At 46.8% G+C, this 240,402-nt stretch overlaps 3 protein-coding genes and 1 pseudogene across 3 annotated transcripts; 2 read left to right on the top strand and 2 right to left on the bottom strand.

The window, feature by feature from the left end:
* Window positions 1-4,521: 4,521 nt before the first annotated feature.
* Window positions 4,522-5,871, bottom strand: LOC125438036 (annotated as a pseudogene).
* Window positions 4,866-157,811, bottom strand: HDAC4 (histone deacetylase 4). Its single transcript, XM_048506175.1, has 26 exons — window positions 157,629-157,811; window positions 127,333-127,553; window positions 123,790-123,861; window positions 93,862-94,106; window positions 89,591-89,782; window positions 88,874-89,024; window positions 83,966-84,086; window positions 81,410-81,531; window positions 79,299-79,430; window positions 78,336-78,448; window positions 66,233-66,349; window positions 65,872-66,141; window positions 45,456-45,642; window positions 44,113-44,246; window positions 43,028-43,148; window positions 40,671-40,717; window positions 39,783-39,890; window positions 36,630-36,685; window positions 28,725-28,812; window positions 25,814-25,933; window positions 19,554-19,651; window positions 17,523-17,641; window positions 16,496-16,629; window positions 15,734-15,818; window positions 11,732-11,876; window positions 4,866-9,749 (listed from the first exon to the last, which is right to left on the bottom strand). The coding sequence occupies exons 2-26, from the start codon at window positions 127,352-127,354 to the stop codon at window positions 9,710-9,712; spliced, it is 3,039 nt and encodes a 1,012-aa protein (XP_048362132.1). The 5' UTR covers window positions 127,355-127,553; window positions 157,629-157,811; the 3' UTR covers window positions 4,866-9,709.
* Window positions 157,812-169,096: 11,285 nt separating this feature from the next.
* TMX4 (thioredoxin related transmembrane protein 4) lies at window positions 169,097-191,638 on the top strand. The gene is made up of 8 exons (XM_048500312.1): window positions 169,097-169,404; window positions 174,532-174,647; window positions 178,052-178,097; window positions 179,459-179,587; window positions 182,720-182,765; window positions 186,173-186,274; window positions 189,797-189,854; window positions 190,730-191,638. Exons 1-8 carry the CDS (start codon window positions 169,136-169,138, stop codon window positions 190,981-190,983), a joined length of 1,020 nt encoding a protein of 339 aa, XP_048356269.1. The 5' UTR covers window positions 169,097-169,135; the 3' UTR covers window positions 190,984-191,638.
* An 11,773-nt stretch (window positions 191,639-203,411) lies between these two features.
* Window positions 203,412-232,772, top strand: HAO1 (hydroxyacid oxidase 1). Its single transcript, XM_048506161.1, has 7 exons — window positions 203,412-203,631; window positions 212,017-212,272; window positions 213,376-213,551; window positions 216,447-216,538; window positions 225,892-226,050; window positions 230,620-230,689; window positions 232,040-232,772. The coding sequence occupies exons 1-7, from the start codon at window positions 203,412-203,414 to the stop codon at window positions 232,108-232,110; spliced, it is 1,044 nt and encodes a 347-aa protein (XP_048362118.1). The 3' UTR covers window positions 232,111-232,772.
* Window positions 232,773-240,402: the final 7,630 nt, after the last annotated feature.

Below are 240,402 nucleotides of genomic sequence, written 5' to 3'. Positions count from 1 at the left end.
TTCAGATAGCTGATTTAAACTTTTTAAATTAGTCTATTGTTTGCTTCAATCTTAGATGATCAAAGGCATACTCAAGGCTCCTGGTTTGTATACCAGATGCGGAGAGTCCCGAAACAGGCTGGATGAATTCCAAAGCACAGCTGAGATTTTGCCTGACTGAACAGCATCGTGTTAGAGATGCCACAAATGTCGTGGGTTTGGCTGTGTTGGTCACCTTTGAGACGACTGCCGGGTCTTGTTGGTTCATCCCCACAACTGACCATGTGCAAAATGGCTGCTGATCCAAGCATCTATGCAAAGGACTACTTAGATGAACACCAAAATGGTAGGATTTTTTAAAAGAAAACATTTATTTATGACCAATGTCTATGAATGGTGGCGATTAATGTAATTATTGAAGCCATTGCCTGACAAATGCAGCAGAGCCACGGTGGGTAGGGTGAGGTGGGATGGGGGTAGATATCTGTTGACCTGTGTGAGAACGTGCACATGCTGAAACCAGTGGTGGGATCCAAAAAATTTAGGAACAGGTTCCCATGGTGGTGGGATTCAAACAGTGGCGGAGCGCCAATGGGGATGGGCGGGGCATGACGGGGGCGGGGCATTAATAATTTCTCTGTTACTGTAAAAAACTCTTACTGTAAAAAAAAAGTTCCTAATTTCCAGCTGGTATCTTTCTGTCCATAATTTAAACTCATTATAGCAAGTCCTATCGTCTACTGCCAACAGAAACAACTACTTCTCCTCCAATTGACAGCCTGTCAAATACTGAATACTTTCAAATACTTAGTTTTGTTTCTAGAAATCAAAAGAAGGATACTTTCTTTAAACAAGGAACTTTACCATATTTCTAAAACCTGTTTTTAAAACAGCCCAACAGGGAGAATTATCCCATTTTCTACCTTCGCTAACCAGCCACATAGGAAACAACAGGACTTTATGATTTTTGGACCTAATGGAATTTCTAATGGAAAAGCAGACCCAATTAGTAACCCCCTCTCGGCACGCACAAATAATTAGTAACCCACTCTCGGGAACTGGTGAGAACCTGCTGGATCCCACCTCTGGCTGAAACCCAGTTCTTTGTATTACATCATTAGGAAAGCTAAGCAGACCGGATGTAAGCCAAACTGGCAGATGTTTAAGCATCCCAAAAAACTGATTGTCTGCTCCCTACACCCACCAACAGGCCTGGCACAATTTCCCTGCTATGCCAGGAAGCTCATTCTAGCATTGCCAACTCTGGGATGGACAATTCCTGAAGATTTGGTAGTAGGGTCTGGGGAGCACCTTAGTGGAGTATGAATCGTAGGCCCATCATACAGACACCACTAACCCTGCCGCAGCTCGCTTCACTTTGGGGTTTCCACACTGCTTGCCATACTCGCCAGCTCAGAATGTCCCAGTATGCACCACTTACTCAACTGAACTTAATTCCAGCTTCCTGTTCCGAAGATGGATGCCAAGCCTTCAGCTGCATTTTGGGAAGTTCTGTTAAGAGCTGGGCTCCAAAGGCTCCCTGAAGAGATCTGTAGGGCCTTTGCCTCAGCATCAACGTATACTTGCTGGTGGTGTGTAGGTCTGGAGGACCTGGGTGTGCAGCTGAACCATGCAAGAGCAGGCTAAGCAACATCCAGTGTGAACTTGTGAGATGTGGAGGAAGATGAAGATGCTGGAACTGAAGTTCAATCCAGGCAACACTGAGGTGCTGTTGGTCAACGGAGAAGCTGCTTGGGGACTGTAAAACTAGTTTGTCCTGGAGAGATTGTGGGTACACACACACCACACGAGCAGGTTCGTACCATGGTGAGGCCTAGATATGACGTGTTATGTCGAATGGCAATGTGAACTATAACACCCGTTGGTGCCTAAATATTGTCCTGAAACACTAAGTGTTTCAGTGTCTCTTGTTCCTGGAAACTCTCCTTGAATCCATGCAGAATGCAAAACCTACAATATTTGTTTATAAATATTTGGTGTTAATAAATATGATGTGCAAAGTCTGCAGAATGAGTGGCATAAGGGTGTGTTCAGTGTATTTAATATTTTTTGGAGAAAGTCAGTATTCATAATAATTTTGTATCAGAGTAATGATTTTTGAGGATGCTTACATACTTTTCTCGTCTCCTGGAGGCTAACTGATGGCCAACAAAAATTGATGCTCTGCGCCCTTAATGTTGCTAAAAGATCTATACTGCAGCACTGGAGAGATAAATGCCCTTCTCCCATAACCTGATGGATTGAGAATCTTACAACCTTAGCAACATTTGAAAGTCTGGCATATAGACAACAATTTCAAATGGACGTATTTTTAGATATTTGGAACTCTTTTACAGATGCTTATATGTAGACTAGCCGCCACTGTTGTTATAACTTCTATTTCTTCTAGGTTAGAATATATTAATTAATTAAAAACAAAATAAAGTGGGAGAGTTCTATCTCTTTCAGTTTTTTAAAAACATATTTTAACTTTATTTAATGAATTCAGGTTGTTGAGTGCTTTTATGCCCTTGTCTTGTTTTTATGACTTTTAAACGTATTCATAATTTTTTATTCTGGCGGACCAACCCAAAGACTAGTCCTCAAAGGCCTGCCTGCATAGCCCTGCCCTCGTACCTTACCAAGACGGACTATCAGTAAAGCAAATAAATAAAAATGAGGAAATGTGGTGTAAGCAGGAGGCAAGCTAGAACAAACAGGATCTTTGCAGTATCACTCTCCTCCAGCCTACAGTTGTAAACACTGTTGCTTTTAGCAAAGTACCCTCTGAGATCTTGTTGTTGTTGTCACAGTCAAAGGTAGAGAGAGGTTGCCCCTTCAACTACTGTTCATTTTTTATCTGCCATCAAGATACATCTGACTTATGGCAACCCCATAGGGCTTTCAAGGCAAGAGACATTTGAAGGCGATTTGCCATTGTCTGCCTTTGCCTGGGCTGAGAGAGTTCTGAAAGAACCATGACTGCCCAAATGTCACCCAGCAGAAATGTAGGAGTAAGGAAACAAACCTGGTTTACTAGATAACAGTCCACCACTCGAGGAGTCGAGGATCAAATCTGGTTAGAGTTCACCACTCTCAACCCCTGCACTATGTTGGCTCTTAACATGTATCAGAGGTTTAACAGTAAACGTTTAATATAATTTGAAGCAGCAACATGGAAGTCTGTGACTGTCATTAAGGAATGTAGAGTTTCCATTTAAATCCATACACTTCTCCTTCAGGGATAGGATGGCAATCTCAGCTGTGCCTTGAGAAGATGGTGATCTGACCTAACAAGAGATGAAACTCCAGCCACCAATCAGATTAATGGCAATTTTCAGTAGAGAAAAAGTCCAGGTATTTCCTTTTTCATGTGTTGGGTCCATCCCAACTTCAGACAGATCCATGGTTGTCATGATGGACGTGAAGTCCTCAGCTTGATCTGACAAGGCAGTCTCATCGTGTGTGTAAATCCCAATGGACAATCATTCTTAGAGTCCTCAAAACCAACTTGCAGAAATGAGGTTCAGTGTGTCTTTATGAACTTCTACTTAACAGACTAACCAGAAATTTTAGGCGTTTTACCTAGGATCTTCTGCATTCGACAGATGTGTCTCTTGTCACAGTGTCACTCTGGGCCAAACTTCTTGTTATGTCTAACATAGGATCATGTAGTAACATGGCAGTTTCAAGTTCCCTGCAGCAATTCAATTTAGAAACACTGGAGGTGCTGCTAGATTGCATTCAGGAGAGGCTCTTGATCGGTCCCAAGCACTACACGAATCCTAAAAACTGTAAGGAAACCACCCAATACTCACACATACATATCAAATCTCCAAAATAATATTAACTCGCCAGAGGGAACACACGAGCCTCTTTCCTAAGTTAGACCCAAAACACAGCATCATCATCAGATTCTGCCAAAATCAGATTTGGGATGATCTTCAGAGCCAAGAGAAGTTCTAGAGCAGTGGAGCCTGCTGCATTCCCATGGGCACCTAATTACCTAGATAGTCATTTTACTTCAGTTGTTTCCTCCTTGTTGCTGGTTCAGGATTTTTGGATGAAATCTAAGATGGAGCTTGTCTGCCTCTTGGCATCATGGCCCTGGGACAGAAGGTGTCCTTGAGGGAACAGAATTTACTTTTTGAACATATTTGAAGATTATGGACTCTTTCTTCCTCATCTCTCTCTCTCTCTCTCTCTCTCTGTGTGTGTGTGTGTGTGTGTGTGTGTGTGTGTGTAACAACTGTGCGAAGTGTGAAGCTGTAATCCAATGCCGCATAATATTTCACCTAAACCAGTAGACTATCAGAGGTGCAGGTTCAGCTGACTTGACTGGATGCTCCATGCAGAGCAAATTAATGTACATAGGTAACATGTCAAGAAGAAGGCTAAGTGAGAATCTCTTCCCCTGACATTTAGCATATAATCATATAAGCATCCCCTTCAACTTCACTGGAGTGATACAGCTCAGGTATCATGAGAACCAGGTACTGGAAACAACAGGTTGGATCCAATAGAATGGCTTTCCATCAATAGAATTGTCCCATCTCTCCCTCTCCATCTCACTGATGCCTAAAGTGCTTCCCAAAGTCTGTTCTTTGGGAACAGGGAGCCCCAAGGATAGTATGTGAGGTGTGAATTTGAAGCAGCAGAAGGTATTTGGCAAAAATCCCCTTGCTTCTTTCTGAAGAAATCTATTGCTGGATCAAACTCAATACTTTGATCTTTACAGAGATGTTCCTGCAAAAAATTCCCACTCTAGAGTTCTGAAGGAAGCACAGAAAGTATTAAGTAATTTTCTGGTAGAGGAATACAACAGTGAGCCAAACGACAATGAAAAAGAACACAACACATAGGGAAATGAGCAATAGAGATCGTACTTTTTTCTTTTCACTTTTTCTTTTTTATTTACACCACAAGAATAACAAGTTGTCATAATGTGGTACAAAATACTGGACTTCTATTAAAGTTGAAATTGAAGTTGGTATTATCAGAGAAAGACACCATTGGCCAGTAAAAAACGAATGAAAACAAAACAACAAAAACAAGGAAGTGAGAAAGCTAAGAAACAAAACTTTCAACTCCACCAAGTAAAGGAAAAAGGTCATCAGTAAATTTAAGTACAAAGAATATGCTAGCATCACTTAAAGGGTTCATACAGTTAAGAATGAAACCGTCTAAATTACAGAATAAACTGGTAGCTGCTACCAATGGTGACAACATACTGAGCATGTATAGGTATAAAGCAGACTATAATAGAGTTACGACTTTTGGTACTACATATCTGTAATAAGCTCTTGGGTGAATAGTTTTTCAACCCATATATATATAGCGCCTCCAACGTAGAGCACCAGAAGTGTTAAATTCATTCATTCATACATTCATTCACTCTCTCTCTCAAATCCTTTTTAATCAATATCAAAGACAAGGTGAAGTTGGGAGGACCCCACGCTCAACTATCACTATGAAGAAACTTCATTTCCTGCTGATAGAAAGTTGTGTTTGAAACCACAGTGTTTGTACAGTACGTCACCGCTTGAAACTGAAACCTATGCATACCTCATTCCAAGAAATTAAAAACACGTTAACACAGCTGTGCTGAAGAGTTTGCTCTTCAAGTCCTTTGTCATGATCATCTGAGAATACAAAAAAGGTTGGCATAGGGTTGTGCCGGCTTTATCCCTTTCATGCCTAAAGGAAAAAAAGAAAAATGCCTGCCCCTCTTACCCTTTAAAAAAAAAAAGTCACAGGCAGTTTACTCGGGTGTTCTGCGTAGTTTCTCCTGGAACATTATTTCTACATAAATACAATAAACTCTATTATTGGTTTGTCACAAGTGCTAGATATTTTTTCTCTCTCTTAAAATGACAAATGTTTAAGTAGTCTTTTTAAATTTTACAATAAAAAGCACAGGTCCTTAATAAGTTCAGTAAGACAAACTGCCTTCCCCTCCATGCTCTTCACTGTTAATCAATCTATATCATAGGTGTCAAACTCATGGCCTCCAGATGTTATGGATTACAGTTCCCATGTAGTCCATAACATCTGTAGTCCATAACATCTGAGGGCCGCGAGTTTGACACCTGTGATCTATATGACACAAAACATTTCGACCTTTCTTACTCCCGTTAATGCCATCAGAGGGGAATTCTTTTTTTCTCCAAAGCTGCCAAGTGTGGCGTGCAAAATCTGTATACAATATAAAGACATGCCAACCTAATAGACCATGCAACTTCAAGGTGTAGGAAACTTAAAAAAATATATTCATATATATTTTATATATATTTATATATATCAATGCCCATAAAACGTGGGCCCAAAAAGTTTACAAAAGGAAGAATGGAATGAGTACGTGACTAATAAAAAGGAATGTCTGTGTATAGAAAGTAAAACAAAACCAAGTACTTGATTATTAGTACTGTGTGTAGTACAACCTAGGAGTCCCTTCTGGGTCACATAGCTTTACGACATTCCTTTGTTTTCTTAGTTGCTACAGAAGAAAATTTATAATATGCCACCCAAGCATTTTGGAAGCTGGATTAGTGAAAACATCCACTAGTATCGTGCTGGTGGAACTGAGTTACCTCATATTTGTATATAAAAACGTGGGAATAAAAGGTACAGTACCTAAATCAGCTTGGACACAGAGCTCACAAGCATTCCCACCAGGTCCATGTTACGTAAACTCGTAGGAAAGAAAATCAAGGCTACAGTGGTACCTCCTCATATCCCGTGAGGCCAATGTTCCCTGTCCACTGCACATAAACTGCAGAGGGAAACCCAGACCCCATCTCTGTGGGGGATCATACAACTATAATTTGAACACATGCAAGAATTTGGGGCTGTGGAATGGACAGTGATGTAGCAGTGTGCTTGAACGAAACAGATGAAAAATCTTAAAAGCAGCTACTGGAAAAGCTTGGAAGCTGTTACTGACACATCCAGACCATTGTCTCAACATCACTAAGCGGCTCTTGTGATGCAAAAAGTACATATTTTGACAACATGCTGTTGGAATTAAAACATACTTTAGGCTGAAATGATTATGGATGCATTACAGTTACCAACGGCGTTAAAGGGGTAGATCAACAAAACATGAAATCGGGTGATTCCACAACAAAAAAAAATATTTTCAGATCACAGCAGCAAGGCAGTCATTTTACAAAATATATATGATTTTTATCTTTACTGTCAAACTATACTCTCAGAGTATGCTCCTGGCAGTTTTAATGCCAAAAAAATAGTCATCAATTTAAGTGTACTGGGATTAGTTTAGAACTCAAATATTGTAGTGTACGCTTTAAAAATAATATCTCAGTGTTAAAACTCTATCCTGTGTGCACTCAGTTTTGTTTTGTGTTTTCATTCTCACAACTCTGCTCTCCATGGAATGAATCCCCCCCCCCCCGAGAACAACAAACAACGACAACACAAAAATCCACAAAGTGGCCCTGTCAGTTAAAACACAAATTAAAAGGGGGGGGGGGAGAGTTGCCAAAAATAATACCAGATATTCTGAAGAGGAGTGACACTGCTTGAAAAAGAATACACAATTTCAGCTTCCCCCAGCTACCTGGTTTCACTACAAAAAATTAGTTACTTATTCTAGGGGGGCATCCCGCCCCCCCACACATGGCAAAAGGAAGGAGGGGCTGGCCAGGACCAACACTTCCTTAGCCTGCATGTATCATTATTATAACGATTAACTATGAAATAGTCTTTCCAGAGAACCTTAGTTCAGGAAAAGTTCGGAGCATTTACATTAGTGTTAATTGCACCGACGAGCGTCTGGCAGACCTTCCATATGGATCCTTAAGTTATTAATGCCTTTAATAAATCTTGCCACACCCTATAGAATATATGATACATCACTCTTTGTAATACTAACATGTCTTAAGGTAAGAAAACTCCACATTTTCTTTAGACAGCATAGCAAGTATGGCTGAAAAAGTGGGGAAATACACAGTGTTTTCTGATATAACAAAGAGCTTAGAATCCTTCCTTTCATGGAAACAGGGCTTTTCTGAAAGTGAAGCCCCACAATCCTCAACCACTCCACGTTGATCGTGAAAGCTGTTGAAAGTAGAAAAGTCCAAAAGCAAACGCTCCCCCTACACCAACGTGCAACAAAAGATGGCACAGGCTCAGACAATGTTTGGAAACAGCTGTCGAGTAGAAAGCAAAAATGAAATGTCGTGAGAAAGCTAATGTAAAAAATAAAGCAAACAACACATTCATCGCAAACTAATTTCGTCACAACAGGATCAAAGTTCAAAGCCTTAAATTAAAAATCAATGTTTAGGGTAGTTGCCCAGTGGCTAAAATGTTGGCATTCTGAAAACATTCCAAACAACAGTCTGAAAATGGTCACGTTTCAAAGTAGATTCCTTTTCGAAAAAAACCCTTACATTCCAGTCCACAAATAAGTCTTCTGCAAGGGACCTTCCAATGGCTACCATTGTAATCTGCATTTATTGATATACTTTCTTATAAATGCATTATAAATACTTAATCAAAATTTGTAAGAGTCATATTTTCTAAGCTTGGAATACATCTGGAATATACATTATAGATATACATTTATACATCTATAGCTAAAATATTAAGCAATATTCTCATGCTAACTTGCTTTTAATGAAAAGCATTCTCGTCGTTTTTAAACTGCAGTTGAGTCTGTCGCATGCTTTTACAACCAAATTGATAGTTAAAATGGTTATACATAACGGGTAGGAGAAAACACTGGAGGTTTTTATTCTTTTTCCGTTTTTTAAAAAAAAAAACTGTTAAATTTTAGAACCCCAACAGTATTTGCCACTTTACTGGCAACTACCTTAATATCATTTTAAACAACAATAAATCAAAAATAAAAATAAAAATCCAAGCTTGTTTTGTTGACGCTCCAGCCTCTGCTTGCTTAAGTAATCATGCTAACATAAATCCAAGAACCTGGCTTGCTGATTGCAGTTCTTCGCCTACCCTGCTAGAGGAACTGCTGTGGAGTTCTTTTTTTTTTAAGGCATTGTTCCTCAAAACATCCAAAAACAACAACAACAGTTGCCCCGAATCAACCCAAACTTTATTTAAAGGCACAACAAACTCTTCAGGTGGCTTTGGAGATATTAAAGCCGATCCCCTTTCTGGGATATTTCCCTAGGTCAATTTTCTTCTTTGCCACATACAAAAATCTTAAGTTCTCTTTTCACCCTTCATATAAAAAAAAAAAAACACCCCTCCTCATATCGTTTGGGTTTTGAAGAGAGTGTCTGAATCACAGATAGGCAAAAGCCACAAAATTAAAAACAAAAATTAAAAACTTCCAATATGGGTTGAGTGGTCTGAAACAGAGGGTAATCAAATTGTAAGCACCAGTTTCAAAAGAAAGTTGTCATGTCTGTGTGAAACTTCTTTGTTTCCTTAGAAAAAGCTGGCAATTCTGCCAAATACTTCACTGATTTCTTGCCTCTTATGGCTCCCCTTTAGGAATGAGAAAGAATGCTCAGTGCACGTGTCTTTAATATTTCTGCTCTTCACCTGCATTTTTTTTCCTTTTCTACAAGCATATTCTGTACAGACATGGAGAACTTTTGCTTTCTTTCATGCATGGCTGCTTTTCCGTAGTCTGGAAGTAAACCATGACCGGATGCAGGAGTAACAAGGGACTGCTTCCTTGCAGAGCCCCAAGACAAGACGAACAAACAGGAGAACTCCGCCCAGAAGATGAGTGCTACAGGGGAGGATCCTGCTCCATGGGTTCCTCATCTGGCCTGTAAACAGAAAAAGGAGGCGACTGGGCAGAGCAGAAGCAACCAGCAAGAATGTCACAAAAATGCTTTCCGGGTTTCATTTCCTTGGCTTGAATATTGGCTTCAGCAGATCAGAAAGAGCCTGGCTTCAAAATGGAACAAGTCTCAGGCCCCCTCTGCACATGCAGAATAATGCACTTTCAATCCACTTTCAATGCACTTTGAAGATGGAGTTTACTGTGCGGAATAGCAAAATCCTTTTGCAACTGTGAAAGTGGACTGAAAGTGCATTGTGCTTCGTGCGTGGAAAGGGCCTCAGAGTTGCTGTGCTCTTCCCCCACTCTGGTAGATCTAAGTCAGAGAAGAATTCTCGCTCCCTTGGAAGCCCCTCTTCACTCCTCTCAAACTTGTCTGCCTGGCTGCTGGGGAGCGACAGGATGGGGCCAGCAGGCAGCTGAGAAGAAACATGTGCTGCCTCTGGCCATCCACAAGAGAGGAGCAGTTCTCAGCGGGTGCACCTGAGGTCTCCCAATCAACCTTGCAACAATTTTTTTTTCCTACTTAGCTGGGTGGAGGGGAGCTCACCCATCATTATGCAAAGGAAGTCAACTGAGTTGGCCAGACCCAATCAACTGCAAGCAGAATGAATTTGGGTGCCTTCACCCTTTCTCACTGCAGCCCCATGTGCTCCCCAAAAGCCACTTTTGGAGGAAGTCTAGAGTGGGATGCATGGCACCACAGGGGCTGCAGCGAGTAGGGGAGATGGCAGAGGTCAGACCCCGCTCTGCGCAAGCAGTTGTGCTGTTCGTGGGAGAGCTTGTGTAGGGGTGAGGAGAAGAGTTTGGATTTATACTTCACATTTCTCAACTGGAAGGAATCTCAAAGCCGCTTACAAACTCCTTCCCTTCCCCTCCCCACAGCAGACTCCTTCTGAGGTAGGTGGGGCTGAGTGAGTTCTGAGAGAACTGTGACTAGCCCAAGAGAACTGTGACTAAGCTACACAGGCTTCATTTGTAGAAGCGGGGCAAAAAACCTGGTTCTCAAGATTAGAGTCCACTGCTCTTAATCACTACACCCCGCTGGCTCTCAGAGAAGAGATGATTTCTGCCGATTCCCTTCTTGCTGCAGGCCCTCCCACTGTATCCCACATCTCTCTGACCATCAGTCAGGCCTGACTTTTCAGGGGCATAAAGAATTAAGATGAAAACAGAGAGGTGGCATAGATCCCTTCATTCATGACTGACAGGATGAAAAATTTCTACTACCTGTCAGTCCCCATTATATACCTTACAATTACACAAGACCATCTGGAAAAACGTTTTGGTTCTCAGAATCAAATTAAGCCATCAACTGAATCAGTCTCATTTCAGGACTTCCCCTTCCCTCCCTAGATTCATCATTATTATGCTACAGAAAATACTCAGCTTTGAAAAAAAACAAATGTGACTCTTCTGTGCTTTGACTTAAGTAGGCCACAGAAAGAAAAGTATCAAGATGTCAAAAGGGATTTTCTGGGTGTTGACCTTGGCAAAGTTAGGATTTGCTCTGTCCTGAGGATAGCCTAATTAGCCACACTTTGCATTCTTTAAGAAGTCTTCAGGCAAAGATTTCACAACTTTCACTGCCCTGTTATTCATTATTCATTTAAAGTTAATGTGGCTGCAGTCTAAGTAGGCCCACTGTTGCTTGAGGATGTAAGTACTATTAGGTAGGCCTTTTCAGTATTCAGTATTTTAAAGCTGAAAGACTATTATGATTTCACTTCCTTTATTAGACCACAATCATGCTTCTCCATAAATTGAGCTTATAAGGTATCTACCGCCCTGGATTTTCTCTTCTGGAGCATCTGTGTATTGCTTCCATTTTTCTTCAAACTAGAGCACTAATCCACCTGAGGGCTAATTAGTTACAAGTGGTTTAGCAGAACTGTTTCCCACTTCCTGTTCAAAATATCACGGTCTGACTTGAAGAGGGAGAGAAGGAAAGAGAAAAAGAGAACTCACTTTTTGTCAGGGGGTGGCTTGACTCCCACAGACAACGATGCCATGGCTGTTACGGTTTCTGCTTCTTCATTCTCAGACTTTTGCGCCTCTATCAAAGAGTAGCCAACTGTCGAGGAATAGCGCTGGAGTGAATGCCAGTACTTACCTAAAAGAAAAATACAAATGGGTGTGCCGTCGCTGCATTCACTGCTTATTCTGGTGTAGTTAACAATCTAAAGACGGATTTCACATGGGTCAAAACCAGTGGTGTGAAAAGGGTGTAAAAGGGTTTAAAACGGTGCAAAAGGGTTTACACTGTTTTCACACCGCTGTTTTTTGCTCCATTCGGAATCTGCCTAAGTTACAAGCCTGACAGCGCCATCCTATGCAGGTCAGGTAAGAATCTACCTCAGTGAGGCCCCTTCTGCACATGTAGAATAATGCACTTTCAATCTGCTTTCACAATTGTTTGCAAGTGGATTTTGCTATTCCACTTGCTTTTTTGCAAGTGGATTTTGCTATTCCAAAGTGCATTGGAAGTGGATTGAAAGTCCGTTATTCTGCATGTGCAGAAGGGGCCTGAGGCTTACTCCCAGGAAACAGTCATTTGGAGTGCACTGTCAGTCAAGCGATAAAATCAATCAACTAGACAACCAAGGCTGCCAACTCCAGGTTGGGAAATTCCTGGAGATTTGGGGGCGGAGCCTGTGAATGGACCTCAGTGAAGTTAAATGCCATGCAGTCTATCCTTTAAAGCAGCCATTTTTTTCCAGGGGGCATAATCTATGGAAATCAACGGTAATTCCAGGAGATCTCCAGGCCACACCTGGAGGTTGGCAATGCCACAATCTCATTTTTCTGGCAGGGACCGAGCTAATTATTTAGCGGACCAGACCATTATTGCCAGAAAGAACTGCTCAGCAGCTCTTACAACAGCCAGTTCGGAGGAAGGAGGAAATACAACACCTACAGGTATGTTTAGAAGAAAGACACCAAAGACAACACTTTGCAAGTGCAAAGTGCAGAAACATTTATTGTAGATACGCTTTTATAGGTTTTAGCTAATTCATGATGGTTTTAGCTAATTCATGATGGTTTTATGACTGTATTTTATTATATGCTGTACACCGCCCGGAGCCCTTTGGGGATGGGGTGGTATAAAAGCCTAAAGTATAAATAAATAAATAAAAATAAATAAGTCAGACCTCATTTCACCAGATGCATGAAGTATTCCTCTAGTATACAAGTACGCTCATAACTAAAAGCTGTGGATGATGGCAGAAGTGAGCTTCCCCATCCCCTTGGGGTTGCCAATCTCCAGGGGGTGGCTGGAGATCTTCTGGAATCACAGCTGATCTCCAGACAACAGAGATCAGTACCCCTGGAGAAAATGGCAGCTTTGTATGGATTCATATCTCTACTGAGCAACCTTTCCTCTTCAAATTCTGCCTTTCCCAGGCTCCACCACCAAATTTCCTGGTATTTCCCAAGCCAGAGCCAGCAACCCTATGTTCCCCTCACTAGCATCCACTCCTGATCCCAGAAACGTCTATTCCCAGGATTGAAGGATGGGCATGAAATAATGGACCTTTGGTGGCAGTGGGGAGGGGAAGGGGTGAAGTTTTTCCCTTCTGCCTCTTGCGTGAGGGAATCCTTATGCAGACCTTGCTGGTGTCAAGATCAAGCTGAAATTTCCTTATCAGTATAGCCATCACCTGTTCTAAGATCAACAGGATTAAAAATGAAATTTAAAGCAAGTGGCTGATGAGTACCGTATATACTCGAATATGTCGACTTTTTCAGCACATTTTTTGTGCTGAAAAAGCCCCCCTCAACTTATACTCGAGTCTTGCAGAAGCCGGTTGCCTCAGTAGTCAGCTTCTGCAAGGCTTTGACAGCCTCCTCGCTTCCAACCATGGCAGCGAGAGGGGGGGGGGGCTTTGAAGGGCGCCTCGCTACCCCTGCCATGGTGGGAAGCGAGGCAGCCGGCTTCTGCGAGGCTTTCAAAGGCACCTCGCTTTTCCTGCCATGGCAGCTAGAGCGAGGAGACTTTGAAAGCCCCCTTCCCGCCATGGCAGGGGTAGCGAGGCGCCCTTCAAAGCCTCCCCTCTCTTGCTGCCATGCCGGGAAGCAAGGCGCCTTTCACCGGTGCAGGGTGCAGTGATCCCCTTCCCACCTCCATGCCTTAGCTGGAGGTGGGGAGGGGAAGCGGGCCAGGCTACACCCTGTGTCGGGCTCAGATCCAGCCTAGATCCGAGCCTGGCACAGGGTGCAGAGATCCCCTGCCCACCTCCATTGGAGACCCCGTGGGGCCTCAGATGGAAGTGGGCAGGGGAATCTGGCCAGGCTGCACCCTGCGCTGGGCTCGGATCCAGCCTGGATCCAAGCCCAGCGCAGGCTGCAGAGATCCCTTGTCCACCTCCATCGGAGACCCCACGGGGCCTCGGATGGAGGTGGGCAGGGGAAGCCGGCTGCTGCATTTCCCATCCTAGAATTATACTCAAGTCAATAAGTTTCCCCAGTTTTGGGGGGGCAAAATTAGGTGCCTCGATTTATATTCGGGTCGACCTATACTCGAGTATATATGGGTAACTAGCCAATTTGTCTGTTTTAAAAAAAGATTTACCATGTGCCAAACTCACAGTGAAACTTAATAATCCATATCACACACCTTGTCAGCTGCCAGCACTTCACTTTTTAAGAACGGATGTTACACTTACATGGGTTCAGATGCAACATTTCAGTTCTATAGTCACCTGAGTGCTTCTGTATTCTGAACTAAAACTTCTGGGCCGTTCCAGTGTAACCCCGTTAAAATGTGCACTTTGATTCAGATGTGGAACATGGTTAACAACCCCCAGGTGGGACCTGCAGATCTCCTGGAGTTACAATTGATCTCCAGTCTAAAGAGATCAGTTTTCCTAGAGGAAATGGCTGCTTTGGAGCATAGACGTTATGGCAGGATACCTTCCTAAAGTCCTGCCTGAGGCTCTACTTCCAAATCTCTGGGAATTTCCCAACCCAAAGTCAGCAACCTTAATGGGGAGGGATCCAAGGCTTCTCCAAACTGGGTGAGTTTGCATAGATGATTTTTAGTGCCTTCCCCCTATATATTTGGCCATTGACTGTAAATAAAATCTTCTTCTTCTTCTAGTGCCTTCTCCCAGGAATTTTTTGAGAAGGGTCCAGGAGCATTCTTGAACACTATAACAAGTGGCAAAGGCAGGTTTAAACTGCAATATAGCAGGAAGGTGGAATTGGCCAAACTCTTGCACAAACTTTTGCTGTTATAGGAATTTGCAATGCTTGTACAAAGATCTGTATGTGTGTGATGGGGGGACGACGCCAACAACAAACAGGATTTTAATATGGGTTACTTGCAGGACGCTGATTTTATATTGTTTACTATACTGCACTGAACGCTGCTTTTAATGGGGTTTTTAATATTTACCGGTATGTTTTTGGAGTTTATATTGTTTTTATAATTTGTAATTGGTTCAATGCTCCATCTGTTTTGTTGTGTGTGTTGTGTTGTACACCAACCAGAGCCCTTTGGGGGAAGGACGGTATATAAATCTGATAATAAATAAATAAATTTCATTCATTTTTCTGAGTGCAACTCCCTCACCTGCTACCCATTTTGACCTGGAGAGTTTTTTAACCTTTAGTAGTGGATTTTCAGGTGTGCAGAGGATTGTTGGGAGAAGGAAATAAAGCCAGGTTCCATCTGAAGATGCTTGGGTCCAACCCTATCTGTTACCTTGCCATAACTTCTCTTGGTTCATTTTGGGTTCTTGAGGGTTTCTGTATTCTCTTAAGGCTCATTTCCCCCACTCCTCATATTTCTGACAAAACAATTTATGCAATTCCTTTGTCTTGACGTACTTTTACTAATATAGTCTGTGTGCCATTTTCAAGTGATTCATCATTTCACATGTAAACTGTAGAAACTATGTTACAAAATGTCACGTTTAAAAATAATTTAATCCAGAAATTAAATGGGGAATGGCAAAAAACACTCACTCTGTATTTCAATGACCTTTTCAATAGAATTCAGTGCATTGGCATTTGCTCTTTGTTGTAATACCTTTTCAGGGAGAGGATCAAGCTGAAAAAGTAAAACCCAATGTAAGTCACAGTAATAATATTTTTTTTAAAAAAGTTTAAATGTTTTTTAATTTTTTAAATGTTAATAGTCGCCTTATTTCAACAATTAGTGTAACTTTTCATTCACACATACATATATACCCAATTCTCACTTAAATGTGGTAGTTGTTACTCTTCTCAAGGCTATGCCAATCAACCATCTCTCTTTCCCATGTCCACTGATCACATGTGGTAGAAAACAGTGAGAGCCCACTGAATAAAAAATGGACACTAAATAAATTGTGCTCCTAGGTCCTTCCGCGCATGCAAAATAATGCACATTCAATGCACTTTGAAGCTGGAATTTACTGTGCGGAATTGCAAAATCCACTTGCAATTGTGAAAGGGGTTTGAAAGTGCATTATTCTGCATGTGCTGAAGGGCCCCTAAAGATTTTGCACAGATGTTGTTTACCTAGTGTAAGACAAATAATTCTGGGCAGGTTTTTTCGGGGGGGGGGGATCTGTGAGGACTAGTCTGCACTGTGAGCTATAACAATATTTTCTTTAGATGGAGCAGCATCTCGAATTTTCTGAAGTTGGCGGAGCTTGAAAAAAAGTTAAGTGACTGTGGGGGACTGTGTGCCACTGCGAATGTGTAGAAACAAATAATCAAGGCTACCCTTCCTCTTCTTTATACCTCATTTCCTAAAAGAGCAGAAACGCATGCTTCAGATGCATCACAAATGGCTGTCAGGTCATGACCTCCTTCAAGGGCAAGAACAATCCGTCCTCCAGCAAGCTCCATCAGCTGTTGTGTAAGGTAACCGAAGCCTGTAAAACACAGAAGCAAGAGCTCAGGAAAAGGACAAATTTAGTAGCAGAATTAAGTGCTTCTAAACAGTAAAAAAAGAAAAGTAGTACATTTATTTCTGCAGAATATTTGGGAGAAGATAATACTTAGGATATTCTGCTTTAACGTTCTGTGTTAATGAGCTGGACCCAAAGATTCCCTTCCACCAAGTTGTACTCCAATGTTGAAATATATCCTGTATCAAAGGAAGTTTTTCTTAGATTACCTTTATTTGTACCCTGCTTTTTCACCCAAAGGAAAGCGAAAGCGGCTTACAACATTGTTCTACATTCTACCATTTTATCTTCACAACAGTAATCCTGTGAGGTAGCTTAGACCAGTGGTGGCAAACCTTTGGCACTCCAGATGTTATGAACTACAATTCCCATCAGCACCTGCCAGCATGGCCAATTGGCCATGCTGGAAGGAGCTGATGGGAATTGTAGTCCATAACATCTGGAGTGCCAAAGGTTCGCCACCACGGGCTTAGGCTGAGTGTCTGACTGACCCAACAAAGCTTTCATCTCAGAGCTGGAATGTGAAACTGATTCCCTCAGATTCCTGCCTGATACTTCAACCTCTGCACCACAGTCTCTCTATTATTATTTTGGTAAACTGCTGCAAGCTCTACATGAGCAAATGTACAGACATTTAAGCAATTAAATCCACACAGAAACCTGAATTCAGTACACAACTTGAATGTTGATTCTATTGTATTGTATTATGCTGCCTTTCAGTGAAAAAAGCCTCCTGAACCAAAGGAAGAGGGAAAGTCACACGTTGTGATTACTAAATACAGACTGAAAGATATCCTATAATCAAGTAGACATGTACACTAAACTGCAAACTTACTGAAATGTCTGAGAAGACTTACATTTTGCTGACAGATTATATCCTCCAAGAGGTGCAGGATGACCTTCCACTGCATCAAAACCAGATGATACCAGAACAACATCTGGGGCAAACTCATTAGCAATTGGCATTACTACTGTTCTGCAACAAAAATGAACAACAGAAAGCACTTTACAGTTTATTGTTCTCTGAACACTGAAATATTTGAGCATCTTCAAAGATGTATTGCCAAAGATGTATTTCATACTCAGAACATATGGAAAGAAGAAAGAAAAAAAGAAAACTCTGCTATTCATTGTATTTACTATCTTTTTTCTTACTGATGTTTTCTTCTATTTTGTGATTCCATTTTCTACATTGTTTATGATATATCATACTGCTATTTGGCTATGTTTCCTAATTTTGAAATCCTAGTCTTATGGAAATGTTTATTGGATGTTGTAGCCTGATAACATTGTTACAATGTTGGATATTATGTTTCACTGAGAAAGCTGGGCTATAAATTTAAAAAACTCTTAGAATTGACATGATCTCATGGAGTCACAAGGTAAGGCCTGGGGCAGAGGTAAGGAGCTCATTTTATTCTCCTTGAGGTATTTGATATTATTTATTGCCTGCTGCTGGATCATGACATCCTCATTCAATCTAAGATGGCATTTCTTCATGTTGTTGATATTTCTGGCTTTATACTTGTGAAATCTTGTTAAGTAGTAACAAACCCAGGTCTCTGGCAGGGAGGATAGGAAAAGATCAGAAACATGAAACCAAGATTCACTGACTGGAAACCAGGTTCGGACAGCAGTCAATGAAACCTCAGTCAAAAGAAACCATGATTTCATGCTATTTCTCAATCAACCCTGTGTCTAAGTCTTGAAATCCTGGCACTTAGGAATGATTAATTCTGAGATCCCAGAAGCAAGACAGCATTTACAAAACCATTGCTAAAGGCTAGAACTAGATTTTATTTTTTTGCAGTTTCTACAGCCTTTGCAGGTGGTGGTGGACAACCTTGACAACCTTATAGGGTTTTCAAGGCATGAAACAAACTGAGGTGGTTTGCCATTGCCTGACTCTATGTGAGCTGAGAGAGTTCTGAGAACTGTGGCCCAAGGTCACCCAGCAGGCTTCATGTGGGGAGTAAGACTACACCACGCTAGCTCTCTCACAGCCTCTGCAGGTACTTGGATGAAAATAGATAAAATTCTCAGACTTCAACAGAAGGTCTTCAAATAGAATTCCCAGGAGTTGAGAGGTTTCAGCCTTTAAACAGGATAAAACTGAGGTACTATAGTTATTCCTACTCAATATCCTAAGACTGAACAGCTGCCCCCAGGTACTATCTTCAAGCGTTTCTTTGGAATCATACATCCCTAGCACAGGGTGATTGTAGGTACCCGATACTCCACTTTGGGGGGGGGGGGGAGAGCTCTGGTCAAGAGAACTGTGCTGTGTTTTCCTAAGAAAAAGGAATATTTTATTGTCGAAGGCTTTCACAGCTGGAATCACTGGGATGCTGTGTGGTTTCCAGGCTGTATGGCCATGTTCTAGCAACATTCTCTCCTGATGTTTCACCTGCATCTGTGGCTGGATCCTCTGAAGATGCCAGCCACAGATGCAGGCGAAACATCAGGAGAGAATGCTGCTACAACACGGCCATACAACTCAGAAACCACACAGCACCCCAGTGATTCCGGCTGTGAAAGCCTTAAATCTGATTATTTTTTTTTGTATTGTCGAAGGCTTTCATGGTCGGATTCAACTGGTTTTTGTGGGTTTTTTGGGCTGTGTGGCCGTGGTCTGGCAGATCCTGTTCCTAACGTTTCGCCTGCATCTGTGGCCGGCATCTTCAGAGATGTGTCACAGAGAGAAGTGTGTTTCACTTCAAGACACAGTGTGTAACACACTTTTCTCTGTGATACACCTCTGAAGATGTCGGCAGGCGAAAAGTTAGGAACTGATTTTTTAAAATTGACAATATACACGATAATTTCAAATACAACATTTCTGATTTAGAAAGAAATCTCCAGAAAAAACAATGAGATTTGGGGATTACCTGAAAGCAGTCAAGTATTCTGTGTCTCCCATTAGTGGATCAAGACCACCAGTAAATGCCATATTAACATTGAAACCGACACCTGGTCCTATGCCAACCTAAGGGGAGGGGAAGAAGGAAAACAAAGGGACAGGTAAACTTCTGGTGATTTTGTCATACATCTAGTCACAAACTTTTTCTAAGCAACAGCTCCGTGAACTTCATAGCTCTCCTACAAATCAATATGCAATGACACAATGGCTGCCTTATCCACACTTCCTGTCCCCACCTGAGGCAGTGCGAATGGGATGAAAGAGAGACAGGCTTTATCCTTTAGTATTTAAGCGATAATTTACCACAGTTGTATGTTTCAAGAGACAGGTTTTTTGTTTTCAATCACTCCAGCGGTAGAAACAATCATATTTGAAAGTATTATGTAAGCATTTTCTCAACAGCCATGGAAATGTAGCCCTTCATCATGTGGGCATATGTGGAGATGCGCCAGTACCCGCTGAGTGGGGCCAGTGGGACTTCCAAGTCACCATGGAGTCTTGCAGCTTCAAGAGTGTACTGGCTTAACCAGTATCCTAAACCTCTGCAGCCCTGGTCATGCTCCAGATGCAAGACTAATGTTATGCTAGCAACAGCCCATTTAACACATGGAAGGTGAAAATACAAGCCCCTCCCACTCCCACCTTGCCCCAGTGATGGAAATCCCTTCCAGTTGATCAAATCTTCTGTGAAATCCAACCCATTATTCCAAAGTGATCCCCTACAAGGAATAGATTAGTATTGGCTCAGTGGTTATACCATGTTCCCAATCAGTGGGAACATACCATAGGACAGAGAGGAGTAGAATCTGCAAAAATACACTGTGCAGAGCTTGTGGGCTCTGCCATAGCATCATGATTTTTTTTAAAAAAAGTCAGTTTATTCCCCCCATTCCCTATTTTAGTGCATTCTGCATTAGTCATACATCTGCCAAAATGTTGTTGCAACCGTACTAGAACAGAGGATTATGAACTTCAAATTCAAACAAGTTGTTCTTTTTCAGGGAGAAGGGGGAGGCAAACATGGTGCAAGGGTAACGGGTGTATCTGCAAAAGGGAAGTAGCACTCTTTGAAATAGGAACAGCAGCAACTATGCCTTCTTTCTTGACATGACATGTACTTTGGGAATCATAAACAGTATTCTTGTTGATCATTACAGGAAAACATTCCACCTTTGGCAATAATAATCTGTACCCTGACCCCACTAACCTCCAACTTAAGACTGAAGCACGAATTCTATTCCAGTATATCACCTAAGGTTTATTTACGCTGCATTCAGTACTGAGCCTCTGAGGGGAAGTCTTATGGTTGGAGATTTGGCCTGATCCATGGTCTGGCCATTATCTACTGAAGACAAGGGTAGATACAGCACTGACACCCCGGGGGTGTGTGTGTGTGTGTGCAGTTAAAATGGTATGCTAATTGACCTCATAATTCCTTCTGGATTCTAAAATGGTGTGGGGGATTTTAAGGTAGGAGCTTGGAAGCTATAGTTTCTTGCCAACCTATTCCACTCTGGGAGCAGATGTCCGCTCTGGGTGATCTAAAGGCCAGAAGACATCTAAGAAGTAGTGACAATGGCAAAGAAACATTATTATCAGCAACCATTTCAGGTGCTGGTTCAAGACTATCCCAATAGTTCAAGACACCTCTATATTTGCTGACTGCGAAATCTGAACCTTTACCAACTCAGGAACAGACAATTAGATGTGATCATTGCAATCTTTTTTTGCTTGTAAAATAACATAAATACATGCTCTGATCTGGATGCTTAGTATTGGCTGATTTATGCCCGCCCGCGGAGACTTATGGATCCTATGGGTTTCCTGAATGCTCTGCGGGACCCTGAACCTTCCGGCACCCTTGATGGCCAGGTGGAGGACTGGAATTCCCGCCTTTCCGATGCCATCGAGGTTGTTGCTCCCCGGCGCCCTCTGCGCCCCGGTCAAGAGCTGGCTCGCTTGAGTATAACTGAGGAGCTACGTGCGGAGAGTATGAAACGGGGAGCCTCAGGCGGCTAGAAGCGAGGTGTGGAGGAAGTCTGCGTGGGCGGAGCCGCCATGCGAACATCTTATAGGGATGTTTATGAAGGCCTATGAGATGGCGAAGGAGAGGCGAAGAGGACAGAATTCTTCTCCCTCTCTCTCTTGCATCTGCTAAAAAAGCTCTGCATGGCCCTTAGCGCAATGGTATTTCATATCATTCGGTCACTTACCTCATTGTCTGAGGGCTCTACAAATCAACAATTGACTATCAGCTGTAGAGGCATTTATGAGCTTTTCGCTAGACAAAGTTAGCGTTAAGCTCCATGCCAGGTGACCCTTCCCCTCCACCTTAGAGACAATAAATTGAACTGGAGGCTCCCTTGCCGTCTTCTGACCCTTGTTTGGCCCAGTTTTCCCTGCTCTCCAAAGCCGCTGTTGACAGGGCCCTGGCTGCTGTTAGACCAACTACTTGTCCTCTGGATCCGTGCCCCTCCTGGTTCATTAAAACATGCCGGGCTGGAGCTACGACCCCACCTGTTGAATATCATCAATAGCTCCCTTGAGCAAAGGAGTTTTTCCGGGTGGGTTGAAGGAGGCAGTGGTCCGCCCACTCTTAAAAGACCATCAATCGTTAGATCCTGGTGATCCTGGCCAATTACACCTGCCCGTTTGAATCTTTCGTTTCTGGGGAAGGTAATTGAGAGAAGTGGTGTTGGAGCAGCTTCAGGGCTTCCTGGAGGACACATCGGCTTTTCGATCCCCTTCCAGTCCGGCTTCCGTGCTGGGCATGGGACGGAGACTGTTCTTGTGCGCCATCACAGACATGCTCCGTATGCAACCTGACCGAGGCGGATCGGGCGCTTCGCTGGTGTTATTAAGATCTTACCGCAGCTGTTTGATGTGGTCGATCACGCGATCATCTTGACCCCACCCGCCCTGGTCGGCTTCACCGGGGTCGCGAGGGCACTGTCCCTTCAGTGGATTGCCTGCGTTTCTCGGAAGGACCGGACCCAGCAAGTGGTGGTGCTTGAGGGACTCAGCCTCCCGGAAAGTGCCCACTTCCAGTGTGGTGTGTGCCTCTAGGGAGCACTGCTGTCCCCGCTGTTATTTAACATCTATATGTGACCCCTTGTCAGTTGAGTGCGGCGGAGCTTTTGGGCTGGGACTTGTCATCAATATGCTGATGACACTCAGCAGCTCATTCTGTTGATGGATGGGGGAACGGTCATCGCCCCTGTAGCTCTCCGAAAAAAAGCATTGTTTGGAGGCGGTTAAGCTGGATTTGGTTGAAGCAGAGCAGGTTAAAAAACTGAATCCATCGAAGACGGAGATCCTCTTGGCTGGGCCGGGGGCGCGGGAGGTTGGGGATTTCCAGCGGCCGAGTGTGGGAGGGGGGCTACATTGGCACCGGCCCCCTCCTCGTCCGCCAGCCTGGGGGTCCACTCAGGATTCGTCTCTTTCAATGGAGACCCAGGTGGCCCATGTAACCCGGGTTAGCGTTTTTTTCATCTCCGACAAGCCTCGAGCGGCTGGCCCCCTTCCTCTCCCAAACGGATCTGGCTACTGTGAGTCCATGCAATGGTCAAATTCCAGGCCTAGACTATTGCAACCTTCAGCTCTACGCAGGCTCTCTCCCTTACTTAACTGATTCGAGAAATTAAAACTGGTCCAGAATGCGGGCGGCCTGCCTGCCTGCTCCCCACAGGAGGTGCCGCCAGAGATCATATTTACGCCTGTGTTGCCGCCTGCACTGGTTACCAGAGTTGAATTCCCGAATCACATCTTGCTAAAGGTGTTGGTATTGACCTTTAAGGTCCTTATGCTGACCTGGGACCTCCGTACTTGCGGGACCGCTCTCCTGCCCCATATGTCCCAAATGTCGACCTCATGCGTTCAAGCAGAGGCCAACCAACTGGTGATCCCTGGCCCCTCCAATGACATAGGGGCTAGTTTTCTCCACCTCGAGGCTAGAGCCTTTACAGCTCTGCCCCCCCTGCCTGAGAATGGGAACACTCACTACCTCCAAGCTTCACAGCTGGGCCTCAAGTGGGATCTTTTAATGGATTTCCGTGAGGGCCTGCAAGACAGAGTTGTTCCACCAGGCCTTTGGAGAGGCTGGCCGTTGATGCCCCCCCCCCTTTTAACATCTGTGGACCCTGCTGTCCCTTTTCTCTTCTTCCCCTCCCCCCTTCTTAGGGGGGATCACTATTAGTAGAGACGCCCATTGCTTTACCTACCTGATGTTAGAACGCTGCATTTTAATGGGGTTGATTTTAAATATGTATAGAGCCGTTATTTAATGATTACTGATTTTATTGTGCTCTATCTATTTGTTTGTTCACTGCCCTGAGCCCTTCGGGGGAGGGCGGTTTATAAATATTAATAATAATAATAATAATAATAATAATAATAATAATAATAATAATAATAATAATAATAATAATATAAGCCAAGCAGAAGAAATGCTTAATGTGGACCATTTTGATGCAGTTACTAATGCAGAGAGGATTCTGAAGGCCACCACTGCTGCACTAGATCTTTGCCCACCCTGGTCGCTAAAATTATTTATGGACCATATTAATGAGCTTTTGATGTCCACCCTAAATCACTTACTATATCAGGGCAACTTTCCTCAGCCACTGAAAGAGGTAGTTTATCTGTCCCTTACTTTAAAAACCATCCCTACAGAAAAATGATGTCGCCAATGATCACCCAGTCTCAAACTTGCCTTTTCTAGGCAAAGTGATTCTGACAGCAGAAGAACAACTTCAGGTCTTCTTGGACAACTCATGTAGCAAGCAAAAAAGGTTAACTGTACTGGCCCTAGGCCTTCATTAATCTTTCCATAATCAGAGCAATACAATTCCATAAATTGGCAAAACAAATGCATCCTAACAGCTACAAACGCTAACAACTGAATGGCTAAATGTACCTAAGGTAAGTTTTAAGCAATGATAAAACAGATGTCCATAACAGTAACATGATATAATATGCAGGTCATTTCACAATATTTAACCTAATTTTCTTTGCAGCATGTGCAACTAGCATGACTCAGATATATGCGGATCAACGTCTGACAAGAAATAAATATTGAAGTGAAAAAAGAGGCCCCTGGACTAGAAGAACTATACAACAGGTACTATGGAGTAGGAGAGAGTAACTTCTTATGGGGTCCTTCTTCAATCAGGAACTTCCGTGGTGGCTATTGCTCCTTCTTTCAAGTCCTACTGCCCACCTGTGGAGGGTGGGGGAAATACAGGGAAGCCAAGTTTATCGGAATATCTTGTTTCTCTCCACATGACCCCCAGTTCATGGATTTAAGTGTCCACGGATGAGTCTTTGCTGACGATTTATGACCAACAGTTATAACCATTACTTAAGAAAGGATGATGCATTTCTGGTTACATTTTGTTTTCAGTCTTTTGTTTTCAGTCTTAAATCACTATCTGAATTATGAACTTTTTGTAATTTTGGAATTTGGGCAATCTAATAGGTAAAGAATACTTGCAGACACACAAAAGATAGAGGCAGTCTTGCAAAGACTGGACAGTTCATCACTGGCTTTTGTTACTACAAGATTTTTCTAGGTTATTCAGGGGTATGTGTGTACACCTGTGCATGCATGCATGTATAAAGGAGGGCAACCCTCTTTTGGTGTGAAAAACAGGACATTACGACAAATCAAATGATCTAAACAGTCTTTGAGATTAAATGTCAGCTTCTGTTCGTAAACATACCAGAGTTAAAAATAAAGCAATTGTGTTCCTGGCTTTCTCCCATTAAGACTGATGACCTTTTCTTTAGCTGATGTGGATGCAGAGGGCAAACACTGAAATGCAGAAAACATGCATTTCAAAATGATAGAAGAAATCAGTTTGTTTCCCCCCCGATTGCATACCATAGAAATTCTATGGCTGGGATCCTATATGTTTGGTTCATACATGTTTTCCTCCAGGCACTATAGAGGCGGTCGTTGCAGAGTGTATTCTACTCCTGATAGGCCCTTCTGGGTTTCCTTGAGAAATACTAGTCTATCACAAGCAGAACAGCTCAGTGCCACAAGAAGGCAGCAATACTGTGGAGGACAACCTCTGACGTGCCGAGGGAGAAATGCATACAGAGCAAAGGTATAGGATCCAGGCCTTGATAATTTATTGACTGAACAGCTTTTAAAAATTGTGGGGGGGGGGGGCGCGGGCTATAATTGCAAATATTACATTTATCACCGTGATAATTCAATATTACCTCATCAGGAGCTCCACTGCCTGGGAAGAAGTTCCCATCATCATACCGATGTAGTGAAATATAAAGTACGCTTGGATCATTGTAGAAAGCCTGCTGAGTACCGTTGCCATGATGCACATCCTTCAAGGACAGAAATTGGATTATTGGAGAAGAATCATTACATTAATTGCCATTAAAATTAATTTTAATGCTCTAACTCAGGGGTCTGCAACCTGCGGTCCTCCAGATGTTCATGGTTTACAAATCCCATCAGCCCCTGCCAGCATGGCCAATTGGCCATGTTGGCAGGGGCTGATGGGATTTGTAGTCCATGAACATCTGGAGGACCACAGGTTGCAGACCCCTACTCTAACTGGTTTCATGCTTATCCTGAAAAAAATCCTGTTTACAGAAAGGCAGGATACAGGGAAATATGAGTTGCATAATTACATTCGCGCATACCCCGATGTCAGTAACATGAATGGCTAACAGCATTAAGTCTGAAACCTCCTAATAAATATTTTCCGTTAACAAATCAAAACAGGCTGTAACATTTTGCATCTCATTCCGCTTGCTCATGGAAGGAGACACACACCAGGTAGAGAATGAATACAGAATAGCAGTCACGAAAGTTAGGTGCTGCAGCTACTCCCAACCTGAGTGGGAACTGAATGGATAGGCACCACAATGAGCCATCAGAGAGCTATCCTGCCAAAGCAAATCAGTCCTGTAGTGACTCTCAGGGTAGATAAGCCAAGGTCTTCAATTAAGGAGTTAGTATGAAGAATGACTTCACCACTGAGGAGTGGTCCAGCGATATCTTTTTTGAAGAGGCTGGCAAACTTCCCCAATTCTCTTTCTGTTAATGGATCTAAAGACATGACAACTCTAAGCATCCTGGTTGCACAAAATGAGGAAGAGTTCAGATTGTCTGAATGTCTCTGTATTTTTTATAAAGAGCTCCCAAGATGTCATGTATGTGCCACTGCAGGATGGAATAGCCTGGGAACAAGATCTTTAGTCTCATGGAAACTAAGGGTTGACCTTAGATACGAAGGGTTGGTCAATTTAGAGATTTATTCTGACTGGGTAAAAATATATATATATCTTGCTCTCTGATCATCTTTAATGTTCTGGTTACGACCTTGTGGGTTATTTCTATAAATCATCCTAAAACCCAATTAGGACAGATTCATCATTGCTCCTCTTACCCCTTTCCCCCTTACTGCCTCCATTTAAAACCTGGAATTATGGGACAGCACATAACATTTTCTAGTTGAAGAGTTTGAGGTCCAAGACAGCTCTATGATCCTCATTACTCTTTGGCATGGTACACTGAACAAAATAAATACCAAATCATCTTTCTGGCAATGCAATTTTGGTCAAAGTTTTTGATATCAGTGAAGGTTCTCAGGCACTTCTCCCAGGACACGGAGGTGGAGAAAAGGATGACTCTACTTCATGAAGATCTCTGTAGTTCTATCTAGGGAGTGATTCAGACATAATTTTCTGAGACTCTTCCAGTTCATTTTGACAGCCTCTCACTAGGTGATGATTGATACAAGTTTTGATAAAGACTGATAAGGTTTTGACAAGGATTGAAAAGGCACAAGGGGTAATCACGGTTACGATCCTGGGAACTCCTAGAATGCTTCCCTATCCTTAAGGTTCACCACTTTGGAACTCACAGTGACTTTTGGAGGATCCACAAACAGAATGTTAGGCATGCGTACAATTTCACGGTGGAATAGAGCAGTCACTTTGGAGCATTGCTGGGACAATTCGTGTGGAATGGATTATGCCTGTCCTAATCCACAATACTTTGGCAAACTAAGGAAAATGAATACAGGTAACATAATGGGTAGAGCTGGGGAAAATTTCTACCTAGTAGAAAGCTCGAGGAAACATCTGTTGCTGATTTTTTTAAAAAAAATTATTAAGCACAGGATGCAAGAGTGGTCTCAGAGTGATGGTGGTCTATGGCTATGATTATACTAGGTATCATCTTGCTTTATTGCCATTGTAACTCCACTCACTCTACTGTTTTATAGTACCCCTTCCTTAGACATTTTATTGTTTGCATTGTCTTCTAATGTTGTATTCCTAGTCAGCGTGGTGTAGTGGTTAAGAGCAGGTTCACTCTAAGCTGGAGAACCGGGTTTGATTCCCCGCTCTGCCACTTGAGCTGTGGAGGCTTATCTGGGGAACTAGATTAGCCTGTGCACTCCAACACACGCCAGCTGGGTGACCTTGGGCTAGTCACAGTTCTTCGGAGCGCTCTCAGCCCCACCCATCTCACAGGGGGATTGTTGGGGGTGGGGGGAGAAAGGGAAAAGAGATTGTAAGCCCCTTTGAGTCTCCTTACAGGACAGAAAGGGGCGATATAAATCCGAACTCTTCTTCTTCTTGTACTGGATATATTATGATGCATGATTGCATGGTGTGTTTTTCCCCCTTCTGTTTATTCTGTAATTGTTTGTAGTCTAATACTGCAATCCTGGTCCCAGTTTTATGCTGTATGATAGCATTAAAATAGGTAATCTGCCTTGAGCCTCAGCAACAAAAGCAGGCTATAATTTATTTAATTCATTTATACCCTACTGTTTTTCCATACTGTTTGGGGGACCCAAATCATTATGCCATACTGTTCGGGGGACCCCAAATCAACTTACATCGTTCTCCTTGCCTCCATTTTACCCTCACAATAACCATATGCATAAGGTAGATTAGACTGAGGGAATGGCCCAAAGTCAACCAGTGAGTTTCCATGGCTCAAATGGGGATCTGAATGTGGGTCTCTCTAGATTCTAGTCCAACATTCTTAATTATTACATAAAGGTGGTAAGATTGCCAAGGGTTTTTCCTGCCCGAGCCTTTCCCCTTATTCCTTCAGGTTACGTGGATGATTAAATTGGAAAGCTGTTTCACTCACCCAGTCCACTATGAGGATTTTGCTCACATTCAGTCTTTGCTGGAGAAGTTTAGCAGAAATTGCCACGGAATTGAAATAGCAGAAACCCCTGAAAAACAACAGAATGTATATGGAAACTAAAGAAAGGAAATCCACAACAAAAGTTTTGCAGAGGAAACAACAGTTTAAAAATGAGACTTTGTTGAGACCTAGATGCGATCACAGCATAGACTGTCACTGCCAGATCCCACTCTGTGGGGATCTGTTGCATCAGCCAGAACCGATAAAAGAAATATATTCCATAGATGAGAACCTGAGTCACAACTGAGGGCCAGGATCCAGCAGTACTACCAAGCTATGAACCTGCTTCTTCAGGCCTTGAGGGAGTTGAAGCCCCTCCATGGCAGGCTGATTCCTCAGTCCTCTTGAGGCTTTGTCATTGACCTGCAATACCTCAGTTTCATCTGGACTAAGCTCCATCCAGCCATGTCAGAGCAGAACCACCAAACCAAATATTGTCCACCACAACCCAGCTAGCTTCTCTAGGACATCACGGTCAATGCCATCAAATGCCATGGTCAATGCCATCAGAAGGGTCAAACTACTAGGTTTTTAATGAGTTGAGTCAGGATTCCCTGGAGTCAGGGCTGCCAACTCAAACCCCCTCTAGCCACGAAGGACTAAATGGGTTTGGAATCCTGCTGTGGAGGGAGGGAGGGCGCCTGTGACACCCCCCCCCCCTTGCTGTTTTCCTGTGAGGAAACTACACTGGGGATATGAGTTATTTTCCCGTTTTTGCTGCTCTGAATGCTCTTCAAAATTTAATAAATCCTAGTACACCCTGTAGTTCATAGGTGTCAAACTCGTGGCCCTCCAGATGTTATGGACTACAGTTTCCATCATCCCCTGCCAGCATGATGCTGGCAGGGGATGATGGGAACTGTAGTCCATAACATCTGGAGGGCCGCGAGTTTGACACCTGTGCTGTAGTTGATGTCTGTCATTTCCTTTGGGGTGCAAAGGAAATGGCAGCTTCTGCCTTTTGGATGGTGACTGTTGATTTGCTCTCCCCACTCCTTCCAAAGGGTGTGTGTGTGTGTGTGCACCCAATGCCTGATTGTGATACAGCAGATCTCAGTTCAAGGCTCCAATTCTGGCAAGCCCTTTCTCTCCTAATTCCAAACTGAACTATCTCCTGAGTAATCAGGACGTGAAGATATTGGAATTGGTGGCCAACTTCCTGGTTAATACCCTGAAATAATGTTCTGGGCTTTCCTCCTTGTACTAATGATGTGTGCAAGATTTCTGTATAATTATTTCTGTTTTTCTTAGTAGTTGCGTCATTCTGTTAAACCCTATCTGGTACATACCATACCTTTTTTTTTGATGCCTAATAAAGGTTGAGTTTGAGTTTGAGCAGATCTCAGTCAATATGATGGGCTGATGGGATGGTTATGTAAAGTTTTCCTGTGCTTTCTGCCCAGACTTTTGTTGCTATAAGTCCCTCCCCCCTTCCTTTTCACATGGCAGTGTAAAATTAGCTGGTTGCTTTGAACATATGTGCCCTTACTGGCATGGGAAATGGTGCTGATAATCAACATTTCTTGGCATACTTTGATGTGCTGACTATGAGGAATGGCGAGTCTCATGTCAGGGTGGGACCTCCCAAACCCTTGCCAACTCTTATGCAACACCAATATGCATTCAACAGATGGGAATGACTTAATTAGTTTAAACGACAAAAATGCCCTGTGTGGACAAATGCCCCAACAATTCCAACACTGGGCATGTTCTCTGTCTAGGAGTGGGAACCCAACTGCAAACGTTTTGCTAGCAGAATGGAAAAGGATGAGAGAATGAGCCCCCAAGCCCCAAGCACATTTAGGGCTTATAGATGCAAATCGCTGGCCAAAGGAAGGAAGAGGGGAGAAAAGATGATGCAGAGAGAACAGAAATGTTATTTCAATTAAAGATCTCTATGCATTCTGCATGCAACTGTCAGGGAATCTTCAACAATATACACAAATAAACAGATTTTTCAAAAAATCAGTATCAAGCATAAATATTACAGATTAAGAACCAAATATTGCTATCAAAACACGAACTAAGCATGATAAAGCTACTGAAAATGAGTCATACTTTGTCTTATCCAGAGATTAAGTGATTGATTTTTTATTTATATAACAGGCCTATGTATCAGTTAGATTGAGTTGTTTGTGTATACTTGCAAAGTCACAAACCAGACAAAATTGGCATAAGCATAACTTTCAGGATGAAATAACATTCTTTAAATTACAGGAATTAAAAGTGTGATCAATCTGCAAGGCAAAAGTCTCTTATGAATGTTCCCACCTTAATACAGCTGAAATAAGACTAGTATATAATATTTTTTGTAACAGGTACAAAAAACTACCCCAGATTTTCATTTAAACTTTGGTTTAAGAGCTTATCTTAAAAATGCGGAGGAGCTCGTCAGGGAGCGACCGCACGGAACGCTAAACTTTGGTTTGAAATCTTCTTTCTTCAGCAGCACCTCGTCATCACTGGCCATTTTTTTCAACAGCCCAGAAAGTGATGTCAGCAGGACCGTGGTTAATTTAAAGGAAATACTGGACTAAAAGAGCATCTGGTTTTGGCTGAAAAATATTGCTTCTGTGTACAGCTATACGTATTTGAAGATTTCTGGATGTTTTCCACACACATATCTTATTGCAAGGGCACTTGATGATGTAAATAACCTGTTCGGTATTACATGGGGGGAAATGATCAACTCATATTGTTTTCCATCTACTATTTTAAAAAAGTAGTTCCTTAATGCTACGTATAAATGTACAATATGTTCAGTTTCCACAGAGAAAATGATCCTCTGGTAGGCTGAGAGCTAGTGGGTAAAGATGCACTGCAACATACTAATTGGGTTCTCAGATTAGACATTCTTTTAGAACAAACAATAGGATTGAATTCCATCCAAAATATTGCAGTTTTTGGATATGCTCTCGCTGAGCTCTTCCATTACAACATGGTTAAAAAAGAAGCCGCACTTCATTCTTTAAAGGTCAGCCTTTTTGAAGCAAACCATCTCTGCTCTGTGATAAGAATTTGCAATATGCTAGTTTAGGGTACCCCCTGGTGGTCACATTATATTCCAAAATGAGGGCCTCTTTCTGGAATCCCTGCATTTTAGCACAGTCTCTTTAAGAAACTGTGGTACATTTCTCTTAAAATATGCTGGGTGGCGACTATCAAATCTTACAAAAGTATTTCTTATTTGTAGGGGTTTTTTTTTAATACAGATCTTCCTGTCCTTGATGTAAGCCATAATATCCAGGAAATGTATCTGCTCATCATATCTAATTCAAGCTTCATATTCTCATTTAACTGGTTTTAGCAGTTGTGAAAATCTAGCAGCTAGTCCCGGTTTCCTCTTCACAGTAAGAATACATCATCAGCGTAATGGCATCACTTGACTATTTATATATCCATTAAAGCTACTTTTAACCCACTTTTTCCCATACAATATGGACCCTAAACCACTTGCAACACAAAACACACAAATGACAATTACATTTTACAGATATGCAAAAATATGCAAGTTTCAGAATTACTACCTGCCATTAACAAACTCATTCATAAGGCAGATTAAGCAATTTGTAAAGACATTATTGCCAGAGTAAATAAACTGCTGTTCAAAATTCCCCATATATTAATTAGCAAGATCTGGTGCTATACCATATGGTTATAGCTTTCATCTGCCAACAGAAGTTTTTGTTGAATGAAAAGCAACTCCTACTATCCTATCAAAAATCCTACTAATCCTATCCAAAAGAAGTACGTGGGTCACAGGGCTTTCTGTTATTGAAAATATTCTCTATTACTAACAATACACCTGTCTGTGGAACATGGTTTACAGAGAGATTACATCAAAATGACTCAGTGTTGGATCACGTAGGCAGATTTCACACAGCATAATAGTAGTGGTTTGCAGCCGTTGTTTTTGAATCTGGAGTTATTGTTTTCCTTCACATGGATTTTCCTTCACATAGGATTGCGAAGAGCTCCAAACGGACCTTGATAAATTAGGTGAGTGGGCTAAAAAATGGCAAATGCAGTTCAATGTAGCAAAATGCAAAGTGATGCACATAGGGGCAAAAAATCCAAACTTCACATACACGCTACAGGGGTCAGTGCTATCAGTCACAGACCAGGAAAGGGATTTGGGCGTCTTAGTTGATAGTTCCATGGGAATGTCAACTCAATGAAAGGCAGCTGTGAAAAAGGCAAACTCTATGCTGGGGATAATTAGTAGGAAAGGAATTGAGAATAAAACTGCCAAAGATTGTCATGCCCTATATATAAAAGCGAGTGGTGCTTAATCAAGCACTTGGAGAACTGTGTTCAGTTCTGGTCGCCACATCTTAAAAAAGATATTGAAGAGATAGAAAAAGTGCAGAAAAGGGCAACAAGGATGATTGAAGGAATGGAGCACCTTCCTTATGAGGAGAGGCTGCAGCGTTTGGGACTCTTTAGTTTGGAGAGGAGACGTCTGAGGGGGGATATGATTGAAGTCTATAAAATTATGCATGGGGTAGAAAATGTTGACAGAGAGAAATTTTTCTCTCTTTCTCACCAGGGGGCATCCATTGAAAATGCTGGGGGGAAGAATTAGGACTAATAAAAGGAAACATTTCTTCACGCAACGTGTGATTGGTGTTTGGAATATGCTGCCACAGGAGGTGGTGATGGCCACTAACCTGGATAGCTTTAAAAGGGGCTTGGACAGATTTATGGAGGAGAAGTTGATTTATGGCTACCAATCTTGATCCTCTTTGATCTGAGATTGCAAATGCCTTAACAGTCCAGGTGCTCGGGAGCAACAGCCACAGAAGGCCATTGCTTTCACATCCTGCATGTGAGCTCCCAAAGGCACCTGGTGGGCCACTGCGAGTAGCAGAGAGCTGGACTAGATGGACTCTGGTCTGATCCAGCTGGCTTGTTCTTATGATGCCCAGTTTCCATGAAGGTAATAATCCTTTTTTCACTACCCTTTGTGCAAACGCCCTACTTTTTAATATATTTTTTAACAATGCATATGTAGCTACGCAGGCGCAAACATTGTGTTTTTCCTGCATTCTGATTGGCTGTTCCTGTTTGGCCACAGCCCTGTCACCTATTCCTGCCCTCCAAGGGAATGCTTCTGAATGGTGGAGAATCTACAGCAGGGGTGTCCAACTCTGGTGCTTCAGTTATCCATGGACTACAATTCCCACCAGCCCCTGCTGGCATGTTCAATTGGCCATGCCAGCAGGGGCTGATGGGAATTGTACGCCATGAACATCTGAAGTGCCAGAGTTGGATACCCCTGATGTACAGCAACCCCGGGAGCCCAAACAGGACCTCCCCTCCCATTTTTCCAATGAGGGGAAAAAAAGTTTACAGCACTACACATGTAAACATGAAGCATAACCTCCCCCCTTAACACTGTGATATACAAAATAATATAATTTGTCCAAAAAGGGAGCAAAGCAATCTGTCCCACTGGCAATCAAAAGTGTGCAACTGTGTAGCTATGTATTTTGAGCACGAAAAAAACAACAAAAGGAAACAATGGCCTTGTTGTTGTGAACGTGTTCCTGTTCAAACATGGGTGAAATGGCGCTCACAATTGTTACCATGGGGAGAAGACGTGCTTGGGGAATGTTTGGGAAATGGTGGGCTGTGAGTCACACTGGGTGGCAGCTCAGCAGAAACATACTGCACTTCATGCAGCAGAAATAAAACAGAAACAAAACAGAAAGACGGGAAAAGGGCTGCAGACAGGAAAAATAAAGTGTTTTGTGCCCTTGCTGTTTGCTTGGGAGTGGGTTCAACCTAGGTTTGGGGATAAAGATTGCTAGTTAGCGATCTTTGAAAAAAACTGGGATGGAGGAAATATAACGGGCCAATCCCGTTGGGATCTGTGCAAAGTCTTTCCCCAAACGGGGAAACTTCCCTTCGTCAATCAGTTATATTTCTACCATGTGGAATCCACTTTAGATTAATAATGCTGGTGGTATCCTTCATGTAAAATGGCATTGAGACAAAGGGTCTAAGAAAGAAGTATATAGACAATGGTTCTAAGTCTGAATTACAGCCAGAATTGGTCTATCAGAAGGAGGGAAATATTTTCATGTATCTGAAAGAGCAAAAGACCAGAGTTCTAGGATTAAGGTTACTGTGAAGTTCTCTCTCCCAAAAATACCTCAGTGACATTTTCTCATCTGGATCATAACTGCATGAAGTCCAGTATGTCTGGCTTTTGAACTGTCATAACTTCAAGTCCATATTTCTGCCTGTTCCATATAACAATAGATCCCTTCCTTATCTGCTTCTTTAATGATAATACCTGCATCGTGAACAAAGTTGTTCGGGCCCTCCTTTCATTATTATTTAAATTGCTCCACCTGGGTTTAGTATTCTTTTCTAATCTTTCAAGTTTTGGAGAATCTTACTCTTACTCTCAAATACCTATACTGCAGGAATTTGACCTGGGAGAATGAAGTGTGCTATAGCATAAAAAGGATAGTTCAATTCAAGTCCAGTAGCTAGACAGCTGGATTCAAGTCTAGTTGTTTTACTGCAGACCAAGATGGCTACCTTGAAACTATCTGCAAGGATGGAAAGGAGCAGTAATGGAATGGTCTAAACATTCATTTTTGTTAAAAAAAATGCCTTAAGCCGTAAGTTCTAATAATTTTGAAGATACCCATCTGCGTGCCCACTGAATCATACTGTGGAGTCAGCAGAAACGATAAACCCCTTAAACTTAGTTAAAATTCCATACAAACAGCTCAGTCTGAATATATTGTAGGTCTTGTATATGCAAAAACCTCAACCGCTTCATCTTTGGATAAAGCCGAGTATTTGTACGGATCCTGTAAAAGAGCTTTATCATGCTTAGTTTGCATTTTAATATAATCTTCATTGGTTTCTAATCTACTGTACTATTGCTTAGTACTGACTTTCTAAATCTTTTTTGTACATACTGTTGATCCCCGGATGAAGCTATGTGCAAAATGTAAAAGGATTTTCAAGTGAAATAAAGATTATTTCCCCACTGCAGGAAACCACCCCCACCCCCAATTCCTTGATCATGCATTGGTGCAGCCCTTTTCCCTGCTGAATGAAGAACAAAATATTTAAATACACTTGCCTCTTTTGTTATTTTCATGGTAAATGCCTCCAGCCAAATTCTGGAGAGGTGACGTTTTAAAAAATCTCCAAACAAACAAACAAATAATTTCTGTCTTGTCACAGTTGAGGGTTTTTCCGGCCATGAAAGCCTCCAGGGGTCTGCAACCTGCGGCTCTCCAGATCTTCATGGACTACAATTCCCATCAGCCCCTGCCAGAATGGCCAATTGGCAGGGGCTGATGGGATTTGTAGTCCATGAACATCTGGAGAGCCACAGGTTGCAGACTCCTGCCTTAGACAAAAACAATTTCTCTCCTCCTCTTGGTGCACGAAGATCAAAAGAACAAGCATGAGGGAATAAGATTATGAATTCTCAAGACACAAGGAAGAACCTTCTCTTATCTTATGGCTTTTGACCAGGAGGGCACAAACCACAAAGGAGTAAGACTTTAACTGGGGACTCCATCTTGTCCACATTGCTAGGGACAACCGGGAGAGTTCCCAACTCTGAAAACTCAGATAAAGATGGACTTTTAAGCAGCTACATCAAGATTTGCCAGCCTATCCGAATGGGATGCTGTTTAGGATAAGTATAGAATTTAGAGACAAAACCACCACTAGAAAAAAATATTTAGCATTACAAAAATCTCAGAATCCAGTTCCAACTCGGTGCCAGGCCATGTTTCCCACTCCGTAAGTTGCTTACGCTCATAAAAGGGCCTAAAAATTTGATCAGCGCACCCAAAACATACTTACATAGGTGTACTTTCTTCCGCATGGTGACCAGGAGGTCGAACTACAGCAAACCCATTCTACCAAAACAAAATAAAGAAATGGTGTAAGAGACAGAATGGAGAAAAAGCCATATGTATTTCAAACCAGTTAACTTTACAATAAGTTGCTGAAGCAATTTTGAAAGAATTATTTAATAGGTAGATTTTTGTCCAGAGAAGAAGGATAAGCAAGGTTTATACTCTATAACCGTGATGGCGAACCTATGGCACAGGTGCCCAAGGCGGCAATCAGAGCCCTCTCTGTGGGCACGCATGCAGTCATCTCCCCTCCCCTTTCCCCCTTGCCCAGCCAGAGGCGGCTGCCAGCAAACGCACTGGGAGTCACGCTGCCCAGGCTGGCCATGCACAAGGCACCCTGCCAGCTGGGGCTGAGCATCAGGGAGGTCCTCTTGAGTCGACCTGATTTGCTGTAAGTACCATCTACCGCTCCACAAGTACCCCCCTCCCCCACAAAACTTGGAAGACTGGAGGCTGGTACGCTTTTCTTGGTGTGCAACTTTTGGAACCCCACTAAAACTTTGTGGGCACGATTAAAAAGCAGCAGTCTGGATGAGGGGCTTCCATTGGGAGGAGTGCATCTGCCAAGAGCAGGGCAGACACAGTGGTGGGATTCAGGCGCTTGCCCCGATTGGAGTGAACTGTTTGTTAAGGGCCCCCCTCCCCTGGGAGGGAGAGCGGTGGGGCTTTTAGTGCCTGGGAGCCCAGGGAGGGGAGGAAAAATCTTGCAAGGTCCCTAGGCTCAAGTCGCCAATCCCGTTCCCACAGGATCAAAGCAAAAGTACAAAAGACAAAAGGCATTTCACACTGATAAAGAATTGAGCTAAACCAGGCCCTGACCAACTGACAGGAAAGGGAGAGGAGCATCCCTTACCGCCTTAAGCATCCCTTCCCCACCCCCCTTGTCAGAATTAGGGCCATTCTGACAGAGGCAAATATGGGACAGAGAGGTCCATTTCAAAATATTCTCCATGCTTTTATTTTTCTGTTCCTGTTGCATTTTTGTGGGAAGTCAAGTGCTGTGATGACATGTGAAGGAAAAACCGCAGATCAGATGGCTGCTCCACAAATGTAGCTTTTCTGAAGTTATCCCATCCCTCACACAGCCTTCTTGCTTAGGATTGCCTTCCTTGACTGCCTTTTTACTTCTATTTTGTGGTGGTGGGGTTATTGGGTTTCAGAAAGCGAAAGTTTTACTTCCCTCTTCCCTGCACCCCTCCCCCTTCCCCTTCCAGTGTGATAATAGTGTAATTATTTCAGGGAGATTATTAGCATTAAACTTCAGACCTAGTTTTGGGGAAGCAATGTAGGTAACCCTGTTAAGTGCTGTTAAACCCCACTGATTTTCATGGGAAGAACTAAAGCAGGATCCTTTACCTGGGAGTAAGCTCAGTTGCTGGCAATGGGGCTTGCTTCTGAATAAACCCTCCTAGGGTCATGATTCATCCATTTGAAGCGCTGCACGGTTGCTTCAAAGCAAAGCCACCGACTACCACTCAGCTTACTCCTGAGTAACGCGCACCTTGGAGCCAACCTTTTTTTCTAAACTAAAACCTCAGTATTCAGGTTAAATTGCCATGTTGCCACTTTGCAATAAATAAGTGAGTTTTGGGTTGCAGTTTGGGTACCCGGTCTCGAAAAGGTTCACCATCACTGCTCTATAACCCTAAAGGTATTCCAGAACTGTGAGGCATGCTTGCCAGAGTTTGGAAAAAGTCTGATCACATTTAAAAACTTTTAAAATTTAAAATGAAGTGTCCATGTGCAGAGACAATAAGTAATTTTCATACTTCTGTCCCCTGATATAATTTAAAACATGAGTTTAATTGTCCATGTATCCAGTCTTTCTGGGTACTCCAAAACATCAAACCAAACATGGAAAATGACAACAAAAATCACAAACCTTCATGGTGCACTTCTATGTCCAAGTCCTGAACAAGTTATACTCTGGCGCAATCTTAGAAGAAGCATATCAATGAGATATGCCAGAGGAGGAGCCGGGCTTAGTATCCTAAGGCTCTCCAGTTAAAATACAGGGCCATCAGAGTTGTAGTTATGCCAGCAAAAACCCTGGTATAAGTATAAACACTCGGAATGAACTTAACTGGAGTGTGTAGAGAGTGGGTTTTTTGATCCCACTGCTACCTTCAAAATACTCAAGAATGAAATACTTTGCTACAAGTCACCATTAATGTTATTTATTTTATTTTAAATACAGCTATCGCAAGCCCATGTTCTAGTGCCCCACCTAGAATCACTAGTGGTATTTTCCAAATGCTTTCAAATAGAGTATAATAAAAAATATCAAGGCTTATGAATAAGAGATGCATGACTAAAAGTTGTGAGGTACTGATTTTACATCTTCTAATGTGAGTGAATCACAGGCAGTGGCACACCGGGTCTAAATGGTGCCTGGGAGCATGACTGGCTCCCCGCGCCCGCCCCGGCTTCCCGCCTGTCCCTCTGAGCCCCAGGGAGCCAGCAGGGATGCCAAGGGAGGGGGGGGGCTCGGACAGGTGCCGCAGCACCCACCTGGGCTGCCCACCAACAAGCCCCCCCCCCCCGGTTGGCCAGCAGGGAGGGCAGGGCTTGGTGGTGGTTAGCCCAGGCAGGAGGCTCAGGTGGGTGCTTGGGGAGGGCAGAAGCCGGCCTGCAGGAAGGCCAGGGGGTGGTGCCACAGTGGTAGGCCCCTGGGGGAGAGCCAGGAGCCAGTTTGAGGCAAACAACTCAGTCGGTGAGTGGCACATTGGCCAGGGAGGGGAGAGTCACCGGGCACCAGTCAGGTCGCTGCACCACAGGAGAGGTTGGGCGTGGGGACCCAGCCATCGCCCGGCGCACCCCCCGCCACATAATGAAACAACACGCACCCAGGGACATGGGCTACCTCATGTCCCCATTAGCGGTACACCACTGATCACAGGATTTCTAGTAGTAGACACAAAGAATACTACAAAATATTATTGAAAAGGACATCCTAGCAGAATCTGAGTATTAGGAACCTTGGTTCATCTACAGCTTTATGCATTCTAAGATTGGAATGGAGTACGAAAATAACCTCCTCTAAGTCAATCTTATAACAAAACAATGAGAACCAAACCAAAACTGGCATCACACTAACCTTCAGCTCTCCCGCAGCCACTTTAAAAACAAGCTCTATCACGCAGCCAACAGCCAGTCGTGCAGCACTAGACGAATGCACTTCGTTCCAAATTGTATCACTGTCCACCTAAACAAAATGAATTAACAGGTACAATAAAGCCCGCTGTGTGGTCAGTACGGACCAGCTGTGTAACTTGCCTACATGAGGGACCTTCCAGGTGTAATTTAATGTGGTAGGCAGATGGCCTTCCTTGTGAACAGCAAGCGACGGAATGGAGGAAAAAAGCCCTCCAAACAAAACGGCCCTACTACTGAGGAAACTGCTATAATGGTGAGTACACCTTGGCCAGTATTTTCAAGCACACAAAGCACTTCCAGTACTAGTCCAGTGATTCATCGGTGGAAGGAGGCGCTGACGGCTGCAGAGCTTTCCTGCCCTCTTCTTCTCCCAGCAAACTTTTCAGACCTCAGGAAAGTGCAGCTGAAGAGACCCACCTTCACCCCCATTCCCAGCCCCACTACAGTCTCCTGACATGCTGGCTACTGGTAGATACAGATCCTACAACCTCGGGAATGAACTTTCCCATAGATCACAGGTGTCAAACTCGCGGCCCTCCAGATGTTATGGACTACAGTTCCCATGATGCTGGCAGGGGGTGATGGGAACTGTAGTCCATAACATTTGGAGGGCCGTGAGTTTGACACCTATGCCATAGATGAAAAGGACTGTTGGGGGCAAAAGGGATGCAGGACAGATCTGTATATAAGAATCCCACAAATATTTCAGTATCTTTAGTACTTCTAACTGCTGTGTGGAAGAAATGAATAGTTATCTAATCCACACGTGCAAGACAGTTGTAATACTTAAAATAAACAGAGCACTATTTATGAATGTAACAATACTTACACCAATGCCACCACAAGGGAGCCTGACAAACATAGACGTTAGAGAACCTATAGGAAATAAAGTAGAGCAGATGTCATTAAAACTGCCTCATTCGAAGGCTTCAGATCTACGTTACATACTATTTTTAAATTTTGTAATTGAAAATATTAATTCCCATACGGTATAATGCAGCTTAAAGTTTGCTACCGAAGACAGCAAGATCCAGAACATTACATGTACAGTTACACCAGTCATTAAAAGTACTGAGTTATACCTTTCTAAGTTTACTTGAGTGTGCAGCTCAGAATGGGGTAACTCTGCACAAATTGCATGTATGATAAACATCTCTGCTCTTGCTAGCCCCCTTGCTTATACCAACACCTTATCAACTCAATCAATTCTCTCATTTTAACCACCAACATCTTCATTCCCCAAACACATCAGTGCATCAGCATTCATATTAAGAAACGTCTAGAACTATGGCATTCCAGATGTTCATGGACTACAATTCCCATCAGCCTGGGATTTGTAGTCCATGAACATCTGGAGAGCCACAGATTGCAGACCCCTGGATGAGTGTATATCATGACAGTTGATGTCAGTGTCACATTACCTTGCTACCAGTATAATGATGCTGGTGTGGGACTAGAATTTGGATGTATGGAGGACATGTTATAGATGAAGTTCTGGCCACAGCCAAAATCCAAAACGGTGCAGTGATCACAACTCGCCAACAGAAGCATCCCAGCCAAGACACACCCATTATGGTACTAAGACCATTTTTTCTGTGACTTCTACATGAAGTTTTGAAAAGGAGTTTGAGACCATCTCCAGGACGAAGGTTGAACCCAGAAGATAATAGCCTGGATTGAACATATACCCCCTCAGCTCAAAAGATTTACTAGAAAATAATGTTCGCAGTGCCTCGTTACAGAATGTTTGTAAAATTGTAGTCCATGAACATCTGGAGTGCCATAGGTTCAACACCACTGGTTTAGAATCTTCATGCTCATTTGGTGGCAAAAATCTACTTTTCCAGCTACCGGGGGGGCGGGGGCGCACATAACTTTGATGCAGAAGCTCCTACTGTTGATGTACTTTTATGTTTTCCCAGATCATAGTATTTATATGATACAGCTTCGTACTTAAATATTTGGTACTATATAAAAATAGACAGCATTTAAAGGACAGTTCCTGTTACTGAATCACCAATTGTTACTACCATTTTATAATTATTTTACTAGTCTTTCCAGTTTCGCAATAGTACTCTAGCACCAGCTATTTCTATTGCCTTCAAGAAGGCCATGGAAAGGTTTTGCCCGGATTTGGTCCAAGAACGACCGTACCAGAAATATCCTCATTTCCTTTAACAGTTGTTAAAATGTCAGCCTTCTGTTAACAAACACATTAAGTGTAATTAAAAATCACAGTGTGATCACTTTCTTAAATGCAGGATTAATTCAAATGTCTCACAAGTTGAAATATAAGCGGCAAGAGTAATCAAATGTGTCACCTCATTAAAAAAAAGCAGCAAGGTCACTATGATGACATCAGTTGTCACTAAAACTATGTTAGGCAGAAATTACATTTCGTTCCTTCAATAATTTAATTGACTAATACACTAATCTGGTTGGACTTATTTCCAAGTAAACATGAAGAAAACTGCACTGCACTTGGAAATAAGCCCCAATGGATTTACTTCCGACTAAATGAACAGAAGCGGGCTATAAACAGCATTCTGATACTGCAATCCCAGAACCTCATCAGGTATAATCCTTTCACTTTCTGTAACTATCTTTACAAACAGTGTCCTATTTCTGTTTATAAATAGTGTCACCAGTGCTGTTAGTCTTCTATCAAAATTATAAGAGTCTTGCATAGAACTAACATAAGCAGTTGTAGGTGGTATGAGAGCTACTAATGACTGTTAAGGATATTTTAGTTTACAGATCTATAAGCATACCAACAATATTTAAAAAATATTATTCTTCATGATTTTCAGGACATGGCATGACCTGCCTTCCGACTGCTCATTTTGTTTTCCGACTGCTGTTGTATGCTACATCAGATAAGGGGTCAGCACTTGGTTGTGATCTTTTTTTCATCCAGTTTAAGTACCAATAAAGAGTTATATCCAGGGGCTCCTTGCAGGATGTGGAGGCTCTAAAGAAGCCCCCCGTTATGTAAGTACAGCTCCCCTGAATAGATGGGCATCAAAGAGTCTCCTCCCACTGGTAGTTTATGTGCACATGGAATATGGAGAATTTTGGATTGTAACCCAGATAGAAAAGAGTACACCATCACTGAATCCTACACATCTGCATATCAACCTGAATAGATTCATTAACTGTTAAAGAACACTGAATTCCCTTCTGTACCTAAAAGTTTCTTGCTATCCAATTTCTGTCTGTTCAGAGGATTGGTACCATAAAGCAATGCATGAGCTTCTGAATGCACGGTCTGTAGCTCTTCCAGAGTTGCTTTTCTTCCACGAATACACTGCAGGAGGAATTAAAGGAATGAAATTACATTTAATTCAAATAAATATGAGCCCCAAAGAAAGGAGAAAATGCAAAATTTGGTCAGAAGTCTAACTTTCAGAGAACCGGAGTTAAACTCGTGTTGTATATCTTCAGGCTAAAAGATGGAATGCTTCTTCATAAAACCAACTAGGATACACTTTTGGGATTATCTGTGAATGCAGAGATAGGCTAGTGCAGGGGTTGTGACCTGCAGCTCTCCAGATGTTCATGGACTACAATTCCCATCATGGCCATGCTGGCAGGGGCTGATGGGAATTGTAGTCTATGAACATCTGGAGAGCTGCAGGTTGCAGACCCCTGGCCACTAGTGCTTGCCGCACCAGTGAGGCCTGGTGATGTGAACAAGCTGCTCAGAATCATGTTGTCTACCCCATCTACACTTGATGGCTGTTGTTTATCGAGCTGGTTTGACTTGGTCAAGTTTGTCTGTTCCCTAAATCATTTGTCTGTTCCTTAAATCACTGTCTTAGTCATCAGGTGAAATCTTTTTTTCTTAGTCTGGTATACCTTTAATATTTTAATTTGTTGCTGCCCCAGACCCTAACTGGATGGAAAGATAGCATATGAGTGCTTTAAATAAATAAAAGAAAGTACATAAAATGAGTTGGTAGAGTATAAGGTACAACCGTAGGATAATATTTTTGAATATACCATCATGGAAAAACCACCTGGAAAAACCACCATGGAAAAACAAGCATACTGGAGATGAAGAATCTAAGTAGCTTTCTCCCTTCTATGCTAGCCTTCTTTTGCAGAACCTTTTAATATAGTGAAGCATTCAAACATGATCTCCATGTGCAGTTCAAAATGATATGGTTCGGAATGTTATGAATGGTGGCTCCTACTGCCTCTTTGTACTTGAGTTTCCCCAAACGACAAAAGCCTTTTACCCTACCCCCTTTCTATCAGCCACCCATTACCTCACACTTGCTCCGAAGACCTGTCTCCTGAAGTCGTGACCAAATGCTCTGGATTCTCCCTGCATGCTCTGGGTGACTGTTGGTATTTCCACAGGTACACTGGTGTTTCAGCATCAACGTGTCATATACAAGGCCTGCATTGGAAAAAATAAAAGATTGCTTCAAACTATACAATTATTACATTCGTGGCCAAAGGTTGTTTGAAGCAGAGACATTTTCATTCAATTGCATGCTTCGCCTAACCATAAAAGAGAATGAAAAATCAACCTTCCAAAAATTTGGTCTTCTAAAAAGTAGCATCAGTGGCGCAGTGGTTAAGAGCAGGTGTATTCTAATCTGGAGGAACTGGGTTTTATTCCCAGCTCTGCCGCCTGAGCTGTGGAGGCTTATCTGGGGAATTCAGATTAGCCTGTACGCTCCAACACACGGCAGCTGGGTGACCTTGGGTTAGTCACAGTTCTTCGGAGCTCTCTCAGCCCCACCCACTTCACAGGGTGTTTGTTGTGAGGGGGGAAGGGAAAGGAGTTTGTAAACCCCTTTAAGTCTCCTATAGGAGATTACTCTTCTTCTTCCTCCTCCTCCTCCTCTTTCTCCTCCTCCTCCTCCTCCTCCTCTACTGCTGCTGCTACTGCTGCTGCTGCTGCTACTACTACTACTACTACTACTACTACTAGATGGATAGTCAAGACAGTGACTAATCAGCTCCACACAAACACAGGATGACTATAGACAATGAACAATCAAAGGGAACAAAGGCCAGACTACTTCTATTCCAGGGGTAGGGAACCTGCGGCTCTCCAGATGTTCAGGAACTACAATTCCCATCAGCCTCTGTTAGCATGGCCAATTGGCCATGCTGGTAGGGGCTGATGGGAATTGTAGTTCCTGAACATCTGGAGAGCCGCAGGTTCCCTACCCCTGTTCTATTCAGATGCCTCACCTATTAACCTTGCTATCTCCATTGTTACTCACATGCTACACTTCATTGTTACTCACTTGCCAGGCCACTCCTATTCAGATGCCCTCACCTATTGACCTTTACTCACAGGTATATATACTCCACTTGCTTTTCCTTTCCTACTATCAGATCCTCTGAAGATGCCAGCCACAGATGCAGGTGAAACGTCAGGAGAGAATGCTGCTCGAACATGGCCATACAGCCCGGAAACCACACAGCACTCAAGTTACAAGTGTTTACAATTTCTAGATGATTGCCGAATTCAAATACAACTCGACTGGGATCAATGACAGCAGCCCAGTGAGACCATAGACCTGTACTGTAAAAAAATGTAGCCAATTGAGCTTACACAGACATTTAATACTATGAAAGTTGTCAACAGTACCTGTTGTGAACTGTGGTTTGCAGGGTGGCTCCTGTACTGACATGGGGAAGTTCGCAGAAGCGGGTGAGGACTGGGCACGAGAAAGCGGCCGATGCCCACCAAAGGACACAGGGATCCCAGCAGCTTCCATGGATGCCTGGTAATTTCTCAGCTGGTGAATGCGTTGCTGCTCCAGTAAAAGTGCTTGCTATTAAGGAGGATGGATGGTGTTACCGCTGCAAGAACTGCTCAATATATTTGATACATTTAGGTTTGGAGTGACTTTGTGATAATAAATGCACTCAGAGACACTTCACTGAATCTCAGTAACACTAGCCTATAGATCTTCAAGCATAAACTAAAATTTCTCACTGTCAACAGCTAAATTTAAGCTTTTTAGTAGTGTTCCTAAATGATGGGAAAAATTAAAAAGCTTCAAAATACAATTCATAACAGCCACTGAATATTTTGCCTGAGAGGGGGGAATCTTGTTTTTCAAATGATAGTTAAATTGATTACCTCATACACCAACCTGTGTTAAAGAGGAGGTTGGCAAAAAACTTTGAGAGTTTCTGCTTTAAAGCACGCAAGCTGTAATTACCATTGGGATTTCTTATGCCTGAAAGTCAGAAGGAAAATTGTATGTGTTAGCCTGTGGGCCAAGAGCTGAAGATTCAGATTATCATGGAAGGTAGCAAATTCTCGTTTAATTTTTCTGCAACGTGTTGGCCATATGGATTATGCTTTCACATGGTAAGTGGTTGTTGCTTTACGTCAAAATGGCTGAAATCTTAAACAATAAGTACTAGTAATAACAGAAGAGCAGCAATTAAAAATACTTTAACAAGTGAAAGAACAAACATTTGTAGTGACAAGAGATCCAGGACATGAAGGAGACATTGACTCTATCTGGACTGTATTACTTAATGACTAAAGAAAAGTGCTTCTGTATGCTACTCATCACTCGTCTCCTGACCTTGTGAAAGAAAATCTAGCTCTAAAAAGCAAGTTAATTCATCTGAAGTCTATACTTATAGGTGAAATGACATCCAGATTCAAGCACTTTATCCAAGCTTGGACTCAGAAAACACTGTGAGGGTGAGCATGATGGTTGCAACATCCTAGAATCCATTCCCTAGTGATGTCCAAAAACAGGAGGAAGGAAGAATGATGCCACCCGATGCTCCTTGGAGAAAGCGGGCAGGACTGTATTGCTAGATTACTGATTGAGCTCTTTCAGTCAGGACTCAATGTACACCATTAGCTGTGAGCAAAACAGATCCCCTAAGCCAGTGGTGGCAAACCTTTGGCACTTCAGATGTTATGGACTACAATTCCTATCAGCCCCTGCCAATTGGCCATGCTGGCAGGGGCTGATGGGAATTGTAGTCCATAATATCTGGAGTGCCAAAGGTTCGCCACCATGGCCCTAAGCACATACTCCATGCATTTCCAGTGAAGTCACTAACAGGAAATATAAAGTGATCAAGCTTCTTAACTGACTCGTCTTCGCAGTTCATACTCCCAAGAGTACTTCAAGAGGACCTTCCCTGCATGGAAAATGTTTTGATATCTGAAGGCAATGTTCCTATACCAGATAATATCTACCCTGAAATTCCTATCTTGGCCTGTGGCAAAATAGAGAAGGTAGAGACATGCTTCAGTGGTGAAGGGATATCGCTCAGTCAAATGTCGTTCCCCTAAATCAAAGTCTCAAGTGGTCAAAATGAAGAGAAGAACTGCCAGTCTGAATTCAGTCTGTTGACATATAATGATGGGAACTGGAAGAGGCCACCAGCGACTGACAACGTAAAGGAAGGTATGACAATAGTGTTTTGCTTCACCTGATAGAAGAAAGTAACCTCACTTTTGGCACACAATTCGTACCACGAAGGTCAAGCAACAAATACCTGGCCAGTCTGCAACATCCTTGTCCCTGTTGGTGTGCAAGGTAAAGGCAGTACCCTATGCAAGCACCAGGTCATTACCAACCCATGGGGTGATGTCACATTACAACATTTACTAGGCAAACTATGGTTACAAGGTGATTTGCCACTGCCTTCCCCAGCAAGCCTGGTACTCATTTTACCGACTTTGGAAGTCCTTCAGCAGAGCTTTGACGGACACTACTGCACCTTACTGCTCTTCCTCATGGGGTCTTTATTTGGCTTATGAGGGTCTCCTTATCCTTAGAGAGAAGTTTCAGGGCATACAAGCATGCTACTAGAGAACGAGGAAAACAGGGAAAGATCTACTTCAACAACAAACTTCCATGAATTCTTTCAGTGAATCCAGCCATCCCCTGACCCCAGATGAGGTCAAAATGTCCTCCCATGTCACGATGAGGCCAATCAAAATTTCAAGAATGAGTGTTTGGAACTATGTTCTCCACCTGCCAATGTTCAAGACAAAATATAACATCAAAGCATTTTCCAATTTCAAAAAGAGAAGGATTTTCAGTCATAGCAAAGTTGTACTGAAAACTGATATACCTTTTGGATTTGGGGGTCCCTTTTGTCAAAATAAAACAGCTGCATAAGAGACATATTTTAGTTTGCCCTTTGGGATCTTTGCCTTGGCACTTGAAAATTGTGATGGATCACTCCAGAATGCAAATAAAGACTGAACTGCTGGAGAACTAGGGAGACGGGGTAATATCTTCAGCGGGGGAAAAAATAGAAGGTCCATTTCTCTGCAGCATCATAGGAATAAGTTTGCTGCAGAAGATGGAAGGCAATTTGAAGACATTTGAACTGCCAGAAGAATCTGTCTCTAAAGCTCTGCTTTGAAAGCGTATCATGCAACATGGAAAGCAAGATGTTGTCTTCCATATGTACTCGCAAACTACACTTAAAGATACCGTAAGAGGCATGAAAGGGATAAAGATTAGCCCGAAGCTGAAAACCCTGTATTGCTTCAAAATTCAGCAGCTGAGAAGACATCCATGAAGCTCATCTAACAAGCCTGAGATCAAGTTCTCTTTATTTTAAATATTTATTTTAAATTATCGATTTACATCGGCTAAAAGCCGTTCACAACACCTTTAACCTCCATTCAAGAGTAATCAAAAGAACACTAGAGAAGCTCCACTTTACAGAGCCTCCCTCATATCCTTGGGAAGCCTCCTTCATAGTACAAGAGCAGCCATTGAGAAAGTCCAAGTCCAAGCATTCTCAAAGATCTGAGTGAAGGAACCACTAATAATCCCTGGACTGTTGATCAAAGCTGCCTTATGGGTATATATGGACACAGGTGGTCCCACAGATATGAAAGTGCCAGATCTCAACTATCTTTAATAGTCAACATAAGAACCTCAAATTGAGCACCAAGGCAAAATGGGTCGCCAAAGTAACAATCTTATACTACACCGAATATCTTCACAATTCTTCACCCAAAATTCTTATCTAGCTGCCACATTATGTAGTTTCAGCATTGTCTTTGTGGGTAGAACCACATTATAGTAGTCAAGCTGCGAGGAGACTGTAGCACTGATAACAATGGCTAGGTTGCAGGGATGTAGGTATAGATTTTTATGGGGGGGTTCGGGGGTGGAGCCACACCCCCACTCACCCCTGGGGGCATGGCCATGCCTCCCCAAGCCCCGCCCCCGGCCTCAGTGCATATAAAAGCAGCTCTCTGAGGTCGGAAACGGCAGACTCCCCTGCCCCACCCTCCCCCACCCCCCCACCAACTGGGCTCCCAGCCAGCAGCCAGCAGCCCCTTCTGCCCTCCCCTCTGGGCAGAGGCATAGCTAGGGAAAATGGAGCCCGGTGCAAAATCTGAGTCCCCCCCCCATGGGTGGTCGCTGTGATCTGGAATCCACCCCCAAACAGCATCACTTTCAATGGTGTTTAAACTAGAGAGCCCAAATTATCCTTTTAAATCCACCTTAAAGGGAGAATCTGGAGTCCCCAGTTAAAACAACATTGAAAGTGATGTTGCTTCCGGGCTGTATGGCCACGTTCTAGCAGCATTCTCTCCTGATGTTTCGCCTGCATCTGTGGCTGGTATCTTCAGAGGATCCTCTGAAAATGCCAGCCACAGATGGAGGCAAAACGTCAGGAGAGAATGCTGCTAGAACGTGGCCATACAGCCCGGAAGCCACACAGCACCTCAGTGATTCCGGCCATGAAAGCCTTCGACAATACACTGAGCATCACTTTCAATGTTTAAACTGGGGACCTCAGATTCTCCCTTTGAATCCATGCTGAAGGGGGTGGATTTAAAAGGAGAATCTGGGGAAATTTGGGGGGTGCCTGCTGTCAGGGGTGCAATTGTTAAGCTAGCAAGCCCAAACTTTCAGGGTATCTTTAGAAGACTTTCCTAATGATACCACCGAGGCTTGGTGAAGTTTGGTTCAGGGGGTCCAAAGGTGTAGCCCCCATCTTCTATTAGCTCCCATTGGAAACAATGGGGGATGGGGCACCCCTTTTGGGAGCCCATAACTTTGGACCCCCTAGACCAAACTTCACAAAACCTAGGTGGTATCAGTAAGGGACCCTCCTGATGATACCTCCCATGTTTAGTGAAATTTGGTTCATGGGGTCCAAAGGTATGAACTCTCAAATGTGTAGCCCCCATCTGCTATTAGCTCCCATTGGAAACAGTGGGGGATGGGGCTCCCCCTTTGGGAGTCCATAGCTTTGGACCCCCTGGGCCAAACTTCACAAAACCTGGGTGGTATCAGTAAGAGACCCTCCTGATGATACATCCCAGGTTTGGTGAAGTTTGATCTAGGGGGTCCAAAGTTATGGGCCTTCAAAGGTGTAGCCCTCATCTTCTATTAGCTCCCATTGGAAACAATGGGGGATGGGGCACCCCCTTTGGGAGACCATAACTTTGGACCCCCTGAACCAAACCTCACTAAACCTGGGTAGACTCATCAGGAGAGTCCCCCCAAAAGTCCCTAAAAGTTTGGTGCCGCTAGCCCAGGGGTAGGGAACCTGCGGCTCTCCAGATGTTCAGGAACTACAATTTCCATCAGCCCCTACCAGCATGGCCAATTGGCCATGCTGACAAGAGGCTGATGGGAATTATAGTTCCTGAACATCTGGAGCCCCCCCCCCCCACCCCCCCCCCCCCCCACACCCCCCCCCCCCCCACCCCCCCCCCCCCCCACCCCCCCCCCCCCAAAACCACCCCCCCCCCCCCCCAACCCCCCCCCCCCCAACCCCCCCCCCCCCCCCAACCCCCCCCACCCCCCCACCCCCCCCCCCCCCCCCCCCCCCCCCCCCCCCCCCCCCCCCCCCCCCACCCCCCCCCCCCCCCACCCCCCCCCCCCCCCACCCCCCCCCCCCCCCACCCCCCCCCCCCCCCACCCCCCCCCCCCCCCACCCCCCCCCCCCCCCACCCCCCCCCCCCCCCACCCCCCCCCCCCCCCACCCCCCCCCCCCCCCACCCCCCCCCCCCCCCACCCCCCCCCCCCCCCACCCCCCCCCCCCCCCACCCCCCCCCCCCCCCACCCCCCCCCCCCCCCACCCCCCCCCCCCCCCACCCCCCCCCCCCCCCACCCCCCCCCCCCCCCACCCCCCCCCCCCCCCACCCCCCCCCCCCCCCACCCCCCCCCCCCCCCACCCCCCCCCCCCCCCACCCCCCCCCCCCCCCACCCCCCCCCCCCCCCACCCCCCCCCCCCCCCACCCCCCCCCCCCCCCACCCCCCCCCCCCCCCACCCCCCCCCCCCCCCACCCCCCCCCCCCCCCACCCCCCCCCCCCCCCACCCCCCCCCCCCCCCACCCCCCCCCCCCCCCACCCCCCCCCCCCCCCACCCCCCCCCCCCCCCACCCCCCCCCCCCCCCACCCCCCCCCCCCCCCACCCCCCCCCCCCCCCACCCCCCCCCCCCCCCACCCCCCCCCCCCCCCACCCCCCCCCCCCCCCACCCCCCCCCCCCCCCACCCCCCCCCCCCCCCACCCCCCCCCCCCCCCACCCCCCCCCCCCCCCACCCCCCCCCCCCCCCACCCCCCCCCCCCCCCACCCCCCCCCCCCCCCACCCCCCCCCCCCCCCACCCCCCCCCCCCCCCACCCCCCCCCCCCCCCACCCCCCCCCCCCCCCACCCCCCCCCCCCCCCACCCCCCCCCCCCCCCACCCCCCCCCCCCCCCACCCCCCCCCCCCCCCACCCCCCCCCCCCCCCACCCCCCCCCCCCCCCACCCCCCCCCCCCCCCACCCCCCCCCCCCCCCACCCCCCCCCCCCCCCACCCCCCCCCCCCCCCACCCCCCCCCCCCCCCACCCCCCCCCCCCCCCACCCCCCCCCCCCCCCACCCCCCCCCCCCCCCACCCCCCCCCCCCCCCACCCCCCCCCCCCCCCACCCCCCCCCCCCCCCACCCCCCCCCCCCCCCACCCCCCCCCCCCCCCACCCCCCCCCCCCCCCACCCCCCCCCCCCCCCACCCCCCCCCCCCCCCACCCCCCCCCCCCCCCACCCCCCCCCCCCCCCACCCCCCCCCCCCCCCACCCCCCCCCCCCCCCACCCCCCCCCCCCCCCACCCCCCCCCCCCCCCACCCCCCCCCCCCCCCACCCCCCCCCCCCCCCACCCCCCCCCCCCCCCACCCCCCCCCCCCCCCACCCCCCCCCCCCCCCACCCCCCCCCCCCCCCACCCCCCCCCCCCCCCACCCCCCCCCCCCCCCACCCCCCCCCCCCCCCACCCCCCCCCCCCCCCACCCCCCCCCCCCCCCACCCCCCCCCCCCCCCACCCCCCCCCCCCCCCACCCCCCCCCCCCCCCACCCCCCCCCCCCCCCACCCCCCCCCCCCCCCACCCCCCCCCCCCCCCACCCCCCCCCCCCCCCACCCCCCCCCCCCCCCACCCCCCCCCCCCCCCACCCCCCCCCCCCCCCACCCCCCCCCCCCCCCACCCCCCCCCCCCCCCACCCCCCCCCCCCCCCACCCCCCCCCCCCCCCACCCCCCCCCCCCCCCACCCCCCCCCCCCCCCACCCCCCCCCCCCCCCACCCCCCCCCCCCCCCACCCCCCCCCCCCCCCACCCCCCCCCCCCCCCACCCCCCCCCCCCCCCACCCCCCCCCCCCCCCACCCCCCCCCCCCCCCACCCCCCCCCCCCCCCACCCCCCCCCCCCCCCACCCCCCCCCCCCCCCACCCCCCCCCCCCCCCACCCCCCCCCCCCCCCACCCCCCCCCCCCCCCACCCCCCCCCCCCCCCACCCCCCCCCCCCCCCACCCCCCCCCCCCCCCACCCCCCCCCCCCCCCACCCCCCCCCCCCCCCACCCCCCCCCCCCCCCACCCCCCCCCCCCCCCACCCCCCCCCCCCCCCACCCCCCCCCCCCCCCACCCCCCCCCCCCCCCACCCCCCCCCCCCCCCACCCCCCCCCCCCCCCACCCCCCCCCCCCCCCACCCCCCCCCCCCCCCACCCCCCCCCCCCCCCACCCCCCCCCCCCCCCACCCCCCCCCCCCCCCACCCCCCCCCCCCCCCACCCCCCCCCCCCCCCACCCCCCCCCCCCCCCACCCCCCCCCCCCCCCACCCCCCCCCCCCCCCACCCCCCCCCCCCCCCACCCCCCCCCCCCCCCACCCCCCCCCCCCCCCACCCCCCCCCCCCCCCACCCCCCCCCCCCCCCACCCCCCCCCCCCCCCACCCCCCCCCCCCCCCACCCCCCCCCCCCCCCACCCCCCCCCCCCCCCACCCCCCCCCCCCCCCACCCCCCCCCCCCCCCACCCCCCCCCCCCCCCACCCCCCCCCCCCCCCACCCCCCCCCCCCCCCACCCCCCCCCCCCCCCACCCCCCCCCCCCCCCACCCCCCCCCCCCCCCACCCCCCCCCCCCCCCACCCCCCCCCCCCCCCACCCCCCCCCCCCCCCACCCCCCCCCCCCCCCACCCCCCCCCCCCCCCACCCCCCCCCCCCCCCACCCCCCCCCCCCCCCACCCCCCCCCCCCCCCACCCCCCCCCCCCCCCACCCCCCCCCCCCCCCACCCCCCCCCCCCCCCACCCCCCCCCCCCCCCACCCCCCCCCCCCCCCACCCCCCCCCCCCCCCACCCCCCCCCCCCCCCACCCCCCCCCCCCCCCACCCCCCCCCCCCCCCACCCCCCCCCCCCCCCACCCCCCCCCCCCCCCACCCCCCCCCCCCCCCACCCCCCCCCCCCCCCACCCCCCCCCCCCCCCACCCCCCCCCCCCCCCACCCCCCCCCCCCCCCACCCCCCCCCCCCCCCACCCCCCCCCCCCCCCACCCCCCCCCCCCCCCACCCCCCCCCCCCCCCACCCCCCCCCCCCCCCACCCCCCCCCCCCCCCACCCCCCCCCCCCCCCACCCCCCCCCCCCCCCACCCCCCCCCCCCCCCACCCCCCCCCCCCCCCACCCCCCCCCCCCCCCACCCCCCCCCCCCCCCACCCCCCCCCCCCCCCACCCCCCCCCCCCCCCACCCCCCCCCCCCCCCACCCCCCCCCCCCCCCACCCCCCCCCCCCCCCACCCCCCCCCCCCCCCACCCCCCCCCCCCCCCACCCCCCCCCCCCCCCACCCCCCCCCCCCCCCACCCCCCCCCCCCCCCACCCCCCCCCCCCCCCACCCCCCCCCCCCCCCACCCCCCCCCCCCCCCACCCCCCCCCCCCCCCACCCCCCCCCCCCCCCACCCCCCCCCCCCCCCACCCCCCCCCCCCCCCACCCCCCCCCCCCCCCACCCCCCCCCCCCCCCACCCCCCCCCCCCCCCACCCCCCCCCCCCCCCACCCCCCCCCCCCCCCACCCCCCCCCCCCCCCACCCCCCCCCCCCCCCACCCCCCCCCCCCCCCACCCCCCCCCCCCCCCACCCCCCCCCCCCCCCACCCCCCCCCCCCCCCACCCCCCCCCCCCCCCACCCCCCCCCCCCCCCACCCCCCCCCCCCCCCACCCCCCCCCCCCCCCACCCCCCCCCCCCCCCACCCCCCCCCCCCCCCACCCCCCCCCCCCCCCACCCCCCCCCCCCCCCACCCCCCCCCCCCCCCACCCCCCCCCCCCCCCACCCCCCCCCCCCCCCACCCCCCCCCCCCCCCACCCCCCCCCCCCCCCACCCCCCCCCCCCCCCACCCCCCCCCCCCCCCACCCCCCCCCCCCCCCACCCCCCCCCCCCCCCACCCCCCCCCCCCCCCACCCCCCCCCCCCCCCACCCCCCCCCCCCCCCACCCCCCCCCCCCCCCACCCCCCCCCCCCCCCACCCCCCCCCCCCCCCACCCCCCCCCCCCCCCACCCCCCCCCCCCCCCACCCCCCCCCCCCCCCACCCCCCCCCCCCCCCACCCCCCCCCCCCCCCACCCCCCCCCCCCCCCACCCCCCCCCCCCCCCACCCCCCCCCCCCCCCACCCCCCCCCCCCCCCACCCCCCCCCCCCCCCACCCCCCCCCCCCCCCACCCCCCCCCCCCCCCACCCCCCCCCCCCCCCACCCCCCCCCCCCCCCACCCCCCCCCCCCCCCACCCCCCCCCCCCCCCACCCCCCCCCCCCCCCACCCCCCCCCCCCCCCACCCCCCCCCCCCCCCACCCCCCCCCCCCCCCACCCCCCCCCCCCCCCACCCCCCCCCCCCCCCACCCCCCCCCCCCCCCACCCCCCCCCCCCCCCACCCCCCCCCCCCCCCACCCCCCCCCCCCCCCACCCCCCCCCCCCCCCACCCCCCCCCCCCCCCACCCCCCCCCCCCCCCACCCCCCCCCCCCCCCACCCCCCCCCCCCCCCACCCCCCCCCCCCCCCACCCCCCCCCCCCCCCACCCCCCCCCCCCCCCACCCCCCCCCCCCCCCACCCCCCCCCCCCCCCACCCCCCCCCCCCCCCACCCCCCCCCCCCCCCACCCCCCCCCCCCCCCACCCCCCCCCCCCCCCACCCCCCCCCCCCCCCACCCCCCCCCCCCCCCACCCCCCCCCCCCCCCACCCCCCCCCCCCCCCACCCCCCCCCCCCCCCACCCCCCCCCCCCCCCACCCCCCCCCCCCCCCACCCCCCCCCCCCCCCACCCCCCCCCCCCCCCACCCCCCCCCCCCCCCACCCCCCCCCCCCCCCACCCCCCCCCCCCCCCACCCCCCCCCCCCCCCACCCCCCCCCCCCCCCACCCCCCCCCCCCCCCACCCCCCCCCCCCCCCACCCCCCCCCCCCCCCACCCCCCCCCCCCCCCACCCCCCCCCCCCCCCACCCCCCCCCCCCCCCACCCCCCCCCCCCCCCACCCCCCCCCCCCCCCACCCCCCCCCCCCCCCACCCCCCCCCCCCCCCACCCCCCCCCCCCCCCACCCCCCCCCCCCCCCACCCCCCCCCCCCCCCACCCCCCCCCCCCCCCACCCCCCCCCCCCCCCACCCCCCCCCCCCCCCACCCCCCCCCCCCCCCACCCCCCCCCCCCCCCACCCCCCCCCCCCCCCACCCCCCCCCCCCCCCACCCCCCCCCCCCCCCACCCCCCCCCCCCCCCACCCCCCCCCCCCCCCACCCCCCCCCCCCCCCACCCCCCCCCCCCCCCACCCCCCCCCCCCCCCACCCCCCCCCCCCCCCACCCCCCCCCCCCCCCACCCCCCCCCCCCCCCACCCCCCCCCCCCCCCACCCCCCCCCCCCCCCACCCCCCCCCCCCCCCACCCCCCCCCCCCCCCACCCCCCCCCCCCCCCACCCCCCCCCCCCCCCACCCCCCCCCCCCCCCACCCCCCCCCCCCCCCACCCCCCCCCCCCCCCACCCCCCCCCCCCCCCACCCCCCCCCCCCCCCACCCCCCCCCCCCCCCACCCCCCCCCCCCCCCACCCCCCCCCCCCCCCACCCCCCCCCCCCCCCACCCCCCCCCCCCCCCACCCCCCCCCCCCCCCACCCCCCCCCCCCCCCACCCCCCCCCCCCCCCACCCCCCCCCCCCCCCACCCCCCCCCCCCCCCACCCCCCCCCCCCCCCACCCCCCCCCCCCCCCACCCCCCCCCCCCCCCACCCCCCCCCCCCCCCACCCCCCCCCCCCCCCACCCCCCCCCCCCCCCACCCCCCCCCCCCCCCACCCCCCCCCCCCCCCACCCCCCCCCCCCCCCACCCCCCCCCCCCCCCACCCCCCCCCCCCCCCACCCCCCCCCCCCCCCACCCCCCCCCCCCCCCACCCCCCCCCCCCCCCACCCCCCCCCCCCCCCACCCCCCCCCCCCCCCACCCCCCCCCCCCCCCACCCCCCCCCCCCCCCACCCCCCCCCCCCCCCACCCCCCCCCCCCCCCACCCCCCCCCCCCCCCACCCCCCCCCCCCCCCACCCCCCCCCCCCCCCACCCCCCCCCCCCCCCACCCCCCCCCCCCCCCACCCCCCCCCCCCCCCACCCCCCCCCCCCCCCACCCCCCCCCCCCCCCACCCCCCCCCCCCCCCACCCCCCCCCCCCCCCACCCCCCCCCCCCCCCACCCCCCCCCCCCCCCACCCCCCCCCCCCCCCACCCCCCCCCCCCCCCACCCCCCCCCCCCCCCACCCCCCCCCCCCCCCACCCCCCCCCCCCCCCACCCCCCCCCCCCCCCACCCCCCCCCCCCCCCACCCCCCCCCCCCCCCACCCCCCCCCCCCCCCACCCCCCCCCCCCCCCACCCCCCCCCCCCCCCACCCCCCCCCCCCCCCACCCCCCCCCCCCCCCACCCCCCCCCCCCCCCACCCCCCCCCCCCCCCACCCCCCCCCCCCCCCACCCCCCCCCCCCCCCACCCCCCCCCCCCCCCACCCCCCCCCCCCCCCACCCCCCCCCCCCCCCACCCCCCCCCCCCCCCACCCCCCCCCCCCCCCACCCCCCCCCCCCCCCACCCCCCCCCCCCCCCACCCCCCCCCCCCCCCACCCCCCCCCCCCCCCACCCCCCCCCCCCCCCACCCCCCCCCCCCCCCACCCCCCCCCCCCCCCACCCCCCCCCCCCCCCACCCCCCCCCCCCCCCACCCCCCCCCCCCCCCACCCCCCCCCCCCCCCACCCCCCCCCCCCCCCACCCCCCCCCCCCCCCACCCCCCCCCCCCCCCACCCCCCCCCCCCCCCACCCCCCCCCCCCCCCACCCCCCCCCCCCCCCACCCCCCCCCCCCCCCACCCCCCCCCCCCCCCACCCCCCCCCCCCCCCACCCCCCCCCCCCCCCACCCCCCCCCCCCCCCACCCCCCCCCCCCCCCACCCCCCCCCCCCCCCACCCCCCCCCCCCCCCACCCCCCCCCCCCCCCACCCCCCCCCCCCCCCACCCCCCCCCCCCCCCACCCCCCCCCCCCCCCACCCCCCCCCCCCCCCACCCCCCCCCCCCCCCACCCCCCCCCCCCCCCACCCCCCCCCCCCCCCACCCCCCCCCCCCCCCACCCCCCCCCCCCCCCACCCCCCCCCCCCCCCACCCCCCCCCCCCCCCACCCCCCCCCCCCCCCACCCCCCCCCCCCCCCACCCCCCCCCCCCCCCACCCCCCCCCCCCCCCACCCCCCCCCCCCCCCACCCCCCCCCCCCCCCACCCCCCCCCCCCCCCACCCCCCCCCCCCCCCACCCCCCCCCCCCCCCACCCCCCCCCCCCCCCACCCCCCCCCCCCCCCACCCCCCCCCCCCCCCACCCCCCCCCCCCCCCACCCCCCCCCCCCCCCACCCCCCCCCCCCCCCACCCCCCCCCCCCCCCACCCCCCCCCCCCCCCACCCCCCCCCCCCCCCACCCCCCCCCCCCCCCACCCCCCCCCCCCCCCACCCCCCCCCCCCCCCACCCCCCCCCCCCCCCACCCCCCCCCCCCCCCACCCCCCCCCCCCCCCACCCCCCCCCCCCCCCACCCCCCCCCCCCCCCACCCCCCCCCCCCCCCACCCCCCCCCCCCCCCACCCCCCCCCCCCCCCACCCCCCCCCCCCCCCACCCCCCCCCCCCCCCACCCCCCCCCCCCCCCACCCCCCCCCCCCCCCACCCCCCCCCCCCCCCACCCCCCCCCCCCCCCACCCCCCCCCCCCCCCACCCCCCCCCCCCCCCACCCCCCCCCCCCCCCACCCCCCCCCCCCCCCACCCCCCCCCCCCCCCACCCCCCCCCCCCCCCACCCCCCCCCCCCCCCACCCCCCCCCCCCCCCACCCCCCCCCCCCCCCACCCCCCCCCCCCCCCACCCCCCCCCCCCCCCACCCCCCCCCCCCCCCACCCCCCCCCCCCCCCACCCCCCCCCCCCCCCACCCCCCCCCCCCCCCACCCCCCCCCCCCCCCACCCCCCCCCCCCCCCACCCCCCCCCCCCCCCACCCCCCCCCCCCCCCACCCCCCCCCCCCCCCACCCCCCCCCCCCCCCACCCCCCCCCCCCCCCACCCCCCCCCCCCCCCACCCCCCCCCCCCCCCACCCCCCCCCCCCCCCACCCCCCCCCCCCCCCACCCCCCCCCCCCCCCACCCCCCCCCCCCCCCACCCCCCCCCCCCCCCACCCCCCCCCCCCCCCACCCCCCCCCCCCCCCACCCCCCCCCCCCCCCACCCCCCCCCCCCCCCACCCCCCCCCCCCCCCACCCCCCCCCCCCCCCACCCCCCCCCCCCCCCACCCCCCCCCCCCCCCACCCCCCCCCCCCCCCACCCCCCCCCCCCCCCACCCCCCCCCCCCCCCACCCCCCCCCCCCCCCACCCCCCCCCCCCCCCACCCCCCCCCCCCCCCACCCCCCCCCCCCCCCACCCCCCCCCCCCCCCACCCCCCCCCCCCCCCACCCCCCCCCCCCCCCACCCCCCCCCCCCCCCACCCCCCCCCCCCCCCACCCCCCCCCCCCCCCACCCCCCCCCCCCCCCACCCCCCCCCCCCCCCACCCCCCCCCCCCCCCACCCCCCCCCCCCCCCACCCCCCCCCCCCCCCACCCCCCCCCCCCCCCACCCCCCCCCCCCCCCACCCCCCCCCCCCCCCACCCCCCCCCCCCCCCACCCCCCCCCCCCCCCACCCCCCCCCCCCCCCACCCCCCCCCCCCCCCACCCCCCCCCCCCCCCACCCCCCCCCCCCCCCACCCCCCCCCCCCCCCACCCCCCCCCCCCCCCACCCCCCCCCCCCCCCACCCCCCCCCCCCCCCACCCCCCCCCCCCCCCACCCCCCCCCCCCCCCACCCCCCCCCCCCCCCACCCCCCCCCCCCCCCACCCCCCCCCCCCCCCACCCCCCCCCCCCCCCACCCCCCCCCCCCCCCACCCCCCCCCCCCCCCACCCCCCCCCCCCCCCACCCCCCCCCCCCCCCACCCCCCCCCCCCCCCACCCCCCCCCCCCCCCACCCCCCCCCCCCCCCACCCCCCCCCCCCCCCACCCCCCCCCCCCCCCACCCCCCCCCCCCCCCACCCCCCCCCCCCCCCACCCCCCCCCCCCCCCACCCCCCCCCCCCCCCACCCCCCCCCCCCCCCACCCCCCCCCCCCCCCACCCCCCCCCCCCCCCACCCCCCCCCCCCCCCACCCCCCCCCCCCCCCACCCCCCCCCCCCCCCACCCCCCCCCCCCCCCACCCCCCCCCCCCCCCACCCCCCCCCCCCCCCACCCCCCCCCCCCCCCACCCCCCCCCCCCCCCACCCCCCCCCCCCCCCACCCCCCCCCCCCCCCACCCCCCCCCCCCCCCACCCCCCCCCCCCCCCACCCCCCCCCCCCCCCACCCCCCCCCCCCCCCACCCCCCCCCCCCCCCACCCCCCCCCCCCCCCACCCCCCCCCCCCCCCACCCCCCCCCCCCCCCACCCCCCCCCCCCCCCACCCCCCCCCCCCCCCACCCCCCCCCCCCCCCACCCCCCCCCCCCCCCACCCCCCCCCCCCCCCACCCCCCCCCCCCCCCACCCCCCCCCCCCCCCACCCCCCCCCCCCCCCACCCCCCCCCCCCCCCACCCCCCCCCCCCCCCACCCCCCCCCCCCCCCACCCCCCCCCCCCCCCACCCCCCCCCCCCCCCACCCCCCCCCCCCCCCACCCCCCCCCCCCCCCACCCCCCCCCCCCCCCACCCCCCCCCCCCCCCACCCCCCCCCCCCCCCACCCCCCCCCCCCCCCACCCCCCCCCCCCCCCACCCCCCCCCCCCCCCACCCCCCCCCCCCCCCACCCCCCCCCCCCCCCACCCCCCCCCCCCCCCACCCCCCCCCCCCCCCACCCCCCCCCCCCCCCACCCCCCCCCCCCCCCACCCCCCCCCCCCCCCACCCCCCCCCCCCCCCACCCCCCCCCCCCCCCACCCCCCCCCCCCCCCACCCCCCCCCCCCCCCACCCCCCCCCCCCCCCACCCCCCCCCCCCCCCACCCCCCCCCCCCCCCACCCCCCCCCCCCCCCACCCCCCCCCCCCCCCACCCCCCCCCCCCCCCACCCCCCCCCCCCCCCACCCCCCCCCCCCCCCACCCCCCCCCCCCCCCACCCCCCCCCCCCCCCACCCCCCCCCCCCCCCACCCCCCCCCCCCCCCACCCCCCCCCCCCCCCACCCCCCCCCCCCCCCACCCCCCCCCCCCCCCACCCCCCCCCCCCCCCACCCCCCCCCCCCCCCACCCCCCCCCCCCCCCACCCCCCCCCCCCCCCACCCCCCCCCCCCCCCACCCCCCCCCCCCCCCACCCCCCCCCCCCCCCACCCCCCCCCCCCCCCACCCCCCCCCCCCCCCACCCCCCCCCCCCCCCACCCCCCCCCCCCCCCACCCCCCCCCCCCCCCACCCCCCCCCCCCCCCACCCCCCCCCCCCCCCACCCCCCCCCCCCCCCACCCCCCCCCCCCCCCACCCCCCCCCCCCCCCACCCCCCCCCCCCCCCACCCCCCCCCCCCCCCACCCCCCCCCCCCCCCACCCCCCCCCCCCCCCACCCCCCCCCCCCCCCACCCCCCCCCCCCCCCACCCCCCCCCCCCCCCACCCCCCCCCCCCCCCACCCCCCCCCCCCCCCACCCCCCCCCCCCCCCACCCCCCCCCCCCCCCACCCCCCCCCCCCCCCACCCCCCCCCCCCCCCACCCCCCCCCCCCCCCACCCCCCCCCCCCCCCACCCCCCCCCCCCCCCACCCCCCCCCCCCCCCACCCCCCCCCCCCCCCACCCCCCCCCCCCCCCACCCCCCCCCCCCCCCACCCCCCCCCCCCCCCACCCCCCCCCCCCCCCACCCCCCCCCCCCCCCACCCCCCCCCCCCCCCACCCCCCCCCCCCCCCACCCCCCCCCCCCCCCACCCCCCCCCCCCCCCACCCCCCCCCCCCCCCACCCCCCCCCCCCCCCACCCCCCCCCCCCCCCACCCCCCCCCCCCCCCACCCCCCCCCCCCCCCACCCCCCCCCCCCCCCACCCCCCCCCCCCCCCACCCCCCCCCCCCCCCACCCCCCCCCCCCCCCACCCCCCCCCCCCCCCACCCCCCCCCCCCCCCACCCCCCCCCCCCCCCACCCCCCCCCCCCCCCACCCCCCCCCCCCCCCACCCCCCCCCCCCCCCACCCCCCCCCCCCCCCACCCCCCCCCCCCCCCACCCCCCCCCCCCCCCACCCCCCCCCCCCCCCACCCCCCCCCCCCCCCACCCCCCCCCCCCCCCACCCCCCCCCCCCCCCACCCCCCCCCCCCCCCACCCCCCCCCCCCCCCACCCCCCCCCCCCCCCACCCCCCCCCCCCCCCACCCCCCCCCCCCCCCACCCCCCCCCCCCCCCACCCCCCCCCCCCCCCACCCCCCCCCCCCCCCACCCCCCCCCCCCCCCACCCCCCCCCCCCCCCACCCCCCCCCCCCCCCACCCCCCCCCCCCCCCACCCCCCCCCCCCCCCACCCCCCCCCCCCCCCACCCCCCCCCCCCCCCACCCCCCCCCCCCCCCACCCCCCCCCCCCCCCACCCCCCCCCCCCCCCACCCCCCCCCCCCCCCACCCCCCCCCCCCCCCACCCCCCCCCCCCCCCACCCCCCCCCCCCCCCACCCCCCCCCCCCCCCACCCCCCCCCCCCCCCACCCCCCCCCCCCCCCACCCCCCCCCCCCCCCACCCCCCCCCCCCCCCACCCCCCCCCCCCCCCACCCCCCCCCCCCCCCACCCCCCCCCCCCCCCACCCCCCCCCCCCCCCACCCCCCCCCCCCCCCACCCCCCCCCCCCCCCACCCCCCCCCCCCCCCACCCCCCCCCCCCCCCACCCCCCCCCCCCCCCACCCCCCCCCCCCCCCACCCCCCCCCCCCCCCACCCCCCCCCCCCCCCACCCCCCCCCCCCCCCACCCCCCCCCCCCCCCACCCCCCCCCCCCCCCACCCCCCCCCCCCCCCACCCCCCCCCCCCCCCACCCCCCCCCCCCCCCACCCCCCCCCCCCCCCACCCCCCCCCCCCCCCACCCCCCCCCCCCCCCACCCCCCCCCCCCCCCACCCCCCCCCCCCCCCACCCCCCCCCCCCCCCACCCCCCCCCCCCCCCACCCCCCCCCCCCCCCACCCCCCCCCCCCCCCACCCCCCCCCCCCCCCACCCCCCCCCCCCCCCACCCCCCCCCCCCCCCACCCCCCCCCCCCCCCACCCCCCCCCCCCCCCACCCCCCCCCCCCCCCACCCCCCCCCCCCCCCACCCCCCCCCCCCCCCACCCCCCCCCCCCCCCACCCCCCCCCCCCCCCACCCCCCCCCCCCCCCACCCCCCCCCCCCCCCACCCCCCCCCCCCCCCACCCCCCCCCCCCCCCACCCCCCCCCCCCCCCACCCCCCCCCCCCCCCACCCCCCCCCCCCCCCACCCCCCCCCCCCCCCACCCCCCCCCCCCCCCACCCCCCCCCCCCCCCACCCCCCCCCCCCCCCACCCCCCCCCCCCCCCACCCCCCCCCCCCCCCACCCCCCCCCCCCCCCACCCCCCCCCCCCCCCACCCCCCCCCCCCCCCACCCCCCCCCCCCCCCACCCCCCCCCCCCCCCACCCCCCCCCCCCCCCACCCCCCCCCCCCCCCACCCCCCCCCCCCCCCACCCCCCCCCCCCCCCACCCCCCCCCCCCCCCACCCCCCCCCCCCCCCACCCCCCCCCCCCCCCACCCCCCCCCCCCCCCACCCCCCCCCCCCCCCACCCCCCCCCCCCCCCACCCCCCCCCCCCCCCACCCCCCCCCCCCCCCACCCCCCCCCCCCCCCACCCCCCCCCCCCCCCACCCCCCCCCCCCCCCACCCCCCCCCCCCCCCACCCCCCCCCCCCCCCACCCCCCCCCCCCCCCACCCCCCCCCCCCCCCACCCCCCCCCCCCCCCACCCCCCCCCCCCCCCACCCCCCCCCCCCCCCACCCCCCCCCCCCCCCACCCCCCCCCCCCCCCACCCCCCCCCCCCCCCACCCCCCCCCCCCCCCACCCCCCCCCCCCCCCACCCCCCCCCCCCCCCACCCCCCCCCCCCCCCACCCCCCCCCCCCCCCACCCCCCCCCCCCCCCACCCCCCCCCCCCCCCACCCCCCCCCCCCCCCACCCCCCCCCCCCCCCACCCCCCCCCCCCCCCACCCCCCCCCCCCCCCACCCCCCCCCCCCCCCACCCCCCCCCCCCCCCACCCCCCCCCCCCCCCACCCCCCCCCCCCCCCACCCCCCCCCCCCCCCACCCCCCCCCCCCCCCACCCCCCCCCCCCCCCACCCCCCCCCCCCCCCACCCCCCCCCCCCCCCACCCCCCCCCCCCCCCACCCCCCCCCCCCCCCACCCCCCCCCCCCCCCACCCCCCCCCCCCCCCACCCCCCCCCCCCCCCACCCCCCCCCCCCCCCACCCCCCCCCCCCCCCACCCCCCCCCCCCCCCACCCCCCCCCCCCCCCACCCCCCCCCCCCCCCACCCCCCCCCCCCCCCACCCCCCCCCCCCCCCACCCCCCCCCCCCCCCACCCCCCCCCCCCCCCACCCCCCCCCCCCCCCACCCCCCCCCCCCCCCACCCCCCCCCCCCCCCACCCCCCCCCCCCCCCACCCCCCCCCCCCCCCACCCCCCCCCCCCCCCACCCCCCCCCCCCCCCACCCCCCCCCCCCCCCACCCCCCCCCCCCCCCACCCCCCCCCCCCCCCACCCCCCCCCCCCCCCACCCCCCCCCCCCCCCACCCCCCCCCCCCCCCACCCCCCCCCCCCCCCACCCCCCCCCCCCCCCACCCCCCCCCCCCCCCACCCCCCCCCCCCCCCACCCCCCCCCCCCCCCACCCCCCCCCCCCCCCACCCCCCCCCCCCCCCACCCCCCCCCCCCCCCACCCCCCCCCCCCCCCACCCCCCCCCCCCCCCACCCCCCCCCCCCCCCACCCCCCCCCCCCCCCACCCCCCCCCCCCCCCACCCCCCCCCCCCCCCACCCCCCCCCCCCCCCACCCCCCCCCCCCCCCACCCCCCCCCCCCCCCACCCCCCCCCCCCCCCACCCCCCCCCCCCCCCACCCCCCCCCCCCCCCACCCCCCCCCCCCCCCACCCCCCCCCCCCCCCACCCCCCCCCCCCCCCACCCCCCCCCCCCCCCACCCCCCCCCCCCCCCACCCCCCCCCCCCCCCACCCCCCCCCCCCCCCACCCCCCCCCCCCCCCACCCCCCCCCCCCCCCACCCCCCCCCCCCCCCACCCCCCCCCCCCCCCACCCCCCCCCCCCCCCACCCCCCCCCCCCCCCACCCCCCCCCCCCCCCACCCCCCCCCCCCCCCACCCCCCCCCCCCCCCACCCCCCCCCCCCCCCACCCCCCCCCCCCCCCACCCCCCCCCCCCCCCACCCCCCCCCCCCCCCACCCCCCCCCCCCCCCACCCCCCCCCCCCCCCACCCCCCCCCCCCCCCACCCCCCCCCCCCCCCACCCCCCCCCCCCCCCACCCCCCCCCCCCCCCACCCCCCCCCCCCCCCACCCCCCCCCCCCCCCACCCCCCCCCCCCCCCACCCCCCCCCCCCCCCACCCCCCCCCCCCCCCACCCCCCCCCCCCCCCACCCCCCCCCCCCCCCACCCCCCCCCCCCCCCACCCCCCCCCCCCCCCACCCCCCCCCCCCCCCACCCCCCCCCCCCCCCACCCCCCCCCCCCCCCACCCCCCCCCCCCCCCACCCCCCCCCCCCCCCACCCCCCCCCCCCCCCACCCCCCCCCCCCCCCACCCCCCCCCCCCCCCACCCCCCCCCCCCCCCACCCCCCCCCCCCCCCACCCCCCCCCCCCCCCACCCCCCCCCCCCCCCACCCCCCCCCCCCCCCACCCCCCCCCCCCCCCACCCCCCCCCCCCCCCACCCCCCCCCCCCCCCACCCCCCCCCCCCCCCACCCCCCCCCCCCCCCACCCCCCCCCCCCCCCACCCCCCCCCCCCCCCACCCCCCCCCCCCCCCACCCCCCCCCCCATGTTCAGGAACTACAATTCCCATCAGCCCCTACCAGCATGGCCAATTAGCCATGCTGACAGAGGCTGATGGGAATTGTAGTTCCTGAACATCTGGAGAGGCGCAGGTTCCCTACCCCTGAACTAGGCGAATCTCAAGTGTTAAAAGTAGACATATCAGATTTGGTTAATGGTTGCAGGCATATACTTGCATTGATCACTGCCTCACAGTTCATTCCCCTGCAGATATACTCAGCACTACCAGTTTGAGATGACCACCATCCAACTGCCAAGTCTGACGGAACCTCATTTTCCAACCAATACAATTCTCTCCATTATGGTCACAAATCACCTCCTTTCAGGTTTTTATCATCCGTATTCTATTAATATATCACAATGGCTTCTAAGGAAAAACAAAAACAAGAATAAGTATGTGTTTTTAAAATACAATTTTGGCTTTGCTCACCTTGGACTAAGGGGTTTTGTGCAGTTGGTTGTTCCAGTAAGACCATGTGTTGAAGAAGTGGGTTGTGTGTAGTTCCCCCATCTCTTTCCACAGTTGAGCTGCCCAAATAAGGTGTTAGATGGGTTCCAGGAAATAAGGAGATCCGTTGTTGTAAGGACGGAATAACAAGCCTTTCAGCATCCTGCTGTCCTGATCCTCCCTGCAAACATATAACTGGTAATACATTGAGCTTATGAATGGGGTTAGCGTAACCACAACGAAACTCAAATGTCACATTAAACATCACTTACGCTGGAAGGGGCAGCTGCCGGCAGTCCTAATGTTATATTCGGCAAAGAGGGAGATGTGTACAGAGGGAGCTGGGTTATGGAGCTTTCACGATTCACGAGTCGGTGGCCCAGGTTGGTCTGAAAAAAGTAAACCAGATGTGGTGCCTCAGCAGATAGGATAACTGCATACTTATCTATTCTATTCACATGTTGTATAAAACTGTACAGTAGTCTCACACGTGTTGTTACATTGTCCTTTATTTGCAAAAGCCAGGCAGAATATACTGGGGTGTCTTATTACACTGATGTTTTGTGTTCTAGCAGTTACATTATACTATTATTTTCAAATAATGTGGACTGGCTAAGAGCTGTAGCCAGATTGCATCTACCATATATACTTGTGTATAAGTCGACCCGAATATAAGTTGAAGCACCTAATTTTACGACAAAAATCTGGGGAAACTTATTGACTCGAGTATAAGTCTAGGGTGGGAAATGCAGCAGCTACTGGTAAATTTCAAAAATAAGAATAGATACGGTCAGGCGCTATTTGGGGGTCTCTGCCACTGACCCCCCCATCCCGCAGCTTGTCCAGCTCACCCAGGTTGACTGGCTGTCACCCGCCGAGAGCCAGGAACCAGCTGCTGCCGAGAAGGAGGCAGAGAAAGGGGCTGAAAAGGGGAAGGCAGAGAAGAGCGAAGCAGAGAAGGAGGCTGAGAAAGCGCCTGAAAGGGGGGAGGCAGAGAAGAAGGCAGGGGAGAGCGAAGCAGAGAAGGAGGCTGAGAAAGCAGCTGAAAGGGGGGAGGCAGAGAAGAAGGCAGAGGAGAGCAAAGCAGAGGCAGAGAAAGCAGCTGAAAGGGGGAAGGCAGAGAAGAAGGCAGGAGAGTGGAAGGCGGGAGAGTGGGAACGCCATACAAGAATTAAGTGGGACCCTCACTTGCGTATAAGTCGAGGGGGGCTTTTTCAGTACAAAAATGTGCTGAAAAAGTAGACTTATACGCAAGTATATAAGGTATTCTTAAATTATCTTCAAATTTACCATTTTATTGCATTTGCCTATTTTTCTGTTCCTGTCTTACTAATAATTCTACCATCCTATGGATGAAGGGATTGGAAAAGACATAAAATGGAACAGTATTATTCTCTACGTTAGGATTAAATTAACAGAAATGTATTCAAAAATCAATGTATGCTTGATTGTCATGCTGACAATTGATGCTGTCTTCTCTGATGGTTTCGTTCAGCCTATGACTTAAAGAAGGAGGTGCTTATTTATTTTTAAAAAGCTTGTAGCCTTTCTTGCTCCGCAAAAGGACCTAAGACTACCCTACCCACCAAGAAATGATCCATCAAGCAAGACAAATTAAAATATCACAAAAGAGAAATACAACAACTAGCAAAAAAACACCCATTTGTATCCAATCAGGAAACCATTGCCGGGCCTGGCAGAAGTGCCACCACTCTCCCTTGGGGCTTGGCTTGGTGTTTGAGCCAGGGGTGAGCAGAGGGAATGGGAAGGCTGATGCCAGGCCTGGCAAGAAAGGCAAGCTGGGCAAAAACTTCTAGGCTAGTTGGCTGAAAGGCAGGCCTCTGAGAGCTATGCGGGCAGGTGAGCGGGTGAATGGTGGTGGCTGGAGGGCTGGCTGGTGCAGCGAGACTCCCTGGATGTGGCATCCTGACATGTGACTTTTTGAAGAGGCGCCATCAGGAGCCACCACCACCAGAATCATGAGGGCAACTGCCAGGGACAGGAGATGTGCTCCCCATTGCTCCTTGAGCACATGTTGCAGATGCATCCTGCCTCCCCTGGTGTCCCCCTCCTGCTGCTTTCCCCCTTCTGCTGCTCGGAGAGCTGCTGGCAATGCATGGTGAGGCTGGCCAGAGTCCCATGGACACGCATGGAGAGGGAGTCTCTCTCTCCGCCCAGGAAACTCTTGGGCTGGCAGCCTTGCCCCCACCTGCCCCCTGGGTTCCAAAGGGAGCCTCTCTGAGAGAAAAGGCATCTTGTTTTTCCTGTGCACCCAGAGCTGAGCCTGAGCCACTGGCCTTCTGAGCATAAGCAGAGGACAACAGTTGACGGCTCAGCACCATTGATAGCCAGATGCCAGTGTCAGGTCTGCACCTCACCCAGACCCAGGCCTCGCTCTGGACAAAAGTGTTTTTGATGTTGCCATAACCTTTCTTTCTAAGGAGACCTTCTTTCTAAGGAGACCTTCTTTCTAAGCAAACTGGGCACTGATCTTTAATTGCTCACCAACCTCTGGTTCCGTCCAAGACTAATAATGATCAATAATCATCACCAAATGGTACCTATTTTTCTACGGGCAAACTTCTAATAACCAAGCAAGACAAACCACATGTGGTAGACTTTTCAGCATTTTGGATTCTGTCAAGATATTTTGAGGCCCCACACTGAAACTTCCAGTAAAGGAGAGAATGGTGCAAATAAAACACCTAAAGTCTACCCTGAGAAAGCCTTCTAAATTGGATTGGATCTGAGAGATTATACCAGATAACATTTATGCAAAAAATGCCAGTAATCAGATCATGGACACTTTCAGATTCCATCTCTGGAAGCAATAAAGTCTCAGGAATCCAAAATAGCTTGCTGAATGTAAACATCTCCTCTGTTGTCACCACCATCACATAGGCTTTCCAAAGGGTTCTACAGCATATGGATTCAGCACAATGTTTCTGCCAACATCACTCAAGTCATCTCCCCATCTTTTTCAAACTACCCAGCTCATGATTCTGATGGAAGGGGAAAACAACACCAAGGAACAGTCCTTTCAACTGCCCATGTGGGCCTGTCATTCTAGGCTCCAAAAGGTTCTGAACTGAGTCATCACCCGAATTCTCAAAATACGCCAGAGCATAATAATTTTAGCAACGATTAAAATGCCACAACATGTTTGAATAGGATCCAGCAGCTCTATCAAGCAAAGAACTTACTTCCTCAAGGAACTGCAACACACACACACACACCCCTCCACACACACACAACAAAGAACCACATTTTTGGCCAAGTTTGATCTGCAGTAATGCATAATTGTTACCAAAGCAGTCCCTTGTCAATTTCCTTCTGCAAAAGCAACTTTCCTTGTCAATTGCACTTGCTCCTGCATAATGTATGTTACATTGCTTAATGTTACATTGCTAATTCAAAATGAAATTGGCAAAGCTGATACAATCAACCTGACTTGTGTCTGTGCCCTAAGGTTATACCGCTAATGCAATATGTTAAAAAGAAACAAAAATTTTAAATTCCTTTTGAAAACACAGGACGAGGTGGAGGAGAAATTGGCTGCAGGAGAGGGTGCACATATGGGTGTGGATAAGGGCCAGGTGTTTCATGGGGGGAAGAAATAAAGACCATGTCAACATGATCACACACTCAAGGGGAATTTCGCTTGGAAATGAATAAAAAACAATGTGGTAAAAGTGCTTGGGAACACAATGGAGAAAAAAATGAAGGAAAAATATTTCTTGAACCAAATGGAGGAAAAAACATGTGAAATTAAGTTTGCACTCTTCTCTCTGTGATACACCTCTGAAGATGCCAGCCACAGATGCAGGTGAAATATTAGGAACAAGATCTGCCAGACCACAGCCACACAGCCTGGAAAACCCACAACAACCAATAGGAAAGACTGTTTCTAAGAGCTCTATGACTCACACTGCTGATCCGGGATTTTTCCAGAACTAGTGGGTTTAAAATCCAAATCTGGTCTACCTGTCAAATTTAAGGTCAAGCTAAGAGAAACTTGTTCTACAGCTGGCAAAATAGTCCCTATCAGCAATATGTAGTTTGGGAGCACTCGGAGGCTCAACCAGAGTGACATGCCATTCCACTGGATGTTCAGAGAAAACTCCGCGTTTTCTTTTGATAATTAGGAAATCTGCTGAAGTCTCTAGGAAACACAACTAGTGGTTTTCTTGGATGAATCTTTCACAGTGTTAATGCCATCAGGGTCCATGGATGCAATCAGTCAGGAAGTCAGATCATCACTTGAGGCATGCTGAGAAGCTTTGAGAGACGGGCTTCATATTATAGGGATTTTACTAATACTTTTGCTGTAATTGCCCAACCATTTCACATAAAAATAGACAAAAGATTTAGTGGACCACAAACTGCCAAAATGCATTCTTGGAGCTAAAGAGATGACTAATGTCTACATTTATACTGGCCAGCTATACAGACTCTCAGCTGTCATCCCAAATACTGATGCCAGTAATAGTGGTATTAGGGCAACAGTAGTTGCATATGCTCACAGCGCCTTGAAGCAGTGACAGTCACTGAGCATTTCCATTTTCTTCTGGGGAAAAAGTCTCCTAAAAACAGAAAATAATCCCCTCCAACAGCTTTCTAACTTCCACAAATCACAAGGACAACCAGAATATTGGCTTGAACGCCTGCCATAGTTTCTGTACCAAAATGGACCTTGCCTAGAAAAACAGTACACAGATGCTGAAACTCTGCCCAGCCTACCACACACACCTAGACCAATGATGGTGAACCTTTTTGAGACTGAGTGCCCAAATTGCAACCCAAACCCCACTTATTTATTGCAAAGTGCCAACCCGGCAATTTAACCTGAATGCTGAGGTTTTAGTTTAGAAAAAAAGGTTGGCTCCCTCTTCCTCCGCCCCACCCGTTCAAGCACTTTGTGCCTCTCTAGCATCTCTGCCTCCTCTGCACACACCCCCCTCGGGCAGTAGCCACCTGGAGCACAGGAACGAAGCCCGCCAGCCGAGTCCTCCTTCTCATTGCAGTGTGCACACATCATGCTCAGTGGCCCAGGCCAGCCTAGATGTGTGTGTGTGTGGGTGGGTGGGTGGGTGGGGGTGGGTGGAGGGGGGTGATTTTCCACTCCCACATGATGAACTCTGTGTGCATGTGCCCACAGAGAGGGCTCCGAGTGCCACCTTTGGCACCCGAGGCATAGGTTTGCCATCACTGACCTAGACTATGCTCAAACATTTGATCTACAGCTGAAGCAAGAGCTATTAGAAACTCAATGGCATGGAAACATGGAAATAGCATGGCATATATTGATAAAAAATATGAATTTCATTCCCAAGATCCTGAAAGTATCACATGGTAGCAAAAAAATAAGACAACCTGTTTCAGGAGATTAAATGTAGGCACTGCTGGCCTGGATATCTGACATCTGCTAAAGATTGGGTGAAGTCATGCTATACCTGTGGGTCTCAGAAAACGACCTGTTCTTTGCCTAGGGCTCCTATGGTGACCACACAAACAAGTTGCCCACTAGAAAAAATTAGCAATGGATACTGTGGGAACATTACCTCTGACAGGGGTATTAAATATATTCTCAAGGTTAACAGATTATTTCCCCAAGTCAACAGAAGCATATGTTCTGCCTGACCCAGAAGCAAAAACAATTGCTCAAGTATTTATGGAAGAATTTGTTTGCCACTATGATGTGCCTTGGTTTTTTTCACACAGACCAAGGGTGAAATTTCTCATGTCACAATTTCATACGCTCTGAAATTTACTCAACACTGATGTGAAGCAAAGAAGCCTGCTATATATGGCGGAAGGGCTCAAGTTCCACTCGTAGTTTGTAGGACCTGTAGAACAGCTGAATCGCAAGCTGTCAGCTATGCTGCCATCCTTTGCCAATCAAAAAAACTGGGACAGATCTAGTGTGCAGTCATCCATGGGATACATACCACAGATGGATTGATTTCACTCAGAGGATTTCCCCCTTTTCAGCTACCAGACTGGTGTGCTCCTGTTTTTCCTATTTCCACATGATGTCCTACATCTATGCATATCTGTAACATTACTTCTGCTTAAAGAAATGCACTTTTTAAACCTGGAGGAACTGGAGTTTTATTCAATCCAGTACATGTTTGGGTAGAAGCATGAGGGAGGGGTTGCTCTATAAAGTACCCTGAACCCAAGCCACAGGAAGCTTTGCAGATTAAAACCAGGACTCTGCACTGACGTTAAAAATAATCAATGATTAAGGTGACTGAAGCACCCCCTTTTCTGCTTCCAGGGCCAACTCCACATAGCGTGCATGCTTTTCTCATGGAGATTTCTCAAGTCAGAATTGCGAGGGAAAGGGGATAGCTGTATCTCTGTCTGCTGTTTCATGTAGAGAAGTACATAGCCATGCTACATCTGTTATATTGTATGGATAGTGGGGTCGTTTTTCTGCCACACACAAGAATCAACTGTAAAGGAGGGGTGGTGAAGGAAACGCTTCAGTTTGCTGAAGCACTAGAAAAGAAGGGAGTTGCTGGTTTGTGTTGCATAGTTCAAACAGGAAAAAGTAGTGGGGAAGAGACACTGTGTTGAATTGCAGTGGCTCCAAACTTCTTTAAAAAATTGTATAAGCTATAGAAAAGCATTACTGTGGCACGCACTGATTATTTTTCCCTTCTGTGGCACTGCATTAAGAGGAGGCGGTGGTTGGCACCCTGCTGAAGAATTTGTTCCTTGCAATGTCACGGCTACATTTAATTGCTGGGTGAGGAAATAGGGCAGTCCTCGCCCCCACCTTCATGGCTAATGAATTATTTCCTGGGCAGGCTGGGGCTACATTTCAGCACTGAGGAAACGGGGCTGATCACACCCCCTCCCCTGCATGGTTACATAATTTCTTCCCTGGCCAAATCCTTTGCTTAAACCTGACTGTAAATGTGGACTATGCTAATCTTTGCTGGTTCTATTCCATCTAAGGGGCCGGGAGTCACCTTGTGATCATCAAGCCTGACAAGTCTAATTTGTGTCCCAGGGATAATTAGTGTAGAGAGCACTACAGGAATACCATTATAACTAGAAGAAAACAACTCTCTGCAACAGCAGAAATTCTTTCTCTGATGAACCCTTCCTTTCTATGACTTCCCGTTTTCTGGACTGGGCAAGGTAGCTCCTTGCCACCAAGCCCCATTTATGAATAAGATCCTACATTCAGACAACATCCCCCTTTCCCTGGATAATGAATGCTTTAATCAGAGCTTGAAGGCAGGCAAAGAGGAGAAAGATGTGAAGAAAAAGGAATCTTCCTACATACAGCAGAAGGGTTCATGTTTTCCATTGTTCTAGGGATGCAGTTTGGCTCCAGGTAGAAGGTTTTTTTCCAGAGGGGTTTAGTATTGCACTGTTGCTCCAGATAACTATTATGCATGCACCCCAAAAAATTTAAAATGAGGGAAAGTGCAGGGACTCATGACAGCAGCAGGAGGACAGCAGGAGAGAAAGGGGGGAGGTGTAACCTGTACCTGGTGTGAGTGGGAAAACACGGCTTATAATGGTGAAAACTGGATTGATCCTGTGCAGGGATGAATCTTTGGTGCAAGCGTCAACTGAAGGACTACTGCACGAGCAACTTGATCACCAATGGTGGACCTCCATCGTTTGGAGGCAGCCATGGTAACGTTTGGGCATGAAATCACTCTCTCATAGGACTGCTCAACAGAACAGAAGCATCAGACGGATTACACCAAACCTACAGCATATCTAAGGCCGTTTCCGCACGGCCTTTTTATGGCGCCCTGGGGACGGGAAAAACGCCGTCCCCAGGGAGCCATTCGCACAGGCGGTGCTGCTGCAACGCAGCAGCGCCGACCTGACTGCGCTCCCCCTCCCCCAGGGCGGCGTCAGGCCGCCCTAAAAAACAACCCTTTAAAGGGTTGTTTTTGCCGCAACAGCGTGTTCCCGGCGGCGCGGTGCGAACCGCACCGCCGGGAACACGCTGTTTCCCTTCCCCGTCCCACTCACCTTGTCCCCGTCGTCGGCCTGCTGGCCTCTGCAGCCCCTCCCTCACTGTCCTCCGACCCCTGGAGGTCGGAGGGCAGCATGGGCGGGGCTTCAGAGGCCAGCAGGCCGACGACGGGGACAAGGTGAGTGGGACGGGGAAGGGGGCAGAGGCGGCTCCATGTGGAGCCGCCTGTCCTCCGCTGGCCTCCCCTAAGGCCGCACGCACGCTTGCGTGCGAACGGCCTCCACCCCCACGCCGGCAGAATTGTTGCCGGCGTGGGGGCACCTCGGGGGCCGTGCGGAAACGGCCTAACAGTCTTGAGTGACATTCTTAGCCCTGTAGAACAAACTATGAACATCCCCCAGAACAAAGCTATTCAGAGGCAAAAGCAGTAGCATGCCTCGTGTGTGACTGCTTAGACACGTTGAGAGAAAGAGAATTGGTCTGAATTAAGAACTGCAGCAAAAGGAAAAGCTTGAATGTTAAATTGTAGCATAAATGCAAAGGTCTGTGCATGGTAATTAGCAAATATCGGAGCTGCTATACAAACTTTCATCTGTCCTAGGTGAAAACACCTGTTACATATTATAATAAGCTCAATTCATACCTGGACCTAGATCCAACTGAACAGCAGATAACTAAATAACCACAGAGAAAAACTATGAGAGAAGAAGCAGCAAAGTTTGGACCAGAATTTTTTTTGTATCGAATCTAAGAATTCCCACATTCTGTTTGGCACCATCAATGCAGCCTGCCCCAGACCCTGACCAATGGAAAATGCTGAAAACAAGACACCTACTCTAATTGCTTCTCATCCATTGTCCATTTATGAACATGGGCCCTTTACTAAAATCACTTTCTTAGTTTTATCATACTTAAGGGCCCTTCTACTAAAATTACTATTTATTGATTTATTATTAATTTTATGTACTATCTTAGTTGTATCATAATTGTGTTATTTTAAGAACTAAATAGTCTTCTAAGACCAATTTGCATAGAGGATATTAACACTGTAATCAACTTTCCCCACCTACTTCTACTGGAAAAAACTAAGATCCTGACAGAAATTCAACCCTGGCCTTTGTGTATATGGCAATTTCAGTACAGGATATTGATGCTGTGTTATCTGCATACATTATCGTTGGAATGGGCTTTCCCTCTTGCATTGGAAAAACTGGGATTCTGACAGAACATATTTTAGCTGATGGTCACAGACCTTTAATCTGACCTTCAAAGCAGTATCTTTGTGATCTAATAGGCACCTATCTATATTGAATTTAATTAATTTATTTCACTAACAATGTCTCAGAATAGAATCAAATACAGCCATTCACACACTTGTAAACTAGAGGCTGAAGTGAAAAAGAATGATCTGAAGTTGAATGTCCAGATTTAAAACAACCCTGATGTGCTAAGAAATAATTTCCATCCACCCAAGCCTTTAGTTTTGAAAGGAGATGTCCATAAAGCTTTTGTATAACATTAGGCAAATTTAATGTGTGAATATAAGCTTGGTCTATAATTATCTGGACCAGTCATTTCCTCCCCGCCCCACCCCAATTTTTTTTTGCAAGCTCCAGAGTGGAACAAGAATTTAGTTCCTAGATACTAATATCCAAGAGTGGGGCCTTGCAAAAGAAACTGATTTTGAAGATGACACAACACCTTGTGTATCCCACCAGCCAGAGTACTGGCTCCACCAATGGGGGATTCTGTCACAGCTGAAGAGAGACACTGGAAAGTCAAATCTGCTGGACCAAGCCAATGAGGATACCAAGGCAAATGAAACTGGACAACCTTAGCAAATACTGCTGGCACAATGATTATCACTCTGATCAGCTCGGGTGTGAGGACACATCCTTTTACATGACAGGGAACTGGGTTATGTAACTTCTGAGGGATTACGTCTTCCCATCAGACTGACTCTGGCCTACGAAACAGCTGCATTTCTCTTGAGGGGAGGAAGATAAGGGGAAAGGAATGGAGGGGAAAAAGAAACAAGAGGTTGGAGAGAGAAATACAACCAGGAACAGGCCTGTGAGTGCTGGGAATATATTGGTGGAGATTGCAGAGGTTAAAGGAAAGAACTTTTTGGAGTCCTGCTAGTAGACTGATGTTCAAATAGACAGTTAGGAGGGCCTTGGGAACAGTAGCCTGCAACGAGTTGCATTCCCTCTTCTTACCAGCAGGCACAATAGGCCTAGTTAAAGACTCACCTCTTGAAACCCAGTTATTACTTCTCAGCTGAAGCTTCCCTCTCTACATACTTGATTAGGAAAGCAGCTGTTGCTTAGCGGAACAGCCTCTCCTTGGCATGCAGAAGGCCCCAGGTTCAATCCCCAAGATCTCCATTTATAAGTGATATGAAAAGACCTCTGCCTGAAACCCTGGAATGTTGCTGCCAGTCTGAGACAATACTGACTTTGAAAGACTTACGGTCTGATTCAATATAAAGCATCTTCCTGTGTTCAACTGATTCTGGTTGATGTTGACTACACATCATTGTAGTTGCTTGAACCTACCCGCATTGATAAGAGGCCTGAAGTGCCTTCAGCATTTGCCTCAAAATGAATCACCAGAGAAACACTCCTAAATTGTATTGCCCTCCCTCTAGTTGATACACATTCTTTATGTTATTAATAGTACCTTAAGACAAGGTCAGTTTCAGTCACAGACACTCTTAGGCCCCTTCCGCACACGCAAAATAATGCGTTTTCAAAACACTTTCACAACTGTTTGCAAGTGGATTTTGCTATTCCGCACAGCTTCAAAGAGCACTGAAAGCAGTTTGAAAGCGCATTATTCTGCATGTGCGGAATGAGCCTCTGTGAGTCTTGCATTATAGCAAAAAACATATTTCTCTCTTGAGTTTTGGAACTCTGCACCCACCAAAGCATTTTGACAGAGGACTGATTTAAGCAGGGATGATCTTCCATTACTCACTTTCAGCATAAAGTATTTATAGTTTTGTCACGTCATATCCTTCACCCAGACAAAGCAGAGACAGAGTGAGGTAAACAAATTGTGCCATTTTAAATTCCCACTGGGGAAATTTTTGAATAAGGCTTTTTCAGCTATGAGGCAAAAAGAAAAGACACGGAACTTCACATCCTTCCCTGGAGAAGTATCTTCAAAAATCTTTTCAGTATTCACACTGTCTCTGTGATGAGAGCTCTAAAATGCATCTTGTTTCAGCACCAGTGAATTAAAGAAAGAGGAATGGCCCCTTTTTCCCTCATGTGACCAGAAGGGTGAGACAAACCATAGTATAGGAATGCCTTGTGCTCTGATCAGCTCTGGCTGGCATTTTCCACAGTAATCCTGCACACGCACAGCTTCCATAAAATACAACAAAGCTGCACTTTAAACCACCAATAAATGGAAGCATTATGTACAAAATTTAAACACATATCATCATATTGAGCGTGACAGTGCTAAAAACTAAGGATGAGAAGATATTGCCAGTCATTTCTTTTGTATCCCTTATGCTGTATCTGGCCTGCATCCCACTACTTTGTTTAGGCAAATCTAACATCTTCTTACAGCCCATGCAGCCTTGCTCTGATGGGAGAAGCTCTTTTGCCCGAGGAAGAGTCTCTTTCATTGGCAGAAAGTTCCTTGGGCTGAAAGAAGGCTTCAAACGGGGCTGAACAGGGGTTGGGGATAAGTCCCTGTCATGGTCTCAGATTCTTTCATAGTTGTTGATTCTTTTTATACCATTTATACACATTCATCTTTTCATTTCATTATTATGACATACACAAGAGCAACAGACAATATAATATTATAGTAACAAAATATGTTACAAATTTACACAATAGGTTCCTCTCAGGCTTGAAACCCCACCAAGTCTCTCATATATAACTGCAAAATTTCTTGTCTGGCATTCTAATCAGGTTCAATTTTGTTCTAGGATGTGATGAAGGGTTGTGAAGTTAAACATCAATTTTGTGGTGCTGACTTGAAAACTGAATTCCATAAATAATATCATTCTGCCATATTTATATGGGTTAAGAATTCACCCTTACCTGCAGTTTACGCACAGAAAAATCCTGATAAGGCATACATTTTAAAAGAAAAGATCTGACACAAAAAAAGCAGAAAATGGTACAAAAATAAAGTTTCGCTGGGTTGTAAAACCAAAATGTGAATATTCAATTTGAATCAACAAGTCAGCAAATCTCATGTTCACTCCTATTTAGAACTCCAAACGCCCCCTGGGTTTCAAGCCACCTTTTCATCCCTATTATTTAAAATAACCTATAACTTGATCTCAATTACTTCTCTTTCCAAAATATAAGGTTGGCATACTGTGGAAATATATATATTAAAGACTGGCATATTGCATAAGCATACATATTATTATTAAGAAAAGAACCTAATTATACCTCCGCTTGAATATTTGCAATTGATCCAGTAATTCCATTCTCAGCACTTATATTACTGGAGCTATTATTTGGAGAACTGGGGCCAGATCCAGGAGCGCTGTTGCACACGGAGTCTGAAACACAATCAGAAGCATTTATTAAAGAAACTGTCTTGCAACAATATTAAGACTATTCTCCCATGGCTAAAAACACCTCATCCTTTAATTCTGTTAGTATTCCAAAAGCAAATTAAATGGACAACTGTAGCAAGATAGTAACTAATAGTAACTGATGTCTCTTACGTTAGGAATAAATCCATATATACCCAAAATACTCCTAAACTGTTTGTCTTATATCTGCCATCAGTGTAAGTGAGATATATTATTTCAGAGATAACTGAAGAAAAATATAAATTAGTAAATTACTACAGCATAATATAGCCACCTTTGCTAATCAAGCAGAACAGAAGTGATTTCATGTCAACATGTAACTAAGAAAATGAATGAAAACCTGCTCACACATAGAGAAAGGGGCATCATTTCCTTCTGCAGTCAGGATAACTGGCATAGAGATGTACACAGAGAAATTCTATACTGCCATAGTTCCAAGTCTGGAATACAGTTCCTAACTGTACCAATTTGAAGGGAAGTGTTTCTAAAATTTAGGACCAATAGAAGTTAAAACCATCATAAAATAAGAAAATAATATGGCTTGTATTCCAAGTACTGGAAATACTGAAATAGGAGGGAGCTTAATCGTAAGTAAAGAAAGAATTTTGTATTTTATTCAATATTACCCAACTGGAACAATCTTGTGATCATTAACTGCTTCAATACATGTAGCTTACTGGAAGCTGCTATACATGACTGGCATCTCAGAATTAGGCATCAGTTGTTTTGATGTAAAGGTTACGTTTAGCTACATGCTAAACACATTCACGCTGTAATTTTAAATATTAAACTGAATGCTGCCTGTACAACCTACCTGTAACATCTAATGGCCGCTTCTTATGAGCTGTAACTACAGGACCATCTTTTCTTCGTAATAAGGGGCTGCTGCGTCTTTCAGCCACCTTCTGCTTTAATCTGGATCGCAATTTGAGATTGGGTTCTGATGCTGTAAGGAAAAGAAGGGTGTGTGGGAGAAAATAAGGGATATTGTCTCGTATAATAAGCTTCTGCTATTATTATTTTCCATTTATAGTCCACCTTTGTCACTGGGACATTCAGTAGATCAGTAAACATCTGAATTAAACAGCAAAAATTCTAAGTAAAATAATACAATGCAGTTGGGTTGGGATTATAGAATTGGGGGGGGGGGGGTAAAAGAACGATGCAGGAAAATACATCTGTAAAGGCAACAAGACCACCAGAGTAGAAGATACTTTGCACCTAATAAAAATCACCTTCCCTCATCCACTATACTGCAGCTTTGCTCCCTCTATCAGAGTGCCCTCCTGAACAATTCTGCTTTGCACATTTTATGAAATGATAGAAATGTCACCTAATTGCATCACACAGGCCATTTTATAATGCAGGTGTCGCCAGAGAGAATGCCCAAGCATAGGGCTGTAGCCAATTTTTCCTGTTTGCTGGCTGTGGAAGCGGAACATGGCAGGAAAGACTTTCCTGTACACAGGTGAATCCAATGCCTTTAAGGGAGATAACAAGAACCCTGAACCGAACCCAGTAACTCACTGGTAACCAATGAGGTGTGCATACAAATACAGATTCTGAAAAGGACCTGATAATAGCCAGGGTGTGGCATTCTGGACCAACTGGAATTTCTCGGTTATCTTTAAGGGCAGACCCATGTAGTGTGAATTACAGTAGTCCTGATCTTCAAGGTAACCATAGCATGGATCCACATAGCTGGGTCAGCAGTCAATGCCGGTGCCATTTTCTGAGCTAAGTAGTGTTGGCAGAATGCTTTTTGTGCAGCTGCTTCAGTTTGCTTCTCCAGCAATAAAGCTGGATCAAGTATCATCCCTTGGCTCTTAACTAAGCCAGCAAGACTGGATTCCATTAAAAGTGGAGAACACCAGGACTTCAGGACCTTGGCCTTTCCAACTAACATTATGTATGTCTTGACTGCTTCCAGTTCCAGCTTGTTTTCACTTAGCCGTGACAGCAGTAAGATATTGCTTCAGCATCACTTCTACAACATTTAAATGTCCCAAGTGATCCCAGGTGGTGTTCATGGGTTTCATGGCGTTCACCAGTATTTTTCCTAGTACCTTCTTTCTCCTAAGGTCTTAAGGATAAGATCCAAATGGTCATGAATGGAACAGAAAAAAAAGCAGGAATATTCATGTCAGGCAGATGTGCTGGACCAGACATGGACTTTCTTTTATCTTTGGGAAGGGAAAATCTCCTCCTATGGGTATGCATACAGCCAGCCCTCCCTTTGCTTTAGAAAGTGAAACCAAATAGTTTCTCTGAAGGAAGGAGATGTTTTTGGCTGAGGGGATCTGGCAGCTAAAAGGTCCCTCCCTCCCAAAGGTGGTGTTCTTACATATTCCTGCATCAAACAGGGAGCTGGACTACATTATTTCCAATATACCTCTAACAATTTATGTGCGCTAAGGAAAGAGTAAACCATATGAGGACTGTGATGTGTCTAATCAATCTGTTATCCTTTCATTAAGGCTATAAACTATGCAGTGTCAAAACCATTCCTCAATTTTATAATCACATTATTAAAATTATTGAAAGCAGCAAGTTTGCATTAATATATGTGGGGGGGGGGTGTTTGCTTTTTTGGGTGCTTTACTGTTTGCTTTTTTCAGGGATTAAATATTTTTCTTCCACTCTGATCACAGGAAAAGTGAAACGTGAGCCAGTGTGCTGTAGTGGCCGGAGTGTTGGACTGGAATCTGGAAACCCAGGTCTGAATCCCTGCTATGGAAGCTGGTTGGGTGATCTTGGGCCAATCACTGATTCCCACAGGGTTCTTGGGAGGATAAAATGGAGGACTGACGAATGATTTGAGCAGTACCCATGAAATAACAAAAATCCACCATTGTTATAACTGAACAGACTTGTATAGAACAGAGAACAAAGACAAGGCCTTGTCCAAAACAATGTAAAATTTACCTGTTTTTCTGAGTGGAAAGTCATCTTTGGAATCATACATCCCTAGCACAGGGTGATTGTAGGTACCCGATACTCCACTTTGTGGGGGAGAGCTCTGGTCAAGAGAACTGTGCTGTGTTTTCCTAAGAAAAAGGAATATTACTGAGGTCAACATCATGCTTAAATATACTGCCATAAGTATACTTAAGACTATCCTACTTTATCCTGTTGCCTTTAAAAACAGGTAGCCTCTTTACAATCTTCTGCAATGGCCTGACAAGAAACAGAAACTCAAACAATGATCAATATCTGACACCCATGAATATTTGTCAGCTACTTCCATTGTCCTACATCAGTTACAGCAGAACATGTGTCTCCTGTGTTTTTTTGCGGTTGCTGACTTTCAGCCTCATTGATAAAGCTGAAAGCCTGGAAGCTGTGCTATAGCCATGTTGCCCCACAGTAGCGTAACTAGGAAAACTGGAGCCCTGGGCAAAACCTGAGTTTGATGCCCCACCCCCACCCCCCCGGCACATGCCCAGTGCAACACATACACACCCAGCCCCCTTGTAGCTATGCCCAGTGGTGTATCTAGGTAAACTGGAGTTTGGCGCCCGCCCCATGGGTAGACGCCTTCCCCCACCGTGACAAAGCAATGATTTTTTACACCAGGTCGTTTTAAAGTCACCATCACATTATAGAACATGACCCAACTCACAAATCTGAACACAGCAATAGGTCATGCTACACAGCAGAAATAATTTTTTTGAAAACATTTTCAAAATGCTTTCAAAATGTTTTATTACTGCTATGAAAACATTTTATGGTGTTGTATCCAGTTCCCCAACTGGGAAAAACAGCATCACTTTCAATGTTCTTTAAACTGGGAACCCCAGATTCTCCCTTTAAGGTGGATTTTAAAGGAGAATCTGGGCTCCCTACTTTAAACACGTGATGCTGGAATCCACCCCCAAACAGCATCATTTTCAATGGTGTTTAAACTAGGGAGCCCAGATTTTCCTTTTATATCCACCTTAAAGGGAGAATCTGGGGTCCCCAGTTAAAACAACATTGAAAGTGATGCTATTTGGGGGTGGATTCTCCCCCACCCTGAAACAGCATCACTTTGAACGTTTAAAGTGCGGACCTCAGATTCTCCCTTTAAATACATGCCAAAGGTGGGGGGAATTTAAAAGGAACATCTGGAGAAATTTGGGGGGTGCCTGCTGTCAGGGGTGCAATTGTTAAGCTAGCAGTACCAAACTTTCAGGGTATCTTTAGGAGACTCTCCTAATGATACCACCCAGGTTTGGTGAAGTTTGGTTTAGGGGATCCAAAGTTATCAACCCTGAAAGGTGTAGCCCCCCCATTAGCTCCCATTGGAAACAATGGGGGATGGGGCACCCCCTTTGGGAGTCCATAACTTTGGACTCCCTGAACTAAACCTCACCAAACCCTGGTGATAGCATCAGGAGAGTCTCCCGAAACATCCCTGAAAATTTGGTGCTGCTAGCCTGAAAACTGTGCCCCCTGCAGGCCACAAAAGAAAAACCCACTAAAATACCCAAAAAACCCACGAACGAACCCTGCATTTTTGCTGCCCACCACAAGGGGGCGCCCTGGGCAACTGCCCACCTTGCCCAATGGGCATTACGCCCCTGCTGCCCCACCATTCCCAGGAGAGCTCTATGGTGGTGTGGAAAGGCAAAAAACACAGCAAAGATTCCCAGCCACCAGAAAGCCCCCATTGGGCTTGATGGACTTAAAGCACCAAAATAGATGGTGAAAGTCCACAGTGCCTTGTGCCAGCGTAGATGTAGCAGTGGTCAAATAGAAGCTAACTAATGTCAGCTCCTCCCTCAGCCACACCCCCATAATGCACCCACTACTCTGGCAGTGATGGCAAGGGAAGAGGGACACTGGCATGACATTTTGCATCACGTTCAACCACCATGGAGGCCTCTACCCTTCAACCAGGGCAAGTGCCCCAGGGAGGGCAGATCCACTGGATCGGTCGCCATAGTGGCAGATCCCCCCCCCCTCTCTTTGGATGGGGCTGTTTGATAGATAAAGCATAAAACATCTTGCACCTAAAGCCATGCCCGTTAAGGAAAAGCAGAAAACACTTTTGTAAATTGTCACCAGTGCTAACTATATCCCAGAGGCTCACGGGGAAATGTGGGGTCACGTGTCCCCAGGTGCATGCCAGCTGGTCACGTGGGGGGCAGGGAATCACTCTCCCCATACCCCTCTCCCCTTGGGCCTGCCCAGACAGGCTGCTCCTTCAGCTGGCAGAGGCTCTCTGGCCGAAAGAGCAGCCTAGCGGGACGGGGCCGAGGGGCGGCTCGTGGCAGGCTCCCGCTGGTTAAGGTAAGTGGGGCGCAGGGGTGGCGGAGGTGGGGGTGGCTGGAGCAGGGGGCCATTTCCACCCACGCCTCTGCTACATCCTATCGTAACAAGGCAGGTAGAAACATTTATATTACATTCTCAAGGCAAATTACAACATTATACAACTACCTAATGCTAATATCTTAGCAAAAATTATGCAAAATCCAGGACTGAAAAAGGGCTGCTTACCCATACCAGAAACGAGGATCATTGGAAATGCAATGGTTCAGATTCCGCTGGGCTAAAGCTTTTTTTTTATTCAAAACAAACTCTTGTAACTTCATTTTTACCTCTGTGCTTGCCACTGCACCTAAAACACCAAACCAAACCAAAATAAAACCAGCCCATTAATGTGACATTTACTTCAGACTTAGAAAAAAGGTTGTCTAAAGCTTTCAATTAAACCTTTCCAATATAAATGATATAAACAAAGAACTATTCTTTTTTCATGAGGACAGACACACAATTACGCTGAGACTTAGAAATGGAAATTTAATCAGAGATTTATCTTTTTCTATAATGGGTGGAGAGGATGAATATGATTTTATACACAATTATGTTTAGATTCAAAACACTTACGTAAGCTATTCTAGCCTTTCTTAAACAAAGGGATTTAAGAACAGACTTTTTACAATGCTTAGGGTTTCTTTAAAGTCACATCTGTAGGCAAAGGTTGCAATGAAAGGCTCATGTGTAGATATTGTTTTGAAAAGTTTTCCAAATAATGAACTTTATTCACAATGTGTTTAAAATGGATCTACATAATATTTCAATTCACCATCAATGTTTTATCAAACCAAAAATCTGACTTTTAAGTAAATCACATGTTTTCAGTGTCTAGAATTACATTTCCAAAACAATGATTTGAATAACTATTTCCTTCAGAAGATAGCAGCCTATTTATGTGTCCATAAATTCCTAAGCTGTGACTCTGATGAAGCAATAAATAGGAAAAAGTTGACGTCCCAAGGATTTCCTTTCTGCTCTAATGAAGAAAAAGCATTGGAAATGGTTAGTATCTATGTAGGCATTTACAGAAGATAACATTAGGACGCAAGGATCAGTATTCTCTCCTAAGACTGAGATATAACTTTAATTTGGAGAAAATTATGGAAGTCTTAAGGGGCTTATAACTTGCTCTTAAAGGCAATGTCATGGTTACAGACCAGTACATCAAGTAAAAAAAGACCTCATAGTAAACACGAGTAACAGAAAGAAAAATCCACAGTGAATTACGTGTTCAGCTTAGAATCCTATCTTGAGCAGCCTACAAACTGTTATTGCATTAAAGGGGACCTCTTAAAATAAACTGCACTTCAATCAGTAGAAAACTAATTTCTGGGGGAAAACTAACAGGAGCCGGGGAGTCTCTGGTTCCAGATAATTCATATGCAAGGAATAGGGCAGAAAACTAGTAGTATTGGTGGGAAAGGAACAGAACCTGACAACGAGAGCAGGACAATAAAGAGGGGCACTTGAAGAACTCCAAGGGCTGAGGGAGACAGTAATTCTTCAGAGAGAAAAATGAGGGACAGGTGTCTATTCAACCTGTGACTGAAGACTCCAAACCAAAATGGAGGAACTGAAGTGATTGGTCCTAAGCAATTTAGATATAGAAGATACCTTAGAACCAGATAGACTGGAAAAATCCATGGGATACAGTTATGTCTGGATATAAATTGCGTACAGATGCCTTCCCAATTTAAAACAGCTTTTCACCAACATTATCGATCACCCAGCAGAGATAAAAATGTAGGAACCAAACCCTTAACAGACTGAGATGGCAACTTTGTCTACGTAACACTCGCGCAATATTGGTATAGGACCTAATGTCATCAGATACAGAATCCTGGGCTCATTCACTTGCATTTAATGTGTGTCATCACATGTATGTCATCACAACCCATCTAATGTGTCTCTGTATGAGAGAATGTGTCACTCTCTGTGTGACAGAATCAATGAACACAAGGTGGACAAAAGAAATCACAAAATCCAGAAAACAGCAGGGGAGTAATATTAATCTTCCTGGACACACTACTACAGGCCTGAAAGTCACTTTTCCATAGAAGGGAATATACAGTGTGAAAGAGGAGAAATAGAACTCATCAAGAAATTAAGCACTATGTGTCATCCTAACTTAAACAGAACTTACTCACTACCATCAACGATAGTTCTACAGGACCCCACTGTTTAGAAATTTGTTCTTAGCAAATTTTATCAGATTATGGCCTCAATTATTTCCCTCAGCATTAATTGTGTTTAACTGCTGATTATGATGAAACAGTCAATTCAACAGAAACATGGCTTTTTCACACATGCACTCTATACATTCTCAGTGACATATCTACTTCTCAGCTCTGACTTCAGTGAGGGTGATGTTCAAGCATATCTTGTTGGTTAGAGTTTTTAGAAATCTAATTTATTACATTACATTCAAGATCATGGATATCAATTTCTTATTTATAATATCTTTTGCACATTCCTGTGTGAGTTGTGTATCTTAAAAAATTTTTTGACATGTAATTGTATCGCTTTTGTAACTTTATATTTTTATATATATGTAAGCCGCCTCAAGCCCCTCGGGAGATTGGCGGGATATAAATGTAAAATATAAATAAGAACATAAGAACATAAGAACTAGCCTGTTGGATCAGACCAGAATCCATCTAGTCCAGCACTCTGCTACTCGCAGTGGCCCACCAGGTGCCATTGGGAGCTCACGTGCAGGATGTGAAAGCAATGGCCTTCTGTGGCTGTTGCTCCCGATCACCTGGTCTGTTAAGGCATTTGCAATCTGAGATCAAGGAGGATCAAGATTGGTAGCCATAAATCGGCTTCTCCTCCATAAATCTGTCCAAGCCCTTTTTAAAGCTGTCCAGGTTAGTGGCCATCACCACCTCCTGTGGCAGCATATTCCAAACAACAATTACACGTTGTATGAAGAAGTGTTTCCTTTTATTAGTCCTAATTCTTCCCCCCAGCATTTTCAATGAATGCCCCCTGGTTCTAGTATTGTGAGAAAGAGAGAAAAATTTCTCTCTGTCAACATTTTCTACCCCATGCATAATTTTATAGACTTCAATCATATCCCCCCTCAGACGTCTCCTCTCCAAACTAAAGAGTCCCAAACGCTGCAGCCTCTCCTCATAGGGAAGGTGCTCCAATCCGTCAATCATCCTCGTTGCCCTTCTCTGCACTTTTTCTATCTCTTCAATATCCTTTTTGAGATGTGGCGACCAGAACTGAACACAGTACTCCAAGTGCAGTCGTACCTCGGCTTTATATAAGGGCATGACAATCCTTGCAGTTTTATTATCAACTCCTTTCCTAATTATCCCCAGCATAGAGTTTGCCTTTTTCACAGCTGCCATGCATTGAGTTGACATTCCCATGGAACTATCAACTAAGACGCCCAAATCCCTTTCCTGGTCTGTGACTGATAGTATTGACTGATACATTGAAATGAGGAAAGCACTGAGTGATTATTTGCTGGAAATGCAAGGTTTTCACATTTGTCCTACAATAGATAATAATTTTTTTATTTTCCATTACAGTCTGAAGCTTGAGCCCCATAAGTTGTGACTGCCAGAGACAGCACTCACTCATCACTCAGTACTGTGACTGAGTTGTGTGTTGCTAAAATTCAAGAGATAGGATGAGTTTCAATTGCTTGACCCCTCACAAGTGGGTCTCTGAGACTGGCACACAAAAGTACCACCAAGTGTCAAAGGATGCCTGCAGGATTAACAACTCAAACTGGGGAAACAATAAAAGGCAAAAAGGAGAATAAAACAATATTGTAATGTCCTTGCAATGGTAACCCCGGATATGGAATTCTTTGTATACTTTTGGTCACCATATCTCAAAAGGATACTGCAGAATGGGAAAAGTACGTAAGAAGGCAACCAGGATCATCCAGGGGTCGGAGCACCTTTCCTATAATAAAAAGTTGAAGAGTCTGGGACGTTTCAGCTTAGAAATAACATAGACAGGGTCTTATATTAATTTTTGCTCCAAAAGATGTGTTAGGGCTTATTTTAAGGGGATGTCTTATTTTCCCCCCATGATTTTGTGCCCCCCACATGACCACATCAGCTGCACCGGGGAATCTGTAACTAGGGCTTATTTTTGGAGTATGCCTTATATTTCAAGCATCCTCCAAAAATCCTGACAAATCATGCTAGGTCTTATTTTCGGAGTAGGGCTTATTTTTGGGGAAACAGGGTAAGAGGATAAGGGGATACAGAAATGTAGAAAACTATGTATAGGGTTGAGAAATAAGATATAGAAAGTTTTTCCTCCCTTGATCATAACAGTAGGCCTCAGAGCACCCAATGTGCTTCGATGGGCAATAGGGATAGGACACACAAGAGAAAACCTCAATAGGTTTTAAATTGTGGGATTCACTACCAGTGAGGGCCAGAGAATAGTTTGCTAAAACGGGCTACACAGATTCCTGGAGGATAGGTCCATAAATGGGTATTAGACATAGATGCAGGCAAGGGCAAAACCACTCTGAATGTCTCTAGCTTTGAAAACCCCATGGGGTCACCATAGTCTGCTGTGACTTAACGGTACTTTCCCCCATCAAGTAAAGGGATCCTGTAGATCAATTGTTTGGACACTGCATTCAAAAATGGTAGTCAAGATAGACAACTGGTCTAATCCACCATTATTATTCTTATGTTCTTAAGGTGATCTTCTATTTTAAGTATGTTTTGATTGTTCTGTTTGCAGTGTATCACTGTTACTGGATTGACTTGAATATTTCCAGTTTTGATTCTCACTAGTCGTGTGTTTTATTCCTTTATTTTTCTTTTATTCTTTTAGCTTTTCAGCTGCAAAGATGTTAGAATTAGTGGTGGTGGTTAGAAATAATTAGAAAATCTGGCCATTAAAATATTTAAACTCTAAATGCTGAAAAATTATCCTGGCTCCCCAATTTGGGGGCCAGCTCCTACAGCCAAAGTGAACGTGACAAGGTACCTTCCATTTCTCGTTATGGCAGGATAATTCAAGCATGCTACTGTAAACAACTGTCATACAATTATAACGTGATCACATCTTACCGTCACACAGGCCTACTGAGCTACTTACTTTCTTTTCCTTTCTCTTTGTTTTTCAGCTGCAGTAGTTTCTGCTCTCTGTGCTGCTTCTCCAGCTCTTGCTCCTGCCGATGCTGTTCTAACTTTCTCTGGTGTTCCAAGAGCTCCTGCTGATGCTTCATTGCCAGAATCTCCTGCTGCTGCTGTTGGGCCAGGAGAAGGACGGGGGAAGGGAAAATAAAGGCTCATGATTGTTTACCTTTTCAACACCCCAGCAGCCATCTCCTAGGCAAATGGATACAGGCAGTGGAATGAATAAACTTGATGTAGAAAATTTTGTAAAAGTCAGAACTGGCCTAATGGAAAAGGACAGGGAACTAATGGCTTGACACTCTGTGCTAAATGCTTCTGAAGTTACTTTTGACAAATGTTTTCACAACCCAGTTCTGCATCTTAAGCAAGATACTTATTAATAAACACACTACTATTAGATGCATTTAAGGCTCCAAAATAAAACAGTTTTAGGAAAAAAACTGTATTACAGCATTTTCATGACACAAATCTAATGGCAAAAGGCTGTGTGCATTTGAGGATACCATTTTAACAATGCCCTGGGCATATATCGGTAATACATGGAAAAAAACTGGAATAAAGAATGTCTGGTACTTTACAGAACCCCGCTCTACCTGGCTCTATAGGTGGTGATTATAGTAATTCCCTGAAGGTGAGTAAAGTGGTTGATCTATTCTTTCTGTTATACATCCCTTACCCTCATTCGTTGATGGGGGCCTTGGCAGAGATGTTGACCATCCTGATGAATACATGATGGCCCTTGATTTTGGACTGGAAGGATAAGCGCGCTTTCCTGATGGCCCTGATTTCCAGGGCGCTGATATTCACTCTCTTTTCTACTTGCGTCCAGATGCCTTGGGAAGGGAGATCGTGCAGGGAGGCTCTCCAGCTGGAAAGACAAGCATCCATAAATATTTGTATGATGTCCTCCTGAATATAAGGTTGTTCTTATCTCAGTTTGCTGGTGTTTGTCCACCAATTCATGCTTTGTCTCCCAGGTAATGGCAAGCCTAATTTCTTGTTCTCTTCTGCATGATCGCCAACTAATACGGATGAAGGAACCACTGAAGCGGCCTGGAGTGGAACAGTGCCCATAGAACAGAACCTATGCACTCTATCATAAGACGACCAACACAAACTGGGCAGACATGACCCTGGCTGTCTCCTTGGCTGGAGTCAGAATTCTGACGACCTTGTCCTCCAGAAGTAATAGCATGTTCTATTGGGTGTCTATAATAACCCCTAGGTGTTATAGCCTCTAGGAAGGAATGAGGCTGCTCTTTTTTCAGTTGGTTAGACATCTGTGGGACTCCAGAATCTGAATGGTGCTGTTTGTATCCTTGATGGATTAGTTGAGGGAACAAATCAGGATGTTGTCCAGACAGGGATATATTTGGATGCCCTGTCTTCAAGCCAGCACCACCAATGTCACCAACACCTTAGAAAATACTTGTGTTTCTGAAGGCGGCTCAACCAAAAAGGCTCTGAGCTGCAAATGGAAGGTCTCAGTATGCAAAGCAAAGGAACCCACAAAGTCCTGGGTAGATGGGGATATGTAAGTAAGCTTCCATTAGATCACCAAAAATCATGACGGTCCCTGAATTTAGCACTGCAGTGATGGATCACAGAGCTTCCATGCGGAAGTGTTTGTGTGCCACGGACCTGTCAACATATTTGAGGTTGAGGATTCCTCTCCAGTCCCAATTTTTCTCAGGAGCCATAAAGAAGATGGAGTATATGCCCAAGTGCTGCTTGCACTAAGGGACTGGCTCTATTGCCCATACTTCCAGAAGATAGCTGATGGCTGTGATGGTTCTTAATTGCTTGTCTTTTCAAAGAGATCTGGGAGACAAGATGAAACAGTCTGGAGAGAAAGACTAACAAACTCCATGGCGTAGTAATATGGTCTGTTGAAGCCAATGGTCTGGTTATGATTATAGCCACTGAGTTAGAAACATTTGTTCCAATAAGAGGCTGGTGTCACAGTTTCCCTCACTTGGCTGATCTGTCAGATTGATCAGTGTGATAAGGATCGAATTGAGGTGATCTGTTGAAGCAGGAACCTCTCTGAAAATACTCTCTGGTGCTGAACCATGGAGGACTCCTCTAATTGGTTCTGGGCCATGACAGCTTGTATCAGTCATCCTTCCAAAGGCATCTAGGCATGGCCTTCTTCTTGCCTCCAGTCTTAACCAGGATCCTATCCAATCTGTCTCCAAATGGTCTGCCAACTTGAAAGGGGTAAGCCATCACTATACATTTGGAATGAAGGTCTGCCTGCCATGCTTTCAGCCTTATAGTGGCTGCTGCTGCCACCACTGATGTTGCTGCAAAGAGTCATGGTATCCAGTGAGCCATCTGCTAAGAAAGTGACAATCTTCAGGAGGCAGCTCACAACCTCCGTTGCCCGTCTGTCAACATTGGGATTAGCTGACTTCGTTTCCTGGCCCAAATTATTGAGGCTCTAGAGAAGAGAGCTACCACAGCTGCTCCTTTTATTGCTACCACGATGGCCTCAAGAGGCACTGTCTGCTTTTCTGTCTAGCAAGTCCTTTATGCATCCAATCCTATCCCATCCCATCCTCCGGTAATAAGTATGGATTGCAGTGATGCAATGGAAGCATGCACCAGTGTGAGGTTAATGAGTAACATCTCTTAGTGGTGTTAGGGAATTGCCTGTTGGACAAGGGTTTGGCCCATTATGTCCTTACCCATCCTAATCTGAGGATGGTATATATCAGTGATGGTGAAACTATGGCACGGGTGCCAAAGGTGGCACTCAGAGCCCTCTCTGTGGGCACACGCACACAGAGTTCATCATGTGGGGGTGGAAAATCACCCCCCTCCACTCACACACACACACATCTAGGCTGGCCTGGGCCACTGAGCATGATGTGTGCACACCACAGTGAGAAGCAGGACTCGGCTGGCGGGCTTCATGCTCCAGGTGGCTGCTGCCCGAGGGGGAGGTGGCGCAGAGGAGGCAGAGATGCTAGAGAGGCACAAAGCGGTGCGTGGGGGCCTTGCTGGACGCTAGAGCAGGCTGGCCCCTGCTCGAGTGGGTGGGGCGGAGGAAGAAGGAGCCAACTGTTTTTTTCTAAACTAAAACCTCAGCATTCAGGTTAAATTGCCGGGTTGGCACTTTGCAATAAATAAGTGGGGTTTGGGTTGCAATTTGGGCACTCAGTCTCAAAAAGGTTCACCATCACTGGTATATATTCTTTCCTGTCCTTCATTTCAGTTCGCGAAGTACTCAGCTAGCAGACTCCCATGCAAGAGGTATGAAGTGAGAAAATAAGTCCTGCCTCCCTGCGCAGTCAGTGGGAATTATCCATAATTCAAGATACTCTCACCTCAGAGTGGGAACCTGGTAGCCCAGGTACCTGTTTTCAATGCTCAGTCGTCAAGCACATGTTGTAATACAGAAAGAATCTTTGTATTTATGGCTGTCTCGTAATCTTTCTGATTAAGAAAAAGAACCAACAACGCATTTTATATTCCAGCCTCCGCCCAATGGTTCAGGATATTGTATATTGTCTGCCCTCCTCTATTTTATCATAACAATCCCTTGGGCTAAGCTTCGAACAGGTAGATTTATTTTTTGTTTCTTATGATGCAGTTGTGAGCCTTTTCATTTTGCCCATCTTCCTGGTAAATCTGTTTCTTTCAGATGATTTTTAATGGCTTTTTATACTACTTGCTTGCAAAAATAACATGAAGGCATAAGGGGGGGAAACTGGCACCAAGGTACAGGAAATGGTGCAAAAATACTGTCAAAGGATAAAGAAATTCCATATATAACAGCAGCAGAATCAAGATAAATTTACGTTTTTTTCGTAGCAGCACAGCTAGCGTCTTTCCCCAGTGTCGCCATCTTGGATCTCCGACGGGTAGGGTATCGATAAAGAAATTCAAACTATCATGCTCTCTGAGAGTCAGTGGGGCTATAAGATTTGGGAAAGCTTACTCAATCAGCCATGGCCTCCAATGGTTGAGAAGGTTATATTATTCTGACCAAATAATTTTAGAAAACATCTTTCCTTCCCCCTTTTTATTCTCAAAACAATTCTGTGAAGCAAGCTAGGTAGGCTGAAGCGTGACTGACCTTTTCATTTTGCCTGATGAAAGATCTCCAAGCAAGCTTCACAGTGCCCAGAAATTAAAAACCAGGTATCCCAGATCTTAGCAGTTTTCTTAACTGCTACACAACACTATTCCCAATTTCGTAAGGTGCGCACATCAGGGTCAACCCCCAATTAGTGCCATAAACAATTTGTGAAACTTCTGAAGATGCCAGCCACAGATGTAGGCGAAACATCAGGAGAAAATGCTACTAGAACATGACCATACAGCCCGGAAACCACACAGCACCCCAATTTCTGAACCACTGACAGGGTCTCCTAGTATTTCAACCAGTGAGGTAAAGAAAATGAGTAATTTTGTATTGGCTTCTTAGGCACACAGTACATTTGTCTCCTGCCTTTTGGACAACCAAGGTTCTCAAAGCTAGCAGAGGAAGGGAGGGAAGGAGTGAAAGAACATCTTGAAACATCTATGTTGAGGATCACTCTTCCCCTTCCTGTCTCACATGCTTTACAAAATTTGAGTGAGGCTAGAAGTGCAAGCTGTTGGGTATGAGCCAAAGGGCACTTGATCTTTTGGCTTTTAGCCTGTGGGATTCATAGCCTGTTGTCAATCTAGCCAACCAATGACTCCAAGACAGCCTCAGATGCACCTGTTCAGCTTTTTCGGTTTGTTTTATTTGCTATGCACTGGTTTATTCATAATATTTTCTTGCTGGAAGCCACTAGGGGCTTTTTGGAGAACGGCAGTATGAATGGTTAAATAAACAGATGCATCAACAAATTAGTCAAACCATTTAAGGCAAGTCAATCGCTGCTTTAAAATTCTGTTCCTAGGTTAACTGCACCTATTTTTGCTGCCCAAGTTTCAAGATACATCACTCACCTTTACATGTTCATGTAGCTGAGCTTCATGCTGACGAGACAGCTGATCGTGTTGTCTCTGGAATTCTGCTATGAGGATCTGTCTCTGGATCTGCTGTTTTTGTTTGAGGGCCAGAAGTTCCTGTTGGAGCTGCTGTTCTCGTAACGTAGGTTCTGTCACCGGCATGGAGAACTGATGGTCCAAGTGGAGATCCATGGGGACGACAGATGGTGCAACTTGCAAAGGTAGTGCTGTGGTCACATCAACTATAACATGGAAACAAGAAGGCCAAACCGCCTCCAATCAATAGTGAGCTGGTTTAAACGAGAACATCATATTATAACTCAAGTTTTAAAGGGCATTCCGGAATGGAGGTGACACCACATGCCACACAGAACTCTCCAGAATATTTCCTCAAAAACCACAAGGCAAGAAGAGCTGCTTATTTTGATAGAGTGCACACATGCTCACAGATAAGCAAGACTGAACATGATACATCTTCCTGCTTCTCATCTTAGGATAGATCATCTCTGTACAAACAGAAAGGGATTGGACATTCCGCTGAAAATACAGTACTTTCTTAAGCATATTGGTTTTTACAAATAATTTGAATAAAAATTGAGGTTGCAACTTTTAATTGAAAAAGAAAAGGAGGAGTTTGGAATTATACCATGCCTTTCTCTTCTGTAAGGAGACTCAAGGAGGCTTACAAACTCTTTTCCTCTCCCCAATCAGACAGCTTGTGAGGCAGGTGGGGCTGAGAGAGTTCTAAAGACTGTGACTAGCCCAATGTCACCCAGCAGGAATGTAGGAGTGGGGAAACAAAACTGGTTCACCAGATAAAAGTCTGCCACTTAGGTGGAGGATGGGGAACGAAACCCAGTCCACCTGCTCTTGACCACTATGCCATGATTGTGAAACCAACTAAAATTCTAGTCAAGTAATATTAATCATTAAGCAGAACAACATAGTGCACAAGTTTTTAGTCCTCCAGAACTCGTCATCAGGCTGAATGTCAAACTGCTAAAGAAAAGTGGAAGGCAAATATCTCTGAAGATTATAATTGAAAGCTCTTTTTGTCACCATCTTGCACAGGGGGCTTTCCTAATTTCAGTCACAGGTATGGCTTCTATCAGGGGGCACCACTGACATGATGGAAACAAGAAGCAAAAAACGGAAGCTACTCAACTGAAAACACAATTTGGTATGAGCTCCCCCCCCCCTTTGCTTTTTGATAGTCAGTTTGATAAACAGTTCGGAAGACCTTGAAAGCTTTCATACTGTCTTGCGTTATTTTGTTTAATTTTCATGTATGTATGAGTGTAAAAGTTGGACAACGAAGAATGCTGACAGGAAGAAAGCTGATTCCTGAACTGTGTTGTTGGAAGAATTTTACAGAGACCGTGGATTGCCAAAAATACAAGTAAGTAGGTCCTAGATCAAATCAAGCCTGAATTGTCCATAGAAGTTAAAGTTACTAAATGCATGCTATCATACTTTGGTCACATTATGAGCAGAGAAGACTCAGGGGAAAGGATAATAATGCAAGGAAAACTTGAAGGCAGCAGGAAAAGAGGAAGACCCACCATGAGACCGATTGACTCTATAATGTTAGTTATAAAGGAAGGATAAGGAAAGGAGGCCCTCAGTTTGCAAGACCTGAACGAGGCTGTTAATGATAGGATATTCTGGAGGACACTGATGCCTTGAGTTGGAAGTCAATTGACTTGCAAAGTATTACATGGCTTTTGCTTTTCATTTTGCTATGGACCAATGTGATGACCACTGTTGCTGTTTCTTTGGTCTTATGGCATTTGTTATCTCCAGAGACAGGGTGCTTGATAATAGTGGTAGCTAGAGATAACATCCAGATCAACTCTATTTTTTCATTATTATCTTATTTACAGAAAATAGATATATTGGTAAGAGGGAGAGGGAAACCACAAGGATTCACTGAGGGAGGCATTTCCTTCCCCCACCCACACATTTGCTATTTCCCTTTCCTGAAAACCCTCATCGTCTCTTTCCTTTTCCTGCATCCCTCTCTCCTTCCCATCCTCAAACCAATTTTATTTGCTCTATCCTCAGCTTTTGCTTTTTCCCTCCACCTGGCATCCTCTCCCTGGAAAAACCCTGTCCAAATTGTGTGGTAGCAGTTGCTGGGTTTAGCCAGTAGAATGGTAGGAAGAGGGCATTTCACGTTCTCCTTTATCACCCTCCCCACATTATTTCCTCCTTCTCTCAGCCCTCATACGCTCAACTTTCCTTGCTTCCTTTTCCCCATCCCACCAACCTACCTTTTGTCTGACTTGATCTTCAACTGCATTTATTTTATATATATTTCACCTTTCTTCCCAATAGGAACTGAAGGCATTCATTTCATTTCTTAAAGCTACAGGTCTCTATCCTTTTGAAAGGTATTGCCCCTTTTAAAAAATATATATTTTTGCAAACCTGGGGTTTTTCTCAGATGTGTAGAAAGCTCTCTCTTGTGTGTTTGTTAGTGGTCAGACAACCCCCATGATCCTAAGGGCAGTTATGAGAGTGTAAACACTCCTCTATGTATGTGCACAGTGTGACCAGTTCAAGTGTTTGGTTAAGCATGGTTCCAACAGGGACCAAAATGGAGTCCAAACAGGAGACAGCTGGCATCTAAGGAGGACGGACTCAAACACTAACCTCATCATTCCTCCCCACTGGAATGCAAGCTGTTCAACAATGAGTCTCCTGCAAGACACTACTAATTCCACTGGGACTGATGTCATCTCTCCCCTCTGCAAATAGCCCTTTAGTAGGGCTATTACTAACATACCCCTTACAGCACCCATCCCTCAATAGAGAAGGCCATCAATATTTTGTCCCACCTTGAAAACATTTCCTATGGAATTGGATTCATGACCTGCTGCAATTTTAAGTGTCTTTTTGTTAAGACCAAAGACTACCATTTAGAAGTCTCTAGGAACTCTGATAAGTTCATCAACGCATTGTTCTCATGAGGAACACTCATCACCATCACCCCAGGATACATTTCATCCTATAAATTAGGAAGTAGACTGCACACATCTGTGGTTTTTCCATGCACCCTATGTTGTCTTTCTTTCTCTTTGCATCATTAAGCCCGGTTGTGTATTGCTCTTTGCTCCTTTGTCTTCTGGACAGGTAATGAATCACCTTGAACCAATTCCCTCTCTGCAACTCCCACTCCATTCTTTACTTTCTTAGGCTCTGTATGATTGCAGTGTTCTTGTTTGTTTGCAATATCTTCCTCTTGCAATAAACCCCCCTCTCTTTAGTCAATGTTGTCCTTGTTATTTCTGGGACTCATCTCCTAAAGAAGGGCCCTGGTATAAATTGGTGGAGAATCCCACTGTTCCTTGCCTGTCACTGAGCCAACTTCTAGTCTCAAATTCCCCTAAACTGATTGTTATAATGCAGACCACCTGTTTGGGTAACATGTTCATGACCCCAATCTCCTGATTTAAGTAACCACGGACGGGGTCATGCTGAGAATTAAATGTCAGCCACTAACTAAGGAAGTTTTTGCATGTCCCCAAACATAAAATATGTAGAACAATTATTCTATTCTATAAAAATGTTTAGAGAAGTGTATCTTTTTTCCCAAACAGGACATTTGTAGATATAAATTACTGTTTTTATAAACTGTACGTGGGTAAAACGACCATTTGTTGGTTACCCATGAAAAGTCCTTCTCCTGTAAGCAAAAGAGGACATCTCTGGCTAATTCCCACTACCAGCTAGGGAGGAAGGAACAAGAATTCTCCTCCTTCCTGTTTCCTGTGGGGATTGTCCTCCTCTGTCTCAGTGCTGGAGCTCCAGCCACCAGTCATATTGGAAACACTAAAATTGTGTAACTTACAACTTAACTTAGAAGGGAATCAGCAAGAGTTATAAACAAGGTAATTATAGACACAGGAAGGATTTACTAAATACAGTGCCTGGCAGTAACAATGACATGGGAGGGCAAGATGTACTCATTTGCTCAGAGGAGGAGGACGACCTTTAATGGGTAAGTAACCAATGGCCATTCTTCCTCTGAATTTGAGGACATCTTTGGGACCTCCCATAGCAGCGTCCCTATTTGTTGGGTGGATCATCATTGTCTGACTCTAGGACATCTGAAGTACTCTTCTCCCAAAAGCAGCATCAACAGAGATGTAAGTGTTGACGTAATATGAATGTAGAAACTGACGACCAAATTGCCGCCTTGCAAATCTCCTGGATGGAAGCATTCTTGACTAACACAGCATTGGTTGCTGTACTTCAAATGGAATGCACTGTAATCCCTGTTGGAAGTTTCAACTTCCGTGCTTTATATGCCCTGACTGTACAGTTTTGAGGCATTTGTTAACTATGGCATTGGAAATTTTGTGTCCCCTGTTGGGAGGTAAGACTGCAATGAACATTGCTTCAGATTTTCTAATTGTATGGGTTCTGAAGATGGACACCTTAAGAGACTGTCTGATATCCAGGGTATGCCAGATAACTAACATTCTTTCTTATCACATGTAATATACCACCACATTCCCAAAGGGCTCTGGGCAGTGTGCAAACAATAAAAATATCATAAAATAGTATAAAACATACTAAAATAAAGCAAAAACTCAACTTCCTTAGGATGCTTCAGTTGAGGACAGAAAAATGGCAAGCAAATTATCCTCTTGTCTGTGAAAGGTAGACTTCATCTTAGGTTTGGCAGTTGGATCAGTTCCTACTACCACCTTGTCCTTGTGAAAAACACATAATGATGAGGCTCAGCAGGTAACTCGTCCTTGGCCAACAATGAATAGTAGCGATCCCAACACCAATTCCTGGAACAGTTGTGCTGTTTCAAGGTCAACTGGCCAGCACTGCCAATGAAAGAGCTGACAAAGTACATCAAAAAAGAAAAAAAACTACACATGCAGAGTGCCGTGACAAGAAGAGAACTGAGGGGAGTGCTTCCTCCTCCCTCCTTTCCTCGCCTCTATTTGGGCAGGAGATTTTTCCTACCTAATGCAGGGGGGTCGGTTATGGAGCACTTGGAGAGTTCTAGAAGGATCTTACTGAAGCTGACAAATCTTCTACCATAGCTGGCCCTCACATGCATAGATCCATGTTGGTCTGCACAGAAGGCCACAAATAGGAAAAATCTTTTCTTGGTCGATTTCCCTGACATGGGGGGAGGAAGAGCGCTCTGAAGTCAAAGCTTCCAAAGCGACAGTTGGTGCTGAAGATAGCAAAACAGATTTCCAATGAACTTTGGTGATCTTCGCAGATTTATCCAGGGCAAGTGAGTGCTGATAAAGAACAGCCTTGGGACAAGACACCCTCACAGTCAGCCTTAGGTGTTAACTGCACACAGGCTTCACATGTCGAGGGAATGTGTTTTTTTCCGTAGACACAGGAGGCAATCAGAATGGACATCATTTTTGGCCATCTTACCTGCATGTTTTGACATTTTTTAAACAAGGTAGCTTTCTGTTTCATATTCACAGAAAGGGCCAATAAATTACCTCAGAAAAGAAACAATTACACACAGAGAATGCTACCAGACATCCTCCACCCATGACAGCAAGAAGAGAACTGAGGGGAGTGCTCCCTCTTCCCTCCCTGCCCTTGCCTCTGATTGGGCAGATTTTTCCGCCTAATGGGGGGGGGAGCACTTGGAGAGTTCCAGAAGGATCTTACTGAAGCTGACAAATCTTCTACCATGGCTAGCCCTCTGCATTTACAGTCCCATTTTGGGTATGAATAGCAGGCAATAAATAGGAAAGACTATTTTCTTCAATCAGTGTTAGGGGAAAAACTCCTTATGACTAGATTTGGTCTTTCGTTTTTGTTGTTCTGTTTCTCCCTAGGCAACCTTAAGGTGAAGGGCTGTTGGAAGACTACAAATATTGGTTGCCTTCTGACAATCTATCTAATATCCAACTGAGGGACCTCTATGTCCTCCTCTTATTTCTCCTCAGAAAGAAATTCTCCTCCTTCCCTGGATTTCTGCCTCACTTTCAGAATCAAGATATATCCCTGGCTTGGCTCAGTCTCCTGCATTTGCTTGCAGCCTGGGTGGGGCATCTAGAATGCTCCCTCCCTTTGGGATTTGTTTTGTTCATCCCTGATGGTGGAAGGAGAAGTTAGATATACTGGAGTCATCACTTCAATCCCTATCCCCCTCTGCTGACAAAGCTTTTCCATCTGTTGGACCACTGTCTGTTTAATAAACTGTTTAAAAAACTGCTCACAGCCATGTCACCATCCTGGTGTAATGTACCACTTGTTGGTATACTGGAACCTCTGGGAGATGACTGGTCACTCTGTTCCACTGATTGCATTGGCAAGTTGCTCTGTCCTTTGGCTGTTTCACTGCTGATAGGAATAAACACGGCCGCCATTTGTGAGACGTGGTCTGTTTTCACATGCTTCCCTCTCTCTTCAGAAAATGGCAGCTTGAAATCTGTTTCCTCAGATAAGGCAATCCTATGGGTCATGCCCACCAGAATCATTGTTTTGCCCCCTTTGGAGCCACTGGAACTTCAAGGTCCTCTTCCGAGCCACAGCTTCTTTCCTTTTCTTCATCTGAGAGGCTCTGTGCCCTCTTTCTACCTCTCTCTGTTTCTTTTTCCTGTGTCTCAGAGTAGTAGGGAACAGATAAAGAATGACGTGAGATCGCTGAGACTTAGAGAAAGAAGGTAGAAAAGGAAAAGTGTAAGTTAAAGGAATTAGAAAAAAAAGACAGACAGACCAGGCAAAAGATGTCTGTTCTCCGTGTAGGCAAGAAAAGAACTGAAAGAAGAGGGCGATCCCCACAGGAAATAAGGAGAAGAATTCTTGCTCCTGCCTTCCTATCAAGTGGTGGGAACTGCCAGTTCTCATGCTCAGAGAGAGAATAGGAGAGCCAGCATGGTGTAGTGGTTAAGAGCAGATGGACTCTAATCTGGAGAACCAGGTTTGATTTCCCACTCCACCACATGTCTCTTATTGGTGAATCAGATTTGTTTCCCCACTCCCTATTGAGTGACCTTGGGGTAGTCTCAGTCCTTCATACAGAAGCCAAAAGGGAGTATAAATCCAAACTCTTCTTCTTCTAGGAGTTTATAAAGATACATATTGCAGAACCAAACAGTAACGTTAACTTGAAAAAAATGTTTTTAAAAAATTGCAGTTTTATTCTGCTTCTTTCACTTTGTTTTTACCAGATAGACTGAAGGGACAATTAACCATCATGTTGGCTCTACCTATTCTGATAATTTGTAGGATATATCTTTTTTCTTCGTGACCAGCGTTTGTATGTATTCAATTAAACAATGCCCTTCCTATTCTTTAAAAAATCTTTTAGAACTAAGTTATACTTCTGTTCAGTATATTTAATTGAGAGTAGGCCTTGACTTACTTGTAGTGTGCTTAATTGTTATTAGGACTTTATATCTCATCTCTGGGCAACTATTTTTATTTTGAGTTCCAGTTTCATCTCTGGTATTTAAAATTGTGTTCCTTCAAAAATTGTGTATGTGGTGTAACTTTTTGCTCCCCTTCTCCCTTTCAGGGGAGTATCTGCCTGAGGGAAATGTGGGGTCACATGTCCCCAGGTGCCAGGTGTGGGGGATGCAAAATCGCCCCCACACCCCTCCCATGTAGAGGCACCCCTACCCGGCATCCCCCCCTCCACAGGGAGGCCAGAGTGCTGCTCGCCTGCCAAGTTGTTTGCTGCGGCCGCAGGCCTCCTGCCCTCCCCTGGCCGCCACTGCCCCTGCCACCCCCTGCAGTGCCTGGAGGGGACCTGAACAAGCCAGCAGCCGCAAAAGGGCCCAGCCACCACCACCTCCCCAGCCCCACTTACAGCCTCCCAGCCCATGGGGGGGGGGGTGTTCTTCCATGGTCAGGCGGGCAAGGTGGCAGTTGGGCCCTGCTTCAGCTGTGATTTTGCAAGCCGTATGCCAGTAGCTGCCACCCCTGGCGCCAGCTGCCGCCGGGAGCTCCTGGGCCAGGCCACACTTGCAAAGTTGCCACAGCCCACAACCCAGCATCGGCTGCTGCTGCCCCCCCCCCCCGCCCCGCAATTAGAAGCCGTGCCCACAGAATGCAAAGGTAAGTGGGAGGCGGGGGCAGCCGCCCGGAACTGGTGTTGCCCCGGGCGCCATTTTCCCCAGTATGCCTCTGCTCCCTGTTTTTAATTTTCCACTGGTACAGCCCTATTGTTTTCTTTTTCTGTTTGCAGTGATGGTATCATGAGAATAAATAAAATTGTTTTTCGCTTTCAGGATATTAAAATACCAGCAATGCATTTAATTTCATTAATTTCTTGATGTAGGGATGAACTGCTGACCCAGCAGCACCGTAAGTAGAGCGCTGGCACACCGGCGCTCCTACGGTCTTCTGGTCACACCGCTCCCCCGCCCCTCACCCCCCGATGAGTCACGGGTCATGAACTACCTGGCTCACAACCACCGGGTGTCCCAGACAAAGGGACAATGGTCTTGCCCCCAGGTGAGGATTAGGCCCAGACGCTGATGCTCCTCTCCGCACGTAGCAGCCAGGTGAGATCATGCATCACATGATGATCTCTCAGTCTCCCGCTCTCCCGCTCTCCGATCCCCGTTCTGCCCTTCTATCACGCCCCCCCGGCTAGAATCGCAATAAAAGGTGCCAGGAACCAGCACCGCGGCAGAGTAAGCTAGGAACACGGACACCCAGCGGCTCCCGGCTGCTGGCGCTCTCCACCAGATGAAACCTCCGCGTCTGCGCCTCTTCCTTAGCGGCGACCCTGCGGGGGGGATGACTACAAGCTGGTGCCGAAACCCGGGAATCCTCGAACCTCCCACCCTGCTTACCGTCGCCTGGGAAAGGGCAGCGGTGCGGCATCCAGCTGGATACGGCGTATCCAGGAGACCCACCTCTCGGTACCGCCCGTCCGGCTGGATCGGCGCATCCAGGGACTCAAGTTCTAGGTTCTCTCTCGTCTGGCCGAACCAGCGGTGAAGTATCAGGAGCTTACCAAAAGCAGGGCTTATGATGACAAGCGCGTTAGCGAGTGGCATGTGCTAGCGAAATCGCGGCAGAGATCTCCATAAAGAGAGGGGACTCTGCGCAAATTGGTTGAGGAGATTGAAGCTCAATGTCCATGGTACCCAGAAAGGGGGACGTGAATCTTAAGGATTAGGGAAAACATCGGGCGCACTCTTCACACAGAGCCTCGCGCGCCGATGTCACTGCTACTGGCGGTGAGGCAATGTTATGTAAGCCATCAGCCTGCCAGGTCTATGGCTCCCTTGCTGCCAGATCGCCCTCCTTTCGACCCTTCAGCTTCAGTTTCACCCCCGAGATTTTTCTCTATCCACTAAATTGGACGCCTGTCCTCCCTCTGCCTCCTTGCTTCCCCGCCTCCTTCAAATTCTCCAGCGGCTCGGCCGCCTCCTCCCTTCAGCTCCGCCTTCATTTTCTAAAGCCACCGCACGCTCCGTCGGCGCCACGTAATGGCGCGGGTTTCAAAACCCTAACAGAGCGTATTAGCCACGATCTGCAAAAGAAGGAAACCCTGACGGAAGACGATGCCGACATCCTTGCCATGTGCCCCGTCCACTACACAGATGCTTGAGGGAGGATGGCATCATTCGGCGAGTTGTCGAGTACAGCCCCCTAAGGTTACAACATTCCTGCTGAGCTCCGCCAAGGCAATGCGGGACATAGGAATCACCAGCCCCTATGTGAGAGGCATGTTGGAAGCAGTGCGCCGAAGGAACCACCTAATGGTTCCGGAGGACAGAAAACCACCTTTCGCGTAGCTTTTAAACCCCGCACAGTATGTGATCTGGGAAAGCGAGTACCGCCAGCGGTGCATAGGCAGAGGAGCAGCCTCTGGCGGCGCCTACACCGCCCGGCGCAGCTTTATGGCTGCGAAGCTTTCACTAACCCTAGCGTACAAATTGTCCTGCCGGAGATCGCCTTACGATTAAGCCTCTGAATGCGCCCACCTGGCGTTTTTGAAGATCCCCAGCACCCGGACCCGGCCAGCCCAAAGCTTTTCTGGCGTCCGGCAGAAGCCGCAGGAGCCCTATGCGGGTCGTGAACGAAAGGCTCCAGGAGGCCCTCAAGAGAACAGCGGAGTTGACAACGAGGAGGCCCAGGGGCCGAACTCCTTAAGCGCCTTGCCAAAGAGAAGGCCTCCGCTGAGTGCCGCCAAAGCAGTCCTGGGTCTAGAGTAGGAACCCGGGACTGGCCGACATGCTTAAGAGCTTGCCAGGATCTCGGGTCTTTCGCCCATCAAGCCAGCCTTCCTAGCCGCCAGCCCTCTCGGCTGCCATGAGACAGCCCCGAGGCGAGTGTTTCAAGTGCAACAAGCCAGGACACTTCCGTGGGATTGTAGGCTGCCAGTGAGGGCCTACAGCCCAAGCGGAGGGGGGTCTTTCCCCAGAGGGCGAAGAGCCCCAGGGAGGTCTAAGACCAGGTGCTCCCAATACCCGGCTGGGGAGGCCCGCACCCGGGCATCTCCCCAGCCCGGAACCAAGGTCCGCACCTCACACCCTTCCCCCGGAGCTCCCCCATGAGATCTTCGCTGCTCCAGCTCAGTGTAGTGATCCCATCCCCACGGAGACCATTAGGCTGGTCTTGCCAAAAGCTTCTGCAGCTGAACGGGGATTGTTCATCATCCCAGGGGTCATCGACTCCACGCGCAGAGAACCATCCACATACAGGTGTGGACAAACATCCCGCCCAGGAACTGCCAAGTTCATCAGATCATCCTGCCCCTATGCTTTCACTTTCGAGTCCTGATCTAAGTTCAGCTAATCTAAATCTGGATTGCTTGCTCCCCCCCTACGTCTATACTTCCTGCTCTGCTAACCCCTTCTACTTCCAAAGTCGCATGCCTCCGCCAGTGCCCCAGAGTGGCACGCATTTCAAAAAAAAAAATCTCTGCAGAATGCAGTCGCAGAATTGCAACAGAAAGAAATGCTGGCGGAAGAGAACGTAACATTCTGGCACTATGCCCAGTCCGTCTCATTAACCAAGAGGACTGCCGTTTTGAACCCTCCTCAGAATGCCCCATAGCCAATCTACCAGGACAATGAGGCATGGAAAGGGGAAGATGCTTTCGCACAATGGACTTAAGCCCAAAGTCCTTCAGGAAGAAGAAGCCCCCTTGGCCCTCTCCAGCTGTAAGGTTCAAGCCTGATCTCATTGCCCCCGAGCCTGCGCAAAGCCCTAAGCCTCAAAAGCTCCCAGTATGGCAGCAAAATGATCGGTGCCTCAGGGGAAAGCAGGATCGCAGCCTGCAAAGGAATCGCCCTGCAAGCCACAGATTGAGCAAGATCTCAAATCAGAGTTGCAATCCCTCCTCATTACTTTATATGTGCTCTATATGCCTATATATGTGTTCTGTATGTCTTGTCCCCTTCTCAGAGACCCCTAAAGTTTTTCCCTCATAAGAGGATTTCTTTTTCCATTAGCTTCTAAGCTATGCCTCTTGTGCTTCAATTAAAGTTTTTCTCCTTTTGATTATGCGTGTGCCAGTGCCCTGAAAGGTTTCACCCATTACAGCATCCCAGCCTTGAGCTGGACAGCTTCGTGCATGTTCCCTAGGATGCCCGTGGAGCCTCGCTTCGAGCCACCTCCATCTTAGTTAAACCCTCAAATTCTTCTTTAAAGCTTTTCCTTGAGAACCTTTTCTTTGGCTGTCTGAGCCTACATTACCACCTCGGCGTAGCACAAGCTTATATGTGGAGCCAGAATTATTTCCGTGCTCCCACATTTTCCGCTGAGAACACCTGGCTAGTCACAGTGCCTGGGGGTTCTCTCAGCCACACCTACCTTACACAGCCTCCGCTGTGAAGGTAGGAAGCGAGTTCAAACCGCCCAAGGCCTCCTTACAGGAGGGGAAGGTAAAGTTAACTTCCAAAACCTTCCCCCCCCCTTTTTTTCTTTTATTCTGCGTACCCTTTGTATTCTCTCGAATGGGCTGACACACCCCACCTCTAGATCTAGGATTTGATAAAGGGTTTTTTGCAAACCTCTCTCAAGTTACTCGAGTGATCGAACCTCAAGCCCAGGAACTGTTTGCTCTGCATTTTTCTTCCTTTCTAAATCCTTCCTATGGATCGTTATATTAAGATATGACTATAGTTGCGAATTGCTTAAGTTGCTTTACTAGAAGCCCACGCTTCAATAATTGGGATCGCATCGCAAACAAGCATCCCACCTAAGTGTGACCTTTCCTCACCCCCCTCACCCAAGCCTTCTGGCAACTCCTGTCTCCACCTTTGTGTTATGTGTTCTTAATGTCTTGAATGTGGCAAGCCGACCACTGAAATGGGCCAACGGCATCTTTAAGGAAATCTTGGCCAAACAAACTAAAGAAAGGGGAGAGTGCCCTTCCCCCCATCAACCCAATCAAGGTTTCATCCAGCAGACCATTATCCAAAGTACTCTTCTCTATTCTCTATCTATCAAAAAATTGCCCGCCCCCACCACTCAGGGCTCGGGCTTTCCACTGTCATCTATAAGAACTAACTCAGCCAGCACGCAAAACCCCTGGGGGAAAAGCGTTGCTTGTCTTTTCTCTTCCATACAGGAGTCCAGCTCGCCATGCCAGGCCAGCCCCATCCTTGAGATGGAGCGGGGCCTCCCTGGAAGGCGATCCCCTGACTCTCCCGCCGCCCTGTTGACAGAGCCCGATTACCCCCCAGCCTTGGTCGAGATGGGAGGGTCCTCTCTGGAACCAGTACCCCCATTCTTCCACGGAGATCGCAGCCCTCGCTGCCCCCCCCCCGGGGAAATGGCAGCCTGGGCCAGCTATGGCTCAGAGGTTGACGCTGTGTGTCGCTGCTCCTCATCTACAGCTGCCATTCTCTCTCCCTCTCTGCCGCCCCCTGGCTGGAGTTTGAAGTTGCAGCCAGGAACATTCCTGATAGGTTAACCTTTGGAACTCTCCGCTGTTTCCAGCCACCTGATTGTTATCGGAACATGCCTTCTCTCGCAGCCTTGCTCGTGAGAGTCACTGAACTTGCAATGCTAAAGACTATCAGTAGCTCTCTCTCTACATTCTTGAGAAATCCATGGACTCTACCACCATCGCTCTAAAGGCTTTGGTGGCCAAACAGCAAGAGCCGTGCATTGGACGAATGCATGGCCATGGGCTGCTTGCCTTTTTCCTTCATCACCTAGCTTTTGTATTGTTTAGCTATGTTTATTGTTTCCATTTACATGATGCCCTTTGGAGCCGACCTCCAAAGGAATTATTGAGTACTGTAACCCAGCTGATCATGGAAGTTATTGCATGCTTTAATTTTAAAAGTTATGTTATTTGTTGTTATTGCATCACCAAGGTTGTGAGAATGTACATGATATGTGTTGTTTTAATCTTTCTGATAATTCCCATTTGATTCATATGAAAGTGCGTGAACTGCAAGATGTTGTATCTAATCTGAAATATGACGTTTTGCCCCACTGGTGGTCAGCCCTCTGGAGCTGGCTACCGGGAGGATGGTTGAGTGCTATTGTACAGCTCTGCATTGGCTTGATTGTGTGCCTCATCGTCGGATCTTGTTTCATTCAATGTGTATCTAATATTGCTTGTAACATGTGTAAGAAACCCCTCGACTTTCCCTTTACATCGCAACCAAGTTCTTAATGTTGCATTGAAGCTTGGCTTCGGGCCAGCTTGGCTAAACGGGCGGAGGGAAGCGAGCGTCCCCTTAAATCGCCCCCTAACGCATTCTCCGCCTCCCCTTCTAAAATGTAAAAGGAGGAGATGTAAGGATGAGCTGCTGACCCAGCTGACGCATCCGTAGTAGAAGCTGGCACACCGGCGCTCCTACGGTCTTCTGGTCGCGACTCCTCCCGCCCCTCACCCCCTGATGAGTCACGGGTCATGAACTACCTGGCTCACAACCACCGGGTGTCCCAGACAAAGGGACAATGGTCTTGCCCCCAGGTGAGGATTAGGCCTAGACGCTGATGCTCCTCTCCGCATGTAGCAGCCAGGTGAGATCATGCATCACATGATGATCTCTCAGTCTCCCGCTCTCCTGCTCTCCCGGAATCCCCCCCCCCGTTCCGCCCTTCTACATGCCCCCGCTAGAATCATAATAAAAGGTGCCAGGAACCAGCACGCGGCAGAGTCGCTAGGAACACGGACACCCGCGCTCCCGCTGCTGGCGCTCTCCACCAGATGAAACCTCCGCGTCTCGCCTCTTCCTTAGCGACGACCCTGCGGGGATGACTACACTTCCCAAAATGAATACATAACTGGGTACATTACCATATATCAGTACAATCTGTTGACAGTTGCCTGGAATTCCATGCATTTATTTATTTACATCTTACATTGCCAGCATTTATTAAGATTATACATTTGTCAGGTTTATCTTTTTAAGTGTTATTTCATTTATGGAGGCTTCAGTATCACATACCGATCACTGGTAGAAATTTTTCTTCATATTAATACATACTGCGTGTAACACACTAAGGACCAAGATTTAGAATGTCATCGCATTTAAGACAAAAATTTGGTTATTTTTCTTATTGCTAGATGAATTTGGTAGAGCCAGGAAAATATTTTACTCTAATGATCCTGCTCATTTACCCTACAGGCCTTGAACAATGTCACATGAGATACAACATGATATTTTAATGACATTCCTCTATTTGTGTGTATGACCAGCATCCCAAATGCAAACATTACCTGGCTGCCCATACAAAACAATGTAATGGTAACTGCTTGTTGTCAAAAGGAAGCTGCTTTGAAGGTAATGAAACGAACACATCTAAACGTGAAGTTAGTAAACATTCTTACTTCATACTTCTTTCTGAAAGACTTGCCTGTCTTCCTTGGTCATAGATCTGGGGTATTTAAATTCTCATGCTACAGCAAAAAAAGTACTTCAAAGGTACTTTCATTCTTTTAATGCTGTTGCATGATATAAAATAATGTCTGAACTAGGAAGGGTTTCTTTTTACGCTTTTACTTCTAAATTTGTTTTGAGTGTTAGTGCATACAAAAAGGAGCCCCGTAGCAACTAACGGCTCTAACATCTTTTATTAACTTACAAGGTAGGTTTCTGATGGCTACCCTCCAACATTATCATCACTGTCTACAGTTTCAGCAGTACCCAATAATGATACAAGTATGCCTGTTACATCATGTATACCACACAGAAACCCAACTTTAACACTCTGAAATGAGTCGTTAGTGCCACTGATGAGGTAGTCGTAGTAGTAGTATTTATTGCATTAGCCATAGGCTGTCACAATCAGTATATAAAACAAACATTAAAAGACATATCCTGAAACTGCAAATAGACTACAATCAAAGGATAAAATCTTCTGAATTTAAATTGTCTGAAACAAAGCCGAAACTATTTTAAAAGAACTGTGGCTAAGTTTACCCTTTACAACACCCATTTGTTTCTGCTAAATATTGCACAGTACTGATGATGTACCAGTAACACCAGTCTGCATTCTATGGCTAATCCACAGGGGAAATAAATGACAGAAACAAGTCATGGCAACCTGAAGATAGCATAGTGATCACTAAGAACTCCATAGCAACCTAAAGACACCCGGTCACAGAACAGCATCACACAAATGTCCCTAGAAGAGATTCACAGTTGGCCACAGCCTCCTAATGGCAAGCCATTGCTTCCTATATGTACAATATATTATTTGGGGAATAAAGAGAGCACAGCTTGCCCCACTAGAAAAAGTGCCATGACATGACTGGCAGGAGCTCCAGAATCAGCATATCCAGACCTACGAGCTCTGCAGGTGCAAATTTGAGTCCCTGAGTTCACCACAGCTGAGTTCACTGTTGCCAAGCGGATGCAGAGGGAAGGAAACCCGACACGGAAGAGCCGAACTAATGAATCTGGCATCCTCCAAGGTTGGCCTTCTCCATGTGTTGACCTTGTACAAGGTAAGGCAGGTGAAAATGCAAGAGCGGGTCTTCATTGTCATGGCCCCAGTCATTGAACTCCCCCCTCCCAAGATCCACCTGGCTCCATCAAAGTCAGTCATCCAGAAGTCCATTAAAAGTATTGTTACCCGAAGGCTTCAGTCCCTCCCCCTCGTTCCAGAAGTAATTTTTTTTGTACACTAGACTTTTATTTTGTTTTTTGTCAGCTTTACTTTTTAAGTGCTGCTGGGTTTCTTCAATGTAAGATAGCAATTTGTTGCTATCTTAACAGTAAGTTTCCAGTGGAATCCTAAGGTTGGGATTTTTTCTAATTGTTACTCACCTTATTATTAATGCCAGGAGGGGGGGTGTAGAGGCACTCTGAGAGGGGTGCGGGTATGATGCCGCCAGGGGAAAAGATGGTTGCACATTCTCCCACCATTCTTGGTGGTGCTGTTTGAAATGGGGCTCACTTTGAATTTCAAGCAAAACCATGAAAGCAAACCCGTGAAAAATGTATACCACATGTAAAAAAAAATGTTCTGTCATATGAACATTAGTGGGATTCAAATGATTTAACAACCGTTTCCGGTGGTGGGATTAAAATAATTTAACAACTGGTTGGTTCTGGTGGGTTTTCCAGGCTGTGTGGCCGTGGTCTGGTGGATTTTGTTCCTAACGTTTCGCCTGCATCTGTGGCTGGCATCTTCGGAGGTGTATCACAGAGAAAAGTCTGTTTCACACTGTGTCCAGAGAGAAGGAAATGTTCGGGGTATATATTGTCCATATACCCCAAACATTTCCTTCTCTCTGGACACAGTGTGTAACAGACTTCCCCCTGTTATACATACACCTCTGAAGATGCCAGCCACAGATGCAGGCGAAATGTTAGGAACAAAACCCACCAGACCATGGCCACACAGCCCGGAAACCCCACCAGAACCAGTTGAATCCAGCCGTGAAAGCCTTCGACTGGTTGCTTACAAGCACCATTTTAACAACCGGTTCTGCCAAAGTGGTGCAAACCTGCTGAATCCCACCATTGCATATGAAGTACGACTACTGATGGCAGCTGTTCATACCGAAATTCTAAGTTGTGTTTCATATTGAAATTAAGGGTTGGTTTTAGTGAGAATTAAGCAAAAATTGTATTGGATCAGAGCCAACAAAGGCCATGATCATCTCTGTGTAAGTTAGCTCCCAAATGCTTCCGTTTGACTAACCGATTTAAAAATACATGGTGCAAAATGCCAGCAACCAATGCAGAAACGTTCTTTGCTAGCACATGACTGATTTTCCCTGCAAGCCAGTTTTTGTTACACACTGCAAATGAAAGCCTTTCTGATGAAAGCATTCATAGTTCCACTATTTGTTACAAACAAATCTACCTCATATGCTTTCAGCCACAGAAGAGTGTGCCAGCTGCAGAAATCATCATCATTCCCATTCATTGTATTCATAGAATGGTGTGTCAAACATGACTCATACTATTTCAGTCACCAAAAAAAACCTCAGACGTGCCGCAAGTGCTGAACAGAAATGATGAGAGCTTCCGACCCTTGCCATTCTTTGGGAAGCAATAAAGTTTTCTTTGCTTAATGAACATGTCAGCGAAACAGAAAAGGCATATACTGTCATGAATATTTAACTGAGAGCTGCAAAACGGTTCTCAGCGGCAAAGTAGGATCAGATTTGTGACGTCTACAGAAAGTACAAAGATCGTATTCAGAGTTTCAATGAGTAATACAAATTAGATCTAAATTATGAAAAGATTTTATTCTTGAATCCCAATCATTTCCATAACAGCGATAAAATTATCAAGGGTTACACAGAAGGAGAGAGACAGACAGAGATATTCACACTGAGCCCTCATCTGAATAGCCCCAGGCTGGTCTAATCTTGTCAGATCTCGGAAGCTAAAAAGGGTCAGCCCTGATTGGTGTCTGAATGGGCAATGGAGTAACACAAAGGTCATGACATGGAGCCAGGCAATGGCAAACCACCTCCGAACTTCTTTTGCCTTGAAAACCACAGGGTCGTCATAAGTCAGTTGTGACTTGACGGCCAAAAAATTAACACTGATCTGATTTAGCAGGCTCTTCTTCTGCTCTTAACAGGGTATGGGAAGCAAACGTAGCCTCATAAAAAGACTATGTTATATCCTGTCAAACCATTCACTGGCTGTTTTGATTCTTGCTTCTAATATTTATTTCATTTATAGCCCAAATTCCTCATCTTGAGAGAAGTTCCTAATTATATTTAGGAACAATTAACATAAGCCTAACCTCCATTTGGACAGGATTTGAAATAGCAACTTATGCCAGAATAGTCCAAAGATAAGTCACTCTACCTACAGCAAGCTTCATCCACACTGCTAGCACACCTCCTTACTCTAGCATGAAACTGGACAACATCAGTGGTATCCTGTGGACAAAGCCCTGCCCCAGGCCCAGGTACATCCTTGACGCTGCTGCAATGCTACCCCACCGAAAATCCTATGTAAATGAATAAACTCCTAATTGAAGCCCACTCAATGGGGAAAATAAAGTTCCCACCTGCCTCCCAATCCAACCCTAAGCCCTGGTGCAGTTTAGGATATTGAATAACCCCTACAGTTCCCCACAAGTACTTTCCTAAGCACTATATAAATCTCTGGAACAACACTCATCACATGTGCATCACGGGGGTTCAACCACTCTGATCCATACATCATACAATGGTAACACAGTGGTGGACACAGTGGGTGCGGGAGCATCACAGAAAGGGCACTTTCATAAAGCAGCACAGAGCACAAACAACTGAGAGAGAATAATGACTGTCATAGCATTTGTCTAACACTGCTATGCTCAGAAGCTTTACAGGTTATCTGCCAAATGACACAGACACGAAAGGGAAACTACTACCCCAAGCAATACAAGGGCACCCCATTACAACCTGTCAGAATGACAGCATGCTGGTGTAATCCATGACCCCCCCCCCCATTCCAAAAGTGGAACGTGGAATACAAATATTGACTGGAGTGGCTGGGAGCCACGTCGTTCCAATCTGGGTTGCAGCTGGTCCAGTATCTGTGATGCCCACTGCCAACCCCATGAGAAAGAGTAAAACAAAGTCGAAATCATAAATTACAATACAGCCAAAGCAATTTGCTAAAACTGGCAGCTCCTTAGATATCGACAGACTTAGATACAGAATGAAATTAAAATATAAAAGGTGGTTGTTGTTACCATGGTACTAATTCCAAAGGGGTAGCCATGGTCATCTGTGGCAGCTACAAAACAGGTTCCGAAAGATTGCTGTTTACTATTTCTTTCACGTTGCAGACAACCGCTCTGTAGCTGTGGATAGCCACAAAAGCATGCAAGCCATTCACACTGGCAGAGCACTGAAATTGGCAATTATGTCCCATGACGCTGCTTGGCAACCAAAATCGTGTAATAAAAATCTTACTATAAGATATAAATAATCTCCTGGTAAAGCAATAGGCATGGTAGCAAAACAAGGACACTGTGCGTGTCATTCCTCACGCGTCCGAACCTTACAATGTGCTCTCTCCTGCCAGTTTTTATTCTACACAGTTGCTCATGCCTTTTCAGATTCAAATCATCCACAGTATAAGGAGGGTAATAAAATATCCCTAGTCCAGCAACCTGTGTACATTCAGACAAAGAACAGACTTGAATATCAGCAAGGGAATTCTGTGTACTTATGGAGCTGATTCATATACTGACTGCAATGAATGAGAAGCCCTGGCTCCCACCCAACTCCACATCTACTATGATAGGACTTATAGAGCTTTGGATAAGGCTGGTGGCTGTCAGGGAAATATTGTATATTATAAGGGAGAGCCAGCATAATATTTCAAAGGAATCAATAAAAGAACCCGGTTAGTTTCTACAAATCATTTTAAGCCCCAAGACATGAGCGATCAAATCTCACTCCAACTCCACAAGATGTTTCTTTCATACCACTTGATATACAGCAGCATTAAAATGTATTTTTAAAATCACATTGTTTGGAAGAACGCATTGAATATGCAAAGTACTCTTTCTGCTGTCTACACCTCTGTAAATGTCAAAACACACTGAAGCACTAAAAGGCAGTGAGATCATCGCTATTTATAGAAACAAGCTTCTGCAGTATCTGACTGCAGTATCGATATAAAAGAATGCAACAGCGCAAGTAGAGAAAACTTGGTGAATGTGACCAAAAGCTGGCGAGAGCACCTAGCAATGGTGACAGCAACGCGAGCTCGCTTTTCTGCCACCGCTGCTTTTGCACAGAGTCATCCGGCAGACCTTTCTGGGGTTGTGATGGGGCTTTTATATCAAGCCCTAAAGAAGGGCATCAAACTCATTTGTTATGAGGGCTGGATATGACATATACGCGATGGTCGCCTGCATTAGCCTTGCCAGTTCAGAATGCCAGGAGGTGGTCAGCACTTTGAGTGGGGGGTCCTCAACTGGTGAGCCCACAGTGGGATCGCTAGACCAGGTTGGCATGGGGGGACCTCACAAGGACAGACTGGGAAGATTGTCATGCCCTTATATAAAGCAGTGGTGCGACCGCACTTGGAGTACTGTGTTCGATTCTGGTCGCCACATCTCAAAAAGAATATCGAAGAGATAGAAAAAGTGCAGAGAAGGGCAACGAGGATGATTGAGGGATTACGTTCCTTATGAGGAGAGGATGCAGCATTTGGGACTCTTTAGTTTGAAGAGGAGACGTCTGAGGGGGGAAATGATTGAATATAAAATTATGCATGGGATAGAAAATGTTGACAGAGAGAAAATTTTCTCTTTCTCACAATACTAGAACCAGGGGGCATTCATTGAAAATGCTGGGGGGAAGAATTAGAACTAATAAAAAGAAACATTTTTTCATGCAATGTGTGATTGGTGTTTGGAATATGCTGCCACAGGGGGTGGTGATGGTAACTAATCTGGATAGCTTTAAAAGGGGCTTGGACAGATTTATGGAGGAGAAGTCAATCTATGACTACCAATCTTGATCCTTGTTGATCTGAGATTGAAAAGTCTTGGAAGAAGTGAATTACCTCTAGACCAATTTCAATCTGAATTCAGGTCAGGGCGTTGAGATGTAAACGGACTTGGTAAACCTCCTGATGATCTTCACTGGAACAGTGACAGGGGAATGTGTCCCTGATGATGCTCCAGGAAGTCTTACCAGCTTTCAAATCACTGACCACTGTATCCTTCTGGAGCTGCTGGGGTCATAGTGCTTTGGTATATCCTTCTGAAGTGACAGTAGGGATCATAGTGCATTGGTGGTTTAGCTGCTACTTAACCTTCGGATTCTAGACAGTTGTGTTGGGGAACTGCTTCTTGGCTCTGAGGCATTTATACTAATGCTATTTAATATCTACATGAAACCATGGGAGAGGTCATCCACAGATTTGGAATAAGGGGTCACCAGTATAAGAATGTAACTCAGTTCTATTTCTCATTTACGGCTAAGCCAGGTGGATCTGTGGAAGTCCTGAATAGGTGCCTGAGGATGAAAGCCAACAAACTGAAGCTCAATCCAGACAAAACTGAGGTGTTACTGGTCAATGGAGTAGCTGCTTGGGGTCTATAGAACCAGCCTGTCCTGGATGTGACGACACTTGAGGGAGGTAACAGATCTTGATCTATGGTTCCAGACTCAGATCTCCTCTGTGGCGTATTTAGTCTTTCATCAGCTCTGGCTCACTAGCTACAGCAATTCTTCAAAAAACATGATCTGTCCACAGATCACATCCAAGAGGTAGTATTATAATGCATTCTGCTAGGAGCTGCCTTTGAAAATGATTTGGAAGTTTCAAATGGTCCACTATGCAGTGGCCAAGCTAACATCTGGAGTTGGTTATAGGGACTGTATCACCTCTGTGGTAAAGGATCGGCACTGGTTACCCATCTGTTTCTGGGCACAATTCAAAGTAGTGGTTCTTATCTTTCAGGCCTAAACAGCTTGGATCAAGGATACCTGAAGGACAGTCTTCTCCTATATTATCTAGCCAGCCAGTTAAAACCTGTCTCACAAGCCCTGCTCTCTGTGTCCCTGCCTTCAGAGGTGAGGAAAGTGACTAGAGACAAGGCATTTTCTGTGACAGCAACTTGCTTTTGGAAATTCCTGCCCTTTGAGACTCACCTCACCTGACATCTACTTTACTTTCTTTAGCCTAGTGCCTGTAAACACACTTCTTTTATCCAGGCTTTTAACATTAGGAGTCTGCTTCTGTTTGATACTGCTTTTTATACCGCTAATGTCTAATGACTTAATTTTTTATAATAGTTTTTATTAATTTTTTACATCTAGCTACAAAAGAAGGCAAAGAAATGGTGAGCCAACCACCCTAATCTACATCCAGAAAACAGATAGGAATAAAGACAAAAATAGCGAACATAAAACTTATACCTACATACAATTATATGACTTCCCACCCAAACACTGCTGTCAAAATTATCCAGACCCTTTTTATCTTGTTAACAAAAATAAAAATCTCAAACTCAACATCAAATCTTTATCTCAGCCTTTCTTAAATCATGAAATTAAAAAATATCCACATTATATAAAAAGAACAATCTGTCTTCCTAACTTATTACTCCAACATTTAAAATTACATTTAGCATTATTTCAAAACCCCTTTAATTTCACCTTTCACCATTATTTCTTCTCATTCCCTATATTTTACATTTCTACCTCATTTTAAATATCTTTCAAAATATCTAAAATTTAAAGGACTTAACATGGCATCTTATTCAAAGACAACCTTTATTTAGGCTGTCATTTTTAGAAAACTCTTCATCTTCTTGAAGATTTCTTCAGCAGCTACAAGTTATTCTCTGCTGTTGTGCCTTGTAAATAAAGAACACTCTCTTCCATTTCAGCAAAGATAATCTTATCTGGTTTTTCATTAAGATGTCCACCAAAAAGCATATTCTTCTGTAGAGTTTTTAAAGGCATCTCTCTCATTATAGTGATGTCTGTATCTTCTATCTTGATTGTTGACTTGCTTTATCAAAAATAATGAAACTAATGTCTCTACACAATCCTTTTGTCTTTGAATTTTTCAATGAGACTAAATTTTTTCAATCTTTGGCACCAAGTCTTCTTCATTCATGTTTATATAGTTGGCCAAGGCTGAGGAGATCTTCTTTGCCAACTATTCTTTTGATTAATCTTTGTCCTCTGAAACCTTCCTCAGCTGTAGAGCCCTCGTTAATGAAATATTCTAAATGAAGAAAGGCTTGGTCCTGCAATTTGGCTTCAGATCAAATTGAATCCACTATTTTCTTGATGGTTTTCACTTTAGTTTTCTCTATATTTTCCTACAATTGTGCAATCTCTTGAAAAATCAGTTCAGTTCCTTATTTTCTTTCATGTGCTCTGACATCATTGTTGGTAAATTTTTATTAATACTGGCCTTCAAGGAGTCCACTTCTGCTTTAAGACTCTGCAGATTTGTGGTTATCATTTTCAAATTGTTTGACATCTGTTATTCCATGATTGATTCCTTTTGTGTAGTTGCCATTTTTGCCCAGTAGGTGTCAGTGTTTCTATGGCTCACTATACCAAGTCTTTACACAGACACTAGCCACTTCTCTCCCCACCCCCTCGCCTTGCTGATTGGTGACATATTGTTCTTCCTTTCCGGCCATTGTTTTGGCAGCCTACCAGCTGGGAGGGAAATACAGTCGAGAGTCTTTCTGATATTTAAAACCTTCTAGTGTCTTTTCTACTGGGAGTACTTTTTATTTTAGCATCATAATAGTTCAAATCATTACATCTATTTTTTCCATCAGTTGCCTACCTTTTAAGAAAATGTTGCGGTTTCCATCAGGTTACGACCAACAGTGTTTAGACATCTTTTTTCAGCCTTTTTCAATTTACATTTGTTTCTTCAAAGGTACTCAGCTTGGATGCTTTCTCCCATTGAAAAATCGGTAGCTCAAACTGGACAAGACGGTGATGCCACTTTCCTCTGGCTTCTCATCTCCATGGGATCACTACGGTGAATGTTCTCTGCATGACCATGGATAAAAGAGATCGCCCCTAGAGGTCATGTGGCTGTCTCCCACTCTCTCCTTCATCCAGAGAACCTTAAGAAGCCTTGAGTACTGCTCATTTGAGCTTTGATGTCTGGAACGACTCCAGTCGCAGCCAACTAAGACTAATTTCATCCCGGAAGTTCTAATCTAATGACTTATTTTTAATGGCTTTTTAATCTACGGTGGTTTTAAATTTTAAGCCACCTGGGGGAGGACTCTGAAGAAACAAAATAGAAATATTCTAAATAAATAAATACACAAATATTTTTAATCCATTAACAAAATGCATCTCGGCAAGGAGCCACATCTCAGCAAGGAACAACAGTAAACCATGGCTGAAAAACATTATGTATTATCATATTTTAATGGAATTTCAGTAAAAGACATGATGTTTCACAGCACAATCCTGAACTATTTAGGACACCAACTAAGCCTTATACTGGCACTGGGGATATCACTGAGGGCATGCTGTGGGAGTAATGGGGTTGTACAGAAACACTTTCCACCAAAAATTCAACTCAGTGATTCAATTATTGAGACTACATTCTGTTCATGGACAAGAACCCTGCTGCAGAATAACAGCTGGTAAAAGGCAGAGTGAACCTATGGGCAGCGATACTCCCAGCACACAGTACTTATTCTTAATTATACCAATGGCTTACTATCTCATCCCCTGCTTGTAAGTCACACCTTGAGCCATGAAGCTAGGGAGAACAACAAAGAAGGATTTTGTTTTCTTAAAGAGCCATGTCCTACTAAGAGAATATAATAAAACTTGTTTTAAATCTAAAGAGGGGAGCTTCTTTTCAGCCTCAGGGGAGGGTTTAGGAAACAGGACAGGCAGCACAACCTCCTGAGCTAGGTGGAACTTGGAAATGACCTTGGGTAAAAAATCCAGGCTGGGATGAAAAACTATGCAGCTCTCAAAAAAACTTTGGAAAGGGGGAACAATCTTGAGAGCAGCTAACTCACGCACCCACCTGGTGGAAGGAAGGAAGAGGGCTACCTTCTTGAAAAGGCACTCAAGGGAGCAGGATGACAAAGGCTCAAAGGAGTATCCATCAAACACTAGTGATGATGACCACTGTGGCACCAGCTGAGGCAAAGGTTGGAATATGTGGATCAACCCCTTCAGGAATATCTTGGGAGAGATTATGGGACAAGAGGGCCATTCCTTCCACTAGGTCATGATGAGCTGAGATAGCAGCTACGAGGACTTTTTACTGAAGATAAGGCAATCCTTCTGTTGCTAGGGCCAGGAGGTAAAGATGCTAAGAAGCAGGCAAGAGAAGGTCTCAAGACCCTCTCACCGAGCCCATTACTCGAACCTAGCCCATTTCCTCCCATAGGAGTAGAGCGGAACGTGTCCTGCTTTGGATGAGTGCCTTGTGAATCTCATCCAATAAGCCTACTCCCAAGGCAGTATGTGCCATGTCCTCAAGTGTAGGTGGGCCACATTGTGGGGGTACACTATGTCCTACACCAGTGGTAGCGAACCTATGGCACTCCAGATTTTCATGAACTACAATTCCTATCAGCCCCTGCCAGCATGGCCAATTGGCCATGCTGGCAGGGGCTGATGGGAATTGTAGTCCACGAACATCTGGAGTGCCATAGGTTTGCCACCACGGTCCTACACTAGCAGGTCATTCACCTATGGGAGCGGGATCATCTCCCACTCTGACCCGTTGACCAGCTCTGATAGCCATTATCAGCCTGGGCTAGTATGGAGCGATCAGGATACAGTCTGAGTTGTCAACTACCAACTTTCCTAACACCCTGGGTATGAGAGAGAAGGGTGAAAAGGCATAGCGTGTTCTGTACCCCTATAATGTGAATTGTGAGATTTGATTGTGCAGGGTGACCTCCAAAGTGGTCAAAGCTTTAAAAAGGGCTTGGACAGATTTATGGAGGAGAAGTCAATCTATGGCTACCAATCTTGATCCTCTTTGATCTGAGATTGCAAATGCCTTAGCAGACCAGGTGCTCAGGAGCAGCAGCAGCAGCAGGCCATTGCTTTCACATCCTGCATGTGAGCTCCCAAAGGCACCTGGTGGGCCACTGCGAGTAGCAGAGTGATGGACTAGATTAACTCTGGTCTGATCCAGCAGGCTAGTTCTTATGTTCTTATGTTCTTCTTGGCACAGAGAAACTGATCCTGTGCCATCTTGCTTGATTACACAGTAGACAGCACTGGTGTGGGCACACTGAAGGAGTACCCATCTTGATCTTAAGATATCTACGAAGGAGATAAGGGCAAACCTGATTGCACACAACTCCAAAACATTTATTACCCACAACCCCTGGACTGAAAGGTCTTGACAATGTGCCTCGTACCCAGCGAATGAGGCAGTAATAGTGGACACCAATGACCAAAGGGTACTCCATGAGATAGGTAAGGCAGGTGAACACCTCCCTGGGTCACATTATGGTTTGGGCAGAAAGGAACCATCATGGGTGACACAGGGAGAAAAGTCCCTGCTACTGTTGCTAAAGACTAAAAGAAATCTGACGAGCTGGCTGGCCTGCACAGGCGCAGTCCCCAGAATGGAGCTGCCCTGAAACAATAGTTGAACCTGGACATCTAAGGTAATTATGAACTCCAACTTGCTGAAACTTCAAGCAAAGCTTGTCAATTCTAAATCCCCCACCCCGAGGAAGAGCACTCAACAGATGAAGAGGTCTTAAAACCTCAGAGGAGCCAGCCAGCTGAGTCAACAGAGGTGGAAGATTTATAATCACAGGCACCCAGCTCAGCGCTTATCAGAAATACTGCGCAGGATGCCAACACTTCCACGGACTCCCCCATACAGCACAGCACAGGAGAATCATAGAGCTGCTCTGAAGGAGAGAAGACGTCAGCACATTTGCAGCGCTGCCACTGTGCAGCAGAGTGTGTTGAGCCTTTGCAGAAACTCTCCCAAGCAGGCAGCCCAGATGGATTTAGTGAAGAGCAGTGAAGGCCAAAGCATTGGATGCAACAAGCTGTTCTCCTGACGCTGCCTGAGCTCCACTGACCTTGGACTGCCTTGTAACGACCTTGACTTTGGCTACTTCCCTTCAATGTGTATGTTCTTCAGCATTTGACCCTGTTTCCTGAACTCTCCTACTGGACTGACACATCTGTGTTTGAGTAAGTAGAGCAGAGCTCTCCAGTATCCTTGTATTTAACGGCAACTTAACTAAATTTTATCAGAATGGAAACAAAAGACAACAGAAACTACATGTAGCCTTCTGTCCAAAACAACAGATCTATACCCTTGCTTAGTGACAGCAGGGAACAGGACGCCCTCCTGTTTCTACAGGGAATAAGACTGCACAGTAATAATTCCTTGCTTCTCCAGTAGAGGAAAGACAGGCTGTTTGTTCCTTCAACACATTTATTTAGAACATTTTTATTCCTCCCTTTCTTCAAGGAGCCCAGGGTAGTATCTTCACTTCCACTATATCCTTACAACTGCTCTATGAAGGAGATACGTCTGACAGTTACTAGCCCAGTGAGTTGTATGGCAGAACAGGGAGCCCAGGTATCTCAGATCATAGTATGACACTCCAACTATCACATTAAAACAAATTTTGCTAGCACCAACATTGTGCCTGTGCTATCCAGAAACTGATCTTCAAGCGGTGCTAATATATGTTGAATTCTAAACACTCGTTTTTTAAAAATGTCTGTATATAGACATAAATTATCCTTTTTGGGTTACAGGAAAATACATTTCAAGAAATTCTTGCTACAAACTAGCTCAGTTTGCTAGCACCCAACAGGCCCACTGTACATCTATCAGAACACAGTACTGGTCCGAAAAGGTGTGTATATTCCTGAACTCTCAATGACTGAGCCACCCTATAACCAATCAACTCCCTTGATACTGAACATCTGGCTCATCCTTTTGTGCATCAGGATTCCAGGGAAGGCCCTCTGATAAAGAATGCTATTTCCTTCTAGATCAGGGGTGGGCAATTATTTTTTCCATGGGGCCGCATAAGAAACAGAAAATATTGTGGAGGGTCAGGCCAAAAGGCAGGGGGGCGAGGAGCTTTTGAAAGCCCTGCAGAAGCCGGCAACCAAGGCAACCGGTTTCTGCGGGGCTTTCAAAGATGCCTTGCTCCCCAGCCCGGCAGGGGGGCCAGTCAGGGTCATCTGGCAGGCCGGATGTGGCCCGCGGGCCGTATAATGCCCAGGTCTGTTCTAGATTGTACAAATACAACAGTGCAAGCCATTAGAGGAGTAGAAGGTCAGAAGGAGAAAAAAGACTTGAAAGAAAAGGGCTAGAAAAGTTGACCAGTCAGAATTTCCTAAGGCAGTAATCAGCTTCCACGTTAGGTCAAACTCTTTGTCTTGAGCTCTTCCACAGTCCTAATCTCCAACCAAGTTGTCTGACATACCTGCATTTTCTCCTCCATAGTTTCTATCCACAGCTGCCCCAAAATGCTGAACATTATTACTCTGCCCCAAATGTCTACAGTTCTACTCTGGAACCCCAGTTTGCTACCACTTTATTCTCTTCTTTCAAATGTTAGCTCAAAATTTGGGTTTGAGACAGAGATGATTTTGGTTGACACTTGTGGATGCAGTTCGTCTTCAGATGAAGGGAATGTATTTCTGTTGTTGCTACATCAGTCAGCAATACTGCAGAGGTGCCTGGAAGGTGAACTGGGTGATGGTAGAGTAGTGTTGAGAGGGTTCCTTTCCTATCAAACCACACAGAAAAAGCTGCAGCGGAAGATACTAAATCATTTTGAGAGCTGCAATAAAAATAACTCTACCTGTTGTGTGCTTTATGAGGAAGACAAAGTGGGTTTCTTGCACATGTGGTAGAAATATGTGAGGACTAATAATTTTTGGGTGATAGTAATAAGTTTGTTGTAATTTCCTTTTGATATTTATTTGAAACCTTCAATGGAACTGTATCTATTGAGCTATGCTGTCATAATCCCAAAAAGATTTTGGCAAATTACCCTCTACTTAATTATCACAGCAAGATTAACTTTTGTTAAATGATGGAAATTTAAGTTGTCTCCGAAGAAGACAGGATTGGATATATAAATTTAACAAAGTTTGTGTTATTTATTTAATATTGAAATGAAATAGTTTAATACAGCCAAACGCCAGAAAAACAAAACAACACACATCTATAACAGCAGATTACAACAATTATTAAACTAACTAGTTGAATAAATATTTGACTTTCAGCTCATTCCCTGGCTAAGTAGGACCTTGCGTTTTTATAGGCTAGTGCACAAAACTTTGCTACCTGCTGAGAGATGGTTACATCCTTGTCTTCTAACAACCTTTTCCTAATCTCTTGATCAGGGTCTTTTGCAATTAACAAGCCATGCTGAACAAGTAGAGGTAAAATGAAAAGCTTTCTTTCTGCCATATGCAGAATACAGTGCAGCAAAATATGTGTCATGTTTGTGTTATTTAAATTAGCAGCTTTGGAGAAAGCCTGGGATAGTAAAGGAAAGGTTGTCAGTTGGAATACTGTATTTAAAATAGAAACATCTTAATTTTTTATTTGACAGTTTGAATCTATTTTTACCTTCTGTAATTGCTGCAATTGTAACTGATTTATTGTTGTATTTTTAAATATTTTACTAAAATAAATGTACATATGTTAACACCAAGTATGTACATTGAACACTATTTACATGTACTAGAAAAAATAGTTCTTTAAAGTGAGCAGTGGAAGTGGAAATCCCTTAGGCTGCTCCAGAGGGCAAAAAATGAGAAGATGCAATTCTCCCCTTTTGATTGCACTCCTAAGCATAGTTATACCTGTCTAAGCCCGCTGACTTCAACAGATCTAGAGACATGCAACTCTATTTAAGAATGCATAGATCTTTTCTTTTTGTCCATTTCTATCGCATTTGTGTGTGTGTTTAAGCAAACACTCCTATACACACTATTTGTGAAAATCTTACTTTTTTGAGTCTTATAAATATTAATATTTTACAGATTCATCTCTACAATACAGCATATCTCACCCATGGCATAGATTTGCCTCTTACCGGAACTTGGCATGTGGTTTACTCTGGTTGGCTTTAGTAATTCTACTGGCTGATCCCTGCCAGAAAGTCCATCTGAAAAGAAAAAGAAATCCCGCCTAGTGTTATTAGTTTCTAATGCAGAGTCACTGGGGGGGAAATTAGGTGTGAACAGCTGACTGACCAAAGGACTAACAAAATGTTTAACTTTCAGGTATAATTTGTTATATTTCTATTCTATATAGTTCCAAATTTATACATTTAAAAAATCTCCATCTGTGAGCACTGCAAGAAAATGCATTTATCTAAAGATTTCTTAGAGCGCACTCTAGAAAACTGTTGTACTTTTTGGCACTGTCAACCAATTATACTGTAAAAAGATGAATTTTATTAAATGGAAATATCAAAATTACATTTCACGTTCTATTTATTGTCAAAATAGTCAAAGAGCAGATGGAAATGCAACTCCAGAAAAAATAAGTTGGATAAGGCAAAATGAAACTGAAAAAATTAAGGATGAATACACCTTAGATTTCTAGGAATCCAGGGTAATTATTGAGTTAACACAGGATAAATTATTGAGTGATGTAGTATCAAATAACTTCTATTGACACTTTTTCTACGCAACAAAACACATGAAAACCAAACCAATTAAGGACACAGTCAACCCCAGTTTAACTAACTCATATAAACAGCAACTATCACAATTACAGAACTACTCCATAAATTAGGAAGTAGACATGCTTGCCACGTTCATAACAGCAGCTAAATTTGGTTAGTTCATTCACTTCCCTTTCAATTCCTTTCAGCACAAAATCAGCAAATGATAGTTAGTTCTTTCCCTCCAAACCAGAAGCAGAAACTGTGGTCTGGTGTGGGTTTCTCACTCCTGTTTGAAGAGAAAACACCAACCACAGTTTGCACATTTGGATGTTATAGCAACTTGAGGTTAAAAAGGGAAGCCATATCCAACCCCATAGGATGTTCAAGCCAAGAGATGAATAGAAGTGGTTTCCCACTGCCTGTCTCTGTGTAGCAACCCTGAATTTCCATGGTGGTCTACCATCCAAGTATTAACCAGGGCCAACCATGCTTAGCTTCTGACAAGATCCAACTAGCCTGGGCTACTAGGTCAGAGCACTTAAAAAACCACACCTGTTTTATTACCGAAGTATTTGGATCCACACAGAAAAAGAAGTTGCACAGCAAGGTTTTGTTCATCCATGTTGTCCCAGCAATGGGTAAGCCCCGTTTTACTACAGAAGGCAAAACACAGAATACCCAAAGTTCAAAGCCTCAGTTGGGGGCAGGCAGAGTTGAGATTTTGCCCCAATGAACAGATTCATGGCCATTCATAGTAATAACTACCATCTCTCCCTAAAACATCCAGGTGTACTGCTAAATATCAGTAAGAAAGAAACTGATCCCTATCTATTAAATCCCAATGAAACAGACACAGCTGTAGAGCTATCCATACATTTACAAACTGGCATCAGGCCATAAACCTCAAAAGGCATTAAATGTGTCTGACTGATGTGGCTGATGCCCAGGACCCTAGTCATGAGGTCTAAAGGCCCTGGCCAGTAACTGAGCCTAGAATCCCACCAATTAACTGAAGGGTTTTCCACAATTTGGAGGCGGGACTTTCCATTGAAAAGTTCCTGTGAGGTTAAGATACATAATGTTCTTAGGTGACCATGAAGGGAAATGAGACCAGTGAGGAACCAATAACCGATGCTGAAAAAGATAGTAATCCCTCAATATTCTGCAGACACTGTAAAGCACTGTAGCCTCCAATAACATTCCTCAGAAACCAACAATGTTGTGGTCTTACATTCATTTATGCCCCTAAGATTGTGAACAGAGCAAAGGTCCAATTTTACTGCAGTAACATTCCTGGAGTGAAACCCTAGGTCCCTCTGGGAGAAACACACTATTGTTATGACCTTTTTCTGTAGAAGGGAGCTTATCAGAGAGGGTGGGGGGAAGGAGGGGCACAGACATTAGATGGTGGATAAGAGATGCTTTCAATTAAATACGTCAGTCTGCCAGTGGATTAATACACAACTGTCAGCTGTTATTGATTCCCAGGCTGGGAGGCGCTAAGAGGTACTGGGGAAGATGAGGTTCCAGAACTACAGAGAAGTTACAGACTGTCATTTAACACCACAGGAAAACTTAGACCAAGAGAATAAGATTTTGAAGTACATGAAGAGGAGAAAGGTCTCTCAAAGAAAGAGAAATCAGAGAAAAATATAATTATTTTAATGGCCTACATAATGACTGCCACTGATGTTGTATGTAAGGCCTGAAGTATGCAGATATGTATATTTGGCTTCAATAAACACCACATTTTTGATAATGCTTTAGTTTGTTGTCTGTCTTTTAATAGACCTTTGCCCTCAAAAAGCAAGTCCTCCATAAATAGGCACCTTTATGTCAAATTAGTTTGAAGAATTTTATGGATACCATGGGCCACCAAAAGGACAAATAAGTAAGTTTTAGATCAGGGGTAGGCAATCCGCAGCTCCGGAGCCACATGCGGCTCTTTCAGCCTTATACTGCGGCTCCACGTGGCCTGGAGGTCAGAGGGTAGCATGGACGTGTCCCTCCAGCCCTCCAAAGCAGCGCTGGCAGGAAAGGTGAGTGGAGAAGCCGAACTAGAGGCGGCTACGTGCATGAGGTTGCCGCTTTTCACATCCCCTCCACTCACCTCTTCTTCCAGCACTGCTCTGGAGGGACACGCCCACACTGCCCTCCGACCCTTGGAGGTCGGAGGGTAGCGTGGTTGTGTCCCTCCAGAGCAGCTGCTATCCCCCCTCTGCCACCCCTGCAGCCACCATCCCCCCTCTGCCCCACGGAGAAGGCGGCTGCCTGCTCTGTCGGGCAGAGGGGGTTTCCCTGCCTGGCGCCACTGCCTCCCGCAGTGTGAGAGGCGGCAACACCAGGCAGGCCCTACAGAGCAGCGCTGGAAGGAAAGGTGAGTGGAAGGGCCAAATTAGAGGTGGCTCCATGTGGAGCTGCCTCTCCGGCTCAGTAGATCTTCGGGGCTGTGGAAAATGGGTCCAAATGGCATTTTGGGTGGTAAAGGTTGCCGACTCCTATTCTAGATCAAATCAAGCCTGAATTTCCAGATATTACGTGACTGAACAGAGGCTTTGGTCACATCATGAGAAGGCAAGACTCTCTCAAAAGAACAATAATGCTAGGAAAAGTTGTAGTAGAAATAGAGGAAGACCTAACATGAGAGGAACTGACTCAATAAAGAAAGCCACAGCTTCCTGAGCAAGGCTGTCAATTACAGGAGATTTTGGAGATCAATAATTCAATAGGGTCACAACTTGACTGGCGCACAACACAGACAATCCAGCATGTTGTTGTACTTATTTTCTTGGAGGACATTTGATGTACTTAGTGGGCAGTAAGGGATTAAAGATGAAGAAACACGAAGTTGGGTAAATTAAGGATCCCTGATTTGCACATACTGCTTTTCAACATATCAAACAAGGCTTGTGGTTTCCTTCACAAATTCATCTAGCTGTAAAGAATAAATGTATCTGTTCTTACCTGAATGGCTTTGAGAACTCATTGCTAGAAGAACCTCAACTCTTTAAACAAGTATTAAAGAGGGGCTGGCTTCTGAAGAGATTCAGTGCTCTGGTGGAAAACAGGAAGCATACCCAGGGAACACATTCATAACCAGCCAGTCAGAAAGACATCCTCTGATGAAAAACAATGTCATCCAGTGGGATAGTAGACAATCTTCATGTTGTTTCCCAAGCGTAGATCTGTACAGGGATAGGTAGAAACATTGTAAGAAACCAAGTCCACAACACGGACGTCTTGACATATTTTTGGTTTACAATTTTGAATCATGACACAGTATCAATTCCCATTTGCTCAAATTCCTCCCGTATCTTGCTCTGCTTTGTGGTGGTTCCCTCTCCCTGCATGTGGCAGATACTGAATGCACCTGATTATGCTAGGAGAACACTGAGAGAATGGTCTATTGGACTCTTACCTGAAGGGTCCTTCTCCTGGGGGCAGGAGGACATCTGTTGTGAGTGATTCTCCACCACCGGGAGGCAAGAACTAGAATTAACTTCCTGTGCTGAGCCTGGGCGCCATCTTAGCCAGTATGCTTTTGGCCTCGCAGTGACTAACTAAACTTAAAAACATGTACAACAGCTCAACACATATAGTAACAGAAGAATGATAATACAAACAGACCACCAACAGAATACGGTGGAACACAACAAGAACTAATGAGACAGGGAGGGCCCAGATGTCCTCCTGCCCCCAGGAGAAGAACCCTTCAGATAAGAGTCCAATGGACCATTCTCCTGGAGGCGGTGGACATCTGTTGTGGGACCTCCTAGAGCAGTGTCCCTAAAGGGCGGGACATAGTTAGTTGGAAGAAACATGATCCAGGACCCTACGGCCAAATGCCATCTGAGCCGCTGACCAGGATTGGATTTTATCATGTATGACAAACATGGAGGAGGATGACCAAATAGCAGCTCTACAGATCTCCTCCACAGATGCCTGATTACGGACAGCTGCATTGGTTGCTGCGCTTTGAATAGAGTGGGCCGTTATGCCAGGAGGTACAGGCAAGTTCCCTGCTTTCTAAGCCTCTACTATACATGATCTAAGAGCTGATCTGATCACCGCCATTGACATTTGAGCCCCTAGACTCAGGGGAGAAACACTGATAAAGAGGCTTTCCAACTGTCTGAAGTCCTCTGTGAGGAGGATAAAGGCTTTCAAAGCACGTCTGACATCTAGGTTATGCCATAGTCTTTCGCTATCTGTGGACGGTTGAGGACAAAAGGTAGGTAGAATCAAGGGTTGATTGACGTGGAACAAGGAGCTAGCCTTGGGACAGAATGTGGGATCGGTCAGAAGAACGACCCTATCCTTATGGAAAATGCAGAGGTTCAGACTGATTGACAATGCATGCAACTCGGAGACCAGTTTGGTTGATGTGACGGCAACTAGAACCTTCATCCGGAACCATTTTAAGTTGATAGAACGTATGGGTTCGAAAGGTGAGCGTGTCAAAGCTGAGAGGACCAAGTGTAACCACCAGAATGGAAACCTGTGCTTAGTGGGAGCTTGGGATTGAGCTACCCCTCTAAGAAAACGAAACACGTCCAGATGTCAGGTCACTGGGACTTCGTGAAGAAGTGGCCACACTGTGGATAGGGTGGCAATCTGGCGACGAAGCATGGCACTGTGCAGACCGCTGTCGAAGCCATTTTGAAGGAATTCTAGGACTTATGGAATGGATGGATCCTCTGGATTGATGCCTTTCAGACGACACCAGCGTAGGAAGGCCTTCCAGGAGGCATTGTAAATCCTAGTGGTTGCTGGACATTGAGAGGAAAGCAGAGTGTCTGTGACCGTGGTTGAATAACCCTTCCCCATTAGGAGTCGCCTCTCAACCACACGGCCAGAAGTAGCCACCCTGGATTGGGGTGGCAGATGGGCCCTTGCATCAAGAAATCTGGAATCAGACATAGAGGGTAAGGTGGAGCTATCGCCAATTCCCTCAGTGCAGAAAAGCATGGGCGTCTCAGCCAGTAAGGAGCTACCAGGATAACCATCGCTCTTTCCTCGGAGATCCTTCTGAGAAACCTGGGAATGACAGGTGTTGGAGGGAAAGCGTAGAGGAGTCCTTCTGACCACGGTGCTGAGAGAGAATCGACTGCTATGGCCCTCGGATGTTGGAAGCGGGACATGAACTGTGGTGTCTGGGAGTTGTTTACGGAGGCAAGCAGGTCCAATAGGGGAGTGCCGAATTTGTTGGTTAGATCCTGGAATGTGGATTGGTTGAGGGACCATTCCACTTCTAGAATCTGTTGACAACTGAGCTAGTCTGCCTGAATGTTGAGGCACCCCTGGATATGCTCCGCTCACAGGGAAAGGAGGTGCTGCTCTGCCCAGGAAAGGATCATGAATGCTTGACGATTAAGTTGCGTTGAGCGAGATTCTCCTTGGTTGTTTAGGTAGTACTTGGCAGAGATGTTGTCCATCTTGATCAGCACATGCTGATGACTGATGAGAGGTTGGAAATGTTGCAGAATGTTGATTGGCAGACGAGCCTGTTCGTTGGTTCAGGTGCCCTGTGTCATCTGAGTCCCTAGGGTTGCCCCCCAACCCTGCAGACTCGCGTCCGTGAAGATCTGGATCTGCTGAGGTGGGAGGAAAACCTTGCCTTGGTTGAGGTTCCTCTTCAGGGTCCACCAGCAGAGACTGTCCGTAGTGAGGGAGTGATGTTGATCAGACGGTCCCGCTTGAACATTATGTCTGACTGATATGGTCTGGGGAATCGCTGAAGAACCCTGGAATGCATGCAACCCCACTGCACCATGTCTATAGAGGCAATTAGTAGACCCATGAGACTGGACAGATAAAGTAGAGGAACTCTGCTGAGATGACTTGAGACGTGAGGAGTTGAATTCTTTGAATTTTCTTTGTTGGAAGGAAGAGTGAATTTTTGCTGGTGTCAACGAGAGCTCCCAGGTGCTCCATCCATTGGGATGGGGTCAGTGAACTCTTGTCTTTGTTCACCAGAAATCCATGGTGAAGCAGAACCGACAGAACTTGAGCCACATTGTTGATGGCCTGTCGTCTGGACCTGGACCAGACCAGGATGTCATCCAGATAAGGGAACACAATTAATCCCTTGTTTGCACAGGAGGTCAATGGGTGCAAGTAGGACCTTGGAAAAAACTCTTGGGGCCGTGGCCAGGCCGAAAGGTAGTGCCTGAAACTGGAAGTGATGTTGGTCCACTTCGAAGCACAGATATCTGCGGTGCACTGTGTGGATCGGAATATGTAGGTAGGCCTCCGTTAAGTCCAGTGAGGCCAGGATGTCTCGCAGACGAAGGGCTTTGGAGATGCTGCGTAGGGTTTCCATGCGAAAATGTTTGAGATGAATATGCTTGTTCACATATTGTAAGTTGAGGATCGCTCTCCAGTCGCCATTTTTCTTTGGCACAGTAAAAAAGTACAAGTAGACTCCCGAGAATTTCACGGCTTCAGGCATAGTCTCTATAGCTTGTATCTCTAGTAGGTGTTGAATGGCTGAGAAGGTCCGAGCGGCCTTGTCTGGTCGGTTGCTGATGGGAGATGGAAAGAATCGATGCCTTGGGAGCCTGACTAATTCGATGATATACCCGGTTGTTACCATCTCCTTTGTCCATTAGTCCATGTGACTTCCCGACCAGAGATGAACAAAATGCAGAAGATGACCCCCGACCGGAACGTGCGGATAGTCATTGCTTGGGGTTCTTGTCTCCTCTGGTGAATTTGTCTGACTGACCAGGGAGATTCAAATTTCCTCGCCTACAAAAGGAGTTCTACTGGTTCCAGGGGCGGCATCCCCCCTGTTGTTTCTTGGGAAGCTCTGCTGACTCCTAAAGGTGGGCCTCTGGAAGGTCTGTGGTCTGCCTTGGTGGACATACTTGGGCACTGGCTTCTTCTTGTCCTTGGACTCGATTAGGACTTGGTCCAGCTCAGAGCCAAACAAGATTCCACCTTGAAAACTGTAGCCTGCAACCACCATCTTAGAATGTAGGTCAGCATGCCAGGAGCGAAGCCAGAGGTTGCGTCTAGCAACCACCAAGGAAGTCATGGATCGAGAGGCCAGAACCAAGTCGTCATAAGTGGTATCAGCGAGAAAGGAGGCCCCCGACATTAGATGTTCAATTCCGATACGAATGGCAAGATCTTCTGGAGGCAGCAACTCGAGAACCTGACGAAGCCAAACAATCATGGCTCTAGCCACTGTTGAGGAGGGTGCCAGGACCTTCATAACTGTGACGATCCATTCGTGTGCTCTGCGAAGGGCCACTTCAACACGTCTGTCCATGGTGTCTTTGATACTGCCTTCCCCGTCCTTGTTTACCAGACCACTCGCCTGGAGTGTCGCCACGTGTCCATCAACAAGGGAGATCTGGATCATCTGTTCATAATATGGTGGAACCACATATAGTTGTTTAGCCAGGGAAAACAGTCCTTTACTAGTCGATGAAGAACTCCATTCCTTCCTGATCCTATTTTTGAAGCTCTCAGGAATAGGAAAAAACAGTGGATTAGCTTCAGTCTGAGGGAAGAAAGTTTTGTCTTTGGGACGACCCTTAATGGGTGCAGCACTGGATGAGGGATCTGCGGGATCCACAGTGTCCACTGGGTCCTGAAGGTCAAGGGCTGAAATGGTTTTTGCTATGAGAAAAGGTAAATCTTCTATTTAAAGAATCTTTTAAAAATTTCAGAACGCTCACGGTCAAGGAACTCCATATCAGAGAACAGATCCTGAGCTTCTTGTTCCGCCCCTTGCAAACATCTTCCATGTCCAGTGCTCATAAGGGGTCCTGCATTGATCCATCCCCCCTATTGCTAGCTGGGGGTGAAGAAGAATTGGATGCAGGAAGAGGTTGAAGGTTGGGAAGGGCAGGTATACCTTCCCCAATTACAGAGCTGGCTTCCTGGGGGCCAGGTCTACCCTCTTGGGGGCCAAGTCTACCAGTGTGGGGGCCAGAGTTACCCACATGAAGATCAGGTCTACTGTCCCTGACTTGAAAGCACCTCTCTACCTCCTCCCTGATTGACTGCTGAAAAAGGAAGACAAGGTTATCCCTAGAGAGCCCTTGGAGGAATCCAGAGCTACTGGAGGATAGGCTGGGGGACACTTCCTCCCCGGCCTCCCCAGTCCCTTGCCATAAGGGTTCGTCTTGCCTGGTGTTGGTAGCTCTGTCCTCCAGGGGAGCTACTGAGTCATCTGAACTCCAGCAGCAGCTGGAAACATCCCTTTGCTGCTGCAGCCGCCTGAGCGGCTGAAGGCTCCGTGTGCTTTTGTTTTTGAGCACGCTTTTTGGGCTTCGGCTGGCCTTGTGCGGGAGCTCAAGTTTGTCAGCAGCATATAGAACACTGTTCTTGACAAAAATAGCTCTGCAGCTGAACCCAGAAATCCTCCGAAAACCTAACAGTCCTTTTCTTCAGCAGTCACTGTACCTAAAACAGACAGTGAAGTGCCGCAATGTCCTCACCTGCCTACCAGATGTCTTGCTCTGACCCCTAAAGTATTCCCTTCCCATTTATTCCCACCATTTCCCCAAGAAGGTGTACAAGTGGATTGGCTGGTTTGCTTCCAACAGGAGCCACTGAGCAGTCATACAGTAGATGGCATCATGCTGTGCATCTTCACTCTCTTTGGTCTCCTATGCTTAACACCTCACAGCATCTTCTTCTGCCTAGGAAAGTGTATGACTGCAATCAACATAGACTTTGCCAGCCGTGGTAAGACTAGCAAGGACATATTCCCTTAGCAGCTGGAAGATCACAGCCCCCTTCCTCTCATCTCTACCAGGAAGCAAGTCTCACTGAATGCAGTGCATACTTCTGAGTAAATGTGAATAGGACTGAGCTGCATACCTTATATACTCACGTATGTCCACTTTTTCAGGACATTTTTGAGCTGAAAAAGCCTCTTCTTGACTTTTACATGAGTGAGGGTCCCACTTAATTCGTGTGTGGCGTTTCCCCCTCTCCCGTCTTTGCTCTCTCCTGCCTTCTTCTCTGCCTTCCCCCTTTCAGCTGCTTTCTCTGCCTCTGCTTCGCTATCCTCTGCCTTCTTCTCTGCCTCCCTCCTTTCAGTCGCTTTCTCAGTCTCCTTCTCTGTTTCGCTCTCCTCTGCCTTCTTCTCTGCCTTCCCCCTTTCAGCCCTGGCTTTTTTCTCTTGCCTACTGCCTTCTCTCTGGCAGTCAGGTCCCTATGGATCAGGGCAGGCGGGTGACAGCCAGTCAACCTGGGTGAGCTGGACAAGCTGTGGGCTGGAGAGGTCGGTGGCAGAAGACCTTTAGGGATTCAGGTAGGGGGGGGTGCAGTAGCAGAGACCCCACCAATTAAGGTGCCAGCTTACCGCATTATCTAATTTTTTATATCTTTTTGAGAGAAATCTCTACCCAGTAGCTGCTGCATTTCTAACCACCTTAGACTCCTATATAATTCTTTCGAGTCAATAAGTTTTCCCACTTTTTTGTGGTAAAATTAGATGCCTCGACTTATGTTCGGGTCGACTTATACACGAGTATATATGGTACTTTTGCAGCAGTTTGAAAGGCATGCCTTGAGCTTTGGATTCTATGCATCACTATCAAACCCAGTATGACTTACTTCTGAATAACATTTTCAGAATCAAGCTATAAACAAACCTGTTTAGGTCAATGATTTCATCTCCTATGCTGTAATGGTTAAAGTGCTGAACTAGAACACACCTGAATCCCTACTTTGCCATGATTGCTTGTTGGATATTAGTCTAGTTGCACGCTCTTTCATCCTAACCAATCTAACTGCATTGTTATGAAGATAAAATGGAAGAGAATGACATGAGTTATTTTGGGTCCCCACTGAACAGAAAGCGGTATTAATGATGCAAATAAATAATGGAACTTTTTACTGTCAATATCTTTTTGATGTCCTGTATTCAAAGCCTTCAATTTCTGGAAATAAATTAATCTTGTTATGTCTCTGTTCCTATTCAGGTGGTTGTACTGCCTTTTCTTCTCCATCAACTCTTTCCCAGGCACCTTAAGGGTAACAGAATCAATTGCTATTAATTTGTTTTTTAAAAGGTAGAGAGTTGCCCTAAGCATGTTCCCATGGAAGTAAGATCCATTTTATTCACACCTCCAATTTACAGTGCAAGAGAACTGGCATTTCTGAAACCGAAAAACAATCCAAATGAAAACTAGTGCAAAGAAAGGCAGAGGACTCTGTAGTTAAAAAGGAGATAATATATACAATAATCCGTGCAATAGACATCAATACCCTAAGACTCCACAAAGGAATATCAGAAAACTACTCCGTATCGACACATAGAAAATGCCTGGTTAATGGCCCAATTAAAGGAGGGGAGCGACTTGCCGTTGAGAGGCAACGGGGCCCTACACTAGCAGAACTGCCTTCCCCAGGGGAATTAACCCCAGCAGTGGGGCAAATCAGCCAGCAAGCAGCCGCAGCCTGCTGGACACAGCACATTAGAAGGGGCATTCCAGAGCCATGACCAGGGGTGGAGCTGACCTTAGTTGGCTTCCACCTTGGCTTTGCCTCTGGATACGCAGTGGCCCAGGACATGGACTCATTCCACCTTTTTGAGTGACAAAAGCTCATTCAATCTAATGGAGAACTTCCTGGCAGCAGGGAGGAGCTTTTTGTATTTTGCCTTCTCAAAATACAAGAGCTTTTTCCCTTCAAAAAACCATCTGGAGTTGGCACCACAGCCGTGCTGCCCCTAGCCACCCCAGGGCTCTGGACCAGGCTGCCCATTTCCTAGCTGCCATACAAGATACACAAACCTAACAACCCAGAATGCCTCAGGAAATGGCAATGTCACTATAGGGGAGAGCTAGATGTATGGACTCCATCATAGGCAGGAAAAGGTGTATCAGCCTGGAAAGTGTTGTCAGCAGGGTGGATCTGATTTAAATCAAACAGATTTAAATCACAATTTAAATAAAGGTTCCAAAAGACTTGATTGAAATCATGGTTTTACACATTAAGAAACATTCTTGCCGGCATTACCTTAATATTTACAACCATTACAACTTAATATTTACAACCATTGTTAGACTAATGCCTCCCTTATCCATTGGTAGAGGAGCCTTATTAAAATATTCCCAAATTGGTCCTCTTTTATAGACTGCTGCCGTTATAGATTTTCTCATCTAGGGAGAGAACAATATGATAAAACTCAGGCTATCTACACAAAGATCCTAAGACCTGCGGAATATTCTAATCAAAATGTTTCATTTTAACTGCTTGCCCCTCCCTGCTCACACTTAGCTCCTTGTGCAAATCTATTCACTCCAAACAATCATTTAACTTCTTGAAACTTAGCCCTTAAGAGGTAAAGTGGTTGATTCTGTGTATATGGATTGACTATTTTGATGCTACTGATGGAATTATCAGAGGCAAGCTCTAACTTTTTACCCCTGCCTTTCAAATGTGGAACTTTAACTTTAAAATGCTCAATGTCAGTTCAGCAAGCATATCTTTAAAAATTTCCTCAATTTCCTCAAATCACAATTTGAACCCTAAACGCTAAATAATCTGCTGCAAACTTTCATGTAACCAACTGACTTAACTGCAGATGCAAATGCCTTATAGCCACACGAAGCCAAAAGGGGGCAAAAGTAACCAACAAGTCAGTAGCTGATGTCCTACTTTAAACTAGGACTTAGTTTTTCTAGTGTCAAAAGCCACAAAAAGCCAGCCAAATTTAGGAATGTTCACATACTACTGATTTCACCTTGTTCCCACTGAAAACAGCAAGCTTTCATCTTTGCACTCTAGCTACTTTTCGTTTTCACACTCTCTCAAAATAACTCCAGTAAATACCATGACAACCCCACTTTCAATATATTTTATATAGCTTGCATTTTGTAAGCATATAACCTCTGAGAGTGATTGCAAGTGCTGTAGATCTCAAAAAAAAACAGCCAATGCTTGACTACAGAATACATGCAACTAAATAGCTCTGTACAGTAGACTAACGTTTTGAGCTTGCTCAAGCATATTTAGAATAAATTGGCAAAGCATTCACTGAAAGATCTTGAAGCAATGAATTTATTCTTGCTGTTCACCAGGTTATAACTATATTGGCTCTATCCCAGGTATGAAGCCAACTCAGGTGTAAAGAAGGTAACTGGACCATGGGTCAGCATAATGGATAGCGGGGTAGCCAAAGGAACAGCAACACTAAGGAATAAAACCATGGTCTCCTCAATCACAAAGGAAAGACACAAATGTCTACACTTTCCACCCCGTTCTATTGAAGAGAACTGTGACTAGCCCAAGGTCACGCAGCAGGCTTCATGTGGAGGACTGGGTTCACCTGGTTCACCAGATTAGAAGTACGGTTTTCAAGGCAAGAGATGTTCAGAGGTGGTTGGCCATTGCCTGCCTCTGCATCACAACCCTGGTATTCTGGGGAAGTCTTCCATCCAAATAGTAGCCAGGGTCAACCCTAATTACCTTCTGGGATCTGTTGAATTCAGGAAAGAATCCCCCATAGGCTAGCCTGGGGTACCCAGCTCAGGGCCTGAAAAGATAACATCATGTGTCAAACTCTAATTTCAATAACTCGATAACTTCAACAATGTCTAAGAAGTAACAGACATATAACTGATAGTCTAGTGGCAGGGGCTGATGGGAATTGTAGTCCATGAACATCTGGAGAGCCACAGGTTGCTGACCCCTGGTCTAGTAGTGGTAAAATTAGGAGACAAGAATAAAAAAATACAGAACATTAATTCAACAGTCCAATTTCTCTCTGAGATAGGAAGACATCTTGCTTGGAATCTCCCACAACAGTGCCCCAAATCTGGGCAGTTCACTGTTCATGTATCCACAACGTTTTGCAGAACCTTCCTCCCAAAGGCCGTATCTGCAGAACTAAAGATACGCAACTTGTAATGTCTGATAAAGGTTGACACTGTGGACCGGGCTGCAGCCCTCCATATTTCAAGGTCCAGTTGGTCAAGGCTGCATTTGTGGCAGAGCTTCTGATCGAATGAGCTTTGATGCCTTGTGGAACTGGTATTTTTTGTGCTTTGTATGCCTCTCCGATGAAGGCTTTTACGGTAGAACTGAGTGCTGCCTTAGATATCTGGTTTCCTATGCTAGGCAAACTAACTGAAATGAACAGCAAATCTGACTTTCTTGATGGAGCTTGTCCTTATAAATGATCTGACTGAACTCCACACATCTAGACCAGGGGTAGGGAACCTGCGGCTCGAAAGCCACATGCGGCTCTTCTGCCCTTGCACTGCGGCTCCACGAGCCGAGCTGCTGGCCCCATCCTTGCCCGCCCTGCAGGCAGCAGGGCAGGCGCACCAACTGCCCATGGCCGGCTGGGCTGCGCTGTGGGCTTCCCCTCTAGCCCGCCCCATTGGAGTGGGGCGGGTGCTTTCCCGGCGGCCGGTGAGGCTGAGCCACTGGCTTCATCCTTGCCCGCCCTGCAGGCAGCAGTGTGGGCGCACCAATTGCCTATGGCCGGCTGGGCCGCACCGTGGGCTTCCCCTCTCGCCCGCCCCGTTGAAGCGGGGCGGGCGCTTTCCCGGCGGCCAGCCCCATCCTTGCCCGCCCTGCAGGCAGCAGGGTGGACACATCCATGCGCTTCTCAGAATGAGCGGAGTAAAAGGTAAAAAAACCCCAATATATACAGTGTTATCTTTATTTTAAATGTCAAAAATTATTTGCGGCGCCAAGTGTTTCTTTTCCCATGGAAAACGGGTCCAAATGGCTCTTTGAGTGTTAAAGGTTCCATACCCCTGATCTAGACGGTGCCAAAGTCTTTCCTTTGGATGGACTGAGTTGAGGCAGAAGGGTGGTAAGCAGATTTCCTGATATTGTGAAAGGTGGAAGATACTTTAGCTTTGAAGGCGGGACTTGTACAGAGGACTACCTTATTCTTACGGAACATGCACAGGCTGGTCCTGAAGAAAAGGGCCCTCAGCTCCAAGGCCCATCTGGCCAAAGTAACTGCCACTAGGAACAGTGTTTTCATCCTCAGTCACCTTAGGAAAATGTCCCAGCAAAGTTCAAATGGAGGCTTCATGAATGCTGACAAAATCGTGTTCCGTTTCCAAGTGGGAAAATGATGAAAAGGTACTCTATCCGTTGTACCCTCTTCAGAAATCTCTGGATGTGTGGACGTTCAGATAGATGAACCTTTCTGTAATGTGGTAACACGCTGGTTGGTACTGCCAACTGTCATCTTAATGTGGAATCTTAATGTGGCCTTCTTGCAAGAACTCCAGAACTATGGCTTGATGAAATCCACCTTCCTTCTCTTATACCACCATACGTCACCTTCCATGTGGTGTTCCATATGTAAACGGTGGAAAGTCTATGGCTATGCGATGCTAGAAGCTGGAAGTAAGCTTTTGACAACTATCCTATTTTCAGGAAGCTCTGCCACTCAATCTCTCAGCAGTGAGTTCAAGTCAATGAAGGAGAAAATGGGAGACCATCTCCTGACTCAGCATGTCCCTAACTACTGGGATGGTCAATGGGGAAAGGATTGCTAACTCTAGCAGGGTAGAGAACTAAGGGCATCTTGCTGGTATGGTGCCAATATGATCACCTGAGCCCCCAGCGCAATGACTGGTGTGGGCAGAAATGAGAATGGCAGGTGTGGACAGACATGATTACAGGACATACGTAGACCAGTCTGAAGTTAGGGCATCTGTCACTTCTGCCTTCCTCCTATAATATCTTTTGAATAAAATTCTTCCACCTGGTGATTATCGTCCAAGGTGAAGAGGTCCAGAACTGGTTGACCTACATGTGACGTTACCAACCTGAACAGACTTTTTTTTAGGGTCCATTCGGACTCGCTGATCAAGTGCTGGCTTAACTAGTCTGTCTGTATGTTCAGGGAACCTTTGACATGTTCCACCCGTAAAGAGCAGAAACGGCTAGAAAGAATTGTTAAGCACCCTGAGGAATAAAGCTTGTTGAGAAAAAATCAGCATGTCTTCTACAAAGGAAAGTCCTGTCTCAACAGCTTCTAGAGGTTAAAAATGATGTAGTAAAGATGACCCAGAAGACATTATCACACAAATTTCAAAAAGACTTTGTACAAGTACCTCACCAAAGACTTTGGCTAAGCAGTCATGGGATAGGAAAACAGGTCCTCTTCTGACAAAAACTGGTTAAACAATAGTAAGTAAAGAGTAGGCATAAATTATCAGTTCTTGCAATGGAGGGAAGTGAGCAACAGTGCCATTCAATGCACTCAGAAAAAAATTGAATTGGGTGGATGAGCAATTATAATGGCCAGGTTTTGATACCAAGCAGATGATACCAAGCTACTGATGATGGCAAAAGCAAAAATGGACTGCAAAGCGTGACAAGAGGACTAATCTAAACTGGGGGAATGAACAACATGGCAAATGAAATACTTTCACACAAACTGAATAATGCATTTTAATCCATTTTTAATGTATTCTGCAACTGGTTTTTACTGTGTGAAACAGCAAAATCCACTTGCAAACATTGAAGTGCATTGAAAGTAGACTGAAAGTGCATTATTCAGCATGTGTGAGCCATAAGCCCAAGGCGATACGTGCTTAAAGGGAAAAAAATCTTAACTTTAAATATATGGTGATAAGGTCTGACCCAGCTTAGACCAAAACTGAAATAGATCTTGGGGTGTAGTGGATATCTCAAAGTAAGTGAAAAATCATCATGAAGCAACCATCCAAGAGGCAAATTCCACAACAAGGATCATTGGAAAAGGAACCAAAACTAAAACGGCCAATATTGCTTACAGATCTACTGTGTAGCCCAGTGGTTCCCAAACTTATTTGGCCTACCGCCCCCTTTCCAGAAAAAATATTACTTAGCGCCCCCTGGAAATATTTTAATAGCAATTAAACAGAAAGGTATATGTATTAATTACAGTTATTCATTGCCCCCAAATGCACCTGTGGCCATCACCGCCCCCCTGGATCGCTGCAGCACCCACCAGGGGGTGGCAGCGCCCACTTTGGGAATCACTGGTGTAGCCTCATTTGAAGTATTGCTGCCAGTTCTTGTCAATGTACCTTTAAAAGAATATTTGGAAAGCTGGAAAAAGTACAGAAGGCAGCAGCTAACATGATCAAGAGGCTTGAATACCCCCTCCCTGAAGAGCCTGTGACTTTTTAATTTAGAAAATGACTGGAGGGAGGCATTATAGTCAGGTCTTGACTAATTCCAGGCACCAAGAAACCAAAAGGTTAATTGTAGTTCCTAGTTTTTTTTTCATATAACCAGTGTGGTGTAGCAGCTAAGAGCTGTGGACTCTAATCTGGAGAGCGGTGTTTCACATGAGTGGCAGACTCTTATCTGGTGAACTGGATTAGTTTCCTCACTCCTAAACATGAAGCTTGCTGGGTGACCTTGGGCTAGTCACAGTTCTCACAGAACTCTCTCAGCCTCACCTGCCTCACCCTGTGAGACACCCTGTGTCTGTTGGGCAAAGGAAAGGAGTTTGTAAGCCACTCTGAGACTCCTTACAGGAGACAAAGGTGGGGCATAAATCCAAACTCCTCTTCTTCATCTGTCTTGTAAATAAATATAAATGCCTCTGGGTGATTCTCAGAAGTGCAAAGTTTGTTTAGTTGAAGGGTACTTGTTAGTTTAGAGGTGCCTGATATTTATTTGTATACTACAATGTTTTGTTACAACTTTTTGAAAAATGAGAACTGTTAAGAATTCATTATTAGGTTTTGGGGTAGAATTCATTATTAGGTTTTGGGATAGAATGAGAAAGTACAGTCATTAAAATATAAAACCCTGAAGGATAAAAAAAAAGTAAGTGACTACTAAATTTTTGGGATGGCTCCTACAGCTGAAAATATCTGTCAATGCATGGAATAGACGTTTTATAAAATTATGCACGGGGTGAAGAAAGTCATTAAAGAGCTTTTTCTCCCTCTACCATAATACTGGAATTCAGGAATATTCAATGAAGTTGATGAACAACAGGGGTTAGATCCAGATAGGGACCAGACAGTTCCATCAAGGGCTACTACCAGAGATGCGAAGTGTCCAGAATTTTTGAAGCCCTGGGGAACAATTGAAATTTTTTGGGAAAAGTTAAATATATGCAATACTTATACCATGTCATCAAACCCAAACCAATTTTACCACTTCAACATAAAATGCATCATTTATAACTTAGCATAGAAAATCGCAATATTTGACACATTTACTGAATTCAAAAGTTATAAATGCCTTAGATTTTCTACAAACGTGCAAGTCTGTTTTAAAAAAACCTGCAGGTTGATGCAGCATATACCACCTAAACACAAAAACGTTAGTCCCAGCTAGATGCTGTCTTCTCCCTTCTGTGGTTACTAATTAGAGTCAGATCAGTTCACAAGGAAATGTTCAGAGTTTTCCTTTGAGATGTTTGTGCAGTTTCTCCCACATCTCCTCCTGGTCTTTTTTCCTCTCTAGCAAGTGAAGGCAATAAGCTACATTTCACCCAATCTGTGGGTATGTGTGTTGCAAAGGGTTGAGGGAGAGATGAAAAGGTCAACCACAAGTCACCTCAAAAGGACAACAGAAGGCAAGCTACGGCTGAAAAGCAAGGAGAGCTCCTCTCATGAAGGCTAGTTATCCTAGGTAGAAAAGTGAATCTTAGATGTAAGAGCTGTAAATGTCTATAGCCAGGGGTCTGTAACCTGTGACTCTCCAGATGTTCATGGACTACAAATCCCACCAGCCCCTGCCAGAATAGCCATGCTGGCAGGGGCTGATGGGATTTATAGTCCATGAACATCTGGAAAGCCGCAGGTTGCAGACCCCTGGTCTATAGTATGCCCGCTGCATCGTTAAAAGCATTTCATTCATTCTAGAAGAAAATATAGGAATTTTATTATTACTCCCCAGAATTCCCAATTTTTCTATCAGGAAAAGTAGAAAGAAATGCCTAGGACTAACCCACCCCCCACCCCACCCCGGTGCCTTTTTCTGAATTTTTCAGGCAGTAGGGGGCTTTCATATTCCTACCAACTTGTCAAGGTGAGTGAATGGAAACCATACATACGAGGCAGAAATCCTCTGAAACCCAGTGCTAGGAGACCACATTAGGGGAGGTTTTTAGTCTCTACACTGGTTGGCCACTACGTGAAACAGAATATTGAACTAGATAGAACACTGGGCACCTTCTGTGTTACATGCCAATGCAGAGCAGCAGGAGCCACTGCTGCCTTGCCACAACCCCCTCTGGAAGCCAAGGAATCCAGCAAGATGGATACCAGCCACACTGTGCACAAGTGCAACCCATCACCCCTCCTCCCCAGGACCTGACTGAGGCTGGTCAATTTCCTGCCTTTCACTGGTTAGCAACAATCGTTTGATTCTGGAACCCCCCTAATACAAGGTTTGATCTAGTAATCCATTAGTAAAATGTGATGTCAAGCTATGGGTCCTCTTGGCTCTTCCGAACTCCCATCAGTCATACATTGGGGAAGCTTCTTCTCAAGGTTGCAGAACACATGTGGAGTAATAGCTACATCAATTCAGATGCTGCAAAGAGAAGGGGGTGGAACTGCTCATTTCCTCTTCCGCACTACTCAGCCTCCTAATCCACACAGCAGTTGTAGTGGTTATAAGCTTCAACTGGTACGAAGTGCGGTTCTGAAGCTTAAACTAGTGCAAAATGCATCAGGTAGACTGCTGACAGGAGCTACTGACAGGGACCATATGTTCCCTACTGCAACAACAACAGTGTGCTTCCAAGGCCAATTCAAAGTGCTGGCTGTAACCCATAAAGCTCTTCACAGCATTGAAGCAGGTCATCTAAGGCCCACTTACTCCCATACAAATCTGCCTATTTAGTAAGGTCATCTAGGGAGGGTTACCTCTCTATTCCTTTGTGAGGACTCAAGAGCCTTTTCAGTGGCTGCACCGAGACTCTGGAATGCCCTCCACAGAGATGTTCAGTTTGCTGCCTCTCTGATCATCATGTCTCTCTGGTATCTGCACACACACAGTTTCAGCTGTTAAAGTCCATTTCCAAGGGTGAAGCAGCAAAAGTTCTCAAATTCTCAGTGGTAAGTCCCAGAATAATCCAAGAGCACAACTCCAAAGGTTCAAGCCAAGGCCAAGACAGAGCAAACAATTCAGAGCAGGAAGCACAAGGTCAGTAGCAATGAAATGTGTCGCTTCCAAGCAGCAACATACTTCCAGATGGTTCTGGTGGGTTTTCAGGGCTGTGTGGCCATGGTCTGGTGGATCTTGTTCCTAATGTTTCACTGCATCTTCAGAGGTGTATCACAGAGGGAAGAATGTAACAGACTTCCCTCTGTGATACACCTCTGAAGATGTCAGCCACAGATGCAGGCAAAATGTTAGGAACAAGATCCACCAGACCATGGCCACACAGCCCGGAAAACCCACCAGAACCAGTTAAATCAGGCCGTGAAAGCCTTCGACAATACTTCCAGATGCTTATAAACACTGCTATTCAGACAGTCTGTAACACTGTGCACCTGGCAGCTGCCTCAGACCTGCTCCTGGCAAACATTCTTCCTCCAGTGCTGGGCTTGTGCCAGACTGCCAGACCTGCACTTCATCTCCTATTCTGTAAAATATGTTTTAAAATTATATACCCATGGACAGTGCTGTTGTACAGACTGTTTGGATTGTTTCTAGTTGGATGTTTAAATGCTATAACTGTTATTAAGTTCTGTGCTGGTGGCAACAGATGACCTCTTGGAAACCTTTTATTAAAGTTGCTGCCTTAAATAAATGCATTACAACCTGTGGCAGCAGCTTCAAGATGACAAAAACCTGAGAAGATATTTACTGGTCACTCAGATGGGCTGGAAGACAGAGAGTTATCTGGATAACTTTGAGCTTCTAGTCTCTGAATGAGTGAAGTAATCAGAACTCGACACAGTACTTGGAAGTGATGTTAGATGATGCTACCAAGGGATTTTACCTGCAGATTCCCACTACACAGCAAGGATCCTACAAACAACTCTGTAAGCACCTGAAAGGCCATTATGAGGGTGGTCTTATTCTTCTGAAATACAGAAAAGAAGCAAGTAGGCTCTGAGAAGGCCATCTGATAGAGCTCTTACTGTTCCTCCCAACCTGATCATTTATTTATTTTTATTTATTTATTTATTTATACTTTGGGCTTCTAGGACTAGCCTCCCATCCCAAAGGAGGGCTCAGGTGATTATACAGCAGATAATAAATACAATTTTAAAACATCATAAATAGGCTAAAACTTATAAAAGCAGCGAAAACTAGCTAAACATTAGCATTTAAATGTAAAATAAATATAGGCATAGGTGTAGGTGGCGCCCGGTGCCTAATATTAGAAATTCTTCCACCCCCCTCAGGGAGAAGCGGTAGAGTCCTAGATAGGAATGTTATAGGCCCAGGATGTAGAGGCCGGTGGAAGGGCCAGCGAAAGAGGCCAGCTGGAAGGGGCCAGCGGAAGGGCCAGCGGAAGAGACCAGCGGAAGGGGGGGCAACCCATTCCATCAAAGGCTGGGACTCTCCAAAGGCCCGGCGGAACAGCTCCGTCTTGCAGGCCCTGCGGAACTCACCAAGGTCCCGCAGGGCCCGAACAGCTGGTGGGAGAGCGTTCCACCAGGCCGGGGCCAGGGCTGTAAAGGAGGCCAGCCGCATCATCGAGGGGCCGCATCATCGAGGGGCCGGGGACCACCAGTAGATTGGCCTCTACCGAACGAAGAGGCCGTGTGGGAACATATGGGGTGATGCGGTCTCGAAGATACGAGGATCTCGAAGATTTACACAAAGCTGATCCTGCCCAACCAGATTTGTAGCTGGCAAGACAGCACAGAAAGACTTAGAACCACTATAGGCCAAGAATGAATCTTGTGGGAAAAGTCACTTTATAATTGTATTAACAAGAGAGTTTCATGGCCTGCTTCTTTTTAAAAAAGCCGTTTTAGGCAAACAAATGGGACTTTATTGTGTGGAATATAAAGCAGAAATGGACATTTTGCTAATAGTCTCTTCTCTTAATTCTAAACCCTGTTTCCAGGAACCAGGAATTAAAATAAATTATTTTTAAAATTAAAAATCTTTTTAAAATTGGATTTTTTTATTTAAAAATGATTTTTTTAATTTAAACTGGATTTTTCAAAAATAAAATGCTTTTTTGAGGAAAAATCTAACTAAAGATAGTTTTCTGTTCAAGATATATTATAGTCCAAAAGTTATTCACATTGCAATAAGGATTAGTTTTTAACTATGTAGCATGAAGCTGTACGTTCATGCAATGTTTAATTTTTTTGGTAAATGAATTCCATTATTCTATTCCCAATGTTTTCTTTAAAATCTTTTGGGTAGTTTTTCCATCTAGAAGATATTACCACAGATGTTTGGTTTTACATTTCTCAGAACTGTGAATTAGTGACTGCAGAGTTAACATGTTTCTTCACAGTAAATATTTTATAAAATAAACATACAGTTGAGAAAAAGACCTTGTTCCTTTGAAAATCTATGTACACAGAATCAACCACTTACTTCTTTAGTGCTACGTTTATAGATCTGGACAAGAAGCTCAGCATGTGGAAGAAGGGACAAGCAGTAAAAATGAAAGTGAGACCTTTTGAGTAGAATACTCCATAAATCTGAAATGTGTGTGTGTGCGCGTGCGGCCTGAAGTTTATCATAGTATTTTCTCCTTGGAGGAGAAAACCTATAATGGCAGGCTAAAAGGGGAGGATGTTTGGGAATATTTTAATGAAGTTCCTGTAGCTATGGGTAAAGCAGGCATGAAGGCAAAATGCAAACCCTGCAACAAAGAAATGAAGGCCTTATAAGATGAATGAAACATCATCATGGAAGCACTTTGATGAAGATGACAAAAGGAAGGTGTTTGAAGAGGCAGGATCTTCAGGTTGGTAAAAGTTTTGATTTCATCGTGTTTCTTAAAAGAATGTCCAGGGAAACTGGCAAATTTGAGCAGAATACATTTGCCGCTATTACTGTATGTTGTCATTTTGATATAGTTGTTATGAAGAAATAAAGAGCTGTGTGGAGAAATGGCTCCCCCCTCCCTTTTTTTCTTTTGCCTCCCCTTCTCCAACCAGGTACCAGAGATTTGGAGGACTTAGAAATCCCAGAGAAACATCAGGAAATGCTACCTGACCTAGGGGGAAATGATATCTTGACCCAGCCTGACCTGGTCAAAGGAGGGTGGAGTCTGGGATCTGATACATTGTTGGAGTGAAGGGGTGAGACGCTCTTCTCCTTCTGCTGGAGTGCAAGATATACTTATACTTCCTTGAATTACTGTTTTCCTGTCTCCATATGTCAATGAAATGTTGGTTATCCATCATAACAAACATTGTTTTCAGAAACATCTATCCATTTCAGGTCTATTCCAACCTCCCAGCAGGCACCAACTTTCAAGCAGAAAGTCTATGAGCTTATCAATAAGATGTTCAGATCAAATGTCTAAGAAAAAGATTAATAGAGGCATATAATTTGAAAACTTGTATACACAATTATATATGACCAAAAAGCTTTCACTTTTGAGAGAAACATTTAAGAAAAATATGCAATAAGGAAAGGTTTGTTTGGAATAAAAAGACACACAAATGTCTCAGCATGCCAACTGCACCTTTAGTGTCTCCTGTAAAAGCCAATTAGGATGTGAAAACCCAAAAGAACAATAATTTTAAATTATACAAAGATATGATTAACAACCGAGGGAAAATCAAAATCATGGCAAGAAGTTAATGAAAAGAAAAAATATTAAATATCCAAATAGCTGCAAGATAAGGAAAATTTTAAAGGTAACAGCAGGTGTCCTTAGAGAGCACCAAGAATGGTTTTTGTAAATAACAGGAGCAAGAACCATTTATGTTTCTACCTGGAAAACAGGAAATATCTCCTCCTGAGAGATTTGGGAGGACAAAACAAGAGAATACTACTGAATGGCGAAAAAAACCAGTTTTGGAAACAGAAGACCTGTACATGAATTTAAAGAAAAATGTGAATCCAGTTCTAGATATTATAAGATGTAGCGTTATTTAATCCAAAATACAGCTGGTATGATTTCAACATATAAGTGTATAAACACAGTTGTATTTTTTTACAATTACTAATATTGATAAGCAATTCTAAACCAAGTTATAATAAGATAGTCAAAAAGACTTGCCAACTTTTACATCAAAATGCTATTACTTCTTATCGTAAATTGTTTTTTTAAAATTCCTTCAGTATTATTGATAACTAATGCAGATCCATATACTTCTATTCTGTGTTTTTTCTACTTTCTGTTGTTACAGTGTTATGGTTTGTAAAAAAACAAACTACATCAAAAAATCAGTCAATATATTTTCGAAGGCTTTCACGGTCGGAATCACTTGGGTGCTGTGTGGTTTCCGGGCTGTATGGCTGTGTTCTAGCAGCATTCTCTCCTGACGTTTCGCCTGCATCTGTGGCTGGCATCTTCAGAGGATCTGATGTAGGGAAAGCAAGTGGAGTATATATCTGTTGGAGTGTCCAGGGTGGGTGGAGAAACCTTGTCTGTGAGTAACAAAGAAGGCAACCAGGTCAATAGTTGAGGGCATCTGAATAGAAGTATGAGTAACAATGAAGACTATAGCCTGGGAGTATCACTGGAGATAGCAAGGTCACTGGTGGGAGCATCTGAATAGAAGTATCCTGGCCTTTGTTTCTTTTGTCTATGGTCATTCTGTGTTTGTGTGGAGCTGGTTAGACACTGTCTTGACTCTAGTATTTTTCAACACTGGCAGCCAAGTTCTGTTCATTTTCATAGTTTCTTCCTTCCTGTTAAAATTGTCCATGTGCTTATGGATTTCAATTGCTTCTCTGTGTAGTCTGACGTAGTGGCTTTCAGAGTGGTCCAGAATTTCTTATTCAACAGATGCTACGTTCAGCAAAGGATAAGAGGGACCCTTTAGCTACTGCAGGAGTCTATCGCATACCATGCAGCTGTGGACAAGTCTACATAGGAACCACCAAACGCAGTGCACAGACACGTATCAAAGAACACGAAAGGCACTGCAGACTATTTCAGCCAGAAAAATCAGCAATAGCAGAACACATGATAAACCAACCTGGACATAGAATATTATTTGAAAAAACAGAAATTCTGGACCAACTTCCAAGGAATTCTTGTGCCTTTCAGTCCATATTCACTCTGAATCGGTGTTGTTTCAAAGTAAAAGATACACCTTTCATTTTTTCCCACAAAACATAATATTTTTCTGTGTTAATATTTCAGTTACGAGGGTATATTATTTTCTCATGCACAAAATTCAAATATGGATTTCTTTTAGAATATTTATATCCCTACTGGCAATTTTCAATCTTGTATCAAAATGTTGCTGCAGGATTTGATCTCTAATCTTCTTCTTCATAAAATGAACCATAGTGTCTCTTGGGAATTTATTTTCTAGACATTATCAACTTTCATCTCCATATCTTCCTCTGAAACATCCAAAAAAAAATCAGCCAAGACTATTACTATCCTGGGTCTAATATCTTCATCTGAGAGCTGTTCTTGAGGTAGAAAATACGCAATGACACCAAAAACTGTAATTTTCCTTCAAAATTCATGGAAATGTTTAGTATTCTAATGTCTTAGGTTCTAATCCTATTTTCTTTCAATATCTTTTAAAAGCTTTAAAAGGAACAATACAGGTGTGAGTTATTCAATATGCAAAGGGGGAAGGTGTATCTATACGAGAAATGAAATATTCTGCATCATCATGTCAAAATGTGATTTCAAGTACTGGATGTGTAGTACTCTGAATCAGTTACTTATGTCAACACTGACATTTGGGGGGGGGGGATTCTTTTACCCCAAGATACACTGGAATATACTATGCCTAAATTTCTTTTTTATAGGCTGCAATCTTATAGATACTTGCCTGGGAATGAGGCACACTTGAACACAGTGGGGCTTACTTTTGAGTAAATATATATAGAACTATCATTCACATGTTCATCATAAATGGTAAGAAAGCTTTTTCTTACTGGTGATTGCTCTTCAAAATAAAATCTTTTCAAAGCTAATTATTTTGCATGATCGTTTTCTGGTAAATAAGCATCCAAGCTTACATTCTGTGCTGTTTTGTAATCTAAAATCATTTTTACAACCTTTCTGGTCTAGACATGAAAAGGCCTGGAAAAAGGCCGGGCGGGGGGAATCAGGGGAAACGGTCACATCCACAGAACTTCTTTGCAACTCTCAACAGAATTTTTTTTAATGTAAATTTAGATGAATGCTGGGAACACTCCAATGTCCGTTTTTCTTAGAAATAAGGAAAATGCTTTTAAGATTTTACCCATTTAATGCAAAAAGTGTACTTTTTTATTTTGCATATTAATTAAAATTTACACAACATTTATCTCCCAAACACTTTCTAATTCGATGTATCTTTATAAAACCAAACTATTTAACAATTTTTTTCTGAACATACCTCTTTTCAAAATCTGAAATACTGGTCTAGGACGGTTTTTTATGAACAGATTTCTGATATGTACCCTCTTTATTCAGGTGTTTACAGGTTCTTATACCTTTTTCTCCAAGTTTAAAACATAGAACCAGAAAAACCCATCCCTTTCACAAATTACCTTTCAGAAATCAACCTCAATGCGTTAACAAAAGCTCATGTTTCTTTTAGCAGATCATAAGCAATCAGTTCACTATGATTTAAAAAATACAGAACATTTAAGAAATGTTTTCTGAAATTTAGAGCCAGTCCTTTCTCCTTAAAAACTGCATATATCCATGCTGCTGCAAAAATGTTACATTTCCAGAATGAAAAATCAGACCAATGAAATGAAATGGGTAGCGGTGATGAGCTTTGTCAAGATGATAACAAGAGAACTCTTGCTCTGAACACAATAGGAAAACCCACGCCATTTCCTTGAAATGTAAACATCTCACTACAAGCATTCTGGCTCATTCGTTGCCAAAATTTGTCACCACCACCCCGCCAACTCTAGTTTGCAGTAGCAGAAAGAGCAAAGGGCTCTAACAGGTAGTCGTAGTACTGTACCTGCTTAGGCAGGACAAGATAGAGACTGACCTCCCAGATTTCTCCACGGTGCTGCAACCATTTACACATCTCACCCAAACAGAATCAACAGCAACAGATAGAGGCAGGACCAAATGCAAACCTTTCCCTTCTCCATTTCAGTCACCTCTACTGTTGCAAGAAACTGCTGCACTGGGTGCCCACCCACCTTACTGGGCAGTATTTTATTTTAATTCATCTGTACACCACTAACCCTAACCGGGACCCCAAATGGCTTACATCACTCACCCCTTCTCCATTTTATCCACACAACGCTGTAAGATAGGTTAGACTGAATGTGTGTGATTGGCCCAATGTCACTCAGGGAGCATCTATGGCAGGCCGGGTCACCCAGATTCTAGCCCAAAGCTCAAATCACATCACCAGGCTGGCTCTCCTATTTGCCATTACTGAGCAGCTGAGTACTTTTGGGAGACACTGTATTATCATAACCAGATAAAGGATATACACCGTCCATTACAAGGGATGTCCAGAGTCCAGCATTCCATTCCAATGCCCCCCTGCCACCATTTCCCAAGTCTCCATGGACTTGGGAAATGGGGGTGGGATGTGGAAGAGCACTGGAACCTAATGCTGGAGCCCAGCATTCAGTCCAACTGCCCCCACCCCCCGTCCCTGTAGACTTGGGAAACAGAAGCAAAGTGCTCTCCTGTCGCCATTTCCCAAATCCCCGTGACTTGGGAAATGACAGTGGGATGGAAGAGAACTTGAACTGAATGCTGACCTCAGCATTTCGTTCAAGTGCCCCCTGCCACCCCTGTGGACTTGGGAAACAGCAGTGAAGGGAGAACAGCTGAATGCTGGACTCCCCATGGACTTGGGAAACACTTGCAAGGGAGTGGGGGAGAGAGAGAATGTTCAGCTTGGCACAGCCAAGCTCAGCAATCAGTTCTCCCCGTCACGGCTTCTCAAGTCCTCATCACTGAGGGATGAAGAAAACTGAATTCTGAACTAGTCACCCCCAAGCTCAGCAGTCAGTTGAAGTTCTCCCCCACGGTGTTCAGACTTGAGAAGCCACAGCAGGGAGAACCTGAAAATTTCAGGTTCGGATTTTAAAACCCTGAAAGTTTTTGGTGAAAACTTAATAAAGCCAGCATGAATCAGCTTTATTTGGCTTTATTTTGGGGTTTTAAAAACCCAAACCTGAAATTTACCAAATAAAAATAATTGCGCTCGCCCCTACTCCATAATGCCAACCACAGACACTGGCCTGATTACATCACTTGCTACAGCACCCTTCTGCCAAAGGATGCAGTTGCTGCTGCCATCCTGTCCATTTTGTAATGCCTGACAAGCGTTGACTTGGATGCCCAAGTTGCTGCTTTGCATATGTCTTCCATTGAGGCATTTGTCTGGAAGGCTGCCATGCAAGATACACTTCTGGTAGAATGTGCCATGATAGCTTCAGGTCAGACAAGGCCTTGTGATGAGGAGGCTACTGATATGAACTCTTTTCAGACACCTGCTACAAGTAGCTCTAGAAACCTTTTTGCCCTGCACTACTAGGCAATATGCTATGAACAAGGTCTCTGAATGTATGGTTGGTTTAGCTCTTCTAGTGTACATATGCAAGTCCTTCCGCATATACAGAGAATGCTAGAGGGTTTTTTTTCCTTTGGGGCATGACGGAATAGGACAGAAAAATGATAGGAATACTTCCGGTGCTTTCAGGACAGAAGGATGATAGAAATACTTCCTGTGCCTTGAGGGTGACTGAATTCACTTTAGACACAAATGTAGGATCTGGATCTATGGGAGATGCACAATCCCTGGAGAAAAATAGTGTTCCCAAAATTAGATATTCTTCTTGCTAAAGTAATTCACACTATGAACAGTATTTTAAGTGTCAGAAATATGAAAAACACCTCTCACAGTGGCTCAATGGTTTATTCAGAGACTGTAGCACACGTAACATCCATAGTGGGAACCTTGGAATTGCTGGTGGATTAGATAATGATGCACCCTTATGGAAACTTTAATGGCTAGGTGCCTGGAAATGGGAAAACTAACTATACTCAGGTCTACAGAAACCAGGGCTGCTACTTGTTTATGTATATTGTTTGGTCTATAACACTGAGACAAACCATCCTTTCAGAATCAAAGTATCTGGAGAAGACTTGCTGACTTGGTTGACATGGTTTCTGCCTACATCATATCGCATTTGCTTTCCACATGTAGTCAAAGAGACAATATATAGATGAACTACATACAGGTAACACAGTGTGAACAAGCTGCTCTGAAAAACTTTGAGCTAGCAACATCTGCTATTTAGTTTTAAAGTGTTTAGATCAGGGGTAGGGAACCTGCGGCTCTCCAGATGTTCAGGAACTACAATTCCCATCAGCCCCTACCAGCATGGCCAATTGGCCATGCTGACAGAGGCTTTGATAAGGGTGTAAGTTCCCTGAGCATCTGAAGAGCCGCTGTTCATGGACTGGCTTAGCTCGCAACCAGCCTAATCTGGATAGCCCAGGCTAGCCTGATCTCATCAGATCTCAGAAGCTAAGCTGGGTTTACCCTGGCAGGTACGGGCTGGAGATAAACAAGGAACGCCAGGGTCGTGACACAGAGGCAGGAAAAGGCAAACCACCTATGTCTCTTGGAAACCCCTTTAGAGGTTGCCATATGTCAGCTATGACTTGAAGACAAAAAAAGATGCAACCATCAGGGTTAGACACCATCTAGCCGCTCTCTGAGATCTGTTGTCCCATGGAGCTGAAGAATTTGTGTACTCTCTGAAAAGAACTGAAGAGGGTGGGCACTCCCCTTCCATTCAGGGGTGGAAGGAACAATTTCGTTCCTGCCTCTTAGGATGCTATCCGCATCCCAAACCATAAATGACCTGGAAGTAGGGGTGGGTAGCATGGTAGCCAAGTTTGCAGATGATACCAAATTATGTAGGGTGGTGAGAACCACAAAGGATTGCGAAGAGCTCCAAGTGGACTTTGATAAATTAGATGAGTGGGCTGAAAAATGGCAAATGCAGTTCAATGTAGCAAAATGTAAAGTGATGCACATAGGGGCAAAAAATCCAAACTTCACATACACGCTACAAGGGTCAGTGTTATCAGTCACAGACCAGGAAAGGGATTTGAGTGTCTTAGTTGATAGTTCCATGGGAATGTCAACTCAATGCATGGCAGCTGTGAAAAAGGCAAACTCTATGCTGGGGATAATTAGGAAAGGAGTTGATAATAAAACTGCAAAGATTGTCATGCCCTTATAAAAAACAGTGGTGCAATCGCACTTGGAGTACTGTGTTCAGTTCTGGTTGCCACATCTCAAAAAGGATATCAAAGAGATAGCAAAAGTGCAGAGAAGGGCAACAAGGATGATTGAGGGATTGGAGCACCTTCCTTATGAGGAGAGGCTGCAGCGTTTGGGACTCTTTAGTTTGGAGAGGAGACGTCTGAGGGGGGATAGGATTGAAGTCTATAAAATTATGCATGGGGTAGAAAATGTTGACAGAGAGAAATTTTTCTCTCTTTCTCACAATACTAGAACCAGGGGGCACACATTGAAAATGCTGGGGGGAAGAATTAGGACTAATAAAAGGAAACACTTCTTCACGCAACGTGTGATTGGTATTTGGAATATGCTGCCACAGGAGGTGGTGATGGCCACTAACCTGGATAGCTTTAAAAGGGGCTTGGACAGATTTATGGAGGAGAAGTCGATCTATGGCTACCAATTTTGATCCTCCTTGATCTGAGATTGCAAATGCCTTAGCAGACCAGGTGCTCAGGAGCAGCAGCAGCAGCAGGCCATTGCTTTCACATCCTGCATGTGAGCTCCCAAAGGCACCTGGTGGGCCACTGCGAGTAGCAGAGTGCTGGACTAGATTAACTCTGGTCTGATCCAGCAGGCTAGTTCTTATGTTCTTAAAAAGAAATGCTTCCTAACAAGTCAACTGTAGAACTCGTTGTCAGGGAAGCTAGTGATGGCCATGAGGACAGATAGTTTTAAAACGGATTGAGGTTCACGGAGAATTCCATCTATGGTTACTAATTATAGTGACTGAAGAGAACCTCCACATTCAGAGACAGTAATCCGCTGAACTCCAGTACTGGAAGGTATAAGTAAAGAAGGGTCTTGGTCTCTGCTCTCTCTTTGTTTGCCCTCCAGGGCAACTGACTGCTCCATCTATGAAACAGCATGCTGAACTAGATGGAGCAGTGGTCTGACCCAACAGACTCTTACATATTTAAACCAGAAAGGAGAGGTAGACAAGAACATAATTTCAAGAAGGAATGCTTGTTACTCCTTCAATGGAAATTGCCACAAGCTCAAATGACAAGGAACACCATGGAAGACAGGCTTTCTCAACCAATACAGTAGTAGAGAAGCCAGAGTCAATACACTTTCTGAGGAAGGAAGTGCAGACTATAAAGGCCCTGTACCTACAAATGAAAAATCACATCTGTCTGAAGTACACAGCTAGTCCTAGAGCAGGGGTCTTCAAACTATGGCCCTCCAGATGTTCATGGACTACAATTCCCATCAGCCCCTGCCAGCATGGCAAAGTGGTAGGGCTGATGGGAATTGTAGTCTATGAACATCCGGAGGGCCATAGTTTGAAGGCCCCTGTCCTAGAGACTGAGAGAACAGGCCAAAAAAGAAACATCCCCTAAAATGCATATGCTGGCTTAAAAACAGGCAGTGTAAATTGCAAGCATACTGGAGTCTCATTCAGTCAGATGGAAAAAACTAACAGCAGTTACTCCACTATGACTGCTGTAATGTGTGAGAGTAACCCCATGCATGTCTATGTCCTCAACCCAGCCAAGGATATAAACTACTAATTTGCCAGAAGAATGAACAGTCCAAGACCATGAGCTATAAATCTCATACTTCAGTATTTTGACTTACCAATCTAATTGAAACAGTTAGTCAAAAGTTACTATAGCAACATTTGTACAGAGTCAAATTTGTGACAAATACTGATGCAAGATCCTCAGATATATATTTAAAACATCATCTGTCCTACAGAGTTCAAATTCTAGCAATATCTTTTCTGTTTATTTTTCAGTTCTCAATATTTTCAGATCAACTTTGATCCAATGAAGCAATGAAACACTTGGTTTCTCAGTTCTAATATCCCTGAGCATGCTAGCCAAATAGTTAAGACACTGCAACAGATTTACTTGTCATAGTAACTTGTTGCAGAAAAAAATAGAAGATTTTGACACCTTACACACAGTCCAATTTGCTGTATCTACTTCAGAGGAGCACACAATGTAGATCAAAACAAAATGCATACAGTATATAAGAATTCAGGTGCTATGCCAGTGGTTCTCAACCTTCCTAATGCCCTTTAATACAGTTCCTCATGTTGTGGTGACTCCCAACCCTAACATTTATCCATTTTACAGATGGAGAACACTGATGCAGAGTCTTAGGCGACCACTGTGAAAGGGTCGTTCGACTCCCAGGTTCAGAACCACTATGCTATGCCAAAGAGAGAGGGAGAGTCAAGGTAAAATAACCCCACCACAAATTCACCCATCAAATTATATAAGCTTTTGTAGAGCAAAAATGAAAATCATATGCTATACCATGTCTGAGTTTCTTTTGGAAAAGTCAGCATACGGTATAATCAGTGGTGTTAAATAGAGCCTTTCTCTGAACGTATAGCTATACACATAAACACACTTACTATGTCCATTTAAATTAACACCAATGTACTACTGCAAGTCAGGAAAAGGTAACAGATAGAATGAACAATATAATCCCCCTATGTTAAAAAAAACAAACAGAGGGTTATGAGCAAAGGCACCTGTTTTGTGGGCTGTCTGGCCACGGTCTGGTAATTTTTCTCCGCATCTATGGCTAGCATCTTCGCACCTCACAGTGACTTGCCCCCAAAGATGCCAGCTGCAGACGTGCACAAAATGTTAGGAGCAAAAACCACCTGACCGCAGGATGGAAAAACCACAACAACCAGTCGATTCTGGTCGTGAAAGCCTTCGACAATACACCTGTCAGACCCAATATGCTAGCAGATGTATTCCACAGTAAACATTCATGGGCTGGAGTCCAGGCCACCAGATGCACCGCGTTACTCTCCCTTGGCAGAAAGCAACACGGCATGAGCCACCACTGAGTACAAAGAATGTAAACACCGGGACCCAGAGGCCTTTACGGAGCCAGACCGAAGGAAGGCACACGCGCTGCCAGCCGACATGCTCAAGAGAACCACTTCGTGCATCTAATGAATGTAGTCACCCCACACACACACACACCAGAGAAAAACATCTTTATACATAATATATCCGTTCCATCTTTAATGCGCCAGAATATTCCAGTTATTTTGGATGCTGAAAAAGCAAGGGGAGGACCCTCATTGAAACCGACTGAAATGCAATTGCCTCTCCCCGCTCCTCCCTCCGCACCCGAGGCACTGACAGCCGCCTCGGTGCAGAGGAGGGAAGCGCCATTTCCCGCCCCTTCGGCTGCTCTCCTCGGGGCTCCGACACTCTCGGCCTTTCCTTCCTTCCTCACCCCCCACCCCCACCCCCACCCCACCCCCGCCGCCCCTGAACGGGCGTTTCCGCGCTCCGCAGCATCTCTCTCCGTTATACGCTCTCACCTTTCGGGCTGGTCGCTCCAAGCAAGGAGGGGGCGGGATCTGTGTGGGAACAGACGGGCGCGGCTCTTGGCCCCATCCACTTCATTCACCAAAGGGGGGGAGAGGGCCCGGAGCGCACGCTCCCCTCGTCAGCTGAAAGGGCGGTTCCCTCCACCGACGGAGGGAGAGGCCGGCGCAGGTGTCCGTCAAGGGCCCGCAGCCCCGCCCCGCCGTTCAACAAGAACAGGCGGCTAAGCAGCCCGGCTCCGCCCTCCGCCCGTGACGAGCTCCTCGCCCAGCCAATTACCAGCGACGGCTACGCCAGTGGCTCGCGGGCGCCCGCCGATGCCGCCAGCGGGGCCCTCGTTGGCGCGCTGAGGTGTCTGTCATCTCTCGGCTCCGTTCCCCCCTCCCTTCGTCTCCTCCCCCGCAATCTCTCGAAGCAAAAGAACACGCTTTTTTACAGGGGGAAACGCGCACGCCAGCCCGCGCGCTCAAGCGACCACTCCCTTAAAGGGGTCCTCGCCACCGGTTTAAAGCCGAAGGACAAAAAAATTAAAAAAAACATCCGCCGCCGCCCCCTTCCCTTTAAAAGAAAAAGCGGCGCTAACGACTGCGAAATAATAACGGTCTCTGTGCGGGGAACCGCCACGCCGGGCACTGACCTGTTTGAATAAACAATGAAGGCTACGTCCGGCGCCGGCCGGGATGGGGACCGAACGAACGACCCGCCCTCGAGAAAACCGGGAAGGAAAGGCCGGGGGCGCCAGCACCAGGGTGCGCGCGCCGCCAACGTACTCAGCCCCTGACGGGACCCGCCATCTTGGAGTTTTCGGATGGAAAGTCACGTGGTACAAACCACGTTTTTTTTTTTTCTTTTGCTCCCAGCAGCCAATCAAGAAACGGGGCTATTAATAGAATCGTTTGCTTCGCGCGTTCTCTGCCTCCCCCTTCCCATTTCTTTTCCGCCGGAAGTGGAGCGAGGATGAGTCCTTGGTTGCCTGGGACGTGTTGAGGAAAGCAGGAGGTGCCCACCTGGAGTCCTCGCGACGGTTCTCACATTTCGCACGTCGAGGAAAAGCGATGCCGGATCAGCCTGGCCCTTTTGCTCTGTTTGTCACGCACGCTGTGTAGGAAGCGCTACCTGCTGTGATTTCACAACTGCGGCTGTGATACTCCGGGGGTGCTACTCGGTTTATTGGGAATAAAACGCATACAGATGCCTGGTCGTTTCGCACCAGGGGGTTTCATGGGGGAACGCGTTTGATGGAGCAGCTGCAGTACTAACGCACTGTGAAAGCAAACCTCTCCGAGCAGCTGCGGTACTAACACACTGAACGTGAAAGGAAACCTCTTAAGCACACTGAGACTGACTTCGACAGGATGAGTGTGCAAAATACCTTTCCCGTTCTATTTTAATGCTATTACAGATTGCAGCAAAAATCTTGCACCCTGCACAAAATGGTCTTTTCCTCCCCCCTTTTGTTTTGTGTACGTACATGTTTCATACCATCTCCCCCCTTAGCATCCTCTCAGAAGAAGACATCTGGTGAAATCTAAAACGTGCTTACTGGTTTGGTTATTCAACAAATCGAATAAAATGTGTTGATATGTAATTTACCAACATCACAGTATATTTACTTACTCATGCAACATGATATTGTTGCCCATAAAACAAGAGGTAAGCAAGGGTTCAAATCCCTCCACCCCCATGCACACACTGCTAGTAGAATACCCATTTTCCCAGTGACACACAAGGGTGAAATAAATGTCATTCCACTAACAGGAAGCAGCAAGCACTACAACCCAAGGAAGTGTGTGTGGAGAATCTTTCTCCTTGTCCACTATCCTAGAAGAGAAAGGTTCCCGGCACACTTTTGGCTCCATGCTGTGTGAGGAGGGAAACCTTTTTTGCTTTAAGGGCTACTCAAAACCAGCTACCTTCTCCCCTTTAAAATAGCAGAAATAGCCAGCAGAACCAAGTGAAGTATAAATCCATTCCCTTTCCTGCACAGCCCTGAGCCAAATTGAGGCTGCACAAGCATGCAGTTTTGCATTATCTTGATAGACCAAGACACACAATCTTTGTTTTGTCTGAGCATTCCTATGACCAAGAGTGGAAGCCACAAAACCAAGTAATAGAATGAGCTATCTATTAGCACTAAGGAGGCACTGTGAGAGGGAATAGGAGAGCAACCACCCTTGGACAGAAAGCTGTACAAGACCAAGCTATTTTCTGGGATTCTGACTGACAAATCCCCTGGTGTGTTGGAAAAGAACCACTCAGATGGATGTGGCAAGTATAAGTTCATTACGCTGAGAGCCAGCATGGTGTAGTGGTTAAGAGCAGGTGGGTTCTAATCGGGAGAACCAGGTTTGATTCCCCACTCCTCCACCTGAGTGGCAGAGGCTTATCTGGTTAACCAGATGTGTTTCTGCACTCCTTCATTCCTGCTGGGTGACCTTAGGCTAGTCACAGTTCTTTGGAAATGTCTCAGCCCCACCTACCTCACAAGGTATCTGTTGTGGGGAGAGGAGGAGAAAGGAGCTTGTAAGCCTCTTTGAGTCTCCTTACAGGAGAGAAAGGTGGGATATAAAAGCAAATTCTTCTTAAAACAAACTGAAAAAGAATAAATAATTTCTGATTCCCTCATAAAACTGTGTGCTACAAACTGGAGAACCACTGCTTGTCACTGTAGACAATTCTGACCTTCACAGACCAGCGATCTGACTCTTTGTAAGGAAGCTTCATCTATCTATGTGTACATTTATATATGTGCATGCACACAGAATTAATGTTCTGTATCATAGTCCTGCTTGGTTCTGCACTATTGCCCAAATATCACAAGGTCAAGCTTCTCCCATGAAGATGCCATGTGACAGGTTACTGGTCTTCTCTGTCTCTCACAGTCATTCTCTCTCATGTAGCTCAGCATTCTCCGTCTATCACCCATCCAATGTAATCACAGCTGTCTTCCCGGGTTTCTTTTCTGTTTCTTTTCCTAGTCCATGGGACAAACGAGATGTAGGCATCAGGCAAGATAGCAAAACTGAAAGGTGTATGTCTATGTATTATGTGTTGATGTAATTACTCATTCTGATTGGTAGTTTGATCTTTTAACTATCATCTACTGCCATCCTCTCCGTGGGCCTAGTGTGCTACCCTGCTACTCCACATCCATCCTGAGGCAGGAAGGGGTGGGGGAGAGATTTGCATAGAGCTTTCCAAAGTGCCTGGCCCCACACTTCAAATTCCCCTACAGGTGTGGCATGGCTTTATTGACCACTGCTGGTAGCAATACCCACCAGCCTAACTGACCTGAAATGAGAAGATGCTGTTCTATGAGCTGGTGGTAGGGTTTTCAGGCAGTAAACACAAATTAACATGCATCCTTATTGGCTTACTGGAAGTGGCAAAGGGTAGCTCTAGAAATTATCAGAAACTCTATAAGAGTTTCCAGCCATTCGTAGAACTACCTATGTCACGTTCAGTTTTATACCTCAAGTGACATGACGCCGCAGGCCAGCATTGTAGCCCTCTTCCATATACCCACCCACTTCCTTCCCACGAAGGTTAAAAAATGAAAAACTGAAATGTTGATGACCCACTCTAGAGAAATAATGAATGAATTTGTTTACTTGTAAAGAGAAATTTATACCTCAGAGAACCTGGATAAAGAAAAAAGAATAATATTTTTTCCTGAAAAACATACCCAAATTAACAAAAGAAGATACATTTTTAAAGTGGATTTCTAAGGGCTGCCGGCACTGTAGTGGTTGACCACTAATGGTGCCACTAGTCAAGTCAAGCAAGCCTTTATTGGCTTAAACAACAGTACAACAATAGTAAAAAAAACTGATGTAAAAAAACCATATACAGTACAGAAAATAAATGTTAAGTGGAGGGAAATCTACTGACATTTAGTAATTTCCAGGAGAAGGTCTGCCACTATCATACAGACAGAAGGATCAGGATTGTCCAGCAAGTAGTGCCACTAGTCTCTAAAATGTTGTGGCAGGAACTGGGAGACAGATATATCTCAGAGAAGCAGGGTCTCAGAAGCCATGACTGCTGTGGTGTCCTCAGCAACCGCAACATTGCATCTCATACAGATCACAAGGAGCAACAGCAGGGCTGTGATGGAAAGGGCAGAGCCAACCATGGGCTGGCAGGTCCAGGGACCCAGCCCTGTGCATGTCATAACAAATGGGAAAGAAGGAACAGGGCCATGGATCAAGGTGCCATCTCCTCAGTACATACTGCACACATGCACGCACACATACACACACACAACTGGAGATTTGAACCTGAGGCTCCCAGATCCTCGTGTGACACTCTAACCACCACTATAGCAGTTCATTCAGCCAAACCACCTATTGGCCCATCTCCCCTTCACATAGCTGTAGCAAAAAAATTGGGGGGGGGGGGTGATGAAAGGTCATCCTTGAGGGTGCTGCTAGGCCCTGCTGTGTTTGGCAGACAACCATTATGGGACCTGCACAGCCACCCAAGAGCCCGTTCTCTTGGAGTATCCCCAGGCAACCCTCAGGAGGAGTTACAGATGGAATGAGGAGGAGGTGGGGCATGGAGCTCCACCCAGAACCAAAGAGATGGTGACACAGTTGTGGTACAAGCATGGTGAGGTCTGATGGCTCAAGTTGCCACCCCTCTGGGGCCATGGGGAGATGGACCAAGCCTTCCCTGGGAAAGCATGCTTTAAATGGGGTGGAGTCATAGGTGGAACTTGGAAAGACTGGCTAGATGCAACACTTCATTCCAGGATGCAGGCTGGGACAGCAGAGTGTGTGTGGCGGTGGGGAGGATGACACTACCCACACACTGAGATCTCCCTGCTGAATCATCACCTGCAGGAAAGCAAAACAGCAACACATCCAAGAGTCAAGAGTGCCTTGCTGGGTGCAACCACGTCCACTGCGGTCCACCAGGGAATGCATTATATGGCCCATGGGCAAAACTCCGTAGATAACATCCTCCCTCCACCCCCAGTAGAGAATGGCACTATCCAAACCCTGCTTACTTGTCCTGCTCAGCAGTATCCACTTCAGTAGCTGCTGCACAGGGCTCTGTTCCTGCAACAGAATTAGTTCAAGAGTTATGTGGCAACCTACTCTATTTTGAAAAGAAGGAGCTTTCCTCCCCTTCCCCCAACAAAGCACTCTGTTGCAAGGAGACTGCCAAAGGAATGAGCTTACAGCCCACTGCAGAACTGAAAACTTGGGCCCCTACCAGAGGAGTATTGTGTGTGGGGGGGGGGGATGGCACCCAGGGACAACACCTCCTCCAGGTGCCCTACATCCCCCATGTTCAGAGGCAGGGCTTGGGAGTGGCTTGGACGTGCACCACAGTGGCAGGCCAGCTAGGTCCCTCCGACGAGCCGGGTTGGCATGGGGGAGAAGGAGGGTGGGGGCGACATTGCTCCTTCCACCATTGCACCCTGGGTCATCTCCCCCCCTGTTCCTGTAGGCAGTATGCCCCTGCCCCCTCCCCACAGCAGCTATCTCAGAGTACTGCCCATACACCAATACCCCTTGTGTGTGAGGGGCCATGCTGGTGGGAGGCTGTGGCTTTGGCTGCCCCCACTTGATTGTAACACCGCTGAGCTCAGGTACGAGAGGTGATATTGCCAGGGTTTTGCTCCAAGCTACAAACAAGGGGACTGGGAAAGAAGGTTTGGAAGCCAGGGCCCTGCATAGCTGCCCCTTTGGGTCCTGGCTCTAGAGACGGGGTACTTCTTAGTGTTGTTGACCAAGTGGGTCATGTGTCTGGTGTGCAGTCCCAAGAAGGCATGACAGTTGAGACTCACAAGCGAGGGGTGACACTTTATTCAAATAAAGGGAACTCCAACAAGCAAAAAGGCGGGGCACATCTGCTCTTTGGCAGCCAAACCTCTCATACAAAGAAGTGAGTAATATTGTTACATGTGCAGAACATTCTTCTACAGTTCCAGTCATCCCACATCAACACTCCCAGGCTACTTTCCATCCTATCTCTTGTTTTTCTGAAATGCCAGGCAAGAAATGTATCTCTTCTGCACTTGCTTCAAGATGCTTTCAACCAATACTGTATGCAACATTGCCAGGTCCCCTGACCACCAGCAGGAGATGGGAGGAAGGATTACCAAATCCAGGTTCTGAAACTCCTGGAGATTTGGGGACAGAGGATGGGGAAGATGGGGACCTCGGTGAGGGGCAATGCTATGAAGTCCACCTTCCAAAGCATCCGTTTTCTCCAGTAGTTGGAGATAAGTTGTAATGGGGGGGGGGGGTGTCCTGAAAGGCAACAGGTATATTTGGAATATATAATCCTGTCAAGCAAAGTAACGGGCAGAAGCGTGGATTGTGCGGCACATCAAATTAGAATAGTTATCTGTCAAAAGACCAGCTGTTTTACCTCAGAAGTTCATGAAAACATAAGCAGAATTTTACTTAAACTGAGAGAGAGAGAGATACATTGTATACACAGTATCACATAATAGTTACATGCACAGCTAATGGTTTGTTACAGTTTGGTTGCGTTACAATATCTTTTAGTCTAGTCAGAGCACTTTATATATCATTTGGTTTACAGAGCAGTATACAGAGCATTTTTCTTTTAGTTAGTCAGTCAGGGAGTCTTCTAGTGTGTGTGTGAGGGAACAGAACCCTACCAACGGATTTTAACTGTCACTTTTAGAATGTCCATGCAGCTTCCCAGAATTCCATGCTGCTCTTGCTGCTGCTGCATGCAAAGCAAGGCTGGAAATTCCAACAGGTCTCAGGTCCCACCAGGAGGTTGGCATCCCTAAATATCACCCTTCACAGAAGTAGCTATGTTAAGAATTTTCACCTTTTCTTTGCGAATGGCGGGTTTACACTCTGTGAATGCTCAAGGGTTAAGCTCAAACTGCTCTGACAAATAGTCTGATGGGAAAAAAGAGTTAGTTTCCAAGTTGAAGAAGTGTGCAATAAAATCATTGGTATGATAATGAAGCAACCCAAGAAGTTGAATGGGAGAAGAAACGGGCTGGGGCATGTATGCAATAGCAGCCAGTTGCCAAATCCAGGTTCGAAAACCCCTTGAAATTTGGGGATGGAACCTGGGGAGGACAGGGATGAGGCTGTCAGTTTATTTAAATTGTTGTCTTCTAGTTTTTTAAAAAATAATTGTTGCTTAATTTTTACATTAACTACCCTGAGTTTTGCAAGGAAGAAAGGTGGCTAATAAATGTTTTAAATAAATGAATAAACATGCATACAAACATGATATATAAACATAAATAATAAACAATAATCATAAACAAAAATAAATAAACATAAACATGAATAAACATAAACATAAATAAATGAATAAACAAACAAATGAATAAACATCCCGTAGCCCAAATGGCGCATCTCCTAGGAATATTTCAAGAAAATGACATGAAGAAGGCGGTACTGAAACCTGTTCTCCATGTATGCTGTGGCCCTAATGCAAACTGGGCACCCACAAGTCCAAGGACAGCGCTGGACTCGAAGCCATCCTAACCAGCAAGGTTGCCTCAGGGCAGTCACCTTCTCTCAACCAAACATCCCTAAGGGTTGCCAGTTTTTAAACTCATCCCTTTCATATCAGTTTGATCTGCCACAAATGCGAGGTGGCATTACATACTTCCATGACATAAAAACCATCAGCTGCCCACTTCCGCACGGCCCCTATTAAATAACTAGGACATTTTATTTCTGGTCAGGCGGCAACCCTAAAATCAGAGTTGTTGTGGGGACAAAATGCAAGAAGGGAGAAATACGTATAGCTATCTGTGTATGCCATTAAAGGTTCAATTGATTGTACAGCTATCTGAAGGAAGCAAGAGATACTGCAGCCTAAATTTTCTGAGTAGACTGGAAATTAATTGTACTTAAAAAAAAAAAGCCTATTGGAGGAGATGTCCAACTTTTAAGTGAAACCTGTCAGCTCCACTCCTCTTTTGTACAAAGATGCGTCAAGAATATTTATTTATTTATTTATTTATTTATTTTATTTTTATAATTTCGGTTCAGGTTTGCCTGGTGGGGGGCTGTGGGGTGCCCCCTGATGGCCAGCAAGTTATATTGCGCAAGTTTCATTTAGAACTTCGGCGCTTATTACTAACTCCTTGGGAACTTGACGCGCGAAAAATTAGTTTCCGCTTGCCTAGAAGTAATACGGTAGTTATCGTTCCCAACAGCGGGACGAAGCTGGCGGCAAGTCTCCCGTTTCAAAGGACCTAAGCCCCGCCCCTTCCCTCTCTAGAGGGTCGGTCAAAAGATTATCAAGTAGGATTTCAGTTGCTCTTTCGTCTCTTCAAGTATCAAGCAAGGGCAACTTGGAAATAAACAGCAATGCAATTACATAGCCAAAGCTGTCACGTTTAAATGCTCCTTGTCTTGCATTGCTTTGGAATCGTTACCAAAACTCTGTGAAGTAAATTAAGCTGAGAGATAGTGACTGACCCAAGGTCACGCAGCAAGCTTCCATAGGAGAGGCCCAGGGGGATTTGAACCAGAGTTTCCCAGATCCTAGTCCAACACTCTTATCCTACACCACACTGACTGTCAAGCTACCCCTTTCAATGACAATAAAACAGGAGACCAGAAGCTCCTTAAAGTCTAACAGACTTCATTTCTGGTGAAGGAAAGTCTGACTTAAGAAAATTATGCTGGAATAAATGTTTGTTTCGTACTTGTACATCGGACTCCTGCTGAATTTTAATTTGCATTGCTTCATTGCGTTGGAACAGATCTATTCTAATAACCTGGATGTTGGAATAAATTTGCACTAATCTTTAGGAAGAGGAAGACTAGCTGTATCTTAAGGAGTCACTGGACTCCTGTTATCTTGTTTACTCTGCATGGAAGACTCTTCAGGGCTTCAGGTGGAGGTCTTTCACCTTCCCTTATACTTTCCTGCAAAGACTATGCTTGTAGCAAAATGAAGTGAAAAGCTTCAATGGATGACTGAGGAAACTCTTAACATTGCTAAAAATTAATGAGATACAAAGTAAAAGGCAACAGAAATTGAATCAAAAGTCTAAAAGCAGCATTCCAGCAACTCTCATGTAGGCACAGAGACAGAGCTCAATCCAGATGTGGGGTCCCGAATGCCCTGAGGAAGCAGCAGAAGGGTGCATGTGAACCCATGTGATTCCTCTGCTGGCACAAGGGGCACCTGAGCCAGCAGAGGGGGGCTAAGGCTCTGGCGGGCAGCCACCCTTCAGCTCTGTGGCAGTGAAAGCCAGAAGGGCGGGTCACTGTGGGATGTGTTGGCATCCCAATCAGACACTAGCATAGGGGATGCAGATTGGGGCATTCCCACGGATAGAGCCAACATTACTCAGCTTTCAACCCAGTTTTGCAGCTGATCGAACCGCAGCCTGAGTTCTGGACTTATGCCAGCCTATGGAGGGCTCTTAGAGGTGGGGTTTGGGGGGGCTTTTTCTGTCTCCTCACGCTGCCTGGGGATCTGGATTGGACTGAGAGAGAACTATTATAATAATATAATACAATATAATATACAGTATAAAGAGATATAAAGAACAACAAAAAGGAAGAACGATAGAGCTGTTCCACAAGATACAAGAAATCAAAGGGAAATTTAGAGTGCAGTTAAGCATACTAAAAGATGAACATGGAAATACATTAACTGAACCGAACAAACTAAAGAAAAGGTGGGAGCAATACCTCGAAAAACTATAAAGAAGAAACTAAAGGATGACATATTCTGAGAAAAATAATTCAATAAGAACCTACTGTTTCAGAAAGTGAAATGAAAGTGAAATCGCCAGGAGTAAATGGGATATCCATAGAGCTATTCCAAGCCACATAAATGGAGCCCATCAAAACCTTAACAAGAATATGCCAACAAATATGGAAAACAAAAACAATGACCCACAGACTGAAAATGGTTAATTTACATTGTAATTAAAAAAAGGAGATGTCAAAAACTGCAGCAACTATCTGGCCATTGCATTAATTTCTCACATGAGTGAAGTGATATTCAAAATTTTACAACAAAGACTGTTACCTTACATGGAATAAGAAATGCCAGATGCTCAAGATGGATTCAGAAAAGTAAGAAGCACTAGAGATCATATTGTAAATTTACATTGGTTACTGGAGCATAGGAGAGAATTTCAGGAGAAAATCACCTTGGGTTACATATATTACAGCAAAGGTTTTGACTATGTGCATCATGTAATGGTATGATTAGTTACAAAAGACATGGGTGTGCCACAACATCAGATTATTTTGATGTGCAACCTTTACTCTGGACAAGAAGATAGGAAAGAATATGGACAATAGAATGGTTTCCAGTTGGCAAAGGTGTCAGGCAAGGATGCATCTTGTCTCCCTATGTCTTCAATCTATATGCAGAACAAATCATAAAGAAAGTTAGATCAGATTCAGATGAAGCGGTGTGATAAACGAGAAATGTGTTTTCTATTAGGAATGAAGAGATGAGTCATAAGGGAGGATGCTTGTGTCAGGACAAGATAAGACTGCTGGATGACTAGGCTGAAGGGCAAGGTTTGCATGAGATTGTACATATTGAGCATGCTTAATAGGCTAATACATATTAACTTCTCCTCCTGCTCTGATGACAAATTGTATTATAATGAACATACAGGGAAGATATGGGAGGGTGCAACATATGAAGGGGTAACATGTAAATAGGCAGACTGGAAAGCTGTGGCTCTAAATACCCGTAGCCAAAGGGGGAACAGAGAGGGTGTGGCAAATTCGAGAGAAGGGGATAAACGTGCTGTAGATATACTGTTTCGGCAGAGTCTGCCCATGTGGGGATGGCTCCCCTTTCTTTGCAAATAAAGCTACTTAAAACTCTCTGTTGGCTTGATATTTGGTAAAGCAATGTTGGGCACCACAGAAGAAGTGAAAATTGGTGGGGAGGTACGTTAACTATTTGAGATATGTTGATGATACCACATTACTGGCAGAAAATAGTGAAGACTTAAAATGACTGCTGCTGAAAGCTAAAGCAGAACGTGCTAAAAAAGGACTGCAACTGAACATCATGAAGACAAAAGTAATGACTACTGGGGAATTACTCAGCTTTAAGGTGGACAATGAAGAAACCAGAAATGTTCAACACTTTCTATTCCTTGACTCCATCAACAACCAAAAGGGAGACTGCAACCAAGAAATTGGAAGGAGATTGAGACTGGGAATGGCAGCTATGAGGGAGATAGAAAAGATTCTTAAGTGCATAGATGTGTCATTGGCAACCTAGACGAAGTTAACCATTCCACCTATTACAATGCATGGCTGTGAAAGTTGGACAATAAAGAAAGCTGACAGGAAGAAAGCAGATAACTTAGAAATGTGGTGCTGGAGGAGAGTTCTACAGGTACTATGGACCACCAAAAAAGACAAACCAGTGGGTTCTAGATCAAATCAAGCCTGAATGGTTCCTATTGGGTAAACTGAGGCTATTGTACTTTGGTCACATTATAAGAAGGCAAGAGTCACTAGAAAGGACAATAATGCAAGGAAAAGTTGAAAGCAGCAGGAAAAGAGGAAGACCCAACCTATGGATTCACCCTATAAAGGAAGCCATGGCCCGCAGTTTGCAAGTTAAATTTAATGAATAATAATAATAAATCCTGAGCAAGGCTGCTAAGGATAAGAAGTTTTGAAGGACACTGATTCATAGAGTCACCTAGGTCGGAAACGACTTGATGGCAATTAACTCACATACACTTTCTAGTGGGATGCCTGGGATTGTAATTGGGGCCGTGGCATGCATATACTGTGTGGTGGAGTATGGAAGTATGCTGGAACAAAATATTGTTGCCCATTAAGCTAAAGCAAGACATGCCAAAGCAGGACTACAGCTGAACATCCAGAAGACAAAAATAATAACTACTGGGGAATTGCTCAGCTTTTCAGTAGACAACAAAGAAACCAAAATTGTCCAGCACTTGGCTCCATCCACAACCAAAAGCGAGAGCTCAACCAAGAAACTGACAATGGGAAAGGCTGGTTTACAATACAGCCACTCCTGCCTATCACCACTCTTGCCCCGCACATGGTGGAGGCCGTCTACTTGGAACCGGTCGCGAAGGTTGCGTTGCGGTGCTATGAGAAGGAACTCTTGGGCTTTCTCTCTCTCTCTCTGCTTTTGGCGGCTTTGCCTTTGATGACTTCCTGGCCGCCCAAGATGGTGGCTGCAGCTTCTTTGCCAAGCCTGGCGCGCGGGAATGCGCTTGTCTCCCGCGGCTGCAACCTGCAGAGGAAAGTGGCCGCCGCTTGGCCGCTGCTATTTTGGGGGGCGGCCGCTGCTTGGGTGCTGCTCGACCCGGCCTCGGCTGTGCAGGAGCCGGACGAGGTGGCTGAGGAGAGCCGGGTGAGGACGCTGAGCGGGTCCAACTGGAGCCTCCTGCTGCAGGGCCAGTGGATGGTGGAATTGTGAGTGAGGGCAGGGCGAGGGGAGTCCCGGGGGTGGGGAGCGGTGAATGGCGTGGAAAGGTGGGGAGCAGCCGGAAGCTGCATGCATGCAAACTGGCGCGTTGCAAATGCAGGACGCTTGCAAAAAGGTGTCCGGGTTGGTTTCTTGCAGCAAAATGTTTCAGTGGCAGTTTCCAACACTTTTGGCTGAGAAAGAGGGGGAGCAGCCAGAAGTTGCGTGCACGCAAGCGGGCAGGCGAGTTGCAAATGCAGGACGCTTGCAGGAGAAAGGTGTCCAGGTTTGGTTTATTCCCGCAAATATGTCTAAGGGGCATTTTCCGCACTTAACGGTCTATTAATGCACCACTTTGTGTGTTGGCAAAACTGTGTGACAGCGTTAGCCTTGGAGTAGTATAAAGCAAAAGTTATTAAAGGCTAACACGTTCAGTCTTGAGTCTTCAGCTTGGATGGACTAGGGGACATCCGCTTCTTTAGATGCCGTGAAGGTCGATGCATCTGCAATTGAAGGGCGCCTGATGGTGGTTCAGGACTAGCAACACTTGACGTTTGCTTTAAGAGGTATCGCCTAATGTGAAGATTGCTTGCTTTGGTAAGCAGTATGTCGGACTGTGGCCTCCTCTGGAAGACCCGGGAATGAATCCCTACCGAAGCTTGCTTGGGTGACTTTAGTCCAGTGTAGGATTGTTTTAACTCATGGACATGCTGGGCAATTGCCCTGGGGGCCTATGAACACAGGGGCCCCATGCTAATCTATGTATTTTGTGCCTTGCAGTCAATAAATAAATTAATACTACCCTAAACTGTAAATGTTTGTTGTTGGTTGTTGAAAATCGCCATCATTTCAGCATAGCCATATATTACTAAAGATGAGTGAACAATGATTCAATGGTAATTCTTTATAATAATAGAAATTGGATCATTGCTTGGCATTTCCACCTCTGGCGAGAGATTTTAGTATGGATTTAGTATCTGCATGGTCACCCTCTGCAACCCTAACATGTATGCACTTGCCTCTCACGTGCTGCCTACACCTTGCTTTGCCTGGGGGCCAAATTAAGAGTCGCCTATTGCCAAATGGCTTCCTGAGTCCGAGGCTGGAATCTGTCTTGCCCTCATCTACCCTGCAGGCAGTGGTGGGATTCAGCCGGTTCGCACCACTTCGACAAAACCGGTTGTTAAAATGGTGCTTGTAAACAACCAGTTGTTAAATTATTTTAATCCCACCATTGGAACCAGTTGTTAAATTATTTTAATCCCACCACTGCCCACAGGGTTGTGGTGAGGATAATGTGGAAGGAGGTGAAAAGAAGAGATGAAACCTCAAACTCCTTGCAGGAAGAGCAGGACAAAAACGTATGAAGTGAATGAAGATTCCTGTCATTAGTACGGCTTGTTTGTTCAGACATGACACTGATTTTTCAGGGCACACCATTGTTGACCTGAAAGCCACTGTCCTTTAACAAAAGCACCACCACGCATCTCTGATTCTGGGGAAAAACTCCTACTTTTGGTTGTAACATTTGCATAAGCTTGTAGCTTTCTGGTTCAAATCTGGTTTGAAAGCATTGGTCCCCACTGAACAGCAGCAGTTTGTGCGAACAATTCAAGAATGGGGTTGTGGGTACCATATACCCAAGAGGCTTCAGTTTTTCTAATATCTCCAGCTCATGTCTGAGGAGGATGAAGAAGAAGAAGAGGAGGAGTTTGGATTTATATCCCCCCTTTCTCTCCTGTAGGAGACTCAAAGGGGCTGACAATCTCCTTGCCCTTCCCCCCTCACAACAAACACCCTGTGAGGTAGGTGGGGCTGCGAGAGCTCCGGAAAGCTGTGACTAGCCCAAGGTCACCCAGCTGGCGTGTGTGGGAGTGCACAGGCTAATCTGGATTCCCTAGATAAGCCTCCACAGCTCAGGCGGCAGAGCTGGGAATCAAACCTGGTTCCTCCAGATCAGAGTGCACCTGCTCTTAGCCATTGCTCTTAGCCACTACGCCACTGATGCTAGTCTATGAGTACAAAACTCAGGCAATGTATTTAGAATTTGTTTCCCTGACTTGGGGATTGTTCACCAATATCAACTTCAGTTAAATCTACAGAGAGGGAGAGTATTGCAAGTGAATGTTTATAATTTGGAATCCTGATTTTATAGCGACATTTTGCTATGAACGATGTTGGTTAAGATTATTCATAGCTACTGCCTTGAAAGGCTGTCTGACGCAGGGGCAGGTATTAAATAGTAAATCCTTGAGTAAACTTGTAGTTTGCTTTGAACAAAAAAGAAAAGAGTGTTAACAAGCATGCTCAAAGCTGCAAGGTGTGGCTTTTTAAAATTTGTGTTTAACCATGTCATAAAATAATGGGCTAATCTTTAATGAAAATTGTGTGTGTGTCTGTATACAGTTGACATTGGCCTTGATCCAGTATTAGAAGCACAAAAGACTTGTGTGTGTGTGTGTGTGTGTGTGTGTGTGTGTGTGTGTGTGTGACAAATGGGTGGTAGTCTTATCACATGGGTGGGCTAGATTTATCAGTTGGGTGTGAAATCTGAAGGCAGACTCTGCAAGCAGGGAACACATATTAATTCATAAAGTTGCCATGAGTCGGAAGTTGTAACACACACACAGAACACATGATTTAAACTGAAGGGGAAGTTATAAAATGGTGGATGTTGGTACAGGGATGGGAGGACCCATGTACCAAAGTCTAATTCACACTGTAAAACTAAAGACAGTATATTTTGTTTCAGTTCTTGTTAAATCTTAAATTGCTATGTGACCAGTGGCAAATATTTTTACACAATAATCTGTAAGGAGTATAGTAGATTATTTTGATTTCTAACATTAAACTTGAACTGACTTTTTCACAGCATAGCCCCTTAAGAAAAGAGAAGTTTTAACCAAAGTGGAATGCAAGTGGGGTTTGAATTGGTTTAGTGTTGCATAACCATGTAATTGTGATGGGAGATTCACAGGTTCCAATTTCAGCAGTTTAGTTATTCTCTCTTCAAATTTGTGATGTTTCTTTACTCGGAGAACAATTAAGCTGCTCTTAAAAGGCAGATTAAATAAATTAAAAGGCATAAAATAATTCTACAATCTTGGGGTCCTTTAGACAGAATGTGGATGTGGGCCTTGCAGAATAAGCAGATTTCCAGATTGCAATCACTCTGCCCTTCCAAAGTTTACTTAGGCCGTTTCTGCACGTCATGCGCCTTCACGCCGGCAGAAGTTCGTGTTCGAGCAGCTACCGCGACGGGAAAAGCGTGCGAGCAGGCAACGGGAGGCCGGCAGAAGGCAGGAGGCTGCTCCGCGGACGAACGCCTCTGCGCCCTCCCGCCCCACTTACTGTGTCTTCCTCATGCATGCCTCGCGGCGTCGCAGCCCCACCCACGCTGCCCTCTGACCCCTGGAGGTTGGAGGACAGTGTGGGCGAGGGCTGCGTAATTGCGCCCCGCAGGTAAGACACACAGGAGGAGAAAGCGTCTTCCCGGAACGTCCCGGTTCGCACCGCGCCGCAGGGAAGACGATCCCTCCCCAACAACAACCCTTTAAAGGATTGTTGTTTAGGGCGGCTTGACGCCGCCCTGGGGGGAGGGAAGAGGCGTCAGGTCGCTGCTGCTGCGTTGCAGCAGCGGCGCCTGTGCGAACGGCGGCCTGGGGGCGCCTTTTTTGGCGCCCCCAGGCCGTCGTAAACGGGCCGTGCAGATACGGCCTTAGTGAAGGAACTAGAAGTATAATTTATCCCCTAGTTGCTAAAGTTGGAGAGATTTTTGTGGAAGGAGAGATCCCTGCAGATATGGTGAGCTCAGGCCACTGTAGAACTTCAAAAGTAGCAAGAACCAACACTTTCAATTAGACCAGGATTGAAGCCAAACTTAATGAGTTGGGCATTTTCTTGGAGGACCTGCTAATGTTAACAGAGCAGGAGGTCTATGGGGCTATTAAGAAGAGACTTTTTGATAGAGAGTTTCAACAGATGCTAGAGGAAGCTAATAAAACCTGTTCCCCGATCTCTCTGGGAATACCTGTGGATAGATTAATTGTAGCCCGGTCCTTATCGGGATGTTGTGATGAGCACATATTCAATCAGTGTACCACCAGGTGCATTGGCTCCAGGTGAAGTACCAAATCAGGTTGAAGGCTTTGGTATTTTGGGACCTCTGTATCTGTGGCACTGCCTCTCCCAATATGTTCCCCAAAGGGCCCTTCATTCAGCACATGACAACTTACTGGAGGCCCCTAGCCTAAAAGTTGTCCTGCTGTCCTCAACCAGAGCTTTTTTGGCCCTGACCCCAGCCTGGTAGAACACTCTGTCAAGTAAGACCTAGACCTTGCAGGACCTCTTTACAATTTTGCAGGGCCTACAGACAGAGCTGTTCCACCAGGCCTATGGTTGAGTTCTGCAGGGGCATCCAACTGGTTGGCCTCCCTTCACCACACTCTTTTTATTTTAATTGTACTTTGTTTATGGCTTATTATCTTTTATCTCTTATATTTATTATTTCTACTCTGGCTGATCGGCTAGTAACTAAAATGCTGGGATATCGTATGGTATGCAAATTATAGTTTTAGTACTGTGACTCAACTGCTGTAAGCCATCCTGAGCCCACTTGCAGGGAAGTCTGGCCTGTAAGTATAATAAATAAAATAAAAATAAATTGTGAAAGGAAGATGGCAGCAAAGTTAAGGATGCTGTTAAATCTGAAGCACTCATAGCAGAACTGAATAATGTGGTGGTCAATGTCCTGTTTTCTCTTTCAAGTTTGATAAAAGCATAAGGCAAAACAACAGATTATCTGTCTTATATATAAAGATGTGACACTTAACAACCTTTCCTGGAATTAATTTGGCCACCCCTGCGGGCTGGGAGAGAAGCCAGGTACAGATTGTCCTGGTCCCAAGGGAATGAAATATTTCTTTGTTGTACCTAAAGAATGGGAAATTTGCAGACCTTCTTCTATGCTAAAATTCTGACAGAGGAAAGAGAAGAGAGGCCAGTTTATGGCAGAAGTAATTGGAAATTAATCAGAATAGTTGAAAACGATGCAGCGAATTGCAAGCCCTTGATGGGTTGTTGATATGCCAGATAGAGAAGCATATGTCATGTTCTTTACGTTGTTTCTTTCTTAGCTACGCCCCTTGGTGTCCTGCCTGTCAACAGATGGAATCAGCATGGGAGGCATTTGCAAGAGCTAGCAAAGACCTTGACATCTCTGTGGGCAAGGTGGATGTCACTCAAGAACCAGGTATGGCAAAAGCCGTTCTTCGTAAGTAATGAGGAAATGGGAATTGCTCTGAACTTACAGGAGGATTTTGCAAGGTGTGTTGCTTTCATATGTACACCTTGAGAAAAAGAAAAGTCAGCATGGCACAACAAATTGTAGAGGCTGCTTCTGCAGCATTCAGGTGGGCCTAACTGGTATAATTTTTAAGCATATGTAGTGGCTGTAATCGTGCCTTGCAACTGGAGTCTGAGTTAACTGCATTATCAGTTGCATGAGCCAAGAGATGGCATGGATGGATACAGCAAGAACAAGAGATTTGTTCTAAATGAAGATGTGGAAACCTTATACATCTTTTGGCCTTGAATGGTCTCATTGTTAACTTCCTGCTGAGAGCATGCTGCTTTTGGCTGTCGCAAGAAGTTATCTCAGGTCATTTTGGAGGACAGCCAGTTGAGGCCAGATAAATGGATCGTGATAAGGAATTTCTAGTTTGGAACATGGGTTACCATCTAGCTGGAAAGAATACAAAATGCAAATGCGTTTGAAAGAAAAATAAAATAATTTGATTTAGTAACACTATACTGAAGGTGTTTGTTGAAAATCTGGCATAGTTTGTGGGGTAGTAGTTTGAGTTTCATAGCTCACATGGATTTATATTGGCAGATAACTCTGGGATTGGTTTCTCTTGTGCTCTGTTTATGTTCTTTCCTGGATATTGTTGTCATTTAAATATTTAACCACAGTTTGCCACTGAGAAACAATGACAGGTTCCTGTTGGATGAATGACCCAACAGCAGAGAGACAGAAAGAAAAAGAAGAGTTGGATTTATATCCCACCTTTCTCTTCTGTAAGGAGACTGAAAGGGGCTTACAAACTCCTTTCCCTTCCCCCCTCACAACAAACACTCTGTGTGGTTGGTGAGGCTGGGAGAGCTCCAAAGAACTGTGACAAGCCCAAGGTCACCCAGCTAACATGTGTTGGAGTGCACAAGCTAATCTAGTTCACTAGATAAGCCTCCACAGCTCAAGTGACAGAGCGGGAATCAAACCCGGTTCTCCAGATTAGAGTGCACTTGCTCTTAACCACTACACCGTGCTGGCTCTCTGAGCTATGCGTGCAGTATTTGGGGATGGCATGTACACAAGTGTACTTTACTGCTTGGTACATTCTGAGGGTAGCAAACCTGTTCTTTCTGGGTAGAACTGCAAAACAGCCTATCGAAGTGCTGTTGTGCATCATGAGTAACTTGCTGTTCTCAGTCTTGGCAGGTTTGCTTCTGTTCCTGTGAATGACCATATTTTGGTAAATATCCCTGCCGCTGCTGCCAGGGATAGCATAAGAAAAATATCGATTGTAATGAATGTGTACCTCTGACTGCGAAATATGTTCCATCCCTCTTGCTCACGTATCTGCTCACTGTGTGGTACTGCGTGCATCAGTACATTGCAAAAGGCTGTTCTTTATCAGCAGGCCCAAGTAAAAATCAGCACAGTTGAATCCTCCCATTTTAGATTCCGTGTATCCTGAGAAGTAAAGGGCAACAGGTATATTTGGTATATATAATCCTGTCAAGCAAAGTGACAGGCGGAAATGTGGATTGTGCGGCATGTCAAATTAGAATAGTTTATTACTTAAAAGACCAGCCGTTTTACTTCAGAAGTTCATAAAACATAAGCAGAACTTTACTTAAACTGAGAGAGAAAACATACACAGTATATACACTAACAAAGTATCACCAGTAATAGTTACATGCACAGATCATGGTTAATTACAGTTTGGTTGTGTTAAAAATATCTTATAGTCTAGCCAGAGCACTTTTATATATCATTTGGTTTACAGAGTGTATACAGAGCATCTTTCTTTTAGTTAGTCAATCAGGCAGTCTCAGAGTGTGTGTGTGGTGAGAGAACAGAACACTACCAACGGATTCTAACTGTCACCTTTAGAATGTTTGTGCAGCTTCCCAGAATTCTCTGCTGCTTCTGCTGCTGCTGCATGCAAAGCAAGGCTGGAAATTCCAACAAGAAGAAGGCCCATGGCTCCGTGGTAGAGCATCTGCTTGGCATGTGGGAAGTGCCAGGTTCAATCCCCAGCACCTCCAGTTAAAAAGCATAATGTTGCAGATGATGTAAAGACCTCTTCCCAAGACACTGGAGAGTTGCTGACAGTCTTGCGTAGACAGTGCTGACCTTACTGAACCAAGAGTCTGATTCAGAAGAACACAACTTTATGTGTTCAAATCTTGAGCTGGGGCAATTGCCGGATAGGTAGAAGTACTATACCTGTTATTAGTTAACAGCTGTTGTTCTCATTTGACCAGTGTACATGGTGGTTTGCAATATGTTGGGTTGGATCCAGAGTAAAACTGCTGCTTGCGCCAGAACTCTTGCACTAGTGGAAATGCTGGAAAGACTGCAGTAGCTGCTTGCACCGAGTCAAACTTGTTGTGTTCCGTTTTGCATTTCTGCTTGTGCAATATCATGTGTAACCAGTTTCTGGTCCAGGCTAGCCCAATCTTGTCAGGTCTTGGAAGCTAAGCCGGATTGACCGTGATTTAATATTTGGATGGGAGACCTCCGAGGTGGTGCATGGTCACTATGTTGAAGCAGGCTTTGACAAACCACCTGTGTAGAGGGAGGCATTGCCAAACTACCTCTGCATGTCATTTGCTTTGAAAATCCTACGGAGTTGCCATAGCTTAGCTGCAACTTGATGACACTTTCCATCAAAGAGTTGGAAATGAGCTCCTGCCTTGCAGGATGTGAGATTACTTAGCCCTGACTTGAATAGTCCCAAGCTAGCCTGACCTTGTCAGGTTTGGATGGGCAATCTCCAAAACTATCAGGGCTGTGATGCAGGGACAGGCAATAGCAAAACACCTCTGAATATCTCTTGCCTTGACCCTACAGTGTTGCCATAAGTCAGCTGTGATTTAATGGCACCCCCACACATATTATATAGCATAGGTGTCAAACTCGCGGCCCTCCAGATGTTATGAATTACAGTTCCCATCATCCCCTGCCATCATCATGCTGGCAGGGGTTTGATGTGCGATATGATCCTAACATCTGGAGAACGCACGGGCCTATGTCAAGTATGAACATGCTAGGTGTTTTCTAAGATATTGTGCAAGCAAAGCTTCACCAAATCCACTGGATCCAAACCACTGTCAAGCTCTAACAGTCTTGAGAATGCATTCTCAATATGACACAAACAGTGCGTTCCTAAACAGAGTTGAACCCTTCTAGTCTATCCTTTTTCATTGAACTTAGAAGGGTATAACTCTCCTTAGGATTGTACTGATTACAGCTTTTGTGTAAAGCTTGTCTACACAAGAGTGTAGACTTCAGTACGGCTAACAACCATGTAGTACCTGAAGATAATTACTTCTTGAAAACTTAATTGAAACTCTCTTCTTTCCTAGGTGTAAGTGGCCGTTTCTTTGTCACTACACTTCCCACTATCTTCCAGTAAGTGTCTCATTTTATATACTTGAAAGCATTGATGGTTTGCTGTCTGAAATCTCTTGTTCTTTTTGGAGATTCTTCTCTGTGTTATGGTTAGGTAGCTTAGCATGTTAAACTGTTTTTCAGCTTTTGATCAAAGTCTTTCAAGTTCAGTAAAAGTCTTGGTTTTTTTTTAATCCAATGGAAGAGATAATTACAGGCACCAGAATCTTTGCATAGGTGAGGAGCTACTAAGTTGAGATAGTTTCCTTGTTTGAAGGAGTAGCAGTCTGCTATAGAAAGGGACCAGTGTGGTAACAGGATCCCCATGGACTTACCTGAGTAGGTTCCTCATATACTGCAAGGACAGGCAGTATTGCAGTTCTGCCTGGTCCAGGGAAACTTAGTAGTATCCTGTATAATCCTGACTTTCAAAATGCATCATGAGATGGAAGAAAATGTTTTTGTGTAAAATAATGTTTATTTTTACCGACAAAAATTACAAGAAAGGGGGGAGATTAAAAAGAAGGAAAAAGAAGTAGACACAATCAAACACAACGGTAATAATAATAAAATCTGAAAGCAATTAAGATAATTAAGTATTAAATGAATCTGCATTTACAATCTTGTAAGCTTCTGAGTCATGTTGACAAAGTTGAATTAACAATAACTAGTATACTGAGTAGGAACAACCTTAGACATTAATTATTTAAGCAATCTAATTGATTTGTACTACATTCTCATTGATTATGTTTGGAAAAGAAATTACTAGACAGATACATATAATTTTGTGTACATAAATTATTATAATAATTCGAGAGGCCTTTACTCTATCAGATTATTACAATATATATTAAATAAAATTATATATAAGCTTAACTTGAAATTATTTGTGTGTGTGTATATATATACAAACACATAATATACACACAATTTTATATCTTTGTCTGTCTGCTTGTCTGTCTGCTTGTCTGTCTGTCTGTCTGTCTGTCTGTCAAGCATGCAATATTCTTAAATACCTAAACTGTAACATAAATAACCATGTATATGCCTAAGTAGATAAGTGGAAGAAAATGTTCATCAGTATAGATCTGAGCTGCTGGAGTAACAGCAAGGAGGCTGTTGCCTCATACATGTGCAGGCGGCACAGGAAGTAGAATAACAGGAAGGCTCGCTGTGTCCTGCTCTGTTGCATGGGCCCACCTCTTGGTGTCTCTAATCCTCTTCAAGTATATTGGAAGAGCACAGAAAGTAAGAGGTGGGGAAGCATTGAGTGGTCTGAACAATAGAGGGCTTGCTTCTCTGCCCCTCTGCAAACCTTCTACAATTACATTTAGAAAACACCGGCAAATGGGGCACTGTTTCCTGTACTTCTTTGTTTTCAGTGCAAAGGATGGAGTTTTTCGCAGGTACCGTGGATCGAGAGCACTGGAGGACCTGGAAAGCTATATCCTGGAGAAAAAGTGGGAAGCTGTTGAACCTGTGGCAGGATGGAAGTCCCCATCGTCTATAATGCAAGTACATGACAACGTCTTACCCTGAGATTTAACTATAAGTTGCACCCAAGCATGCTCCACTCATGAGAAATAAGCAGCTCTCTGCTAACACAACTTCTAGGGGATCTTGCTTGTGCCTTAGTTGCACGATGTTGTGAATTTGTCCACTACTACACATTTCCACCCCTGGGTCACTAGTAGCGTGTGTGACACTGAAGAACTTCTGCTTAATTTTTTTGTCTTTTTATTCTATAGGACAGCTTCTCCTAGAGGGGGGATTTTAACATATGGCTGCTGTTTTTGGTGGAAGCTGTAGGCTTAAAGGAATATGCAAGCTTTCTGTCAATTTAAGTCCAAAAGAGGACAACAATGCATGGAGTAATAATTGACCAGTTCTTTAGTACTGCAGTGAGCTACGTATACATTGTGCTTCCGCACTGACTATCTGTGTCCCACGATGTTTCATACTATGTGATGTCCCTCTTGCCCGGGGCTGAGGAGTCCCCACTTCGGGACCCCGGATGCCAACCCACCTTCCCCTGCCCGGATGTTGGAATTACCGGCCTCACTCCCGTTGTCGAGGAGGAGTGGACTGCGTAGGGACAGCGGCTTTAACCACGACTTGTGCAGGCTGCCCTAACTTTAGCCAGCCCAGGGACCCGCTTAAGGAGCCAGGAGCGGGGAGAGTAAGCCTATCCTCCCCACACTGCCTGCCCACAGGGAACTGCCTGACTTCTGCGGCTTTCTAGTCCCTGCCCTCCTCTCGATCCAGTTTCACCAACTCTCCTCCCTTTCCAGCGTCTCTCCTCCCAGAAGCCGTCACCCTTTTCACCATCCGTCCTCCCCCCTCTCCTCCTTGCTTGTTCCATCCACGTTTTCTCCTTCTCCTTCCCTCCCTGCGCGCGCACACACCTCAACCTTCCTTCCTCCGTCGCGCCTGCCCTCCCCCTGTGGTGCGGGTTCCTCCGCTTTTTTATCCCCTCTGTACGCCATTACCGCTTTCGCGGCGAAAACCCCGCCTCAGATCGACCGCACTCAGCTCCGACCCGAGGCTCAGCTTTGGCGGAGCTCCAGCTGTGCGGCATCCTCCTGGCGTGCCGCTTCCCATATCGCCTCCAGCACTCAGCCCTACTGGGCTCTCCAGCTGGTAGCAGGCTTAAAGTACTGGCGAGCCTCTCCGAAGCGATGCCGCTTCCGCTTACGCCAGCGATCTTTGCACATTTGGCCCGGCCCAGCCCATCAGGTGAGCCAACGGCAGGGAGTTCAGCTCCGCGCCCCTAAATCTCACGTCAGCGCCCGGCTGACGAGAGCGATATCCGCATTGGCAGAAGCGCGACGGAAGTCCCTGGGAGGCCGCAGCCGCAGTGGAGTCCGGGCACTGCAGAGTCCGGGAAGAGGATTGAGGGGCTACCCCCGCTCCCGGACACTATGTATCTGTTCGACCCCATGTACTGATTGTTGATCACTTTTCTGTGAAAGATTTTGGCCCTGCCACCCCCGCCCCGTTGTTCCGAATGGAAGTAGGACTACCTTCCATCAGGACTAGAATCCATGTAAGAATACTTCTGTACTATAAAACCCTGGCAACTCTAAAGCCCAACCAACTAGTAAATCTGAGTTACAGACACATGATGAGAACAAATAGGTGGAAGGACCAAATTTCTCCCATACTAGCTCTCTATGAAATTCCTGACCTGGAAGAGCCTATTCCATATATGGGACGTCAGCAAAATTCGTGACGCTGGCTCTATAGCAAAGATGCTCTAAGACAAGACAACCAACTTGCTGCCATCCAGAAATACTCCCCATGGTTCTCTTGGGTTAAAAATAACAAATGTTACTCACAATATCTTACAGAAATCTCCAAAGGAAGCAAACCTAAGAAAATCATTCACTTCCACTGAGATATCAGGCGTTTAAATCAGAACATTTACTGAGAGGAGATTTGCCTTTCACAAAATACCAAAGAAGAGCCTTCACGAGTAATGCAGATGCAAAAAGCTTAAATCAGTCAATGAGGACTATATAATAATGCACTACACACACTTCATTGTCCATTTATTCCATGCTATCCGTAACAAATATATCAATGATATCCTGTCAGGCCCTGACAAGCCAGCGAGGAAGGAGAAAGTTTGCTTTTCTGATGGTAACTGATGGTGTATGCTGAGGTTACATCCAGTAAGTAGCGATATTTATGTTTCTAGCAGCAAAAATCAGAGAAAGTTCAACTGATGTTCAAACCACAGAAGCTAAGCTGTAATGAAGGTGGTTGGAGATTCCTTGAATTACAGTCCTGTTGTGGCTAGATTTATGATATTTCGCTTGATGTTGTATGGCTGCATTGCTTCTGTAGTCTAAAGCGTGAAAAACTCTCATAACATGTTTTATACTTTTGTAATCTGAGGGGAGTAGGGCTTCGGCTGAAGTACCTTTTTATGTGTATATGGCCTAAGGCTAATAAACACTGATTGATTTGATTTGGACTAATTGAGAGTAGGAATAAGTTGGGCTGTGAAAGTCAGTATACTGTTATATTGAAAAGGAGGTAAGTAACTTTCGTCAGCAATTAAGAATTGTCAACCAATCGTCAAGATTCCAAGGCGGCAGCCATGTTAGTTTGTAGCGGCAAAATAAAACCAGAAGCCCGCTGACATCTTAGACTAACAAAAGCCTAGACTAGAATGAATAATTTTAGTCTTCTGTGGACTCCTGTTTTGATATGACTGACAATCAGGAGCTGTTGAAATATTGAAACCTGACTCTAGTATCCTGGTTGAAATGTCTAAGAAACTTTTCACCTCTTTGTATACTGCACAGCTGAGTTGTAATGCTGAAAGGTGATGGAGTAAGATATGTAACAAGCATCATTGACATGTTGGTCCAGTAATTTATTGTCACCAGGAATGCACAAAATAACGTCTTTGTGTGTGTCTATTTGAGGGGTAGGGGAACCCCTGCGGCTCTCCAGATGTTCAGGAACCTGACAATTTCCCATCAGCCTCTGTCAGCATGGCCAATTGGCCCATGCTAGGTGTTAAGAAAACTGATAGAAGGGCTCAATTCTATTTATCTGGAAAAACACAGGTTCCACCCCTGGTCTAGCCATTATTCAATGGGTGTCAACTAAGTGTTTTTTCTCCTTATTAGGATGCAAGGCATGTCAGGAATCTTCTATTTATCTAGATGGATCAGGGTGAGTAAAAGTGCTGAAAAGACTGTGAACAGAAGTTTTATGTATACATTACTGTGCTGGAAAAGGGACTTGTATGTTTCCTTGGGCCGATTATGCATGGAACGCTTACCTCTGGACTATTCAGTGCATAGTGGGCTTGTAGTGGGGTCTCCTCGTGTTCCTTTGTTTACACATGAAGAGGCACTCACTCCTTTAAACAGCACTTAAGATACTACTGTTCCGAAAATAATTCCCTCCCTCCCCATTAAAGAGCAAAGCAATTCCCTGGACCCCATGCTGTTAAAGAAGAGACACTGTGCTACAGCTGATATTTGCTCCCCCCCTCTTCCTGCTGCTGTGCTGCAGGAGGACAGAGAGGCATGTCATTCCCAAGCACTCGCTGTTCTTATTATGTCAATATCTTGATATATCAACATGAGAAGGTGAAGGTCTGTGTGTTTTTGCCAAGCCTGTGTGAGTGAGCTTCTTTTCGGTGACTTTTCTGTGACCTGGCAACATGGAAGGGTAGAGCAAGGGAAAAGGCTTGCAGTGTGAGAGAGTGAAAAGGGTGAAGCTAGGTAGGCTGGCTGTGGGTAGAGGGAAGATGTCCAAGGCAAAGTCACTGGCAAATCTGCCCACTCTGACAGCTAAGCAGAATTAAAATAGTGCAGCCAGTGGTCTCACTTGCTGTGGAGAGAATGGAAAGTGGAAGTGGGGATTGAGGAAGCATTTCTGCGCAAGAAATGTTGCTGCAACAGACATTTGCCCCCACCATGCAGCACGCACCTTGTGCATAATTGGCCTTTCTGTGACTTTCCCTTCAAACACTTGTGCCTTTCACTTCAACACAATGCTGGTTGTGCAGATTTCTTGCTCTACAGAATTGTCAGTTCTGCGAAGAAATAAATTTGCACAGATAGCGTTGTGTTGACTTGAAAAGCACGGATTTTCTTTCATGTCTTATTTTTGTTCAGCTACAAACTCAATCAATCAATCAATCACACCTTTATTGGCAAAAAGTCATGATAAAAAACAAAATCCTCCATATATATAAAAGACAAAGTTGAATTTGTGCGAGAAGAGAATGTTTGTGCACTCTGTTGTGGATATATCACTTACGCAATGTTAACTAATATAATATTACACATAAGCGCCCAGTTAGCAATAATAAAACAAGAATAAAGTTAACACTTCGGAAATATAGTGCTTGTCAAAGGTATAGAGGCTACGGTACATGTTGTATCCAGCATTATAGTCTCTGAGGGAAGCGATATAGGCGACATTAGGGTTAATAGATTTTTTCCCTCTACACCATCAGTAAAGAGGGTGAATTAATCCTAAAAGCGCGCATCTGCATTTATTTGACATTCCCTTAAGAGAACATGGGTAAGAGAGTCAATAGAGCCACAGCGACAGTATCTTTGTTGTTTTGGCATTTGAAGATACCTTCCGTCGGTTGAGGAAGCTGAAGGGAAAAGGCTTTCTATTAAATCAGACTATAGCATAAAAGCCAGCGGCGCTGATCCAGAGTAAAAAAAATTAGATCACGAGGTAATTAGCTATAACTCCATACTTAGGAATGATGCCCAAGGCACGAGGAGAACACACTGGAGTTTTTGTTGAACAAAAAGTCTGGCGTTCATGGTCTTTCAGTCTGTCTTTAATCTGACAGAAAATAAAATTCTCATTGCTGTTTTGGAGGACAGTTACAGCTACAAACTCAATGCATGTTGTATTTAATATGGATTCCTCATCTGCCTCAGCTTCTTAGGAGCTTAGCATTTTTATCCCTACGATAACTCTGTAATGTAGAGGGAGACATAAAGCCATCCTTAGCAATATTGCACCCTTCTAAGTCCATTGAAGTGAATGGATTCAGGAAGATGTGACTCTGTTTAGTATATGGCGTCAAACGGACCATTGAGCTTCCAAATTAAAATTTCATGCTTGACCCCTGGCATGGAAGTTTTCCATTTTCAAAGGCGCTTTTCCTCACTGAATTTTGCGTGCTGAACCACACAGGCTGTTATCCTTGCAAAGGCATCTAGATCACTATCAACCCCTTGCTTGTCCATTTTATATGCAGCTTAACGTGTGGAAGCCCACTTCTGGTTTCATCTTGTATTCTGGAAGATAGGATAGAACCACTACTGCTATGGCACGGCAAAGCACAGCTATAAGAAATGGCAGTGCTTATCCTTTTTTCTGTTCACATGCAGTCAGTATTGCAATGACTGGTAAACAGCCTCATCATTTATAAGCACAGATGACAACAAATGAGAAACTTCCTTTTAGTTCTAGGAACTGTTTGTCCTTCTGTAAAACTGTCTTTGTTTTTACTCTATACAACATGAACTAGAATTTCATGTTCTTTTTTTTTTGAAGACCACCTACATGATTTGCACACACGTTTATTTACTTTTCGAACAGTGAATTGTGAGAGTGGAAGTGCCAGCCCCCTCAGTGATGCAGGAGTTAAATTGCTGTTTATTTGTTTGCTGTAACCAGATCAGTTAAATTACCTTGTAGAAAACAGGGCGTCTGAGTTTAGGGTCCTTTTTAGAATCTCACTTACAGTACAGTATACTGGCTCAGTTTGCTTTCATTGAATTACTCTGCTAAATGCGAATTATGATTATGAATATTAATATCTTACCCCAGCGATACTTAATTAGGAATGAGACTTCTAATAATCTGCCCTGGATTTTTAAAGTTTAATAAGATAAGGTGTAAGAGATTTGTACTACCTTTTTGAACCATAGTAAGGACCATGATTGAAGTCTATAAAATTATGCATGGGGTAGAAAATGTTGACAGAGAGAAATTTTTCTCTTTTTCTCACAATACTAGAACCAGGGGGCATTCATTGAAAATGCTGGGGGGAAGAATTAGGACTAATAAAAGGAAACACTTCTTCACGCAGCAGCGTAGTGATTTGAGGGTGTTTGGATATACTGCCACCACTGGAAGGTGGGTGATGATGGCCACCTAACCTGGATAGCTTTACAAAAGGGGCTTGGACAGATTTATGGAGGAGAAGATAAATCTATGGCTACCAATGCCTGAATCCTCCTTGATCTGAGATTTACCTGTGCATGCCGTAGCTTAGACCAGAACGATTGCTCAAGGAGCAGCAGCAGCAGAAAACCATGTGCTTTCCACATCCTGCTGCGATGAACTCTCAAGAAGAGAGGCACCTGGCATTTGGACACTGAGGAGAGTAGCAGAGTCGCGAGACTAAGATGGACTCTGTAGTCACAGTCCAGCAGGCTAGTTCTTATGTTCTTATGTCACATGCAGCTGCTTTGGACCACTTATAGTAGGAATTTGTATGCATTTTCGTTTGATCGCACTGATGTCCAAACCATCTGCTGTGTTGTTTGAATGAATTGAATAAATTCAATTTATTTTGTTTGTCTGGTTTACAGCAAATCCACAACTACTTAACAGGCACTCTTGGACTCCATGAATGGGGCTCCTACGCAGTCTTCATACTGGCCACTTTATTGATCGGTCTTCTTCTAGGCTTGGTAAGAATGCATCTTTTTTTTACAACCTTTTAAAAAATTTACATCCTTTTTCCTTTAAGTTTTTTCAACTTGTGAAAATAATTTTTTTCCCAAGTTGTCATGTAAACCTTCAGCATTAATCTTGGCTCAAAGTCATTGTGCCCCTTTAGTGCGTGGGAACAGAACAGAAGCTCTCCAACAGTGTGTTTATAACTAGTGATGAGCCATTAGCCTGCAAATACTTGGCTTTTGTACATAAGAATGTTGTAGAACACAGTGTGGAATTCTTTGAATCTTGCCTGGCCATGATCTCTTTGTGTAGATGCCCTTAATGTTGCATCAGTATATATTAGCCAAAAAAGGTACAGGGAGAATGCCTGAAAACATGAACATCTGAACACCGAACATCAGTGTGTGTATGAGGTAGAGGGAACCTTCTGGAAGAGGCACTTCATATGTCTTACTAGCACACTTTCAGCCTGTGGTTTTAGAGATTACAAAAACCGCTGTAGTCAGGACCGTAGTTAAAACTTCATCCTAGGCCCCTACCACACACGCAAAATAATGCGTTTTCAAACCACTTTCACAACTGTTTGCAAGTGGATTTTGCCATTCCGCACAGCTTCAAAGAGTACTGAAAGCAGTTTGAAAGTGCATTATTCTCCATGTGTGAATGAGGCCCTAGAAAGGAATTAAGCGCGGAGTCGCGATGGCGTAGTGGATTTAAGATGCGCTTTGCATCCCGCCACTCTCACACGGTCAGGAGTCAATTTAGAGCCTGGCAGGTCAGATATCACCGGCAGCTGGCTCATGGTCAACTCAGCCATCCATCCATTTCTTGGTTGGTAAATGAGTACCTAGCTCATAGCTAGGAGGTAAAGAATAGCCAGGGAAAGCAATGACAAACTACCCCACAAAAGAGGCTTGTCTATGAAATCACTGCTTGCAGTGGTACCCCAGGGTCAGACACGACTGAAGGGGAAACTTTACCTAGAAAATTTCACATGTTCTATTGTCAGGGTGATTCATGACTTTAGGCTTGCTTAAATTAGACTAGCCCATAAAAAGCTGTTTGGGCCATTCCTGCATCGTTTGTGAGCTCCGTTTCTGGATTACTGTAAGAGTTTCACCTTGTTTCCCATAAAATCCTGGATAACCAGGACTGCAGGGGTCTACTTAACTGGATTCCCATGCAGTCCAAAGCAGCGTTGCACTTGTGTTGAAGTGGCCTCAAAAAGGTGAAACTCAGTTTAGAATTGCACTGTTGGTTTTCCTTTTCCTGCTCTGACAGGTGATTATGAGCTTCACTTTTCACAGGTCTTACCATGGGCTTCCATTTCCTTGTTTTCGGCAGTGGTTCTTGTTTAGATTTAATAATTAAGCTCCTTCTTGGTGTGTTACAATTAATCCTACCCAGGAATTAGCCCGTTGGTTTTCCAGAAGTTCCATCCTGCAGAGTTGATCCGTTCAATGTCTCGAGTAGGACTCCTTGTTTCTGGAGGGTATGTCGTGGGAAAACATGGATAATCCATTTGTCTGGTGAAGTGCCAGAATAACAGCTAACTTTCCATTACTGTGGAAATCCAGTTCAATATCTGTCTTAACTGGTTTTATACCTTGACAGTGTAGAAGTGCCAGCATGGTGTGGTGGTTAAGAGTGGTGGCTCTTATCTGGTTTGTTTCCCCACTCCTCTTCATGAAGCCTGCTGGGTGACCTTGGGCCAGTCACAGTTCTCTCAGAACTCTCTCTGCCCCACCTACCTCACAAAGTGTATGTTGTGTGGAAGGGTCTTCTTACAGGAGACAAAAGTGGGGTATAAACTCAGCTCTTCTTCTTTAATAGAGGTGTAAAAAACCTGTCTATGCTGCAGTCATTTGCATTATCAACTTGTGGATCACTAGGGACTGATGATGGATAGCTCATTACAGAATGTACTTTCCCCTTTTTTTAGTGTTCCTGTATGCTTTTCATACTTTTTTGGGTTTCCTGGCTTCAACTTGGAAAAAACTTACCTTGCTTACCTTCTGTCAGTTTTTTTTTTTTTGGGTGGGGGGGTACATGCTCTTTTCTGCTCCTGAATTCTACAAAAGTGTATGCATCAATAAATTTTATTCAAAGATTTTCTTGGGCAGCTGCAGATTGGCATATTGGCTCCCTGAATTAATCGGTGCTTTAATTAATGATGGTAACTTTAATTAATGATGGTAACAGAGCCCCTCGGGGATGGGGCGGTCTAGAAGCCCAAAGTATAAATAAATAAATAAATAAATAAATAACTCAGGTAGCACTAATAATACTTCGCAATAGAAAGTAACCACTACAACTAAGCCCCTGAATGTTCCTATTTCACAGATCCTTTGAAGTTCATTGTAGTGTGTTGGTTGGATGTAAGCAAATTAGTATTGCACAGTACTCTATACAGGTAGTATTGCACAGTACAGTGGAACCTCGGTTTTCATTGGTAATCCGTCCGAAAAGAATCGATGAAAAAACGAGGCAAACTTTTCCATAGGAATCAATGTAAATCCAATTAATCCGTTCTAGGCACTCCAAAAAACATTACCAAAACCTCATTTTTTGGTGATTGAACATAGTTTTTAATGCTGAAAACAGTAACAAACAATAACACTAGGACCAGTTTCAGAGCCAGTGGACTAATGTCGCACCAGAAAGCTGTCCAAAGAGGTCTGTTTCTGACACCTCTTTAAGATTTGTCTGAAATGGGGCAAGACATTGTCATTAAACAAGTTGCAGACACAGCCTGCAACAGCTTTGTCCGGATGATTTTTCTCCACAAACCCCGGCACCTTACTGCAAATCGATGAAAACTGAGGCAAACCGATGAAAACCGAAGGCAATGAAAACCGAGGTTCCACTGTACTCTATGCAGTGAATACTGTGGAAATTAAAAAAGCTGTTTGAAATGTTAAACTTGAAAGTTGTGTCTTTTTGTGATGCTGGTAATGTTGTTATCCACAAATGCTGATAAGCTGAGGAGATTGTAAGAGCTCGTTATTAGGATAACTACATTAAAGCTGGCCATTAATTTGGGATAGAGAAGATTGAGCCCTTAGCAACTGATTGGGTTGTTACCCCAAGAGAAAAGCTACCACTAAAACTGGACATTAATTTGGGATAGAGAATACATGCGTCTCTAGCCCAACCAATGGCTTGTTATCCCAGGAAACAAACCGAGTGCTGAACTTAAGTTGAATTAAACATGAGGATAATTTTTTAAGTGTTTGTGTTTTTGAGACGGCAGCACTGAATTGACAGGGTTGTGAGGAACCCAAATGAAAATTTCATGTAGCAGAAGGAGAGCAAGCACAGTGCAATTGGCATTCATTATGTGGGATTCTTCTGAGCAGCTGAATTAAGTGACAGGTCATTGAACGTACTCTTCATTTAGTAGTATGCTCCAAGATGCAGTGCTGTCTGGGAAGCTGATATGAGAGTATTAGAATCGCAACAGCCTAAAAAGTAGCATTCAAGATGGGATCCTTGTGGATAAAAGCCTTTGTCCTACTTTTTCTCACATTCAGATACTGGTTTTGCTCGGAGACTGCATTTTTCCATCCAAGGCTAAAGCAGAGGAATCAGGTCAGTATATTGTCAAAAATGTGCAACTTGGTGGCAGTGCAGATGTCACTGCAGATACAAGGAAGTATCCTAACAGCGCATGTATTCACCTGAACTGCTTTGAGGAGATGCAGGTACAGCTCCTGATTTTTGACAGCTCACAAAGTACCAATGTCCCTGGCTGTTCTCTTACACACACACCTACACATATTTCCCCAAGCGTTGGGTAAGTTAAATGGGCAGGCTGCCACGGTTTTCCAGCCCTTATTCTTCTTGTCCCCTTTAGCTCTGGGAGTCTGATGTAAGAAAATACTTCTACCCTTTAAGTTATGTCTCAGAATCCACACCCAATCCTATAGAACCCTCATCCTCACCCTGTAGTGACCTTGAGAGTTTTCTAGCTACTGTACATGCATCCCCTTTACCTAAAAAAAAGCTCTGCATCCCTTGATTGATTTGGTCAAAGGAGAAAGTGTGCATGCTGTTGTTTTGAGTATCTGACCAGCTCATTTCTAAGAATTCAGTTGAGCTGCACATTTGCTTCTTTCCTGCAAGCACATCCTCTCTTAGAACCAGTAATTGTTATCCAACCATCCAAGGGATTATTGGGATGGACCTTTCCCCCTTCTTGCTGCATCCTAATACAGCTCCATGAAGATTGTTATGGGGAGAGGGTTCAGTGAACCCTTGGGACCAACCTAGAGGGCAGATTGGGAGACTGTGGCATAGGGAGGTCAGCTGAAAGACTGTTCCATCAGAAGAATTATGTGGTTGGATGCAAACCAGCTTAAGCTGTTAAAAAGAAAGAAACAACAAGTTGTCGATTCCACCCACTCTAAATTTGATGTGCCAGACCATTCTGTTGAGTTATCTCCCTTCTCCCTCCTTAACACTAGAATGGGTGGACCAAGGCAACAACCAAGTAGAAGAGATAGGGGAAGCTCCAGAAGATGTGGAAGGAGAGCACATCGCAGAAAAAGTCTTGACTGATGAAGACAACGAGGAAAATGGAGAAGATGAGTCCCAGGACAACTCCTCCGATGACTCAGCAGTTGAAGGCTCTGCAACGGAAGAGGATTCTGAGCACCAAGCATCAGACCAAAGCTCCTTAAGGCAGCGTAAAACCCAGGAGGTGGTTGATGAACTATAGTGCAATTGTTGGGTACTTGTATTGTTTTGGACCAAAGAAGTATCAGGAGACTCTCCTTGACTGCAGCTGAAGCCAAACGTTTGACCAGCAAACTGTAAAAGTTAAACTCCATGCTTTGCACTGATAGGCTACTGTTGTTGTTTGATAGGCTACTATTATTGTATTGTCTACCTGTATTTAGTGAAGGTTCATTCTGCAGGAGAAATGTTTAAATGTTGACGTAATAGCCATGACAATCAAATGTGCAACTTTGCTTTATACCAGTTGTGGGATTTGGGGGAGTTTGTGGAAAGGGTTTTTTGAACCTCTGGGGCAATTCACCAGCAAGAAATATGCATTGGATCCTTTCCCTGTGCTACCACACCACTATGCACAGTTAGCAGCCTTCTTCCAGTTTGAGTGGCTTCTCCACTCAAAGAAAAGCCACTTAAGTATTGCAGGAAAGATTGCTAGGCGAAGGGAAGATTTCTTGGCTCCACACCACTGTCTATTGATGCAAATTCTTTCTCAGTATTATCTGATCGTGGCTTGAGAGCCAGCGTAGTGTAAGAGCAGGTGGATTCTAATTTGGAGAACCAGGTTTGATTCCGCACTCCTCCACCTGAGTGGCGGAGGCTTATCTGGTGAACCAGATGTTTCCATACTCCTACATTCTTCTGGGTGACCTTGGGCTAGTCACAGTTCTTTGGAACTTTCTCAGCCCCACTTACCTCACAAGGTGTCTGTTGTGGGGAGAGGAAGAGAAAGGAGCTTGTAAGCCACCTTGAGTCTCCTTATAGGAGAGAAAGGTGGGGTATAAATCCAAACTCTTCTTCTTCTTAAAAGTACATTCTTTGCTGGAATAAGCTTAACAGAGAACTGGAAGAATGAGAGTAAAAATCTGTCACAGTCCTTGGCAGACCTCACGCATTGCCATTTATTAGGGTGCCAGTCTGTGTGTTCGTGCACTGCATCATGATTGAAGCTTGCCTTAGTCACTTGTGAGTCTATCCCTTGTGCTACTTAAATAGTATAAGATGCAAAGTTTCACTAGGGTGTGCTGACTCAAATGAGAGACAGCTTTTAAAATTACACGTGTTTCTTGTTGTGTTATGGTGTGGCTGTCTTCCAGGACTGGGAACATAAATTGCCCAAATGCAGTGAATGTCTAAATTTCTCACTGCACGTGGGAAATCTCCTGGTTATTCGGATGGCTTTGGTCACGTCAGCCTAGTGGTGCACCTTTTTCTTTTTGTTTCTTCTTTTAGAAAATTTATATTCTGTTGCTCTGCCCGCCCAAGGGCCAGCAAGGTGTCTAGGACCACCAGGTAAAACATGCCACTCATACTTACATATTCCTTGGTTTTAAGAAATTGCTCATACTTGAAGTGATTCCTTCATTACTTAACCCTAACGACCAATATACTCATTTGATCTCAGCAGGATTCAAGAAAGCTGTTCTAACTGCCTGAAGTACAGCAGTTCATCATAGAATATTCACTAATTAATTCATGCACCCAGTGTGATCAGTATAATATAGCTACGTTGGTATATCTTAAGCATGGTGGTAGTTCTTGACCCCTTAAATAATTTCTGTTTGCCATGTGTTGGTGTGAAATAAAGCTTCCTGTGCATGAAACGTTAGCACAGAAAATGATCTACAGAGAAAAATAAAGACATAGAAATAAATAAATAAATAAATTTAAATATTTCCATCTGTTTGGTGATGGCACTGTTAGGTCGCAAGGAAGGCTGTGAATTCAGAGTTGCAGACCCATGGCAGATCTTTGCCCAGACGGTATTAATCTCTTGTAGTGAGAGTTGGTTCCAATGTACAAGTGATTGGCTTAAAAAGCCCATTACCATGTTATTAAACAGCCTAATTGTAGTGTTTTGTATACGACCATAAAGCTACTGTGGCTTTTACCAGTGGCTGACATGAAATTCCTTATCAGATTCCTTTGCAATTAATTATGACGTTATAGTTGAGATTTTGTCGCAACAGTATATGCACCTGACTTGGTGTGAAAAAGATTGAAACAAGCTAAACTGGTTTGTATCTTGACAGTATTGCTTTGACTGTTAATATAAATCAAGTCTTCCTTGTAGGGTGAGTACCTGCAATCAAATGCAGAGGGTAACTTCTTAATGCACATTCCTGCTGCAAAATTGTAGAAACTTGGGTTGGTGTTACTTGAAAATGTTAACCAAACTCCGCAGTTAAAACACCACAATTGAGAGGTCTAAATGTTGAGTGTCTTGAATGCTTCAGATGAAATGCGTTTCACTTGTATGTTATGTCCACTTGTTTTGATGTTTGGAGTGTATCCGGGAAACATCATAGACAGTTTATCCTGATTTGTTTTGGCAATTACTGAAGCAAAATGTCTCAATGTGATTGCAACCAAGCTTATTTTTCAGTTACAGGGTAGAAGATTCAATGAAATGTTAGCAACTGTCTGCTGCCTCTTGTTTTCACATGTCCAGTGTCTTAATTGACCATGGATGACTGACAGTTCACTGCTGAACACAGGATTCATATCTAAGTAGTACTGTTCTCACATGAAGGCATTGATAATTAGTGAAAGTGTTTGGAGCTATGAGCTCATCTAAAAGCACTAGACAAACCTCAAAAAATTGCCTGAATCATGTACTGTCTTCATTGATAATATCCATGTATGCAATTCTGTGTGTGGATACTTGGAAAGAAGCCCTGTGGAATTCAGTGGGATTTAATTCTAAGTAAACCATTCTGTCATTGTGCTGACATATTCTAAAAGTTGATCTGTGCACTGAATAGTTGTTACTGATGTTCTCAAACACATCTTTGGAACATTCATTCTTGACTTGCACCATCATATAACTTTCAGTAAGTCATGGTTTCAGGTGTGTTTAGTTTCTTGCAAGCACTAGATGGCAGGCATGCTACCAATATATAGAGGCTTTTGCATTACTCAAGTTAGTTTAATGACAAAAGATAACAGTTCGGTACTCTGAAGGATACTGAGGGTTGAGTTGGCATTTTAACAGTTTCCAAAAATGATATGTGCTCTTGAAATTGTCATGTTATATCTAACTGTTGAGCACACAGCCGTTTCCAAAGTTGCTTTGTGGGTTTAACTTGCACAAATGTGCAACTCTGGAAGGTGCCAAATTTTCTTGAGGCTGGGCCAAGTTAATTTAGAAACAGATAGCTTTCAAAAAGTTGGCTTTGAGTGAAGACTTGTCAGCTCTAATGCAATGGTCGCTCTGTAATATATTATCCTGGAGAAAAAAATTGTTCTATTTTATGCTTCTCGTTTTTTTAAGTTACAATGGTTCATTTAGCTTACGTGACTTGCAAAATGGTGATATGATTAAATTAAATATGCAAAACAATTTATACTAAAATGCCACTAATGTTTATTTCCTTGTTAACAATAAAGTTTTTATTTATTTCAGTTTCAGTCAGTCATTTATAAAATGTGGGTTTCAAGTGTACTATAAAATTGATGGGGAGGGGGCCCAGTGGTAAAGCATTCACCACCACCACCACCCCCACACACACACACACAGATCCTTGGAATCTCTCATTAAAATGTGGGGGATAGCAGGTATTGGGAAGAAATATCTTTTGTTTTTTGAGACGTCAGGCACTTGCTGCCACTAGTAATAGATTATACTGAGCAATATGGAAATATGGACTGATTGTTACAAGGAGCAGGCTTTTCAAGCTGCAGAGAACTCTCCTCGCTGTTACTTCAGATTCAGCGTTCCGTTGATAAGCCTGTTTCTGTTGTGAATAAAAATGTGTCGTTTTGATCTCTTTTGTTTTAAATGAGAAATCGTCGTAGCTTCAATGACACCATATGACAGTGATGGCGAACCTTTTCGAGACCGAGTGCCCAAATTGCAACCCAAAACCCACTTATTTATTGCAAAGTGCCAACACGGCAATTTAACCTGATTACTGAGGTTTTAGTTTAGAAAAACGGTTGGCTCCAAGGTGTGCGTTACTCGGGAGTAAGCTTGGTGGTAGTCGGCTTTGAAGCAACCGTGCAACTCTTCCCACAGGTGAATCACGACCCTAGGAGGGTTTGCTCAAAAGCAAGTCCCATTGCCAGCAACCAAGCTTACTCCCAGGTAAAGGATCGCACTTTAGTTCTTCTCATGAATATCAGTGGGGTTTAACAGCACTTAACAGGGTTACTTACACTGTTTCCCAAAACTAGGTCTTAGGTTTAATGCTAATAATCGAGGCCAGCGGCCCAGGCCAGCCTAGATTTTTTTGGGGGGGGGGCAACTTTGTGCGTGCCCACAGAGAGGGCTCTGAGTGCCACCTCTGGCACCTGTTCCATAGGTTCGCCATCACTGCCATATGAGAATCAGAGCCATTCAGAGGGCAGGTCTGCTCCCCATTAAGAATCAGTGGGTAGACCCATTACTTTCAATCATGGATAGACCTGCTGCAGCAGTAGTCGTATGAAGCTATGAAAATGTCTCATTTAAAAGATGAAAACAACACTTTATTCATCTACTTTTTACATTGAAATGGCCACTGGAAACATCATGCAAATGGAAGCGGCAGCAGCATGGAGGTTCCTGAAGGTGACACAAAATGGTGGATGCAACCAAAAGAAAAGTAGAATTTCTAAGGCGGGGCAGGGAGAAGTGGGAAAAATAAAACAACTTTGTGTACCTTTTTGTCTAGAGAGAATCCTTTTTGTTCACTGAAAGGCCTAGTAAAAATCTTTTCCTTTCCTCTTACTCAGAACTTTTACAAAGGTTAGAAAGACAACGTGTCGGCATCAGCCGACGCTGGAGATGACCTTGTTTTTCCTCCCAAGATCGGCTTGTCCGGAAATCCCGGCGTGGAGCATGAGAGTCATGTTCTCTCATTTCCACCCAGTTTCTTAGAGAACTAATTGAACAAGTTTCATTTTTGGAGGGAGTGGCTAATTGAAGATTATTTGGTGTGGCCAGTTAGAGACATAAATGAGGTGCATCAAGTGTTAGAAATTATCTTTGTCTTTCTCTTTACCGTTACCTTGCCGAGCTTTTGCCTCCAATTTGATGGGAGAACTTTGCACATGTACAGAGGACTTTTAAATTTCTCGCCAGCAAGTATTTCTTTGTAGCAAACAGACTTTTCCTTTTGTTGTTTTATTTGTGTATCTGAATTACACATTTGATTTCTGTGTTCGCTGTTATGTTTTTAATCCTTTGTTTTATAATTTTTCTCTAATAACATTTTTAAAACACAGTTTTGTCTGGAGTTCTGTTTCAGAGGCCATGGTTCAGTGTTGCTACCACCCCCAGAGGCCAGGTCAGGTCTTGATGCTCTTCCTAGCTTAATCCTCAATCTCCTACAAGGTGATAAGGGTGATTTCCCATTATTTTAAAAAATTAATTGCTCGAATTGGAGGTGAATTGATAGAAAAAAGCTAAGAGCAGAGCTTTTGGAGAAGCACTCCACTTACAGAACATTCCTAATACTACAAATAAGGTCCAAGAAGAAGCGGCAGGGGAATTTACAATTGTACTTAGATCTTTATAATTAAATGTATTGGGGGGAGGGGGGTTGCTGCCTTAAGGTTTGTCAATGAATTTCTGTACGTGAACTTTACAATGCCTGCTTTTTTACCTCTTGTGAAATTTCTTAAAGTTCTTTGGGCAGAAAGTAGAAATATCTCCACTGGGGAGCTGCTTAAGTTCAGGTGCTGGTAAACCACCCAGACTTTAAATATTTTGAACTGCAGGTTCAGATATTTTTTGCTTCAGTCTTTGTTGGCATGAGTGTCACACAGGAGGTCACATCCAGATTGAGTGAATGACAAACGCACGTCAAAGTCCGAAGTAAGAGTGCCAAATGTCAATATGTGGTGGACTCGTTAGCTGGATTAGTTTAAACAGTCTGAACTTTGCAGGGATTTAATGATTCACAGGGAGAAGAACAGTCTGAGAAGTGAAACCTGACAGAGGAATCCGCACCATGTCCGGAAGACCGATCTGTATCGCTGACTTTGAACAGCATGCTAAGGAGGTTCTTCCAAAATCCCTGGTGTATGAAGGTGTATTACAAAATCTTCCTGAGGGCAGAATGGATCAACAGACATTTAGCAAGGAAGAAATATTAGCATGGCATTTTCCCAGGTGAGCAGTGGGGCAGAAGTCAGTAAATGGAAATGACTACTTCAGGCATTGAACCAGACCTGTGATGGTGTAGGTAAAAGGAGCAAACTGGCCATAGGACCTTAAACGGCTACTGAGTCATGGCAAATTCAGCTGTACACCTTGTTATTCCAGGGGTTGCTGTGAAATGGGACATTGATAAAAATAACTTTCATCTTGACTCTTACCTTTGGTCCCATCAGCCTAATCTGCCTGCGAGAGCCAGCAAGGTGTAGTGTTTAAGAGCAGAATTATGGAGTTCTAATAACTGGAGAAACATAGGTTTTGAGGTCACCCCAGTCCTCCTGAGTGACAAGGGAGAGCTTATCTGGTAGGAACCAGAATGTGTTTCCACACCATCCTACATTCCTGCTGGGTGACCTTGGAGCTCAGAATCCACAGTTCTTGAGACTCCTCTCCAGCCCCCACCTGCCTCACAAAGAGGGTCTATTTGTAGGAGAGGAAGGGAAAGGAGCTTGTAAGCCACCTTGAGTCTCCTTACAGGACAGAAAGGTGGGATATATCTTCTTCTAAAATGGCAAGACCTCTAGTGTTCTAGTTGTAGTTTTACTGTGCCTGAGAAGGGGTAACTTCACCTTGAGACTGGTGCCTTTGAAAGCATTAATCTATATTGCCCTTGGATCCCTTCCCAAAGGCCTATAACAACTTACATTTAACCCACATTGTAAGGTATCATAACCATTCCCATCTAGAAAGGGCACAAAGCTAGGAATCCAGCAGTGCCTGTGGGGTTTTCAGAGGCTCATGTGTGCTATGTGCCCAGCAACATTGTCCACATGTATTGTAAGGCTTTCCGGCGGAATCACTTGGAGTGCTGTGTGGTTTCCGGGCTGTATGGCGATGTTCTAGCAGCATTCTCTCTGACGTTTAGCCTGCCATCTGTGGCTGGCATCTTCGCGATCTCTGAGATGCAGCCACAGGCTCTGGCAGGAAATGCTACTAAACTACCGACCGCTTAACCAGAAACCTACAACACCAATTCTCTATCTTATTAATATATCTTATTCCGCTAAGCAGATCCTCTGAGAGATGCCAAGCTACAGGAAATAAATAACTATCAGAAAAATCCTGCAAAACTAATACTCCCTTCAGAAACCATCATCCCCAATAATATGTGAGAGGCTGCTTCATGGAAAATGATTTCAACAAGCTGAAAGCCAGCAACTAGCCACAAAGTAGGGACAACAACCCCCCCCCCCTTCGTTCGTTACCTTTGGGATTATGTAAACTCTCAGGATCTCAGGCTGATTCCTATTTCCCTCGTTTCTCAGCTCCTCTCAACATTTTATGTTCCTGAATCATGTCCAGTCCTCACTCCTAGAAGGCTGGACTGTAATGCGTGTGGGGGTTGCTGTTCTGGAAGTCACTATCATAGTATTTCTATTGTTCTGAACATACCAAGAATTCCCTGCATGAGACAGGAGCTTCTCCTATTGTGTGTGTGTACGGTTTGGTTTTACTGCTTTCAAAACTAGCAGCAGGAGCCTGCTACGGCATACAGTAGCTAAAGCTACCCTGTTTCCCCGAATATAAGACATCCCCGAAAAATAAGACATAGTAGAGGTTTTGCTGGAGTGCGAAATATAAGGCATCCCCCGAAAGTAAGACATAGCAAAGTTTTTGTTTGGAAGCGTGCCCGACGAACAGAACACAGAAAAATAAGACATCCTAGAGAAATAAGATACTTAACAGCCCGCATCTTTGGGAGCAAGAAATTATATATAAGAACATATCCTTATATTCTTGTGGATTAAATCACACTGTCTTATATTCAGGGAAACACAGTAGTGATGCTGAATTTTCTGGTTGCACAAATTAAAATTCTCATTAATGTTTTTTTTTAATTTGACAATGCAATAGTTGCTACTATAGTTTCAGTTGAAATGTTGCATTTGGAACGGTAAGCCAATACTCGCTTTTACTTCTGAACAGGGCTGTAGACTGTGGCTCAAAAAATCCGCAAAACTGGGATAGGGACAAAGTTTTTTTTTTTTTTTAACAAGCCTGGGAAAAACTCCAGACATGCAGAATTTTTAAAATTAGGGACTTTAAAAATAAAGAAAAGACTACATTATGAGATCTTGGAGGTCACCTCAGGTTTGCGAGGCAATCTGCAACCAACATTGTAGAGATTTCCAAGTCTCCGTGTCAGTTTGTGTGGGAGCCATACACAAGATAGAACAGGTGAAACAGGGGCAAGGGAAGATAAAGTTAGAGGAGGAGAGAAGGTATAAAAAGAAATCTGAAGATGGAGGGGTACATAAAATGATGCAGTGAGAAGGACAGATAGCTCCAGATAACTTGATCTCATCAGATCTTAGAAGCTAAGAAGCATTGGCCTTGAAGAAGAAGAAGAAGAAGAAGAAGAAGAAGAAGAAGAAGAAGAAGAAGAAGAAGAAGAAGAAGAAGAAGAAGAAGAAGAAGAGTAGTTTGGATTTATATCCCCCCTTTCTCTCCTGCAGAAGACTCAAAGGGGCTTACAATCTCCTTGCCCTGCCCCCCTCACAACAAACACCCTGCGAGGTAGGTGGGGCTGAGAGAGCTCCGAGAAGCTGTGACTAGCCCAAGGTCACCCAGCTGGTGTGTGTGTGAGTGTACAGGCTAATCTGAATTCCCCAGATAAGCCTCCACAGCTCAGGCGGCAGAGCAGGGAATCAAACCCGGTTCCTCCAGATTAGATACATGAGCTCTTAACCTCCTACGCCACGGCTGCTCTTGGTTAGTAACCCTTGGTTAGTATTTGGGTGAGGGACCTCCAAGTGAGTCCAGGATCGCTATGCAGAAGCAGGCAATTGCAAACCATCTCTGAATGCCTCATGTCTTAAAAACCCTATAAGTTGCTATACATTGGCTGCAACCTGATGGCACTCCGCACATGCAGAGGATCCCTCCATTCTTCTAGCCATAATTGGCACAGCTGATATTGCTTGTGGGAGCCAAGGACTGCACCCTATGGTAGCAGTTTGGAGAAGTAGCAAGAAGAGCAGGCACAGGAGATGAGCATTCCTTCTTTCTTGCTTCATGAAATCAGACTGGGTTGAGATAAATGTCGAAGGTTTGATCAAACCAATTGCTGAACGGATAAGGTGCTGGTATTCAGGGGTGTACCCCCCAGCGGGACATATGGAGTCAAATGTCCCCAGGCTGCGGCCATTTAGTCACTTGGGGGGCGGAATGTTTACCTTTATGCCCCCCTCCTCTCCCCCCCCCCCCCACCCTGGGTCCATACACTGACTTCAAGACCTGGTGCAAAAAAAACCACGTTGTTTGGTCATGGTGGGGGAGGGGGGGCAGAACACTCAGATTTTGCACCGGGCTACATTTTCTCTAGATACGCCTCTGATGGTACTTCATTACCCTTCCTTCGAGTGGTTCCTGGCAAAGTCACATCATTTACAATAGCAGTTATGGTGTTTCTCAGAAAGCCCAGTCGGAATTTCAGATAAAAACTTCTATTGAGTGTATGAAGATCAAGATTAAATGGATCAAATTCATTGAAGCGGCATTTGAATGCTCAGTTTTCCTCATTGCCATGTGTTTTATTTTGGAGCAGCAGTGGCGTAGGAGGTTTAGCGCTCGTGTATCTAATCTGGAGGAACCTGGTTTGATTCCCGCTCTGCCGCCTGAGCTATGGAGGCTTATCTGGGGAATTCAGATTAGCCTGCGGACTCCCACACATGCCAGCTGGGTGACCTTGGGCTAGTCACAGCTTCTTGGAGCTCTCTCAGCCCCACCTACCTCACAGGATGTTTGTTGTGAGGGGGGAAGGGCAAGGAGATTGTAAGCCCCTTTGAGTCTCCTGCAGGAGAGAAAGGGGGGATGTAAATCCAAACTCTTCTTCTTCTTCAAAGCCACAAAATGGCTGTGAATGAGGTCCCAAATGATACAGCCTCACTCAGGTATGACTCACACTTGGGTGTGTAAGCTGATGAATTACTATTGTACTTTATTTTTACACTCTTCTCATCTAGTGTTGCCAACCTCTAGGTGGGGGCTGGGGATCTCCTGGAATTACAGTTGGCCTGCAGACATCAGTTTCTCTGGAGAAAATAGCTGCTTTGGAGGGTGGGCTCTATGAGGCCCCTCCCCCCCCAAATCTCCATTTCTAACCCAATCAGCTGTTGTATGAGAGCAAAGCTATATAATTTCCTATTGTGTGTCTGAAGTCTGGTGACTGTCAATGGGTCTATTCTATGTGGGTGTGTCAAAACTCTGTTGGGGGTAGGAAATCCCCCTGGTCAAGTGGCCATTGTTCAACTCTTCAAGCAATAATGTGTATGTGTGAGGTGAAGCAATGTCACTAGTGCAGGGGTCTTCAAACTATGGCCCTCCAGATGTTCATGGACTACAATTCCCATCACTTCTTCCAGCATGGCCAAGTGGTAGGGCTCATGGGAATTGTAGTCTCTGAACATCTGGAGGGCCATAGTTTGAAGACCCCTGCTTGACTAGCGAAACAACATCACTTTCAGGGAAAACCCAGAAGTGACTGCAGGTAGTTCTAGGAATGGATAGAGTTACCCACTGCCAGTTCTGGGTTTTCCCTATATGTCATGTCATCCTGCCAGCACTGACACTCCCCCACATGTTCCTGTCCCCAATTCATCTGGCAGTTACTCTGCCTGGCCACCCTAATCCTGTGGGCTTGGCATTGCTGACAGGACCTTTTCCTCAAAGAAATGGCACTTAAAAATTATTGTTGGTGTCTACTCAATTAGCATTAATTACCAACAAATTATTCTGCAAATTACCCATCAGAGCTTGGAAAAGGTAATCTCATTAAATGGGGAGGGAAAAGCATCACCATGTGTGTGAAGAAATACCCACAGTTAGTGGTGGGATTCAGCAGGTTCGCACCACTTCGGCAGAAACCGGTTGTTAAAATGGTGCTTGTAAACAACCAATTGCTAATTTATTTGAATCCCACCACCGGAACCGATTGTTAAATTATTTCAATCCCACCACTGCCCACAGAGGTCCTGGCAGAGATAGAACAAGAGTAGATTTATACTGTTGTGAGTGGGCCAAAGGATCTTGGAATGCAGGAGATCCTTGTCTTTTGGGATCTGATGTAGGATAGCAGATCTGCTGCTCAGAGTTTCTCTTTGCTGCCACCTGGGCTTTACCTGTATACTGTTAAGAAAAGCAAAAATGATTTCAAGTTTCTTCCAGTGGGAACCAACTCAGTCAAGGAAGCGCTGGAACTTCTTACTGCTCGGACAGGTTGTAAAGCTTTAATTCTACTTTGGAAACGACTTCTAAAGGAAGTGTTAACTCACAATGAATAGAATATTAATGAGGACCCAACAAATCCTTCACTGTAGGCAACTGTCTGTTGCTAGTTAGACTTGTTAATATTATACTTAAGTTTCACTCTTGTTTTGAAATGGCATTCTTGAAGGGATATAACTTCCTCTGGGAAGAGAGGCAGGAATCATGATGGCTTTGCTTCTCCATGCATACATACTAGTCATTCTTCCAAAATGCTGCAAAATTGGGTTGGCTGCATGTAGAAGATTGCCACCCAGCAGATTGGGGTGTGTGACCTACCTGAGGGTCCTGAGCTATGGTCCACTAAGCTTCCTTCCACTATGGCCTGAAGTCCACTAAGCTATCCTTCTCTATACTAATCATCCTTCCAAAATGCTGCAAAATTGTGCTGACTGCGTGTAGAAGATTGCCACCCAGCAGATTGAGGTGTGTGACCTACTTGGGCCCCCCAAACTATGGTCTGAAGTCCACTAACCTTCCTTCCCCTCCCAAATCCTGTCCTTATATTGCTTAAAACAATTTGCTTTTCATAGTAGATCTTTTCTCATTCACACATGCTTGGCAACTGCTGGCTCACTTTCCAGGTTCACCAATCTCAGTCTGAGCTTCTCCGGCTCCTGTGCTCCATCATGGCTTCAGCAACAAGCTGTGTCGGAGCTGATTCAAGCTGAAAACTTGGGCCTTCAGATTAGTTTTGCATCATGCACCTCATGCACTGAGCAAACATTTAATATGGCGGTCATCGGGGTGCTGTGTGGTTTCCAGGCTATATGGCTGTGTTCTATCAGCATTCTCTCCTGACGTTTTGCCTGCATCTGTGGCTGGCATCTTCAGAGGATCTGATAGTTGGAAAGGAAAGCAAGTGGAGTATATATACCTGTGAGTAAAGGTCAATAGGTGAGGGCATCTGAATAGGAGTGGCCTGGCAAGTGAGTAACAATGAAGTATAGCATGTGAGTAACAATGGGGATAGCAAGGTCAATAGGAATCACTCAGTGATTCCGGCCATGAAAGCCTTCGACAATACATGGTGGTCATCATTTGACAGTGTGACCCTCGTTTCCATTTATGGCAGATTAAAACTGTATCCCCGGATGCTGAGAGATGTGTCTGCTGTGGACCTGTCAACTTCCATCTTCGGACAACGAGTCAGCATGCCAATATGCGTTGGAGCGACTGCCATGCAGCGCATGGCTCATGCAGATGGCGAGACAGCTACTGCCAGAGGTAAGCCACAGCAACACAGAGTCCGTTTGAGACAAAGAACATGACTCAACAATGGGTCCTTCCTGCTTATTGAAATTTTATTTTCCATGGATTCAGTTACGTGATAATCCTGACATCACTTCTGCATAAAACATCAACATGAAACAACATTGGGGGTTGGGGGGAGCATTAGTAACCAATGGCTTAGAATTTATTTTCTTTGTTACGTATGACAAGTGGGGGAAACCATAAGAACTCACCGGGTAGGGAAACGGAACTCTCATCTCCCTCTGCTAGTGGTTCTCTTTCCCATATTGTCTCAGGCTTCCCCCCCCCCCCCCGCGCCTCTTTTCCTGCTTCCTTCCTTCCCCTTAGCACCCACTTCCCCTTTCTTCCAGTTTCTTTCTTTCCTCCCTCCTCCTTCTCTGACTGCTCTGACACCCTGGTAAAGGGGCGAAACCGCAGCCTTGTGGCCGCCGCTGCCCTCCCTGGCAGTGAGATGTGATGCAGAATGCTGCAGCAGCATCTGTACACCTTGGCCGCTGCCAGCACGGTGAGGGTAAACCTGGGGTCAACTCCCTCCCAGCCATCCAGCGCATTACAGCAGCAGCTGCAAGGTGTGACTTATGCAACTCTTTTTGGGTGAGATATGCCTGTTGTGTGCTATGGGGGCTTCTTGGTGGTGGTGGGCTGTCATGCTTGTGAAGGTTCCCCATGCTGCTGGGAAGCCCCTTTGGGAGCGGTGGGGCAGCGCATCTGGCCACCTGAACTCGTGGAACTGCCCATCATTTTTTAAAAATTGGTATGCAACTTGTTTAGGTCTGACATTTTGACTGAAGGTTTAAAATTTTAGGCTAAGCTCTCGTTGCAAAATGTCAACTAAGGTGTTTTCTCGAGGACTGGAAAGGAAAAATGAGAATGGAAACAGGAACCGGGTTAGCCAAACCCCAACAATAACTTGCCACAGCACAAGGAAGCGTATTAAATTGATGAACTGTAATAACTATTACTCATATACTAGTCAGCAATCAATGAACCGATATCATATGAAATGTCCAATAAATACTGTTAACACATAGTCCGTTTCTACTCATTCATAGTCCATTGAAAGAACAAGTCAAGGCGTGATGGGTCCCATTGTGGTTGGAGGATACACTTCCTTGTGCTGTGGCAAGTTATTGTTGGGGTTTGGCTAACCCGGTTCCTGTTTCCATTCCAATTTGCTATCATGCCTTTTTTTTCCAAGGAAAAATGAGAACCTGCAAACCAATAGATTCCTCTTATCCCTCACTGTTCCCACTAAAGACCACACACGTTTTCATTTCAAAATGAAAACAAAAATAACTCAAGAGTATTTGTACTTCACTGTGGCTAACATGATCGTTACAAGTCATGGATACATCGAGTTCAAGGCTTACCAATACAGTGAAGCGCCAGATTCAGCACTGTCTAACATTGAATACATCAGAATGAAAAACTATCCTTAGGGTCTGTTACCCATCAGTAGAGATCCAAGATGCAAATCTGGCCATGTGGATTCATGGCATAGGGACATTGTGACGAGACTACTGCAATGTACTGTATATTCCACTGTTTGGTGGAATGCTCTTCCTCCAGCTGTCCGGGCCCTGCGGGACCTTAATGAGTTTCGCAGGGCCTGTAAGACTGAGCTATTCCGCCAGGCTTTTGGGGAGACCAGCCGCTGATGCCCCTCCTCTCCTCCCCCCCCTTTCTATTTAACAACTGGGGCCCTACTGTTTCCTCCTAGGGGAGTTAGTTGTTGGATGCCATCTACTGTTACTGTTTGATATATTTTATGATTGGACGCTGTATTTTAATGTACACTATCGCCATTGTATGATGTGTGCTTTTAATTTTGTTGTAAACCGCCCTGAGCCCTCTAGGGGAGGGCGGTATATAAGTTCAATAATAAATAAATAGATAGATAGATAGATAGATAGATAGATAGATAGATAGATAGATAGATAGATAGATAGATAGATAGATAGATAGATAGATAGATAGATAGATAGATAGATAGATAGATAGATAGATAGATAGATAGATATTGGTATATTGAGCAGCAGTGGCGTAGGAGGTTAAGAGCTCGTGTATCGAATCTGGAGGAACCGGGTTTGATTCCCAGCTCTGCCGCCTGAGCTGTGGAGGCTTATCTGGGGAATTCAGATTAGCCTGGGCACTCCCACACACACCAGCTGGGTGACCTTGGCCTAGTCACAGCTTCTCGGAGCTCTCTCAGCCCCACCCACCTCACAGGGTGTTTGTTGTGAGGGGGGAAGGGCAAGGAGATTGTAAGCCCCTTTGAGTCTCCTACAGGAGAGAAAGGGGGGATATAAATCCAAACTCTTCTTCTTCTTCTTCCTCCTTCAAAATCAACTTGGAAACTCCATTTGGTACAGAATGATGTGGCTCAACTATTATCCAAAGCTAGATGGAGCATGCATATTACTTCTATTCTGCTGTCACTCCACTGGTCACCCATCAGTTACCAGGCTCAATTTAAAATATTAACTATCACAAAAGAAATCTTTTATGGCCTTGGACCCTCATAGCTGTGAGACTATCACTCCCACTACACTCCGTCATGACCAGCTTTGCTTATCCGAGCAAAGCCTTCTGCAGCTGCCAACCTGCAAATGGGCAAAGTCATCCACTGCCCACAGATGTGCCTTCTCAGATGTAGCTAACGCCATGTGAAATGATCTGCCCAGCGAGGTCAGGAAAGTTGTCCTTCTCTTGGCTTTCCCCAAAACTATGAAAAATGGAATTATTCAAGAAGGCTTTTTCGTGCAGGCAATAGAGTAACACTGTACAAAACGATTCACAAAGTTACTTGGACAAATTATTACAGACTGTCATGTATGCTACTGTGGACAGTTAGCTGTAAAGTGGATCCTACTGTGTGATTTTGCATCACTTAATATGTCATGTTAACTCTTATGATTCGCTTCTGTTTTTTCGACTTCTGGTTGGTTCTACTGCCCAAATCATGTTTTATTGATTTGTTGAATGTTGCATCCTGTTGATTGTATTAACGCACTCTGTGTAATCTGCCTTGAGTCCCAGGGAGAATGGTGGTTTATAAATAACATAAATAAATAAATAAAAATGATGGTGGGTGGGATCTGAATGGTCGTAGGTCTTGTGTTTGCAAAAATAATTGTAAGTTTACAAGTAATGTTGTTGATTTAGCTTGTTTAGTCAATTAAAGCTTGTAACCCAGCTTGAAGTTCTGAAAGATCTGATAAACAGCTTAGTGGGAGAGGCAGCAACAGTAAATCCGAAAGCCCTGGCTGTAATTACGACTGGCATAATTCTCCTACAGAGAAGAGGTGTCATTGTCCTATAGGGGAGACCATTAATAGTAGTTACCCTGTCTGGAAAAACTAGAGATGTGGGTAAACATTCTCTGAGAAACAAGTAGCCCTGGAAATTGCAAAGGTACAGGTGAATTTCGATTGGTGGTCAGGCAGAAGAGAGATCATCTACTCTAAGCCATCTTTAGTGGCTGGGTTCACCCTGTGGAGAGGCTTCCCAACTCATCTTTTGGTTGGAGGATGATTTTATCCTTAAATCTATTACCCCCTCATGCTCTTAAAAATGAGTGTCTTTCTTGCTTCCTTCCCGATTTGTCCAATTAGGGTGTTTTGGCAGGAGGGTGGAAGACTGCAGTTGTTGGGAGTTGGGGGGGTGGCTTTATCTTAAGCTGCCCTAAAAGTGTAATGAGCCCAGAGAGGAATTGCTTGGGTACACATATATAGCAGTGGTGGGATCCCAAAACCATTTGTTAGGTAACAGAGTTCCCCATGGTGGTGGGATTCAAACTGTGGCGTAGCGCCAATGGGGCTGGGTGGGGTACGATGGGGGTGTGGCTGGGCATTCCAGGGGCGGGGCATTCCTGGGTGGGGCTGTGGCAAGGATGCAGCCGCTGCGCCGGTCCTTGGGCGGGAAATGAATTCATGCAGGCGCAGGCTGCCACGCACGCCGGTGCACCTTCTTCAAGTTCTGCGCGCTACGGCTGAGAGGAGGGGCGTAACTAAGGCAAAAATCACGTGGCAAAATCACCAATTAGTAACCCCCTCTCGGCACACACAAATCATTAGTAACCTACTCTCGGGAACCTGTGAGAACCTGCTGGATCCCACCTCTGGTACATAGGTTCTCTGGTATTGATACCCCAAGGTCAGCGAGTAAAAATCTGCCTGTGCTGGTGATCCCTGACCCGAGAGATGTCTGGCTAGCCTGAACCAGGGCCAGGGCATTTTCAGCTCTGGCCTGAACCTGGTGGAATGCTCTGTCTAGTGAAATCTGGGCCCCGTGGGACAGTTCCGCAGGGCCTGTAGGACAGAGCTGTTCCACCAGGCATGTGGCTGAGATAGTTGTGATTGACCACTGTTCTGCCACCCTACTTTACCTCCTTGCACTGGATATGCAATGGTTGAAATGCTGTCACCATCCTTTCAGATTAAATGTTAATGTATTTCATACTGTGGTTTCATTATATTGTATTTATTATAAATGGTTGGAAGCCGCTCTGACCCCATAAGGGGAGGGGAGGCAAGCTAATCTAATAAACAAAACAAACAGATACTATTCTATTTGTTTACATTTATTCCCCACCCTTTACCACAGTCTCAGCATGGGTTACAATAAAAATCATACAACGGTAAAATCACAACAGTAAAATCACAACAAAACTCCATTCTAAAAACCAAAAAACAGTCTAAAATTTCCAGCACCCAAACAGATAAATAAATATTAAATGTCTGGGGGGGAAAAAAACCTCTTGATCAGTAAGCCATGCAGTTTTTAAATACTGGGAAATGAGGTGGTGTGATTATTATAAACACATATTTATCTCCCTTAAACAGGAAACTGGACATGTCAAAAACTGGATAGCCTTCAAGTATTCCATTGTTATAATCACTATGGACCATCCTGAAGCCATGGTCCTGCTTTTGGGTGATTTAAATGCTTGCATGGGATTAGACGAACCTTCCTTGGAGGCCAAAAACAGAACGATGCTAGGAAACTTTGAGGCTGAGCTGACGAGCAGAGGTGGAGTGCTTACGGGGACATGTGGGGCCCCGCCCCGAAGAATTGTCCCCCACACCCCTCCCCTTGGGCCCGCCCCGCCAGGCTGCTCCTCTGGTCGGTGAAGGCTCCACTGGCTGAATGAGCAGTCTGGCGGGGTGGGGTTGAGGGCCATGAGGTGGCAGTGGCCCAGCCAGGCTAAGTGGGACAGGGAGGGGCGCAAGGGCGGCCAAAGCAGGTGTTGCCCCAGGCACCATTCCTCCCCCCTCCTCCTACGCCTCTGCTGATGAGCCTCCTCCTTCCATGAGTTTTTAAAGATCAACATTCCAATTTTGCAAGCCTTTGCTCAGCTAGATTAGCTGATAGGGTAGGTATATATATCCCAAATGGATCTTCTTATGATGACCATCCTGGGGAATTCACTTATGCAGCTGGAACTAGGGCCAGCACTATAAACTACATGCCGGTATGCCTTTGCTATCCAAAGTGAAGGATTTTCAAATTTTACCATCTATAGGGGGATCATCTCCCTTACACCTCCGGATCACATGACTGCCAGAGCAGATCCATCTTTGGACTCATTATCCAATCGAGATAGAACCAACAGAACAAATAGGCTGTCAAATCAGATGGTCAGGATGGCTTGATTGCAAGCTGAAAGACGTGCAAAAGGCTGAAAATCTCTGTTCCTGTTGAACAGCATTTTTAATCCCAATTTTACATAGGATCTCTTAATTCTATATGACAGTTTTATACTTAAGGAAAGACCTGTACTTTTGGTGCGGCAAGCAAGAGGACTGATAAATCAAATATTTTTTCCAAATCGCGGTTTGATACATCCCCTGTGCCTAAATGGAATGCTGACGGAATTCTTCAGTTGGTTGGCATTACTTCCAAATGTCCCAGTTTAGCATCATGCTTGCTTCATTATTAAGCATCCAGATGGGAAAATGTTTTATCTAATTGCTCACCCCACTGCACCGATAGCTCTGACTACATAGAGTTCAATTCAATTCAATTCAATAAGCCTTTATTGGCATATACACGATAGTTCCAGTTAAAATATAGTTCCAGTTAAAAAGTGAATAGTAAAAAACTTCGCCTTTGTCATACATTCAGTTTACAAACTTCTGACAAAAACTTTGCCACTATAAGGCAACAATGAAAATCCTGACAATTTAAAAGCATAACTACTTTATCTGATTCAGTATAATCAATCATAGGGTCTATATAGCTTGGGATAGCAGGCTGGATCGGAGTTCTTGGTATAATACACAGTTCAGGAGAATGTGTGGGATGGAATCCAGCTGTCCTACAGGTACAGGTACAGAACCTCTTATCGCTTGGAAGACCGACTACATAGAGTTGTCCCCCAAACCAAGTGGCTATCTGGAATGTGTTTGGTGAACCCGGGACTATCCCTGTGGATTTGGAATTATTTGGCTAGTAACAAATGTTCATGAATTTTCCTTGCTGGGAGTCACATGGAATTATTTTCAGAGGTGATCTACATGGAGGCTGCTAAGACAAGGCAGGCAAAGCAATATCCATAAAGGCTTGAAAAATGTCCCAAGTCAAGGAGGAAAATCCCCAGTCCTTCAGCGAGAACAATGACTAGAAAAGGTTGCCATCCTTAAGTCAATGTTCCACAGGGTGGAGCTGTAAGACCTTAAGTAGAAACTCATGCTGCTAAACAGGGGCTCTCAGTAAGGCAGTGAGATTTGATGTCATCACACAGCTAGAATGTTCTTCCCACCAAGATTTATTTATTTTATTGTGATTGTTTTATAATGTCCTGTGCCAACCTAAGCCCTTTGGGGAAGGGGGGGTAAAAATCTAATAATAAATAAATAAATAAAATTTTTTTATACATATATAAACCTGGGACGGTTGTAATTATAGCCATAATGAAAAAATGTCATGGTCCCCTGTCTGAGTTCTAAATCACGAATTGAATCCCCATGCGCTAATGGTGGAAGATGAGTTTTAAAAGAAAAGTGTAAGTACCCGTGAGGGTAAAAATAAAAGAGAATGCAAGTTACTAAAGCAAAGATATCGGCTTTTGCCTACTTATGGCACCACAGCAATTGTGTGTTAGCAGTATTTATTTACATGGTAAACTTAATGGTAACAAATGCCTAAAAACACTTGAGTGAGCTGGTTCTGGTGGGTTTTCCGGGCTGTGTGGCTGTGGTCTGGTGGATCTTGTACCTAATGTTTCGCCTGCATCTGTGGCTGGCATCTTCAGAGGTGTATCACAGAGGGAAGTCTGTTACACACTGTGTCCAGAGAGAAGGGAATGTTTGGGATATTGTCCATGTCCCAGGATGGGTAACCAATCAGTAAGTGCTTGGGTGGAACTTGGGTGCACAGATGTGGTTGATAGTATTGTATTGCGGGTGGGGCTTATCAGTCCAGGCAGGGAGTGATTCACGTTAGGAACAAGATCCACCAGACCACGGCCACACAGCCTGGAAAACCCACCAGCACTAGTTGAATCTGTCCATGAAAGCTTTCGACAATACACTTGAGTGAGCAGTTAGTTGTAGTTCTGAAACGATCACATATTTCACGCAAGAGGAACTGTTGTGCCCAGTGGTAGTTTTGCCCAGTGTAGCTTCTGATCAGCCAGTGGAGATCTGATTGGCTGTGCAGAATTTAAAGCGTTGCTTGAGCAACAGTTGCCACCACCACAAAAGTATCATCAGTGCATTACTGTGCAGATCAAAAGGCCCCCATAAGGGAACTGGCCGTGGCCGCAGGAAAAGTGAGTCTGGACCTGACTCATTACTTTTAAACAATATGTTCCTTTTAAAACACACCCTTTCAAACAGAGCTTCGGTCTGTAATGTGGAGTTACAATTAGAGCTATGCATAATCTCACTCCCTGACATTTAGTGGTTGGTTTTGCCTCCTGCGGCAGCCATTTTTGGGTTGCACCCACCACCCTGTGTCAGAATTCCAAAGCTGCCTGTCAGCTCAAAAAGATTTGTGAGCCCAATTGATGGGTTCTTGGGAGCAATGAGTGAGCATTAACTTTCTCTCTTTCAGTGTGGTGTAGTGGTTAAGAGTGGTGGACTCTTAACCTGGAGAATTGGGTTTCATTCCCCATTCCTCCACAGGAGCAGCGAACTCTAATGTGGCGAACTGAGTTTGCTTCCTGGCTCCTACACATGAAGCCTGCTGGGGTGACCTTGGGCCAGTCACAGTTCTCTCTGAACTTTCTCAGCCCCACTTACCTTACAAGGTGTCTGCTGTAGGGGGAGGAAGGGAAGGAGTTTGTAAGTCTTGAGACTCCCTACAGTTGAGAAAAGCAGGATATTAAAAAACCAACTCTTCTTGTCTCTTCAGCTTGCAGATCAATGGGGACAGGGATGATGCTGAGCTCCTGGGCCACGTCTTCTATAGAAGAAGTTGCTCAGGCAGCTCCAGAAGCGATTTGCTGGATGCAGCTTTACATCTATAAAGACCGGGAAGTCACCAGATCCCTTGTGCAACGTGCAGAAAGAGCTGGGCACAAGGGCATTTTTGTGACTGTGGACACACCGTTCCTTGGCAAACGTCTAGATGATGTACGCAACAAGTTTCAGCTCCCTCCACATCTGAGGTATGTGTTGGTACTGGTCCCTCTACAATATCATTTTGTTGATACATGCTTAATTTTGGGGACTTTATACCCAAGCACCATATCCCTGTGGTCATAACTGGCTACTCAGTATGGCTTATATCAGTGGTGGCGAACCTATGGCACGTGTGCCAGAGGTGGCACTCAGAGCCCTCTGTGGGCACGCACGCACAGAGTTTGTCATATAGGGGGAGCGGAAAATCACACCCCCCCCACATACCCCTAGACTGGCCTTGCTTCTGAGTAAACCCTCCTAGGGTTGTGATTCACCCATTCGAAGCACAGTTGATTCACCGAGCTTACTCCTGAGTAATGCGCTCCTCGGAGCAAACCGTTTTTTCTAAACTGAAACCTCAGTATTCAGATTAAATTGCCCTGTTGGCACTTTGCAATAAATAAGTGGGTTTTGGGTTGCAATTTGGGCACTCGGTCTCGAAAAGGTTCGCCATCACTGGCTTATATTGATGGCTAGATATAAAGTTGCCTTTTCTTGTCAACAAGATAACAGCAGATATGAACCTGGCAAAACAGCAAAGTTCCCATAAATAGTTGCAGGGTCTTTGTATTTAATTGTCAAGAGGTAGCGCCTGGGCAGATCCAAAAGATCCGCATAATGGAATTCAACATGGTTGTGGGTGAATCCAGACCTGACTCAATTAAAAAAAATAGTGTGTAGTTTGGCTCAAAGCCAGTGATCATCAACACATCTTTTTGAAACAAATTGTATAAGTTATGTCCATGTGAAGAATTTTCTTCATCATGTAATGGGAATTCGACCCTTACAGAGTATTTGCTTCAGATCAAGTGAACAAATGTAGTATAAATAATCCGCCTCATACCTGATAGTAACCAATGTATGAAATACAAGCAACAACAACAACAACAACTTCTTCTCTTCTTCTTCTTTCTTTTTCTTCTTCTTCTTCTTCTTCTTCTACTACTACTACTACTACTACTACTACTACTACTACTACTACTACTACAAAAGTGGGTTTTTTTCTCTTGACTGTTATTGTTTGGGGCTGAAGTTTAGTGGGGAGTAAATATGACTTTTGTATTTTCTGAAATTGTTTTCTGAACTACAGAATGAAAAATTTTGAAACGAATGATCTGGCATTTTCATCTGAGAAAGGCTATGGAGAAAACAGTGGTCTTTCTGTTTATGTTGCGGAGGCAATCGATCCTACAATTACCTGGGAAGATTTGAAGTGGCTCAGAGGTCTGACTACCTTGCCAATTGTTGCTAAAGGCATCCTCAGAGGTTGGTTTAACTGAAGCATAAGCTTTGTGAGCTATTGGAAGAAATCTGTTGTGCAAGATTGCTTTAGTCGTATTTATTACAATACTGATAATGTGTTTTCAAACCACTTTCACAACTGTTTGCAAGTGGATTTTGCCATTCCGCACAGCTTCAAACAGCACTGAAAGCAGTTTGAAAGTGCACTATTCTGCATGTGCGGAATGAGCCCAAGATACCAGTTTCAATACACTGCAAACATTTAAATGGAGGAGCTGTTCATTAAAACTGATACAATTACAGTAGAATATTTTTGCTTTGGACATTTTTCTGGCATTTTCCTTGGAACCCGCAACGTTAATGAAAGCTAATAAGGAAAGTTGTGATTCAGTACATTTCAGCGGCTCTCAGAATACAAGAAGCTGCAGTTCATAAATACCTGAATTGGTCGATCCCTTGGTCTACCAAGTCAGTATTATCTACTCAGAAAGGGGGCAGTTCTCCTCTGTCTCAGGTTGAGGTCTTTCTCCTTACCTGATCCTGTTAACAGGTGGAGATCTTTGCATGCCAAGCAGATGCTTTACCAAAGAGTCACAGCTCCTTCCAAGATGTATGTTTTCCATGTATATGGTGGGAGAAGGATGCAGATCCTTCTGCAGGCATGTGACATGTTCACAAATAAGAGAAAAAATTAATGCCCTTTCATACAGTGACTGTACAAATAGATACACATGTTCTTGTGTGTTTCAACAGCACAGACTTCAGCAGATGAAACCTTCCATGGACCTAAAGAGAGATCTAATCATAAAGCATACTGACTTGGTTCCTATACCTTTTGAATGTTGGAGCTGTCCTTCTTTGCTGAGCACATTTCTCCAGTGCTACATGAACCCAGAGGTGGGATTCAGGGGGTTCCGAAGGTTCTGTAGAACCTGTTGTTAAAATTTAAAATATCACTTTTTAAAATACTTAAAATATTTTTAACAGTCATTATTTGAATCCCACCACCATCGGAACCTGTTGTTAAAATGTTTGAATCCCACCACTGGATGAACTCCACTGTTGCAACACCAGTTTCTTCTGGTGAGCAGAAAGAACCTACAGCCAGAGAAATGTACTCTGGAGTGGAGAATTGCCTATACTTTCTCTGCAAACAGAAGGCAATACACTACACTAAAATGACAGCTTCTAAAAAGTGCTCTCCTGGTTTCACTCATGTGTATATACTAACTAGCAGGGCACCCGTGCTTTGCTACGCATACTTCATCACAGGCTCTCTATAAATTTCGGGGTGACATTCAACATACTTTTTTGCAGCCTGTTTGTGAACTTTGGGGTGACATGCAGCATATTTCCTCACAGCCTGTCTGTGGACTGATGGGTTTGTTTTCGCATATTTTGCGGCAGCTTCCTGTAGTTGTCTTTTGATAATGCAATGTGTTATTGCTCTCTTTCACCTGGTGGGCTCCGAAAGACGCCATGTGGAAGCAGCCATTGTATTTTCGGGATGCAGAAAGGAAGTGTTCTGCAATTGGATGCTGATGAGTGAGAAGGCTATGAAGAGGTTCGGGGTAGGGTTGAAGGGCAGGGAGCTGGACTGTACCACCACTGCAGCACATTCCTGGGGACTCATCCTGCCACTTCAGAGCACGACACCAAGCACAGGGTGATCGGAGGCCGAGAGCAATAAACTTATCTCCACAGTAATAAATCTGATGTCCATATGTGAAACCCGACAAATGTTTAGTAGTCCAAGGTGATAGTGCGTTTTGTAATCTGTTTTGATAGTATTTGGCTGTAGCGGTGTTGTTAACGTGAGGGTGGGTAGAGGAGTACTTTTTCACAGCCTGTCTGTTAACTTCGGGGTGACATTCAGCATACTTTTTTGCAGCCTGTTTGTGAACTTTGGGGTGACATGCAGAATATTTCCTCACAGCCTGTCTGTGGACTGATGGGTTTGTTTTCAAATAGGTTCACATGCGTTGTGGAGGGCAGTGGTAGAGTGCAGTTAGTGAAGGACATGAAGCTGGTGGTGATGAACTCTCACCCTTAGAATGTTCATGCAGCTTGTCTGTGGACTGAGCGGTTGGTTTGCCCTTAGAATGTTCGCGCTGATGGCCAGAGATGAGCAGTTAAAACAGTAAATAGGTAATAAATCGAGTGAAAGTGAATTTTGGGAAATCCTTTCTTAGTGAGCACCTGGAGTACGTAAGGAACAGGTGTGCCAAATTTCACGTGTGTGGCTTCGGTGGTTTTTGAGTTCTGTGCATGAGTCAGTCAGTGAGTGGTATTTCACGTTTATATAGATATGAAATCCCATGTAAGGTTCAACAAAAGCTCAGAAATATGTTTTTGTTCACCACTATATATACAACATCATTCTTTTAAGAATCATTGTGTTTGAACCTGTTGGAAGATAATGGAGATTACGCACAGGCTCCAGTTCTCCTCTGGATAGCACACATATGGACTTAGGAAACTTCTTCCAATTGCTGTTATCAATCAAAAACCATTTGCAAATCAGCAAATAATTATATTAGTATGTGTCGATTACTGTAATCATATTAATTTGTCTACAAGAAGTGTATCTCAGCAGGAGGGCTAGTCTTGGTGGAATTGAACACCAGTCTGATTTACATTAACGGACTTTCAAATAAAAGTACCAGGAATAGAGAAAGAGCTGAGGAATGTTGTCTTTGGGTGTGGGATATGCTAGAACAGTGAAAAATTTGATTTAGTGTGTCATTATTTTGTAGCTGCTGAACAGAACTGCAAGATAAATGTTCTTCTGAAACATGGAAAGTTTGGCATTGTGTGTTAATTGAAGAGTTTTAATGGATTTTGTAGCAATTACATTGACAGCTGTCATAAGTTATAACTTATAAATAAATATTATTTCCTCTTTTTTTAACTTCCTAGCTGATGATGCTAAGAAAGCAGTGAAGCATGGTGTAAATGGGATTTTGGTGTCAAACCACGGTGCACGCCAGCTGGATGGAGTTCCAGCCACAGTGAGTATTGGAGGAAGCTTTCCTGGAGGTTGGCAAATTCTTGGTCGAACTCAAGCTACAGCAGAAGCGGCCTTCAGGGGTATTTGAGCGTTTAATATTTCAGGCATACGTGACTAGCCATTGGTTGGCTTAGTTTTTAGAAAGAAGCTCAAAGCAGAGGAACTTAAATGTTGTTGGCTTTTGCTGTTTGGGCAAACAGCTGTGGACTTTTTAGGATTGCTTTCCAGAGGAAAGCAAAAAGAACAGACGTTGTTCCTTAGGGATTTAGTGGTGCTATTTGGAATTAGTGTTACACCAAAAGGTAATAAGCTTTGCTAGTGTAATGACTGTGAGGAATTAAATAGGAAGGATTGAAGTCAGTCCACAGAGGCAGCTTTTGGTAGTCCTGGGTTCTGTCTGGCTGCTATATAAACGATGTTCCAATCAATGGTGGTTTAACAACGACAAAAACCAAGATGCCAATTTGGACATTCTGTTTGTACTGATTAATCATTTGGTCCCACGGTGGTCTCACTTGATCAGGTGATGGAGAAAATTCCTTCCTAGGAGAAAAACATCTCAAATGATTAAAACAGCATAAAGTGACCTGATCCAGATATCCCAGGCTAGCCTGATCTCATCAGATCTCAGAAGCTAAGGAGAGTTGCCCTGGTTATTTCTTGGTCACTACCACAGGGAATGGCAAACCACTTCTGAACATCTCTTTCTTGAAAATCCTGCAGGGTCACCAAAAGTCAACTGTGTGATTCAGTGGCATAGCGCCCATGGGGCGAGGGGAGGGTGCTCCAGGCTGAGCAGCAGTGGAGGCATGGCAAGGCTGTCGAGGGGGCGTGGCATGGGCATTCCGATGTGGGGGACACTGTGGCAGGGGCACAGGGCGCCTGCGCGCCCCGGGCGCAGTTTCCCCTCACTCTGCCTCTTGTGTGATTTGATGACAAAAAAGAAATGAATCAATGTTTTCCTCAGGTGATTAAGAACTGAATTAGGTGTTACAAGACACATGAGCTGGGTCGCTTGTGCCCAACCTGACTCACTGTCACACGTAATGACAGCACAATAGGGAAACTCAAAGCTTTCCTTTTCCCTCACAGCATTCTGGAGCTTAATGAATCATGTTTTGGTGAGGAAACCCACTTTATACAGGTCATTACATGTGGTAAGTCAGCTCGGGCACCTGTGTCCTGATTTGTGTCACTTGCAACATCTGCTTTGGCTTTTTCAGAAGATACAGTGAGGGAAGTAGCTGTGCTGGAGGTAGAATCCTGCTTTGAAAATGAGGGACTGCACAGTGATTCAGCCAACGCTGAAAAAATATACCCCTAAGAACAGAGTGGTTTAAACTAATCTATAATCTAGACCAGGGGTAGGGAACCTGCGGCTCTCCAGATGTTCAGGAACTACAATTCCCATCAGCCCCTACCAGCATGGCCAATTGGCCATGCTGACAGAGGCTGATGGGAATTGTAGTTCCTGAAAATCTGGAGAGCCGCAGGTTCCCTACCCCTGATCTAGACTCTGCCATTGAGACAGTTTAGGACATAGGTGTCAAACTCGCGGCCTCCAGGTGTTATGGACTACAGTTCCCATCATCCCCTGCCAGCATGATGCTGGCAGGGGATGATGGGAACTGTAGTCCATAACACCTGGAGGGCCGCGAGGTTGACACCTGTGGTTTAGGAAGAGGATCCCAATTGCCTTGTAGCAAGTGGACTTAAAAACCTTTTAAATAAAAGGATGGTATGGATTCAGATTGTAACACTACCTCAAATGACCCAGATGCTGACTTCTGATAGCTCCTCACTGGGAATCTTAGGAAAGTCAACCTTCTTAACAAAATAGAGTAAAATTTGGAGAAAGATGATTCTATACTTAGAGTGTACAAGGTTGTGCTAATATTGTAACATTCTACAAGGTGATTAATGCAGGTTCTTGGGCAACATTTTTAGTCCAGATCTTCAGTGACTTGGTACCTTGACTTGAGAAACCTGTTCACAGTATGTATACATTGTGTTGCATTCAAGTACCACGTGGAAGAGAAGTTAGGACTGCCTTCCTCCATGGCTTCATTTTGCAATCCTGGAATAGGGAAACCCTATTTCCTCAGGCATTGTGGCTAACTTTTATTAATGCTAAGTTCTGGCTGAGAACTACACTGCACTTGATTTATTGGAGAAGTGCAAGTGTTTAGTAGCAGAGAATATCCTTTCCATCTAAAAAAGTCCAAGTTAAGTCCCTGTTATCTAGATTTTTAAAAAGGATCTTGGTTAACAGGTCTGGGAAAGTTATATATCTGGCTGAGATCCTGGAGAGCCTCTGGTCAAATAGACATTATTGGTTTGACTATACATATATGGAAACATTGTATAAATTCTGTACATTAAAAAAACTCTGTTGACCTGACCTGACCTTAGTTTCTTTAAGACCTATATCTTTGTAACCTAGGGTATGAGCATTTTAGAGAGAAAATCCTTGTGTGTGTATTTCAGGTGAAATGGTTATGAGCTGAAGGCATATGAATTTTTCAAAATAATCAATAAATGAAGGGTGCAGTGTAGTGGTTAAATGCAGGTGGACTCTAATCTGGAGAAACAGGTTTGATTCCCCGCTTCTTCACATGGATGACAGACTCTTATATGGTGAACTGGATTTCTTCACATGGATGACAGATTCTTATATGGTGAACTGAGCCCTTCCGGTATACTAAATTTAATAAATAATAATAATAGGGCGGTATACTAAATTTAATAAATAATAATAATAATAATTTGTTTTCCCGGTCCTACACATGAAGCCTGCTGGGTGACCTTGGGCTAGTCACAGTTCTCTCAGAACTTTCTCAGCCCCATCTACCTCACAAGGTGTCTGTTGTGGGGACAGGAAAGGAATGGGGTTTGTAAGCCACCTTGAGTCTCCTTACAGGAGATAAAGGTGGGGTATAAATCCAAACTTTCCTCTTCTTCTGGACTATACATAAAGGGTTTCATTCAGGGAACAACAGAAACAAGTATCACAAACCTTTCCCTTGCTCGTTTCCTACCAGCAGTGCTTTCTGTCTGAGGGAAAGTTGATTTCTCAGATAATGGACTAATACTTGGGAGTGGATGAGGAGCTATGATACGAAGAGGAAAGTAAAACCTCATCTCCTGCCTCTACCATCAGCTCATCTCTGCTTACTAAAGAGGAAGAGGAGAAGAAAAGTTGGATTTATATCCCCCCTTTCTCTCCTGTAAGGAGACTCAAAGGGGCTTACAATCTCCTTTCCCTTCCCCCCTCACAACAAGCACACTGTGAGGTGGGTGGGGCTGAGAGAGCTCTGAAGGACTATGATAAGCCCAAGGTCACCCAGCTGGCATGTATTGGAATGCACAAGCTAACCTGGTTCCCCAGATAAGCCTCCACAGCTCAAGTGGCAGAGCGGGGAATCAAACCCAGTTCTCCAGATTAAAGTGCACCTGCTCTTAACCTCTATACCATGTTGGCTCCTAAAGAGGTAGGAGGGATGACTTCATTCCCTTTTGTCTCCTCAGCACAGTCTTCAGCCTTAGCCAACTCTTACCAGGAAATTTCTGGATAACTGGGGGCAGTCTCTGGGGAAAAGGTTTGGTGGGTGGTGTCTGGAGCCATTTTCTTCAGGGGATCTGATACATGTAGTCTGGAGATCAATTGTCATTCTAGGAGAATGCCAGGCCCTACTTGAAGGCTAGTTATCCCAGGCCAGTGTGGCTATCAGTCTCGATTGGTTCTTTAGTTGGGGAATCAATGTTCCCAGTTGGGAAAGGGCTGTGGTGTGGGGCAGGAGGTGGCTAGGGATGTCAGCTCTTGGTTGGGAAACATCTGGAGATTTCGGAGATGGAGCCTGGGGAAGAAAGGGTTTGGGAACAAGAGGGACCTCAGCAAGGTATAACCCCATATAGTCCATTTCCTAGAGCAGCCATATTCTCCACGGGAGCTAATCTCTATGATCTGGAGATCAATTGTAAAAGTGGGAGATCTCCAGGCTCCACCTGGAAGTTGGCAAGCCTAGGAACCAGTGAAAGATACTCACCCATCAGGGGTCTTTTCCCCACTTACCTGCTGCTGCACGCTACTCTCCCCAAGTAGTGCGGGGTCCCCTGGCACTCCCCACTTCAGGGGCGGCGACAACGCAGCTGCCCCGACTCTGCTGCGCCCCCTCAGCGCGCGTCATTCCTGGCGCTCCTCGAAACAGTGCCTTTTTTATGACCCCTGCGCCTTTTGATGACCCCACGTCATTTCTGGCGCGCGCTGGGAGTAGCGTGCAGCAACCTTTGGTCGAGGTAAGTGGGGAAACGACCAGGGTCCATCTGCTGATAGACAGCTGAATCTAACCTATAATTTTGAAAAGATTAATGAATGCAATGAACGACAACTCTCAATGCACCTAAAGGATGCTGTTTTACGCTGAATCAGAATAAACTCTGTTGAACATTAGTTCTTTAAAGCACTAGGTTGGTCTCAGCCTCACTCTCCATGATCTTTTTTACTTGGGAACCAAATCTGGGCCCCGGTACATGTTCTAATATAGAGCTATGGCCCTTTGCCAAGTTCCATAATAGAAAAGTAACTTTTTAGAGCCTGATTGGAGGGTTTTAAGTTCTTGAAACCTGACAGTACAGTTTAGCGTATCTGATTTTGAGAACAAGTTGAGTCCAAACTGGTGAACATTTCCTAGTGTCTGGTCACACATTGATGAAATGTGTGCTTTAATTATGGCTTGTGTCATACTCAAGTAACAGCGCTTGGCACCATCTGCCTGGATGTGAAAGTGAGCATACATTTGCGGAAGTGGAACCCAAGTATTTTGGCAACGAAACAAAACCTTAAAGAGGGAAAAACAAGCCCTTTCATTGTTTGCCAGCTGACTAGGGAAACCTCAATCGGAATATACAAGCAAATTGTAGCTGCGAGTTCCTATTGCCTCTGGCCACTGCTTTTCACCTTCAAAGAAATTGTTCCTGCCCTTGCTTGTCTCATAAGAGCATCATTTTTCAGGGGATGGCACATCAGTTTGTATTCACATGTATTCCCCTGGTTTCTCAGATATCAACGCTATGGAAGAATTGTGGTTAGTTGATTTAAGAGCTGGAGTTTACGTGACTTGGTTTTGTTCCTTCCCATCCTAAACCTGAGCCAACAGCTGAGTCACTTGGTATCTCATGTGTTGGTTTTCTCGACCTTCTGAAACAATTCAACCTGCCTTGCTTGCCAAGAGTTGATATTTTGTCCTGTTCAAGACTGTAGATCCAGAAATGTCTAGTATGAGCTTTTACAAAATGCAGAAATATTTTAATTTCAGAATTGGAGATTTCTCCCCAATGCGTTGTATGGCAGTCATGCAATACCATTTTTTCATGCATTGCATTTGCTGCAATACATAACATGCTGACTAGGCAAGAATATGGCCCTTCCACAGTACCACCTCTTATTTAGTCCTCTTCAGCATAACCTGAAAGGTGGTATTGGGGGAGGTTTCCTTATCTACTTTGCAGTCCACCTTTCTCACTGAGATTCAAGGTGGACTACAGAATTTAACAATGCAGTAGCAATGGCAAAAACATGCAATAAACATTGCAATAAAATCAGATTCCAAGGTTTATTTATTTATTTATATATCAAATTTATAAACCGCCCACCCCCGAAGGGCTCTGGGTGGTGTACACTGGGCCAAACATACAATGGCCAAAACAACATACACCAAAAAATCAGTTAAAACAAGTTAAAACAATATACAAAAATTCATAAAACTAGCAGCATCAATACAATACACATAACAGCAAGATTATAAAAGTGTGTGTGGCGCCCGATCCCAAGGCCGGGCGGGGGTAGCAGAGTCAGTCAGATATTATATTAGACGTGCTGATGGTAAGATGGCACGTAGCATGGGGGCATCCTGGAGGGAGGGTCCGCGGCTGGCCTCACCAAAAGCCCGGTGGAACAAAACCGTTTTACAGGCCCTGCGGAATTCTCCAAGGTCCCACAGGTCCTGCACGTCTGATGGAAGGGCGTTCCACCAGGCAGGGGCCAGGGCCGTGAAAGCCCTGGCCCGGGTAGAGGCCAGTCGCATAATGGAGGGGCCAGGGACCACCAGTAAATTGGCCTCTGCTGACCGCAGAGGCCTACTTGGGACATATGGGGTGAGACGGTCACGAAGGTATGAGGGTCCCAAGCCGCGAAGGGCCTTGAAGGTTAATACCAACACCTTGAAAGTGACCCAGAATTCTACTGGGAGCCAGTGCAGGCGGCGCAACACGGGGGTGATATGCTCACGAAAGGAACCACCCACCAAAAGCTGCACCACCGCATTTTGGAGGTGACCGTTGCATGGATCACAGTGGCTAGGTTGGTCTGGGAGAGATAGGGGGCCAGTCGCCGGGCCTGGAGAAGATGAAAAAAGGCAACCTGGGTAACATGGGCCACCTGGCTCTCCATAGAAAGAGAAGAGTCCAGGCGGACCCCCGGGCTGCAGGCCAGGGAGGTGGGGGTTAGAGACACCCCCTCCAATACCGGTGGCTGGAAACCCTCATGTCCCCCATCGCGGCCCAGCCAGAGGATCTCCGTCTTTGATGGATTTAGTTTCAGCCTGCTCTGTTTCAACCAACCAGCGACCGCCTCCAAACAATGCTGTATAGCTGCAGGGGCTGAAGCCGCCCCCCGCCCCCATCATCAGAATGAGCTGGGTGTCATTGGCATATTGATGGCAAACCAGCCCAAAGCTCCGCACCAACTGAGCAAGGTTAGAAAGGTTAGAAAGCAACACAATAGAAACAGTCTAAGATATGGCATAAGAAATGCAAAAACTGGATTATGGAAGTTAGAAAGTACAGTAAAATCCACACCTGGGTACTGTAAATGCTCATAAATGACAGCCCATCCAAATTTGAATCCCCAATGGGACAAGGATATTTCTGTTGGAGACTCGGCCACTGGGGCCAGGGAGGGGGCAATGAGATACTAAATATGGGCAAGATGGGTTATATAAGAACTGATGTAACTGCAATGGCTGTAGAAATCTATTAAAGGTACTGTTTTACAGATCCATTAAGCCAGGGGTGTCCAACTCTGGCGCTTCAGATGTTCATGGACTACAATTCCCATCAGCTCCTGCTGGCATGGCTGATGGGAATTGTAGTCCATGAACATCTGAAGTGCCAGAGTTGGACACCTTTGCATTAAACAGTACAGGAGTGAGGGGGAACCGGGGGAGGGGGGGGAGGAATTTCTATTGATGACTTTCAGAACTGTGTGCAACAAAACAGCTGTTTTGTCAGAGGCACATGAATTTTGTGTGTATGTCAAGTGCCATCAAGTTGCAGTTCAGTTATGGCAACCCTATCAAGTTTTAGAGGCAAGAGACTAACAAAAGAAGGCTATTACCTTCTTTTGCATAACCCCGGTATTCCTTGGAGGTCTCCCATTCAATTACTAACCGTGGCTGACTCTGCTTATCTTCCGAGATCAGATGAGATCCAAAACGCCCTTTGAGGTACTGTTGCATTTGGGAATTGATCCTGTTTTATGAACTCTTTCTTCTGCCGTCTCAGTTTCTGTTTTTGCAAAAGCATGATTTCAAAACACTTTACATTTCTGCTACTGTACATTCAAAAAGTAAGTGAATGTCCACTGGCTGGCTGTGGAAATTCTTAACGCATGGATAAGCGCTGACTGTGCAACACTTTTTTGGGGTAAAAGTTCATTCAACAGGCCCTATTCAGAGCTGTGCACATTTGCTAAGGGTTTTCTTTCCCTTTCCCACAGCACTTCTTTGGACCTTCTTAAAACTGTTCCTGCAGATTGGGAAACATCCAGAGCTGGGGCATGGGCAATCAGTAATGAGCGCCAGCAGGTCTAGTAGTTAAAAGCAGGTGGACTTTAATCTGGAGAACCAGGTTTGATTCCCCATTCCTCCACAGGATTCCCACTCCTCTTACCTGGTGAACTAAATTTGTTTTCCCACTCCTACATGTGAAGCCTGCTGGGTGACCTTGGACTAGTCACAGTTCTCTCAGAGCTCTCTCAGCCCCACCTACCTCACAAAGTGTCTGTTGTGAGGTGAGGCAGGGAAAAAAAGGTTATAACAAGAGAGAAAGGCAGGGGTTAAATCCAAACTCCTTTTCTTCTTCATCATCATTCCTGGTTGGAAGTGCTCGCTACACTGGCACATGAGACTCCCTGGTTGCTTTACATGCTGTACTTTCTTTCCAGTTAACATATGAACTTTCCTATGAAATACTCACATATAATGCTGTATTTATGAGATTGTGGAATGGTATGATTTAACCCAGTCTCATCAGATCTCAGAAGCTTAGCAAGGTATAAGTGACCACAATGGTACTTGGACGATGGACTCTGCAGAGGAAGGCAATGTCAAACCAACCCTGTTTCTCAGTTGCCTTGAAATCCCCTTGCTAGAGTCACCATAAGCCAGTTGCGACTTGATAACACATAAATAATTTGGTATGTATATGGTGGCCAACCTCGAGCCTATAGCCTATGCCTATGCCTATAAATCCAACCAACCAACCAGCCAGCCAGCCAGCCAGCCAATAAATAAATAAATAAATAGAGGGACCTTGGGGTTCTGTAGGGGTTACAACTGATCTCCAGGCTGTGGTGATTAGGTCCCCTGAAGAAACTGGCAATTTTGGAGGGTAGACTCAGTGGTATATTATAGATTCTATGTGAAATTCCTTTTCAAACTGTGCCCTCCACAGATACCACTTCCAAATCTCCAGGAATTTCCCAGGCTAAAGTTGGCAACCAAGTGTGCAAATAAAATCCACATGAATGTTTCTGCTTGCTTGCAGAAAGCAAACACTAACCCTGGGAGTAGTGAACCAGCCATTTTGGCAACATTTGTGTTCCTACTGTTGCCATACGTTTTCTTCTTGGAGATTGCAATGCTCATACAACACGTATGGTAGCTCTATACCTGACATTTTAAAGTGCTAACTTATTCCCATTTTATTACTTTTACCTGTTTTTTTTTCCAAATCTTTAAATATCAAATATGATACATTAAACAAATGCAGAACTTTTTATAAAAGATAGCTTTCTTCTCCAATTAACTGATACACACTGTCTACTATTTAGGCATGGTAGGATACCTATTGCTGTATTATTTTGCTTTTAACTTGCTAAACAGATTTATTTATATTGCAATTTTATAATAGATTGTATTTTTACATTGATGTGTAGGGGTATTTACTGTCATTTGCTCTGGCTATTTCTTTAAAAAAAAATCTGAAGTGATTTGAATCCCTTGAAGTCAACCATCGAGTTATGTGGACTATCTATGCCTATTAAAGGTTAATAAAGATAAAGATACTTTCTTTCAGATTGAGGTGCTGTCCGAAATAATAGAAGCTGTGGAAGGAAAGGTTGACGTGTTCCTAGATGGCGGCATCAGGAAAGGCTCAGATGTTCTCAAGGCCCTGGCCCTTGGAGCCAAAGCAGTGTTTGTTGGCAGGCCTGTGATCTGGGGTCTTGTCTACAAGGTAATATTAAAACAGAGATTGCATAGTTTCTTGGGAGCGGGATCTCGAAAGACAGATCTGAACACTTCTTCCTCAACCACATTGTAGGAATTTTCCACACAACCAAAACAAAGCTTTGTCAGGCTGGAAACAAAACGTTTCCTCTGAGGAGTTCCACAACATTTTTAGCCCAAAATATTTTATTTCCAGCCTCCTTGGTGCCATTTTCTAAGTTCACTTCGTCAACTCACCTATTTATTTTTGTCACTTCTTTTGATCAATTTTGGGTGGGAGAATCTTCAAAGCTACAAGTGTACTGTCTATGAAGAATGAGTCTCTGAGGTATAGGAGCATTGCATCCACAGAGAATCCAACACACCCACTCACCCACCCCTTGGACCATTTGCACACTCTCAGTCTAACCTAACTCAAAAGGTTGTTGTGAGGATAAAGCAGAGGAGAAGAGACTGCTGTAATGTGATTTGAGTCCCCTACTAGTTGTCAAGTCCTTCTTGGAAGATTCTCAAAGGTCCCTGCCATGGTGAGGGTCTGTTCTGTGAACTGGGGGAAATTGAAACCTCAGAACATGTTTTAGTCCCTTTTCACCACAAGCCTTGTTGAAAGTTTATCTGTCCTATATTTAATAGGTTTCCTGACCAATCTGATGTGGCATTGTGTGGCACTGGCCAACATATTGTTAATAGATGAAAACCCACATATCTCTTTACTGGCCCCTTCCGCACATGCAGAATAATGCACTTTCAATCCACTTTCACAATTGTTTGAAAGTGGATTTTGCTATTCCGCACAGTAAAATCCACCTTCAAAGTGCATTGAAAGTGGATTGAAAGTGCATTATTCTGCATGTGTGGAAGGGGCCACTGACAGCCAAATTTTGAACAGTAGCATTTAAAATACCAAACGTTGGTAGATTGAATGTGAAATATTTTAGATTGGAAAAGGTTTTACCTACAAATTGTTAACTGTTAGTTCATACTCATTAGGCATTATGCAATATTTTAAACTTATGTATATTATGTATATGATCACTGTGTTATCATGGGCACTCTCTGCAACCACATTAATAAAGTGATTGATAGGGGTTTTTTTTTACCCTGTTGGGGGAAAAGACAGGGTATAAATGAATTAAACAAATACCCAAGTGTGGTTGTTTGGTTGTTGACCATTTAGATGATAAGCTGAAATGAGAGTCTCCTTTCAGTGCAAACTTTAGCCTTTACCAAGTAAAGCCCCTCCCCCATTCGCATTTCAGCTACCAGGTAACCCCAGAGAAAAACTCACCACTTTGATGTGTCACTGCTGCGGGGATAGGGCAGGACATAAATTCAATAAAATAAATAAATAAATGAAGGGGTATGCAGTGCAATCCCTCCTCCCTTTGTGTGCACTGTGCATTATTGGCACAAAAAAACCCTTATTCTTCCACTGTCATACTGTAAAAGCTTCTCCACACCCCCAGATCTTAATTTGGCTGTTGCAAATGGAATCCTATCTGGGTAGATTGTTAATTGAGGACTAGGTAGATTTCCCTGGAGAAAATGGCTGCTTTGGAGGGTGGATTCTATGGCATTATACCCCACTGAGATCCCTCCCCTCCCCAAACCTGCCCCTCTACAGGGTCTTTCCCCCCCCCCCCAAAAATAAAATAAATCTCCAGGGATTCCCAAACAGAGCAGAAAGCCTTAGAAGGAGTAGCCTATATTTGTAGTCTGGCTGCTGGATCCAAAGAAACATACACTTTCCAAGGTATGCATGAAACATCCAGCCATAGAACAAATCTTTATGTTTAATATGCTGGATGAGAATGACCAGCTACTGTTGAACAAGCAACAGTGGATCCAGTGGTGTGGATTTAACCTTCCTCTAAGGTGTCTTCTTCCACTGTAAGGGCTTCTTCCTCCAGCGGAAGAGCCACTGAAACTGGAAGAAGTTTCCTGAGGCTGAAAGAAGGCACCAAACTTTGCTCAGTGGAATGGTTAGGATAGAGGTAAGTGGCGTAGTGGCTAAGAGCAGTGGCTAAGAGCAGGTGCACTCTGATCTGGAGGAACCGGGTTTGATTCCCAGCTCTGCAACTTGAGTTGTGGAGGCTTATCTGGGGAATTCAGATTAGCCTGTGCACTCCCATACACGCCAGCTGGGTGACCTTGGGCTAGTCACAGCTTTTTGGAGCTCTCTCAGCCCCATCCACTTCACAGGGTGTTTGTTGTGAGGGGGAAGGGCAAGGAGATTGTAAGCCCCTTTGAGTCTCCTACAGGAGAGAAAGGAGGGATATCAATCCAAACTCTTCTTCTTTTAAGTTCCACTCTTATAGCTCACTGAGAATTCCTGTTTCATTCCTCCAAAGTAGCCTCCAAATACATGAACATCCCACTATGTATTTTTCTTACATGCTTAGTTTCCCCAGTGAAGCTCAGTGATTGTCCTCCATCAGTTATTAGCCAAACTCTCCTCCACCAAAGCTGAATTTGTTTTAGGCTCTGGTTTCAGTTACGGTACAGCATAGACATTCTTCTATGGCACAAGTTTTTTTCTGGGTTGGGAAAAAACCCCCAAATTTTTTGTTAGGGCTTGGTTTGCCTTCTAGACATAGGGATAACACTCGCACTCAGATTTTCCATTCTTGCCCACCTATTACATTGAAGCCAAACAAAAATAAACTCTAGTGTGGGTGTAGTCCTTTGGTTTCTAGTGCCTTTCTTATAACATTCCTAGGCCTTGGGATGGTGCTAGTCTCCTTTCCCTTTCCCTGCCAAGCCTGGCTGCAGCACACTTTCAGTGATGAAGGGGGGTTCTGGTCTGTTGGGGGTCCTACTGCTATGGGGGAAAAGGAGCAGTGGGGGGCAGCATTGAGCAGTACAAGAATGGGGGTATGGACATAGTTCCCTACTATTCCCATACTGATTGCTGCTGCTGTGGCAAGGTTGCATTTGGAAGCCCCCCGTCTGAAACCTGCAAAGTGGGGTAGCAGCCTCCCTGTAGGACTGAGATGTGCAGGTTTTTGGCCCCCGCTCAGCCAAGAAACTCCCTGGGTGACCTTAGACCCAACCACTGATTGTCAACTTAATCCCAGGATAGTTGTGAAGATAAAATGAAAGAGTTTAGAGCTTCTTTCACTACTGCTGGAGATGAAAATATGGTAGATCATAATTGTGTAGTTCTGGGCACCACAATTCAAGGAGGATGTTGACAAGCTTGAATGGGTCCAGAGGAGGTCAACCAAAATGGTAAAAGGTCTGGAATCCGTGCCCTACGAGGAGAGACTTAGGGAGCTGGGGATGTTTAGTTTGGTGACGAGAAGGCTAAGGGGTGACATAATATCTGAAGGTTCCCGAGAGTAGGTTACTAATTATTTGTGTGTGCCGAGAGGGGGTTACTAATTGATTTTGCCACATGATTTTTGCCTTAGTGGCCCCTCCTCTCAGCAGTAGCACGCAGAACTTGAAGCAGTCTAGCAGGAGGTGCACCGGTGTGCGTGGCAGCCTGCGCCTGTGTGCATTCGTTTCCCACCCAAGGACCAACACAGCGGCTGTGTCCTTGCCACAGCCCCGCCCAGGAATGTCCCACCCCCGGAATGCCCCTGTCGTGCCCCGCCCAGCCCCATTGGCGCTACGCCACAGTTTGAATCCCACTACCATGGGAACCTGTTACTAAAAGTTTTGGATCCCACCACTGGATGCCATGTTGCTGAGGGAGCAAGCTTGTTTTCTGCTGCTCTAGAGACTAGGAGGAATGTGTTCAAGGTGAAGGAAAAGAAATTCCCCCGAAACATCAGGAAACACTTCCTGACAGTAAGAGCTGTTCCACATTGGAATGCACTACCCCGGAGTGTGGTGGAGTCTCCTTCTTTGGAGGTTTTTAAAGAGAGACTGGATGGCCATTTGTAAGGAGTGTTTTGATTATGTGTTCCTGCATTGCAGGGGGTTGAAGTTGATGGCCCTTGGGGTCTCTTCCAATTCTATGATTCTATAATAATCTATACATATCAAAGTATCTCAGTGGAGTTGGAGGTACCGCACTTATGTTAAGCAATGCCAGTGGCCATTGTACCGCAGTATTTTAAAAGTGTGTATCCTGACATGTTATCTAGTCAAGGTTATTGAAAGCCACAGCGAACCCCTGCTGGAAATCCCCTGCATATCCCTTGATTAGAGCAAGCATGTGGGTAATATTCTATCCCTTCCTGCCACCAGGGCCGGAGCAAGGGGAAACAGCACCCTGCACCCCCGCCCACCCCAGAATGCCCCTGCCCCGTCACACCCGCCTGCCCCCTTGGCGCTACACCACTGCCTGCCACACAGTACCTTGCCAGCTGCCTGGATGATTTGAACCCTCAGAGTTTTGTACACAGAGCCATTTCCTTTCTTGCCAATCCCGCATCAGTTACTCTCTTGGATGGGTATACTGAGCTGAAAACAGAACTGGCAGATAGGGCCTGATTGTCCATTCAAAACCTTAGACAGTTGGGGGAGGGGGAGAAATCCATTCTCTCCTATTAATACTTATCAGGAAAATGGATGCCTCACTATAACCTTAAGGTGATTTATTATGCAGTATGTCTAACTTAATCAGGGTGAAGAAGGCGTGAAGGAAGTCCTCCAGATACTGAAAGAAGAGTTCCAGTTAGCAATGGCACTTTCTGGTAAGATACACAATATGAACGAATTGTGACATCTCCTTTTGTGTGTTATATCAGGATATATGTTAGAGTAAGATCCACAACATGAAATTAAGAACCTTGCACATCTGCATGTTGGTTGTATAATAGGGTTTCCAGTTCTGGGTTGAGTAATACCTGGAGATTTTGGAGGTGGAGTCTGAGGACAGCAAGGGTTGGGGAGGGGCAAGGACTTCAATGGTGTATAATGCCATTAAGTCCACCTTCCAAAGTGGCCATTTTCTCCAGATGGATCAATCTCTGTCACCTGGAGAGCAGTGGCAATTTCGGGTGATCTCCAGCCACCACCTGGAAATTGGCCACCCCTTCTGCGTTTGGGACCCAAGGCCAATTACAACTATTATTTTAAACAATTCAGTCGATCAGTATATGTAGTATGAAAACATCCATTTAAGAGCTAGCGTGGTGTAGTGGTTAAGAGCAGGTGCACTCTAATCTGGGGAGCCGGGTTTGATTCCCCGCTCTGCCACTTGAGCTGTGGAGGCTTATCTGGTGAACTAGATTAGCTTGTGCACTCCAACACAGCTGGGTGACCTTGGGCGAATCACAGTTCTTCGGAGCTTTCTCAGCCCCACCCACCTCACAGGGTGTTTGTTGTGAGAGGGAAAGGAAAAGGAGATTGTAAGCCTCTTTTGAGTCTCCTTACAGGAGAGAAAGGGAGGATATAAATTAAAACTACTCCTCCTCTTCTTCTGCAAAAACACAATGTAGGAAAAACTTTATCCCTAATAAGGTACCACCTGAGCTTAAGCATTATGCCTCAGGTTGGCTCCTTTTACAAGAATGCCCTCTTGAACAATACAGGAGAGTTGTCATCTTTGATTTAGGGTAGCCAATCTCCAGGTGGTAGCTGGAGATCCCTTGGAATTAAAACTGATCTCCAGATGACAGAGGTAAATTGACTAGGAGATAATGGCTGCTGTGGAAGAAGAACTATGTGGCATAATCTCTTACTGAAGTCCCTCCCCTTCCCAAACCCTGCCCTCCTCTGGAGCTGGCAACTCTATTTGGACATGACTTTATGATGTTAAGACAGTTTTTCAAAGAGGTCAAAAGTAATATCACAGTTCTGTAAACATGATGACAGGAGCAAAGTAAAAACAATACTTGTAATAGGAAAACTGATGTTTGATACAGTTTGTGTGATTGCTTGTATCCTCTTTTGTATTTCCTAGTGTCTAGTTAAATAAGAGTCTCAGATGTAGACGAATAGACAAGACCTTCATAGTTCTGTTAACAGATAAAAGCAATTAAGTACTCATTTGGGAGGCCCCATGATTAGTGGGCTTACATTCTTAACCTTCCTGTTTCCAGGTTGTCGAAGTGTGGAAGAAATAGATGGAACACTGGTTCGGAGAGTTCAACAGGCTACCTCCAAACTCTAGCTGGGTTTTCTGCCTCTTGGGAAGATGTCCAGCTGATTGCAAATGGTTCATCCTACTTTATGAAGAAATGGGAAGCGCAAAGTAAAATTTGAAACTGTCAGCTGCTGAAATCCAGATTCTTTGGAGATATATTATGGGGTCTTTTTAAATTGTTATGCTAAGGGGAATTTCTGTTTCCAACATTCATTCTTTTAATATGACCATTGATTCCTCTAATTCTTTTTTAAAAGAGGGATTTCTCTTTGAAGATAAATCAATGCACCCCTTTTTAAACTTCAGGCCTTGTCTGATTTTTCATATCACAGAGTGGTGCACAATTAATAGTATTAATAGTTTGGGAAGACATTGCCTGCCTCTGAGCATCTCCAAAGTGAAATTCTGCCGAATCTCCCTTCCTTTTCCTCCTCTTTTTAGATTTCTCTGTGATAAAAATAAAGTTTGTAATCATTTCCAAACTCTGAATTCCTAAAAGGAGGAAAAGAAACAAATGTTCAGATTTCAGGGCTAAAATGGGTATGGAGAAATGAAGGATTTCTCTTCACAATCCTGTTTTTAAAGCCACATGTTGGGAGCTCAGGAAAAGAGTTCTTTAACAGATGTGAGTTATTTTTTTTGTCAGTGGTCAAGCATTCAAATAAAATGTCAGTAATTTTGAAAAATTATTGCTGAAATGAATATCTACATTACTTATTTTGAACTGTGAACAAAACATCAATGGAGTCTTATGGGGTGCTTGACTTGAAAGAATATGGTTCATTTTGATTTTCAAATATATTTGTGGAAATTGAAACACCAGGTAAAATAAGTGCACTATCAAGTGATTTCATAGGCTCATTCCGCACATGCAGAATAATGCACTTTCAAACTGCTTTCAGTGCTCTTTGAAGCTGTGCGGAATAGCAAAATCCACTTGCAAACAGTTGTGAAAGTGGTTTGAAAATGCATTATTTTGCGTGTGCGGAAGGGGCCATAGATTTTTTCAGGGTCATCTGAATTTCCATTTTGCTATAAATCGATTGCCTGAGACTTGTACTTTAAATTCCAGTCACAAATACTTCTGGGGCAGAGCAACAACATCTTAGACTTGAGTCCATTACCCTGTAGCTGTTCACTTTGGAGTGGGGTTTCCCTGTGGCTTTCTGTTTATGTAGAACACCCTGCTGCTAATTGTTCAGAGCAGAACTGAGTCGATCTGCCATTCTGGCCTTCCAGAACTGCCTTGCTTTTTTCCAAGAAAACTCCCTTTTTGGGCACCTTTTTTGCAACGGAACAATCCACTTGTTGCTTCCTTGATTCTGCCATCTTCTCTTTCTTTTATTTTTGTATTTTGTCCAGAGTTACTTTATTTATTTATTAATTTTACATACCACCCTCCCCCTGAGGGCTCAGGGCAGTTCACAACAAGGTTAAAACATACATTAAAACATAATTGAAATATCAGTTACCTAAAAACAGAACCCATTTAAAAATGTGGCTGGCGTCTGGCTACCCTCCCCTCGTGCCCATGGGAGGCCAGATGACTTGGTAGATATATTTTTAACCAGGCTGGCCAAATGCCTGGCGGAACAGGTCCGTCTTGCAGGCCCTGCAGAAACTCTGTAAGTCCTGCAGGGCCCTGATCTCCCTAGGGAGCCCGTTCCACCAGTGTTTGAAAGATCCATTGTTGAATCGATAGAAAGCTGGCTTCCTCCCAGCACTGCAGTCACCTGTCCCCTCTTTACACAAATGACACCCCCCCTTGAGAAAAATCCCTTTGCTCCCTCTGGAACTCAGGCAGGCAGAGTGAGAAAATCCAAAAGAGTATAATGCAGCATGATCTCCTCTGCTTTCTCTTCAAAGCCGGGGAGAAATTCAAGCTTTGCCAATTCTTCAGAACTGCAGGGCTTCTGGGATCTGCAGTGACATGATTGCTGGAGTGGGGAAAACCTGGCTATAACTGGAAATGTGTCTTGAAGGAAATGTATGCTCACAGTGGGGCAGACCACCCTTGCATAATGGGCCTTGCAGTATGCCTGATAAAAATATAGCAGGCAAAATAATATGTCCTTTTTACAGTTTTTCTCTCCTAAGCCCTCTCACCTGCCCTTCCCCTTTCTACCATAATTGGCTTGGAACTTCTGGAACTTTTCCACAGACAGAAGCATTTCTACAGTACTTTAAAGCTGTTTACAGCCATGCTGTTCCAAAATCCAAAAACGAACCACAATCCATATAATTAGGACCAACCAAACTGTGTCAAAACAACGCATAAGCTTTCATCACAACTTGTTAACAGGATGGATGTTACAAAAAAAGAAGTAATGGAGAGGGGGACAATGTTTCAGGCCATGATTTTAAGAACATAAGAGCCCTGCTAGATACGATCAACAGTCACACAGCTACTAAACAGTTACTCTGGAGGGCCATCAAACAAGGCACAAACATTAAGGCCTCTTGTTGTCTCTTAGTATCCCATATCCTAGTACTGGGTTTCAGATATTTGCTGCCTCTGGATGTAGAGGTCCTCTTTACTCACTCGAACTAGCAGCCATTGATGAAACTATCCTCTATAGTACTTGGTTTCAGGCCTTTTTTTGCCAGCATTCCTGTGCTGAACACAGGCAGGCAGATCTAATATGGTGGCCAATTGGCATGTGCTCAGCTATAGTTTTTAATAATGTCTAGCTCTCTCCTGCTATTTTTGATACTTCAGATTTTCCTTCAAACTCTATAGTCCTACCATTAACTATGATAGAAAACTTCCAGGGTCAAAACACTATGCTAGGGCAGAAATGAGAAGACCAATGATGTGCCTTGCAGAACTGTTTTAGGAAATGGTGGAGCAAATTTAAATTACAGTTTTGTGCATTCAACATTGCCACATCAATGAGAACACAGTTGTAGAGCTGCTTCTTCCCACATTGGAAGCTGGTATGTAGGCAATTATTCCAGTTTTCTCTTTGGCCGTTTCTGCACGAGTGCGGAAGCGGCCGGGTCGGCGTACTTGACGCCGACTTGACGACGCTAGGACCGTCCGCACGGACGGTCCTAGAAAGAGCGGCCGGCGCCGCGGAGCGCCGGCGCCCGGCCGACCCGGCGTGTCCCCGGGCCTCGGCGTCGCCGAGGCCTGGGGACACGCCCCCCTGGCCCTGCGCATCTGCTCCGGGGACAAGGTAAGTGCCGGGAGCGAGGAGGGGGGGGAGGCGTCTCGAAGCCGCTGCCGTTCACTTGGCAGCGGCTTCAAGGCAGCGTTTCCCCAACAAGAGCGCTTCCAAGCGTTTTTGCCGTCCCCAGGCCGCCATATTCCGCCCGTGCGGAAACGGCCTTTGATAATTATTTGGGTATGGGTAAAGGTTTTTTGTCCTGACCAGGATGGCTCAAGCTAGCTTGAACTGTTTAGATCTCAGAAACCAAGTAGAGTCAGTCCTGGTTAGTATTTTGATGGAAGACCACCAAGAAAGTCCAGGGTACTATCCAGAGGCAAGTACTGGAAACTATCTCTGAATGTCCCTTGCCTTGAATAGCCAAGAAGAAGAATAGTAGTAGTAGTTTGGATTTATATCCCCCCTTTCTCTCCTGTAGGAGACTCAAAGGAGCTTACAATCTCCTTGCCCTTTTCTTCTCCCCCTCCCCCGACAACGAACACCCTGCGAGGTGGGTGGGGCTGAGAGAGCTCCGAAAAGCTGTGACTAGCCCAAGGTCACCCAGCTGGCGTGTGTGGGAGTGCACAGGCTAATCTGAATTCCCCAGACAAGCCTCCACAGCAGTGGCGTAGGAGGTTAAGAGCTTGTGTATCTAATCTGGAGGAACCAGGTTTGATTCCCAGCTCTGCCGCTTGAGCTGTGGAGGCTTATCTGGGGAATTCAGATTAGCCTGTACACTCCCGCACACGCCAGCTGGGTGACCTTGGGCTAGTCACAGCTTCTCGGAGCTCTCTCAGCCCCACCTACCTCACAGGGTGTTTGTTGTGAGGGGGGAAGGGCAAGGAGATTGTAAGCCCCTTTGAGTCTCCTGCAGGAGAGAAAGGGGGGATATAAATTCAAACTCTTCTTCTTCTTCAAGCGGCAGAGCAGGGAATCAATCCTGGTTCCTCCAGATTAGAATGCACCTGCTCTTAACCACTACGCCACACACTACAAGGTTGCCACAAGCCAGTTACAACTTGATGATGCTTTAGCAATTAGTTTTCTTGTTTTTGTATATATAAGCGAAGGTTCACATGTTGGTAAACTTTAAATCTGAAGTGGTATATCCCTGATGAGGGTCAGTGATGTTAACAAAAATGAGTCCATTGTCCTGTAGAATCTAAAAATGAGAAAAATATTATTTATTTTTCATTCCACAACATGAAGCTGTCCTTTAAAGTGAACAGGGCTAGAAGAGATAAACACTCCTCATGAGGATGTCATCTTCCCGCCAGAGGGTGTTGTAGTAGTGTTTGAGAAGGTTTTGATGCCAAACAATGTCCAAATGTAAAAAAGAAATGAAGTTGGGGCCCTCATGGCAAAAGAGCAAGGCAGCCAGCTGCTTGGTTTGTAAAATCCTGTGCTTTATTTACTGTGGGCTATGGGGGGTTGCAGAGCAACCTCTTTGTGTGTACTAAAGCTAAGCAAATGTTTCTTAGTGTGTTGTGAAGTGTCATCTCAACTGTTTACTCCACTTATCGTATTTGTTGCAATGTGGACTTCGTTGAATGTCAGTTAAGAGAAAACATTAGTAGAGTGTTTATTTTGGATAATATAAATTTGAAGATTGGAGAGCTATGTTGTGTGTTTATGCGCTTAAGGTCTCATTCCAAAGTTTAGACGCAGCGACTTCCAAACACTCAGCCCAGTCCAATTTGAGGAAGGTTTCCTTATGCTCTGGCTGAGCCTTCACAGAGAAGAAAATTGACTTATGCCTTACAATTAGTTATTTGCCATGGTGAGATTGATGTCCTGCTTTTTAAAATGCTCTTTCTATCGCGTTAATCCCCTCTGAGCCTGTTATCAAGAAGGAAACTGATGGAGATAAAATGTATTTACTAACTGAAACTAGTTAAGCACTCTTTCCTTAAGTGGAAATTACAAAGTTTTGCAATTACTTTTAGGTCATGTTTGTATTGTGTGTGGCCAATTCTGCAGTTCATGAAGCTGACTTCTAAGCTGGAAAGCCATTTAGACTTCTAAAGCCAGCATCAGAGTCAGCATGGTGTAGTAATTAAGAGTGGCGGACTCTAACCTGGAGGACTGGATTTGTTTCCTCACTCCTCCACACGAGCAGTGGACTCTAACCTGGAGGACTTTGGGTGACCTTGGGCTAGTCATAGTTTTCTCAGAACTCTCTCAAGCCCCACCTACCTCACAAGGTGTCTGCTGTCGGGAAAGGAAGAATTCACCTCGAGAAAATGGCCACTTTGGAATGTGGATTCTATGGTGTTATACCCTATTGAAGGCTTTCCTCAAACTCCACCCTCCCCAGGATCCATCTCCAAAATCTCCAGGGTGGTTTCCACTCGGCCAAATAACAGCGCCCTAGGGACGGAAAAAACTGTCCCTGGGGTGCTGTTCGCACAGGCATCCTGCCCCCAAGCGGCGCAAAGACGCTGCTTTCAAAAGCAGCTGCTTTTGAAAAGCACCGTCTTCCCATTGGCGTGGTGCGAACCGCACAGGCATGAAGGCGCCGCTTTTGGCTCCCCTTCCACTCACCTCTCCATCCAGTGCAGCTCTGCAGGGCTGGAGGGACATGCCTACACTGCCCTTCAAACCCTGGAGGTTGGAGGGTAGTGTGGGCATGTCCCTCCAGCCCTGCAGAGCTGCGCTGGATGGAGAGGTGAGTAAGCTGGATGAACCGGGGCGGTTCCGTGTGGAGCTGCCTCTTTGGTACGTTACATCTTCAGGACTGCATGCACGCTACCGTGCGAACAGCATCCAAGCCTCCACCGGCACAACTCATGCCGATGGAGGTGCATTTCCACCACCATGCGGAAACAGCCCAGGTATTTCTCAACCTAGAGCTGGCAACCCTACTTCTTAAGCTAGCCAATTCTCAATATGAAGGAGGAACAGGGAATTTCCCCTTGATCACAAGACTGTTAGAAGGCACGTCTTGAGTAAAATCTCCCATCTTCTTCTCAGATTTCCTCTAAGTGTGTAACATGTGAGTCTGACAGAGAAGGGAAATGTGACCAACTCTCAACAAGTAGACAGTAAGGGTTCTTTAGTTGGAGAATTATGTCCTCACTACAATGACTGTCCCATCAACCAATTCCTCAGTGACCTTCATCTTACCTCTCAGTACTGACTCTTTATTTTTGTCTCCTGAAGCCAAAGTCAACACAAGAGTTCTGTCACAAAGTATTATTTAATGTAACCTTTCCACAACACCAGAAGAGGGGGAAAAATAATAAAACGAGGCCATTTATGTGTGCAACTTGTCTGTCTAACTAGAAACTTCTGAACATCAATAAAGCGGGGCTTGAGGTAATTCCCTTTTTGATAAATGAAGTAGTGTGGCTTTTCTTTTTTTCTCTCTCTTAAAAAAAGTCTTCTTGGATATGCAAGAGACTCTGAGATGAAGCAAACCTGTGGAAGTAGGCAGGAATGACTCTGCTTGTTTTGGCTTCCTCAGATGGCTTTCAGCCTGAAATCAAATACGGGGAGCATGGTGAAAGCTGGCTTCTGAAGTCATGATTGTACTCTGAACTTCTTCCTAAGGCTCTCGCTTGTTAATAGAGCTCCTTTTCATGTGCAGACTTGGCTCCTGGCGACACGGAAGCCCGTTTGTAAACACTCCATCATTGGGTGCACAGAAGTTGGCTTCTTGGAGTTCCTCTTAGAAAACCAGAAGGGTACTAGACCACTTGCTCAGTTTGTGTAATCCAGTTACACCATGTGATGTCCATATATCAGCTGAAAATCTCTCCTGTTATGTTATGAATGAGGGCAGAACTTGCAGCTTCTCCAGTTTGGGGGAGGGGGTTGTTTCAAAACAGTGGTTCCAGACATTATTTCGACCTTGCTTCTTTTGGGGTCATTCACAAGGGTTCAAAGCATGTCTTTCCCCCCTGTGTTGCTTTTTGGGGTGCTACATTGCTGGCTTTTTAGAGTTTGGTGCCTTATTACTTTGCTACTGAGAACTGCAATTCTTATCCTTCCATGCAGGAATTCAGCCTGATAAAGTTAGGGAGAGTAATATAATGCAGGAAGTTGGCTCCGACCAGGACCTACCTTCTGTTTAAAAAACATCTCTTTGTTGCTTCAGAAAAGAAATGCTGAGCAACAGTGGGTATTTTTCAAGCCATTTTCACTTGAGAGTAAGTTTTGAAATGCACTACTCAAAATCATTTGAACTTTTTGAGCAGAGATTATCCTTACCACCACCGAGAGCCACAGTGGTTAAGAGCAGTGGCCTCTAATCTGGAGAATCAGGTTTGGTTCTGCACTTTCCACATGAAGCCTGCTGGGTGACCTTGGCCCAGTCATAGTTCTCTCCTAACTCTCTCAGCCCCACCTATCTGTTGTAGAGAGAGGAAGAGAAGGAGTTTGTAAGCTGATTTGAGACTACTTTGTTTGAGAAAAGGAGAATATAAACCCAAATTCTTCTTCTCTTCTGCCAAAACGGGTTCTCTCTTGATAGGTGAGCACTTGTACAACATAGCTTAAAGCACAGCATCAGGAGAGGCAGCCATAGTTCAGTGATAGAGCATAAGAGAAACAGTGAATCTTCAATAATGTTCAGTAAATATACCAATGTAACTTTACCTATGAACAACTTGCAGCAAATTAACCCAGGTATTTCTGTGATTTTATCTAACAAATGTCATTTTGGTTTTGATAACATGGGAGTCATGCAGCTAACATGATGTGAACGTAGAAGCCTAAGAGGTATCTAAGATTGGTTCATGTGGCCATTGCTAATTTTTTTGCACATGCTTCTCCTCTAAACCAATAGGATTGCAAGATTATAGTACTTCGCAAAATGTATCTATGTACGACTGGCTTACATGGTATAGTTACCCCTTCCACATCACAGCTTTCCCCACCACAGTTTTGATCAGCACAAGAAATTAAATGGGAATTTGGGGGGAGTTTTGCGAAAGCTGCAGACAACATGTGAAGGTCAGCAAATGACATACAAAAAGCTCAGAAACTCAGAAATGCATAAAATATATGTAATAAATATACACCATTTCTTTTAAAAAGTTAAAATATGATTCAGAATTTTTCTCTGGTAGGAAGTGAGGGCCAAAAAAAGTATGTGGATTTCCAAATCGTGAGGGGTGCCGCATCCCTAACTCCAGCACTGGAAGCTCACCTGTGCTAGTGTCAAAAA

The sequence above is a fragment of the Sphaerodactylus townsendi genome, linkage group LG01 (assembly GCF_021028975.2).
Source record: "Sphaerodactylus townsendi isolate TG3544 linkage group LG01, MPM_Stown_v2.3, whole genome shotgun sequence".
Lineage (NCBI taxonomy): Eukaryota > Metazoa > Chordata > Lepidosauria > Squamata > Sphaerodactylidae > Sphaerodactylus > Sphaerodactylus townsendi.
This window is presented reverse-complemented; position numbering and strand designations above follow the sequence as displayed.

Bases quoted from the DNA above. Each gene is read 5' to 3' on its own strand.
- HAO1 (XM_048506161.1), top strand. From the start codon at position 203,412: ATGAAAGCCTTCGACAATACATGGTGGTCATCATTTGACAGTGTGACC. The intron at 203,632-212,016 runs GTAAGCCACAGC...TTGTCTCTTCAG, and splicing joins CGAGACAGCTACTGCCAGAG to CTTGCAGATCAATGGGGACA. The intron at 230,690-232,039 runs GTAAGATACACA...TCCTGTTTCCAG, and splicing joins GTTAGCAATGGCACTTTCTG to GTTGTCGAAGTGTGGAAGAA.
- TMX4 (XM_048500312.1), top strand. From the start codon at position 169,136: ATGACTTCCTGGCCGCCCAAGATGGTGGCTGCAGCTTCTTTGCCAAGC. The intron at 169,405-174,531 runs GTGAGTGAGGGC...TTTCTTTCTTAG, and splicing joins GGCCAGTGGATGGTGGAATT to CTACGCCCCTTGGTGTCCTG. The intron at 178,098-179,458 runs GTAAGTGTCTCA...CTTTGTTTTCAG, and splicing joins ACACTTCCCACTATCTTCCA to TGCAAAGGATGGAGTTTTTC.
- HDAC4 (XM_048506175.1), bottom strand. From the start codon at position 127,354: ATGAGTTCTCAAAGCCATTCAG. The intron at 89,783-93,861 runs GTGAGTGATGTA...TTGTCTTTCCAG, and splicing joins AGCTACATGAACATGTAAAG to CTGGAGAGCCTCCCTGCACG. The intron at 66,350-78,335 runs GTATAATTAGGT...TACTTTTTTCAG, and splicing joins TTGCAAATATTCAAGCGGAG to ACCAACCTGGGCCACCGACT.